The 286,885-nt window shown below is 38.8% G+C and overlaps 1 protein-coding gene across 1 annotated transcript; it reads left to right on the top strand.

Moving 5' to 3' along the window:
* The first annotated feature begins 9,993 nt into the window (after positions 1-9,993).
* On the top strand, positions 9,994-243,508 carry KCTD16 (potassium channel tetramerization domain containing 16). Its single transcript, XM_069484157.1, has 2 exons — positions 9,994-10,825; positions 243,054-243,508. Exons 1-2 carry the CDS (start codon positions 9,994-9,996, stop codon positions 243,506-243,508), a joined length of 1,287 nt encoding a protein of 428 aa, XP_069340258.1.
* The last annotated feature ends 43,377 nt before the right edge of the window (positions 243,509-286,885 follow it).

Here is a 286,885-nt window from a genome sequence, read left to right on the forward strand (position 1 = left end):
TTCCTTGTGCAAACAGATATGTGAATATTTGAGTCAATGAATGATAATAGGACACATGGAGGAGAAGAGGGATTTTAAAGGAACTCAATGCTTATTTTACTGGACCCCGACAACCCTAGTTGTCATTATGATGTGGGCCTCTGGGGAAGAACTCTATATTGACTCTGATTAGCCAGTGGGTTTTTATTATTGTGACTCATTAATGTCCTCAACGTGGAGTCTATCTGTCACTTCATTGGTCAGTTACTATCTTTTTCTTTCTTTACACTTATAGGTATAAATGTCCTTGGACAAAATGGCAATACAAGGGATGCACTTGCTTACTCTCTTTGGTGTAAATAAGACATTCATGACATCTCCATCTCTAGCCTATTTATTAATTTTTCATCTTAATTTATGATTTTATTAAATGTCCTATCTAGGAGGCAATTGTAGCTTCTGTGTCCAGCATGATGGCACTCCAACAATGTAGATGTGTGTAACTACTCTCAAGACCTTATTTAAATATATGAAAAATTCAAGAGGTTGGTCAGGAGACAGCAGGTTGAATCCAGTTTCTATCAGATACATAAATCTTTTCTTGTGTCATTCCAGTTGTTCATAGGCATTCTTTTTCCTGATGAATGGCAACCAGATTTATCAGGAAGATATACAACACTGGCTCCATTTCAAACAATTGTCTGATGTCCACTGGCAGCCACTGGAACTACACATTGCGTTGGTATCAGCCTGTCATTTTGAGAGACCCTCGGGTAATTGTGAGATGTGCTTGAGGTTCAGATCGTTGTCTGTAAAGGTAACGTGAAATTTCCTTGGGAGAAACTGTGCAAATCTCCATTATACAGTAAAAAGGCGATGTTTCCCATTTCATATTTGAATTGTGTGTTTTGGCCTCTTAAATCTTGTGCCCAGTATTTGTGTCCATGTAGATCAACCCTTATCAGGCTTTCCTACCCCACACCCCACCCCACACACATTTTTGGAAAGGATGCAGAGTGACTGATGCATAAAATAGTGGGATTAGAATTGTCTAGTACCTTGCCAAAATATTTTTAGAATAAATCATATATTTTCCAGCATCTAAGCACTTTTAGAAAGACAAAAAACTAGGATTTTATTGTTCTGAGGGAGATTCTCATCCTGGAAACAATTTCTTATTTCTACAAGCTTCTAAATTCTGGAACATAAGTATATACTCATCCTTTTGGATTCATGAAGGGTCAGTTCTGTGATGCTATGATCACAAACTTTTTTCCCCCGCCATATTTGGAACCCTTGAATCATTTTCCCATTTGGAATCAACATTTCGAGAATAAAGAAAATGCCACACTCTTAGATCACACTCTTGCTCTATCCAGCTGAAATTTCTGGATACTGTTTTCCTAATTGATAGTTTGTTTATTCATTCACTCATTCATCCACTTGTTCATGATAACAATTCTTTGACAAATACTTGTGGGTGCTTTCTCTGTGCCTGGCACTGCACTAGGATTAGAGATACAGTGGTGATCTAGGATTGCAATGTACTGTTGGTCTGTGTGAGGACAAACCCAAATATTGGGTACACAGGAGCATATTTAATAAAATGAACTATATCCCCAAATAAATTTTGTGTAGTTAAAAGTGGCTTTGGAATTAGACAGATTTGTTGTGATCTGCCGCTGGTTACTTAACCTCTTGGAGGCTCTTTTATTCTTTCCACAATGAATAGTTCAGGGTCACTGCAGTAATTAAAATAGAGAACTTTATGTGGAATTGTCTGGCAGTTAGAGTCAGTTTTATTTGTTAATTTCATTAATTTGGCCACAGGCACAGATATGAATCTTTTAAGAAACTGATGTCAGTGAAAGTTTGAAAACGGAAACTCTGTGATCTCTTACTCTTTCAGGAGAGTTCCTTTTAATGGTTTCTCTTTTTTCCATTTCAGTTTGACCCCGCATCGAGTACTTGGATGACCTCTTTGCAGTGGTGGGTTAAAAGAAGCTGGTTGTTGCAGTCAGGTTATTTCTCTGGGACCTGATCAGATGGAAAGGTCCCTGCTAGCATGTAGAACTCAATGTTTTGAGAAATAAACTGGTGCCAATTACCTTGTATTCCCAACTAACAGCTTGATCTGATGTGACCCTGTCAGCCTTTTAACAACCTCTTCCTGAGCCATTCTGAGGATATCGCTTTTGTTTCTGCAATTTAATTCAGCAAACATTAATTGATCATCTTTCTAGATAGCAGACCTTGTACCACCTGCTGGGGGTTACTAAGATGAATGAAAAATGACCCCTGTCCCATGGATTTCTTGCAAATAACTCAAAAGGCAAGAAAAAACGTAGTATTCAGAGCATACCTGCAATTCCCAGCTTCAACTTCTCAAGTCCTCTAATAAAATAACTCAATTTTGCTCCTTGAGCTAAGTCTTTCCATTTGTTATTTGGTCTTTGCCCTTCTTTCTTCTTGCTGTTTCTCATCTGGAGATGCCGCTGGTAAGATTCATTTCAACCTATGAGTATGACATGTTTGGATTTAGTTGTGAAAAATGTCTTCGACAAACAATCCCTACACCAAAGTGACTGTGCTGAATCACTGTAACACGATGTGAGATATTTTGAATGAAGCAGCCTGTTCATTCACTTTCCCCCATTCATCATTCTTTGAAAGGTGTAGCTACTTTCTAAAGCAGGAGGGTGGGTTTTTAAAGGAACTAATTATCAATCTCCAAGGACAAATGTGCTCGGAGTTCCTGGTATCCCTTCACCTTCTCCTAGTCTCCTCCCACTAGCAGGGAGAAGCAAGCTTTCACGAAGGGATCAGTGACATCGCCAGCATGAATGAGTCCGGTGTTTGCTCGTGATCTTACAGCTGGTAGTAGGTACCTCTTCTAAACCCTGTTCTGCCTGCTTCTAAAAAGCCACTCCTTTTCATCACAACCAGGATATTTAAACTCTTATTTCCTGGAAGTTGATTCAAGGGGTTCAACAAATTCCATTTATACATATATAAAACTATTCAGAAAAAAATAAAATTCATTCTAAAGACATTATATTATTGCAAGATCTGAGTGATTTTTTAAAATAAATGTTTTTGAACTTAATACCTAAGCTTATTATGATGTCATACCGCTTGTATCTGTGGCATATTCTAGAATGAAAACAAAGATGTCATTTGAAAAATGGTAGGAGATAAAAGGTTGATAATTACTGTCCTACAAATTATACTACTCCTTTCCTAAGAGATATATTACACGCTGCATATAGCACACATAATGAGGACTATGGCAACATGTATAATAATACATCATATAGTGAATAATACTATACCACCTGGTTAAACAGGCTGCAGGGGAAGGACTAAAGGAGGAGGGGAGGGGAGGCCTCTTGTTTTTTATAGCTAGTCCTGAAATAGTGCATGTGCATTTACTGGAGCCAGTTATTTGATAGTTGGGCAGCTGTATTCTATGTTTTTCCTTATTTGGCAATCCATTTTAAGAAACAGAGTCTATATTTCTGTGGGTTAGGCTTCATACTGATGAGATTACAGTTTTCGACACATAGATGGGAACTGGCTTTTCTTGACTTCATAGCCAAATTGTACACCAACTTTGACTTTTTGTTCCAGAAAACCTTCCTCATTTTGAACAGAAATTTAAAAGGTGACTTCACATCCATATCTACTACAGAAATGTGTACTTTCCTAAAACACACAGACACACGCACACACAGTCACACACCCTACAAGCTCTAGAACCTACTAATACAGTCAATAATGTTGCCTTTATACCTGAAGAGCAGTACTTTTTTTTTGTTTTTAGAGCAGTGTAATTGTTTTTTAAAAGACCAGATCTCAAAATGCTAGTTGACGTAGAAGAACTTTTTCCTATAGACTTCTGTTCAGAGGCACCATGTTGATACAAATAGCTCTTGCTTTCGTTTGTGTTTTATGAGAGTAGAGTTCAAGAATATTGTCAGGGAGACTGTGAGAGAAATGAGTTGACTGAATGTTTGGTATTATCTCAAACTTTTAGCTGAATCTGGGGCTGGAGTGGATGACCTTGAAGAATCTTCCCTTTCAACTTTAAGATGATGCAAGTCTAACCCAAATTCTTTCTTGTTAGGCGTTACATTAACAAGAAAGATTGCTATTTGCTGCCTTCTTCCTCTGTTTCTTACACAGCAAATTACTCCCTAGCATGTCTGAAGATTTGACAGCTGTATTTGATCTTTATACTGTCATTGGTCACGGGTATCTCTTTAAGGGGAAACAGCTTTGTTTTATAGATATAGAAGCAGAGGCCACCTAAGGTTAAGTGGTTTGTCTAAATCATATGTGAACTCTGTGGGACCAAAGGCTAACTATAGCATCAGGCACATTTCTGCAAATAAAAGGCAGTGCCCAAAATTCTATAACTTTGAAATCTTTTTTTTTCCATTGGTATGATTTTGAGTTTGAGTGTGTTTGCATGTGAGTGTTTGAATTCAGAGGTTGTATCAGATTTGGCTTTGCATCTCAACTACCTAGCACTGCGCTGGATGCAACATAAGGCACTTAATAAACTCATGTGGTGTGAATGAATGGGTACCAGGAAAATAACCTTGCCTGGCAAAAGATAGTGGTATTTTCATTTTTAACCATTCGGATACTGATTATTTTCAGTCTCCCATTCTGCCACCCCATCTCCCCCACCAAAGCCCCCAATTCCCCTATGAATAGTAAATACATTTATAACAGGCAATAGTCTTAACTTGAAAATTTCATATTAAGAAGAATAAAGATTTTGGAAGTAGAACCGAATTCCGGTGTTTGGGCATCCTTTATAATTCTTTTACGCCTTACTCAGAGTCCAAAAACAATAAATACAACTGCTCTTACCACTATCATGGATAATAATGGCATTTATTAAGGACTTACTAAGAGCCAGGGAAGGTACCAGAGCTATTATACGCATCAGATGCAATCTGTACAACACTCTTGGGAGGGAGGTCTTCTTCTTATCACCATTTTATCCTGGCTCAGAGACATGGAGTCATCTGTCCAAAGTCACACAGACGCTCAGGCAGAGTGGGAAGCAGGGTAATGACTGTGGTGAGGACGTGACGGTTGGGTTCCATAAACACGGGCTATGATGATGATGGTGGCAATGCAGGAGTCCTTGGGGCCGTAACACAATGAATACACAGCCTCTTAGTTTGAGCAAGTCTATGAGATCAATTCCCTCCCCGATAGAGAAGACAGTCAGCATAAAAGCAATCTCTGCTTGAGGGGAGAGGAAACTTAAGGGTGAGGATGTAGGGAGTGATCCCATTATGTCAAAATTAAAATCATGTTTTTGAGAATATACCCTTCGGCATTCAGCCATGGGGGTGTGTTAAAGTAGGGAACAGGAAACAGAGGCTAAAACACATTTTTTCAGTTTCACAATTTGCCTAATGTATGTGTTAATGTGTTATAATGCTTAAAGATTACAAAGAACAGAATGGAACATTCTTTGCTCTTCCCCCAAGAGAAATCTGTTGCTGTGCGTTGTTCAGCCTTCGGGCCGAGAGTGCCATCTCACAGTGTTTCAGCAGATAGCTGCCAGCAGAGAATAATAACACTAGCAGTGTTATCTGCTGACACGAAGGATAGGAATACACTTAAAGCCTAGAATTGGCTTCTTGCCTCTTGTTAAGGCACCAAAAGCCAGGCTTACTGACAACTTCCCTGAGACACACTCGCTTACTCTAGCACTATTCCAATTTCTCTATATGGTGGTATTGCTATATTTCCTTCAAGCCTTTTGTCTTTTTATAATAATATCACCACTCATTTTTTTTTTTTGCATCGTTGAGACTAAAGGAACAAGAAGAAGTACAGATCAGGGGATGTTGACCTGAGATCTGTGGACCCCAACATAAATGGGCTTCAGGCCAGTCTTGAACCAGACCCCTGCCCTCTCAGAATGAGGGAGAGGCCTTGATTTCTTTAGGCTCCGTGTAGATTAAAAAGTAGAAATGCCTAAAGAGAGCTAGCAAAGCAGTTTATTTTTAACTATTAACTATAACAAGTGAGCACTTTTAATACAAATCAATATAATGTAACATGACTGTGCAAAATATAGGATATTTATGGTGTTTACTAAAAATACTAATTCAGAGTGTGTTTCAGGTAGTTTGTCCAATCATGGGTCACAAGATTCAGGTTGTCTGGTGAATGCTTTACGTTCTTCAATCCTCAGAGTGTGCTTTCGTGAGTGTATGTGTAACCTCATTTGAAAAAGAAGTTTCATAGTCAAAAGGTGAGGATTTCTGGGAATGCCAATCCCTGGCCACATACCACCCCCTCTGCCCTCGTTCTTCTCTTCACTCAGGCCTTTCTGGGAGACTCTGCCCTGCCATCGACTGCAAACTTTTATTCTTGTTGGTTCATTTCCCAGGTTTTATTATTAGATTCTCCAAGCAGTCCATTTTCAAAAAAAGGTTAAGAACCTACTCGTCTCAAAAATCACCTGATAAAACCCAGACCAATGAACAGAACTTTTCATTTTTGCAATTCAGAATGCTCTTTCTTAAACTATAAAATATTTTAGCCTTGCAATTTAACTTAATATTAAAACTCTTTAAGATGACTTGCTGTTTTCTTTTTTTAAAAAAAAAATTGTAGTAATCTTGAGATTCTTCTTGGATTTTTCTTTTTTATTTGTCTCTTTCCTATCCCTGCTCTCAAGAATACCTGAGGTTAAAAACAGTACATTGATCACCCTAAACTGGCAGTGGTCTAAAGCTCACCTTGCAATTCTGCAACTGTGTGACCCAAGAAAGCACTATCCCTCTGTGGCCCTCAGTCCTGCATCCCTAAGGGATGGTTTATTTCCCTTTCTCAAGTCCCTTTTAGCTTTAAAAGACCATGATTTTTTTTTTTAATCTCCCTCTCTGCCTTTGGCGAAGTGCCTCCAGAATATTTTAATACCTAAGCTCCAAAGCTATGGTCCTGGTATATTGGTCTAGTCCCTTAGAAATAAAAGAAAACAAAACACTTGCTTACCTTACAACCAAAAGCAACACTTAATAGACATAGGATCAGATTTATTTTTTTCATTGACCTGGTGGCAATGAAGTGTTTACTTTGCTGTCATGGTGAACAGTGAGTGCCAAGTAAACTCAAATTAGTACAGCAGTTTAAAAATAAAGGAAAATCTAATTTTTTTTTTTTTTTTTTTTTTTTTTTGCTCCGTTGCTGGATACAGAGCTGCACAGCTAAGTTAGGACACTAGATGGCGACATAAGCGCATCACATAACACATTTCCTTGATTGGGCCCACATTAGAATCCTAATGATTGAGGCCAGAACAGGTTAATGCCATAGTTAAAGAAACAAAGTCAAACACAATCAGGTGTTGGAGCGTTAGCTAATACTCTGAATGTGTTCAGCAGCCCAACTGGAAGAAAAGATTGTTAAACCTGAAATTAATTTATCCTACTGTTGAGAGTATCTTCAAGCTAATTCTTGGGGCGAGAGTGGGCAATAAACACGTGTCTCTCATAAAATGTATCTAATTCCTACATTCCCCTCCATTTTTGGTTTTCATTTTTTTAAAAATAGCAATTGTTTGGGATGGAGTGTGCCTCACATATATTATTCATTAACCCAGTACTATATTCTTCTCAGGAATGTGAGCCCTAAGAAGACACTGACATTTTAAAGGGGAAATGGCCGACTTACTGTAAGCTGTTGGCTGGGCCATTATTGACTGGCGGGCTCAACTGGAAGCACTTTGGTGGTGGATTAGGTTGCCCTGGAAATGCCTTCTTGAAACTCTAATGATGCACTTAAGGGAGCCCTCTGGAACAGGAGTAAGATGTCTTTTAGCAGGCGTGTCTTCCACCAGAGTTCTCTTGGGATGAGTTGGGAGGGGGTGGGGACCCGTCCAAAGAGATGCTCAGTAAGGAAACAGCCCCAGAAAAAGGTTGCAGGTAGCGATTTCTTGCAGGTAAGCTAAGATAATGACTTACTGAAGTCAACTGTGGGCTTTCTGTGGGTGCCAGTGCTTCCTATCTTTATTCTGAAAGAGCTTCATGAATTCCAGAGGGAAAGAGATTTGTTTAGGTATTTATTTATTTGCTGGGGGTGGTGGTGGCAGAGAGAGGAAGGAGGAGAGAAAAGGGAGGGCGTTTGAGTGATACGGTTTTAATCAAAGGATTAAAAAAAAAAAACTCTTAATAGTTTGAACATTGGGGTCATTCAATGTAATTTTTTTGTACCATGAGCTTTAGAGGGGAAATTTGCCCTTCAGTAGAAATTCAGTATATGTGGAAAGGGCTTGTGCGTAGATTTTTCAAAGGAAGACTCACTTGTGTTTGTCTCACCCCTGGGGTGGGGGCTATTGCTGGGGGGTGGGGGGGCGGTGCTGCCGGAGGTAAAAGCAGGGAAGGGCGGGCAAAGAAAGGCCCTTGCGAACTCCAGGCTCGCGGACAGGACGGGGAGGGACGTGGCTGCAGCGCTGCGTCCCCGCCCCAGCCCGGGCGCCCGGCAGCCGCATGCCCACCGCCAGAGCGCGGCGTCCCCGTGCAGTCCTGGCAACCTGTCACCGAGGAGGACGTGACTCGGAGCTGCCTCCGCTTTCTCCAAGCCATATTCCTTTAAGATGATGTAATAGTCATTTCCCTGGATGGTGTCTTGCCTGCACTGCTGAAACAACAGCAACCGAACTGCGCTGGGAACTGTAGAGCCACCCAGCTCCGCCGCCAGAGAAGCCGGAGCCGCGAGCCCCCCGCCGGCATCTCCGCGCTGCGGCGGCCTCCGGCGTCCACCGGCTCCCGCCTGCCCGGGAACATGGGAGTCCGTTTGCCCTTGCCGGCAGGTGGGGTGGCTACCTGGGACCCCAGCAGGGCACGTCTCTTTGTCGTTCTGCTTCTGGGCTTTCTAAAAAGCTTCTAAGTCCCGGTACCTCTTGCAACTCTCTTTTCTTTTAAGGATCCTTTCTCAAGGTTTGCGTTTTTTTTGTTTGTTTTTTGTTTTTCCTGGAGAAGCTTTGCTTGAATATTTTTCTCTGCTTTACTTCTTCAACCCAATCTCCTCTCATCACGGTTTAACTTTTTGGTGACTTGTTTTAACTTGAGATTGGGAGTGAATACATACATACATATAAATATACATTTATATAAATACACACACACATATATATATATAAATTATTTTCAAAGAGCACATATTTCTGGCACTTTTCATTGATACCTCTGTCCTTTACCTGTTTGGGATTTGACAAGATCCAGACTCAGTGTGGCTGTGGATTCTGATTGCTTTACAAATGGTTATTTCTTCACGAGAACTGGGTCTCCAGCACTCACTAAGGTAAGCTGTAAGACTAATTGCTTTTCCTGTCCAGCTGGGAAAAAAAAAAAGATTCCCTTTTAGAAGTTGAAAATTGCATATTCCTTTTTATTGCAGAATTGCAAATAGACCTGTTTTCAATACTAATTACTGGAGACAGAGGCTTATGGATAAACGTGTAGACACAAAATAGCATGAGAGAAGCTATGATTTAGTTGGAGAATGGCTGAAATCAGTAGTTCTAGGACTGCTTATGTAAAAAAAAAACTCTCCCCCCCTCTCCTTTCTTCTTCCCTCCCTCCCTCTCTCTCTTCTCTCCAGAGGACTCTCTCTTTCTGACTCATTCTGGGTTTGAGGAAATAATTTTTTCTCTTTTCCTTCAGATGGACATCTGAATAGCTGGGGACTTGGCCTGCCTTGCCTACTGAGCTTGCTGGAAGATTGGATGCAGATGAGTTGATTGTATGCCATGAATTAATAGCTCACCACCAGCCAGGGTTTAAACTACTTTTTCAGCATCACTTCACCTGTGGACTCTTATAAATTTTGCTTTCCTGGGGAAAAACTGGGGTAAGAGGAGGTCATTTTTAACAAGTTAGCATTCTTTTCCCTTCCTGACAAGTTGATGCAAAGCATAAGGCTGTGACTCCATTGGATTTCACCTTTAAATCAAAATAGGAGAAGAAGAAAGAGACAATGGCTCTCAGTGGAAACTGTAGTCGTTATTATCCTCGAGAACAAGGGGCCACAGTTCCCAACTCCTTCCCTGAGGTTGTAGAGCTGAATGTCGGGGGTCAAGTTTATTTCACTCGCCATTCCACATTAGTAAGCATCCCTCATTCCCTCCTGTGGAAAATGTTTTCCCCAAAGAGAGACATGGCTAATGATCTAGCCAAGGACTCCAAGGGAAGGTTTTTCATTGACAGGGATGGATTCTTGTTCCGTTACATTCTGGACTATCTCAGGGACAGGCAGGTGGTTCTGCCTGATCACTTTCCAGAAAAAGGAAGACTGAAAAGGGAAGCTGAGTACTTCCAGCTCCCAGACTTGGTCAAACTCCTGACCCCCGATGAAATCAAGCAAAGCCCGGAAGAATTCTGCCACAGTGACTTTGAGGATGCCTCCCAGGGGAGTGATACGAGAATCTGCCCCCCTTCCTCACTGCTCCCTGCCGACCGCAAGTGGGGTTTCATTACTGTGGGTTACAGGGGATCCTGCACCTTGGGCAGAGAGGGACAGGCAGATGCCAAGTTTCGGAGAGTTCCCAGGATTCTGGTTTGTGGAAGGATTTCCTTGGCAAAGGAAGTCTTTGGAGAAACTTTGAATGAAAGCAGAGACCCTGATAGAGCCCCAGAAAGATACACCTCCAGATTTTATCTCAAATTCAAGCATCTGGAAAGGGCTTTTGATATGTTGTCAGAGTGTGGATTCCACATGGTGGCCTGTAACTCATCAGTGACAGCATCTTTCATCAACCAATATACAGACGACAAGATCTGGTCAAGCTACACTGAATATGTCTTCTACCGTAAGTACAAAGGGTTCTTTTAATTTTTCATGTGTGTCAATTCTCTTTCCCAGGTGTATATGGTCCATGTGTTCTGTCAATATCTAAGGAATATGATTTGGGGTTGTTTTTACTCTCGAATTATAGCTAGAGTATTTGAGGTTATAATTCAGCTCTTGTGTCTTACCTAAAGCAACTTTTACCCATTTTTCCAATGAAGTCACAGAATATTCAAAGGCCTCAAAAATCACAAGATGCAAATGATACTCGTATAGGCAATATGTAAAATGAAAACAAGTATGTATGTCTTTTTTTGCCAGATATTAAATTGGGAAGATAAGGTTTATGGTTACAACCTGGCTGTTGGTCCATGGGAGCTTGGTAGACTCAGCGTGGATGAAGTACTGCTGTTTATTCATTTAGCTGAACTTTAGGGTCTATTCTGCTGGTTGCTAAAGACTTGCTTTTATCAGGGGCTTTGAAAACACAAATGGACGTTGCACTGAATGACGTGGTCTTGGCTAGATGGCAGTACAGACTGCTGAAAGGCCCCTTTTCTCCCCCACCAAGTCTGAAATTTGCTTTTATGGACTTTACAAATCTGCTATTTGATTCTTTAGCATTTTGTATTGACACTTGAGCTGCATTGCAGACTTAATTAAGCTGAACTTTTAACTCTTAAGAGCTATCTAAAAGTAATTAGATCCTTGAGAATTGTCAATCACATCAAACACCTTCAGACAGCTGAGGTGATAGAATTACTGACATAAAAGGAAACCAGACAGAATGGAAAGAAAACAATTATACTGAAGCCCTTTAAAATAAGGGATTCTTAGAGGTCAGCTCATTTGCTTAAATTGATGTATGGTACAGTTTGCCTCATTTTGTGAAATGGCATTATTCTAAGCTATAAACTGTGAGCCATTGGTCTCTGAAAGGAAACAGTTAATCAGCCTGTACTGTTCGGTGCTTGATTTAACTGCTGATTTTCAACAGGCCTGGGAGTTGGGCGAAGTGAATTCCACAAGAAATATGTTTCCAGTGTTAACATTCGATTTCCTCTATTCTTATTCTGAAGCAAATCCAGAATTCAAGATTAAAATGTCCAATTTTCTTTAAACATAAAAGTAGGACTAAATTTCTTGGACTAGTCTTTTTCCCTACAGTCGAGTTGATTCATTTGGTGATGGTGCTGGGAACCTTGGTGATGAGGTCAGTGGGCAGCTGAGTTGTGCTCTCCTGGGTTATCACACATTTGGTTTTTAGAAGTGAAGACACATGAATTGCATAGACAGAACAGCCTATGAAGAAAAATGAAATCAGCTGTCAGTTCAGCAGTGTATTGATGTGCAGTAACAAACATTTGGTCTAATAATCCCATCTATGGCTTTGATCTATAATCTGTATCTTCCTCTATGCTAGAGCTTAATCTCGAGATACTGCTTTCCTCCTTCTGGAGGATTTCCCACTAGTCTAGAGATAAGACTGGCTTTTTAGCTTTCCATAAAGGAATCTGACATTATCTGTGATTCTGAAGAACAAATATCGTCTCCAAACTTTTTGGGAAAATGCATCTCTTAGAGATAGTTCAGATGTCAGTTTGATGTTACCATGTTCTCCAGTTTCTAATATTTGAAAACATAGCATCTCAAGAAGCTATAGCCAAATAAATGAAAAACATGCCAGTTGTATACCCCCCAAAAAGACCACACTAGATTTCTAATCACTTGTTCACATAAATAAGACCCACAAACTGAAGTATATTTGCCTGCTAGCTCAGTGGCATTTCTGTGTTCATCAAAGGCTCATCTGTCTAACACCATGTCCTCTTTAGATTGCTTGGACAGGCTCTGTTCTCCTGATCATGCAATTGTTTCTTTCTTTGTTGGATTGCTGGGACGTTGCTGAGGAGCAGTTTGCTCTCCATCTCCCCATAGACAGGCTAGCACGAATGCACAGGAACTCCATACTAACAGCATGTATCTTGCAGATGGTACCCTTCCCTTTTGTACCCAACATCCAGAGCTCAGTGTTAACTCCTCCTCTGTCTTAGGACCAATAAAACTGACAGCTGGCTTTCTAGGGTACATAACAGCTTCCGTGCAGCTGCTTAGCCATAATTATTTAATTAGAAGCTGCCAACTGTGCCCATATAAGCATTAATTCATCAAGCTGTTGTGCTTGGGTTAATGGGCTGAAACCATGGGAGGTGCTCTAAAGCAGAGAGTTGACTGCATGCAAAGATACTTTTCACAGAGGAACTCAACTTCTTCCTGGGTTTAGGGAAGAAAAATTTAAAAGTATGTACGTATTGACAAACTGCTTAGATCTGAGGAATGAACTCCAAGCAATAAGACTCTTCTAATAATCCAGGGAAAATGCAGAGTCACTTTCCATGAATCAATATCACAGTAAAAAATAAACAGCAAGAAATTAGTGCATTGCATATGGTGGTTGACAGTTCTGGGGAGAGACTCCTCCTTTCTCTGTTTGCCTGTTTTTCTTCCAAGTTTTCCAACAGAAATTTGGGAGACCAAAATCTAACTCTCAATTATTAACAGGTTCAATTCTTACCTCATTTACATTTTCATGTGGACCTAGAATTGATGGTCAACATCAGGCAGTTTTGAGTGAGTGTTTTGTTAATGTAGAACTATGAACAATTAAAAAGTCAACAGGTGTTTGTATGTGTTTAAGAGGGAGGTGAGAAATGTGTTAGTCTACATCACTCACACACCAAAGTATGATATGTGAGAGATACTATGGATTATGATTCACTTATCTTCAACTAAAGAGTTAATGTGAGTTATATAGGAACATGGAAAAGAAACATCTATCCTAGGATTGTCTCACAAAGTATTTTAGATATGTCCTTTGTTTTAGTTTAAAACAACAAGAAGGTATATTTTCTCCTTTCCTACCCATCTGGCTAAATAATTACTTTTCTTTTCAAGCATTATATAGGAGTGATATCACAAATATTAGAAAATGCCTTTTTGATTCACCTCTAAAGTAAAATGAGAGCTAAGTAATTTGGAAAAGAGAAATCCTGATTTTGAACTAGATACTCAATAACCATTCACACCACTTAGGAACAAAATCATAGATTCATGGAAATAAATGAACCCCTTATTTCTAGAGCCATCTTCTAATGCCTGAGAGAGTGGGAAGATTGTTCTTGGTTGGAGAGAATTATGCACATTTCTTTAAGCCTACTCATGAGTGAGTTCAGATGAATGGCTGAAAGCCCTAAGATTTAAAGGCATTTGCCTCTAATAAAACTGTGATAACATGACCACAAGTGGGGAGTTTAATTTGCAGGACACTTACTCCAAAAATATTTACCCTGAATGTTGTGAATTATAGAAACAGGCACTGATTCATCACCTTTCCAACAAATTGCAGCTTATATGTGCATTTTAATCTTTTTCTCTTTGCCTCATTTCCTTAAATTTAAAGAGTTGCTTCCACAGAAGTCCCTAAATTACTTTTATACACAGTATATATCGTCGGGGTTGTTGATTAAGATAGGTTACTGAGAAAAAGTAACCAAGTAATCAAGAAATTACTTCCCACTTAGGATTCCGCTGCATGACCTTGTATTGGGAAGAAACATATGGTCTGGCCACTGTGAATGATTTAACCAAGGTTTACCTTAAGTGCTTCAATAAGAGGATGTGCTTTCCTAGGAAAACAGGTGGAAATGCATCTATCCTGAAATGATTCTAGCTCTTTTATCATGGTTACTCAAAAGATACCAATACAGGTTGAGCATCCCTAATACAAAAATCTGAAATTTGAAATTTTCCAAAATCCAACATGTTTCGAGGGCCAACATGATACCACAAGTGGAAAATTCCACGTATAAGTGCACAAAATTATTAAAAATATTGAATACGATTACTTTCAGGCCATATTTATAAGGTGTATAAATCTTATTAAAAAAACCTTATTAAAAAATCCCAAATGTGACACACTTCTGGCCCTGACCATTTTGCATGAGGGATATTTAAACTGTAATAAGTTCAATTTTTATTACCTGTGGAGATATCGCATTGGCTCACTCAAAATGAAACATTGGATAGTGTAGCCCAAACTGTGAGGTATGTCCAGTTTGGTCTCTCCCACCACCTGCATCTCTTTCTGTGACTTTTTTCTGTCCTCTCATCTCAGATGCTCCCCCATCCTCCTGTTTGAGTCACTCTTGCTCTCAAGATCTTTCCCCTGTGCCACAATGAAAACTTGCTGTCAGGAAAAATTCTGCTCTGTCATTATACTTAAAATGCTTTCAAAATATGGTGTTACTCTTCCTGGGGGTATTTGTACATAAGAGCACTCTTAATAGTTGAGGATCAGGCAACCTTTTACCCTGAAGGAAATGTTCTTATGACTGAAAGCTTCTTAATTTATAATTTAAAAGAAGTACAATCTAAGTATAAGGCTTCTTCATGAAGTCAAACCCACACTCAGAAAGATACTGGTTGGTAACAGCAATGATCAAGCATAGGAATAGCAGATATAATTTTTTCTTATGTCTTGAAGATGCTGTGCGCTGAGAATTGGGCTGGATATAACAGTGATACAAGCACATTGGTAAAATATTTTATTACACTGTTTTCACTTCCATGCCAAACAAGATCTGTTACCTGAGCCCAATCCCTCGTGGGAGGCGATTAAAATAATTTCTTCCTGGGTCTGTGGCATCACTGAATGAATTTGGCAGCAAAAGAAGCCTCAGTGTGTGGGCTGAAAGGGAAGGCATCTTAGGTTGCCTCCAAGGGTCTTAGATAAGTTAAAAAAGTAAGTATGATTGGAAAGAGAAGACCAAATGTTCTTGACAGCCTAATGAGGTTTGGAGCTTATCAAAAAAATTAGAAATGTAAGTAGCTGAGAATGTGCCACAAAGCTCCATTTGGAACACCTCCAAACACAAAATGCAGAAAGGAGTGACTATGCATAAAAGGATTGCCAGTCCGATGCACAGAAAAAAAGTTCTCCAGAAATTGATAGATGAATGCTCAGTTTCTGCATCATAATTCACTGTTGCTCTTTTTCTTTGGTCTTTGTGATGGCTTTCAATACTCAAATACTGTATTTCTTGGCAAGTCAGTTAATTTTTTTTTACTACAGAAATTTTCAAATGCATTCAGAGGTAGAGACAATAGTTTACTGAACTTTTATGTAGCCAATATCCAGCTCTAATAATTAATTACAATTACCATTACAAGACCAATCTTGTTTCAGCTGTAGCCCTACTTACTTCCCCTCCTGTCCTCACTGGATTATTTTGAAGCAAATCTCAGACATCAATCATTTCATTCGTTCACAAATCCCATGGTATATGTTTCTAAAATATAATGAATTTTTCAAATAATCTACTACCATCATCACATATAATGTTGATAATTCTTTAACATCATTAAATATCTAGCCAGTGTTCAAACTTCCCTGATTTTCTTACAATGTTTTCTTAAAGTTGGTTTACTTGAGTCAAGATCCAAATGAAGTCCATCATTATATTTCGTTACTGTTTCTTTTTTCTCTCTTTCATAATGTAAAAAATATTGATGTAACTTATAAGCAAGAAAGTGGTGAAATATATATCTTAAGTCTCTTTTAATACCTTGCTCCTTCCTTCCCCTCTTCCTCTCACCTTCCCTCCCACCCGCCCTCTCTCTCCCCCCAACCCTTTCCATCTCTATTTTTCATTCTTTCTTCTTCTTTTTTTTAAACAATTTATTTTTCTCATGAAACCCAGTTGCTTATAATGTTGGTTATCCTGCATTCTGGGTTTTGCTGATCCGTCTCTATGATCTCTGTGATGTTATGAACACTTTTTTCTCTCCCATCCCTATGATTTTCGTAAGCTTGTTAGATGTAGACTGTAGATTCTAGAGGCTTAATCAGATCCAGTTTCAGTATTTCTGACAAGAAATCTTCACAAGTGATCCAAGTTCATTTTCAATTTGTATTGGTGGATTCAACTGCCGTATGTTATAGAGACAAGGTAAGGACTTTTTTTTATTGTTAGCTTTTTCATATTCATCATATGAATAAATAGCAATTGAAGCCTATCTTTCCAGTGTCCAAGTTAATTCCGATGCCAAAGCAGGAAATAAAAGAGGCCCCTAATTTTCTTTTCAGTCATTTAAGACCTGGTATCCCGCTGCATTAAACTGGCCGACCGTTAGGGGTCTTGTTGACAGTGAGAGGGCATCATTTGGGTGGGAAAGTTTGCCTTCTGGCTATTCTAATTGTACATTTGAGAATCCTTGGATTCTTTCAACTGTGCTGAAGCTCCACTGAACTCCCCATCTGTGATTCCCAAACCTCTGTTCTCCCCGTGTTTCTTATCTTGGTAAATGGCATGATTCCTCACCCAGTTCCCAAGGAGGGAAAAACAAACAAACAAACAAAAAAACCTAGGTGGCATTCCTGACTCTTCCTTCTCCACAGCCACTTTCTCCAATCTGTACAAGTCCTTTTGGTTCTTCTCCTTCAACTCTCGCAAGTCCATCCTCTTCTTCCCTTCTCCACCGATGCTAGCTTTGTCCAGGCCACCAGTATTACTTTCTGATGCTACTGCAAAGAAATCGAAATTGTCCTCCCCACCCCATATCCAGTATTTTCCTCTTTGGGTCTGTTCTCCCTGCTGCACACATGATGAGATTTCCAAAATGTGAGTCTGACCGTGTCACTCCTCTTCTTACATTTCTTCATTGCATTACAACTGCTCTTATAAACACGACTCCTTAACACTGAATCACAGCCCTTTATGAAGTGACCTCTGCTTCTCTCCTGCTTTGATGAACTAAATACTTCAGTTCCCGATCTGGAGGTGGCTTTTTCTGGGAAGCCTTTCCTAGTCCACCATACCTGGACTAGGTACCCCTTATCTTTGCCTCTTAGGACCCTCTTTTCCTCCATCCTAGCACAAATAAAATGCATTATACTTGTTTATTTAACTGCCTCTCCAACTGTAAGCTTTGTGAAGATGGGAACTATGTCTATCAAATTCATCATAATACCTGTTACAGTACCTGGCACAAATATAGGTTCAGTATTCTATAAATATCTCCATATATATATACACACAAAGAAGTGCCTACTGCAATATTCTGTTATGGTCATAGATGCCACGGTCTTGAATATACCTACCATTGTATTATCTCTTAAGAGAAGAACTAGAGAGCAGTGATGGTGTGTGTGAGTGCTGCTTTAAATAATAATGATGGTATTTCTTAACTTTCAATGAATGCTAAGAAGCATTTTATATACAAGTTGGAGTTCTCATTGAAAGGTGCTCAACTCTTAGCACCTGCACAAAGATTCTGGCTCTAGGGAACCGAGAAAACACTTACTAGCAGCAAACTCTCCTGTGGTCTCCTTTTAGTTGATTCATCCAAGAAGGAGCAAATTGAGGCAAGGTGGGGCCAGGGTTTAAGGAACAACGCAGGAGGGACTCAGGCTTCAGAAAAGTGCTGCAAAATTGATAAAAGACTCCCAATAGGAAAAGAAGTCTACCGGAAGGTAAAGTGTACTGTGAGACTGACCAGGTTGCCTTCTTAATTTTCTTACTGCTAAAGTGTTCCATTTCCTCCTTTGTTCTCTTCTCATAAATGTTAATGATCATTCCTTACTGCCAGAGGCAGCATGATATAGTGGTTAAGAGCCTGGATTTTGGTGCCCAGAGTTCTTGAGTTTGAATCCCAGCTTTGCTACCTACTAGCTATACGATCATTAGCAAATTACTTCACTTTCATGACTCAGTTTCCTCATCCATAAAATGAAGATGATGACAATAGTGCTTGTTCTATGGATGACCACAATAGAACCTCATAAAGTTGTTATGAGGGTTAAATGGGTTGATATATAGAAAGTGCTTAGAACAGTACGTAGCACCCAGTCAGTGCTCTAGAAGGGTTAATAAATATGAGGATTTTTGGGAATTCAGGCATGAGAGGCACAAGTGCTTTCTTTAAATAGCCGATTCTTTCTAATAGTCCTCTTGGATACTTTGTTTAGTCTATTAATCTAGGCATGTTAAAAGAAACAAACAAAAAAACGTCTAGAGGTGGCTTTATAAAAGAAAATTTTAGCTATTTAATTGAATCTGAATAATCATAAAAGCAAACCTCATAAAAGCCTTCAAATTCTACTAACTCTTTGCTTCACCCTGGCTATTCCATAATGGAAGTCATTACGAGTGGCTTCCTCCCTCCATCCTTCACCTTGATTTCAACCTATGGCTTTTCAGAACCTAAGTGGAACGTGTGGTGAAATTGAAAATTAAGAGTACAATTTAAATTATATATTCAGTCACTGCAGAATTAGAATAACCTTTTATGAATCTCCGCCTAGACAGAGTATTCTCCTTTATGGTAACAGAAAACGGTTGAGTATGCCATTGACAATAGGATCATTTAAATTGCTCCAGAAATGAAAACAAGACATTTTGCCTCACGCTGTGAGTTGCTGTGCTGTTTGGCATTAAAAGGAAATAAGATTGCTAATGGGGGGTTGTCACCATGTGACCCATTCAAAACCTGCCCAATGGGAGGAAATTCATACTTTTCTGTTTGTATTCATCAGTTCCATTTCGAAGCAGAAAGTTATAATCATTTCCCTAGCCCAATTTATAGCGCCTTTTTATTCTGAGTAAATCTGATATAATGTGATTATGAGTTAGTTACATTGATGAAAATAGAAGGCAACTCATTGTATGTGATTGGGCGGCAAACTTAAGACACTTTCCAGCTGTTGTATATTGTATTTTAGACAACGCCGTGGACTGTCCAGATCAACACTGCTAGGCAATGAAATAGAAAAAATGAGAGCTAAGTTCCAGGAATAGTTACTTTTGAAAAAAGGAGACCCTGGAGCAGCAGAGAAATTCTAGTGATTGGGATAAAGGACATGGGGCATACAGATGTCCGAGTATGGCAGAGGCATGGAATTAAAACCAAAGGAATTCTCTAGACTTGGAGAAGTGTTGCAGAGTTCTGAAAATACCCCACACAGAAAAAGAGCTGGCCTACAATGCAAAACACATCAAGTAGTAGTTAGGCATCATTACTAATATTCTTGCAGCTTGAGTATTCAGTTATCTCAGTTGACATTCTCCTATGAGAATGTGCCTGCAAATTTACACTGTAATGCAAACAGAATATGAGATTCAGTTTTTATTATTAATAATTTACTTTCTAGTCAACTAGGTGAGATATCTCTTTTTTTTCCTTAAACAGAGTGATTCCTGTGTGGAGTTGTTCAATTTTGTTGAGCTGCAACAAAATAGAAGGTATTAATTCCTATTTATCAAATAAAAGTATAGTTTAGAAAATGAGCAGTTTTGCTTGTCTTTTCTGGGTACTTACTCCTGTGGCATGGAGAGGTAATGACTGAAAATATAATGTGTGATACTTTCAACCTTTTTAGGCCTGCTTTAGATATGCTCAAAAACATAAAATATTTATTTAAAAAGATCGTATTGATTCATACTTAGGACATATCTTCTAAAAAAGTACCTTTTTGTAGGACTGTCCAGTTGAGATGGGTAGAAAATGTCATATCTGTATCCAAAGAATCATGATTCTGATCCACAAACTCTTCATGCTAATTATTTTCCAGTATTTCCCCACCATGTGCCAGGGAGGTGATTAACAATCTGCAAAGACTTCCTTGATTGGAAACTGCAGGCACTTCAAACCTTCCTTCATCTGCACCTTTCCACAGAGACCAAATTAAATTAAAAAATGTAATGAAGTATAATCTTGTTTTCTAACACACTGACACATCTTGACATCCTTTCATCAGAAAGACCTTCTTTAATAGGCAGATTTAGGTCTAGCGTCAGTTTATTTGTTGAGAGTTCTTATCACTGCCTTTTGGTCACATGAGCAAATGCCAGGTACCATGACCTAGCTCTGCCCTTTGCATTTGTGTGTGTTACGTTCCTAGACATCTTTGCAGTGGTTGGCTCATCTACTTCTTCTAGAAATATTTACTGAACACCTACAATGTACACAAGATTGCATGAAGTTCCAGGAATGCACCTGTGAACAGAAGCATATGGTCAGTGTGCTCATGGAATGTATGGTTTAGGGAGAAATTTGACTAGTAAATGGGAAATTTCAGTCTAGTGTGATGGGGAAGTGTACACTGATAGCAGGATAGCGAGCTAATCTGGCCTGTGGGTGTCAGGAAATTAAACCTGATTTAATATTAATTCTTAGAGAGGAGAAAATGCTTAAATCTTTAATGCATTTGTTGACTTTAAAATGCTGGCTGGTAGATGGAGTCAGAAAGGTTATATCCTAGGATGGCTTAGGAGGACTTTAAGATTATTAACAATCATTTCATTTCTCATTTCATTAGATTTTTTTCCTAATGATAGCTGTTTGATGCCAGGAACCAATATCATTCTTTTCTAACTTTGCAATTCTCTCTTTCATTCAAACCTTTCACCTCTTCTTCCTTCCACCTCTCGTCTTTCTGAGTCCTACTCATCTTTCCGGGTCAGGCTTTAACGGATTTTCCTCGAAAAGGCCTCTGTTACCATCTCAACTGAAGTAGCTCATGTCTTCCTAGTTCCCCGCTATTCAGCAGTTTATTTATTTCCAGCCCATTGCTATTCACAGGTGTAATTATTTGTTTGATTTACCTGTTTATTCACACACACACTCTCTCCCTCTCTGTAAGTTTTTAAGCTTCATGGGGGCAGGAGCTATATTTGTCCTGCTCTCTTATATCCTCAGCACCTAGTACAGTGTCTGGTGCATAGTAGGCACTCAATACATTATTTTTTCTCTATCTTCCCCACCTCACCATATAAAAGTATAATAAAATTCTCTCCCATGGTGAAGGTTATGATGATACACACACACACACACACACACACACACAACACATGCATGTAAGTATATCTTTCTGTGTATAAATATAAAATATAATATGACATAATGTAATATAATATAACATAATATCTGGCTATTTGTAGAAATAAATGAGAGAAAAAAAGAAAAGGGCAACTTAAACCCTGAGAGAGGAAACAAGAAGTGGGCAAGAGTGGGGAAAGTTACTTTGCTAAGTCAGGAACCTCAGGTACCTCAGTCCTATGACAGGAACAGTGGACCGATTTAATTACCTCCTAGGACACTGAGTAGCAAATAATGATGTATGCAAAGTGACTGTTGCTTGATTATATGTCTGCTATTGAGGCAGATTTTATCTTAGCTTGAGTGAACAACTGGAGAATGTCTTAAGGACAGGTAGCTACAATGAGGAGGAAGAGAGAGGTTTTAACCGTCCTCTTTTAGAAAGTTGCTAAAGCAATTAGATACCAATGGTCAAAGCAGATTTTGCTAGGTCTGCAGCACCAGCGCTATATGTTTGTAAGATTGAGTAGCACTCAATCAAAGATATGTTGGGTATATTTTGATCTCCTCCATTTGTGTAATGATTGTAGACTTAACTGTGTGCAGGTACTGGCCAAATGGATAAAAACAAATTTCTTATCCAAGCCCTGTAAACTGTAATTCTGGATGGGAGCTTGAAGTGTATCTTTTATACTAAGCAAAATACCAACTTGATTTGTAAAATCAGAGCATCCTGGGGTGGGGGGAGGGGAGGAATCCCAAGATTTTGTGATTCACTTTCCTCTCTTTGAGTTGCCAGGCTTTAAATGAAGTCCAAGGTAGAAACCAACATAGAGAATCTTTGAAAGGGGCCCTGTTTTGATTGAAGTGGGAATTGTGTGTGGTTAAGGTGTTCCTTCGTATTCCCCATTTCTTCCTTTTTTCCTGGTGGTCTTTGGGGCAATTCCAGGAAATGTAGGGCTCAGTGTAGGTGTTTGCAAAAACCTGACCCAGATATTCTAAACAAATGGTGAATTTCTCTTTTGAAAAAAATTGGCTTTTCCCATTTTTGTTCAGGTTTAATGATGTGTTCATTTTTATTTGTTTTGTTTTCATTTGACTTATATTTAGTTTTCAGAACAAGTCTATATGAAGGCAATTATTGGAAAAATTAAAGAGCAAAAATAAATCTTGCTTCTTTCTTTTGGATCTGTCAGAGAATGTTACCTTAATTATGCACTTTATATTTTTTGTAACAACGCAAGCAATTGGAGTTATTTCTAATGAAAATGGGGTGGAAAATGGCTTCTACAATTGACTTTATATGCTTTCTACCTAGTAGTTTGGAATTGTTTTATATATTGTGAATAAAATCTAAGGTTGCCTTATTATTTTATTAGATCAATATAATGTATCTTCCCTCCAAAGAGCTTAAGAAACTGTGGTAAAATCTCTGGTTAAAATGGTGCTTTCTGTTCTGACATGAAGAATTAATTGTAAACAAAAAACCTATTTCGGGGGGTGTTTGCAAATAATTCCTCATAGCAGCCGTATTCTGCTGTATAAAAACAGCAGGAACACTTTCTTTTTATCATAGCTGTATTTTCATATTTTTTATGATCTGTAATTTGCCTTGGTAATTTGCTTCCTTTTATGGGAAAACAAGTTTTCTTCAAAACAACCAGATGCAATGTAATCAAATAATTGCTGTCTTGCCACTGAAGTCCTTCTGACTTCAGATAGAAATAAAATAGAGGTAGGCAGTGGTATATATTAAAATTTAGAGAGCATAACAGTAATCCTTATTGTATTCTGTATCATGTGTCATGTAAGGTGTTTCTCATTTAACACTCACAAAACCTCCACAATGATCAACTGAGGCTCAGAGAGGTTTAACGTGTTCAAGGTCACTCCGTTGGGGGCTGCTTCAGGATTTCTGTATAGAAGGAACCCAGGAGCACCCATCCGGCTTGGAGTTTAAGAAAAGGTCATTGGTTCATGTTAAGAATGGGGGTGAGGGTGGACTGAGAGAGAGCAAGCGTGGGCGATGGGGCTGAACTTTAAAATAAGCCTCCCTCCCCCACAGACTCACGTCATCACCATGCTAACTATTAATCGGCACAAGCATAATTCAAACCCTAATTGCCCTGATCCTAATACTGACACTCTTAACTGTCATGCCATCCCATAGAAAGACCAGATGGTAGTGCTGCCTTTTTCGAACTGCCAAAGCCACTATTCAAGGAAACCACCTCCCAAGACTCAATGAGAAGCCCACGTAAACCCCCCAGTAGGGTGTGTGGATGGTAGAAGGTGTTCAATCTGACTGATTTTCCTTTACATTTCAAGTCTTAGGAACACGATTTCCCAATGATACAACTTTAAAAAAAAAAAAAATTAAACCAGATTGGGCTGAAATCTGCAAATCTGTCCTCAGTTACCCACACAAAACTTCTGGGATACAATCTCTTCTCCCAGAGACTCCTACACAGCATTATTTTTAAGAATTTGATTTCCAAGGTACCACAGATATGAAAAGGCGCATGATTTCATAGTACAAAAAAGATGTCAAAAACGTTTTGACATGGAATACAGAGAATTTATCCTTGTTTTCCACTCCACCAAATACCTAAGCAAAAATAAATATATACGTTTAAAAATAAAAAAATAAAAAGGCATATGAGGAGTTTCTGGTTCTAGAATCAGTAGTAAAACTGAGATGAGTGAAGTAGTCTTTTTTTTTAATTTGTATAAATTTAAGGGGTTACAAAGTGCAGTTTTGTTATATGCATATATCACATAGTAGTCAAGTCTGGGCTTTTAATGTAACCATCACCCAAATAATGTACATTTTACCCATTGAATAATTTCTCATCCCTCACCCACCTCTCCCTTCCACCCTTCCAAGTCTCCAATGTCTATTAAGTGGAGTATTCTTAAGCAAGATTAATCCAGGTGCCCTGACAGGCATTGTTGGTCCCCACAGAAAGGGTACATTTAAGCATGAACCTATGACTAACCTGAAACTCTGTTTAAATCATAAAATATTCTGAAAGTGAGCTTCTGTTTTAGTAGCTTGCCCAGTTTTGCATTGGGGGAACATTATTTGGGAGAATAAGTTTGGTATGAGTATTTTATGTTAATAACAGCTTTCCATTATTTTAGAAGCCTAGGCATCCCAACAGCAATGTTGCAACCAAAAAACTAAAAAGAAAAATTGGTTCTTTGTTTTAAAACCAATTGACTCTCGCAACCTTTTTCCCTTTTGAATCTTGATGAAAATTCTAGAACCCTAGAGACAAGGAAGTATAAATTCTTTTTTTCTCCTTGTTTCTTATGGTTTCTATTTTTTCCCATTTAGCTATTTACTTTTTTCTAAACTGAATTATATATATGCTACTAATTGGGTATAAGTCACCCAGCAGATACTGTAATAAGTGCTTTGTACATATTATAATTATAATGTTCTCTATGTAGAACTCTAGGATTTCTCATTAGAACAATTAGGAGGTAGGAATTACTTTTCCCATTTTATAAATGTGAAAACTGAGACCTAGGAAGATCCTTACCCAAGATCACAACTAGTTTTACTAATAACATCAAGTTCAGACTCCAGTCAAGTCCAGCTGACTTCAAGGCTGCAAATGCTTTTTAATTGCTAAGTTACATTGGATTATCTGTAGAGTACAGGTCTTTCCTATCCACGAGCTAATATTTTTAAAGCATTTAGAACAATCCATGAAACATAGGAAGTATAATGTAAGAGTTCATTAAATGAGGCTTACTCTTTCTTCAATTATCCACTGTGAGATTGAGCCTAGACTGATTCTGAGTTTGAGTCTGAGGGGAAAAAATAATCTTGGTCTATATGAATACATAATAGTTGACTTTTATGGGGATGGTTTATCTCTGCCAGACTTTGTGCTAAGGGTTTTATGCTTTATTCATTTATTCAACAATTTTTATTTAACAGCTAATATGTGCACTGAGGATTCAGCACTGAATAAAACAAATTATTTTCTGTCTTCAAGGAGCTTATATTCTAGGATGTGTATATGTGTTCCTGGGGAGATGGATAATAAGCAACAGAAATAAGTAAAATGTAAATTATGTCACATGGATAGGGAGGTAAACACTATGGAGAATGAGGCAGGATGGATTTAGTGATGTGTGTTGGAATTTTAGGCAGGGAAATCTTCACCGAGTTAGTGATATTTAAATAAAGGCTTGTAGAAGATGAGGTTTCAAACTAAAGGCTTGTAGAAGATGAGGTTTCAAACTACGAGGCATCTAACAGGGAGAGGGAAAAACAAGGCCCTGATTGGGGAGTGCTGGGTCTATTGGAGAAGCTGCTTAGAGGGAGGCAGCGTAGCTGGAGCTGGTGAGGAAGGAAGAGACTAGAAGAGAATGAGATCAGAGAGGGAACAGGAGGCCAGATTGTTTCAGGAATTACAGGTCTTTGTACAGAATTTGGCTTTGACTCTGGGTAAGGTGGGGCTGCCATCGTTGGGTTTTCAGCAAGCAGGTAAGCAACAGGATTTGGCCTATTTTAAAAAGCTGCTTGCTATGTAGTATTGGAAATTTGACTTACATTTTAATAAACTAGCTGTTATATTCAACTTTGGCTGCTGTTTTTAGAACAGACTAACAGGACTAAGAGAAGAAGCAGGGTTATCAACTAGACAACTGTTGGAATAATTCAGTTGTGAGAAGGAGATGGCTCAGATAAGGTCAGCAGGGGTGTAAATGGTGATAATGATCAGACTCTGGATATATATTGAAGGTAGAGGCATCAGGATATGCTAATGGCATGGAGTGTTGTAGGAGAGAAAGAATAATGTCAGGAATGACCCGAAGATTTTTAGCTTAAGCTACTTGGAAGAATGTAGTTACTACTAACCAAGATAGAGAAGACTGAGGAAAGATCAGGCTTTTGGAGGTAATATTAGGAACTCAAATTCTGGACATGATAAGTTGGAGATGCTTGTTAGATGTTCATATAGATAGTAGGAAGTTGGGAGAGGTTCAGGCTTAAGATATAAATTTGAGAGTCCTCAGCATACACAAAGTATTTAAATCCAACAGACTGAATGACAACACCAAGGGAACAATGCAGTAACAAAAGAGAGTAGGTTCAAGAACTGAGGCCTGAACACTTGAGTGTTAATATTTCAGAGTTGAGGAGGAACCTGCAAAGGGACCTTAGAAGGAGTGGCCAGTGAGGCAGGAGGAGAACCAGAAGAGTGTGGTGTCCTGGAAGGAAAGTGAAAACAAAATGCTTCAGGGAGGAGGGAATGATTAACTGAGTCACGTGCTGCTGAAAGAATAAATTCTTTGAGGGCTGAGAGTAATGCCCATTGGATATACCAATATGGAGGTCATTGCTGACTTTGACAGAAGGAGTTCTGATAAACTGGTGAGGGCCAAAGCCTCATCAGAATGCGTTTAAAAGAGAATGGGAGTAAAGGAATTGGGAAAAGTGACTGTAGACTTTCAAGAAGTTTTGCTATAAAAAATATAGAAATGAGATAGTAGAATAGAAAGTGGGAGGACTTTATTTAAGATGGAAGAAAACAGCATGTTTGTATGCCTATAGGAAGGAGCCAGTGGTTAGGGGAAAATCAACAATGCAGGAGAGAGGGGAGAGGCACCTGGGGAGATATACTTGGACAAGTAAGAAGGAATGGAATTGAGTGCATAAAGAGTTTATTCTTTGTTATGAGCCTTGTCCGTTCATCCACAGTAATAGGGCATATGAATATAGAATAGATATGTAGTAGATATAGTGCATATGGTAATAGTATACATATACATGCATACATATATACATTTATGCAGAAGGAAGTATTTGAGATTTGAAGAGAAAAAAACAATATAAAATAGTAATCCAGGACTATGGGAGAATAAATGAACTAGGAAAATATATTATTGAGCAGTGGCATTGAGGACCCGCTTGAATCAAGTGGCCATGAATTTCAAGTGATATCATTCAGCATGGCTGTCTCTTTTTCCCCAGCCATGTCCAGCTGCATAGGTACAGGTGGGGAGTAGTCCAGGATTTGATCCTAACCTGCAGGCATGGGTTTCCCAAAGCTCAGGCAGAAGAGTTGAAGACGTATGCAAGAGAGCTAACACAACTTGTTTCGATGATTAACCATTGAATTTAAGTGGGTAAGAAATTCAGTGAGGACATCAAGGAGATGAGGGATGATGAAAAGGTATAAGATCAGTGAATTAAAGATCCCTATGGGGTTGAAGGTTTTTGGAATCTAGTACTGTAACAAATGAGCTAGAAACCTAGGAGGACATGGTGGTCATTTGAAGTTGAGCTTGTGAAGTGTCAAGTAATTAAACTGACATGGTTCAAGGTATGGCCATTTAGGTGGACAACTAAAAGAAGGATGATTTTTGGAGGAGTTGGAAGTTCTCGAAGATCATGTAGGTGGGTATTGGAAACCCAAAACCCATATTATTTTATCTGCCTAATGACTCTGTTATTTTCATTTTAGAGAGAAAAATTGAGGCTAAGAGTTAGTAAATAAGTCCAAGTTCCCCAAACTAGGAGATAGTAGACTGGGATTTGAATCCGGTTTGTGAGACTCATCTCTCTTCCCCACTGTGCATAATGGCTGATGTGTGGTATGTTTTGCTGCCTCTATGCCATGGTCACTTAAAAGGGGTTAGAGGATTTTCAAATGTCATTTGGCTACTAAATCTGTCATTCACCAATATGGATTTATTAAGCACCTACTAAACAGCAGTGCACTGTACCGTTCCATGTTCCAGGGCTACAAAGATGAAAGGCATTGCACAGAACTGCAGTTGAGAATTCAGTTTCAGCTACATTATTATCTTTGCCAATATGAAAATGTTTGAATAATTATTTGAATACTTTATTGTATCTTGCCTTTATTACCTTATAAAAATGAGTAGAGAATTGAAAATGAAACTGCGGAATTGGTGATGAGAACCATATATCTCATAAACTTAGTATAATTGAGACAAAGATGGAAATTCTGCTGAAAGAGGCACATCCCTAGCTTTAAGTGGATATCATTGGACTTAGGCCAACTGAGTGAGTTTTCAATTAGGAAAGAAAAAAAATCATAGTTAAAAATGTATAAAATATGGAAACTATATCTCAAAGATGCTGTCTAAAAAGACAGGTGTAATTGGGCATACTATTTTTTTCCTTTGGGAATGCCAATTATATAACGTATAAATCTATGATTTGATTTATGCAGCTAGACCTTATACGTGACTTCAAGAATGTATTAAGTATGAATATATGGAACAGTTTTATAATATAAAAATGATGCAGGTATTGGGAAAAAATAGAAGAGAAAGTACTTAATTCTCTGTGGAATGATTAGGGATGTCCTCCTTGAGGTGACAACTCTTAAGTAGAGCTGTCTAGAATGAGAAGAAGTTTGTCAGGCAGACAATACAAGGAACAGCATTATAGGCAGAAGGAAAAGCAGGTGCGCAGGGCTGGGAATCAGGCTGAGCATGGCCTGTTCTCTCAGCCTCACGGTTGGAATGTAAGTGCGTGGAGCCTCCAAAGGCTCTGCCTGGACAGCCACACAGAGGGCAGGTGGTGGACATGCTGAGTAAAAAGAAGCTATAAAATTAATTTGAATAAAACATTTTAACCCAATATATCAAAAATATTACACTAACCTATTTCTAAATACTTTATTGCTTCAATTTTTAAACTAAAGTCTTTAAAATAGAATTGAGCTCTTTGAGTCACTCCTGCTGTATTTCAAGTGCTCAATAGTTACCTGGGGCTAATGGCTACTGTCTTGGCAAGTGCAGCTTTGGAGGGTCTTATTTTAAGGAGCCTAATCGTATATATAGATTCATCAGTGGACACTGAGATTTTGGGGTTATTTGTTAATGCAAGATTGGAAAACGACATGATATTTTTGTTCCACGGCAGAGCAATTGTCTCTCAATCATTGTAGAACTGTCTTTTAGGTTTTGATAATTGCTTTACAGATACCTGCCATATTTTCAGCTTGAATGGTCCTCCAGGCTCATAAACAAAGCCGCATCAGCCCCGTCAGCTGTTAAATAGAGTCATGTCAATTGTGAGTTAACATTTTTGGTATTCTAGTAGGCACAGGCTGAGACGGAATCTGTGATCCTTGTCATTTTCCTTTAATCCCAGAGAAATTCTGATTTTAATCATTTTTAATTCATTGCCTTATGTTGAAATCTATATTGTGAGGGCTCTCGACCATCAAGGTCGACTCTGTTTCCATTTGAGTTTTACAACCAGCAAGGAGTCTTACCCCTCAGAGTTTTCTTCCTAAGTCTGGGAAAAAGAAAAAGAAGAAGAAGAAAGAAAAGCGATGTCTGAGGTTTGCATGTCAGCCCTCCTCACAGTTCTTCTTTTCTTTTCCCCATCCCAGCCCCTTTTTGTTGTACTTCATTGTAAAGGACAAGGAGTGTAGTGATAATGGCTTTAGGTTCTGTCCATCACAGTCCTATCCCCAAAGGACTGTGCTGTTACATTACTAGTTCTTTAAATGGAGCTCATTGTTACAGTCAGGTTTTTCTTGTTTTACATCTTTTAGATCTTCCATAAACAAGACCCATAATGAATATAAAAGAACCCAACTTACCTCGGAAGATAAGGCAAAATTGCCCAAGTGTTTGAATTGTGCTGACTGGTTTTATCTGATGGTGATAAATCCATTCCTGCCCTAGCAGTCAGTCCCAGGGAATGGGAGGGGAAAAAAGGGAGGAATCAAAAAACACTAATTAGTACTGGCTATTTAATTTCTGCCGTATCTGCTTTGCACCTAGGAAACCATACTATTTATTAGACAAAAGTCTCCCAGGATTAAAACATAATTGTAATATTTTCTGCTTAGGAAAAAAAAAATTAACAGCAGGAGGAGATGATCCATTGTAAAGAATATAATCTTCAATTATTGTATTTTGCTTTTGAACAGAAGCGTTTGCATTCCCAGTCATCCGATGCCAAACAGGTGCTGTAATATTAGCAGCCAAGTCTCAGTAATGGGAAGGAAATGAGATATTTTTGCTTTTGATGTTGCCTTTGAATGTTCCAAATTTCAAAAGTCAAGACGAATTGTTCAAACCTCCCTATTTGGAAGAGATACGGGCCATCTATCTCAAAAGCTGCTGCTCCCAGCCTCACTCCACAAGAGAAAGCTCAGATTTTAACTCTCATGTGAGAAGTGTAATATATAAAAGCTTCACGCATTTTTAAAAAATTCAGTTTGGCTTGGTCAAACATCACATCATGTTTACCACCTATACTTTGCCTATCTCAGGGATCATAAATTATTTAGGTGCTGTCAGAGGCATCGAGCCAACGAGGTAATTTGTAAGCAAGTTCACTCAAACCCTGAAGATAGGTGAACACAGTGGCTGTTTGGAAAGTCATGGACTTGGAATCAGAAAACTAGAGTTTTATACCCCAGTTGTGCTACTTAATAGCTTTGTGAGCCACTGGACAAATTGAGTCTCGGGTTTTCTTGCAAAAAATGGAAACAAATCCATCCACTTTATCAGATTATTGTGTGCCTTAACTAAGATGATGTGCATAGGAAAATGCTTGGTAAACTCTAAAACACTGTACAAAGAAGTCGTGTGTAATATGGTATATACATATTACATATATGTGTATATATTGTACACATTATATATGTATATCTATATCACACACATCACAATTCCTCCTTTTTCTTTGGACAAAAGTTACTATGATCAAAAATAAGTTGCTGAGATGGGCCAGAAACCAATCTCTCTTTAAAGGGACTCCAGCCTTTCCTCTCTTTCCTGATGAAAACACAAATACATCACTAACTCTGTCTCTTCTAGATGAAAGCTAAAAGCTTCCCAATAAGCAATAAATCAATAATTTCCAGGAAATATACACACTAGCCTCACTAAAAGTGAGCTCAATTTTTACCCCATGAAATACACAAGCACACCCCATTGATGGAATAAAATGTTCTCGGCTTATGCTTTTAGGGAAAGTCATTTTGCATGGGTGATAATCTTGTTTTTATGCACAGAACATGGTCTACTGATTCAGTGATTTCAACCTTTTAACAATCCGTTCCTCTTGACTGATAAGCATTAAAGTCTCATGCTTTTTCTTTCTTTGGAGGTTCTATGTGCCTCTCTCAAGGGTGTGGCATCCCTGTCCATAGCTAAGAGAGGCTAAAGCACTCTATCTCCTCCTTCACTTAGGGGAGTGAGTTTGCTGAGCTCTTTATTTCATTTCTGTGGTTTGTGTTTAACTAGAGCAGGGGCTGGAATCAGTTTGGCTGGGTTCAAATCCTCACTCTACCACATATTCCTTGTTTGACCTTGTGCACACAAGTTACTTAAAATCTTGATGCCTCAGTTTCCTCATCTGTAAAATGAGGATAAGGACAGCAAGTGCCTTATGGAGTCGCTGAGAAGGTAAAATGAGATGATGAATGTAAAGTGCTCAGTAAAGTGCCTGGCTGACAGTAAGTCCTCGATAAATGTTAGCGTTTATTATTATTACTATTATAGAAATGAGGGATGTTTTGCTTCTTAGATAGAAAATTATAATGTTCTCTATTCCTCATCAAACTTCAGATACATCTTTTGAGATTCGCTACTGAAAATTCGAGCCTATGGGAATAAAGCTCATGCCCTTTGAAAGCATTTTAATATCTGATTCTTATTTTAAAGGGCGCAAAACCCACCAAAAGAGTTTAAATAACTTGCGAATGTGAGTGTTCTCATTTCTTCTCTGTTCTCCCAAGTCTCATCACGATGCGTGCTTTAAGGGTATTGATCCAATACTTGCTGACTATGATAATTTTTATATCAAAGGACCTTTGGCAGTGTATGGAAAATTAGAAAACTGGCATAGGTGTTGGGAGGGATTCTGTTACAGCATTGACATCATTAGACAACAAAGTATTACCAAGGTCTTCCTATGTGTCAGCTACTGTTAGATGCTGAAGGTATGTAAAACCCAGTCTCTCCATTTGATGCTGATAGTCTCGTGGAGACACAAACACATACACAAGTAATTATCAGATAGTTAATAAGTGCTATATCTGGGAGCAAAATTAAAATGCAGAGGGAAAAATCAATTCTGCCTATTGGGTGAAGTGAGGAAAAACTCTGGAGAAGAGATATTTGAGTTAGACCTTCAAAGATGAGCAGGAGTTGGCCTGGTGAACTGGGATCTGGAACAATGGGAGTGTTGTCCAGGCAGGAGGAACAGCTTGTGCAGAGGCATGGAACCTTCAAGGGATGGTTCCATAAGCTTTTATGGAATTAATGGATAATCTGATACATCTGGAACAGCAGATAGATGAGATCATATCATTAATTACACTTACCTAAAAACCATGATCATAGCTCCCCCATGGTAAAACACAGGTAATATAAAATACGCACAACTCCTATTTTGTGACATAAACTGAAGACTACGAAAGGTACCATCTTAGAGAAATTTGCTTTTAAGATAGCAAGCTAGGCAGAGTCATTTAGAAACGACAGAGTGAGTGGCTTGAAAATCATGTGACCCTATTTGGCAAGGACAAGAAAAATCTGTGCAAATGCGTTTAGCACTGGGACTCTGGGGAAGCATCTTGGGGGAAGGATTAGTCTGGGAGAAAGGAGATTCTTTCCGGTACTAACTGGATGGGGACCTGGGAAACTTGCTTAACCTTGTGGGCCTTAGTTTATTTATTTGTAAAGTAAGGACTTTGGACAACGGATCTTGAAAGTCTCAGAATTTAAGGATATTGGCAGTGAGTATCTCAGCACTATGTTTTAACGGCTTGCCTACAACCCAACTGAAAAATGCCCCATGACTAATACATGCTGGTAGGTCAATTGGTTGGTCAGATACTAGTGATGAGCCCTAGATGGATGAAACTATTATAAAAATCTCTGCTCTGATTCTTACCTTCATTGGTCTTGTGACAAGTCCTGGGTTCTTGGGCATTCTGGGTCCCTAACCAGAATGTTTCTCCTACCCTGAGAGTCTGGTTGCTTATGGCTTTGCCAGTTACATGCCTCTATTTGGTTTTAATCAGGGTGAGCATCAAGCACTGAAATAATTTCCAACCAAAGTTGACTTGGCTCTGGTTTCTCATCCCATTAAAGAATGGTTGCTGTTGAGATCATAAGCCACGAGACGGCTGTCCTTGCTATCATAATTGTGATTTGGCATATTGATACAGTATCAAATTCCAGTTGAGCAGATGGTGCCAGGATTTAAACTTATGCTTATCAGATGCAGATGGTCTAAACAGTGAACTTATCTGTTGGTTATTTTTATTTAGAGCAGGTTAAACATAAATGAGTTTACATCATTTTTTGGTGACTTTTGTTTTCCTAGTGATTACAAATTCGGTCTCTCTTATTCCTCATCCTTTTGTGGACAAAGACTTTGATTTTAATTGATACATAGTTTCTCTCTGTGTTGACCCAGATTGTCTCCACTAAACCTGTTACATTTATTTTCCAGTGTTTCTGGAACAAGAAAAAAAAAAAAAAAGAAAAAGAACCAAAAAGCAGGCCACACTGTTCACAATGTTGGTTAGTCTGAAAGAAAAAGTTTGATGGTTGTCCAAAGTGTCTGATCATGCCCTCTCCCGGCCCCCCGCCCCCGCCTCAGTGTAAGTTGTCAGTCACACAGAACGTAGCACCCAGGATCTGGAAGGCACATGCTCACTTTGGAGATGAGAAAACAAAATAGACCACCAGAGAAGCTCAGTGATTAATCCGAGGTCACACTGAAGGGTGTGGCAGAGTCAAGGCCAGAACTGCATCATCAAATTGCTCTGCAATGCTCTTCTCAGACACCTCCTGGAACCACTCTGGTTGCTTAGCATCAGATACTGTTACTAGTCACTGGCATTTTTCCCACCTGGGGAAATTGATGCTATCACTGTGGAGAACAAACTCTCTGCCAAGTTTCCAAAAAGCCTCAAGTTCTGCGAACATTTCAGAGTTCTGATTCTGAAGGTGGGGCTTGTGCAACCAGATGGCCGTAGATGGAAGGCAGATATTGTTGCAATGATGAAGGTGGGAACAAACAGTGAAATGTTGATTTTGGTTGCACAATATAAGGTCATAGAATCCTATAGATGAAAAAGATTCAGGAAGGAAGGTATTTCACATAGGTTTCCATGGTCTTCGTGAAGATTTCCAGGGACTAACTTCTATGTCTCTTGGGATTCTATTCCAGTACTTCATCACCCCGACAGTCAATGGGTTCCTCTTACTTTCATTTAGGAGCGTTAGTTCCTTTCGTTAGTTAGCTATTAATATTAAAAATTTTCATTTATCCAAAACAATTCATTTGAGCCCTTTTGACACATCCTTCGGCATCCTTTTTTTTTTAGCTACCCCCATTCATCTATCTCACAAATCCTTACTGAGCGTGTACCTGGTGCTAAGCACCAGGGACAAAACTAGGGCAAGACAGAGAGGCTTGCCTGCAAGGAGCTCACAGTCCAGGGGAGAAGAGAAACAAATAGGTTGGTGATTTCAATCCTTCATGATAAGCATAGTGCTATGATAGGTACAAACATGTGGGCACATAGGAGAAGCCCACTCCATGAAAGAGATACTCAATAAATGCTTGTTGAACAAGAGGAGTCCTAAACTGCGGCTTGCTAGTTGTGTGATTTTTGGCAAGTCTGGACCTCAGTTGTCTTATCTGCAAACTGGGGATGATAATACTTTTCAGACAGCATCTCAGAGTGTTTATGAGAATCAATTGAAACCGTATGCACTTAAAATCACTTAGGAAACCATAATGCTATTTTATATATAAGGGAATTGTTAAAAGAAGTGATGTGCTCTTCCTGGTGGTGTGTGTAGCCATGGTATCTTTGTTAGAATTTCAAAGTTATTAGGAATTTGGGTAAGTTTCCTGAAAGAATATATTTCATCCAAAGAAATGTATCTATGGAAGTCCCTGAAAGGCTTTATTTTAAATCATCTTCTTTAACAGACAAAAGCACATGACATAGACCCCAGAGACAGTAGCAAAGAATCTAATTTAGTTTGCATTTGGAGTGAAGAGGATTCTAAAAGACTTTTATTTTTTCTTCAAAGGGCTTTTAATTATATGTTTAAGTCCTGTTATGATAGGCCTCTAAATTCTTAATGACCAAATCCATGGTGTCACCGGATTCCCCTAGAAACACTTAAAATATCATAATCATAAACCATCATGACTTTTTGAATGCCTACTACGTTCTTAGCATTAGGGGAAATATAAGAAGAAATGAGGTTGTCCTTACAGTGAAGGATCTTGTAGTATGATGAAAAAATGACTACCGAACATAAAATAATAGCGAATGATAACTATATATGTAATACATAAACCATATGCAAAATTGAAGGTTAGAGATCAGATCATAGGTTTACGGAGGCAGTGAGATTCCATTGGCATTTGAAGGATGGACACAATTAGGATAAGGCTGAGTGCAATGGAAAATTGTTATTCTCTACAAGTGAGAGGAAAGACATGAATTTTGGAAATGTGGAACCAGCTTCTGAGATAGTATTAAATGCTTCTATTTATTAAGTGCTTTCTGTATGCCAGACAGGTGCTAAATCGTTACCTAGATTACTTCATTTAGTCTTCATAACAACCCTATGAAGTTGGTACTATTAACATTCCTATTTTATGTATGAGAACATTGAAGTTCAGAGAGATTAAATAATGCAACATTGGACACATAGCTAATAAGTGGTAAAATCAGGTTTCAAACTCAAATATGTCTAGGTCTAAAGCCAATGTCATTAGCCACTGTATTATGCCACTTTCTGACTCTGTATCACTTTATGACTCTATTTGTATCAGCTTACAAATGAGTATGTTGGGTCTACTGAGGAATTGATCAGCATTTTTTAAATCTCTTAAGTATTTCCTTAAATTAGAGTCTTCTTTCTTTCCTTCTTCTTTCCCTCTTTCCTTCATTCCTTCATCACAATATGTGGTGTAGGTTTTTTTTTCTTTGTATTTTTAACAGTAAATTTTTAATATTTCAAGGTCATGTAAATCTAATAGAAGAGTTGAAAAAACAGTACAGAGTCCCTGTATAGCCTTCATCCCGCTACTTCTTATGTTAACATTTTATATAACCATAGAACATTTATTCAAACTAAGAAGTTAACCTATAATAGTGTTAGCTAAAGTACAGAACTTGGATTTCACCATTTTTCACACTAATGTCCTTTCTCTGTTAAAGGATCCTGTCAATTTTCACATATTTCATTTAGTTGTCCTGTCTCCTTAGTCTTCTCCAATCTGTGACAGTCCCTCAGTCTTTCCATGTCTTTCGAGACCTTGACACTTTTGAAGAGTATGGATAAATTATTTTTTCTAATTTCTTTCCATTTAGGTTTGTCTGATGTTTCCTTATGATTAGACTGAGGTTATGCATTATTGGGAAGGATACCAGGGAGGTGATGGACCTTCTCAGTTCTTCCTATCAGGGGGTACTTGATGACAATATATGGTTTAAAAATGTCCCTTAATGCTCCTAGATTGTTTAGGCTAATGGAGAGATAAAAAGAGGAAATGTGCCTCTGAAGAGAACGGGAGTTGGGTTGGGGAGCCGGGATGGAGTGGGAGGTGGTGAGCTCTCCTCCCTGTGTCTTATCCTCCATGCTTTGAAGCTACTACAAAGTAGAACAGGCAGAACTCCTTTCTCCAGTCATGCATGGTACCTGAGGTCCTCTTCCTAGCTCTGATATTCACTCTGAAGGGCCTTGAGCTTTTGTCTGAATCAGATTTTCTGCTTCCATAGCCTGGGGATAGTGATACCGGAAAGAAGGGCACAAAGTGAGTAAAAAGCATTCCAAATAATGCAGTTCCTTTCTGACCTCACTCATTGCTCACAAAACGTTTTTCAGGAGCATTAAAAGACAAGGTTGAAAACATACAGCTTTCGTTACGGGTGAGGTGGAAAGTTTATATTGAAGGAACTCATCATGTTGGGAATAATGGGAAATTACGGTAGAATCACTCTTCTCACAAGAGCCTTTGAATTTTACATATGATGTGTAGTGAAAATTGCAATCAGATCAATTAAAGCCACATTATTTTTACACTGATCCCTTAGACACTGACTTTGTTGGATATTTTAATTTTATTCAAAGAGGCAAATAAGTCTTGTGTGTGAATAAATATGAAAGGATTGTAAGTATAAAGACTTTATTGCTATCACTTCCCCGTTGAATACAGTGATTTTCTGGTTACCTGATCTGAAATGAACCATAAGTCAGTGGCAAACGAGAGCATGATACAAAATTCAGGGCCCCATGTTTTGCCTATGAAGCATACATATTTGAACATTTGCATTATGATTTCTGAATCAGTGGATAAGTAGCTATGAAATATTAACTCATGTTCTTTCGGGTATGATTGAAATATTACATTCAATCTTTACACCCCAGGAAAAAAAAAGTCCCTGTGTTCTGTGAAACATGAAAAGAAATCTCATTTCAATGTCTTGCTTCATTTAACTGGGGCTACGTCTATGATACAATATCACAATCATGTTGTAGTTGAGAATCGAAGACTCTCATTCTGTTTTGAAAGGAACAGGGCACAAGTGTACCCTACTTTACCCACTTTCTCTAAAAGCTGTTTGTAAATTGAAATGTATTGAAATTTATTGAAATGTATTGAAATTCAGAAGTAGAGCTGATAGTGTAAAGAAGTTTGTTTGTTTTTTTAAAGAAGGCTTTCTTTTTGGAATGTGTTTTACAAACTTGTTATTGTAAGTATTAGGGGATATTAAAGCAAGACACATTGTTTGGGCTTCTAAGACAAGGAATTCCTTAATGATCAAGGAACCATGTACCAACATTCTAGTTTACAGACAGAAGTCATGTTAGTTTTATACATAAAAAGATGTAATTTTTAGCAGATGGCTTTTTATAGAAAATGATAAGTATCTCACCATACAGTAATAAAGTATTATTATTATTACTATTGGACAAATAATACAAACCATAAAGAATTATATACTCTTTTTCCCCTGGATAACGCATTTACCAGTTTCCCAACTAATATGCTATTATTGTCACATATTTTAACTCTACATGCATTTTAAATTTCACCAGATATTATAATTATTTTATACAGTCAATTTTTATTAATGAGCCAATATTGGTACATTATTGTCTTAGTCCATTTTCTGTTATCACAAAGGAACACCTGAGGCTAGGTAATTTATAAAGGAAAAAAGGCTTATTTGGCTCATGATTCTGCTTGTTGGAAAATTCATGAGTGGGTGTCTGTATCTGCTGAAGGCTTCAGGCTGTTTCTATTCATGGTGGAAGGTGAACGGGAACCAGTGTGTGCAGAGATCACATGGTGAGAGGGGAAGCAAGGGGTGGGGAAATACCAGACTCTTTTTACAACTGGCTCTAGCTGGAACTACTAGAGTGAGAACTCGCTCAACCCTGAGGGAGGGCATTGATCTATTCATGAGCCATCTGCCCCCATGACCCAACATCTGGGGATTTTGGTATCAACAGGAGTCTTGGAACCAATCCCCCATGGATAACAAGTGACACCTGTATACATATTTATAAATATCATATAGTATAAGCATAAATATTATACAGATAGTGTAACCATTTTTATCTATTTTAAGCTAAACATGAGTTGAGACTCATGTCTCTAAATCCAGGCCATTGCCAAGTGGGTTGTTCTAGCTTCCTCCTCTTGCTTATCTGTAAACTCCCTCTTCAGCAGTAAGAAATCTGCTTTCACTATTTGTCATCCATTTTCTTGGTTTTTCAGTTCCTGTATGTGTGTATGACAAATTCAGAATTGTTAACATGTATCCAGTGGGACACAACTTTACCAACTGGAGTGCAGTTCTTATGTACAGTTTCTTTTGCTTTTAATTTTAAAGACCCCATTAATTTCTAATATTACTTAAGTCAGCATCTTCTCTCTTTATCCTCTTCAGGGAGATTGTTTTATACATTTGCAATACAATTAGAATGTTCTGTTCTGTTCTACATAAGTTTAATGCAATTAGATTATTTTGTTCTCTATTTTTTTTTAATCCTTTTGTTTCTCCATGTCTTATTCTGGATATTCTTTTCTGATTTCTCTTCCAGTTCACTAACTCTCTTTTCAACTGGGTTTACTATACTGTCAAAATCATCCTCTGAATTCTTAATTTTGATCGATATATTTTTCAGTTCTATATTTTTTACTTGGGTTTTTTTTCCAATAGTTTTCAGTTCTCTGTCAAGATTCTTCATCATATGTATTATCTCTTTGAACATGTTAAAAACAGTCTATGTCTGACTTTATTATTTGGATCCTATGTGGGTTTGTTTATATTATCTATTATCTCTTAGTTATTCTTTTGTTTTATCTTTTCTTATGCCTGGTTGATTTTTATTAAAGCCAAGACATTTATCTGAAAAAAATGTCAGAATAAAGTGAGGTCTAAGATGATCTCCCTTCGGAGAGGATTTATTTTTGCTTCTGGCAGGAGGCTAGGGTTACCTTAACCCAAACTCAAGGGTTGAGATGACTTGAAGATGACTTCTGTCCTTATGAATACTGATCTATGTATGGGATGTAGCACTTTCATGGTACCCAAACAAAAACATGGGGAGTTTCTAAGTCTCTCTTCCTTGGAGTACTCAGGACTCCAATTTCTGTCTTTGTGGCACAAGACTCTCAAAATCTCTGCTCAGCATCTCAGTAATGTAATCTCTTTCAACATTGTGAGGTGTCCAGTAGCTTCTGTAAAAAGAGAGATTGGGTGAATTGTTATATAAGACACTTGAGTATGGCATATTGAGTTGTGCTAAGACTTATTTCCTGTCTGCTTATATTTTAGTTGTGAGACTAAAGGTATACACAGGAAACATTGAGAGTAAATTGGATAATAAAGTGCTAAATTGCATTGTATAGATAGAAAATAGGAGAGTCCATGTTAATTTGGTGCTTGTACAACATAAAGAATAAGCACAAGGCAGGTACATGAAGGAAAAAATGGTGAGGGTTGCTAAATAAATTTGATAGAATTGGACTAATTGGCTTTCTTTCCATTTTTATACTTCCATATTAGGTATACTTTACGGTCAGGTTGATATGTGATCCAATATATCTCAATTTTAACAAAATAACTCCTTTAATAAATTAAATCTGTGCTTTTGCTTAGAGTTGGAGAGGTACCTCTATTTTTAGATAGTGAACCTAATTCCCAGTTTCTCACCTTTCCAAGATAGATCTGCCAGGAGCCTTTTCGTGGTCAGAATTCTAGCCTTAACTTTATGTCATTTTGAGCTTCAGATGCCTTATCAGTAAGAAACTAAGCCAGTAAAAATCTCTTCCTAGGGTGGTTCTGAGGATCCAATGAAATGTAGTTGGGTATATGAAAGCTCCTGGAAACTGGCAATCATGAGTGAATTGTTATTAGCAGTATGCTGGCTTGTCATCAGATTGTAAACCTTGGAGGTAATGATACGATTAGAAAGCTCTGGATATAGGGCAGACAATAATGAGTGTTCTATTATAAGCCGATTGTGACCCTCACATACCTGAATTGTGTTTGTTGTTGTTGTTTATTTAACAGTTATTCAAACATTCATTTGTTTATTTAACAAATTACTACTGGATATCTTCCAAGAGCCTGTCGCTATGCTGGGTGCTGAGGATTGGAGAGAAAATAAGCAAACGGTCTTTGTCCTCAAGGAGCTCACAGTCTAGCAGGGAGGTAAAAATTAATCAAGGAATCAGACTGATCAATGTAAATGATAGATACTTTGAAGCAGAGGATTGTGTTACTACAGGAGTATATCATAAGGGTATGGAGGATTTGACCTTATCAGAGAGGTCAAGGAAAACATCCCCAAGGAAGTTATGATTGCTGTGGGACTTAAAGTATAGCAGTTAACAAGACATGTGGAGGAATTAAGAGTATTCCAGGCAAAAGGACTAACATCTGCAAAAGTCCTGAGGTGGGAGGAAACAGTGACATGTGCAAAGACCTTAAAAGAGTCCAGAATGGCTGGAAATCAGGGAGCAAAGAGGAAGTGGGACACAAGATGGCATTGAGAAACATGTGGGGTTCAGGCCTCCCAGAGCTCTGGGAGCCATGGTAGGGATTCTGATCTTCATCCCAAGGACAATGGGGAACCCTTGAAGTGTACTGGGCAATGACATCGTGAGGAAGGATGTTATATCACAGAGATCAGGTGATGTTTGGCAGAGAGTTGGCCTGCAAACTTTATATCAGCTAGAGTCCTCCATTTTCTATCATTATGTACACAGAGAAGAGTAATTTAATGTGAATTCAATACAGTGTGGGTTTGTAAGTTTTTCTGTAGGAGTGCATTATCAAAAAGGCAATGAATATAATTCCAGGTAGCATTAAAAAATCATCAGACTATGTCCATTTGCTCAATGAATAAATGGAGGCTATTTTGCCGAAGCCATTAGGATAAAAACAAGGCAAATTTGGCTTTGAGTTACCTCCACTACACATTCATTTAAGAACAAAATATTTGGACTATCTAAACAATCACACTTCTTCTTTCAAAATATTTAAAATTCAATGGAATAAAACAGGTAATACAGAACTTTGTTGGCATGTAATTTTTAATTAAAATTTTAAATATTTGTTTTGTGTTAACTCAGGAGAAATTGGATGAAGAATATTGTCTATGCTATCTCCATACCCCCTCAAATAAAAGAAATCAAATCTCTGTATGGTAATTGAATGCTGACCAGGTACCATCATAATGCTCTGGCCTTTAGTAATTTCCTTGTTCTTTTTCTTTTCCTACTCATCTCCTCTTCTCAGGCTCTCTGATCTCTGCGTCATTCCCCCAACTTCCACACCGTGTTGTTTATTGAGCCTGCCTAGTATTTCCTCCTCTGGCCCTGGGGGAGATTTATTAGGAAGAGCATGAACTTTGGAGTCAGTCCATTGACTTGGCTCTGCACAACACCAAGTGTGAACAGTGTAATCTTGAGCAAATCATTTAGCCTTTCTGCATTTCATTCTCCTTTTGCTCTACATTCCAGACAATGCTATCTTACAGCGTATTGTGAGAACTAAAAGTATTTATCCTAGTTTCTGGGAGATTGTGGTTTTCAAAGGCGGCTGCAACAATATCTCCCATCCTCTACGTCTGCGGTCCCCAACCTCGGGCCATGGACCAGGCGGCACGACAGCGGTGGCACATGCGAAGCCCGACCTGTACCCATGACCACTCCCCATTGCTCCGCGCAAGCCCCGCCCCCTTTCAGATCCGGTGGTGGCGTCAGACCCGCATAGAGGCGTGACCCCCATTGCAAACTGCACATGCGGGGATCCAGGTTGCGCTTCTCAAGAGGATCCAATGCCTGATCCTGACGATCTGAAGTGGAGCAAAGGCAGCGACACCCCTGTCCCCTCACCAAAAAAAATGGTTGGGGACCACTGCTTCTGTGTTCTTTCATAATGTGTCCAGATATGCTGGTATCAAAAGGTAGGGCTTATTTCTCCTATTACTTGTAACTATTTGACTATAAAGTATGACAGAAATGATAGTATGTGACTTCCAAGACTGGGTCTGAAAAGACACTGAAACTTCTGCTTTGTTTGCTGGGACACTTCAGCTTGGAGTCCTGAGCTGCCCTGTAGGAAATCTGATTACCCTGAAGAAACCCAGACACACGGAGAGGCCACCTGGAGGTTTGGTCAGCCGCTCCAGTCGAGGTCCCGGCTAACAGCCTGCACTGATTGCCGGATGTGTGAATGGAGAGACCTATAAGTGATTTTAGTCTCTAGCAATCAAGTCTTCCCAGCTGAGACTCCAGACGTCACGGAGCACAGACACACTATTCCCACCATGCCTTTGAATTCCTGACCCTTGGAGTCTGTTTTAAGCTGGTTGTGGCATAGTTAAGGATCAGCAGTAACTGGAGCAATTTTCAATAAATTCTAGCCATTATGATCATGATTATTAATATTACCTACCTTACGGGGTAATTTTTATATAGTGCATTACCAGAAAAGCAAGCAAACCAGTACTACTGGTTATGAACACACATAAAGCCTGGAAGATATTGTAGACTATCACTTCATTTTCCTACCAAGTCAGTGTTGCCATCAGTGGGCATCCAAGCGTGTCTTCTCTGTCAGGACTTCCTCCCATTTCACTCTTAATCTTCCCACCATCTTTTCTGTTCACTGCTTCTCCCCGCCAGCCACACTTGGTGAACGCTTGGGGCTGTCTCTGTGCTCAGGGACCCTGATGTTAGGAGGATGCCTGTGAATTTCAGATTCTTCATATGTGTCATAAATATTTATTGATCTTCTATTATGTGGCACTAGAAATATAGTAATAAATAGAACAGATAAACTTGCCCTTATGGAGCTTATATCTAGTTTGGGGAATTAAACATTGGGCCAGATGAATATTATAACATATGGTTTGGAAGATGGGGGTAAGTGCCTTGGAGAATTATAAAGCAGAGACTTGAGAAAGGGAGTGTCGGGGCAGTGGTGCCATTTGAGAGAAGGTTACCGAGGATGACCTCATTGAGCAGATGGAATTTCAGTAAAATCTTAGAACAGGCAAGAGAGACATCCTTATGGATATCTATAGAATGTATTTTGTGCAGAAGAATGGGGAAGAGCAAAGGTCTGAGGCGGGAATGGGCATGAGTGTCCGAGGAACAGCAAGGACGCCAGTGTGGGCAGAGCAAGGTGAGGGGAAAACTGGCAGGACACGTGGGCAGAGAGGCAAGTGGGCTGGATAGAGTCCAGCCTCGTGGGATCTTGGGAGGAATTTGACTTTGACTCGAGCTCCGATGGGAGAACAATTAGAAGGTTTTGGGCAGAGCCGTAACATCATCTGACTTTCATTTTAACCAGCTGCTTCTGGCAGCTGTGTTGAAAATAGACTAAAGAGAGACAAGGTTGAAAGCAGGGAGACCAGTTAGGAAGCAATTCCAGTCATTCAGGCAGAGGATGAGTAGGACTCTGGCCCTGGTAATAGTAACAAAGAAGGTGGGAAGTGGCCTCCGGCTTTGCTGATGAATTGGATGAGTCAAGGATGCCTCCACCGATTCTGCTCTGAAAACTGAAGCATATCATGACCATTTCTGAAATAGGGCTGTGGAGGAGTAGGGTTGGAGAGAAATCTGTTCTGGACATGTTGAGTTTGATATGCCTATTAGTCTACCCCATGGAAGAACTTTTTCTAAAGTTCTAAGTATTTCCTGCTTCTCTTAACAAAAAGTTGGTGTGATAATATTAGCAAAGACTGCCTCTTTACTTGATTTTAGCAAAGATTCTGATCATGCAAATTATATTAAGTCACTCTCTCCTTAGAACTATCAATGGCTTCCCACTCCAGTTGAAATAAAATCCAAATTCTTTACCACAGCCTCCGAGACCCTTCCTATGTGTGTTACCTACCTGTCCAACGTACCTTGAAACACTCTCCTCTTTATTTCTTATGCTACTTTTATAAAGACTTTATTTCTATTTCTTAAATGTGCCAGGATCATTTTGGTCTCAGGGACTTGGACTTGTCACTCTCTCTTTCTGTAATACTCTTCCCAATTTTTTTTTTTCTGAACTAGAGGCTCCTTGTGATTATTCAGATTGCAACCCATGTGTTAACATCTCAGAAAGCTCTCTTGTAATCATTATAATTATCTTCATAGCACTCCTTATCCTCTGAAATTATTCATTTATTTGCACATTTATCAATTGTCTCCTCTCCCTCCGCCTCCCACCCCTCCTACGAGGTTCCTTATCTGACTTTGCCACTGTATTTCCAGCCCCTAATACAGTGTCTGGCACAGATTAGGCACTCAGTAAATATTTGTGAAATCAGTGAATGGGGGTAGGAAGGAAAGGAGTCAGTGGAGAGAGACAACCTTATTTTCCTTTATAATAAAATTTTAAAAAATCAAATATTGTCTTTCTGTTGGCTACAATTTTCCCTCTATTGATTAATTCATGTATTTCATGCTGTAGACCTTACAGATTGCAAATTACTTCATATGGTTTTTGTATCAACAATACAAAATTAATAGGTCAGGCTATCCCATTGTATGTATGAAAGAGAAGTTCACAGGGACCACAAAACTTCTTCAAGGTTACTCTGCTTTTAAGTGGCAGAGTCTGACCTTGAACCCATGTGTCTTGACTTTGAGTCTGGTGTTCTTGCCAAATACCATGCCAGGTCTCTCTGGTACCGTAAGCACTGATACTGTCAGAGGAGCAGCATGGAACCAAATGGGTCAGATAAAATTAGAAGTGGTCTCAAATTCTGCTGACTCGAATCTTTGCCCATTTTTAGAACCAAAACCAGATTTATTAATATCTTCTGGCTCTATTTAAATAACTTTCTTTAATTTACATACATATTTTTCAGAGTCTGGCCATTGGCAATATAACTGGGAATACAAGAAATCTTCCAGGGAATATGCTTCTTTTCAAATTTTTACCAAATTTTACAGTCTCTAAGGGCATTATAACCTCTGGAAAGCCTGAATTAATAGTTGGTTCTAATATGTTCCACAAACCACAGCACTTTCCACAACACTCATTGCAGCGTAAGGAATTGTGAGCCATTTCTACCTTAGGTTATTTTTGGCAGAGCTGTACAGAAGAGGCCCCACTATGTTCTAGCTCTTTCTGCAATCATCTGTTTCTGTGTTAGCCTAACTAGGATTAGAAATAATGCGCACTTTAGCAGAGGTAGTGCTTGAAGAGGGGTGTGGGGAGGGTGGTGGGATCCTCCCAGGGTATCTATAGCCCAGAAGCTACAAAACTTTGCCTTTACTTATTTCACTTCTACAAACATTGTGCTCAGAACTGTGGGGGCTACAGAGATGCAAAATCTAGCCTTTGTTCCAAGAAGTATACAGTTCAATAGGGAAATTTAAACTTGCTCTCAAATAACTATAATGCAAATCAGAATTTAGAATAGATGCTGCCTAGATTGTCCAATTAAAAAGCTTCCTGGAGTCAGACAGACTTGGGCTCAGGTTGTGACTCTACCTGTCATTAGCTGGGTTGTTTTGAACAACATACGTAACCTTGCTAAGACTTTTTTTCCTCTTGTAACATCAAGGTAGCAATACCTGTGTAAATTATTGTGCATAATTGCAGTCAGGATATGTTTATGTAAGCAGATTAACACAATTCTTGGTATCTAGTAATTAATCAATAAATGTTAGTCTTTATAATTATTATATGTCTGTATATATGTTTTAAAATGGTATTGTTATCTATTCCCCTTCTGCTCTCAACAAATGACTGCATTTTTACATTGAGGAAATAATATTGGTAAAGAGAAAATTCAGGATATGTGGAGAAGTGACCAGTTACAATTTGGCCAGCGTCTGGGATCTGTGTGGAGAAGTCTTGAAATGTGAGAGAGAAATCTGGAAGCATCACTTAAGGTAAAGCTTGAAGAGTTTTGAGGAATAAGTTAAAGAGTTTGTATTTAATTCAACAAGTGTGGGCAGGTAGTGAGGAGGGTGTGCTGTTTAAAAGGGAGCTCTGGGCCGGGCGCGGTGGCTCACACCTGTAATCCCAGCACTCTGGGAGGCCGAGGCGGGAGGATCGCTCGAGGTCAGGAGTTCGAGACCAGCCTGAGCGAGAGTGAGACCTCGTCTCTACTAAAAATAGAAAGAAATGATCCGGACAGCTAAAATTATATATATAGAAAAAAATTAGCCGGGCGTGGTGGCGCATGCCTGTAGTCCCAGCTACTCGGGAGGCTGAGGCAGGAGGATTGCTTGAGCCCAGGAGTTTGAGGTTGCTGTGAGGTTGATGCCACGGCACTCTAGCCTGGGCAACAGAGCGAGACTCTGTCTCAAAAAACATAAATAAATAAAATAAATAAAAAATAAAATAAAAAAATAAAAGGGAGCTCTGGAGGCAAACTACCTGGGTTCATAGCCCAGCTCCACTGTTTACCGCTTCATGACCTTGGGCAAATTATGGAACCCCTGCCTCAGTTTCCTCATTTGTCATAATATTACCAACATCAGAGGCTTATTGTGAGCATTATGAGATATTACATGTTCATTATGCCAGAAAGCCTGGCAAAGCACTAAATCAGTTGTAGCTATTATTACTTAAACAGAACTGAGTAGTTGATTTACAACTAGCAGAAACAACTGACAGCCCTTTCAGTGCTATTTTATAACTCAACTGGAGGGACATGCTGATGAATTTTGAGTAAGGCAGCCATAAAAAGTGACATTTTATACCTCTTCTCCAATCCGCAAAGCTTTGGGTTTTCTCCAAGAGTTTCCTGACTACTTATGCAGTCAACTACTAACTGGAGGTGACTTAAAGAATTTCAACACAAAGTGGCATGTGCAGATGTAATTTATATATATGGCCATGCCAATGGCAGCTTAGAGTTTGTGATACATCAATATAGTATACGTAGTAAATCCATTCTTGATAAGTTAAGTGTACATTAGTTTTTGTAAATTGAATATTTTAAGCATACAGAGAAGTCTTCCTTCAGAAAAATACTGTCACTAATTTTTATAATATAAAAGAGACAAGCACCCCATTTATCATCTTTTCCCCATCTTTACTGAAACATAATTGACAAATAAATTGCATATATTTAAGATATACAATGTGATGTTTTGATATATGTTTACATTGTGAAATGATTACCACAATCAAGCTAATTAACATATCCATCACTTTACATAGTTATTTTGTATATTTGTGTGCAGTGAGAACATTTAAGATCCACCCTTAGCAAATTTCAAGTATACAGTTTGGTATTATTAACTGTAGTCAGCACACTGTATATTAGTTCTCTAGAACTTATCCATCCTGTGTAACTGAAACTTTTTATTCTTTGACCAATAATGAAATCCAAACGTTCATTTATTTGGATGGGCATAAAGCTTCATAAATAGTACTTACTAAATAGCACCATGGACAGGGCTATCTAAAGTCAAATCGGAGCTAATGTTGATTTTTTCCTTTTCAGAAAATCTACAAGTATTTCAATCTGATATCAATAATTTTCAGTGTGTCCATTTCCTTTAGGTGCAGATGTTTCACAGGTAGCCTTAGCACTTTTCATGAGAACTCAAAGTAGATAAATAATAAATAGAAATAGTTAAGTAGCCAAAAGTGTTCACCTTTGAATAGTACAAGTTAGGGTGACAATTGGCATCTGCTGTCTTACTTGTGAATTCGTCTTCAGTGGGGTTCAACCAGATCACAGCAAATCGTTCCATGGAGTGCTTTGGATTTCAGGAAGATAATGAGGCTCATGTCAGAAAAGCTTAATGGAACATTTTGCTGGAAATGACATGCAACTAGATCATGTACATCAGGCAGGTCTTGGGCTGAGACTGGCATTGAGAAGTTTCACCCTTCTCTAATTATTTCTAACTCCATTATCAGAGCATGGCTCTACCACATCACAGCCTAGGGCAGGGTCTTCTTTCTCATCTTGTCTTATTTTTCTCCTCTCCCTCTCCCCTTTTCTCTTTTGCTTCTTCACTGTGAATTGATGTCTTTACAATCAGGATAATTCATTTGAACTTCTGTGACCTATCATTTGAAATCAGACATGGTTGGAGCCATTTCTAATTTTCTTAATAAAGTGAGTAGAGTTAGGAGTATTGTAATTTAGCTATATCCATTTGGGAAGGGGTCACCAGCTTCATCTAGCATATTTTATGTGTGGCCCAAATTAAAACCCCTCTTCATTGTCACCTTTATCCTGAAGCCACCACCTTCTCTTTTCCTACCCCATCACTCATAGGTAGATACGTATCTAGCTGTTTTACATATTTATGTAGTACATAATTATATGGTACAGATAGATATCCCACGTACCACTTTTCTTCTAGTCACGTCATATCAGAATCTGGGTATTATTAAAAAATTTTCTATTACAAAAATTCTTAACCATATATAGAAATAGAGGGAGTTAACATAAACAACTCCATATACTTATTAGGGACTATGATGTTTCATGTGTTCTTGTATTTTCATGAGCCCCAGAATGTAACTAGCACTGGTACTTGATAGAAGTTTACTCATCAAGCTGATTGTCTGTTTATCAAATTTACTCCTTTCTCAAAAAATAGGGACCAACTTTGTATAATTTCACTACTTGGATCCCTCTCTTTTTTGGGGGATTCATAAACAAACTTATTTCAGACCTGTGCTTATAAAAAATAAGAGAATCATTTAAAAAAAAAAAAAAAGAGGACCATTTGAACATCTTTCTGTAATTTTCCAAAGATGTTATGCCTGTTTAGTGGAGAGGGACTTAACAGGCATTTTTCCTCTACTTAGATGTGTCTTTTATTACAAGTGCAGATTGTAGCTGCTTGAAGGTACTTAACCCTGAGCGATTAAATGCCTCGAAGAGAGGGGAAAAAATGCGTACACCCAGACTGAATTACATGCTAATAAAATCTGGAAGCATGTTTTATAATTAGAAATTTGAAAAATAGGTTTTTCGTATAGAAGTTTTGGTTTTCTTCCAAGGGGTTAAAAAATAAAGATTTTAGTCTGCTATGGTTTTACTAAATCATTATCAAATTATTCCTATGGAGGACTTGGGAGAGAGGTAGGCAGCTGACTATGGTGTCTCTAGGGTAACAACTTGTTGTCTACAAAGCTGTGTATCTAAGGCCTGGCTAGGTCTTTGGAGAAAATCAACCTGGTTGGCAAATGCATATCGTAACACTCACTACATTATCTGAGAAACAGTTTGTTTGCATTTGAGAATAAGCTGACAACCCAATCCAAGGACCTTCTTTTTCCTCTTTTGAAATGTGTTATATTGCATTGACTTTCTCCCTCTCTCATTTTTAAATTGTGGTAAGAACACTTAACATGAGATCTATTCTTTTAACAAATTTTTAAGTTCACATTATTGTTGACTATAGGTACAATCTTGTACATATGATCTCTAGGGCTTATTTGTCTGACTTGAGTCAAACTTTATGCCCATTGGTTACTAACTTCTCATTTTCCTGTCCCCCCTGAGCCCCTGGCAACCCCCATTCCACTCTTTGATTCTATGAACTTTGTTTATTTTAGATACTTCATATAAGTGGAAGTATGCAGTATTTGTCTTTCTGTGACTGGCTTATTTCACTTAGCATAATGTCCTCAAGGTTCATCCATGTTGTTGCATATCATAGAATTTGCCCCACCTACTTTCTGATATTGAACGTAGAGGTCAAAGTGCCTTTGACTTTGAAAAATGTTAGTTTCTGGGAGCTCAAAGTGAGTTTAATTCTAAAGTCCCTTCATTTTGCTTCAGACAATTCAGGAGCATGTAAGACTATCAACATTTAACAAAGAGGAAACCCTAAAACAATCATAAGATTTTAGAGAAAATAAAAATCTTAGAGAGCATCTCTTTCACAAGTGATAAAATGGAAATTTGGAGAAAGAAAGTGACTAGTTGAGGTTACTGAACTATTTACTTGAAACTACTTAGAAGCAGGTTCCTGGCACGTACTCAATCACTCAGGGAGATAGTATTAATACTGTAAATATCAGGAAAGTGTTGTGTATCTATTTTTGCTCCCACAAATTATATTGGGATGTTTTCAAGCCTCCATTGGATAAAATGAGATTACAGCTGTTAGGTTGCTGTTATCTGGGTTTGAATACAGGTGCTTTAGATCTAGATGCTTCCTTTCTTAAACTCAACTCTATTCCTCACTAACTGGGCATTGCCTGTGGGAATAGGTGCAGCAGCATTTGGACAAAACAAAGCAAAAGGTGCACTGACGATTCCTTGTAGGAAGACAAATGTCACATTCTACACTTTGTTATTTTTTGGAGTCCAAAACCAAAGAAATTTTTCAGCTATTGTAAACACCGCGACTTTAGCCAAAATAGCTGACTTCTGTGTGCCTCTTTTTTCTCCAATAAAAAAATTTTTTGGAAAGTCTGGTGCTAAGAGAAAGATTGTCAAAATACCTGTTTGGGATGAAACTGGGGTTTGGCAAACAGAATTACTCACAGGTTATCTTTTATAGAACAAACATACACCCACAAGGTTCATTATTCCCTGTGCTGCATTAGGAAGGACAATTTCAGGAAAGACTAGCAGCTGAGACCTCCAAAAAGTCCCCAAGGGGTCTTTTAATAGTGACAGTCTGCCTGACTTCCCCTGTGGCTAGCCCAAGAGGAGTGGCTTCTTGACAACACTACAAAAGCAACAAAAAGTCATGGAAGTTCTGGTAACCAAAATGGGAAGCATCGGGGCCATCCATCATGTCACTAAAGGAAAATCATTGTATACTAGAAACTTTAGGACTTTAATTCTATTGTATGTGACAAATATGAGCTACTAGTGGAATTATATATTAGGTAAAATCAACACCTTCTATACAGAACTTGAAAAGATTTTTAGTGATAGCGTAAAATCTCTAAGCCATTAATAGTCTTTGAGTGAGAAGTAGCGAGATATCAGAGGTGAGCGATGTGGCAATAAATTTTGGCTTTTGCAAAGTTATATGTAGATCATAATCACCAACTTTTTTTTTGTATTTCACTTTCTGTTCTACTTTTTATTTGAGTTACTTATGTATGTGTCTTTATCCCTACTAGATTGCGAGTTCCTAAAGGGCAGGGATGTGTGCATTATCTTCCCTGATATCCTCCAAAACACAACACCTTGCACACATTGAACAATGGAATTCAAGGAATTGCTTTGATTCTAGAATACTCCTGCCACCACCACAATAAAGGAGTCTCAATTTCAAAGAACTGTAAGAAGAAGCTTTTTGTAAGTGCTAATCTATGGCGAGATTAACCACTTTTTATCGACGAGGCAGGACCAATCCAACTAAGAAATCCTATATTTAGTGAGCCATTAAGAAAGGCAGATTTGTTTCAGGTTTACAAATCCTGAAATAATTCCAAACAATGATGTCTCTTATTCTCATCCCATGGAGTAATCAGAGGTTTAGGCAGAGTTTCTGGTTAGATTCTTGGGGTTTGGCTTATCATGATGAGGGTGTATTGTTAAGGACCGACTTCTGAGAAAACACAGCATCATCTACTAGTCTTACCAAGCTTGAAGAGCTCAATAAGACCTGGATTGTTTGAAGCTGCTTAGATAAGCTATAACCATATTTCCCCCTTGATAATATGTTACATCCATCTTAATTTATAGACCTATTCTTCAGTATTTCAATTTCACCAACATTTATACTATTTAAGACTTTTTTTTTTTTTTTTGAGGTAGGGGTCTCACTATGTTGCCCAGGCTGGTTGTGAATTCCTGAGCCCAAGCAATCCTCCTGCTTTAGCCTCCTGAGTAGCTGGGACTACAGGCATGTGTTGCCATGCCCAGCTAGAAAACTATTTATTCTCTTATGCATCAAACATTTATTGATCATTTCCTGTGTGCAAAAAGACACCATGCTAGGTTCTAGGAATGCTGAAATGAGTAATATCAAGACTACAGTAACAAATTAGGTGAGGTAAACTTATGCATGTAGACAGTGGGCCTTAAGTATCAATATACTATAGTTCCTGCTCTCAAAAAATAAATAAGTAGATAAGTGTCATCATTGAATGGCATGAATATTCATATTATTCAGGCTAGTCATTAGAAAACTGTAAATTGAACACTTTAAATGTACCTTAAAAAGTGAATGTGTAAAATATGCTAATAAGCCTTGTGCTCAAGGACCTTTTGTTCAGCTGGAGAGACAATGGTTACTGTAGTTAAACGTACAACCAATGTGTAGTGTGACTAAAACTTTAAATAACACAAGAGATGAAAGATGATGTCATACAGTTGCCATCAAATTACAATAGACCGTAAGCACAATATGCACAAGTTCATAGGGGAGAGTGATCACAATTGCTTGGGTCCTTCATTCACAGACACATGAACTTTAATTTGAATGAAGAGAAATAAGAAAATTGCTCATTTTTCTTGACTACTTACTATGTTTCAACCTATTACTGTATGTTTTTTAAATTGATCTAATTTCGTTTTCACAGCTACATGAATTCAGTTCTATTATACCATTATAGAAATGGAAGCAAGCTGCAGTCATTTACCTACAGAGAGGTGACTCTAAATAAATAGTAGAGGTAGACTGAAATGCGAGTCTGTCTTGAAGTCCTGCTCCTTTGCCACACCACACTGCTCCCTGAGAACTTTTGATGAGCTATAAAAGAAGAAATTAAGCATATCCTTTTGAGAACAGTCAGTGGGTTAGCAGGTCAGACATGAGCACAGATACTACCTGATCAGTGTCGACTTGAGATGTCCTTCCAAACAAATGGTATATCCTATTTCCCTTTCTATAGACTCTGCAGAATTTTGATGCCATTTCTAAATGTAGGGAATTCCAAAATGATGACAGAACCAATAGCTGGATTCAAAGATGTGCCCATTTGCAGACCTTGCAGCTGGCCCCCTTTATAGAGCCCAAACCTGTCTATCTGTATTGTACTCAGAAAAGTGGCTAAAAAAATGGGTGTTTCCATTTGTTTAGCTTCATGCTTTAAAGAGTGCCTTCCTTTACAGAGAAAGATGTGTTTTCTTGGGGTATATTGTAACATGTTCAGTAAATATTTGATGTTGCCTGGTAAGTGATGGTGATGATTCCCTATGTTTCTTTCGTTCAAGTCAAGACCATCAGGCTCTTTGAAAATCAAACAGACACAAATAGATGACCTATCCAAAGCTAGAGAACACCCTGCAGTCATTAAGAAGCCACTTATTTTGAAATACCAAACATTTTCTTTATCGCATTAATACCTTAGTCTCTGTTTAGGATGCCTTGCCCACAGAAATCTAATGGTTCAACTCTTTTCCATCATGTCATAATGTTTAAAACTCTATTGTCAAGGTGAAGGATCAGAGAGTGGGACAAGAGTTTACAAATCAGCCCCTAGGGACTTTGCATTCCCTCTTTCCAGCCTGCACGAAGTGATCTGCGTCTCTTAGGATAATTAGTTCAAAAGCTGAGCAAACTTTGGCACAAAAAGGGGAAATATGAGCTAGGGCTCCCAGTGGCCTATGAGTAGATTCATGTATGAGGAGACAAGAAGGACTCCCAAGTGCTACTGCAGTTAGTGGCAACCTGCCCTGTGGCTCCACGTGCAGTATTTGCGTAACCGGAAGCATGGAAGTGGTCTAGGATGCACCCAATAATCCTATGTGTGCTCATTGGCAGCAGACAGGACTTGACCTGGAAGAACTCAACTATGCATGGCCTCCGAGCAGCTAGAAGGGGCTCAGCTGTCTCCTGAGGATGAAGAGATTTCATGCATAAAGCAGTTAAAGAAAATCCTGAAAGATATTATGAACAGAGAAAGAACACCAAAGATCTGCAGCCTTCTGAAGGCGCAGTTCCCTAGGGCAAGTTTCTTGCCCAGATCTATTGAAAGGGACAAGGAGCTCAGTCCTCTTGAAGGAAAAGCAAGGTGCAGTGAGGCAAATAAATCCTTCCCGTTCTTTCTGAGGGCAAGTAATAAAATTGTTTATTGCTCTCTTCCCAAATAAATCCAAATTATAAGGTCAATAAAAACATAAAGGAAACTATAGTATGAGGAGATGTGGTCATTTGGGCACAATCACAAGTGTATAATTGGTGTGGCATGTTGAGAAACGTGGTTGCCTATTGCTGTTTTTTGTTTTTTTTTTTAACCTTGACTTTTGCATTGAAAGTTTTAACAATTAATGTCATATCTCTGAGTCTGTATTTATCTTGCTGAAAGATATCATTATCCTAAGAAAATTTTCTATTCTATTAGTATTATCTCTTAAGTAGCTATTAATATCCTTTTTATAAATGGATATAATTAACTCATAGACTGGTGGTTTTCCTTGAAAATTTCTCATTCCTTCTTCCTGAGCTTACTCTAATTTCTGGCTGTAACTTATAAATAACTGTCTGGAATTGATGAAATGACCCGATTTGGGTCCCAATTAGCTCAGCAACAGCGGCTGTTATGCTTAGGAACTGAGTATTACTGATGTAGGGTGAAAATTCACAAACTAAAGAAAGAGTTGTAGAGGGAAAACCTCACAGGCAAATCCCCTAAAGAATCCCTTCGCACTAAGCTGGGACATTCCGAGAGAAATGTTAAATGAAAATAATTACTAGATTAATAACTTATACATGTGATTAAAACACTTGATGTACCGAAAGGAGGGGGTTTTCTTAGAAGATTAATTTGAAAAATAATGTGCCAGAGGCACCCCTTAAATCTCCTCGTCTGCCCCCTCCCTCTCTGCGTCTATAAAAAGGTAGAATTTGACCCCAAATATTACCTCACCCTTTGTACCTCTCCGCAGCAATGCTTTCAGCCAGAGGTTTCAAAGTGTTTTTGCAAATGTAAATTAACAAGCCTCCTCACTTCTCTCCGCAGAGATAGTTGATTTAAGTAAGGCAGAAACTTACCTAGATGGTTTATCCAAGGTCACCTGAGAAGTCCTCTGTGAAATCTGGAAATGGATATGCAAAGTGCAAAAAGACTTTGCAGTCTCACTACAGACTCGGCTCACTCATCACAGCCCTTGGCAGGTAGCACTGGAGGGACAAGTAGTTTTCTCCTTTAATCTTTGCAGCGAGGCTCCCATCAGTCGGCACTTCCCAGCCTCAGCAGGCACCCACGGGCCTGGCAACCCAGCCTGCGGTCCTCCCTTCCCCTCTCTTGGCCACCCCAAAAGCTGAGTGAGGACAGAACATGGCTTTTTTTTTTTTTTTAAGAGATTTTTATAAATCGCTTCATTTTCAGTAAGTACTTTAGTTATTTTCTTTTTCCCCAAACTCTTCTATTAATCGGTTCAACAAATATTTATTGAATGCATATTTTGTTGCCACTGATAGTGCTAGACCCAGGGAAAGCGATAACTGTGTCCCTGCCTTTCAAAAGAATCAGATACCTTGTGATCAGTGCGGTGACCATGGCCAACGTGGTGACGTGAGTAGGCATGAATGGATCAGGGAAGGCGTCTCTGAGCAGGTGGCATTTGAACTGAGATCTGGAATAGTTGTTTAAATTACCAAGGGAAAAGTGTTCCAGGCAGAGGGAACAGCAAATGTGAAGACAAGAGCGCACGTGGGAAAGAACTTGGCCGACGCGTGGTGCGCCATGGCAGGAGTCGCGGGAGCTGAGGCTGCGGAAGGAGGACAGAGAGTGTGGGCCGTAGGATGAGGAGTGGATTCCACTGTGAAAACAGTGATCCACCTGTGAAAAGTTTGCAGAAAGGAAGTAGCATGATCTCATTTGTGTTTTGAAACTAATGAATCGTGGAGAAGATCCTTGCTAGGCAAAACATTTTTATCTACCTCTAATATTAAATGATTCATCAGGCAGGGCAGGTTTCCCACTGAAGAAAGAGGAGTAGGAAACTACATGTGTTGTCTTCATTTTCATCCTTCCCACACCAGTTCCCCGAACACTCATGAACACAAAGCAAAAGATTGTTTTAAAAGGGAAAGACCGTGTACCCCTGTGGAGCTGATTCACGGATCCTTGTATCACTGATTAGCTGGTCGTCTTGCTCTTCTCCCTCAGGAACCTACAATGTTTCTTTGATTCATTTGTCCTTCCTGTCTGTGACCCCAATGTACATTGCAAAGACCTCATGTGACCTTTATCGCTTTGTTTTGTCATTATGTGGTTCCCCTGGCCCTGATCATCTGTTCATGAGCTCTTTGAAGGCTAGGAACTGCTTTACCTCTGCATTTCCACTCGTTATCTGGAGCCAGGTCCATGGTGGGTGCCCCAAAAATGTTGAACAGATGAATGATCAACCTGGTTATTATATAATGGGTTTTCCCGAACCAGGACACATTTGACTATGAAAAGGGGTGCTATTAATTATGCTAGGACAATAGGTATAAAGTTGAGCTGGCCCCCGTGAAATGGGACATGTGGTCACTTTAGTAATCATTGTAATGAATTTTCAGCAGAATTATAAACTCTCCAATTCTGGAGATTTTCCAGAAGACAATAGTACTCCATTTGCCCAAGCTGGTTTACAGCAATAGTTCCCAAAGCCTGGAAGACATAATCATACAGGAGATGTTTGTAGGTGGCAAAGGCCACCATGATTAAATAATATGGATTTATACTTATAGTTTATTTTTTGATTCTTCTTTAGTCTTTCTAATTATTGCAAAGAAAAATTCTCAGTTTGATGCTAGATTAACTTTAACTCCTCAGACCCTTGCTAATCTTCTATTTTTTATGAACACATTTTAGAACCAGAGCCTTTGAACAGAAAATGGTATCTGGTTAGAATTTAATATGATTATAGTAATTATATTTATTTTTATTCTTTTCTTCTCTTCATGGCTAATTATAGTCATTTTCTGGGTAGAATCAGGATATAAACTTTAATTTTTTTTTAAGAGACAGTGTCTCACTTTGTCTCCCAAACTGGGGTATACTGGTGTCATTATAGCTCATTGCAGTCTCCAACTGCTGGCCTCAAGTGATCCTCCTATCTCAGCCTCCTGAATAGCTGGGGTTACAGGCATGAGTCATTACACTTGGCTCATAAAGTTTAATTTTTTAATGAATCTTTTAAAATAAAAATTATAAAATTAAAAAATATATTATAAAGGTGGTATAAAGATTTTAGCAAAAACCAGGAAATTCATGTACAAATGACTATACAGTAAGTAGTATAGAAAGTAGTTCAGACCAATGATTTCCATCTGTCTTAGTTGGTGTTGCCATCACAAAATACCATAGACAGGGTGACTTAACCAACAGGCACTTATTTCTCACAGTTCTGGGGGTTGGGAAATCCAAGATCAGGGTGCCACCATGGTTAGGGTTCTTGATGAGGGCTCTCTTCCTTGCTTGCACACAGCTATCTTCTCGCTGTATCCTCAAATGACAAAGAGAGAAAGCACTAAAGTCTCTTCCTGTTCTTATAAGGGCACTAATCCCTTCATGGGGCCCCACCCTCATAACCTCATCTAAACCTAGTAACCTCTTCCCAAAGGCCCCCCACTCCTAATACCGTCACATTGAGGATTAAGGCTTCAACATATGAATTTTGAGGGGACACAAACATCTAGTCTATTAACACAGGCTTTATTTCTGAGCCTAACTTTAGGATCCCCATTTATTTGAAAATATCCATATGAAATTCATTTAAAGTAATTTAGGAAAACATGTATGATATTACAATTATTTACTTTCACAGTCTTTTCCTCATTATAAAGATTACATATTCTCATTGTTGGAACATGGTCCTGGAAAATACATAGTAGCATAAAGATGACAATTAAAATCACATGGAATACTACAATCAGGGGACAAATATTTAATATATGAGTTGTTCCTTTTTTTTCCTTTTAGAAATGTGAAGATTTTAAATCTCAAAATGTTAATATATATGTAGGTCTGGATTTACATAAATATAAAGATTATGGTTTTGATTATTAGAAACAATTAACAATAGAATGGCTTTAAGTAGCAAACCTTCCCTTGTGTACTTACAAGTTTAACTTACTCAAAATTTATATACATGTAATATTTAGCGCTATACTTACCAAATAATTTAAGGTGTATCTTTACTAAGTAAAACTCCATACAATTTCAATCGGTTATAATGAAATGAGTGCAGAAATGAGTAAAGCTACCTCTGGAAATTGTGTATTTAAACCCCTGCTTTTCTACCTTGCAAGAAACATACACTTTCTAGCTGTTAGCAATCTTACCTCCCTACTATAAAAGAATAAAGCCCTAGCAGATTGAGTTGTGTTCTAATTTTCAAGAAAAGGAAATGGTTCTATTACCATATCAAGCCAACAGGTGTAAGGAGAAAATTATCTACTTACAAGTATGGTACAAGTCTCACAAATATATATTTACATTTTTTTCCAAAGCAGAAGGATACTCATATGATGTAACATTATTACCTTAATCACAATCAGGTAAGACAGTTAAAAACAACAAGAAACAGCAACAGTAACCACCATTGCACACCAAGATAATAACCTGCTCTTGCACTGACAGTTTCAGTTTTGTCTTCTTCCTGAGGATTTCTCTATTCTGAAGGAGAATGATGATACCATCCCTTGATTTTGGTATTATAAGTTCAGAGTGGTTCAGATAATAAGATCTCCTTATAGCACTTTGTCGGGAAACACACTGAAGCTAAGGGGATAACCCATGATCTTGAACCCACCAGCTCCACTCAACTTAAATATTAATAATTTTAAAGACTGTAGTCTCCAAGGAGACTAGAGGTCAAGTTGCCTGAAACAATACTTGGTTCTTAGAAGACTTAAATATTGTTGCATTTAATGAACCATCATCATAAAAGCTACTATTTAGGAAAATAAATATATGTCATGTATGATAATCAAGATGTATTTGGCACTGTGACTTAATACACCAATTCTAGTTCTCCCAGCAACCCTAATATACAGTTATTATTAGGGTCTCATTGAGACCCTAATTACTGTCTCATTGAGAAATCAGGCTCAGCAATGTTAAGTCACGTGCCAAGTTCATGCAGGGATAGGATGAGGATTCAAAGCTAGATATGTCTAATACCGGTGCTTCAGTTTTCTCTTCTACAGAACAGAAGAGAGTTGTATGGCCTGAAAAGGGGCTTTATATCTGAAGTTCAGAATCAGATTCTTTTGTGTGGTCAGAGGATAGTAATGTTACTTTAAAGAAAATGGAATCCAGGCCTGCTCCTGGGATTGTGAAATAGATTTTCCCAGTGGGTTGCCTCTAAGAGGTTAGGGAGAGCCTTTGATGAATGTCAGATATTGTGAATACATTTAGGCTGTGTTTAAAAAACAGCAACTATACATGTGTATAGTATAGTATATATATATATATATATATATACTATATATGTGTGTATGTACATTGATCCATTGTCTTCAATTTTCTTTCGTCATGGCCTAACTTCTCTTCACTCTTCTGTACCTGGGGGCACTGAAGGACTCAGAGGGACACCTTGACTGGATATTTCCTTCCCATCCTCTGCCTCTCTTCAGAAGCTGAGCTGCCTTTTTAGATGAGTGGGCAACTCTAGCCAACGAGAGCCCAGAATATCTGCAGAAGGCAGCAGAGGGTGGACCCAAAACAGCCCTCCAGGAGGTGAGGGCATCAAAAAGATTTGTTCACCAGCATTTACAGTGTCCTGCAGCTTTATAAATTATTCACTTGGGTAACGTTTCATCAAGAAATATGCAATGGCCTTGAAAACCTGAGAATCTAATGAACTTTAAAAAAAAATTTCTAAATAGAAGCACATCAAGGCTTTGACCAAACACCGTTCCCCAACCTTGGTGTTTTTTCCTTCTTGAAGAAAAATCTGTAAAACACAAATGAGTTTGTTGTAATTGCCCACCTAGTGTGTAAAATTTCAGCTTCAATGTCGTGCTTAACAGGCAATGTGCACAAAATGAGTGAACCCAGCTAAGCACACAAGATTTCTATTTATTGTTTTTTCTGTGATAGCTGGGAGTTGGACACTGCTTGTCTCTGGGAAAAATTCATTGAATCAGATCTTTCTTTTACCTCTTTGCTGACTTATATTCTCTTTCCTATGACAAAGGTAGTTTAGTTCATCTGGTCCTTAAGCATGAATTCCACCCAAACCATTTTAATTCACTGGTTTATGTTTCTTCTCATATATACATTGCATGTGCTAATCTTAAAATCAATTTCTCTGGTCACAAGGTGAAATGGGCAGGAAAAGGTGGGTGATTTATGAAACACCCATCATCACTCCCAAGGAGGGATTCTAAGTATTTGGCAAAGTTTGTGGATCCTCACAGAACATGGTTAAAATTGGCTAAGTGGTAAAAGACAGGTAGGGTGTGGGACAGATGGCCTATGTTTTGTATTCCCTTAAATGAAATTTTCATTTCTGTAAGTTCTGTTTGACTTTTTTTTAATAATTTGATTTTCTTAGTGAATTTTTTAATTCATTTCCTGCATTGTTTTTGTGGTTTCTTTGTGTTGGGTTTCTATTTTGTCTTATATTTCATTGAGTTTCTTTACAAGCCATATTCAGAATTCTTCATCTGTCATTTGAATCTTTTCATTTTGGTTGGTATCCATTGGTGAGGAGTTATTGTTTTCTGTCAGTGGTGTGCTTTCACTCTGCTTTTTCATGTTTCTGGAGTTCTTTTGCTGATTCTTTCTCATCTGGCCTCTTGGTCCAGATCTGGGGGTGCTAGGCCTGGCTTGCGGGCCTGTCTCTGAGTCCCCGAAGTTGGATCCCTGAACATGCCAGAGAGGGGAGTGCTGGTCCTGAGTTGCCTATCGGGTGTCCTAGCAGGTTTGGTGTACGTCTTGGGTTACCTCTGACCTGCTGTCTTCACCTCTTCCCAACAGTGTGTAGGGAGTTCTGTCCCCCAGCTTGCTCTTGGTGGTGGTGGGTGGTGCTTGTGAGTATGAATCAGCCACACCCTGTTTGCTTGAGTTGGAAGACGCTAGGATGAGCTTTACCATTGTTCTCCCTGTCATTGGTTGATGTTTGTGTGATAGAGCCAGCTGCTGAGATGTTCTTTTGTGTCCACGGTAGACTCTGGGCCCCCAGGTGGAGTACTTGAGTGCTCCAAGCTTTAGGAGAAACCCTATAGCTCCCAGGGGGTTCTTGATCTCCACCATCATTGAGGTGGGGGAGGAGCAAGGCAGTTTATAGCTACTTTGTGGGGGCCCAAAAGGCTTTGCAAAGCTTCAGCAGGGCTCAGAAGTGACTTTCCCAGCCACTAGGGGAGCCACTGGAGAGAAGGTCAGGACAAGCTCTCCAAACTGGGGAGGGTTGTTCCCAGGGGAGGGGGCTAAATGCTTGTATGCTAAGGCCTCAGTCTGGGCTCTTTCTGCCTCAGTCATCTAGTAGCACAGTTTTTCTGTGAGGAGGGGTAGGCATTCCCCCAAACGGCCACTCCTTGGTCTCCTACACACCCTGTAAAATTGAGTCAGTAAATGCTCTAAAGGGCGTGCAAATTGACCTGCTTGTCAGTAGGAGGTGCTTGCCAGAAGGAACAAGCTGCAAGGTTGTTTTTTGTGTCCCGTAAATGGCTCTAGTCCCTCAGGAGAAGCACTCAAATGTCCCAGGTGGTGGTGGAGGCCCTGGAACTTCCAGGTGAGTCCTTTCTCTCTGCCACAGCAGAGGTGCATGGGGGAGTGTGGCTGGGCAGGGCTCGGTAGGGTGAGCTTGCCCTCAGGCTCCACAAAAGCTGGTAAGGTCGCTGTTTTGACAGGGGCCAAAGGTCTGTTCCCAGCTTCTGAGCAGAGCCACCAGGCAGGGGCTGAAGTGGCCCCAGCCAATCAGAAAGTCTGTGGAGGCAGGTTCATCTGAGATGCACAAACTGGCAGTCTGCCATGGGCCTCACTCCTCTTCTCTCTCCTCTGCTCCACAGTCTTCCCCCAGCATCTGCCAGCAAGCAGGAGCCCAAGCCAGCCAAGCTCCCCCATGACTGGGCTGGGAAGTTCCCCACCCAGGATCCCAGCCTGAGCTGACAGTGAGGCCCTCCCATGGGGGAAGGAGTGCCCTGCAAGCACCCTGCAACTAGGACCCATCCTGCACTCTCCCCCAGATCTGCCCATGTGGGCTCCGTCGCCTCCTGAGACCAAGAAGATTGATCCCTGACCATGCCAGGGAGAAGTGCACTGGTCCTGAGTCATCCACAGGTGGCTGAGTAGGATCAATGTCCCTGTACCCCAGGACGTGCCCTGCTCTGATGGAGCTGCTGGGCAGGCAGCACAAGAGAGGGCCAGGGAACAGGGAGCTCACAGTCTGAGCACCCCTCAATCCACTGCAGGACCCCAAGAGGAAAGGCCTGAGCCCCACTCTCTGTGGAAGCCCCAGTGTGGTGGCTCAGTTGTTTCTCTAGGCAGCCGTGGGTGGAGGAGGGGAAGGGGAGGAACAGAGCCTGTATGGAGGATGCTAGAACCCTGGTTGTCTTTGACCCTCACTCTGGTAGGCAGTCTGCCCAGAATGTCCAGGCTCTGTAGTCACACAGATCACCCAGGTCCCACTGGACCCCTGTGGCTCCTGAAGTCTGGGCCAGAGTTGGGAAATGTCTGTGTGGGAATGAGTAAGATGAAACATGTGGAGCTGAAGCCCCCTGGGGAGAACAAAGGCGCATGGTGGGTGGAGAAGCAATATGGCACCTGCCATCCTGGCTGGGTCTGTGGGGGTGACACATGCCCTAGGCGGGCCGGGAGCCTGGTGCCCTGCCCACAAGAAGTTCCCAGCCTACATGTGGCAACAGCCCCTGGGTTCATGTGGGCAGAAACTCTCTCCCATGGCTTGGGAGCCCACGAACTGTCAGAGATGCGAGGGAGGGAGAAACAAACCACGCCACCCACCCTTCTCGCTGGACTCCAAGCCTCTCGGGGGTTGATCTTTGCTGATACTTTTGCTCCTTCTTGTTCTGTACCACAACTTCCCAAGGAGTCTCCCCAAGGCTCTGGCACCCTTCTTTCACACCCTCATCTGATGTCTGTCTGTCTGTCTGTTCATTTTTTCTTTCTTAAACTTCTTACTGAGATGCTCTGGCAGCAGACATCTTACCCTAAGATTAGCCCTTGTGAAAATATTAAATGAGAATGGTGGGCAGTAATATTCACTGTACATGTTTTAGGGACTACCCATCTCTAAAAGGCGAAAGATTTATATGATCTGAAGAGAAACCAGAGTATAGGGACTACCCATCTCTAAATTCAGCCTTTAAATTCTAGCAGATAAGAAAAGGTGGGGTGGGGTGCTGGCAAGGGACAACAAAGAAAATTCCACCTTCTCATTTCTTCCTGGAGATTGCGTTCCTTTCTTATAACTCACCTGCCCCAACCATTGTATTCACATGCTTTTCTGCTTGGATTTCTGTCCTGAAGGTATCAATTCTAACTGTAAGTCCACCCAAATCAGATTTCCTTTTTCTTTTGGACTTTGTTTTACAAGGAACTTTTAACAACTCCAACAAAGCCACAGTGCGTTTTAAAGGCAGCTCTGTTTAAATTGTATGCAGGTAATTATAATTTCTTTAAAGGTGGCCATTCCTCTAGTAATATGTATTCACACTAAAAAAAGATATTTTGAAATTCTTTAACAGCATATTAAAATGCAAATCGGTCTTCCTATTAAAGACTTCTGGAAGTTCTCTGACAACACATTTAAATGCAAATTGCTAAAGTGTAGATGCTAAAATTAAAATGGAGAAACATAATATACCTCCATGGAGGGGCTGATGCTCTTAAAAGCGGGTTGGAAAGCAGCACCCCAGGCCACATGCACTCATCACTCTCGGGGGGCAGTGCCCAGCTCTGAGCAACCACCGGAAAACAATCCCACCTCCCAGCTGCTGTTCCTCCTCTTGCACTTAATTCTGCAAAATGGATCTGAGCAGAATAGACTCATGGTACCTGGATCACCAGGGCAAATTCTCTGCCTTCTTGCATCTCATGTTGCCTGGACAGACAAGGGAAGGCAAAGCTCCAGACCCGCTGGTGCTACTTACTTTTGCAACCCTGCCTTGCCCTAGCCACAGCCCCTCGGAGATTCCTCCCCTTGCTCCTGCTCTCTCTGGAACTGTATTGTTATAAGCCGCAGATCCCCATGGCAACAACACAAGCCAACGCTTTCCCAAATCTGCTTTTGTGACACTGCAGGGTCCTTCTAATTATTCCAAAGAGTGTCACGGGATTCTCAAAACAAAATTAGTTTTAATTCACTCTAAACTTAAAAATAAATTTGTGTCATTCTGGTTTGAGAACACAGGGTGGTGAAGGATGCGGGCTGTAAGAGGGTGGTGGTAGGAGTGAGATTCAATAATGACATGAGGATCTGCTCAAATAGACTTGAAAATTCAATGTGAGAGATCATTTCAGGACGGTGTGGTTTCTTCAGAACCATGTAGGGTGAACTCCTCATCCTGAAAACGTGGCTCCCAGGTTAATGGTCAAAACCGACTGTACCATGAGGAAAGCCTTTATTCCATCCTTTCTCTGCTGTTTGTCCAGGTGATGTGCCTTTGGGGTCTTTCTAAGTGGCCCTGGGAAAATTTTCTGATGAAATAAATAGGTCTCTTTGATGTTCTTCATTGCAACCTTTGTTTAAAAAGTAATTTTTAATTATATGAATAATACAAGAATAAATTTTCCCTTAAAAATCTCTTTTGTCTTAAACCCAGTAACCTCCTCTTCTCCCCAGAGTAAACCCCTGCTATGAAATTTGGCATGTACCCTTGAAGAAAATTCTAAGATACATCTATAGATTATATATGTGACAATTGTGTGTGACATCATTCTACACTATGAATTTTGTCTTTCAATATTTCTTAGAGTGTTACCTATTTTGATACTTATAGCTTTAATTCATTTATTTGCCTTTAGTATTGTATCACATGATTATATCACAGTTTATTTAGCCAGTCCCTTAGTGGTGGACATTTAGATTACTTAAAATCCTTCACTATTACGAATAATATTGCAAGGACTGTTTCTGCATGTGCTTATATTAGAGTTAATACTTATAATAGAAATGGAATTATGATCTTAAATTATGATCCTAAATTTTCAAAAGATTTACCCCTTTCTTCCCGTTTTCTTGTTCTGGCAGAGACCTAGAGGCATTCTTTTTTGACCACTAGGTTCTGCTATCCTGGAAGGAAAGATCTTATTTCCTATTGAAACTTTATTCCATAATTTGCATGATGAAAAATAACAGTATTGAAAGAAATTGTATATCATAATGACAATCATATCCTGTGTTTTATCCACAAAGTAAATGGCTGTGTGTGACTGCATGTGATATAGAGCCTTGAGTGTAAAGTTAATATTATTTATTCACTGTGGCTGCATATCCATAGATTCTATATTCTTTCCTGGGGCTGAAAACTATCTATTTTTCCCCTAAGTGTTCTATCTCTCTTTGGAACATTTGCTGTAGGGCAAAAATAATAATTTGCAATTATATAGCTCTTGGTGTTCTTTGGTGGGTCTCAAAATCAGGAAGTGTTGAATTATCTGGTGAATTCAGGCAGTGTAGATAGTTCAGCATTGATGATGATGGAGATGATAATGCTCTGTTGGATTGATTACAATCCTTGCTGAAGGAAAAAAAAACATACACTGCTGAATTACTTCCTTTCGTAGAGTGCATGCTGAGCTTAAAGAATAGACTGGCATTTGCATGATAAATTTCAATCATTGATTGCTAAACTTGGAAAAGAACTTAGACCCTCTAAATTGAATATCAAAAAGATGATATAACCTGTCCAAGATCACTTAGCAAGATAGAGGCAAGGGCAGTATTATCAACCAGATTTTTAAAAATATTTACATACTGTAAAACTAACTTTTTTTCCTTTTTGGTATACAATTCTGTGAATTTTTACAAATTCACCAATATAATCAGGATACAGAACAGTTCTGTTACTCCAAAAAATTACCTGCTGCTTCTTTGTAGTCAAATGCTACCCCCTGTTCCTAATCCCTTGCAGCTACTGATTTCTGAGATAGTAGTACAGAACCCAGGATTTCATACAAATGGAAGCATACAGTATTTAACCTTTTAAGCCTGGCTACTTTCACTTAAAAAAATGCATTTAAGATTTATCTGTCATTGTTGGTTGTACTAGAAATTTGTTCCTTTTTATTTCTGAGGGGCTTTCCATTGTATGGATGCAACACAATCTGTCTTTTCACTTACAGAAGGACATCTGGATTATTTCTAACTTTTGGTGATTATGAATAATACTGCTGTAAATATTTGTGTACAAATTTTTGTGTGAACATAAGATTATATTTCTCTAAGGTAAATAATTAGAAGTGGAATTGCTAAGTCATACGGTAAATATATATTTAACATTATAAAAAATTCCTAAACTGTTTACCAGAGTGATTGTAGCACTTTGCAATCCCAGCAGATAAGAGATCCAGTTATCTACAACTTTGTCAGCACTTGCTGCTGTTAGTGTTTACATTATAACCATTTGAATAGATGTGTAGTGGTATCTCATTGTGGTTTTAGTTTGCATTTACCTGATAACTAATGATGGGAAGCATCTTTTCATGTGCTTCTCTGCCATCTGCATATCATCTTTGTGGAAGTATCTGTTAACATATTTTATCTAGTTTTTAATTGGGTTATCAGTTGCTTTTCTGTTGAGTTTTGAGATTTTATAAAATATATGGTCAGGATATAAGTACTTTTTTGGATATGTCATTTGTGGCTATTTTCTCCTAATATGTAGCTAGTCATTTAATTTGTGATAAATGTGGATATCCTTGCATTGGTCTCCATCTTAGGGAGATAACATTAATTCTTTGACTGTTAATTATGATGTTAGTTGCATGTTTTTGTGGAGATTCTTAATCAGGTTAAGGAAGATGTCTTAGTTCACTTTGTGCTGCTATAGCAGAATGCCACCAACTGGGTAATTCATAAAGAATAGAACATTATTTTATCACAATTCTGGGGTCTAGAAAGTCCAAAATCAAGGCACTGGAATCTGGTCAGTGTCTTCTTGTTGCATAATCTCGTGGAAGATGGTAGAAGGGCAAGGGAGTGCATGTGCTTGAGAGAGAGCAAGAAGGGGCTACACTCACTCTTGTAACAAACCCACTCTAGTGATGATGATGTTAATCCATTCATGAGCACAGAGCCCTTACACCTTAATCACATCCTAATTGTCTCACCTGTCAACACCATTGCATTGGGGATTAAGTTTCCAACATATGAACTATAGGAAACATAGTCAAACCATAACAAGATCCCTCTATATCTGGTTTGCTAGGAGTGTTTTAATCATAAATAGATGTCAATTTTTTTGCATTTTTTTCTGCATCTAGTGTTATAATTCATACAATTTTCTTCTTTGGTCTATTAATATGGTGGGTTACATTGATTTATTTTCCAATGATGAATCAGCCTTGCAATCCTGGAACAAACTTCACTTTGTCATGGTATATGCTTCTTTTTATATATTGCTTGATTTGACTTGCTAATATTTTATTGAGAAATTTTGTGCCTATGCTTATGAGGGCTATTGGTCTGCAATTTTCATTTCTTGTAATGCCCTTGTCTAGTTTTGATATATTAGAGTAATTCTGGCATTATAAAATAAGTTAAGTAGTATTCCTTTTCTATTTTCTGGATGAGATTATGAGAAATTGAAATTATTATTTTTTTCTTAACTAATTGGTAGAATTTACTAGTGAAACCATCTGGGCCTAGAGTTTTCTTTGTTGGAAGTTTGTAAATTATGAATTAAAGTTTTTAAATAGATATAGAACTATTTTAGTTATCTATCCTTTCTGGATTGAGTTTTGGTAATGTGTTTTTTTTTTTTTTTTTTTTTGAGACAGAGTCTCACTCTGTTGCCCAGGCTAGAGTGAGTGCCGTGGCGTCAGCCTAGCTCACAGCAACCTCAAACTCCTGAGCTCAAGCGATCCTCCTGTCTCAGCCTCCCGAGTAGCTGGGACTACAGGCATGTGCCACCATGCCCGGCTAATTTTTTCTATATATATATTTAGCTGTCCATATAATTTCTTTCTATTTTTAGTAGAGGTGGGGTCTCGCTCTTGCTCAGGCTGGTCTCGAACTCCTGAGCTCAAATGATCCGCCCACCTCGGCCTCCCAGAGTGCTAGGATTACAGGCGTGAGCCACCGCGCCCGGCCTATTTTTAAATGGGTACATTTCATCTAAGTTGTTGAGTTTATGTTATAAAGTTAGTTTTAGCTTTTTCCTATAATTCTTTTAATGTCTTTTAATGTGGAGTCTGTAGTAATATAATTCTGATATTGGTAATTTGGTCTTCTTTTTTCTTTATCAGTCTGGCTAGATGTTTACCAACTTTGTTGATCTTTTCAAGGAAATTGCTTTTAGTTTCATTGATTTTTAAAAAAAATGTTTTCTATTTTATTTTTATTATTTACTTCCTCCTATTTGCTTTAAGTTCCATATGGTCTTCTTTTTCTAGTTTCTTAGGGTAGAAACTTCAATTACAGATTTGAGAATCTTTTTTATTTCCAATACAAGCATTAAATGTTACATATTTTCTTTGAAGCACTGCTTTAGATGCATCTCATAAATTTTGATATGTTGTCTGTTCATTTTCATTGAATTCATATTTCCTACCTTCCTTTGAAATTTTTTTCCTTTGACTCATGGATTATTTGAAAGTATGTGGTTTAACTTTCAAATATTTGGGGATTTTCCAGATACCTCTCTGTTATATTCCTGATTCAATTTTGTTAGGACCATAGAAAATTACCTTGCATTATTTTAATTAAAATATTTTACAGTTTGTTTTTTTTAACCCAGCCTATGGTTTATCTCATTGAATGTTCTATGTGCACTTGAAAAGAACATACATTGTGCTGCTGTTAAGTGGAATGCTCAATGAATATAAATCAGGTCAAGTTGATTGACAGTATTATTCAGGACTTCTACATCCTTGTTGACTTTTTCCCAACTTGATCTTTTGATTACTGAGAGATGAATGTTGAGATCCCTAAGTACAATTGTATATTCATCTGTTTATCCTTTCTGTAACATCTGTTTTTGCTTCATATATTTTGTATTTCTCTTATTAGATGTAGATATACCTAGGATTGTTTTGTCTTCTTAATGATTTTTTTAAGTATTATTTTATAATGTCCTTTATTTCTGGTGTGATATTATGAAATATTTATTTGGTCTTCCAGTTTTCTGACATATACATCCTAAAACCCTTGGAATCTCTAGAATGATAAGGCTGTCTTTTGTGTGCTAATAAGATGACTGGTAGCTGGGGGCCCTAAATAGCTGGATGGGGGCCACCACCGCCTCTAATCTCCAGCAAGGGGAGAGGGGCTGAAGTTTGGGTGATCACCAATGGCAAATGATTTATTTAATCAGTCCTGCCTCTGTAATGAAGCCTCCATAGAAACCCAAAAGGATTGTGTTAGGAGAGCTTCAGTATGGCTAAATACATGGAGGTTCTTGGAGGATGGCTCTCCAGGCGGCATGGAAATTCCACATCCCTTCTCACATGCCTTGCCCTATCTATCTCTTCATCTGGCTATTTATTTGTATTCTTTATTATATCCTTTATGAATAAACCAGTAAATGTAAGTAAAGTGTTTCCCTGACTCTAGCAAATCAGTCAAATTCAAGGAGGGGGTTGTGCCAACCCTGATTTGTAGCCAGTTGGTCAGAAGTATAGGTGACAACTGATCACTTGGATTGGCATCTGAAGTTGAGGGCAGTCTTGTGGGACTGAGTGGAGGAAATAACCCCTACACATCTGGTGTCAGAAAGTGTTGTGTTGAGTGGCGAGTAGAGAATGAGAAAAACACTTTGGTTTTTCTTATCTCTTATCTGATAATTTTTCTTGTCCAGAAGTCTACTTTGTCTTGGCCAAAATAGATACCCCTTTATTAATAAGATGGGACCTAAGGTTAAGGGAACTGAAGTTACTTGTGGATTGAAGGTTCAGAGCCTGGCTGGCATGACACATTTCTAAATTCCTACAACTGTAAGAAAAACCACACCCTTTCTAAACTCCCTAACAATACGAGCTACAGGCTGATTTATATCCCAGGCCACTGCAACTCTGATTGGACAGAGAACCGGCCTTATAAATGTTCTTTTCTGATAAGCTATTGCAGACCTTAAGGCAGTTTCAGCCAGCTTATAGAGGCTGCTCACAAACTTTGTGTCCTACAGCTCACCTTTTGATGGAAAAGAGCTAAATCCCACCTCATTTTAATGCTGACACCCTGCTCCAAAGTGAACATGGGATGTATGTTAAATATATTATAACCCATTGTGCATATGCTCAACTCCCCTAATAAATATGTATAGCTTTCCCCCTATACCCTGTGAGGCATAATGTCCACCCTATCCTTCCCCTCTTAGAAGAGAGAGCACCTTCAATCCATGCTAGAGACTTTGTCTTCCCAGTTTGTAAAGTGATAATTGCCAATATGGCTCTTCTTTCTACTATTTAGCCATCCTGATGGCCTTTTGGATGACGGTCATATATTTATGTAGCTCAGTGCTATGACTGGGTCTGACTTAAAAGAAGCAAGAGAGAAGGAAGAAAGACTCTTTGAATCACAGAAGACCCTTTTTCCAGTTCCTCTGGTAACAGAGAACTATATCCTCTCAGATTATGTAAAAATCTGCACAGGAGTGCGGCCTCATGACTGAGGCTTGTCTGGGCCCAGTGAAGGAGAATTAAAAAAAAAAAAAAAGAAACTAAACCTGTATTCCCCCCACAGTATACATCCCACAAAGTCCCCTTCACTGGTTGCATGGCCACAAAAAGAGGGAAGAGGATTGCTCTTGTTTTCTAATCATACCTGCTACATGGTCTTGGGGTTCAGGCTTTTGTCGAGTTTAAGCTGGGAGATACGGGAGGAGAAAAGTAGGACTGTCTCTACCCTATTGGTCATGCTCCCAGTTCTATTATTTACTATTAGTGTGATCAGTTGCCTTATGTATACTATCTAGTAATTTTCACTTTAATCAGTGGTAGAGATGCTACGGAGTGAGCTTATTCCATCTTAGCTGGAATCATCACCTCATAAATGATGTTTTATGTTCATTTTATTCCACACTATGGACAACTCAGGAGACTTTCCCCCTACTGTCTGTCCCTTTGGTCAAAAATACCTTCTATTATTCTATTATTCTGCCTGAAGTCCCTGTATTACGTACTACTTTTAACAAATGTAACTGATATAAATCTAAGACCTACCTCTTTTCAGCCAATGATGCCTTAATTTTAATTAGCTTAATAGATAATAACTAGCCTAGATAATTACCTGGAGATAACCAGAACAAAAACAAGGAGCTGAAATTCTTTGATGGAAACAAGAAAGGAATCTTAGAAGAGACTGGTTTTCTGAAGACCGTATTTTGGTAGGGCATGAAATCTATGTTCCTGAGCAAGTGAAGGGTAAGTAAGAGCTTTGATTACCTGGGGGATAGAAATTGATAGGTATTAGATTGCATCAGTAGGTATCCTTTTGGTTGTGATCACAGAAATCTAACAATATTCGGCATAAGCTAAAAAGGAACCATATTTTAAAATTCAGAGACAATATGGCCTCAGAAATGGCTGGATTCAGTTACTCAAACTATGCAGCCATGAATCTGTCTTCCTCCATTTTGTGGCTGTTGTCTTCCTCCTTTTTTATAGCCATCTGTTGGTTTAATTCTTGGGCAGATTATTCTGCTGATATGGCAAGGTCACTAGTAACTCAAGATTTGTGATCTTTTCTCAGAGTAACTGTAACAAATAGAATACCTTTCTTAAAATTATAATTGAAGTTTGAAGGTTCACATTGATTGGCCTGGATTGGGCTGTACTCCCATTGGCCAGGCTTAGGTCTAGAGCTAGGGAGTGGGTTCTGCTCCTGCAAACATGGACTTCTAGTGAGCATAGAGCAAATGGTCCGGGAAATTTGAGGTCCTGTGAGCATCAGAAGAGGGCGTTGACTCGGAGAAGGGAAAACAAGAGCTATCCACTATGTAGGCAATGTTGGAAGAAGGATGGAAAGCTATGAAAAGAAACCTTGCCTACTTCACAGTGTGTCTTAGAAGCTTGTTTTATGTAAGGAAAAAAATTCAAAGGCTGGTTTTCTAAAAATCTAACAGTAACAATTCTTTTGAATCCAGGGGTGGAAGTGAATATGCTGAGTTTTTGTAGTCACTACTTTTAGCCCTGACGTGTATAGTAAATGCCGTATTATTCTCCATTGATATTGAATGGCACATACAAAAGACAAACCATGCCTTTTTTCTTTCTTTCTTTCTTCTTCGTCTTTTTTTTTTTAAACTAATTGCTACGTGCTATATTTTGTTACTTATAAAAACATGTAAGGAACAGATTTCAAGTTAAAAAAGATTTCTTTTCAAGGTAAAAATGTATATCAGATACACTTTTATGTCAAAATCTTTATAGCTAAGGAAGAAAATTGCTAGGAATTAAAAGCAGAACATTGGCTAAAGAAAAGTATTTGGAAGAAGAAGAAAGTGGGAGTTTATAAAGTTATGGATGGCTGGCTCTCTTTGTCCATAGCTCTAAGCATAAACTGGTTTCTTCAGAATTCAGAGTTGGGGGCCACGGCTAGAGTCCCTAAGTCATCGTATAAATGCACCATCATAGAAGCACCTCACGTAAATCACCACTATTCAGCTGCCAGTGGTGACGTGGAGGTAGGAATCTTGGAGACAAAATTGCTTCATGAAAGATTGGGTCTCTACCCATCAGTGGAGTTTGCTTGTAGGATGGTTTGAAGAGGTCTTGGCGAAGAGTCACTACGTCACAGAATAATTTCCTGGGAACCAAGACAGAGACCAGAGATGGAAGCAAGTTTCCTGCTGCAAATGCCGCGTTGACTGTTTAGCACTTGAGATAATCTGAGAACCTAAAATTAGCCCTCAACATCTTTGCCACAAGAAAAAACAAGAAAAATAACAATGGCACAAATGGTTTCACATTTTATTCAGTGTGCCACATAGAGTAGTTGGTGTAGTATCTTTAATTGCCTGAACACATCTCAGAATGAGACTTTTACTTACCACCCTCTTCATGTTCTCTTTCCACACCTTCTCCTACCTTTCCCATTTTCTCTTTGCCAATCTCTCCTCTCACAACCCTTCTTTCCCCATCCCTGTCTTAGGCATAGTCAAAGCACCTTAGTATGATCTGTGTGCTCCAGATATCAACTTTGGAACTTGGTGACTTTGAGTTTTTTTGTTTTTCTGAGCATAGCACAAACATAGTATGGTTCTTTCAGTGGAGTCTGTCCAAAACACTTTTATCATGCACATGTGCTGTTTCACCCCACAAATATAAAACTAATGAATCATGAAAGAAGCATTTTATTTAAATTAAAAAATTACATTCTACATTGCTGTCTATTCTGCAAATGTGGGGCTATGATGTCTAATGATGGTATTTGGTAGTTGGTATTCTGATAACCTGGCACGACATCACACCTGTAGGAAAGGACCTTAGTAAGTTTTTGCTTATTTCTTCAAAACTCAAAATACTAGATACAACAGTTTTTAGATGCAGTTTTTTTGTGTGTGTTTGTTTCAACCATGGGCCTGAATCTTTAGAGAATAGGTGATTATAATGGCTGTCATACTAATCTTTTTTTTTCTGATAAAGGATTTAAATCATTGATATCATCACAATGTTTTTGGCAGGAATGTTTTTGATTTGTTTTGAATCATAGCCAAATGCCCAGCAGGATTTATTTGATCTGAAATCTGGAGGTTTAGGAATTATTTTTTGTTTTGTTTTATTTTTAGATAGCTCTCTTTATTTCTTTATGTCTCTGGCTTTATTTGAGATTACAGTCAAACCTCATAGGCATCACAGGTGCGTGAGTGAAGCTATCTCTTTACCGTCTAAAAAATACCTTTATTTTATATTTTTTCCCCAACTTAATGAATTATACGTCTGGATAGGCCTGTAGATTCTCTCACAGAGGTGCCATGGTGATTTCCACTGTCATTTTTTATAACTGACCTGGTTGTACTTGACCTATAAAAGTATGTGTCTATTTTCAAAGGGCTCTAAGATTTGTGATGGACAATAAATCACTTAGCAAATAATATATACTTCTACATCTTACACTGAGAGCCTTAAATTGAGCTGCACAATTTAAAAATTCAATTCGGCAAATAGTTAAGAACATCCACTGTGAGCCATCTACTGTGAGAGATGCTGGTACTGTGAAGATGAATAAGACCTTGTCCTTAGGCCTGGGGAGCTGATGGCAGGAAAACAGACGTCATCACTTACTGCATTGAGCTTTAGAGTCTGTCATTTAATTTTACTCTAAAATAGTTTTGCCAGGAGGAATTATGCCTCTGTCTCTATTCTTAATTTTGAGGATATCTTCAAATTCTTTTTTTATATATTGAGTTACCTAGAATTGGATCAATGATATTATGGTAAGTTACTTAGCATGACTGATGAGGAAAAAATTTATCTTGTATGACAATTGTAGTAATGGCTGTAGTAATAGCAATAGTAAGAGCAATGATGATAATATGTCAAATACTTATTGAGCACTTCGTATGTACCAGGTATGATTCTGAATGCATTTTATAATTTACTTATTCCTTATATATTAATTTAGGTCATTTCAGAAAAAAATCCCAGGATAAGGTTAAACATGCAAGCAGTTAGATACGGGAAATGACTAATAGTGAAAATGGAGAGGAACTGGGAGAGATTGTTGGGGGAGGTCTGTCATGTCATGACGCAAGTTTCACCTGAAGTGAAAGAGAGAGGCGAGGAAGGTTAGGTGGAAGCATGCTAGGTTGCCATCAGTCTGAGGAAGGTTAGCAAAATGGTCAGGGGATCCTTGAGTGAAAATTGGCCATTAAGGAAGACTCAGGTCTTCCAGACACAGGCCTGCTTTAATACTCTTTCTGCTTTCTGTCACTGGAGGGGAAAAACCCATGTGGGGAAAGCACTGGTGCAAATGCTGCTATGGACTTCAGAGCACAGCAGCCAGGGCCCTTGGCCAATCGATCAGTTATGCTGCCTGTAGTTGGAAGTCTATAGATGCATTCTCACAGCCACCACTATTCCATTCTGCAGATGAGAAAACTAAGGCAACAGAGAGATGAAGTAATATGACCCAAGGTTAACAGCTCGCAAGTGACAGAGCCAGGATTCCAATCCATGAAGTCTGGATTCAGATTCTGTGCTTTTAATCACAAGATCTACCTTCAAGGTTATGCTGTAATACAAGGTTATAGTCTTTGATACTACTGAAACAAAAATCTTTATAATAATTTACAAACTATAAAGCACCAAATGAATATCTAGAACATGAATTCTTAAACTTTCGTGTGCATAAAATACCCCAAGGACTTACGCAGATAAATAGTCCCTCACCCTACAGATTCTGGCTCCCTAGGTTTGGGGTGGCCCTTCAGGATTTACATTTTTAGGAGCCATCTCTAGTGCTCCTTTGCAAATGCTCCTGGAATCAGACCTTTACAAAAGCTGCTCTGGATGAAGAATCTAAACCTGGAGATGGAAAAGAGTATTTTAAATTCTGATTGTGCCAAGTTCTAGTTGTAAGACCTTGGACAAGTTGCTTAAATTCGTGAAACCCAGTTTACAAATTTGCAAGTAGGGAGGATAATAACAGCAATAATTACCTCTCCAGGTTGTCATTGAATTCCTGTTGGACTAGATGTAGGAAAATTGCTTGACAGCCTGCAGAGCACTGGGCAAGTGCAGGTTATGACAGCCCCAGCTTGCAGCAGTGCCCTCTCCAATGGCATCCTTCTCTGATGGGTCACCACATGGTTGGTAGACCCTGGTTATTTATGGGTATGTCATGTACTTCAGATATGGACATGTTTGGTACCTATCCTTGAATCCAGGTAAGGAAAAGAGGAATGTTTTTTAGGCAGTCAATAATTCAGAGAATTGGTTTCTGTTCTGTTAGCTCCATTTATAAGTAAGGCACATTAGGTCTTTAAGACAGCATTCTGGTTATGCGGGAGGCTCAGCAGTGGAATCCTTAAAAAGACATTTTATTGATGTACTTTTTTCTTTCTGCATGGCATTACTCTGGTGCCTTTAAAAAATTAACACTGATAGTAAATCAGGGTGCTGTGGAAGAAAATTATCATTTATTGCTCATTCCTTCCTCCAGCTTCCTCTGGGAGCTTGAATGTGCCCGGAACCTGCAGCCTACTGCATTCCACCCTGGGATAGTTAATGTTCCAACATCCCGTGAGAGTTAATTGCAGGGATCAGCTCAAATGCCTGTCTTCTAAGGAATTAAGAGGACTGAGATTTAAAACAGTGATGCACCTGTCATTAATATGTTTTTTTGTGTCTGTAGAGATAGCTTGTCACTTGTCTTAGATTGCCCTTCCTTTGTCTGCCTAAGAAACACCATCTGGTAGCAGAGAGTTACCTGTGGAGAGGTCACTGCCACACACAGTCTCTCTCCTGATTTCCTGTCTGTACTTTCTTTCTCTCCTTTATGTTCTTGAGCCAAGGATCTTAGCAAAGGAAAAAGCCGCTTAGCCTCCCTGGGCTTCGGTTTCTTTATCTCTAACTTGAAGGTAGTAATACAAGATCTGTCTATTTACTTCTTTATTTTTTTTAAAAACAAGTAAAGGAGAGCTATTTCAATGAGAATCAGATAAGATAGAGGCAACCCCTTTAATAGACCTAATTGGCTACTAGATTATGGTTACACATTAATGTGTCTTTAATGCTGATTCCAACTTCCAGTAACTAAAATATTGTAAATTAAACTTTTATTTTTGGAAATGTATTTAATCTCGTAAAATTAAGAGCACTATCAAAAGTAAATAAAATGAAAAGAAAATACAAGTGGAAACTTTAAAAAAAATTAAATTTATTTTTTATTGAGGTAAAATATGCATATATAACTTACTATCTTTACTATTTTTAAGTGTACAGATCAGTGGTAATAAACATATTTATACCCTTTTTCTCCCCTTTATTCCTGCCTTCACCTTCCATTCCTGGTCTCTGGTACCACACACGAATCTACTCAGCCTCCCAAACGACTGGGACTACAGGTGTGTATCACACAGTTGGCTTATTTTTAGTTACTGAGGAACTTCCATACTGGTCTCTATAGTGACTGTACTCATTTACATTTTTATCAACAGTGTACAAGGGTTCCCCTTTCTCCACGTTCTTGCCAGCAGCTGTTATTGCTGTCTTTTTGATATAATCCATTTTAACTGGGGTGAGATGATATTGCATTGTGGTTTTGATTTGCATTTCTCTACTGATTAGTGATATTGAGCTTTTTTCATATACTTGTTGGCAATTTGTATGTCTTCTTTTGGGAAATGTCTGTTCAGATGTTTTGCTCATTTTAAAATCAGATTATTTACTCTTTTTGCTATTAATCTATTTGAGTTCCTTATATATTCTGGTTACTAATCCCTTGTCAGATGGGTAGTTTGAAAATAGTATCTGTTATTCTGTGCATTGTCTTTTCACGTTGTTGATTGTTTCCTTTGCTGTGCAGAAGCTTTTTAGCTTGATATAATCCCATTTGTCTATTTTCTCTTTGGTTACCTGTGCTTTTGAGGTCTTATACAAAAAATCTTTACCCAGATCAACGTCCTGGAGTGTTTCCCCAATGTCTCATAGTTTCAGGTCTTAGGTTTAAGTCTTTAATCCACTTTTATTTGATTTCTGTATCTGGTAAGAGTTAAGGGTCTTGTTTTGCTCTTCTGCATTTAGTTATCCAGTTTCCCCAGGACTATTTATTAAAAAGACCATTTCCCCACTGTATCTTCTTGGCACCTTTGTTGAAAATGAGTTGGCTGTAAATATGTGGATTTATATCTGGGTTCTCTATTGGTCTGTGTGTCTGTTTTTATGCCAATACCATGCTGTTTTACTTATTGTATCTTGGTAGTAAATTTTGAAGTTTGGTAGTGTGTTGTCTCTAGCTTTATTCTTTTTGCTCAGGGTTGCTTTGACTATTTGGGGTCTTTTGTGGTTCTATATAAATTTTAATATTTGTTTTCTATTTCTGTGAGGAATGGCATTGGTATTTTGATCGCATTGAGTCTGTAAGCTGTTTTGTATAGTATTGTCTTTTTAACAATATAAGTTCTTCTAATCCATGAGCATGGAATATCTTTCAATTTTTTATGTTCTCTTCTATTTCTTTTGTCAGAGTTTTATAGTTTTCCTTGTATAGATTTTTTTACTTCTTTGATTAGATTGATTCTTAGGTATTTTATATATTTTGTAGCTATTGTAAATGGGTTTGCTTTCTTGATTTCTTTTTCAGATTATTCACTATTGGTGTATGTAAACGCTACTAATTTTTGTATGTTGATTTTGTATCTTACAACTTTACTGAATTCATATATCATCAGTTCTAACTATTTTTTATTGGAGTTTTCAGGTTTTTCTAGGTATAAGCACATGCCTGCAAACAAGGCTATTTTCACTTCCTCCTTTCCAATTTTGGATGTCTTTTATTTCTTTCTCTTGCCTAATTGCTCTGGCCAAGACTTCCAGTATTATGTTAATCAATAGCATTGAAATTGGCGTCCTTGACTTGTTCTAGTCTTTGGAGCAAAGGCCTTCAATTTTTCCCAGTTCAATATAATATTAGTTGTGGGTTTGTCATAAATGGCCTTACTTCTTTTGAGGTATGTTCCTTTTGTACCCATTTTGGTGAGGGTTTTTTATCATAAAGGGATGTTGTCTTTTGTCAAATGCTTTTTCAACATCTATTGAAATAATCACATGGGTTTTGTTCTTGATTCTGTTAATGTGATGTATCACATTTATCTGTTGCATATGTTGAAGCATCCTTGCATTCTTGGGATGAATCCCACTTGATCATGGTGAATGATCTTTTTAATGTGTTACTGAATTTTGTTTGCTAGAATTTTGTTGAGGATTTTTGCATCTATGGTCATCAGTGATATTAGCCTGTAGTTTTCTTTTTTTGTTGTGTCTTTTTCTGGTTTTGGTATCAGGGTAATGCTAACCTTGTAGAATGAGTTTGTAAGTAGTCCCTCGTCTTAGAATTTTTTAAAAGAAGGTGAGTAGGATTGGTATTAGTTCTTCTTTAAATGTTTTATAGCTGCAGTCCCCAACCCTGGGCAGCGGACCGGTACCTATTAGAGATGGGGCTGCAGTGCTCTGCCACCCCTATCCCCCATCCATGGAAAAAATGTCTTCCATGAAACTTAGGAACTGGTCAGCCACACAGCAGGAGGTGAGCAGCGGGTGAGCAAGTGAAGCTTCATCTCTATTTACAGCTGCTCTCCATTACTCGCATCACCACCTAAGCTCCCTCTCTCCCCACCCCCCATCCGTGGAAAAATTGTCTTCAATGAAAATGTTCCCTGGTGTCAAAAAGGTTGGGGAACTGCTGTTTTATAGAATCAAGCAGTGAATCCATCAGGTCCTGGGCTTTTCTTTGGTGGGAGATTTTTTTTTTTATTACAGCTTCAATCTCATTACTCTTTATTGGTTTGTTGAGGTTTTCTATTTCTTCATGGTTCAATTTTGGTAGATCGTATGTGTCCAGAAATTTATCCATTTCTTCAAAGTTTTCCAATTTTTTGGTGTATAATTATTCATAATAGTCTCTAGTGATGCTTTGTAGTTCTGAGGTCTCAGGTTTTTTGTCTCTTTTTTCATTTCTGATTTTATTCATTCGAGTCTTCTCTGTTTTTTCTTTTATTAATTTTTTTATTTCAAAATATTGAGGGAATACAAATGTTTTTGTTACATGGATAGCTTTTATAATGCTGTAGTCAGGGCTACAAGTGCTCCCATCAGCTAAATAGTGTTCATTGTGCCTGTTAGATAGGTTTTGTACTTAATCTGACTAAAAAGTTTGTTGATTTTGTCTTTTCAAAAAATCAACTTTTTGTTTCATTGGTCTTCTGTGTATTTTTTAGTCTCAATTTCATTTATTTTTGCTTTGATCTTTATTATGTCTTTTCTTCTACTAATTTTGGGTTTGGTTTGTGCTTGCTTTTCTGGTTCTTTGAGATACATAAGTAAGCTGCTTATTTGAAATCTTTCTACTTTTTTGATATAGGCATTAATTGCTATAAATTTCCCTCTTAGCTTTTACTATAGCCCATAGATTTTGGTATGTTATATTTCCATCTTCATTTGTTTCAAGAAATTTTTTAATTTCCTTCTTAGTTTCTTCATTGACCCATTGGTCATTCAGGAGCATGTTGCTCAATTTCCATGTGTTTGTGTATTTTTTGTAGTTCCTCTTTTTGTTAATTTCTAGTTTTATTCCATTGTGGTCAGAAGAGATACTTGATATGATTTCTGTATTTTTAAAATTTGTACAGACTGGTTTTATGTCCTAAGATTTGGTCTATTCTAGAAAATGTTCCATATGGTGATGAAAAGAATGTGTATTCTGTAGCAGTCGAGTGAAATATTCTGTATATGTCTGTTAGGCCTATTTGATTTAGTATGTGGTTTAACTCTACTGTTTCTGTGTGGATGATCTGTCTATAAATGAGCGTGGGGCATTAAAGTCTCCTATTAGTGTATTGTAGTCTATCTCTCCCTTTAGGTCTATTATATACTTGCTTTATATATTTGGGAGCTCTGGTGTTGGGTTCATAGATATTCATAATTGTTATAGCCTTTTGCTGAATTCACCCCTTTATTATTATATAGTGACCCTCTTTGTCTTTTTTACAATCTTTAATTTGTAGTCTATTTTATCAGATATAAGTATAGCTTTTCCTGCTCATTTTTTATTTCCAGCTGCATGGAATATTTTTTTCCACCTCTTCACTTTCCATCTAAGTGTCTTTATAAGTGAAGTAAGTTTTATGAAGGCAGCATATAAATGCTTCTTGTTTCTTTATCCATTCAGCCACTCTATTCTTTTTAATTGGAGAATTGAGACCATTTACATTCAATGTTATTGATAAGTATGGATGTACTATTGCCATTTTGTTGGCTTTTTTTTTCTGGTGTTCTTTAGACTTCTCTCTTCCTTTCTTACTTTGTGGTTAAGAGATAATCTCTGGTAGTATGTTTTAATTCATTGCTTTTTATTTTTAGTGAATCTATTATAGATTTTTGTACTGTGGTTACCATGAGGCTTACAGAAAACATCTTATAGCTATAACAAGTTATTTGAAAGAAAGGACAACTTATCTTAGATCACAAATAAAATAACAGAAACAAAGGCAAAAACACACAAAAAATTCTAACTTTAACTCCATCCTCCCCACATTTTGATTTTGTTGTCTCATTTTACATATTTATATATTACCTATCTCTTAACAGGTTGCTGCAGCTATTTTTTTTTTAATTTCGTTTTAGTTGTGTATATTCATGAGGTACAAGTGCAATTTTGCTACATTGATATATTGAATTGTGGTGAAGTTAGAACCTTCAATGCATCCATCACTGGAGCAATGCACATAGTACCCACCAAGTGACCACCCATTATTCCTCCCACTCCTCATACTTCTGAGTCTCCATTTTCTATCATTCCACACTCTGCTTCCATGTGTACACATTATTTAGCTCCACTTACTTATACATGAGAATATGAGGTATTTGCCTTTTGTGTCTGAGTTGTTTCGCTTAAGCTAATGACCTCCAGTTCCATCCATATTGCTGCCAAAGATACGATTTCTTTCTTTTTATGGTTGAATAGTATTCCATGTGTATATATACCACATTTTCTTTATCAGGTCCTCTGTTGCTGGGCACAGGTGATTCCATATCTTTGCTGTTGTGAATAATGCTGTGATAAATCATGAGTGCAGGTATCAATTTTATATATTGATTTCTTTTCCTTTGGGTAGATACTCAGTAATGGGATTGCTGAGTTATCACTTTTGATAAATTTATCTTTTGGGCTTCAGACTAGACTTATGAGTGAATTGCACAACACAAGTACAGTATTAGATTATTCTATGTTTGTCCATGTACTTAATTTTACCAGTGGGTTTTATACCTTTGGAAGTTTTCTTTTGCATGTTAGTGTTTTTTTTCTTTCAGATTGGAGAACTCCCTATAACATTTCTATAAACAGGTCTAGTAATGGTGAATTCTCTCAGCTTTAGTTTGACTGGGAAAGTCTTTCTCTCTCCATCATATATGAATAATAATTTTGCTGGATACCATATTCTTGGATCAAAGACAGTGGCCATTAAGATTTACAGTGAAAGATATGATCTGGGTGCATGGGTGAAGTGGAAGAAGTAGTTAGAGATGAGCCCCAGAAGTACTGTTTTCGGTGGAAAAAAGAAAGTTTGATTTTTTGATTGTACTGTGTTTGAGCTAAGATCCCTCCTGTAAGTTTAGATATAGGTTTGGAGATTCAGTGTGAAGCTGAGAATTTGAAAGCTATCAGTACAGAGAAAAGAGGCAAAATCAAAAGAACAAAGTGGTTTATTAATGGAAAGAGCCGAGTCAAAGAAGAGGTTGAGAGTTAGAGAAAAAGAACCAGAATCAATAGAGAATTTTCAGTTTCCCACCTCTCAGGAGCAACCGTGATCTTTGCCCAGCATTTACACTCTGTGGACTCAGGATCTGCAGAGAGTGGTGAGCTCTTGGGTTGCACGTATTTTAGGAGAGGCCTGGGCTGCCCAGGAAAGGCCATTGTTCAGCCATGGCCAAGGACCCAGGTTGCCCTCACACTGAGAAGCTCAAGGCATAAAATTCCTTTGCCTTTTGGTACAGAGGCTTGGTGACATTGAAGGCCAAGTCCTGTGCACACTGTTAGTTAACTCATTAGAAACTTTGTTACTTCCTCCTGCTTTCATAGCGTCCAAATCCTACTTTCTTTCTCCTACTGCCACTGTCTGACTGATCACTCATGTTCCTTTTTCACTTCTATTGCACTCTCTTCTCTCTGAGGTTTTTCTCTCTTTGATGGTTTTTGGCTCTTTTCGGCTTGTCTAGTTTTACAGTCTTATCCTAACTCTTTTAAGCTTTTAATACTTTTACTATAATATGGAAATCCTCAAACTTCTGCAGTTAGCTGCTCCCCTAATTTGTTCTTGTTGTGAATGTTTAAGGAACCATACAGGGAACTGCTATGTGCCATTTCCCTAATCAATTAATAGTCCATGTTCATTGTTTCTATGTTTTCTATATTATGACTTTTCTAGAAATTTAAGTCCTTATTTATCAAGGTTTGCTTTTATAAAGATGCACTGGAGCTTTATTCTTATGTCATTATTGTCTCTGACCCCATCCACTGCTGAAGTTTTATTTTGAAATATCTTATAATTTTTATGGAAACTTGATCCATCTATAGAGACTTTCAAAACATTCATATTAAACAAGATAGATGGTAACCTACTTAGTAGACTGCATCTGGATCCAATTCCCCTAGGCCCATGCCAATTTCAATGATGAACTAACAACAAAAGCATAGTTTAATAAAACAAAATATCCATTTCATTAGTCAGTTTTTAATGTAATTAAACAAGAAGCCAATTATATTTTGCATATAATATTGAATGCTTTCTAGAAAATTACCTAGTAATTTAACTAGAATATAAACCGTGCATCTTAGGTTAAAACTGCTGTGTTTTTTGAATGAGTGCCAATAAGTCATTTCTTATTTTGCTTTTGCTGACACTGAAGTGAAAATAATGATAGAATAACACAAAATAGATTTTAATGAATTTTTAAACAGCTATTGACTTACTTTCAATTGATAGTCACCAAAGATATGCTGATAACTCTGCAATTCAGTGCAGCTTGCTTTTTAACTAGACGTTTACGGTAGATCTTTTCTGAGATACATAGAGATGTTTAATGGTGCTCACATTCCCAGATACCTAATTCTCTGGATGTATGTGAGCATTATGCACGTGAACTTAATTTTTTCTTATGGGAGAGATTTTTCTCCACTTATTATATTATCATGTTATCTAACTCATATCTTGCATATCCATTAACAATTCCTAGAATTTCACAATAAATATGCTTGTTCCTGATCAAAATCTTAAGAGCTGTTAGTTGTGGAGGAATTCTTTTCTAAATACTTTCAATTCAGGATAGGGATTTGGGGAGAGGAAATGAAACCTTTCTTCATTCTTTCCATGTAGAATCATTTCAATGTCGTTTTGGATTGAACAAGTGCATTTAGGTGGCAAAATAGTTCAGTGAGAGCCTGGGCTTTGGAGTTGGCAAAACTGAGTTCTAATCACTGCTTCAGGTTTTACAATGTGCATAGGCTAACGTAGCCTCTCCAGACCTCAGCAGCTTTATCTATAATGTTCATTCCCTTATTGAATTACCATTTGTTGAACATTTACTATATAGAAGGCACTAAGTAAACTGCTGGCGTAGTCATGGTCTTTGACTTGGTGGAGCTTATATGTAAATGGAGGATAATAACAGTATCTGTCATATAAATTCATGCAAATTAACTGATGTTAGTCAAGTAAAGTGCTAATCAAAGTGGCAGATGGATAGAAAAGGCTCAATAGGTGGTAAACATTTTATTAGTATTAGTAGTAGTAGTGATAGTAGCAGTACATAAGTCTCCTAACCAGCCGCCATTGGTTTACAGGTACTGCCTGGTACACGTAAGGCTCTTGTCTTAGTAGAGTTCTCTAGAAGCAAACTCCAAGATAAGAATTTGTGTGCAAATAATCAATTAATGAAGTTTCTCCCAGGAGAAACTGGTAAAGAATTGAGGACAGCAAGACAAGAAAGCAGAAGAAGTCAAGCAAGGGTGAGATTCAAGCTAAGCCCAGTGGAGGCAACTTGATCCTTCAGGAGAATGTGGGGAGTAAATTATTCTTCAGAGCAGTCCCTACCCGAGGCAGGAGGGGTAGGTTCGCACACTTCTGTAACTGTCAGTCATTGACTAAGGGCCACCTTGGGGGACTGTGTTGGGCAAGAGAGTGGCCTGAGCCCTGCAACTTGTGAATATATTACTTTACATGGCAAAGGAGACTTTGTAAATGTCATTAGGGGTATGGACTTTTAGATAGGGAGATTATCCTGGGTTATCCAAAGGGGCCCAGTGTAGTCACAGGTTCTTAAAAGTGGGGAGTCTTTCCTAGCTGGGGTCAGAGAGATACATGATGACAGATAAAGGGTCAGAAAGAAGTGTCACTGCTAACTGTGAAAATGGAGCCAGTGAGCCATGAGCCAAGGAACATCGGAGGCCTTTAGAAACTGAAAATGGATTGTCTCCTATAATTCCAGAAAGGACTATTATCTGGCAACACCCAGTGAGAAACACGTCTGACTTCTGACCTATAGCACTGTAAGGTAATACATCCGCATTGATTTAAGCCACTAAGTTTGTGCTACTTTGTTATGCAGCAGTAGAAAACTTTTATGGGGACATAAACTCCTAGGTACTTCAGGGTCTCTGCTATTGTGTGCAAAACAACTTTCGTAGCCCCTGGAAACTTCTCTAATGAACAGTTGCAGGTACAGGAATTGGAGGCAGAAGTACAACAAAGTAGAAAGAACCCAGAAACGGTGAAAGGGATCCCAGGAGATCTGGGGAGGCAGCAATGGTACCTGCTATAGTGCTCAGTACAAATTTGCTCACTGAATGAATGAATGAATGAACACATTTACGTAAACCACTGGAGCAGAGAGATGGTGTAAGAAATGGCTTCTCATCAGAGGTAGGCACGTTACTCACGTTCAATTGCCTCCTCCTTATTTTCAGGTTCTCCAGGGCCAGTGGATTAGAAAAGTAAGAGTGTTTTATAGATATAATAAAAATATGCAAACTTTAAAGCTATGTGTATGCTGTAGAAATCCTCCAGAAAATGCAACAATTCTTTGGAGAATTTCATTGCATTCTAAGTACCTGACTTGTAAACTGCTGTAACAAACCAGCTAGAGAATTCATCATCCTCTGGAGCATTTGTCTTGCTTGGCAGAAAAACAAAACAAAACTACGCAGAAATGGGAAATGAACAGCCTTTAGAAGCAAATGTTTTGAGAACTCAAGGTCAAGAGAAATAGGTGAAAGAAATATTTCCCCATTTTGCAATGGTTATTCTTCCTCCTCACTTTCTCTTTTCTTTCCCACCTTTTGCACCTAGCCAAGAATTCTAAATGAATTGCCTTTTTTACGGTTAACCTAGAATGAGATCTACATTTGTGGATGATCGATTCCACATCCATGTATTCAAGATTCAGAGAAAGGCAGCTGATTGGAATATCAAAATGATTAAAATGAGTTTGCTCATGTCCTGAACTTCAGAACATGATTTCTGTAACTTACATGGTTTCAGATCTCCAAAACACAAGAGGTGCTTTAAATTTAATAAGAATGGAAATGAGATTATAAAAGCCAGCCTGGACAATGCAGTTAGAAATTTCAGATCAATATTTCCTTTGAATCTACCTCTGCCTTTTTACTACCTTTGAGTGATTTCTTCTTTTTCCTTCATAACAAAATTGAATAATACTTTTCTTGCTGCATGAAGAGCAGAACTATACCACCATGGGTATTCCCCTCTTAGATTTAAGTGCTACATCCGTAAGAATGTTTTTGGCTGCAACTAAGAAAAAAAATCCAATGGAAATAGGCTTAAGCAATAGGAGATTTATTAGCTCTAGGAAGTCTGGAGTCAAGGACAGTCCAGGGTTGGTTTAATGATGCAATCAAGGACCCAAGTGCTTTCTCTATTTCTACTGACTACCGTACCAGGCCAGACATCTCTCTCTTCATGGTCTCAAGTTGGCTGCCGAGGTTCAGATGTTACATCTGGATATGTACCATACATGAAGAATTTTAGTTTGGTGAGTTTCCTTTTAATATACAGTAAATCCTTTTCAAGATGCCTTTACTCTACCCCAGCTTACTTTTCTTTGGATTGCATTGGCCAGGATTATGTTACATACCATATCCAAGAAGCAAGGAAAGCTTAGGAATTGAGTTTCTGTAGCAGCAATTTTCAGCCTTTATAGTGAGAGGCTGTCTCTGCCAGGCAGGAGGAAGTTTAGGGGGCGATGATGGCTATTGGACACACAGCCTTAGGTACAAGTAAGTACACAATTGTTGTGATAGTGAAATGAGATAATGTTGGTAGGTGCTTAGTACAGTACCTACAAATGCAACCTCAAGATACCTTTTGGGACTTTGGGAGGTGGTTTTCTACTGTGTTAGTATGTTTAAGGTCCCCAGCAATGCCAGTTCAACATCCAAATATGGAAACATTTAATAAGTCTCTCAAAGAAGACACAGGATAATTGTTTAGTATGCCACTGAGAAATAATCTTAAACTACTTCTTCACTCATTCACCTCTCCAAAGGGCTCTCATCCTCACAACTGTTCCCATTGTACTTGGGTGTCTCTCCAACTCCAGTCTGCTCTAAGTCTTTTGTCTTGTCCTCCTCCTTTCAGATACAAATCTTTATTATGCAGATAAATTTAGCCTCTCTAGGTTTCTTTCGGTTTTCTTTTTCACCCAATATCCTGATCAACACAACAAAGTCTCAGAAATAGGGCAGGCTAACACAGAATTCTCTTAAGGGGCCAGAAATAAAATAGAATACTATCAATAAGTAAAATAGAGCAATATATTTTTCTTTTTACCTGTCAATGAGTTGTATGATGGTGGCCTGGAGTTCCCAGACAATGGACTGCTGACACACAGCCCTTGGTACTGGTACACAATCTTCAACCTCTTTCAGTCCCTTCCCCAAAAGGGACCAAGACGGGAAGCAAGGCCACTTTGGTGTTCATAATAAGGATCCACCTCTGCTTTGCTGACAATGCTGCTCAATTAGAATAACACTTTATAAACCTACATAAAAATAGTCTGACAAAATTTCAGAGAAGGAAGAGGTCCCACTGATCTTAAACATACTATTTTCTATCTTCCTCACAGGAGTTTTAATTTCCTCCTGCCCATGGGTGATGGTGACCACGCAGACCTGAATTCCTCTTTGTTTTCAAATGGTTTTGGTCTGTTTCAATGTGGTGAATATAAATGGGCATTGCATTTGGATTCCAGTTTTCTTTTGCCACCTGCCTAACCGTCCCAGCTGCCCTCTAGGTTTGAAAGGAGACTTAGTTACATCCACCATTAGTTTTATCACTTTTGTGTGTGTGTGTTGTCTGAAAGAAAGTGCTCAGACAGACATTTAAATGCAGAAATAAGTCAGCTAGCGCCCTGTACTTTGAGGGTAATATTGTTGATTATGCCTTTGAGGGCTGTGCCAACCAAAAGAACTAGAGACTAGGTAAGAAATCCAGGTGCCTTTATGGCAGGTACATTATTTTTTAAATGCAAAGATTTCTTTACCCAGATCTTTCACTGCTTTAGGACAATGAGATCTATTTATTATTTTTTAAAAATTGCTATATATAGTTGTACGTATTTTTAGGGTGCATGTAATATGACATCTGTAAACAATGTGCAATGATAAAATCAGGGTGATAGAGATACCCATCACCCCAAATGTTTATCTTTTCTTTGTGTTGGGAACATTGCAATTCTTCTCTTCTAGCTATTTTAAACTATACAATAAATTATTGTTAACCATAATTTCTCTACTGCACTATCAAATATTAGAACTTACTCCTTCTAACTGTATTTTTGTACCCATTAACCAAATTCTTTTCAGCCCTTACCCCATTCCTTTTCCAGCCTCTGGTAACCACCAATCTACTCTGTATCATCATGATATCCACTTTATTAGCTCCCACATGTAAGTGAGAACATGTTGTGTTTTTGTTTTTTTTTTCTGTGCCTGACTTATTTCACTTAGCCTAATGGCCTCCAGTTCCATCTGTGTTGCTGCAAATGATGGGATTTCATTCTTTTTTATGGCTGAATAACATTCCATGTGTATAAATGCCACATTTATCCATTCCTCTGTTGATAGACACTTAGGTTGATTCCATATTCTGGCTATTGTGCATAGTGCTGCAATAAACCTGGGAGTGCAGCTATCTTTTCGATATAATGATTTCCTTTCTTTTGGATATATACCCAGCAGTGGAATTGCTGGATCATATGGTAGTTCTAGTTTTTGTTTTTTGAGAAGCCTCTCCACTGTTTCCATAATGGCTATACTACTTTACATTCCTACCAAAAATGTACAAGCACTCCCCATTCTCCACATCATTGCCATCATTTGTTATTTTTTGTCTTTTGGATAATAGCCATTTAATCTGGGGTGAGGTGATACCTCATTGTGGTTTTGATTTGCATTTCCCTGATGATTAGTGATGTTGAGCATTTTTTTTCATATACCTGTTGGCCATTTGTATCTCTTCAGTTGAGAAATAAATGTCTATTCAGATCTTTTACCCATTTTTAAATTGGATTATTGGTTTTTTTTTTTATTATTATGTTGTTTGAGTTCCTTATATATTCTGGTTATTAATCCCTTGTCAAATGGGTAGTTTGAAAATATTGTCTCTTATTCTGTGGGTTGTCTCTTTACTTTGCTGATTGTTCCCTTTGCTGTGCGGAAGATTTTTAGCTTGATGTGATTCCATTTGTCTATTTTTGCTTTTGTTGCCTGTGCTTTTGAGGTTTTACCCCCCCAAAATTTTTACACAGACCAATGTTATGTAATGTTTCTTCAAAGTTTTCTTTTAGTAGTTTCATAGTTTCAGGTTTTACATTTAAGTCTTTAATCCATTTTGAGTTGATACTTGTATATGGTAAAAGATGAGACTCTAATTTCATTCTTCTGTATATGGATATTCAGTTTTCCTAGCACCATTTATTAAAAAGACTGTCCTCTCCTTGATGTATGTTCTTGGTGCCTTTGTCAAAAATGAGTTGGCTGTGTGTGGATTTATTTCTGGGTGCTCTATTTTGTTCCTTTGGACTATTTGTTTGTTTTTACGCCATTACCATACTGTTTTGATTACTATAGCTTTGTAGTATAATTTGAAATCAGGTAGTGTGAGGCCTCCAGCTTTGTTCTTTTTTTTTTTTTCTTTTTTTTTTTTTTTTTTTGAGACAGAGTCTCGCTCTGTTGCCCGGGCTAGAGTGAGTGCCGTGGCGTCAGCCTAGCTCACAGCAACCTCAAACTCCTGGGCTTAAGCAATCCTGCTGCCTCAGCCTCCCGAGTAGCTGGGACTACAGGCATGCGCCACCATGCCCGGCTAATTTTTTTTTTCTATATATATTTTTAGTTGGCCAGATAATTTCTTTCTATTTTTTAGTAGAGATGGGGTCTCGCTCTTGCTCAGGCTGGTCTCGAACTCCTGAGCTCCAGTGATCCGCCCGCCTCGGCCTCCCAGAGTGCTAGGATTACAGGCGTGAGCCACCGCGCCCGGCCTCCAGCTTTGTTCTTTTTGCTCAGGATTGATTTTGCTACTTAGGGTTTTTTATGTTCTGTATGAATTTTAGGATTGTTTTTCTATTTCTGTGAAGAATGTCATTGGTATTTTGTTAGAGATTGAATTTATTTTATAGATTACTTTGGATAGTGTAGACACTTTATTTTCACAATATTAAATCTTCTAATCCAGGAACATGGGATTTATTTATTATTTTTTTTATTTTTTATTTATTTATTTATTTATTTTGGTGTAGGACACTTAGATCTTAAACAGAGAGATGTGTATCTGAGTGAGTCCACTCTGGGACCTCCACTGGCTTCCTTTGAGGCCAAGGCTCTGTCCTTTAGAGTCAGGTATTGGTTCATTGGAAGGCGGTAGGCATGTGAGGGGGAAGCAAATGACTTTTATTTGCTTCCCTAAAGGCGAACAAAGGAGGAGGAGAATCCCATTTCTGGCTATGGTTTAGCAAGAAGGCTGCCTGGAGAAGAGGTCTGGGCTCATGTCTCTTGACATCAGTCAGAAGACCAGGGGCACTAGAGTACCAGAGACAAGAGGGCAGCAGGAGGTCTGGGGATGAGTGAGGACAAAGCAAACAGAGGAGAGTTTTTGGATTTTTATCCATCCAAGATTGTGCCTGTTTGAAAGTACTTAATTGTGGGAGGAATTGGGAAGTTCTCTTTAATATTGGAATGAATAAAGTTGGTTTTGTTTTATGAGTATAGGCAAAGGTGGTAAAAATAATAGCGAAAATTTGGTATGCTAAACTTTTCACATAAATTAGATCATGTAATCCTCATACAAGCCTCTGATATCGGTATTACTATTATTGTCATTTTATTGTTTAGGTAAGAGGTTTAGAGGGTGATGTAATTTGATGATAGTCACACTCTTGGTACTAAGCACTACATAATTTGGTCTCCACAATATGCTGTTAGGATTTACCAGCATCTTTATGGTGAGTGACAATGAAAAACATGTAATCAAATATGAATGTCCTCATTTTAACAAATTGATTGTCTAGGACCAGAACACTCACATGTCATTGGATTATCTGATTCACTAGAATCCGCTACTGAAAAAAAAGGTTCCCATTTTGTTTTCAGTGTCACAAATATTGAAACGTGTTAAGCTTTGCTTTTGTTTTTTACAGCCAGGTCCCTCGGGCTACCATTTTGGAAAACATACATATGATAAAGATTAGAATGGTAGAAAGAGCAGAGGGTTTGAGGAGAGGAAATTAAATGGGAGGGAGGATATTTACAACTAAGGATAATACAAAATTAGAATTTCATTTTTTTAAAAAAATAACATACATTTTTTTTCTCACAGTTCCAGAGGTTGGATGTCCAAGATCAAATGCCACCAGGATTAGTTTCTCTTGGCCTCTCTCCTTGGCTTGTAGATGGCTACCTTCTTACTGTGTCCTCACATGGCCTTTGCTCTGTGTGTCCTTGGAGATAGGGAGAATTTCATTTCTAACCAAAATAATACAATGTCATGTATTCATGTGTCTCACACACACAAAAAAGAAGAAACCTATAGTGCTGGTATTGACAGCACAAAATTAAGTTTTATCATACATGGAGAAATGAAGGGATTACATCCCAGAAAAACTTGTCAGTAATCATTCGTGGCTGGCTATCTGAGAAATCATTACAGATTGTTTCATGATCAACATAACTGCTTTGCTTCTAAACTAGCCGAGCCTGGTGGTGTGGATGACTCTAATGGAATCATTTTGCCCTACTCAGATATGACCTGAGCACATGCTTGTATTATTACCAGAACAGTTTTCCACTTTTCAAATGGAAAAGCACTGAATCAAAGAAAATACAAACACATTTGAGACAGTGTGGCGAAGTAAATCTCTTGGGCTCCTTGTATAGCCAGTTGCTCGTTTGCAAAAATAGATCTGGATATTTTGTATCTAGCAGCAAAACATGTCTGCTTCACTGTCACCCTTCAAGTTCTCACTCTGTATCTCCTCTCCCAAATTCTTACAAACTACCCTGAATGCTGCTGCTAATTTTGAACATCTATTTTTAAGAGCTTACCAGTTGTACTGTTTAATAGGGCACAAATTGCTTTGTACTGTTTCACTGAGATAATGTAGCAAAAGCATCTTGTAAACCACAGGGCATTTTGCAACACAATTTATTATATATATGTAATATGCAAGTTATAATTGACTTTATACATTCAATGTGCAATGAATACTTACCATCCATCCCATCATAGAAATCATGGTAATAGGGGATATGCAATGAAGGAGATATGTCCCGCTAGTAAAGACCTGACACTCTAGCGAAGGGTATAGCCATATAAGCTCATAATTAATATTCAGTGTGGCTGGGTCAGACAGGATAATTCACCCAAAGGATTTCACACTAATCAATACCCTATCTTTAACACTAAGCAGAAGTTTACTAGGATAAGGAGAGAAAGACACACCCACGTGGAGTACCTTGCAGGTACAGAGTAAGGACAAACCATGCGCAGGAAATAGTGAGGTGTTTGACTGGAGTACAGGTTGAGGAGGGTGGGAGCAGATGAGCAAGGAAGATAGAGTCAGAAAGATTGCGGAGGACCTTGAATGCAATGCTATAGAAAGTGGAATTTCTTCGGAAGGCAATGGGAAGGATTTTTTTTTTTTTTTTTTGGAGACAAAGTCTCGCTCTTTTTGCCCTGGTTAGAGTACTGTGGCATCAGCCTAGCTCACAGCAACCTCAAACTCCTAGGCTTAAGCAATCCTTCTGCCTCAGCCTCCCGAGTAGCTGGGATTACAGGCATGTGCCACCATGCCTGGCTAATTTTTTTCTATATATTTTTAGTTGTCCAGATAATTTCTTTCTATTTTTTAGTAGAGATGGGGGTCTTGCTCTTGCTCAGGCTGGTCTCGAACTCCTGACCTCGAGAGATTCTCCCGCCTCAGCCTCCCAGAGTGCTAGGATTACAGGCGTGAGCCACCGTGCCCGGCCGAAGGGAAGGATTTTAAAGCAAAGAAATGATTACATCAGTAGCCGCGTAGAGATTGAACTGAAAGGGCATAGGACCAGAGGTAAGAAGAATTGTAGGCTATGTAAGTAGGTAGGAAGAGAGATGGTGAATTCTTAGAAAAGACAAGTGTGTATGTCCTGACTCGTCAGGAAAACTCTAAGCTCCTTATGTCTTTTTTGTTTCTAGCAAAATTCTATATACACAGTAGGTGCCTGGAAAATTCTTGCCTTAAGAATGGATTAGGAAGCCATCTCTGCTTAAAAAATTCACTTGCACAATGTGGTCTTGACACAGTGAACAGGATATCTTTGGTAAAGCTCTGCCATTTTTAACAACATGGAAATTATCACTTTGTGAATCACCCTGTGAACAAAAAAGTGTCTTGATGTTTCTCTTAGCAACCGAGTGCTCAGCAGTTTGCCCATCAAAAACCCTATCTCTTCGGATCTTCAACATAATAGCTTTTGAAGTTTTAGATACTGCTAGGATTCATGAAGATGGAAACAAGAAAGTTCAAAAGCGTTATTTTATTTCATTTTCAATTTTAATTTAATTTAATTATTGTTTCTGATAATCATGATAAGTTTCATTTATTGAACACTTTGTGGCAGTCACTCTTCTAAATACTCTGGGGACATTTCCTATTTAATTTTTACACAAACACTAGGAAGTAGGTTTTATTATTATCCCATTTTAAAAATGAGAAGATCAAGGACAGAGAGTTTATGTTACTTGTCCCAGAGCTGATAGCTAGAGGCAATAGAGTTTCAAACCCAGGTTTTCTGACCCCAAAGCACGTTCATACGCAGTCATTATAAAAAGTGAAGAGATAGGCAAGTTAGCACAGCACAATGGTCAAGGAAGGGTCTTGGGCCCTAATAGCATTACTGTGATAACTTTATGGATATTTTTTTTTTTTTTTTTTTTTTTTTTTTTTTTTGTTGAGACAGAGTCTCACTTTGTTGCCCAGGCTAGAGTGAGTGCCGTGGCGTCAGCTTAGCTCACAGCAACCTCAAACTCCTGGGCTCAAGCGATCCTACTGCCTCAGCCTCCCGAGTAGCTGGGACTACAGGCATGCGCCACCATGCCCGGCTAATTTTTTCTGTATAGATTTTTAGTTGTCCATATAATGTCTTTCTATTTTTAGTAGAGACGGGGTCTCGCTCTTGCTCAGGCTGGTCTCGAACTCCTGACCTCGAGCTATCCACCCGCCTCGGCCTCCCAGAGTGCTAGGATTACAGGCGTGAGCCACCGCGCCCGGCCTGACTTTATGGATTTTGAAGTACTCTGGGTAGGCTTCAGAGGGAAGAAAAAAATGAAAAGGAAGAAAAAGAGTAAAAGAAAGATAGAGAAGTGAGTTTAAAGTAAGAGTATATACTGTCACAGTAAGTGTGGAAGAAATATTTTTGGATAAAATGAAATAGGAAAGACAAAAACAAAGGAGGGTTTTATGGCAGGGAGTGAAAAAGGGTCCTCACCCATGGCTTTGGGTTCTATTCTTGGTGTAGAAGAACTATTGAACTTTGAGAGTGATTGTTTTTGTGGATTGCAGCTTCACTTACCCCCCAGGCTATTTCTGGACCTGTTAACAAATTCATAAATCTTCACCCACTGGTTTTTCTTTCTGGTTAGAATTAGCCCAAATGACTTTTAGCTTCCTGCATACTTATTATTGGACTTCAAATACAGTATCAAAGAAAGAATAACTTAACTGTAAAACAGCCTGTTTTTCTAATTCTAAGTCTGAGATTCACGTATTCAGTAAAAGCAATTGCTCTGGTGGATAACATATTTTCAAATAACATGAGAGATTATGCCACACATGTATGTGAAGAATATAATTTTTTTATAATGTGATACAGGATGATTAAAAAGCTTACTCGGCCTCTTCTTTCTTCATTGTTCTGTCTCTTTTAATTTGGACCCCTTTGGGTTGGTTATAACCAGTGGGAAAGAAATGCAGCCCATAGAATGAGCAGCAGGATATTGTGGAATATGGAAATCATTTCTATATTGTGGAGGGGAAATCTAATTACCTCTATCGATCATTCATCCAGTCTTTCCTCTCCCCTGTTTTGTTTAGTATTCGGTTATGTAATTGGCATCATTAGAGCATTAGTGCCTCCTATCAGAGGTCTTGTGGCTTGCAGGTCATTAGCAATCTTGATAGACACGTCAAGGAGAGCAGACCTCAGAAGGCAAGCAAACTTTCTCTGCACAGCAGGGTGGCTGGGGCTGGCTCTCTCTAGTTAACCCATTTTTTCTTTTTCCTGCAAATGCAATTGAAATTATAATACTTCAGATGCAAGCTCTCTAAGCTTCAACTGACTGTTAGTTACCTAAGCCCTGGAAGTGATTCTTTCTCTAGAGAGTGTTAGAAAAGATGAATAATTTTACAGGCTCATGAGATCTCTGCTATATCCTTTAAGATTTGCTTAAAAATCAGATATAGCACTTTTAAGATTCTCTAGGACCTCCAGGTGGGGAGGGGTTGTTCGGAGATGGAAATAGAACTCTTGGTCTCTGTGTGGCAAGAGCAATGAGGCTAAAGGTTCAGCCTCTTGTCAGAATTTCAAACGTCGTGGAGCTTTTCATGCTCATGATCTCAGAGTGATCTGTACTTGTTTGGTCATCCTCAGAAATATCATCTGAAATATCTAAAACTATTATTATTTAATAACTTCCCCCCCCATTATAATGAGCTAGTACACATGGTAATGGAAGGACTGGGCTGGGTGGGAAGTGAGAAGTTTCCAGGCTCTCCGGTAAGTGGCTCTGGGGGCCTGGGGAAGTCACTTCTCCCTTCTCACTTCCACCTTCTGTCTCCTGGTTGGTTGGATTTGGGAGTTTAAACTTAAATGCCATGAGCGGCCTGGACAAAGAGTTTAAGACAAAAGGTAGGGATTGGTTCTGTGGCATCTGGAGAATGCATGTCAACTGGCCCAAATGCATTATGGCCTTAAACACACTTCAAAATATCCTGTCCCAGAAAATAACATCTGCAGCACTATTTGGCCCGTACCTGCCAGTTTACCACTCTACGCTATATCATCCAAAGCCCCTCCCTTTTTTGGGAATAAATTTTCTGGCTCTACAGAACTATTTCAATAATGAAAGGAAATAAAAGACCTAAATGAAATGCCTTTATAGTAAAGAAAAAAGGAACAAGCCAATCGTGTGAGGATAAAAATTCACTTAGTTTCGATAGAACAAAAAAAAGAGCAGGGGGTCACAGTTAAATGTAGGTTGAGTGTGACTAGCTAGCGTGGGTTCTGTCGTGGGGAGAGGAAAGGGCAGCGTGATCCCAAAATGCAACATGAAGGGCATGTGACACAGCAGCGGCTCTAGGTCGTCTTTGCCCTGCACTCAGCTTTGGTCTCGCCCTCATTATAGGGGTGTCCAGGTGCAGTCAGTGGCCCTTAAAAGGGACATGAAAAATCTGGGAAGCACCTAGAGCTTAACAGAATGTAAAATTGCTTCTTTTGAGGAAAGACTAAAGGAGTTTGAATTGATCGGTTTGGAGAGGAAAAGGGAAAAGTTTGGCTTACTCTTCAAGGATGATGTATTTATTTTCATGTTGAAATTATAAAGCAGTTTTCTCTCTCTGAGTGAAGACATTCTCTGGAGCTTAAATGAAAGCAGTGGAGCCACGATTGGGTATGAGGAAGAGTAATGTCTTGCCCAATAGGGTGGTAGAATGCTAGGAGGATCTGCTGAGAGATGTTGAGATGTTTTTGTCCCAGGGCATCATCATCAAGTAGAGGGAAGGTAAGTGATTGCTCTGTTTGTCCTGAAGGGAAGGAGGGACCATTGCATAGTCCATGTCTGTGCCTTTTTTTTTTTTTTTTTTTTTTTGAGACAGGGTCTCACTCTGTCAGCTCACGCTCAAGTGTAGTGGTATCATCGTAGCTTGCTGCAACCTCAAACTCCTGGGCTCAAGTGATCCTCCTGCCTCAGCCTCCTGGGTAGCTGGGACTATAGGTGTGCACCACCACACCTGGCTGATTTTTCTAATTTTTGTAGAGAAGGGATCTCACTCTTGCTCAGGCTGGTCTTGAACTCCTGTCCTCAAGCGATCCTCCTGACTTGGCCCCCTAGAGTCTGTGCCTGTCTTGACTGACATCATTATCATCATCCTCCACATCACCACTACTTTTTGCTTGCCTCCCTTAACCATGACAGGTGGATCTCACAGAACACTAGGGCCGCTCCTGGCTGCCTGCTCTTGTCTGAGTCACCTGTCATATGAGAAACTCTACATTTAGAGCTCCTTAAAGCAAGAAATCAGACTGATAGACCATCTCTTAACCCCAATCACAAATTCTCAGGAGAGAGAGATTCTGTTATTTCTTCCTTGGGGAAAGTGTTCACTTCAATCTGATAATCTCTACCTTGGAGTAAAGGTAGGAGTTACTTGGCTCAATATTGGTAGGAGGATCTACTGGAAAAGGTGGTGTTACAGGCTGGATGATAACCCTCCAAAATTCATATGCTGGAGCCCTACCACTCAATGATTCAGAATGTGACCGTATTTGGAGATATGGCAATTAAAGAAGTGATTAAGTTAAAATGAAGCCATTAGGGTGGGTCCTAATCTTATTTCACTGGTGTCCTTAAAGGAAGAGGAAATTTGGGCACACAGAGAGAAACCAGGGATGCATATGCACCGTGGAAAGACCACATGAGGACAGAACAAGAACTCCATCTGTCAGCCAAGGGGAGAAACTTCAGAAGAAACCGGCCCTGCCGACATACTGATCTTAGATTTCTAGCCTCCAGACTGTGAAAAAATAAATTCTGTTGTTTAAGCCATCCAGTCTGTGGCTTTTTTTTTTTTTTTATGGCAGCCCTATAAAGCTAATACAGATGGTCAGTGTAGCGGTGTAGCTCTTGGCACAATGGGGTTTATTGTGAGCTGAGCAGATACCCCCAGAAATCTGCTATTATCATTATAGACATTATCATTACCTATATCAATAGCAGGTAATGATTACACCGAGACTTACTTATGTAGCTATAGTCCCCCTTGCTAGGAATTTATAAGTGGATCCAAGTATTGTGCCTTTTTAGGGCTGAAACAGCTTCATTCCTATGTCATTCTGAATATTCTCTAGTGTGTACTTGGTTGGGGAAGAAACTTCAGGGAAGGGGGAAGTCATAGCAGTTTGTGCTTTTGCAACCCTGGCTGCTGTGCTAGGAGAACTTACCAGAACCACCTCCACACCCCCAATGCCCCAGCAGCCCACCACTGCCAGTCCTGTCCTCCTCTCTCTGCTTCCCCAGCCTTGACTCCCACTGGGGGAGCTGTGCTCAGGGTGGAGTAAGTTCACTTTATGCCAGTGGTTGCTCCTGGGACTGGCTTTACCATGCAGTAGGCTTTACAAACTCCTTGGTAGATATAAATCTATAAGCACCAAGTGACTCCACTCCCACCCGCCCCCCCCCCCCCCCCCCCGGCCTGATTGGCTCACATTACTTCAATTCTCGGCTTGACTTGGGCTGTGAGGACCTACCTTGGGATTTTCTGGTGGTTAAGGAATGACTGTCAGCATTAATGAATCTCACCTGCTAACTCCACTGCCCCTCTGGATCTCGTTCATTGCTAACCTTTCTAAAGCAATTACCCAATGCTAATCCTTTCCAACAGGATTGGACCCTCCAGTTGTTATTTATGGAGGTCACAGTTTCTCCCTCCTGGGAACTTCCTTGCTGTGTCGTGGGCAAACCCATTCAATTCCATAGTTATTCTTAATACATATCAGACCAAAGAAAAAAATTATCCCCTCTGATCTCATCTGGATAAGTAATTCCTTTTTCCTGAAATGATTGGCTTTCTACTATTAACAGAATAAAGCCCTAGTTCCTTAGTTGGATACCCAAGGTTTCTACTACGACAGCAGCCCACCTTTCTGGCCATAACGACACGCCAGCCTCACAGGCCTGCCTGCTGCTGCTCAATCATTGCTCCCCACACCTTTGCTCCTCCATGGTGTCCTTTCTTCTCATCCTCATCTCTTTACATGCTACCCATCTTTGAGATCCTAGGTTAAGTGTGATCTCCTCCATAGAAACCTGCTTGGTCTCCCACACTGGAATAATCCCCTCTCCTTGAGGTACCATTGTGCAGTCTTTATAACACTAGCAGAGCACTGGCCTTGCTCACAGCTGCGTTACTATTGTCAAAGGTCTTTACTTCAGCATCCTCCGCTAAACTCCTTGAAGACCGAGACAGCAGCTTGTGTTTCTTTATATTCCCCCAGCATCCATCCAGAGCTTTTAGAATAATATCATTTATTAAGTACTTACTATGTGCCAATCTGTGTGCTACGTGCTCAGCATATATTATTTCATTTAATGGTCAATAGGTATCAAATGAAGCAGCTAAGACCTAGAGGTTGAATAATTTCCCAAAGATTAATTATATAGTTTGTAAATGATGGAGGCAGAATTTGAACCCATTTCTCTGACTTCAAAGTCCATGCTTCTCACCAGTAGTTGAGCATTCTGCCTCTAGGAACTCAATATGTGGATGCTCAATTGATTTGGATTAAAGAGCCTTTTCATTTTAGGAACTTATTTCTGTTAAGGTGAGTTCATGGAATGGCCCTTGTCACGACTGCTGTTGCCGCCACTGCCACTGCTGCTGCTAACTTCTTGCTGTAATTCCTAGCCAAGAAGGTTGCCTGAAAGAGGTGCAGGGAGATTAAGAGCCCTAGAGCGCCATTAAGGATCGAGGTGCATTGCTGATCTTGGCCCAGCCGTGCAGTGCTGAGCAAAGGTGATGTGTTGGGTGCATTTGCCATGCTAAGGAAAGAACAGCTGAATGTTAACCAGCACATTAATCATGCTGACAGATGGTCTGCCTGGCTCGGGCTCTTAGACAGGCTCTTTGTATCTCACAAGCTTGCTGTTGTGTACCTATTAGTTTGAAGGAAATAATGTAAGACACAGGCTTGGATGGGGAACCAGGGTAGCCTTAGTAATAGCTAGAAGAGAAGGTTAGGCTCTCTGAGATTTTAATTGCCCTTATTCTGCTTTCCCAGGACACTGACCCTTTTCTTTCTGTCATAGCAGCCCACCCCCGTCAATGCATTTAAAATATACCACATTCTGGTTCCACACCCAGGATGGTTACAGCTTCACACATAGGACTGAAAATGGCTACCGCCAACCAGTCAGGTAAACGCTCATTCTGAGGTAATTTGCTGTCCCTTGGCTTTATTTTTGTTGGCTCAGTGGGCTGATTCTAATTTCAACCGGGCAAAATTTAGTCCGCCTGAAGCTGGTGGGCAGGTGTTAATTTTTGTGACTGGGCTGCTTAAATTGCTAGGACGTCCAGATATTCCAGGCTGACATTACCTCAGTAGGAAACTCGAGTTCCAGTTGGTGGGGATGTGGAGCCTTGGTGAATCCCATCCTGTGCTGGTCTGACTGTCTGTCCTACCCTGACCTACCGTCTGCGGAGATATGTATCTGTATTTTGGTGTTGATATCATCTATCTATCACACTGAGGCCCACTAAATGCACAGACCTAGTCAGATTCAAAGATAGATAAACCTGCTTCCGTCCTCAAATTTTGACGTAGGGTAGGGTGGGAGAAAGAAACTTTTGATAAAGAAAAAACAGTGAAAGCAAAAGAGGACAAAGTCTGACAGCTTATCCCTCTTCTCTTTTGTTTTTTACAACAGAAAAGAGAATTGTATTGAGCGCCCACTCAGCATTGATCAGTTTTTACATGGGGTCTCCCTGAATCTTCACATGAGGCCTTTGGGATAGGATTCATAGTCTCTGCTCAGAGAAGAGAAGACTGAGAGCCGGAGGCAGTAACGTAGCCAAAGCCACCCAGATCGTAAATGGCGGGGTTGGGATCTAGCACAAGCTAACCTGATCCTAATGCTCATGTCTCTCTGCTCCAATGAACTGTCACAATTCTCAAGACGTTTCAGACAGCTTTTTCTCTGAAGCAAACCAATTAGTAGTGAGAGGAGGTGAAATGTTAGAAGGAATCAATACTTTCTCCTTTGTTGCTGTGTTTAATGGGCAGTTCTTTGCCAAACTGCCCAAAGCCCTTTATGCACTCCTATAATACTCAAATTTGAAACTTTTGATCAATATATCCTACAACTCCAGGAGGGAAGACATCTACTCAAGGTAACATCCTCTTGACTAGAGACTCAGGACATTCATATTTCTTCCACGCTTCTTTTCAGGCAGAAAAGATAATAGTGGCTCAAGGTCAAGCCAATTGCTGGTAAAACCCAGGAGATGCAATGGAAGTCGACACATTCTTGGCATATTTTGAATGAAGTCTTCATTGGTTGGTAATATTTGAGTCGTCCAAGCCTTGCAAGATTGGGAAATGAGCCAGAGCAATTTGTAATCCTAATGACAGAGTCCTGAGACCAGACAAACTTCTGTTGCTGTTTTGGGCCAAAATATTAGTGCTCAATCCCCTGGTGGTTTGGATACAGATGGCAGAATAGACCTCCAAGGCATAACCTGGAGGCTATGCATCTGCTTAGCCAATCCACAAAGCAGGAACTTCTTAAATAACTCCAGTGCTGGCCCTAAGTTCAAGAGACAATCCTATGAGAGGTGGACCATTTTGGGATGTGATTAGTGGGAGATGTAGAGACACAGTCATCTGAAGGAATTTATTTCCTTGGGACTTACCAGGGAGCATGGACACAAAAGATGGGTGGGAGCAGAGAGGAGAGCAGGAAAATTTGTGTACAGTGCAGTTTGTTTTTAGTTCTGTATAGTGTCATTGTGTATATGTAAAACATAATTTGTGAAATCTTTTTTGGTCTTTTATGAATTTTTTTTCTTCCTTTCTAAGTATGTTTTGTTTTAAGCCAGAAGAAATACAAGTTTTGTTTTTTTAAAACATACTTATTGTCTAAATGATTAAAACTAGATACTATTCTACTCTGTATCTCCATGAGATCAACTTTTTTACCTCCCACATATGAGTGAGAACATGAGAAATTTGACTTTCTATGTCTGGTTTGTTTCACTTAACAAAATGATCTGCAAGTCCATCCATGTTGCTGCAAATGACATGATTTCATTCTTTTTTATGGCCAAATAGTATCCCATTGTGTATATATGCCATATTTTCTTTGTCTATTACTCTGTTGATGGACATTCAGGTTGATGCCGTAGCTTTGTTATTGTGAATAGCACTACAATAAAAATAGGGGTGAAGGTATCACTTTGACAAACTGATTTCTTTTTCTTTGGATAAATATCCAGTAGTGGCATTGTTGGATCATATGGTAGTTTTATTTTTAGTTTTTTGAGAAATCTCCGTACTGTTTTCCGCAGTAGCTGTACTAATTTACATTCCCACCAACAGTGTATAAGAGTACATTACACATTCTATGCATGCAGCAAAATATCAGGTGTACTCATGAATATGTAAAATAGCATGCATCAATAAAAAAACAAAAAACCTAGATGTTATGATAAAATAGTCTGATTTATGATGGACTCCTCCAATATACAAAGCAGTTCCAAAACTTAGAGCTCATTGAGTTGGCTCTATTTTTTCTACTTCCTATTTTATGTGACTGTGGCTGTGGGGGGTTAATGCTTAATTGGTTGGTGAGAATTGAAAATTACCCAAACTGAAATGCACCGAGGGTTCCCTTCTTCGCATCTTTGTTCCTGTTTCCACCCTATGCTCATCCCCACTAGGCAGCTCTGAGAAGTGGGAAAGTACATTGTCCATGGTGCCCAGGATCACTCTTCCTTACAAGACTGAAGTAGTCTTGGTTTTTTCAAAGAGTACTGTAGAGTGCATTGTCATTGATTTCCCAACATCCATTGAAGGTTGACATTTACCGCTCCAGCCAATCATGGTAATTCTTTCTTCTTTGCCATCCATTGGTTTAGGTGTGGACAGGCTAGACCAATTTTTGCTTCTGAGATTTGCCTGAAGCTCTTGAGATACCACTCTCTTCGAGACTCAGTTTCCCCACTTATAAAATGGAGATAAAGTAGCATCTAACTCATTGGATGTTGAGAAGATTATGTGAGTTATTACTTAGTAAACACTTGGCACATAGTAAGCAATCAGGGAAAGGATTATTATTGTCCTTTAAAATTTGCCCAGCTTTTGACACAGATGCTCTACTTCTAGGAAGTATGCTGAAAACATAGAGATGCATGCAAAGATCTATAGATATAAATACAGGTAGATGTTCATTATGCTATTACTACACTTGGAACCCTAATTATCCAAGAATATGGGAATGGTTAACAATGAAATCTCTACTCTAAGAAGTACTCTGAAGTCATTGAAAATTATGTAGTAGAATTTTTTTTAGTGACACGGAAAGAAAGCAGTTTATGATCTATTACATCATAAAGAATAGGTGGTTCTCCAAAGACAGAGATAGATAAAACTATTAATACAAATATAAATATAAGTATAGGTATATGGAGTCAGTGAGAAAGATGTTTTATGAAATTATAAACTTTTAAAAACTATATGAGTAATACACAGTTAATTGCATTTTTATCTAGAAAATTACAGATATTAGAGAAGAAAAAAGATCTAGAAGAAATAACTTTCAAATCTTAATTTGTGATTTTTTGCTCTCCCTTTTTCTATTTGTAAGCATTTAAAAATCTTTTCTCTATGAACATCATCAAAGTCACATGCTGTAGATTTCCTCTGAGACTCTCATTCAGCAAATATTTATAAAGGGCCCCCTAAGTACCAGGCACTTTTCTAGATGGCTCACAAAAACACACGTAGTCTGCTCTCTAAGAGTTTAGACTATATCAAATCATCTCAAATCAAGGAAAAAGGAACTATATTTGACCTGGTATCTCCCCTGACAGGGATGGGAACTGGAGATTCTGTCTCCACGTGCCACTCTTTTGTGTAGACAGTGGCTGGACCAAAGGCTGCACGACAAGTACTTAGCCCCATCAATAATGCCCATCAGCATAGTCCCCTCCCTCCCTTCTAATCAGATTGCTGTCCCTAAAATCCCTTCCCATATAGAAGTTCTAGAGTTGCATGTAGAAGGAAAGTCAAGTCTATATTAAATTAAATTAAGAATTTAACTTACATAGTTAAGTATTTAAGTTCAGTATGTTCACTGCATTGATGTGGTCTCAAAATTGAATACCACTTACAGTCTAATTTTTTAGAGTTAGCATATAGAAAAAGAGAAGAAGAAGAAGAGAAGAAAATTCTCTTTCTTGATTTTTTTCTCGTTTCCAAATGAAAAGATGTCTACCACAAAGTATAATGTAAGACAATCTATTGTTGGCAAAGTGCTAGAGGAACTTGCACCGGAAAAGGGTGTGAAAAGTTCCTCCTCATGCCATTCCTTAGCACTTCTCATGGTATTTGGGATGGTGCTGAAATTCACTGTAAAAACACAATGGTAACACTCTGCAAGGAGAAGTGACAAGGCAAAAGAAACTTGTTTTGATTCTTAAGAAAAGCTGTCACATATGTGTTCTCTAAGAAGTCTGTAGGAAGTTTTTAGTAACTAAACTTCCATTGATCGCCTTAAGTGGAAAAGTAGAAGTACGGAAGGAAGAGTGGCAGTGATAGTAGAAGGCTGGATAAATGAAAGGAGTGAAGAGAAAAGTTATAGAAGGCATGGCAGGATAGTTATAGCCTCTATTTAGGGCATTTTTAAGATGTGGAGAAGAGTTGACAAAATAGGATTTTGAATTGGTGATGAAAGTGAGTGGGCCTATTTTGGGATTTTGTTTGTGGCTGTGATAGGAGATGGGAGATCAGTATACAACAAAAAAACATAAATGTCAAATATGCTAAAAAAAAAAAAGCACACTAGCATTAATGGGTCAGATTCATATAGCATCCATCTGCTGCTAGACATAACCAACCAGTCATAAAATCTCAAATTTTGCCAACAGAAATCTGCCAAACACAGCCTGTTTGGAGCATCTTAAGCCATAGATGAACAGTTTTACTTTGATGGTCTTGGAGCCCTGTTTTATGAGTGAGCCTTAGACTGTCACCTAGACCAGGACATGAAAATGCTAAAATGCCATATTATCATTGAGTATATCAGAATTTAGAAAGTGCAGCTACGTTTTTTTTTTTTTTTGAAACTATGATAACAAGGACAACTGATTCAGATTTATGGATGCTTTTACTTTAATTTAATGGCATCCAAGATGTAGTTAGATTTTATAAACAGTACTGCTCTCCTCTGTTTGGAAACCAGGGGGTGATGGATGTCTGTCTTCTTTATGGTTATGACATCCTCACAGTGATGAGCTAAAAATTTACGGGATAAAATTGATCTATGTAAGTAGTCAATCTGGAATATTCAGAGCCTCCCAAAATATTTTTGCTCTCAGTGGCCATAGTAGTACTATCAGTATCAATAATGATAGTACTAGTAGTAATAATATATATTAAGCTCACAGTATGCCAAACACTGTCAACTATTTTCACATTGAAATGGCTCTGAATTTAGCATTTGGTGTGTATTATCTTCTTCTATCATTAGAGTAACCCATTGAGGTAAATGCCGTTATTATTTCTGCATTTTACAGACCTGAAACAGGCTTGAAAAGGTTATTTAATTTAAAAACCATACAGTGGTAACTAGTGGATTTGCCTTAGAAAGTCTAGTATCAGGCACTATGTAGCTAAACCCCCATTTATAAGAATCACATGAAAGAATGAAATTATGTTAATAATCCCTCTGCCTGAGCTTCATTTCACTTGAAACCAAAGAGATTTGACAATTAGCAGGTTTATTAACCAATGCAGGAGATTAATATATAGTCAGAGCCCAAAGTATTTGAGTGGTAATAGAAGTACATTGTGTGCTCTGTGTGTGTGTGTGTGTGTGTGTGTATGTGTATATGTGTGTGTGTAACTGGGAGATACAAATTCTTTGGAACATGGAGGAATGTGAGCCACAGCAAATGGAGATAAAGCATAACTGTCTTGGGAATAATGAAAACTTAGGCAAAGGAAATTTCTTGCACAATGGGATTTTAGGCTGTATCATTTGCTGTTCTTGGAGTCTACATGCTCGATAAAGAGCTGCACAAGTGTGCATTCTGCTGTAGCTTAGGAGAGGTTGGTCAGGCAGCCCAGTAACAAGACTGTTGCTAAAGCCTGGACCACAGACTCTGAGTACCCCGTGCCCAGATCTCTGTTTGTCACCCAGCACTCATCACGTTAGGCACATAAGGATTTCAGGGATGAGGTAGGAATGACTGACTACAGGATGGAAAGATATCAGGATTACATAGAAAAGGAATCTGGCTATGTTCTTCCTTAGTTACACTTCTTTTAAAAATAAGGACTTTATCCTTTTATTTGAACACACAAAGCTTTTTTTTGTTCTACTTATCCACTGAACTGTTCTTAATGCACATGCACAAGTACTCACACAATGAGAAATAGACAGCACGTTTAAACCTTGGAAACTTCATGCTGAGGAAAATTGGTGTGCTGATGATGAAAGGGGCCAAGCCGCCCTTTTTGCCTGTATTCCATCCTCATCCTCACCTTCCTGCCCAGACTTCTGTCCTACTGAAGCTTCAGTGGAGATCTGTGAGAACCTGCACAGGTGTTCCACGATAGATGTGTTATAAAGACCATGGTGGTCTTTGTGACTAATCAAAAGAGCCAACTATTATCATTTATTAGATGAGTGGTTCTGCATTTTGGGTTGTTTTTCTGGGTTTCTGATATTCAAAGGTATTTTGAAGACATCGGCATCTCCACACTATGAAATGGCGTGATGGAAAGACTTCGGCACCTCTGCCCTTCAGGACCTAGAAGGCCACAAAAATCCTGATTGACTGTGGAGCTTTAGACTCACCTAAACACCCTCTCCTGAACCTTTCTTTCAATAAATCCCACTGTGGACAATCATCCCTGAGCAAATCCACCTGTGTATAAATAGAAACTTGGTTACATTTTCTTACTGTTTTTCCTTTTGAAACAATTTCCTAATGTACTCAGAACACTTTTATTTATCTGTGCTAAAGAGACCTTTCTTTTCCCCCACTTATTTCCAAAATATAAATAGCTTTATTTTTGCCAAGTGCAAAGGACATACTGTTGTAAAAATTTAAACAATGGAGAAGTATACAAAGTAGAAAATAAAAGTTCTCTGCAGTGTCATTTCAAATATAATGATATGATACTAAAAACCAAAATAACATATTAAGTTCCATGTGTCACGCTAAGCTTTTTATACACATTAGCATCTATATTTATTTTTCACAATAGTTCTATGAGATAGGCACTATTTTTCAAAATTTAGCACATGAGAGAACTTAGGGATAGAAGGTTAAATTGTCTGTATAATGCCATACAGGTTGCACATAGAGAAGCTGGGTCCTAATTACTATATTAAAATAGCAAAATCTATGCCTTAATTACTGTATTTAACTAGGTCAGGGCTGATTACTGGAACCACTATTCAAAAAGTTAAAGAAATCACGAAAGACAAACTATACCCTAAGATTCTATTTTTAATTTAAAATGTACATTCATATATTAATTCCTTAACCACTGATATAACATCAAGGTGCATGTGTAAGATCATTCTAAATTATTGTAACTTTATAGGGGGGTAAGTAAATTCTTCAGAGGCTTTTTTTTTAAAAACTCCTTTATGGAGTCTTCCCAAAGCAATTAATTGAGTTTTCGTAGAAATAACTTTTTTTTTCTTATGTTTTACTAGTTTGTGTAATTTTAAAGGAAACTAGGCCATTACAACAACAGGTACAAAATTGGCTTTAATCAGTTTGGGGACAAAAGCCACTGATTCTTAGTAAACAAGCAATATACTAGGTGAGGCCAGAAATGCCTAAATTCTAAGCACTAACAGCCCTGAGCATCAGCCTGGACTTTTTATAGAGGGACACAGAGCTTATAGGTCAACTGATAAAGTCAAATTCGGTGAAGACAGCCTCTGCGTCCCAGGTGCTGTGGAGTTATCAAGCATGCTAAGACGCACCCTTGCAGAAGTTACCCACCAAAGTGAATCTGTTGCTTTCTTTCCATGCCTCATATATGTCTAAGGGTGTGTACTTATGAAAGCACGTCCACCCGCTTTTTTTCTTTTTCTTTTTTTTTCATTTTTTGCATCTTTTGTATATAAGAGCATATACCTTTCTGGTTTCACTTAGTTTTGGCAACCAAGTCTTTAAAACAGGAACATTAAGGAGTGCAGTGAATTCCCCGGGAAGGAAAAATTCTAAGGTCACCCCCTTGGCATTGAGCTGACGCTAGAAAACGGAAACAACTGAATATGAACTGCTTTTTGAGGGATAGTGCTGTTATTTTCACTGGTTTTACCACCTGCTATCAGAAATCACCCTGGCTTTTTGCTAAAATGCAGATTTCTGTGCTTCGGTATCTCTGGGAATGGGTCCTGAGAACCAGCATGCTAGTGTAGGCGCAGTAAAATTTGAGAACCACTGATCAGTTTGAGAAAGCCCAGGCTTTTTAGGGTGGCCATGTAACCTGGCTCTGCTACACCTCTTAGCTAAACAAACAAGAAATCATGGGTTGAACGTGCCAGGTTATTTCTAGTGTCGGTTTAACTGCCCCGCCCCTGTTTCTTCTTCTTGGAATGTATACGCTCACTTTTTCCTTTCTTATTCTACTAAGAAAATCCCTTCTAATCCCTGCTTGTGCCCTCTTCTCTCTGATTCCTTCCTAGACTGGCTACTTATCTCCCAAAGCAGAGTCGAGGAGTCCCTGCCTTGCCCCTGCCCTCATGCGCGTTGTATTTCTATCACAGCACGCACCACCCGGATCTGCAATTACATTTTTGCCTACGTGTTGCTCCTACTACACTGTGAAATCCAGGAGGGCAGAGATGGAGTTTTATTCATCTGTATTTCCCCAGAGTTTATTCCCATGCTTGGCAAATAATCATGCTCAACAAATATTCGCTAAGTGAGTGAAGAAATAATCTAGGGGAAGTGTGCTCTCCACTCAGCCTCCCACCACACTGAGGCTGGAAGCATGAATGTTCTCTAGCTGTGATGCATTCTCCTGGTTGTGCAATGCTTCCTTTCCATCCTAGTTGGAGGAGATTGAAGGAGAAGGAGGCTTCTTGCAGTGGCCATTCTTGCAAATCTCTTTCTATTTTTGAAAGGGGAATGAATCAAAGGCATAGACCTGAGTTGCCTGCTTAAGCCTTTGTTATTATTACCTTCCCTTTGCAGCTAGAGACTAAGAGGAGAATTTTACATGTATATTTCCACAGACTTTGTTGATGTGGCTGGTACCTTTTTCACAGTATGTTGCCAGTGAGACTATCCTACAATGCAATGAGGGAACGTCTGTGTGACAGCTAGGTGATGCCGAAGAAATGCATGGGTTTATTTCATTAGGAGTAACAGATTCTCAGCAGATACTGGTCTGCATGCATAATGCGATCTTGGGGTGTCACAGCAGATACTCTCTGCTAGAGTAAGGTAATTGCATTACTTTGCCACTTTCAGACTCATTAAAAAAAAAGCCTGAGCTCTCGCATCACTTTTGTGAGTCCTGCTCACATTCAGAACTGTTTCCCTGAGGTCACCTTTCCATCAGGCCATGCAGCTCATTGGCTCTGCCTGACAGCTGGACCCTAAGTGCTTCTTAGCAAGTGCCAAAGCCTGCCCTGTGTGAGTGCAGGATTGCTTGGCAAAGAAAGAAACGCTCTTTGAAGACAGATAGTCTGTCTTTATAGTCATTATTGGAATGTTCCCCAAAATGCCTACCACTGATGGTTTTGCATGACTCACAAATAAGCATTTACAAATTTTGCATTGTTCAGTATTTATTTTATTAGAAAAAAATTAAACTAGCATATAAAATGTGATTTCACAGATTTGGTTTTTAGAGGGAAGTTATACTAAGGATTCAAGCTTAAAAGTGAGATAATTTAAAGGAAAATTTAAGAAATTAGTATTTAAAGTTACACGAGAAAATGGCTAAAATAATTAAAGTGCTATTCAGAGAACTAAAGTGTGGGAAGTACTATGATACAGTATAGTTCCTGGTACATAAATGCTGAATAGATATTTTTTGACTGAATAAATGAATAATAAAATAGTAATAGTAACTGAAATTTCTTACTTGCTTTTTTTGTGTGTCCAGTTACTGTTCCAGAAGTTTTACATAAAATATTCTATTTGATTCTGACTTGTACAATTTTATTTTCATTTTATAGCTTAAAACAAAACCTGAGGCATTGAAAATAACTTGCACAGACTCACACAGCTAGTGGTGTTAGATCTACTCTCTGCTACCAAACCCATGCACCCATGCGTGCTCCTATACATCCCTAGATATTACAAGTTAAAATGGTGTTTTTATTTCCAGTTCCACCTGGGTTCCCTAAGGTGTTAAAAATATTCCAACACGTTAAAGGTTAGCTCAATTAGCTCCGCTGTGATGAGTATGCTGTTTATGTTGTGCATTTGATAAATTATGTTGGAGCTTGCCTGGGTAAACAACATGCATTTTGTGAAGTCTTATAAGTCCTTGCACAAGCCTGGTTTCGGGTTCCTTCTTTTATCTTCTTATTGGGAACTCTTCAGCTTTACTGTCAATGCGGCGAGAATATGATGTCATGGCTTGAGATAAGATTTCTGGGGACCTCATCGTATACTGACCCAAACACACACATATGTCAAACAAGGCTAATGGCAGGGACTATACTGCGCTTTGGACAACTGTGTTGCTTGACTTAAAAGTGGCTCTGAAAATCATCAAGACGTGAGTGCCAAAGGTGCATGTAATAACTGTGAATTTTTCAAAATTACTACATTATTTTATGTTGGTGATTTTATATATGAATGTATAAATATACTAATAAGTATTATAAGTTGACGTTTGTTAATTTCTCTGATATTAGCAAGGAGTTGACCCAAAGCTCCCCTCTTCAGCATTTGCTTTATATTGATAGTTTGTTTGGTGCCAGGCACAATGACCTATTAGCCAGGACAGTAAGAATGGACTAAATATTGATTTAGTCTCACAATCTGATAAATAAAACCTGGTAACAGTCTCAAAAGCTTTTCTCAGATCTTTGGGGAATCTCAGGATACCAGTAGCTTCTTTAAGTTCCTGCAATTGCAATCTCTTAATATTTAACACTGTGTGCATTCTCTATGAGTAATCCCCTCTGTGAAATCTGAGGGCAAAAAGGGAAAAGGCATTTGGAAGAAGAATACATTATAGAGTTTTCTTAGTTTCATTAAAATTATAAATTGTTCCTCACATTTGTGATTTCTTCAGTACTACTTGTTTGCTACCTGTGATGGGACATCAGCATTATGGTTTAGAATAATTTCAGAGCTGAGTGACATTTCTTAAAAGCTGAAAATGGTTATTTTTTTCTCTTTATTTGCTTTTTACTTTTTCTGCACTAGCTTCAGGGAAGAGACGGGTCAGACCATAAGTAGATAATGGGGATCATGAGCATTTCATACATAGTGCAAATGCCAATTCTTGACAAGAACTTCACTACCATATCGAGAAAAGCCAATGATCTCATCATTAATTATTATGTCTGGAAGGGACTTTTGAAAACCTGTCCTTCAGAATTTCTCAAAATGTGGGTCATGAATCACCTGCTCAATTTCACCTAGTGCATTAAAAATACAGATTCCTGGTCTCCACTCTAGGCTATAGCATCTCCATGGGAGAACGAGGAATATAGATGTTTTCAGAGGCTTCCCAGGTAATTTTTATGAACACTAGAATTTGGTAATTACTTTAATCTCCTCAGAGTACTTAGAAATTGAGGCATGGTACAGTGAAGTGACTTATCAATAGCAAACTAGGAAGTAAATAACAAACCATTCTTCTTGGCTATTTAAAACCATCTAGGTGAGCTGCAATTTTTTAATTCACTTGACATGCATCTTTCTGCCTCAGCTGTGTAGTTATGTAACTTAATTATTTCTTAGTTTGATTTGACGGGCTTATTCTATTAGATAAGATGTGTTAATTACTGTGATGGCAATATGTGGTAATAATGGCTCAGTGTTACATTAATAATTTCAAGATCATGCATAATATGCAACACCTCTGTGTCTGAGCCATTATTAATTTGTTTCACCAGTGCTGAAGTATTTCAAATTAAGTTTCAAGCATGTCTTCTCAGAGGCAAAAAGAATAATACATGTATTGAAAAACCTGCTCTTTATTTTGTTCCTAACTCTGTTCTTGCTGTCACAATTAACTATATATTATACCTAATTAGTGAGGTGAAAATCTAATTTCATTTTATTTTTTAAAAATACAGGTACATTGAGGGTGAAAGAGGCAGTGAAGGAAAAAAAAAAAAACTACAGGTAAATCAAAACAAGGTCTTTGCTAATAAAGAAGGAGAAAGAGTAGAAGCAATATAAATTTTGTGCAATTGCATCTCTTATAATGAAGCTCAAGAAATAAGAATAATTCTAGAAGCAAATTTTTTTTATTGGCTGAGTCTTTGAGTTTTAAAGTCACGTTGCTTCACCCAAAAATGTATGTCCTACTCCTCATTTACATGATGATTAAGAAGTTGATACCTAGGCAGAAGAGACAGGTAGCAGACACCTGTTCTATCTACCTGCCCAGCATCTATTAGTCTATGTGGGAACCATCTTCCATATACACAGTGGCACAGCCAGCTCAGGATTGACCAATCAGCATATTCCATCCTCTTGGGAATTGTGACTGGCTTGCAGATGTCATGTGATATAAATTGGTCCAATCAGGTCTAATCCTAAGACTTTTTAGAGCAACTGGGAAAGATATGTACTAAAAATGAGAGGCATAAACTTGGAGTGACATCAATCTTGCCAGCATAAAAGGAAAGTCTACCATCATAGAAAAAAAGCAGGGCTGAGAGAGGAGGCTGTGAGACCAATTCCTGATGACAAAACTTAATTCTCTGAATCCAGCCATGCCTAAAGTCACCTACTATTGTTTTTTGTTTTTTTTTACCATTATGCAATCAAAATATTCTATTTTTTGCACAAGCCCTTGTGAGTGGGGCTTCCATCGCTTGCAACAAAAACAAAAAATTTACAAAATTAAAAAAAAAAAAAACCTTCTGAACTCATGAGTATCCAAGAATGGGAGTGGGTTTGCAGCAAGTTTTGTATCCTTCTCCCCAGTCTCCATTGTGATCAGTGAAATAGATGAGTAGCTGGTCTGGGTTAGGGGTAGGGTGGTTGTATAATGTGTCATCCAAATCAGAAAACTTTTCCTCCATATTCTTTTATTATACAGTATTTAAAACCTACACATAGGAAATGGAATAGCATAATAAACTCCTTTGAACCCATTGATCCATTGGTCAATCCTGCCTCATTTATATCCCATCAACTCCTCCCATATTCCTAGTATTATTTTGAAGTGAATCCCAGACACACTTTCATTGGATAAAACTTGAGAGGGAAAAGGGAGGGCTATTAGGACAGAACAGCAGGGACAAACTAAGACTGTCCCAGAGAGACTGAGATTGCTAGTATGGAATATATTGAAAATCAATGGATCAGAATCCATAACCTCAGTGCTATACTTTAACCTGTTGAGACAGTGGACCAACTGGGGTGATAAAAGGCCCTGAGACCTTTTCCTTTTCTATCAACCATTTTTGGTTTTATATATATATATGTGTATATATATATATGTTTATGGAATACTGTGTAAGTCTGGGTTCCTCAAGAAACAGATGCCAAAACAGGATAAAATGTCCAAGTTTCATTAGAGAAACCATGATGCAAGTCCAACACTAAGGGAAAGAATGGATAGAAGTGTCCTAGGTTTTGCAAGGCTACAAAGAAGTCCTCAACCCAAAGTCAGGTGTAAGAGGGGCCCCATGTCTCTTAGGAATCAGCCTTCTCTAGTATCCCGGTGGCCCTCAGGCATGGGCTGGGAGCAGTTAGTGGAAGGGGTGACCTCACTGCACAAACACAGTGATGGATTTCAGAGAGCAGTGACTGAGGCCCTTGGTCACTTCTGCTCCCTGTAGTTGAAGGTGTGTAAGGCATATTTTCACAGCCACCACATAGACCAAGATTTTCTTCTAAATGCTACCAATGTAGTGTAGCATAATGATCAAAAGCATGGGCTTGGAACTTAAAGCAGCCCTATTAAAATCTTAGTTCTACTGCTGAGCTGTATGACTGTAAACAAATAACTTAACTTCAATGTGCCCTGTACATGAAATAGGGATAACAATATCCCTGACCTCATGGATTTTGTGAAGGTTAAATGCACTAAACTGTACACGGCGCTTATCAGGGTACCTGGCAGATGCTTAATGATTGTTGGTGATGATGGTGATAATGGTGGCAACAAACATGAAGACTTGTGAAAAGGATCATTTAGAAACCTTTAGCCATAGGTCTGTATTTTTAGAGACTATATCTGAACAATAGATATGAAGTAGCTAATTTTATATCATTAAGGAGTTCTGGCCCAGTCTTATAGATCTGTCTCATTTTCTTTCAGTCCCCTAGAGGCCCCCTTCTCTGCTTTATTCCTGACATTTGTTCTGGGCACTCCCTCTGCCTGGCTCACTCTCCCCTGCTCCTCTCCTTTATCTAGTTGCTTCCTACTCACTCCTCTGGTTTCAGCTTAAGAAAACTTAGTTAGGTAAGACTTCTCTGACCCCACAGTCCAATTAAATTCTTTTTTAATACAGCCCCTAAGAATTGTGCTCCTAAACTGCATTCTTTTTATGGCTAGGACATCTATTAGTGTGTATTTATACATTTATTCCTATGAATATTTGATCAACGGTTGTCTTTCTCACTTGAGAGCAAGGATCATGTCTTATTTTGCTTACAATTTAAATCCAGTGCCTAGCAAGCACTAACTTAGAGGACACTCAATAATATTTGCTGACTAAATAAAGTGTGTCTATTTCTCAGATGTAATCAAGCCTTCGTCAGTTAATTCTTTGCAGCCCATTTATAGGAGGCTGACCATAAAACTAGCTTGTCAATACATTACTGTAAAAGGGAGGTATGGCACTAGTTCTCTGGGACAAGCACTCCCTGTCCTATTTTAGCATAACCAGAGGACTAAGTTTCATGTTATAGCATAAAGGTCATCATCTATGAGGGAAGATGACAGGCTGGAGAGGAAAACAGTATTATCAGAGGCCATTAGGGATTAACATGACTCATCTATTTTCTCCATCCGTGGTGAACTTTTCTTTTGGTGGTTCTCAAAATTTAATGTTTGAGAAATACCTGGGTAGCTTGCTAAATAAAAATATTTCCAGGTTCCTCTGTCAAGCAATTCAGATTTGGTAGGTTATGGTAAGGTGCCTGAATGTGGATATTTCAAAAGAGGCCCCGGGGATTATGATATTCATATATTTAAGAGTCACTGTCCTCCATCTTACTGATGATTCAGGACGACCAAGCATGACACATTCATGATCAGAACCTGATCATTTTTTTTTCTTGTCCACAGTAGTGACTCTCAAATATTTGGAGTCACATTGAGCAGTAAAGTCATGTATGGCTCTCTCCTTCACCCATTGCCCACTTTCTAGTGGTAAAAGTACTTAGTGAAAATAACATATTTTACTTTATCAAGCACATTACATGTGGAATGTGATGGGGATGGATGGGTTTATGTGCATAATATATGTTTTAAAATTAGGAGTATGAATGATTTATGTATATTTGATCATGAATCAAAGTCTACTATTTAAAAATCACAAGCCCAATCTCTGTTTGTTAAAATTTGCATCACTATGCAACATCAGTATACAATGACATAAGTTGACAATAAAGAAGATTAAGAGGTACTTATAATTAAAACTATGAATAACATCAGTTAAAATCATGACCAACTTAGACAACACTGATGTACTCTCAGTAGATAGTAAACTGCACGAAGGAGAGATCACTCTTGCTTGTCCGTGTATCACCAGCACTTAGCACTATGGCTGACACATGGTAAGCACTCGGTAAATATTTTGGCACATTGAAAGCACAGTGTTTCACTTTAAAATTGTGGCAATTCTAGCTCCCTGTAGGTACCTGTATATAACAGGTGTTTGAATTTGTGATGTAATTTGTAGCCCCCAGCCACTAAATAGTACTAGTGGCTTAACTGTTGTTTATGAATATCACATTTTATTAACTGCTAATTATGTTGCATAGTAGATTATTTGTAAGCAATCCTTAGTCATATGTAAAAATAAAAGTATTTAGAAGAGTGTGCCATTTGCTCATGAACTGAAGAAAGGATTTGCATTTTTGGAGCACTTTGAGAACTTTTCTGGGACCCTACTTTGAAAACCACTGATCTAGGCTATGCATCAGTTAGGTAAACCAACTGGCACCTGTAACATTGATTAACTTCCCCTTAATCACTACTGAGACCAAGAACTTTTCTGTCACTTGTTTTCCAGGCTCTGTTCCAGGCGAAGTAGTCATGTTTGCTGGTTTCTCATATCATGATTACTTCTTTGGTTTCTGAGTCTATGTCCAATAAGTTTCTTCTTCGGGCTTTGCATGACAGCCATTGTGCCTAATTCTTTTTTTTTTTTTTGTAACTAAAAACCTCTTTATTTGATTTGCCATGTCTTCCAGATGATTGCTGTTGACAGAGCCTCAGCATGTCTGCATTTTGCCTAATTCTTTATTCTCTGTTACTAATTGACTTTATTTTCTACTGAATACACCATGAATAGAATTTAGAAAAATGAGACTTGTCATATATTTTGTCCTTAAACTCCATGCAAAGCCTTAACTGACATTTATTATTTTACATGCACTGGAGTGCTTCAGTCCCTCCTTTGCATGATCAGTAGATCTTGTGGTAGTTGTACCTACAACTTCAAGTTGTAGAAGCTGCTTTGCTAATGTTTTACAGTTGCATCTTCAAGCAGTATAATATGTAAGGACTCACTACTGTTGAAAGCAGCTACATTTGGAGATCTAAGATACATGGTTAATGCTCTAATTTGCTTCTCAGCATCAGTGACAAGCACATTTTATGACTTTTGTTTCTCATCTGCTTGTAAAGTCAGTCTCTTCCCATTGGTTGAAATCTTGGGAATAGCTTATGGAAAAATGGTCACAGGAAACACATTATGTCAACTGCTCCCTTCCATCTCCTGTTTATCATAGTATAACTAAGTAGCACCCCAAACTCCAGCCAGTATTTTCTGAGAAGCCTCAGAGTCAATGTGCATGTTTAATATCCACTTTTGAAGCAATCTAATGATTCCATTTACCAGCAGTAATCAGTCAAATGGACTTTTAAAGAACTCACCAAAAAGGCTTTTGTTTGTAAGAAACTGCCTTTGTGTGGTATCCATGGTTGCAATGACAGAGTTTTATAGACCAGATCTTCCCTCTGATGATTTGGACAAAAAATGATGGCCATTATATTAGACACACACACCCCCAACACACATGCATGGTTCTTTCCACCCCCTGACATTGCAACAGTCCAAACCACTATTTTTCTGGTCAAGATTTCTGTGGTGGACTCCTTTCTAGCCTCCTTGCCTCTAGGAGAACTTCTGTCTCTGTCAAATAGGAGATCTGATCATGTCACAAGGCTGCCTAGAGTCCAGCAGTGACTGCTCATTGCCCTCAGAATATGGTCTAAGCTCTAAGCCCTTCAACAGGATCCAAAAGTCTTTCATGCTCTCTGTTTCCATCTCCTGACCCACCCTTCCTTCCCTCCTCACCTGTCTCTCCCCTCCCCTTCTTGGATTCTAAGCTCAGCCTACACTGAATTACGTGCCATGTGCTCTTCCAGGTCTGGGCCTTGAATACACTCTTTTCTTTGACTGGAACTCTCTTCCCTCTTTTCTCATTCTTCCTTCTGCCTTCATCCTAGCTGTTTATTACTTCTCCTTCAAGTTTCAGCAGGGACATGCCACCCTTCAGGAAGCACTAACTGGCAGTATGCCCTGAGGGGACAGCCTGTCCACGAGCTTCCAGAGCACAAGTGTCTTCCCCATCAAAGCCCTCATCACACTGTCATAATGGCCTCTTCGCTGTCTCGTTTCCTCTCCCCTGGACTATGAGGACTATGAATTCAGGAACTGTGCGGGCTCATTGCCAAATCTCCAGTGCCTAGAACACTGCTCAGTGCATAGCAAGCATTCAATAAACATTTGTTTAATTAATAAAAGATTTCATGTAGAGGCTCTGTAATATCTAATGTAAATACTTTCATGTGTATTCCATTTCATTTTCATAAAGAATCTTATCAGGAAGGGATTAATCATTAATGATAACAATAACTCAATAAAAGTGATTTTTGATATGGTTAGTTGAATGGTATGGTAAAATGTCTTGTTCTTTCAGAGAGCTGAGGTCATCCATGAAGGCAATTATATTTTATAAGATGTTTGGCAGTTGTTAAAAGGAAGACATCATAATGGTACAAATCTGTGACTGCTTTTTTCCATCAGTTACCATGAGATACGTCCCTTCAAAAACACCCACTTTAAGATGGATGCCTAAGTCTATGACAATAAGTCCATGAAGTCAATTGACTGAAAGCGTAACAGTAAATATAGAATATCAACGGATGCCAGAGACTAGCAGGAGAAAAACAGAACATAATTATCTGATAAAGGAACAAACACATTTATCTGTAGTGTAAGTTTATAAAAATGTTTATAGCATTTTCCATCAAGGATACTAGTTTGTGATGAGTTGAAATATTTTGCTAACCACTTTATCAAACCCCATTCATTCTGTACAACTCAAAGTATTAAAATTGAAATGGAAATACTGTATCACAGAAAAAATTGTACCTTAGAACTAATTGTGCCTCCTAATTTTAATACCTCCCACTATTCTCTTCTTGACTGAATAGAACTGCAAAGAAGTTTTTATGGAAGCCTCTGAACCAGATTTTCACCTGGTTGGAAAATTAGTTTGGATTCCATCAGAAAAGAAAAGAAAAAAAAAAAAAAATCCAGTTCTCTGTATTTGCCTCTAGGACCAAATTTTTTTGTCTTTTGGGAAATAAATCATCTCAAGAAAGAATGTCAGAAAACAGGCCTTAACAAAATGCTTTTTAAAATCCTTAACGAGTAATGAAAGATTCTGAAAAGCAGATATGCTCTTTTTATGTTATAATTAAAAGCTTTTCTATCCCCGTAGTATAATGTGATGGGCAGCCTTTGACACATTTGAAGCACTTGGGTATGGTTAAATTCAACATTAAGTGTTCTGAGAAAATTTCTAGGAAGTTGTGGAGTTTTGAGGAAAATTGAGCATTCAATAGAATGAGGGAATTAAATCATCCATTTGGAACCTATTTGTGGAAGCGAAAGTACTTAAAGTGGGAAGCTATGGTGGCAGTTTTAGCAACTATGGAGATTTTGCCTCTAGATCCATGCATGACAGCATTTCCTTAGACAGAGATACATAGTATTTTTTAAAGCTGCATAACATCGGTGACCTGTGGCTGAAAGCATATATTTTCATGATTTATGGGATTTAGAAATTGTTTTGAATTAAGCCCTTCTCCTTGCTATGAGTGACATATACCTACTTGATCTGAAGGTTCACAAGCTCCCTAAAGATGCAACTTCTAGAATAGCTTTGCGCCTTCCTGCCTGCTCCTCTAAGTCTAATGTTGGCTCTCTCTTCAACTATTACCTTTTTTGGATAGCTTTCCTGATTTTGTCTCTTTCTTTTTCATTAGAATTCAGGACCCTTTCCTTGTGTTTCCATGGTATCCAATATAGAGCTGTGGATGCTTGCCACACAGTATTTTTAAATAATTAAGTTTATTTGGAGTTTTTATATACACATCTCCATCTCTCTTCAGATCATCACTGTTAACAGTTTCTGGTGTTTCATTCCATAAAACAGAAATTTTGCATTTTCTGATGCCCATGTAGCTAAATATATACATGGGTTAAAAAATCACACAAAAAGATCATGTTTTTGGCAAGCTCTTTTATCTCGCTTTTTATTTACTGTATGTTGGATATACTTCTATTAACACATACAGGCCTGCCTCATTTTTTTAAACAGCTCTCTAATAATTCCATGTTGTGGATATTTTATAATTTATATCATTGATAATTACCCAGGCTCCTAATGATGAACACTTCACTTGTTTGCAGCTTTTTGGTTTTACAACATTGCAATGAAGAAACCTTGGTGAATATCTGCAAGTATGTACGTCTTCAGGCTACATCCCAAACAGTGAGATTTCAGGGTCCAAAGACATGCACTTATTAATTATTGGTAGATTAGTTCTGCAAAGTGTTTCATTGATTTGTATCCCACCAATAACATCACACTACGTATAATACTTGTTTTACTTTTCTCTTTCCCCACTGAGAAGGTGAGAAAATTGAGTGCAGAGCAGTGCTTTTTATCTTATGATCTTGGCTGCACCTAGCACAGTGCTCAATAAATATTTGCAGAAAGAAGACATAAAGAATGAAAAGTTCTGCTCTTATTTTAGCCTGTGTTAACACTGTCAGAGTTATGCCAGAGACAATATTAAAGTCACACAGTAATGTGATACTCAGACAAGTTTGACAACTCATGGAAAGGTGCGTATGTGATTGTGAATTCGTCAGGCAATTACATAAATCTCCTTATTACTCTTATTTAGAGGCTCAGGAAGAGGAAGAAGGGATATTTTCAGAATGATTCTGTATCCCGTCTCTTTCAGAGTGGGACTTCTTCCTCTGAGACCCACAGATGTTCTGCCTGGTGATTTGAGTGTGTGGGATGGGACCAAAAAGGAGGGGTGAATATCCTCTTCTTTGTCCCAAGCAGGGAGAGTGTCCCCCTGCCAGATTGAGTGCTGACACATTAATTTTATCTGGTTGTTTCTGTGTGCATTGCATCACCCATGTGAAAGCTCATTGTGGCTCATAAGGACCTAATGGGTAGCCTCTAAACTCTCTAGCCTGAACATCAAGGCCCTCTGTAACGGGCCTCAAGTGTGTGTCCTCTGCTCCCAGCTACACTGTGCTACTCCCACCAGCCAGAGACCTATGGAGGACTTCGCCTACCTGCTTTTTGGAATCATTCTGTCTTGTTCCATTGTGAAAAGTGTTCTCATCGTCCTGAATCTTATGGCTGGGAGAGCCTGAGCTTTTGCTGTAGCTTATTTTTTTTTTTGAAACCAGCATCTGATTTCTTGTTGTCTGATTCATTGATGCCAATTATTCTTAGTTCAGATTGGCTGCCATAGTGATTTTTAATCTGCACCTAATATTTTATTGAATGATCTATAAATATGCCACCAATCTGTATGTTAGCCTGGAGACTTAGAGCAGTTTTTTAAAGACCTGTAGTGCTTTCCAAGGCACTTTTGTTTGAAATACCGTTTGCATCCTGCAATGCTGACACCCTGGGGGGAGACAAGGTGAATCTTAGAGGTATTTACTTTCGCCTGCAAGCTTACCATCCTGATGCCTATTTGGCTGATTGGGCCTGACTGGCTCAGCACAGGTGTAAGAAATGTCTTAGATTACCCAGCGACTTTGAACTTTAATTTTTATTAGGTCGGTTCACTCAAAGAGCACCTTTGTGCCACTGTAATCTTTAGGAGGCTTCCTCTCTGCAGGCTGATAGAATTTATGGCCCCAGTGCTGGAAAAGAGTAAAGATGAGAATGGTCCTCCTGAGAGGTTTGTCTCTTCAGGTTAGTGTTAATGCAGAAGCCTTATTTACCCACTGGATCTCAGGACCATAAAAAGTAAATCCACAGCACTGTGTTAAAAGATGGCTCTTGTTCAGAGCCCTTGCAGCATCTAAAACTGACACTGCAATCAATGAAAGCATTTTATTTGCCCTCTCAGATTTTACTACAGGAAATCACAAAGCTCTATTATGCACCAAACAGCAACAGATTTTGTTGGTGGCCTTGAATCAATCTGTTAAATATATTTGAAGGAATGTGGATATTAGTGAAGTTGGATAGGAATTTTCAGGTGGTGCCAAGAAATAAGCTTCTACAAATAAATAATCAAACCAACACACAGACGTGAGTATTTGCATATTTCTTACAAGTTTGCAAAATACTTTCGCGTATATCATATGTTCAATCCACTGACCTTAGGAAGAGCATGAGACATGTGTGATTTCTAGTCATTCCATTTTAGACACAAAGGTATATTTGAAGTTCAGAGACACTGAGTGACGTGAGGTTGAGATTCTTATAAGTGGTTTGTTTTTTCTGTGTGTTATACTCTATGGCTTCAAAAATTACCAGGAAAACTATACTTGCTTCAACTCTAAATCTACCAAGTCCACAGAAGTAGGCTGAGCATCTAGAGTGCAAAATAAAGTCATTTGTAAAATATTCAGCTTATTGGAATAACATGGACAATCCACATAGTTCAATGGCTTAAAAAAGGCATCTAGGGATTTATTTATTGGGATTATAAAAACAATCTGACTCTTACAATATGACCCACTCACCCCTTCATTTATTAATTTAAAATTTACTGAGTGCTTTCTATGTACCAGGCATTGTATTATAGTAGATATATGAATGAATAACATATAATCCCTGATTTTTAAGAATAATAACAATATTAGATGATATTTACTGACGGTAGCTTATGATATATCAAGCAATGTGCTAATCACTTAAGACATTGTAACAGTTATTCCCAACATCCCCTTATGATATAGCTTCTCTTATTATCCCAATTTTCCAGATAAGGTAATTGAGGCTTACATCCAAGGTAAGCAAGTAAATGGCAGATCTGAACTTCATTCAAGGTCTAGTGTGATCCTGAAGCCCACACGTTTTGATCTCTCTGTAACTCTTCCTTTTCATGCTCTGCTGCCTGGCTCATGCTTTAGAGTAGACAGACAAAATACCAGATTACTTAGCAATAAACTGGAGGAACTTTAATAACAAATGAATGAATGAAGCGTTGTAGGAATGCAATGTGAGGAAAATTAGAGTGGACTTGACTTAGTAGATGGAACTGAACTTGGGTCTTAAATAGCTATGGAATTTTTCTAGGAAAATAAGGAGAAAATGCATGCTGGGAAGAAAGGAAAACATGGGCAAAAGCACAGAGTTGCATTTAAGGGTTTCTGCTTTAGGCTGCATGGAAAATATTCCTTGGTTACCAAAAATTTATTGAGTCCTCATAGAGTTCGTGGTACTGTGCGAGTTGCTTGAGGCACTGACTGTGGAGTGGGCATGGTCTTTTGCTTTGAGTTAGAAAGAGCTCCTCAAACTTATACAGTAACCAGACCTCAGAGCATAGCATTATCACTGGTCTGCTTGTTTTAGCAACACGTGAGAGTATCTTGAGCTCATGAATTTCAATGCATTGGTCTTAGGTTTTATTAAGACCTAAATCTCTACAACGTGAAGATTGCTGCTTAAATATGCAAAGAGACTTGAAGTCATTATCTAATTCACACAGGAAACAGTAGCACAGGTTTAAAAGCAGGCAGTATATAATTACCCAGGAGCAGAATGAATGAGAGTTGGCAGCTGTCAAACAATGTGTTACCGTAAAATCTGAAGCACAACCACAGTTATGGGGAGGTGGGGGGAGGCTGTCCATTTCTCTACAGACTTGAAGACTTTGAGGTCTCTTAATTGAAGGTACAATGTTACTGTCACTCACCAATATTAGTATCATATCATTAAGAGTCTGAGAAAATCCTAATGGCATCCTAGGAATACTCTCTATCCTTGAGAAGCAGTAGAAAAGTCCCAGAGCTTACTAGGAAAAGAAAAGGAATGCATTGAATGTGATTATCTGTAAAAAATACTTTGGTGTAGTTGAATTCCACTCTTATTTCCAAACTGGAGTTTTCCTGACCCTTAAGTCCTAGCCAGGAAGTAAGTAAGAGAGCTTTCCTCTGCCATTTAGGTTTCAGGAATAATTCCTATGCTCAGAGCATTCACAACTGTGACCTTCTGACCATTAAGATTATAGAAAGATGCTAGGAATTCTTAAAGGAAGTCCATGTATACTAAAAAAGATAAATAAATTAGCCTTTTGGTAAAAGCAGATTGAATGCACAGGTCTTCTTTTTTATTCTCCCCCTCTAATCCCTATTAAACACTCCTAAAATGACAAAAGAGGAACAAAATGTCATGAAACTACAAGAACAAAGAGAATGGTTGGGAAGATGACACCAGCTGAGAAATGTCAACAACATTTTGGAAATTAGAAAGTAGATGCACAAGTGATAACTGACTTAGCAGAGAAGAGAAAGCTGAACCTAAATGGAGGGGAAAGACAATAAGCTGAAGCTGAGTCTGTGACTCTTGGCAAGGCCCAGGGGAGCTGGAAATTCCAGATTTCTGGTACATCAGAAGGGAGAAGGGCTGCAAGTAGGCATGCTCTGAACGCCTACATGGGCAGCAATTAGGCTACATGATAAATCACCTGCTTTGTGCAGCCAAGCAACCCACCCTTTCTACCTGGCAGGAGCAGGGAGAATTGTCTTCAGATAACTGAACCAGGGATGCTTTGGATTCAGGGACAAGCCTAGTGAAGTTGAGATACTATACTGAAAATAAGAGGCTTAAGTTAGAGTTTACACATTGACTCACACGACCCTTAACTTGTGTCCCCTGAATATCTCTCAGAACTGCAAATAACTCAGCGAGAAATTGGAAGAGTCCTCTCTAGAGAAACTAATCTGCCCAATAAGGAGCCAGCAGTGGGGGAGGGATAGGATGGGGATTAAAAATACAGACACTTGGCATTTGGCATTTGACACTTGGCAAGAAACAGCGAACTCTCCATTTGATCATGCTACTGTAAAACCCATGAGTAAATATGTTATAATGTACTTTCCCTTTATCCCCAAGGAGCAAAATTTTTAACAGTAATTGTATTATGTTCTTTAGAACTTCCAGGATGAGATTCTAAATAAAAGAGCATTTCAGTAAAGTATTCTATAGCACTGGAATGACTGGGCAATTGTACAGAAGGAGCTTCCACTTAGAGTTCTCCAGTCAAAAGTTCTTGAAAAATAATATTAACATATTTTTCTACCTTAATGTGGCTCTTCTGTTATACTGACTTGGCGCCTGTTGTATCAGTTAGGTATTGCCACAATAATGCTGCATAAGAAATCACCCCCAGTCTCAATGGCTTAAAACAATAATCCTGCATTTAGCTTAAGAGTTCATAGGTTGGCGAGATGGTTATTCTGGTGTTGGCTGGGCTCAGCTCGTTTGTTTGTGGTCAGCTGCACATGGGCCTGGCAGCTGTCTGTGTGAGTCCTTCTGTGTGTCTGGGGGGTCAGCCAGATGTTGGCTGGTCTAAGATTGTTCAGGTTGGGATAATTGGAGCAACTTGTTCTGCTTCATATGTCTCATTCTCCAGCATTCTAGTCTGGGTGTGTTCGTGGCAAGGGCGGAGGAGCAAGAGTGGAAGCAAGCCTCAGTGAGGAAGTGATTTTCATGCCTCTGCTTACATGGTGTTTGCTGATGTCCCAACAGCTAAAGCACATCACATGGCTGAGTCCAGAATCAAGGGTAGATAAAGAATTGGGGTCATCAATGCCATCAATCTATCAGACCTGGGTACACCTTATTCTTCCATCTCTCCTTTTTGTCTGAACCCTACTCTGCAATTTAGGGAATGTAGATTTTTTGGTTTACCCTCACTCAACAATTTAGTCTTGGCTCAAAGGACCCCAAATGGTGTATTTTTTATCAGTTTACCTAAACATACACCACAGCTTGAAACCAGAATATATTAATATTTGCCTTAGAAAGCCACTTGCATAAAAAGAAATCCCTTAGAGGTTGAAGGGAACCAGTTTATATAACAGACTGCCTGTTCTTTAAACTGTGGTTATGAAGGATTTCATCAACAGGGGACTAAATTTACAAATCCCCATTCAGAGGTGGAGTGATAGAATCACTTTGGACCATCCTCTGATGCATCTTCAAAGTCCAAACTCTTAGAAGACATATAGTGTGGTGTCCTGGTGAAACAGATATCTCAGTACTTGGTCTCAGGGCTCAAGGTAGAAAACCTTGACAAATCACTTGATTTCTGCTTCTTTTTCTGAGAAATTGTGGCAATCATTCATTTTTTTCTTTTTTTTAAAAAAACTATCTCATGGACTTAAGAATTAAGTGATACAAATGGGGGTGATTACACTGATCATTTAGGTCAGTGTAAAATTCTAGACTAGTGAAACATTTTTATAGTATTATGGCAAAGTTGTCCTTGTGACAGCATTAACAATAGTGATAATAGCTTTCATTTTCTGAACGTGTTCTACATGCCATACACAATGTAAAGCATTTTACCTCCATAATTTTATTTAATCTTCATGGAAATGCTATGAAAGTTAATAATATCCCTATTTTACAGAAAACTGAGTTTTGGAAAGGTCAGCTAACTTTACTCAATTTCACATGGTAATGAAAGGAATTCGAGGAAAGGAATCTGGCCACTGGATTCCAGAGCCTGTCTTCTTAATTACCCTTCTCAGGCTGCACATTGCGGCAATATTTGGCGATTGTGAGCTTTTTGCACTCTCCCAGAGAGTATTCACCCAGAACTGATTCCCATGATGTGGCATGCTGCATTAAACAGAAGGCATGCTACTACTACTATCTTTATGAAGCACCTACTGTGTGCAGCATGCTGCTAAAATTGAGGAGATATAAATAAGAAAGGGAAGGAAGACTTTAAAAAAACATGGCCCACAACCAAAGAAAATAAATAGTTTGTAGCTGGGATGGGTGGAGGGGACAGGTGGGATTGAGGGCAGACTGGAGAGATATATATGTGAAAATCACTTTTATTTGTTTGTTCAACAATTATACATTGGAAGTCTACTGTGAGAAAAAGTGAGTAAGGCAGTCATTGCCCAGAGGAGCTCAGGTTCTAGTGAAAGACGCACGCACACATGCACACACATGCACACAGTGACACAGCATGGCAAAGGTCTCTAACAGAACCGACTTGGGTTTGGATACAGGGGTAGGAGACAGGGGCTGAGCCCAGGAAAGGTTCTACAAAAGAGGTGACAGCTGAGCTGAGTCATGAAGAATGAAGAGGAACTCCTCAGAAAGAAAAACCAATACGGCAACAGAAAAATCGGAGTGGCTATTCAGCGTGAGCAAAGTGCTGAGAGATGAGTAGCCTCTGGCAGGTACGAGGTAGAGTCGGAGGGTGAAGGCAGGTAGGGAAAGAGCATGGAGGCAAGCAGAGCAGAGGCCAGACTGTGAAGGGTGATGCTGAGCAAATGGAGCTGTAGCTTGGAGAACGGGAGCTGACAATCCGTGGTTAAGGCAAAGTTAAAATGGTTTTTAAAGTTTTGGTGCCCCTGTTGGGCAGGGTTTGCTCCTGTTTTTCAGTAGGACTAGCAGAGGCACAGAATGGTGACACCACATATCCAATGCCATCCATCTAGCTGAAAGATCCTTCCTATGAGACCACCTGGTGTCCCCGCACTGACAGATTTCAGGCAGACAGGCTGTCTCGTGCACTGGCCCTTGGAAAAGCAGAGCTGCTACAAAGCCTGTTTCTGTGATCTAATTCTTTTTCCCCTTTGTGAAAGCTGAAGGAGCTGGATACCAACAGAGCAAGCTCCTGGCACAGCCGCTGACCTTACTCCATGGTGCCCATAACGGCAGTGAGGCAATGAGCAAAGCATGATGCGGGTGTGTGCGAGCCTGAACTCCAGTCCACGACTGTGCACAGAGTCTGCTACTCCAAGACTGGAACGAGCCGTGCATGAGGCAGCTCGGCAGCCAGAGAGCATCTGCATTTGCATGCTGTGAATCAGTAAGCAAGCTGCCGCTGTGGACTCCCTCTCATGTCATCTTTGGCTTCTGTCAGGCTGAAAATACTTCAGAAACCTCTTTGCCCCTGGTTTCAAGCCTGTCGGGTGGCCTGAGGTCATCACTGCTATGCTCTGGGTTAGATCCAGGGTATTATTTTAAAACCCTGGGTGTTTCCCACCTTTTTAAATTAAAGAACTTGCCAGGTTTCAACAGTAGGCGCTTGGTGAGCCTGTTTCTATGATTTCTTCTAGATAAAAAAAGACAAACTGTTCTACTAGAGTTCCAAGAAATAAGTGCTTGTTCACATGCTATGAATCCACTTCCACCCACATGCTCTCTCCTTCCCTTTGCAACTTGCCCGGCTTACTCTGATACACACATCAGACCCACACGCAAACCCACGCACGCTCATACATGCCTCTCATATTCACACAACTACATGGGAGGTTACTGAGATCTGGGGAATTCAAAATTATATAAAGTCCAAGAGAGAAGGAGAGAAATCTGTGTGGGTGGGTGCCAGTATTTATATTAATACATAATGGTAGTCATTATTGTATATATTATTTTGTATTTTGCTTTGTTCATATAATGTTCATAAATATTTTCCCAAGTTTTTTCCTTGTCTTTTTAATTACTGTCTTAGTGACTGCTACAAAATGTTGCATTGAGTGGTGTATCATATTCACTTAACTTACAGTCTAATTTTGGACATTTCAGTTTCAAATATTTGTCGTTATAACCAAAGCTATAGTGGACATCTCTGCATTGCTTGCTGCAGGATGATTTCTTCAGGATAAATATCCTGGAGTAGAATTATTGAGGAAAAGGATATGAAAAACCTCATAGCTCCTAATAATTATTTTCATGCGCCTTTCCAAAATAGGTAGTGCAAACTTCCTATGTCACTAGAAGTGTGAACGTGCCAGTTTCACCAGAATTTTCCCAATAGTATGCTATGATGTTAATGTACTTTGTTTGTTCAACTAATCTGTCAGGTATAAAATGGTATAACAACATTTCCTTAATTTGAAATTGCATAATTGATAGGAAGCAAGAACATTTTCCCAAGCCCGCACTTAATATTTACATTTTCTCTTATGTACATGGTTTATATTTTTTATATATTTGGTGTCTGTAGGTTTTTCTCATGAAGTTTAATGAATCTTCAAATGGTGTAGATATTATCCACTTATAAGCAATATGAGATGTTTGTAGACAGTAATAATTTGCTTTTGAAATGTTTTCCCCCAACTCTTAGCTAGACTTACTCCTCATCATCCCAGCTTCTGAGAGAGAGCATTCCTGACCTGACTATATAAAGTCAGAGCAGAGAGTGGGTGAGAACAAGAGCTCCAGAGACAGACTGTCTGGGTCCAGACCTTGGATCTGCCACTCATTGTGTATCTTTGGATGAAATGTGGAAAATAATAATATCTATTCTATAGGATTGTTGTAAATATTAAAAGGATTGATATAAGTGAAGTACTTAGAACCATCCCTGGCCAACAGCAAGAACTATATAAATATAGCTATTATTATTATTTCAGAGGTTTGAGAATTGGGGGGAAATAAGACCTGAGTGTTTAATGGGTAGAGAAGGGATGAGGAAGTAAGCTTAGACCTTCTTCCCACTTTTCCCAGTCCTAGCCCTGCTGGTATGGTCCTTCTGGATGCTCCAATGAGTGTTGATCAAGAATCTTCTACATCAAGTCACTAGGACAAATTATTGTGTTCAGGGAAAAAAGTTATTAAAAAATCAGCCCTTCAGGGTCTTTAAGTTGGTAGAGAAAAGATAAACATGCATATTATATAATAGCATGGCATAGTGGATACAGCGTGGATTTTGGAACTGGTTGGCCTGGGTTTAAATCCGGTCTCCATCATGGACTAGCTGTGAAGCTTTGAGTAAGTTGCTTGATGTTTCTGAGCTTCACCTAGGCCTTTAGGGTTGCTAGGAGAATTAAATAAATTGAAATATATGTGTAGTACACATGGAACATAGTAGACATTCAATATGTTATAATTAGTATTGAAAAGAAGACACGAGTGAGTCTTTTTTGGGAAGTGAGATTTTTTTGTTACTGCTTGAGGGAAGAAAAAAATCATTTGGGTTCAGACAACAGATGAGTTTGAACTGATCCTTAAGTGATGGATTTAAGGGTTAGAAAGACAACTTCAGTTGGGGTAGTGTGACATGAACCAAGGCTTCTTCATGGGACTATACAGGCCTATGGGGAAGGTGAGATGAAGACCACCTACGTCAGGTGAAATGGATGGCTGTGGTATAGGGTGATGGGAAATGAGTTGAAAAGCAGGGTCGGGCTCTGATGGTGGAAGGCCAAAGCGTGGTGCTATGAGATGCATTCAGAAGATTCTGATTCCTTTCACTTTTATTAGGGCTTTTGAAACCAGAGCAGTGGGGCACTTAGAAAGCACAGGACAATTTGCTGGTGGTTAACAAGAAAGATGCTAGCAGTGTGCTCTGTGGTGCATTGAAGGGAGATCATTTCCATTTATCCATCCCCTGGAACTTGAGGCAAGAATTATTCCAGAGAAATGTTTTGACATATCCACAGAACAACTGCTTGAACCACCCAGATGAGCATCACATTTGATCAGCATCACCATCTACCATTTATCAAGCACTTACTCTGTACCACGTCCTCTGCCTTGTGCATTACGTGCATTACCTCATTTAATCCTCTCAATAGCCCTCAAAGCAAGTGCCAGTTTTGTTCTCATTTTACAAATGAGGAAACTGAGGCTTGGAGAGTTTACACAGAAAGTGCAGAGGCTAGATTTGAACCCAGGACTGCCTATCTCCAAAACCACTACTCTTAGTTTTACACTGTCTCTTTGCACAATCTTTATTCAATCCGCTGTCTTCTCTCCTTATCTCCCCGCATCCCAAGTGCATTGCTTTTCCTTCCTCTCTCCCTCTCCTTTCCTGCTCTTGCCCCTGCCCAAGCCCTCACTTGTGTACTCATTGTCTCAACATTTTTGAACATACACAGTGTGCCAGGCACTTTGCTGAATGATTCTACTTCCCTGTGTTATTATGTATCTGTAATGCCTGACACAGTGCTAGAAAAGTACCGAATAAATACATGATCTTGCTAGGTGTGGTCCGGTGCCCTCATGGTATATTTTAGCTAAAATTCCCAGAGGTGGGAAGCACTCTTGACTGCTTTCCCTTCTCTCCTTCTCTCCATCCCTCCATCCCTTCCTTTTTTCTACAAATATTTGTCATATGGATGTGCTATGTCAAATATTGTGCTGAGTGCTAAGGGTACAATGAAGGGTACAGAAAGGCATAAATGTAATGAAACGTGTCTGATCCACTGTCAGGCTGCAATGCCATCTCCTGGTGGCCGCTGCTCAACACTTCCCCTCCCTCAACAGGTAGCAATATGGTGCTCGCCACTGCTACCCTTTATAAAAACCCCAAACAGAGCCAAACTATGGATGAGAAGGGCAACGCCAAAGATTAAATGAAGGGGTAAGGGAGTCTTTGGGGAACTCTCATCCGTTCCATTTCATCCAGTGACCAGACACTTTGGAGCAGGGAGTGGGTAGGATCTTATGGTCATGTTTGCAATCAGGATCTGAGGGGCAGAGTTAGAGAGGGTGAACCTGTCAGGAATCGTGGGAGCTGGGTAAGGCAGCTCCTGTCATAAAGCACAGTGTCTGAGTGTGTCCAAGTTATGAAATGTATGTTTTGTGTTCCTCCAAAATTCATATGTTGAAGTCTTAATCTCCATTGTGATGGTATTAGAAGGTGGGGCTTTTAAGGGGATAATTAGGTTTAGATGGAGTCACGAGGGTGGAGGCCCTAGGGTGGGATTAGTGCCCTTATAGGAAGAGGTAAAGACACAGGGACTTCTCTCTCCACTGTGTGAGGACACGTGAGAAGGTGGCTGTCTGCAGGCCAGGAAGAGAGCCCTCACTAAGAGCTAAATCTGACAGCACTTGTTCTTGGACTTTCCAGCCTCTAGAACTGCGAAAAATACATTTTTGTTGTTTAAACTGCCCATTCTACAGTATTGTGTTATAGCAGCCCGAGCTTCCTAGCCACCAAGTTTCTCTAGCACCATGACTAAAAGGTTTCTGTGAACGATTGATAGGAACAGGCAGCATAATTTTTCTCTTCTGGATGGAGTGGGAGAGGGAGAAGAGGATCCCATCCACCTTGCTCACTTGGGGAGAAACAATATTTTCTAAATCAGACATACATCAGGGGAATCCTGGCAGAGATGAGACAATGGACTGTAAAAAGGTGCCCCTCACAGGGGATGGCCTGACCCCGGTCCATCCCCTGGCCCCTTCTCTATTGTGAATCTGAGGGTTTTGCAAAAGACCTTCTGTTTCTTCAACAGAGATCTGCACATCTGCTGCAAACAGGTTTCTGTGCTAGACGGAGTGGACTAATTTCATTACAAACAAAAGCTAGCTACCGCACATGGTTGATCTTTGATTTCAAAAAGCAGAACAAGTGGCATAAGTTCACCAGCTACTAACTGGTCGGTTCAATGCACTGCAAGAGGACACCTCAGCAACTGTGAGCTCCAATTTCTCAGCCACAGCTGTACTTAAGTTTGGATTTCAGGGATCACGGTTCTCCCAGTGTCCTGTAGCAGGTGCTCATGTATTTATTAAGTGAACAAGCTGCGCATACCTAGCCCCATAAGAAATACAAATGTTACTTTCTCATTCTCTATTGCCTGTGAATAGTGCACATTTGTGTAACAATAGGATAGGCGAGTTGGTTTCATGCAGTCTCTTATGTAAGTCATTTCATGGAAATTTTCCAGCAGGATATTATTGCCTTCGCCTTCTTTTCAGAGCTCTCCTGGGAATATCTAAAATATGAGACTGGCCACAAAGTTATATTATGTTAAGAAGTTAATTAGCAGAAAATGCAATATAACACACGTGTCACACATTAATTTTATAGGCTGCATGCAGATTAGATACTGAGAATCCCTGGGTGATTTTAGTCTGTGAGTCCATTTTCCTCAACCACATGGCTTATATTTTATTCTTACCCAAGGTGGACATAAGACTTTGGGGTTAGCCTTCTTCTCATTCATTCATTCAGAAGATATCTACTGAGTACCTATCAATGCCAGGCACTGTCTTGGACAATGGGAATACAGCAGTGAACAACATAAATCCTGCTCTTATGGAACTTAAATTCTAGATTAGCGCCATCCGGCAGACGTTTCTGTGATGATGGAAGTGTTCTACCGTGATGAGATCACATTAGGGAATGATTGGCTGCCCACCGCCGCAGCCACTGGCCCCTTGTGGCTACTGAGCACTTCAGATGTGGATAGTGCAACTGAGGAACTGAACTTTTAGAATTGTTTGATTTTAATACATTTCAATTTAAATAGCCGCATGAAGCTAGTGACTACCATATTGGGCAGTATAGGTTTGGTGGGAGAAGGTGACTTTCAACAAATAAATGCAAAACCAAGACACATTCAGAGGAAGGTGGGTTCTGAGGAGGAAATGAACAGGTGATGTGACGTGAGTAGAGAGAGGCTGGCTTCAGTGGTGGGGATTAGGGTGGCTTCTGGGTAAGAAGGAGCCAGACGTGTGAGGAGCTAAAGGGAGAGGATTGGAGGCAGCAGGAAGGACGAGTGTCAAGGCTGAGCCTGATCTTTCTCAGGAGGGCGCTGATGTACTGACACCTGTCCCTTCCCAGGCACACACTGGGGCTGCCTGGAGGCTTCTACTTTGGGATGACAAACTGTCTCCTCTGGGAGGACCTGTTCAGCCTGGGAGCATGCACCAGTTTCAGGAGAGACCAGAGGGGCCCTGCTCAGATCTGCCCCAGTTGAACTGTCCTCTCTTCTCTGCACCGCAGCTGGTGCGCAGAGCTGACCCCGTATCCTGGTGGCTCCACCATGTTCTTTTAGTTTCTCACACGCCAGGTATCCACAGGCAGCACAGGAGCTATTTGCTGCCTAACCTACTTTCTGCATCTAAACCTTTTCTGATTCCTCTGAGGAGAGAGGAACTTAATTCCATTTTCTGACTCATTTCTTTCTCCACATTCCAGTGCCTGTAACTTTTCTTTCTACCTCCCCCACCCAACTGTGTCCTCTCCTTTGCCCCACTCACCAGCTCACCGAGCAGGGCAAAGATGCTCTTCTCCCTAGAGCATTTCGCACAATGCATGTCTGTGTTATTGTTTTGGTTTTGTTTTTTTTTCCCTAGTGCTGTCTTTCTATAGCACTGCAAAGCACTTGCACATACAGGAAAGCATTTTATATTTGAGGTGTGGTTGGTCTCATTATTATTATAACTATCATGATTATTGTCATCACCATCATCATATGCATTTTTACAGATAAGAAAAAAAAATGAGGGCCAGGGAGATGCAATGTGCCTTGGTTCAAGTCATCCAGGTGATAAATAGCCCCGCCACGATGTCTGACTTCGAATTCAGTCCTTTTCCCAAATGCTTTATCCGTCTTCCTCATCTTGTTTCTTCAGCCTATTGAACTTGAAGTTTGAAAGCTTGAGGAACCCAAATAAATTGTCTCTTCTCCCAGTTTGAGAGGCTCTGTAGCCTCTCGTTTTTCCATGTCCATTCACAAGGCCAGTCAGTTTCAAAGGTGGTATTCTGAATAATTTAAAACATGATTCATTATTTTCAAAAATTTTAACTGAAATTAAACAATACATTTTAAAAAATATCCTAGAAGATTCTGGGATCTTAAAATGCATTTTTGGTAGATTCCTTGAGCTTAAGAAATATTGACTTGTGTTTGTTTATTCTAGTCCACAACTCTTTTCTAAGAAGGCATCTGCTTCCTCCATCAATTCTAAGACCTACCAGCCTCTATCTCCTCTTGTGAGCGCAGGGTGCAGAGGCTGGAAGGGAGAGTAGGTTCAGGGGCCAACAGAGATCCCATGGCAGAGGCCAAAACAGCAGTCTATGGAGGTAAGGGCTTCTTGGGTTTCACTTTCAAAGCTGAGCTGTGATCGCTCTTTTTTCTATCCATCAGGAGCCTCTAGCTCACGGGAAGAGGGTTTATGGAATGATCATGTCAGTCTGGGAGAGAGGAACTGCCATGTAACTCAAGAGATGTTGCAGTGTATTGTTTACATGTGCAGCCTCTGTAATTCTGACTGTCGGGATTTGAAATCTGACTCTACCTCTAGACCAGCTGGGCAAACTTACCTCTCTATGCCTCAGTTTCCTCATTTGTAAAGTAGGGATGATAATAGTATTTGCCAGGATGGATTTTTCAATATTAAATGAAGGGATATACATGAAATACATAAGGAATTGACAAATAGTAGCTATTATTATCATAATTCCAAAAAAACCCTATGGATTGCTATAAAGTGTAAGAATATCACAATTGTGTCTTTTTTTAATTGAATTAAATCCAACTTATGCCCTCATTCACTAAGGTTAGCAAGGATGTTCAACATTTGACAATTTTATGGGTCTCCTCCTTACCTCTTTTTATCTTATAACTACCCCTGGACTTAGTCCAGAGGATGGAGAGGGGCCTGGTCTTCAGTCTGTACTTGTCCCCTTAAGTCCCACTGTTATACGACTGCCATGTCAAGAGCTGGTCCTGTACCGTCCATCAGCCACCGCCCTGCACTGGGGTCTTATCCCCTGACCCAGGGTTTCTGTGTTGCCACCCCCACCGGAGCAATCACCTCTTTTCCATCACACTGTACTACATTCGACTGAGGGCCTGCTCTCTGTGACCACGGAATCCTTAAACCCTGATCCTGGACCCCCGAACTCTCTCCCGCATGATTAATACCTTGCCCTGCAACCTCAAAGTCACACAGCTTCCAACCCCTCCCTCTTGGGCAGGCCAGCTTTATGCACTTGCTGGGACTCAACACATACTCCAAACAGGCAGCAGAATGCCAAATTTGGCACATTTTATTAGGAAGGTTATTGTAGAAAATTTGAACTTAAATGCCTTAAGACAGAACTTGCAATCTCCAATGTGGGCCACAGGTCCTTTGCAGATGTTTTGTTTTATACTTGAAATAATTCACACATTTATGTTATGCTGTGGCTCCTTTAGGTATTTTAGTTTTTAAACTCTGGCCTCAACAAGCCCTGGATGGAGGTTTTCTTTAGGGTGCAACACTCAACTCTCCTTCCTCTCCCATGGCAAGGCCTATTTTTAGCTTTCAAAGCACAAAAATTTGAATTATTTCCCAGGGCAAGAAGTCTAGAACTCCAAACACAAGGACTGGTTATTTTTTCTTAGAAGAGGAAAAATAAATATCTTGTTCTTGCGAAGTGTGCTCTGGGGTGGTGAAGACATAGGACAGAGGCGTATATCATAAAGTAATTTTAATATTAAATTATAAAACAGCTTGACATATTAATTTTTTACAGAGAAGTGTGAGTTATACAAATTTAGTGCCTTTCCCCAAGTTCCTTGGTCAGTAGCAGAGTTTTTAATCCCATGCTACTCTTCTTTGCTGCAGTAAATCTCTAGGAAATGAGGATTTACTTTATTAATTACAGACACGTCATCTTAAGCTGTTGAACTCTTGGCACTCAGACTTCTGGGTATATATATCAAGAAAAGAAAACATTACTTGCAGCATTAGGCAAATAATATTTTAATGAAATTATAGTATTTTTTAAAGGTAAATCTGCATAGATCGTTTCGTTTCTTTTCTTTTTTTTTTTCCTCTCCTGATATTTCCACAGACAGTGATTATTATTGATACTCTATCACATTTGGTTACTTTGTGCTGAGACTCTCAGATATTTTGTGTTTTCTTTTTTTATAATTAGAGAATTTTGGGGGTCATGCAGCTTGAATACATTTTCCATGCTGAATTCTACTGCCCCCAAATCCAAGTATGTAAGAAAAATTAATTTGTAAGAAGCAAGACAAATGTGTTTCAATTTAAAATTCAGGTCTGGACACCATGGACGTAAAATATACTTTAAAAACGAGTTGAAAGTTGAATACAATGTGTGTATGTGGTAGTTAATAGATGAAAATGCTTATAATCAAGAACATGTGTTACTTTCATTCAAAATGTTTCATGGACCTTTGATCCTTGTCCTTTGTTGTCTGTCTCTGTCCTCATCTCTCTTTTTTTCATTCATTCTATAAGCGTCTCCTACCCTGTGAGGTGCAATACTGTACAGGAAGGATAGGTCAGACATGGGTCCCTGCCTTCAGCCGTTCACTCTGGTGAACAAAAGCACCATGCAGATAGGCTGAAAGTAGTATAATACGATGTAACAGGCACAATAGTTATGATATGATTAATGTGCTGTTTGGACAAAGAAAGGGACCGTTTAATTCTTCCCCAGAAAGCTTTTCCAAAAAGTCGACACTGGACTTGGGCCTTGAACAATGAGCTTTCGCCAGACACAGAAGAAGAGGTTGGGAAAAGAGCATTCCAGGCAGAGAGAATAAAATGAACAACGATCTGAAGATGAGAAAGTACACATTATGTCTGGAGAATAGGGAGCTGCTTGTTGTGGCTAGAGAGGAGGGAGTATCTTGATACAGGGCAGTGGGTAATGACTCTGGAAAGGGAGGATAAGACCAAATGGGAAGGCTTGTTTATGTCACGCTAATGGATTTGAACTTGATTCTTTAGGTAATACGGAGTCAGCAAATGCTTGAAAGTAAGAGCATACAACATCACTAATCATCAGGGAAATGCAAATCAAAACCACACTGAGATATCACATCACCCCTGTTAGAATGGCTATTATCAAAAAGATGAAAGATAAGTGTTGTCAGGGATGTGGAGAAAAGGAAACCCTTGCACGCTGTCGGTGGGAATGTAAATTAGTACAGCCATTATAGAGAACGGTGTGGAGGTTCCATACAGTATTAGAAGTAGAACTACTGTATGGTCCAGCAATCCAACTTCTGGGTATATGAGGTCTGGAAAGTATCCAGCCATTGTTAATATAATGAGAATGGTTTGCACGGTATCTGTGTAACCTGGCAGCCAAGGAGAGTGGACTAGAATGCACATGCGTGAACAATGACTACGCCCTCGTGGTACCAGTCAGTGGGACGCCAGACGCTGTTGAGTGAGCACGTGTACTTTGTGGCTGTCACATTCAAAATGATTGCGTAGAGCAGTGAATATGCATCAGATTTTGCGTTAAGCTTGAACATTCCTCTGCAGAAACTATTCAGATGATTCAGAAGGCTTTCCGGGATGATGCAATGAGGGCAGTGCAAATAAAAGCGTGGCACACATGCCTCAAAGATGGTTGAGAATTTGTTGAAAGTGATCCACATTCTGGAAGGCCTGCAACAAGCAGAACACATGAGAATGTTGAACGTGTGTGGATTAGTTTAAGAGATGCTGGGAGAACTGTGTGAGGTGCCAAGATGCCTACTTTGAAGGGGACTGAGGTGTCATTGTCCTATGTACAGTGTTTCTTGGATCTTGTGTCTTTTTCAATAAATGTCTCTATTTTTCATATTACATGGCTGGATATTTTCTGGACAGACCTTGTATATCCAAAGGGCATGAAATCAGTAAGTTGAAGTGATGTCTGTACTCCCATGTTTATTGCAGCACTATTCACAATAGCCAAGATATGGAATCAACCTAGGTGTCCATCAGTGGATGAATAGATGAAGAAAATGTGTTATACTGCATATACACAATAGAATACTATTTAGCCTAAAGAAAGAAATTTTGTCATTTGTAACAACATGTATGAACCTGGAGGACATTATGTTAAGTGAAATAAGCCACACACAGAAAGAAAAATACTGCACTATCTCACTTACATGTGGAGTATAAAAAAGTCAAACTCATAGAAACAGAGAGTAAAATGGTGTTTACCAGAGGCTGGGGTGTGGGGGGATTGGGGAGATGTTGGTCAAAACTTCACATAGGTAGTAGGAGTAAGTTTAAGAGATCTATTGTACATTATGAACTACAGTACACTACAGTATATTGTATATATGGAAATTGCTAAGAGAGTAGATTTTAAGCATTCTTATCACAAAAAATAAATATGTACAGTAAAGTATATCTTAACTAGCTTGATTTAGCCATCCCACAATGAATATGTGTATCAAAATATGTTATATACCATAAATAAATACAATTTTTACTTGTCAATAAAAAAAATAAAGAAAAGAGAGCAGGGCATAATAAAATCATGTCCACTTCTTAGAAATCCAATAATGTCAATGACAGATAAACTAGGGCTGTTGATTCCATCTAGGGTTGGGACTGGTACCAAGGATGGGGGAAGGGAATCAGGGTGAACGTGTGAAGGGACAACAGGTGACAGGGACCTGTGACGTTCCGTGCTGAATACCAAGTGGATGGTGGCTGAGCAAGTACAGGGACTCAGCGGTGTCGGCTGATACCTCTCCCACCCCAAACACCCGTGACACACATCCTTTCTCTTTTTCTCTCTCCTGAAATTGGGGCTACTTGGAAAATTCTTCTTTATGTCCTTTCTGTCCCCAAGGCTTTCATTCCAGATTTTCTGCCCTGGAACTAATCGTTCTTCTGTTTCTGTGATAGCAAAACCTAGACAATTGAACACAGGTCCTACAGAGCACTGATTTGTGGATGTCAAAATTTACGATAGAGCAACGTGGTTGTGCCCTGTTTCCAAAGAAATGGAGACACTTAATTTTTCATGTGCTTCGATGGCAGCCACTTGCTATGATTTCAGATCAAACGGCAGTGCAGAATTATTTTTGACTTATTTTAACATGTGAAATCTGAACATTGGAATGATTTATGGAAATAAATCATCTGACTTGGCACTAACGGATTTTTAAGACTCATCTTTCAGCCATTTATTTTTAACCTCTCTGAATATCCTCTGTTCTGCTGATACCAGCACTCACTTCTGAAGCCAGCGAGCTGTCTGCTTATAAATACTGAATCTACTGGTAAATCACATTTAATTAGACTTTGTTCATTCCACTCAGCTTCTAAGAAGGTAACATGCCTTTTAAGCTGCAGAAACCTTGGTAATCTAAATAGGAACAGACCTGGCAAATCTTAATTAGATGTAGACCAGGGCTAATGTTCGCCACCTGCTTCTGCCAAACCTGTGGGAACCCTTGGAAATAGTGTGGTCCCCAAAGGGCCCTACTCAGATGCTGGTGCACTCTGGGGGAAGTAGGAAGATGCATTTGGTTTTGAAGGACCTTAGAATAAACTCCTTGCACTGGTGGGCCCTGTGTTACTGCTCACTCTTTTCCTGTTTGGGGAACACTCAGGCTTAGTCACAGGTGAACACAAACAATAATTTCCATGTACATTTGTACACTGTTTCTTTGGTCAAGGGGGTAGAGCTAGAAGAGGAGGAAAGGGAGCAGTGCAGTGGTTGAGGATGAAGCTCCAGAGGTGCTTGGATTCCCGCCACTGCTTCACACCTGCTCTGGGACTCAGCATAATTTTCAGTTTCTTAACCTCAGCTTCTTTACTCATAAATTAGGCTTAATACATTGGATTTATTTTATGTCATTATTGTAAAAATTAAGATAATATACATAAAGTGTTTAGACCAGCACTTCACGTATTTTAAGAACTCTTCAATGCATGTATTATCATGTCTTTGTGTCCACATGAAGTTATTTGAGAGGTAATAGAAAGTTGTCCAGCACCGAGATTTTTTGGTAGTGCTATTTTACCAATGGTAACCGTTCCTAGATTTAAGGAACTAGCACTGAATGACACTGAGTGATATGTAAATAATGAATTTCTGTAGATAGATACACATTCCTGTAGGGGCTTAAAACTTGTTAATTCTGGTGATTGTTTTAGAAAAAAGTCATAAAGTAGGTATTTGCTTCTTGAAAAGAATTTAAGGAACTCAGAGATATATACATATCATAATTTTTTGACTTGAACTCACCCTTAGTTACAAGACTTTTCATATATTAATGAGGCTTATGGGGGGAGAACAAAGAAACATTTCACTAAAGGCATATTTTGATTGTAAGGTGAATTCTGATTTTATAAATATTAAAATGGGGGAAAAAGCAACTTATGATTGAGAAAATACGATAGCGGAAAATGAACTCCTCATACATTGGCTTTACTACCTAAAAAGAACCACTATTAACCACTGGAATATATTTTCTAGGCTCTTTAAAATATGTATATAGTAAATACACACATGCACACATATGTGTATATAAAATTTTATTTTATAAAAAATATTACATATGCTATATATGATGTCTGCTTAGAAATACTCAGGTATTTAGTGTATTTAAAAATATCGACAATAAATACCATTCTGCAACTTTAAAAGATAATTCTGTGACTTGCTTTTATCACTTCATATATCATAGACTTTTATTCAATTCGTTATGTATAGATCTACCCAATCATAAGAACTGCTACTAAGTCTATTATATTTGTGTACCATGTTGTTTGAGTCATTCTCTTATCAATTTTATTCAATAGATATCTTAAGCTTTTATTGTCATGGCCCTTTTGAAAATCTGGTTATAGCTATGCACCCTTTCCCAGAAACATTTTCAAGCATCCAAGATTTGCATACCTTTTTCAAGGACTTCATAGTACCCCCTGGAGTTTACCTCCAGACCCTTCCACCCCACCTATGGCCAGCCTAAGATCCTTAGAGCCCCTCAACTCTGCAATGATTACCTGCCATATATAATCAGACATAAAAACAATAATAAACTGTAAAAACTAGAATTTTAATGAAGGCTGAAATTAAAATTTATCTTGGTTCTGTACATTCTGATTCAAAAATTCTGAATATACTCATTGAATAGAATGATCTGTCCTTTATGGAGATCCCTCCTTTGCTGAACCTGAAGAATGTGTTCATTCTACCTGTAGGTTAATATAAAAATAAACTTCATGTGTTAACCAGAAAGCAAAGTAAGTTGTTAAGTGAATTTCTTATAAAATGCGTAAATCAGTACAGATTCTGCTATTCTAGGGTATAGGTTCCAAACTGTCTTTTTAGAGCACCATGTATTTGAAGATATTATACTTAATAATAGCTAACATTTATTTGAAGGTATTATAGCTAATAACAGTTAATGTTTATTGAGGAGGTGATATTTTCTAGGCTCTTTATTAGGTATTTTACATGCCTTGTCTTATTTGGTCCCCACAACATCCCCAAGAGGCAGGTGATTTTATCAACCTAATTGGACAGATAGAAAAACCGAATTTTATAGAGATTAAGTGAGTTGCCCAAAGTCCACCATGTAGAAATCACTGGAGTCAGGAAACAGACCACTACCACCATGTTTATGACCTGCCCTCTAGCCATTCTATAGACAGGTGCTTTCAGATGACGACATTGAACACCTTTTTGGAGATCTAGTTCTCTGGCTAGCTGGTCTCTGTATGGTCTTAACATTCTAGATTAAAACAAAAGTATAAACAATATCAAAAAAGAAAAATCCTCAAATTTATGTTCTCACTTTTCAGTTCAGAGGCTTGTAGAAGGAAATATTCAGAATATGACCATTTGCATTTGAGGGTTATCAAATCTCCAAACTCAAACTAGAGTTTGATGATAGGAAATGTGAGGCTCCTGGAGCAGTGTCACCCACTGGGGAGAGAAGGGCAGTGGAAACGTGGGGGACTGGCCTGGAGACCTGCCTAGTGTAGGGTGTCTCTCACCCCTGTGGGCTTTGGTTTCCTTCTGTAACATAGCAGGCAGGGAAACAATCCAATATCCACCCACAGTTCTCAAATTAATATATCCTCCTACCTATTATTTCTTTTTCCTTTCCTTTTTTTTTTTTGAGACAGAGTCTCACTCTGTCCTGGGTAGAGTGTAGCGGCATCATCACAGCTCACTGCAACCTCAAACTCCTGGGCTCAGGGGATCCTCCTACCTCAACCTCCCGAGTAGCTGGGACTACAGGCGCACACCACCACGCCCGGCTAAGTTTTTCTATTTTTGGTAGAGACTATTTCTATTTTTGGTCTCGCTCTTGCTCTGGCTGGTCTCGAACTCTTGACCTCAAGTGATTCTCCTGCCTCAGCCTCCCAGAGTGCTAGGATTACAGGCGTGAGTCACCACGCCTGGCCTTTCCTTTGTTTTTTAATCTATCATTTTATTATGTAGTTTCTGACAATTGCTCCTTCACCACTATTCTCCACTCTGCTTCTCCTCCTCTTTTCCTCCACGTTTACTCAGGCCAGGCTCAGGCATGTGTTAGGAATACACCAGGCTGACTTCTGGCTCCTTTTTCATTTGTTCTAACTATTCTCTTTGACCAGCCTGCCCTTCCTGCTCTGTTCCCCCTATAAAAATCCTTTCTATTCTTGTAAATCAGTGTAAGTCTAGTAAAGTCAACCTATTTGGGAGAAATATCTGCGTAGCTTCCAAGACATTGAAAGGAGAAATTTTAACTGCTGTTGACCTCTCTCAGGAGTTTGTAGAACACAATTAAGTTCTGAATTCTATTGAGTCTATTGCAGTCTTGTTTCTCCTTTCTCTAAGGATATTACAAAAAATGTTAAGGCAAGGATCATGTTTTATACTTATAACCCTCACATAACACGTTGAGAACCTACTACAGTCTTACACAATGAAATATACATGCCTGGCTATATTTATTTTATGTGGTCCATATTTTAGCTCTTATACCTTTATGTCTCATAGAAGAAGTTTGAAAAAAATCTCCCTGCATATGTAACTAAGGTTTTAAGAAATATACTCCCTCTCTGTTCATGTGTATGTATATGTATATATAGAGATATATAAACATAGATATACAGGTAGAACAAACACCCGTGCAAACAAGCCTTTAATCTCCTTTGCATATTTGAACCATAACAAATGTTTTCCATTTCTTCCATAAGTCTCCTCTAAATTTCACTGTATAAAGGAAGAAAGCAGGAGTGGAAGACAGTATTCAAAGACTCTTATCTATAAGATACTTTAAGCCTTTTTCCCCAAAAGAAAATCACATATGTACCCTAAACAGATTTAGTCTTTCTTGAAGTAGCAAAAACAAAACAGAAAACCTTCAAGAATAACATATCTTGTTAACCTCTTTGCAAAATCAGCAAATTCATTCACTGCTGCAATCAGTTATTCAAACGTTCATTTAGCAGTATTTGTTAAACTTCTGCTATTTGAGAGGCATCCTACCAGGAACTTACAATTTTGAGCTAAAGCAGGTGGAGAAATTTATCTGTTCTCTTGCAGAGTGCTGAATGACATTGTCCTATGTGCCCTCTAGCAGCATAGAGGGGGTGGTGACTGACAAGGGCTGATCATGAGCTGAGACTTGAATTCAGAGAAGTTGGGGATGAGGTGATGTCAGAAAGGTTCTATGAGGAGCAAAGCCAATGGACCCTTTGTGGTGCTGGAGAACATCCCTGCCATCCACTTGGGAAGATTAAGCAGCCACATTGGGTAGTTTAAGAGCTGGGTGTAGTCAAGTCTCATGTAATTGGGTAATTGGAAGACTCTTAGTCCTGGAGAAGAATCTTTACAGTCAACTCTATGGCAGGTGAGTGCTCAGCTGCATCTATTTGCTTGACAACAGTTCAAAAGACAGCCATTCTGAAAGATTTTAAAGAATGTCAATGCTTAGTTTATTTCTCATTGGAAGAAGGGCCCTAGTTCCTGAAGTGTATTTGCCTGCATCCCTGAAGTTTTTATTTACTTAGGCTTATTTATTTACTAATGCTTTCTTTGCAAGTGGTGATTAATTTAGCCTAATCCTTATCAAATCACTAGAGATAGAATTGAGATGTAAATTTACTTCCTTTATTCCTCTTTCTACCTGTAGTGAGAAAGCCTGGGAAAAGTAGTGCATACTTTCTCCCCAGCACTTAGTACTGAAAGCAAACAAGAAAACAATAAGCTTCCCTCTCCCCTTCTTTCCCTTCCTTCCCTACCTTTTCTTACCTCTCTCTCCATTCTCTTCCTCCTTTTCCCTTTTCTTCTTTTGTCTTCCTTTTCCTTTTCTTTCCTTTTTTCTTTTATTAATTTAGCATACAATCATACTCCTTGCATTTTAACGACCCAGATCAAAGAGATTAGGTGGTAGCAGTTGGCATTTGATGGAAGCTTTCAGTGGCTTTTCCATTTCCTGGAAGTGGTAACACCTAGAAGTTAACTGCACTTTGAATAACCCTTGGCTCCTTGAACCGAAGGAAAAGGACCCTTGGATTAGGAGGTGGGTTGCTCTTGGGGGTGGGGGGCAGTGCAACTTCCCAGCTTGCTCTTCTAGTAAAATTGGGATCTTTGTCTGGTGAGGTTAGACTCACAACCTCACAAAGGTTGTGAACAAAGATCTGTTCGATCAGAGCGCAGAGGGAGTAGAGAAAGTGAAATTGCATTCTTATGACTTTGGTATAAATTATTACATGCTTCCTGTGGGTTTCTACTATGCGGATGAAATGATCAAACTCTGACTATAATTAGGAGCTTCAGATTCAAGGTTCTCTTTGCTAACTGGATATCCTCACGAATCTTAGAAACTTACACTAGCTCAAAATATCTGAGTGCTTTGAATTGGAGATGAAGAATGACAGCTCCATATGGAATAGTAATTAGAACTCTAGATCAAATGGGCCTGTGTTCAATTTCTGGCTCTTCCATTTATGACTTTGGGCAAGTTAGTTAAACATTTAGCCTTGATTTTCTCACCTGTAAAATAAATAAAAAGTACAGAGATTCTTAGAATCACATTAACTCACAGAGTTACTGAGAGGGTTAAACGAGATACATATGGCATACAAATTGCTAAGTATAATCCCTGGCACATACTAAGCACTCAGTAAATTACAGCTGTTATTATTAGAAGTAATGGTAGAATTGGCATGATAAATACCCTATTTAGATCAACCCAATCAATACCAGTAAAACTATGATATAGCTGATTTTGTGAAATGAAATTATGGGGTTTTTTTTTTCCTCTATAGGAATTGTAAGATAACTAGATTTGCACCTTTGCATTAATTTAAGTTGGAAATGCCAACTTCAGTCATGTTCATGCAAGGAAAAAAAGGAATATCATAAGACTACCAGCCACTTACGGTTTTGCAGGGTGTTCCCTGCTTAATGGCATTTGGTTAAACGGTTAAAAAAGGAAGGAAATCCAGCACAGTGTTTTATCTGCAGTCCCTGCTTCCTGGTGTGGGGAGATGGAGACATAGTCAGCAAAGGCAGGAAGGGGGTGAGGGCTCTACCCTCCCCGAGCTCCAGAGCAATTCCCTCTCATCTCAGGAGTTGCTCCCCCATGATATCTTAGGAGATGTAGGATCAGAATCTATGGCCCTTTCTTGAAATTTGGAATCTTCTGGGACACACTGTAACAGGGAAGAAAAGTATAAAACAAAACACTCTAGCCATCAAAGTTATTGAATATATATATCTGGTGCCAGGCACTATATTAGAGTCTTGGCAGACAGAGAGAAGTTAGATATAACCAAGGTATGTTCTGTCTCTCCAAATGCTCACAGCTCAATGGATGTTGCAATAACTTATGGAACAGGGGACTATCTAAAGGGCTTCGCGGAGGATATAATATTTGAGCTGGACCTTGAAGAATAAGCAAAAGTTTTCTAGGTGGAAAAGGAAGCGAAAGAAAATGTTTCAGCTTTAACTTTTCAAATCATCCACAATTCTCTGAATTCCTCTTTATATAACGTTGTAGGAAAAATACCTTTTTCTTTTTCCTCTCTTTAGCTAAAGCCCTCCTTGTTAAACTGTGCTCCCAGGATGCCTGCTCAGAGCCACCAGAATTCTTGTTAAAATGCTGAGGCTTAGGCCCTAGCCTAGACCTACTGAAATAGAATTCGTAGGGTTTGGGCACAGGCATTTATTTTTGTAGTTAAACAGAAACTCAGAGTTGGTGAGAAGTTTAAGCTATTTCCATGTTTTGAAGCTCCTGGCACATTGAAATTGAAAAAGTGCCACCAATGGGGTAACCAAAACTGTGACTTTTAATACGCTTACTTTTATCGAATTCATCATTTTAATACATATTTAAAATACAGGGTGCCCCAAAAGTCGCCATACATAGAGAAAATGGGAAATTGTAGCTAAATGTACCTGTATTTATAAAATTTTATAAATTTTTTCTTTGTAGTCTCACAAACTGAAGCTCAGAAGGTTTAGAAAGTGACCATTCCCTCATTTGCCAAATGAGAATAGGCTGAGGATGTGGTTATGTCCAATAAATACTTATTGAATTAGAAACTGTGTTTCTCCAGGTGCCTAATATGCCCTGTCTCTGTAGGGCTGATTATAAATGGAACATCCTCCCAGAATGTTTCTGACAGTTTAGGTTACAAGTTCTCTTCATTACAAACACTTCAGAATGTTTTCTGCAGAATCATTTCCGCTCAACACCTGTCAGATGGTGGAATGAAGTGGTAGGAACTCTTCAACAGAGCCAGATTCTCGTAAATAGGTCATCATTAACTCTCTTTTGTGAAGAGAATGGTCATATCTGTCATGAATTAAGAGCATAAACAAATTGAAAGGGGAGCTTTGGAATTTTACACTTGCACTGTCTTTGCTTCTTACTAAACTCCAGTTTGCGATGAATTGTATCCTAGCGAGTTACATCTGCTTTTTATCATGTATGTGAGATCTTCACATTCTTGCTTCCAGAGCAGTGATCTCAATGAGGGGCCCCTCAAGGGACATTTGACAGTGTCTGGAGACATTTTGGGTTGTCATAACAGGGGATGGGGTGCTACTAGCATCTAGTGGGTAGAGACCAGGGATACTGCTAAACACTTTACACGAGGCAGTCTCCAATGACAAATCTTTTTTTGGCCCAAAATGTCTGTAGTGCCAAAGTTGAGAAACCTGCTCTAGAACCAGGATTCTTTATCTGGAGGTCTTATTCTAGACTCCAGAGCCTATAGATGAACTCTCCCCTGAAAATGTGTGCAAAATCTTGTTTGAATGTAAATAGTGTGGTGGAGAAGATTTATGATTTCCATCAGATTCTTGAATCCCTTAAAGGTAACAAATCACAAAATTTCTGTTCTTGTCATGGCCCATAGCAAGGATCACTTCCCCATTGCTTTTGGAACCATGCCCTTACCTTTATTGAAAACTTATTTAGCATTCCTCTGTGAATGCATCCAGATGAATAGGGTAAGTATCTGTCCTAGGATGCTTGGGACATGCTAGACCTAAGTACTAATAACATCCCCTTTCACTTTCAAATGTGTCCCAGTCCTGGTTTGAATGATAAGTACCAGGTCACTATACAGATGTATTATGTCCATTTCAAGTCTCTCTGTGATTTCAGGAATTCCTCACTGCTGAGGCATAAATTGTATGTTTCAAAGAAAAAAAAATCCATGCATGAAAATACACAAATATACAGAAACCCTTCATTGCTGACTATCACCCCAGGCTATGCAATCCTTTTGGGGTATAAAAAGAGGAAAGACTATATGACAAGTGCCACAATTATGTTAAATATTTTACTCAAGATATCTTTATGTACTAAAAACAGATAACATTTAGAAATCTCATTATGGATACAAAACACTTGCCAAATTAGGGTGTGTTCTCATCACAATCTGTGGCCTATATAGCTAAAAAATTCAAAATCTGCATAAATCCTGGTATCAAGAGAGGCATATTTTATATATTTTACTCTGTTGTTATGAGGCTGGGATTATGAGTGCATGCATGCATGTGTATGTGTGTGTGTATGTTTATGTTTATGTATTTATTTTTCAGTTGCTTTTGGGCAAGTCACTTAACATTTTTCTGAATCTAAGAAAATAATTCTGCAAAATCGGATAGTTGGAATCAATTTTCTCCAATGTCCCTTCCAGTCTAGAATTCCATGTTCATTCATTTACTAATTCATTCATTGATCTTCAAACCAACTGAGCACCTGTTTGACTGAGGTATTATATATGGCCCTGTAGGTACAAAAATGATAATTACTCTTTCAGACCCCAGTGATCTCAGGGCCCAACTGGGAAAGTCAAGCATGCTATGTGTGGGTGGTACCTCTTAATAGTAAGTACTTATTAAAAGTTAGTTCAGGTGTTGTTGGATATTGGCATCTTAGTTGAAAGAGCATAGGTGTTACAGTTTGACAGACTTGGGCTCAAACCCAAACCTTGCCACTTACCAAGGGTATGATATTGAGCAAGCTCCAGCCTCAGCTTCCTTATCAGTTAAATGCGCACAGTAGTACACACCACACAGAGTTCTTGTGATGGTTAAAGAAGATGGTATATGTCAAGTGATTGGCATATAGTAATAGCTACTTTTGAAGTCATTTCTCTTTAAGTCTTTTCCATTTGTTTGATTGACATTGCTCCTAGACTGAAAACTTCTATAAGGCCTCTCATTCACTCACATATTTATGTATTTAAAAATGTTTTTTTTTTTGGTGTGTGATAAACTGAATCCAGACCTCAAGGCCAGTCCTCAAGGCAGATATGACCCATATTTTATCTGATTTATTACATCACCGTAATGTCTGCTGTGGTGGCCCCGGTGGCAGTGGCTTCAGCTCTCTATCTGGGCACATGTGTTCTCTGCGCTTGCCTCTCCTTGCTCCTTTTTGAAGGCTCTCCCCTAGGATATGGACACTTGATAAGTCAGAATGATCTCTGCTCCAGGATCAGAGGCAAACTGGAAAGGGGAGAGTTTTCAGGGAGAATGATCAGCTCTGGAGAGGATGTGTGCTGGAGGGTAGGCGGTTGTTGCTAAATCATCTACTCTCATTTCCTTCTCACCTCACCTGTGCATGTCAGCATCTGTGTCCCCAGTGTGACACCTCCCAGCGATCATTAGTACCTGCTGGGAGAGCCTCTGTCTTGTCCTTTGTCTTCTGCCTCACTGAAGCTCTTTCTTGCCATACATTCTGTGCCAATATTTGTAGCGGAAAGGTGGCACTATCTATTGCTCTCAAAGTTTGTGTAGTAGCCCAGGTGTGACGCAGATTGATGGACTTTATTTAGGTTGGTAGTGACATACTTATTTCATGCAGTTCAGATTTCTGTGAAATTTAGTCCTATAATTAAAGAGAATTTAAGAAAATTTGCTAGAGGATGGCATTACTATACCCTTTGTTCTCCGATACTTGATTTCCTGTGCTCACTTTTGGAACCAAAATAATATCCTAAAAACACAAACAACCAAATCGTGGCCTGCAGCCAAGTTCAAGCCCCTCCCTGCTTCTGGATCCAGGCATTTTGCATGCAGTGATTAGGTGAAGGTGAGGCTGCAGTGGCTGTCAAGCTTCTGCACCTGCAGTTCTTGAATCTGAGCCACAGCTGCTGGTTTTCCAGCACAAAGGAAATGCACTAGAAAGGAGGGTTAGAAAAAAACATTTTACTTTTCATTTTTGATTTTTCTCTCTGCCCTAGTGATTGCACTTGGATGAAATTGATAACTGGTGGGCAATGCTGAACACACATTGTGGTCCATTGGCTTCTAGAAAGCCGAGCAGAACAACAAGCATGACTCCACAGGTTACCACATGGATGTAGATCCAATGGCATTTTATTGTACTAGGCTCTCAAACATAAAGAGGGGCTTATTAATATGTAACTACACAGTCATTACATATTTATGCTCTACAGAATACATAATTAGAGCTACACTGACTGTCTAATTTATTGTTGGTAGGTGCAGTTAAGACTGTTCAGATAACTATGTACTGTAATTATGTAGTAATTGCCATTCTTTGAGTAAAAGTAGTAACCAATAAAGTGAAAACTGGCAAGTAATTGCTTTATAATTACTTTGGGAAAGGAATTGTTCCAAGTAAAACAACTGAAGATAAACAGATGAATCTTTCATTGGATAGGTGATGCTTGCGAGCTTTCAGAAGCCCTGCAGTCATGCCTAGACAGATTCCCTGCTATTTTTTTTTTTCTTTCTGTACTTTAAGCAATCTGGGCAGTAGATTGATTTCATGGAATGAATGCTACTTGTGGCTCTTTTAGTAGTTATCATTAGAGAATTAGAGATTTCTTTCAAAGTAGGTTGCAAGTTAATTCAGAACAGAGCAAATCCTCATTTTTTTTTTTTGGTTTTTGTATCTCCCTTAATTGTTTCCTTAGTGACAAGTTGTCATTACCATAAACACAGTGGTGAACTTATCAATCCTGGAAGCCTTTCCATTTGCTATTTTTAATAATTGCCAGGACGAATGTTTTTATACTAAAACTTTTTTGTGAGATGTTCTTTCTAGAAAAGGGCTTAAAAGATTTCCCTTGGAGATAGTCTGATTTGCCATAGCTACTAGTTTATTTGGTCCTGGAGGGGATTTGGTAGAGAAAGATAAGTCATTTACACAAGCAGCTCCTCTAAACCTGTGGTCCTCAACCCCCTGGGCCGTGGATTGAGTGAAGCTTCTTCTGTATTTATAGTCACTCCCCATTGCTGGCCATCCTCCCACCCCCGGGTCTGTGGGAAAATTGTCTTCCATGGAACTGGTCCCTGGTGCCAAAAAGGTTGGGGACCACCACTCTAAACATCTTATGTCCTACAAATGTGATATTTATGTATTTAATATTTATTTAATCACTACTTCTAATTAGATCAAGAGGGAACTTTTTTGTTCTCATTAGTGAAAAAACAAAAAACCCAAATAGACAGTTGTAAGCTAATTAAGCCCATGTCAGCTGAACATTTTTCCCTCCCCCTTGTTTCCTATTCCCATTTGAAATTCAGGTAACATAATCGCATGCATCTTCAGAAACAAAACCAATAGGGATCAATACTCTTTACTACTTGCTTGAGGTTATGTTAGCCTGTTATTTTCTTGAAAAATCCTCATGTTGCCGGTAATATAAAAGGCAGTGGGATGTGAATAGCAATTAGACAGAATGTTAGAGTTTCTCATGGTACAAATGAGCGTGTACATCTGCACCAAGTTGCAATCGATGGACAACTCAGTGAAGAATTAGAGTTTGTGGAGCAAGTGAAAGCATATTCGACAACTTATTTATTTATTTATTTGCTATAAAGACCTACGCATGTCTACATACTAATTTGAAACAAGTTTCAGATTTACTGTTAAGTAAAAAAAAAAGGCTGATTTATTAATAGAAATGGGTGATTACTTTTCTGCCTTTGGTGTAAAAATAATGGGCTACTAAGCTATGGTTGTTTATACAAGCATTAGTGATGGAAAGATACCCAAGAAATTGGTAGCAAAGTTTGTCTTTGGGAAGGAATCATGGGATTGGGATAGGAGATATACATTTTCTGATTTATTTATTTATTATTTATTTTTCACAGATGCATGTTTTCCCCATTTGAAATATACACGTATGCACATGTATCTGTGTAGATTAGCAGAGTCCTTGGTACCAGTAAGTGCTCAGGGAGTATTCATTAGCTATGATTATTTTTGTTATTATTGGTCTGAAAGCTGACCTATGATAGAAACTATAGTAACACTTACAATCCCAAGTACCATGTCAAACATTTGCCTGCTAGAAATTACTGATGCTCAGAAAACTCACATTCAGAGTCTTGTTGAGCTGCAGATTCCGAGGAGGGGCGTAAGGATAGTAAATGGCCAGACCAGTGATTTTTGTGCCTGACGTTACTTAAGCAAGTCTTTTCTCCCCTGACATCCTGTGCTATCAGCTTTTGTTGCAAACAAAGCATGTGGTTGTGATCAGTTCCCATAAATTCCAGTAACTTTGCTAGGATAGTGCATTGGAAGAGTAAGGAAGTTGGAGTTCCAACACCTGGAATAAAGACCCAGTGTAGCCATTTGCTAGCTCTGTATTTGTAATCTATGAAGCTTCATGATGTTGCTGTGCCTGTGATCCTCTTCTAAGGAGCCCTGAGAAGGTCTTTTTAGTATAATTCCTAAGGTCCACACTGTGTGTCCAGAAGGAAACCAATCCTGCTGCCCTGGTCACTAGTGACTGAGCAGAGGTGCAGACCAAGAGTGTCAATATCTGGGATGGCTATGAAGGAAACCCATCACCTTGAAGGCTACTCAAGGCAAGTCTCTGGCCTAACAGAGTCACTAAGATGGATTCTGCGAATTAAATCCAATCAGATCCCCACTTGTAGGAAGTGGAATTACTCACAAAATAAACAGAGAGAATAGATCTGGCCATATTGGGAAGCATGCTCAGAAAATCCCCTGGGCAATGTGTAGCCAGCTTTTGTTCTCTGCCTCCCTAAGAGTTGTCCCTCACCCCACATGTTCACACACACTCTTGGGCCTGGCAGTCCTGTCCACCCTGCATGGCCTTGCCTCACTGGTCATAGCTGATTAGGCCAGAGATGGACAGCAGACTTAAATCCTCTCCCTTGAATTTAGAATTGGGACCTAGAACCCTGGTCAAGCTGGTCACTGAAACTTCAAACAGGTAAACTCTGGATTTGGGAGAAGCGGGGGTGTGGGGCTGTGTGAACACACAGGTCTGCCAAGGGCAAGAATGAAGCAAGTATGCAGAGACGAGAGGCCACATGGGAGCGGCCGTGTAAATTTCTGAGGCTTTCTCATTCCTGGTTCCAGTTCCTGGATATGGGTTAGGTGAGAGTCCTTTGCACCATTAACATTAAATCTCAAAACCCTTTTTCCTTTTTTGTTTTTATTTTATCAAGGGGATTTCTATTACTTAGAATCAAGAGAGCCATGAGTAAGAGATCTGGCCTCCTACGGTGGCCACCGCCGGGCACGTCAATCTCAGAAGTGCTGAGACCCAGAGTGAACTTGTGTGACCCCAAAGAGGTCACAGATTTTAGCCCCACTGTTCCTTGTCAAAAGTCCCATCGAGCAAAGTAATGTATATTTTTTCTACCATACCCTGGAATCTTTCTAAATCCTGAAAGGTTAAATTCTTCCAATATGTTCTGACATCTACAGAATAGGAGTAATAATGCTACCTCCCCCCCGCAGCAGCTCTTATAAAGATCAAAGAAAGGACTATTATTCTGTTTTTGAATCTCTGTGTTCTAGGCAGTCATAGTAAATAAGTTGCGTTCCTTTGTAGAAGTGGCCTATGAACAACAATTAACAGAGCGATTACTGCATCGGATAGAATTTTGGTTCCTGTGACCTTTATCCCTGGTGTTACACTCATAAATACCCATTGCATGGCAAAAGGGGATTTGCAGGGGGAAATTAAAGTTGCTAATCAGCTGACCTTAAAATAGGGAGATAATTCAGGATTATCCAGATGGTCCCAATGTAATTACGTGAGCCTGTAAAAGCAAAAGAGAAAGGCAGAGCGGCAGAGTCAGAAAGATTGAAAAGGTAGGAAGGACTCAGTGTGGCATTGCTGGTTTGAGCATGGAGAGGGACATGGGAGAAAGAAAGTTCTTGGCCATTAGGGGCAGAGAGTGGCCACTGGCTGAAAGCCAGCCAGGAATCAGGGACCTCAGGCCTACAGCCCCAGGGAACAGAATTCTGCTAACTACATGAATGAGGTTGGAAGTAGGTTCTCTCCAGAGCCTTCAGAATACACCTTCATTCTGGCCTCGTGGGACCCAGAGTAGAGAACCCAGCTAAGCCACACTATGCCTGGACTTCTGACCCAGGCAAACTGTGAGATGATAAATAGGTGTTAAGTCCCTAAGTTTATGGTAATTAGTTACTGCAGGGATAGGAAAGTAATACCTTGTCCTAGGCATAGTGCCAAGTCCTTTACAGCCATTCCAGCATAATCAAAAGGCCTTGGGAAGTAGGCGTGACTGCATCTGTTGGAAAGGAGGAAATGAAGACTCAGAGAGGTTAAGTAATTGGTTCAAAATAATGGAGTTCAGTGACTGGCAGAGCTAGAACTTGACCCCAGGTTTATCTGAAAGAGGCCCAAACCAACATTGTTTTCCAAATAAGATGTCAAATTTTGGCCAACTGGAAATGAGGGCTGCCTCATCATCGTGGTGGATACAGCGAGTCCCACGGACCGTTGTGCCAGGTGTATAACTCGTCTTATCCTCTCTGCTTGCTTTGGGAGAGAAATGGAGCCAGACAGCAGCTCTGCACCTGCAGAGAGTGGCTGTGCTGCCCCACAGGGCCGGTGTAGCCTCAGCCAGCCCATGGCGGGAGCTCATCCGGGGCCTGGCTCCTGCCCTGCGTGACAGCCGGAGCCTGTGTCATAGTCAAGGCTCTGAAGCATGAAATGGGCTTTTGCGTTGAAGCCTGAGAGACACGGTGCATGGAGTTTGCTTTGGCTATTTCCCCCCCTACTGTTTGTTTTTAGAGATGAAATAAAGGCAGGCATGAAAAAGGTCTCCCACGTCCTCTGTACCAGCCGGCAGCCAGCGGTATAGACAGGAATACAAATAAGGGGAGACAGGGCAGCTCCCTGAACCCCACTGTACAGTCAACACTTAATATGCGGCAGTCATTCCTGTTACTATTACCATGCCTATTATTATATGATTATTTAAGGAGCATGGAGAAAGCTCCCTGCTCCAAAATGACTTCAGTCACAATTAAGGGATCTTTCCATTCGTTTGCTTTAAGATTAATGGCCTGTAAAATGAATTTTTACCTTTATCATCATTCTCTCAACACCTCTGAAATACACATTGTTATAAGAAAATAGCAAGTAGCTTCCGAGATGTTAGAGATTTTCATTCAATCTAAATCTAATCTCCCTGGTAAGAAGAATTTGTCATTCATACTTGAATACAGAATTTCCCAGGTGTAAAATGAGTATCATTGAGGAAAGGGTAGAGGAGATGATTTTAAGTGATTCACAGGTGAACATATAATTTTAATAGTTATGCATTTTTAATGTGAATTATAAGAAAACATATGTAGTGCATTAAGTGCATGATTTCTAACAAAGGTAAAGTTGGTAGGAAGTAAAAAATAATGCATCAGTGGAAAAGAAAATAGTGAAGTAGATAATAATCTATGGGAGGGACAAAGGTGAGGAGAGAGTATGGAGGCAGTTTGTGGGTGTTGGAAACCTGAGACTCTCTGCTTTTGTGTGACTATTCCTCAGTTCATCACATTAGTTCCAAAGACGACATGAGTAGAAAAATAGAGAGAAAAAGATCCTGGTTCCCTGAGGAATAAAATGAGGGCCGGTTGAATTCAGTGTCAAGGCAGCTAAGGACCAAGGGGAGAGGGTATAAAAAACACCTGGCAGGGAAGTTTGAGATCATTCATGTCAAATGTCTTCAACTTTTTTCATAGTTCTACCCAGACTGAAGGATAAATGAACATGATTCCCGTTGGCCTACGAGACTGACTATGGCTCCCAAAATTGCTTTACTTGCAAGCAGGCTGTGCACTGAGAAGCTCCTTTATTTATTTTTTGACGGTAAAATTTACTTTGGCATCACTTGAAAGAACAATAGTCTTCCTAGAACGTGGGTGCTGGAAGGGCCCTGACCAACCTCATCATTTTACAGTCAAGAAACTTGGAACATGGAAAAGTGAAATGATTTTTCTAATGTCTTGCAGATAACTAATGTCAAGGCACATAACGATTGTTTATAAAGGAAAGAATCTGCTATTCATCTTTAGGCATCTATTTAGAGAATAGGTATTACACAGATTCTTATTTATGGGAATATAAATTGTATTTATATGGCAATAAAGATCGAAGGTGAGCTGGCTAATGACCTGTTACCGCTCCCTTGCTTACTGGCTTCATCTCCATTGTACTTCAGAAACAAATGTCTTTCAAGAAAATACAAATGTTGCTTTAAAGCTATAGGGGATTCCATTGTTCCACCAACCGTCTATCACAGTCCTAACAATAAAAATGAGACCGTTGCCTTTCCTCATGGATGCCATCATTTCAGAGACTAAGATGGAGATAATTCTGCTGCAGTTAAGTCTCTGGTTCTGGCCACTCCTGCCCTTCTCTTTCTTCTGTTCAGCAGTATGAACTTCTAAGTTCTCCCTTTGGGATTGAAGGTCCAAGTTTGGGTGTTTTTTTTTTTTTGCCACCTGCAACCCAGAATTCCTGTCTCACTCTACTCTGACAAAGATGAGCACGCTAACCTCATATCTACTCTTCCCTTTACTCTAATTCTCTTTAAATTGTTCAGTGCTTTTAGGTTTTTGAGACCTTTCTGGAAAAGCACTTTGTTCGAACATCATTCTGAAATAATGATTTCAGTGGTTTGGCATAATGGAAATTATCCGTGTTTGAGTAATTTCTCCTGTGACTGAGAGGCATGTAGTTTAAGACTGTTTGGGGATTTGAGAGTCAAACACTAAATTATCATGAAGCTTTGCCCAGTTGATGACTTCTCAGGCCTTCTGTGTCTCTCTCGTAAGATGAGGATCTATCATCTGCTGCTCCTGCAAAGCCACCAGGGAAGGCCTCTGAATGCTCCATGTTCCTAGACACCAGCACAGCAACTAGGAGCTGCTGATGCTGTGTCACCAAGCAGAAATGGTCAGCGAATGCCGCTGGAATTAAAAATATTCTTTTAGCTTAGGTTCCGTGGCATTGATGTTCATGGAAAAACTCCAAGGAAGTTAACAATGTAGTGTGGAATTGAAATTCACCTTGGAGCCTGTCTTTTTAATTTAGATCTAAGAAATACTTGATCAAAAACATTTCTTTTCTCCTGTTGTGCCGTTTATGAGATAGCTGCTGGGCAAGACGCATAACTTACTATTTATGAATAATTAACACTCTAGTTAATAACCCACAGCCCCCCTCCTCTTCTCCCACTAGCTGTCAGTGGGTTCTCACCTTATGCTCTGTTTAATAACGCCCCTTCTCACTTTCTCACTCCATTATCAAAGCAGGAAGGAATAAAGGACAGTGCATTGGACATGTCTGTCTCCTTGACAGGTTATGGGTTAGGCCAGAGTCTTACCTGTTGGACGTTATCAGGAAGGGTCAGGAGGTTGCTCATTCATTCAGTCCTTGCAGTGCTGAGGTTAAAATCCTAGACTGTCTCAGTGTATATGCAATTTCTAAATGCATGAATTTGGGAAACGTATTTAACCCCTTGTGCGTTAATTTTCTTATCTATAAAATAACCTATGCTTCCTACAGAGTAAGCCTCCAATAAAAGTTAGCTATTCATTCATTTACTCATTAGTTTATTTAGCAGCAATTTATTAATTATATGTTTATGCCAGTTATTGTGCAGGGAGATACAGAAATAAATGGAACACAATGTTTTCTTTAGGGGTTCACCATTTGGATAGGGGAGAAGCTGCAGATCCCATAAGGGGTTAATTATAGTATCATGGTAAATGCTGTAGGTGACAGCTACACTCATATGTTACGAGGTACTATGAGAGTTTAGAGAAGGAGAAGCCTAATTCAGCCAAGTCTTTACGGAGCAGGCAACAGCTATGCCAAATCTTGAAGGGTGAAGAGGTCCTGGCTGGACTGGAGCATGTGCCAGGCAGAGAAACTGCACGTTCACAGGCTTGGTGATGGGAGGAGACGTCCTTTGTTATTACATCGATTGAACCAGGAGGTCTGGCCGGGGAGTAGTAAGAAAAGGAAGACAGAAAGATTGGATGTGCCTGATTATAAAATACTGTTCCAGGCCCTTTGGAGGGCTCTAGACCCAGAATCAGGAGTCCATGAAGTGTGATAAGAAGAAGGGTGACAGCTCTGTTTTATTTTTGCCTCTGAGGAGGGGAATTGGGCAAAATACAGCATAGAGCTGCTGTGCCCAGTTAGAAGACATTACAACGGTCTGGGGAAAGAACAATCAGGCAACTTGATCTAAACTTACTAATAATGGGAATTGAGAACAAGGAATGGACTTAAGAGAAACTGAGAATGAGGGAATTTGGTGACTGATGGAATGTGGGGTGTAAAGAAGAGTTCAGAACAACCCTGAAATTCTGGCTTAGGCAGCTGGGAAGTGGTGTTGTCATTAAGCGAAATAGGAGAGGCAGGAGGCAGGGCTGGGTGGAGGAGAAAGTGGAGGCTCCTACATTAAATTCCACAGTGCTCCTGACTCCTGAGTTTGCCCTCCTTTCTCCTGTGACATAGATGGGTGATGCTTTTCAGTGGTGACATGATACAAACAGAAGGACCCTGGTTTGAAGAGAGGGAAGACCAAGACACAGGTGGCAAGTACAGCAATCCTGGGAAGTCATGGGCTAAGTTAACTCTTCGTGGGCAAATCAAACCTTTATTTTGTCCAAGATAAACAAAATCTCCATTGACATTCAGACTGTTAAAATAAATGTTCATTATAAAACGAGAAAAAGACCAGTATGGAATTGAAACCAGTGAAGGCCATCCTGTGACCCACCATCTAGAGATGACCACACTTGTCATTTTAGTCTATATCCTTCCAAGCTGCTTGAGATACATACTCAGTCCCACGTGTCTGCTGCTGCTTATTACTTTTTATGTGATATGTTATCTACATCTCAGCATGTAGGTCAATGTTTCTAGATCTTTGTCATTCTTTTTAATGGACGAGTGAAATCCTATTGTGCAAATATCCTTAGGAAAGAATTCTGGATGTGGAGCTGTTGGCTCAGTCATTTACAAATGGCAAATCAAATCTGTCTCTGGCTCCTGGCTGCATCATTTCAGTCTCTACTGCGGTCACCAGATCACATTCTCCCTTGTGACCTTCTTGCTTCTAAATACAGACTTTTATACTTACATTGAGGGACCATACGGATAATGCAGGAGAAGTGCTCGTGTCAAGATCCTTCCTTCGTGACATCTACAAAGTCCCTTTTGCAATATAAGGCAATATATTCATAGGTTTTGGGTATCAGAATGTGGACATCTTTTGGGGGTGGCATTATTCAGCTTACCATGTGACAAATATTTCAGAAATGAAATGCTAAATTTCTAGTAAGAAATTACTGAGATTGGAAGCGCCATCTAAATTAAGATCTGTATCATCCTGTTGCTTTGAAAGACATGGCAATGAATGATGTCTGGTGCATTCTTCTAGGCATTCTGGGACATAGTAGAGATTACGAGATAACCCTGGTCTCTGAAGACATTAAAATGTAGCATTGTTAGGGGGAAGGTGCGAGTGAGGTTGGATAGCAAGGTTAATATTTAAAGTGGTACATGGGCAACATATGTAACCTGCAATTCTGTATCCCCCATAACAATAAGATGAAATAAAAAATATATATATTTAAAGTGGTAGAAAGCGTCACAAGAGGATACAGCACCATCTGCTAAAGATTGTGATGCAGACTAAATGAGAGGGCGAAGGTAAAAGAATTCAGGTTTCTTTAGAAACCTAACCTCTTTTGCTAGGATGAGACCTCACACTAGAACTTTTAGGTTTTCAATCTTTCAAATAGAGGTAGTGTTTGCCTATCTGTGGTAGAAAGGAAAGCAGAGTAGCACTGAATGATAACCTATCTGACTTTGAATTCTTTCAATGGCCTGTGGCCAATCTTGTGGCTTTTTGTATACTCCCGAGAAACAAAATGGTAATTTTTTTCTGATAAAGTCCTACTCAGCTAATGGGAATGATATGACTGTAGTCCTGATGACCACGATGTGTTTTTATGTGCTGTGCTTTCCATTTAGGTTTAGGGAGACAGGTTTGTTTGGATTCTACTTTCTTAGCTTCTACTCAACAAAAAACGTGAATTTTCCTTCTCATGGATTTTCACTTTGGGACTGCTGCTGTCTCCTAGTCCACGCTGCCTTCCACACTGCTCCCCATAAGTAATGCATTTGTTATAACACCTCTTAGGTCAGTTGTGTGGCAAATATTAATTAATGCTGGTTTGTTCCTGGCAAGAGGATTGAGCACATCCAGGTGGGTTAGCCATGGTGTGCATAGGGAAGACCTTCATCCAGAATCTCTTGGTCCAATTCCTGAAGTCTCATTTTTTTGTAGTTCATGTTCTTCTCTGCTCAGTTCTTTGAGAAGAGAGAGATTGTAGGGAAGCATTGCCATGACCTTTGGCTGCCACAATGGTTGGAGAAGCACGTGATCTCTGGCAAGTCTCTTGCCTTCTTGATACCTACACAGATATGCTAGCAGTCCTTCCCAAGTTCACTTCCTTTTTTCCATTATACTAGAGTTTCAGCTAAACAATGGGAGCCTACAATCATCTCTCTCTGCAGATAAGTGTAAAAATGTGACCTAGTTCTCACCATGGAATATAAACACATGCTTAAAAGGAAAATGCTTGACCAGGAATTCCTGTCTTTCTTCCTCCCATGATCTATGATATGGGTGTGTGAATGTCATATTGACCCTTCTGAAAGGACGATATTTTAGATGATGGTGGAAACACAGATGAGTGGAACCTGAGTATCTGAAAGACTCATGAAGTAGAACTGCCCTTGCTGTTGTGTGAAAGAATTTTTTTTTCTTATTGCAGCCTTATATTTGTGTCCTTTTGTTCCAGAGACCTTGCCTTGGTATTCCCATTTGAAAATACAGAGGTAAAAATCCAAGAGGCACTTCCTAAGGCCAATATTCTAGGACTGCCACATCAGATTTTTTTTTTCTTACCTAAACTTTCCTCACTTTGACTCATTTTTATTTTTTCTGTTTTTATCCACCATTTTTCCTTCTCTTGGGACATCTGGGTCCTACTACTCTTCTTTTATGATTTAGCTTCCTGCTGGTTGACAGCTAACTCATTATAGATACATGTTTCCAAGGGCATCCATTTTATACCATATTTATAGAAAATGCAGTCTTTATCAAAAAAGACATATACTGAATACACGTGTAATGCTATGGACAAAATGTTATAATCTTGGTAGTTGGCCTGGTAATTCTTTTATAGTGAAAGATAGGCTTTGCTGATGAAATGATTTGACAAGACCTCCACAGGGAAGAAGTTCCCCAGGTGCGAGCCTGGCACCCAGGTTTCATGCAGAAGATGGAGGCTGCTCTGTGTCATATAAGAGTTCAAGGAAGGAGAGAAGAGTTCTTGTTTATACAGGGAAAGGGACAGGGTGAGAAAAGTTAAAGACCCTGATTAACAGAACAGCCAGAAATTCTTGACAGAAGAGTCACGTATCACAGATATTTTTCCACGTGAAATGCAGTATATACAGTAGGACGTGAATCCTTCCTGTGGGTCCTGCATTTTCAGTTAGAAAGGATCCTATAACATTCTTGGTCTGGCTTTCTAGTAGAAGCTGATTAATGGACTCAGTTGTACTTTAAGGAGGGCGAGATATTGAAAGTTTTTAAACTGGGAACCATCACCGCATTGGCTGTTGTCACTAACGAAGTGAAGATGAGAACAGACAATTTCTCTGCTGTGACCACAGTGCTATGCTTTTTGTGCCATCTGTAACTGAGCAGTCTTTCTGTTGGCCATTCAAGCTTATAAAATAAACATAGCAGAATATCCCTTATTGCTGGCTTGGATATAATATATATGTTCAGATTTTGGATAACACTGGATGAGGTGGCGGTGTTTTGTGGGTTTGTTTCTCTGCTTTATCAAACTCATTTCCTACCCCATTTCCTCCAACAGAACTGCAATTGTAGCTCTCCAACGTTGGCCAATCTTCAAGGAGCCCTTCTCTGTGCAAGGAGAAACATACCCTGGTGAACTTTCTTTTTACTTTCCGCTAGGGTGTCTTGATCATATTAACTATAATATCCCTGAATTGAGTGTTTATAGAGGCCCTGGATACAGCACACATGAGTGAACTGGCTGGATGTCAAGCTATAAGGAATGGTGTGGACTGTGACAAACTGGTGGATTTATATCCTGGTGAAAGGGGACAGCTGATACTCAGCTCTAGCCGATTGCTACCAGGAATGAAAGTTGACTAGGGTACCCAGATATTCTGATTTTCAACAGAACATAGAAATTAGGAAGTGTATGTGATATTTAATTTTGTTACATTTTGATACTGATTTTATTACATTGTACAAGGGGCCAGAGGCAGTCCACAGGTCAGCAGTTCATAACTTGGTTTAATCCTTTCTTCTCTAACCTTGCCCAACTTGCTACATACATTTACCATTCTGAGGGTTGCAGAGGGGAGAGAAGCCCTCCCTAAATTTAGATCTCCAGCAAGATTATCTAAAAATCAATCAGCCTTTTCACAGTGCCAAGAAAGACATCCTGCTGACAAGTCTTCTCCAGACTGTTGTGCTAAAAGTGTCATCTCAGGTTCACTACATTCCCAGGCCCAGGAATGAGTAGGGACATGGGAAAGAGAACAGTGATAACAAAACTGTCCATCCCCCACACCTGGGAAAGCTCTCTCTCCACAATGCCAGGATTCTGTGCAGTTAACTGGGTAATTGTCTTTTCCATCTCTTTTTTTCATCTTACACAGATGTTTAAGATCTGTTAACAGATCTTTGTTTTTCTGTTTCTTCCTTCCACTCCAACGAGGGGAAAGCATGCAAGCGTGTGCGCATATATGTGTCCCCTCTCATAGATATAACATGTCATAACTTGGAATCTGTTGGAAGGGACCACTCATTTTGAAAAAGAAAGAAAGAAAAAGAGCTTGAACACTGGGCACTTCTCCAGGTTTCCTTGCGTGATCTGGGGCTTTAAGGAGGTTTTCATGAATTTCAAAGGCCTTTTCTCTCCCTCTTTTTCCCTAGGGGAAGGAACACTACTAGCCTGGAGGCTGGGATGGGAAGGTATGTTCAGAATTGCAGGAAAAATCTGCACTGAAAAGTAATTGAAGAACTTGCAGCTATGAAATTTCCAGACACAGGGGTCAAATAAAACTGATGTGTATATGAATAAAGCAGTATCTGTTGTCAAGTAAAGAATGTATCAAATCTAGTTCCTTGCTTTGTCAGATCATTGATAAATAGTTTATAGGATTTGAATCAATACTGTTTTTTATCTCTTCTAATGATACTAGATATGAGCCATTATATGCCCTTACTCTACTGAAATCTTTAGTCATAGAGTGGTTTCCATTTCTCTAATAAAATCGGTCATATAGTGACTTAGTTTCAGATGTGCGCAGATATGCTAAAGCCAATATGCAGAGTGTTTTAAACAAGCTTTGGAATTCAGCTTTATTGAGTGTGTCATTTCTATGTCTTTGTTAGATTTTTATGTAATTTATATGAGCTGTTTTAAGTGCATTAAAATCATTTCACATGTGTCATTGATAGCAGATTAACTTCAGTAGGTATAGCTTTGGTCAAGGCAGCCAAATAGACTTGTATTTTTTTAAATTATTCAAGTAAACAGCTAATGTACCAGGCATGGTTTGAGCTGGACCAACATATTACTTGTTCTAGTCTCTCTGCTTCACTGACTATAGAAGATGATTGCTTTGTCTTAAGTGATTTTTTTATAGTGTATTGATCTTACACTAACACTCATCATAGGAGAAAATGCAAATGTCCATGAAACAGGATTTGGCTATATTAATTGTGGGCTTTCTCGTAGATGCCTTGGCTTTAGAGTAAATATTCATTTTCCACCCATGGAGAGAGGGATGCATATTAGACTACTGACCTTTGGGTATTGCTAGGTGAACTTTCTGCCTTTAGTATACTTTGTGCTCAAAAATAGATTCTGTTTGTCACGAAATGTTGAGGCAGGTACATGCCTTTCACCACTGTTCACCTCTAGCTTTTCTCCTGCTCATTGGGTTCTCCCATTTTGAGGCTGCTCTGTGGCCTAACTCCTCAGGTGTTCTCACTGATGAAAAGATGTTTGAGGAAGGCTCTTTATTATTTAGGTTGTGTTTACATAACGAGTTAGATTGGAAGATTAACAAAGAGATATTTCATATCCTCAAGAAAGAGGGACTTACTGGGAATGGGTTTAGAATTGCAATAAGGTGAATTTAGGTGTTCTGTAAATAAACTTTGTGGTGTGAAGGGCTTTGAGAGAAGAGAGTGCATTACTGAGGAAGGCTTTGCAAGATACTTTTGGAGAATATCTTTAAGGACATCATCATGATAGAATAGAGACAAGCAATTCATTAAGGGGGTTTGGGGGCATGCTGTAGTCGTAAATATAGTTATTATTTTATTTTCAAAGTTAATACTGTCAACAGTTTTTCAGAAAGAATTATTTGTACAATTATGGCAAAAAAAAAAAAAAATCAATGTAGTACTATTCACTCTTTCTTTTAAAGTAAAGTTCCATGAAGATAGCCCCTACAAATACACCAAATAAGATTACCCATGCCTTTTCCTCTTTGGTTATGATCCTATATTGAGTCATTGGTTATGATTTCAAATACTTATTACTGCTTTGAGAAACATGCTAAGGAAGTGGTATTCATATCAAGCAACATGTAAATAAAAGAATAAACCAACCATTCAAATATTTCTGATACCTATACTATATTATAAACACAGTCTATTATATTTAATTTTTCTCATTTTCCTCACATATAAATGCTATAATCCAGCAATACACAGGTTTCATGCATATATGCAATTGCAAGTGTGGTTTCCTCTGTTAGGTTGCCATTTACCATGGTATATAATTCACCTTTGGAAGCCAGGTCAGACATCAGCACCTTCAGGAAGACCCCCTAGATCCTATGCCACCTCCTCTGACATCATACTTAGGTTGCTCTTACTGAGCTTGCTAATTTTAATTGCTCAATAGACATGTGCTGAATGAATGAATATAGAATAGATACACAGCTGTTCTCCCATATTAAACCATCAGCTCCAAGAAAACTGGAAATTTATTTTATTCATATGCACATATTCAGCAACTAGCACCATGCCCAACATACAGTAGATGCTCAGTAGCCAAGAGGCGAATGAATGGATGTTTGTTCTGGAGGAGGTGGAATCTATATTCAAAGCATCTCTGGATCTGCTGCAAGACCCTTGATGTTCATCTCTTTTACTTCAGGACTTGCTAACGCTCTTTTTTGGAGGTGCATTGAGTTATTCAAGGTGCATTCTGGACACGCTTGAAGCTCTGACTTGGGGAATTGGGGGGACATAGGCAATATATATAACCTGAACTTTTGTACCCCCATAATAAGCTGAAATAAATAATATAAAAAAAACCAAGGTGCATTCTATTTGGATCAAGAAAATAAGACTGTGACAATAAAGTCACACTAAATTCTCACATTACTTTGCCCTGCATATCTCGAATTCTATTTCATACATTATTTCCTTTCTGTTCAAACCACCCCAAATCCTCTGGTAGGAACCTTCAGGCTGTCTTTCTTACTGTGCTCTGATAAAAGAGTTTTGGCACTTTGCTTCTACTCATACCCTTCCTTGCTGTTACATCTGCAGAGAACCAGAAACCTTTAAATTTACTTTCTACAGATAAATGGGGCCATTTCACCTTCCCCAGCGTCTCACAGGGAAGTTTGAAAAAAGCCAGAAGAAACCGTAGTTGAAGAGAACCTGGGGACTCTCTTAAATGATAAACGAGGATTAAGAAAATTGCCCACCTTAGCTGTAAACCGTACTTGCTGGGCAAGGTGAGGAATTAAACTGTCATCTTTCATCCTGTGGAACTGAGATTTCTCTGCAGTCAGAGCTGCCATTTTGACCTTTCTTCTCTGATTTTGTTGAGTTATTCACTTCCCAGCTCAGCTTCTCTGATTTGAAATATTCAGATCTACCCTTTGTCATAGGATGGATCCCTTGTTTTCTCCCCAGTATTCATGCCACTGAACTGCATCATATGTTAATAAGCTTTTTACTGCGGTAAATTGCTTTGTTTCTGTAGCTGATTTGAAGGCAAAAAGGCCCTAGAGGGTGCAGGAAGGGGGAAAAAAAAAGAAACATTCTAAAGTAATTAGAATGATTACAGCAGCTGAAAACATTGCTTTCCCCAAACTGCGTTATTTTCTCTGGAGATTTTTTTTTTTTCTTTACAATAGCCCATGAGGCACTAGGATCAGTGTTTGCAAAGCAAATGGTGGCTGGTAGTTTTTCATTATAGAGCTGAATGAGAGTCAGACACTGGAAATTTTAAAATGCATTATCGTGACCATCCATAGGCTCATCTCGTGCATCCTTTATTTGGTTTCAGTTATGTCATCTGCCTTCGTGACCAGCTGAGCCTGAGGCTTAGCTGCACTTCTGATGGGTTTGAAACACTTGGTTAAAAATCAGCATTATGATAAATATGTAAAAATCTATTCATTAAAAATGGTGAGTTGATCAGAAAAATCAAAACAATAAATGTGGCAGCTATGAATTGACAGTTACAAAAAGATAATTTTCCCCCAGTGAAATATTAGTCTTTGTGCAGTGGAATAAATAGCACCTTTTTTTTTTTTTTTTCCAGGGAAAGGCTGAGTTTAATTTTCAAGATGAGTAGGAGTCATTGAAAGGGGAGAGAGTTTCAGATGGAGAGTTTATATGTTTTATGCCCTTCCCTCACGCTCTCTCAGGCAGGTCAGGTAGCACGTGACGGGTCATTTCTGCATGTATTCAAATGTTTGCAAAATGGGTTGCCCATCATTTGCTGGTAATGGGTAGACAAATTCCAGGCACCCATATAGGTCTGAAAAGCTGGTGAGAAGGCAGAAATGGAGGCTAAAAGAGAATGGAAATGGAGATTGATCAGCCCATGCTTGAAATCCTTCCTCTATTGTCTCCATCCAACATGTTGGAAATTGCAGCACTAACAGCATTACTGCTGAAATATACTCATAACCCATAATGATGTTTTCGAAATAAAAACATTTTTAAAGTAACTTTGAAATAAAATCCCATTTGGAATATAAATCTTCCAAAGTAGATGTATGGTACCTACTTTGCTACCTACCATTTTAAGACAAAATATATTAAAGATAATTTAAACCTTTTTCTGGTGACTGAGTTTTACAAGCATCCAATAATTCTGTAAGCATTATTAATGTTTGCAGTGTTATTTATTTAACGTAGAGACTAAATGATACTAAACTAATGGAATTTTGTGGTAATTGCAACCAATTTTTAGGGTCTTATTTCTGCCTTCTAGCTTTTGTTTTTTAATGATGGTTACTTGGCTCTTCTTTAAAGTTTTAGGATGGATAAATAGATAACCAAGAATATAAAATAAGACCACATGTATAGTAAGAGTTAATATAATTGCAGGACGCCCCCTTTCATGGAATGAAGTGCATGCATATTTTGTGATATCTATTTTGGTTGTTTAGAAGCTCATTCCCTTTTGGACACAGTGTTGGAAGACTGACATTCAGATAAGTGGGGCATTATGGTTTGTGTTTTGGCTAAAGGGGATGATGTCGGCAGCTGTGAATAAATAATCGTCAAACTCATGAATCATGATTCCCTTCACAGTTCATTGTGTGATAATAATATATGAGCTCAAAACTATTTGCCTTGATTATAACTGTCACTAAAAGGACATGTTGATTGAGGCTATAACCTTTCAATAAAATATAAGGTGCACAAATTCATAAAAATATTTTCATTTTCTCATTGGTGCTGATGCCTTCAGTGAAGATAGAATTATTGCATAATATCCACAAATCATTGATAACAGAAATATAATCAGGAACATGACATATATATTTATTACTTTTTTATATTTTGTTTTAGTCTTTAGTCATATGCTTAGGGTTAAGCCATGGGGATTAGTTTTTTGTTTCCTTCACATTTGCTTTCACTTCTTCTATTTGGAATGTTACTCTTTTTCATCAACAATGGCTAGAATGGACCAAATACCATCTTTTTAAAATATTAAATCTCTATTTTTCCCCAGACATCTGGTTCATGACACTCCCTTACTATAGAATAATTTTCTCTACTTCTCTTCTTACAATAGAAAATATGGCCACCATAAACTCCCAAGTTCATGGATTACTTGTCCAGCCAGCCAGAGAAACTGAAGGATCTCAATCCTAAATTTGCAAGAATATATATGTCCACCTCTCAACTAATCAAGTATTCTGTGAATAGTGCTCATGTAACACAGAAATGTTGCTCCCACTCAAATCATGTAAGAGTATGTGTGTGTTTCAGGGGACATGGGGAAGTCCCTTAAAAAAAGAAGTAGTTTCCCAAAAGTTGGTATCTACCACTTCCTATGTGGGCTTAATACGGCCTAATCTTAACATTATTTTTTTTTTTTTTTTTTTTTTTTTGAGACAGAGTCTCACTCTGTTGCCCAGGCTAGAGTGAGTGCCATGGCGTTAGCCTAGCTCACAGCAACCTCAAACTCCTGAGCTCAAGCGATCCTCCTGTCTCAGCCTCCCGAGTAGCTGGGACTACAGGCATGTGCCACCATGCCCGGCTAATTTTTTTTCTATATATATTTTTAGCTGTCCGTATAATTTCTTTCTATTTTTAGTAGAGATGGGGTCTCGCTCTTGCTCAGGCTGGTCTCGAACTCCTGAGCTCAAACGATCCGCCCACCTCGGCCTCCCAGAGTGCTAGGATTACAGGCGTGAGCCACCGCGCCCGGCCTTAACATTATTTTTAAAAAGCATTAAGGTTGCCTTTAAAAAGTTTTATATGCCAACTAGTCTTCATTAACAATATTGGTGGTAGGGAGTGAGGCTGAGCTATCATTGTTTGGGATTGTAAATATTGTTCTTATAAGTTTTTCATGTCATCTTGTTGTCACTCAGAGATACTATCATCTCTAGAAATGTGTATAGACAAAATGTGATGAAATGGATGCGTCTACTGGATTGGTAGGAAAACTCAGTTAAGAGCAAGGCAAATAATCTTTAATCTCTTTTCTTCTACAGAGCTGAATAACTGTTGACTTTCTCTGTAAGTTGATTAGAAAAGGCCCTTTTTGGTGAATTGAATGTGTGTCTGGGGTGGGTGCCTCACACTTTCTGAAGGGCAGCTCCATCCCTAAAGCATCCCAGCTGCACAGTAACCAATTTTAGGAAACCCCAAATACCTTCATAAAATTAGTGGCAAGAGGGATTTCTTGAGATTTCTAGGCATAAGATTGGTATATTTCTTATTATTCTTAGGTAGTTATTGACCACTGTGTGGGTAGTACTATGTATAGTGCTATGGTACTATGGTTATATTTGTTCTGTCTCTGTTTCTCCCATTTGTACAACTTCCTAATTTAGACTCTGTATTTGCTTATGACTGTGTAGAGTTCTTTGGAAATTCTCAATATATATTTACTAATAAATATATGCCTGCAATGACAGGGAACATATCTTCATCTTTTTATATTCCTTAGGTTTCTTAGCTTAATGCAGTGCTTATAAGAGATGCTCAGTTAATACATGTGGAATTGACACATTCCAGAATGCTTCTGAAGCTTTTTTTTGGTGGGGGAAGGAAACACCTCAGCCATTCCTTAAAGAATTAGAACTAATCATGGAAACTCAGACTACATCAGCTTGAATGAGTTAATGCACAGGAGAGTACTTGGTAAGTTGTAAAGGGGCATTATTGTTATCACAGAAGATAACTCCAGGGTCACCCAACTAAAATAGCTTACGTGTGTAGAGCCCTTTACCAATGACAAAGCACGTTCATGTATCGTATCCTTATCATTTTCTCAACAGTCTCATGAGGGTGGTATTTTTGTTATCTCCATTTTGCAGATGAAGGAACAGGTTCATGGAGAGAAGACATTTCATTCCAGGGTCACATATTTAATAGTGAAGTCAAAGTTCAAGCTCTGATTTTCTAAATCAAAGTCTGAACTCCTTCTTCCATGCCAGAACAAATATCCCAGGGTAATACTTTTCTGTTTTAAGGAGTTATGCTCCTTCTTACTTATTCAAAGTATAAAGAAAGAATCAAGCACTCCTGCACCTTCTTGGAAAGGAAATCAACAAACCTACAGGCATCAGAGTTGTGTATAAGCATCAGGCTAGGTGTGGCGGTCTCTAGGGGGAGCCCAGAGATTAAAGAGCTCAGGAGTGTGAGAGTTTCTGTCACTTACATGAATGATTTCATAGGTGTGGTTTTCAAAATGGATTTCTTCACCCCTTGGAACATGACCCAGCAAGAGCTTTGCCATGAGGTGAACACAACTTTACGGCCTATAGGGGGACAGTAGCGTGTGGTGTCTAGGCACCCTGATTAAACTTCTCTGGATTGTACTTTAGCAACAACCCGACAGAGCAGGAGTTTAATAAACCCCTCCCCCCTGTTTAACTGATTAGAAGTTCTGGTGTCAGAGATGTTTAGTAATTTGCCTAAATACACAACACTAGTAAGGAGCTAGCATTTCTACTCCACTCATTTCACTTTTTTAAGGTCAAATATTATATAGAGCACATTATTTATTATTAATCAGGAAAAATAAAGCAAATGTGCATTTTAGAGCAAGCTTTTAAAATAAATGAACTTGTCATTGCTTTCCTTTCATTACCAATTTTTACCTTTTCCTTTATTAGTTCCCTCTGAACATTTTCGTGGATGTAACACTGTCCATGTGCTTCTCATCTTCCAGTTAGGCTTATTTGAGAATTAAATGCTATGGGATATCCACCGATCATTGCAGAAACAAACCTCCATTTTAACCCTAGAGATGTAATTTATGTAGTCTTGGCTGTCTATGTGAATCATAGAGATTTCTCAGTTTGCATTTTCAGCTTTCATGATTTGGGGTAGAATGGAGTTGTTTTTAGGCACTGTTATTTAGCTGTGTTACTCTTTGTCTCTTTGTCTCAGCAACATGGAGAAAAATATGTATCCATTCAATGAGTAATTACTGGACACTTACATTGTTGGAGCATATTGTTCAAGACACAGAAAATAAACACAACAAAGACTTTGTTCTCATGAAACTTTCATTCTGGTAGATAAAATAGATAAAAATATATGTGCATGTATGTGTGGGAATATGTGTGTGTGTGTATGAGTATATGAGGGTAGTAAATGCCAGAGAAAAATAAAAGCAAGTGTGCATGCTGGAGAGTAATGGGTTATGTGGGTATTCTATAAAGAGTAGTCCTTGAGGACCTTGCTGAGAGCCATGGGCCTCTGAGGGTAGCATCCTCCCCTCCCTCCCATCAGGCAAGTTCCCTTTGGACTTGCCTATTTGAGAGGATGAGGTGGGTCTCAGGGTAGACGGACCTCTCTGCTCTACGAGCAAGTCATTAGAAATAAATGGTTGCCAAAGGTAGAAATCATGATGTAAAGACCAGCAAGAAGAATCGTAAGAACTATGGATACGGTGTGATGGACAGGCACGCTGATAACAATTCTCTTGATTATATCAAGCTGCCCTTTCTGTTGGTCATAAAAATTTTAGGTTCAGAAGTGATTTGACCCTTTTACTATTTGGGAAAAAGAAAAGTTGGTTTCTCTTTCTCTTAAAGGTCTTTGTTATTGCTGGAGCAATGACCCAATTAAAATTGGATTCCAGCATGTAGACTATCTCTGAATGTTCCCTATCTCTATGGCACCTCTTGAGGATATTAATTACTCAACCTCATATTTAAAAAAAAAAATTCTTTTATCAAGACTAATGAGTCTTATCATTTATCTCTGAAGCAAGTGGCTACACACACTTAATATTTTATGCAGCTCTTTTACGTGGATGTGAACAGAATTAGAGCCAATACAACGATTTAGTGCCCCTTTCTCTGTGTGATAAGTTACCATGGCTATCTGCCCAGCCAGGTGGATTTCCTTGTTTCTAGCTCAGTCTTACCTAAAGCTGATTTTAAATCTCCTTTTTGAGAGCAAGGAGAAGTGTGCATGGGGGGCACCTTGTGGCAGGAACTGGGAATAGTGACGTGTTCAAAGGAAAGAGGGGAAGATTAGAATTGGACCCCAGGAGAGGGGAAAAGATGAGTGTCTGGCTCCAACAGCTGTTGGCAGGGTGTGTGTGTAGGAGGCGTGGGGGTGGAACTCATTTCTACAGGCTGAAATTCAGTCATTAAGCTGGACTGTTCAGGAGAAGAACTCAGCCTATAAGAAGCATTTTTTTCCCCAAACCCAGATTGAGTTGATTAGTCACATCTAGGGCACGATTGTGATATTTAACTTCTGTGTTCTTACCTTCTTGTGTATCTCTTCCTTTTGTTCCAAGGTGGTTGGTGCCTTTATGAGAAGCCCCTACCTCCCCAGTAGCTGCTCATTTCCTCCCTGCCTCTCCCCCATGGGATTCCACCCAGACCCACCCTGCACCCCCACTGCAGTCAGAAGCCTCCTGACTCCGTTCCCAGCTAACGTGGTATATTGCATCATGCACAGAGTTTCATTTAATGTAGGTGCTCAAAATATATTTCTTCAATAAAGGTGGTAGTTTACTATGTAACCCCTACCAAGCATGCAGGTATTGCAAAAAGGCTTCTTAGAAACATGCTTTGGCATGAACTCATGGTGGAGATTTCAGGGTCCTTAGAGATAGTGGGAAGAGATATATTTATAAAGCTGAACCCTTGATGAAGTTCTTCTTTTGCCTGATCTATTCCTTTGGGCAGAGGTTCTGAAATGAATAGTGAGCCTGAAGGTCATTCTCTGCATATCTATTCAGAATCTGGCCCAGGTGTTGTGTTAATAATTTTCCTTTCATTAACACCATCCCCACGTGAATACTTCCAAGGCTGACCTTCTCGAATAGACAGACAGGATGGCGTGGGAACGAGAAGTAGGTGTACAGCCGGTCTCTAATTTGCCTTCTGGCTTTGCCCCTTACCAACAGTGCAATATTGGGCGAGTCTCTTCATTTCTCTCTGAAAAATGGTAACGCTATAACCTGACCTACCTGCTGCGAATTGGAAGCATCATTTGCCAGAACGGATGTGAATATTCTTTATAAACTGTGAAGTGTAGACAAAGACATAAAGCCATGTTGAATTCTAACATTGGCATTTGCATTTTAAATTTCAGATTGGTAGCTTTCTGCTACACAAATTTCAACTTATTTGTTGATCTTTATCTGACGTGAATAGTCAAACCGTGTTAAACTTACTTGTTCCCGTGGTAGTTGAGTGCCTACTCTATGACAGGTTGTGTGCTAAGTACTAAGTATCGATGGTGGGGAAAGAACACATTATTCCTTCTTTGAATTTACAGAGAGATAAAGATATTAAATAAACACATACATAATTACATAATTATAAATTTATAGTTAAAATTGTATTAGTTACTATTGAAGGAAAATTTTTAAAAAAAGGTCTGTAAGAGAGATGCAGAAGAGTGCAAGCCTGATGTTGAAGAGGTGAGCAGTGGTAAGTAGGTCAGGGATGGGGGAGGGAAGCAGAGGGAACTGCAGGTGGAAAAAGCTTCACAAGTTGAAGACCAACGTGGCTGTGAGTGAGGGGAATGGTGAAAGTGATTTCAGGGGTCCAAATCGTGGGCGCAAGGATGAGGTCCCAGTGGTAGGCAGGGATTAGATTGTGTGAGGCCTTGTAAACCATGGTTGAGACGTCCAATCTGATTATAAGTTCAATGCAAAGTCACTGAAGGATTATGGAAAGATGAGAGTGATATGACCAGTGGATTTATGTTAAAAAGGAAAAAATCTCTGGATGCTCTGTGGCTAGAGGAGAGGCAGACTGATGTGGAAACAGGTAGGCCAGCGAAGAGTTGATTGCAGTTGTCCAGACAAGAAATATAGGTGACTGTGGTTGTCATTGTTACTGTTTACCACATATTTCTAGCTGTCCTTTTTCTGGAGCATAATAAAATTTCGTTTTTCAACTCCTTTGAATGATAGGCATGGTCAAAATGAAACTGAGAGAATTAACTTTTATCACTTCTGGACAGAAAATTTAAGAGCAAACATTTGATTTGCTGTGTTCCCTATCTTCTGCCTTAATGTGCATGCCAACACATGTCCATGTGCAGCCTCCATCAGTGTGAATCCCTGAGTGACTATGATCAATAGAGTTCCCTGCTGATCAAAATTGGACATAGTATAAGCAAAGAGTACACCTTTGTTGTACACTAAACCACTGAGATTTGGGGATTGTTTGTTACTGCAGCAGAAATTGCCTTGACTGATATGCTGTGCTCACACATAAGCATGCTAATTAATTTAAAAATAAACTTTCCATTTTTACAAATATGTTGATATTATAATGATATTCTAATGAATGATACTATAATTTTTCACCATCTATAGCCCCTTTTTTATAGCACTTAGCATTTTTGAATTCTATTGGTAGAATTGTTGCAACTGTATCCTAATTCAAAGCAGTATTCTCGTGATATTAATTAGTGAAATATGTCAGTATCCTGGTCTTTTAAGGAGACCTTTTCAGGACTTTTATAATTGTGTTAGTTACTTTGTTTACTCATTATTATTTATATATCATTCAAAGCAGAGATAGAGTTGAAAAGTTAAACATATGAGAAGTTTGAATTGTTATGTTCTCTAATTTGTTTTTTAAAGTGGTGGTGAGTTTGTATATTTCTCTCTATAAATATTAAGATTCTTGTGAGATGCTTTTTTATTCTGTGCCATTCCTACTGAATCTAGGAAACAGGTATAATTTGGGGGACTCATATTTCTTCTTAGTTTTATGTGCCAACACTGTGTGTGTGTGTGTGTTTATGTACCTATATACGTGCACACAGCTATAGAAGACAAGTTGACTCTTCCCTGCCACCTGCGTGCCTGTTTCTTACCTACTTACCCATGCTATAGGAGAGACTAGACTGTGTATTTAAAGCATTGGCCTATTCCCTGGCAACCTGCGTTCTGGGGTTTAAATGGCTTGCAGGCTGCAGAAAGAATGGAAAGAGTTAACTGCTGACTTTATTTTGTTGGGAGAGGCAGCTTTCATTTCACGTTGATTTTCTACATTCTCGGTGCCAATTTGTGACAGCTTGTTTCGCAGCTCCACATTTGTTTAAAGCTCTCTAACAGACTGATTCTATTTTTTTTATGCTGTTTTTTTTTTCCTTTTTTTTAAACTTAGGAGAACATGGCTTTGCACGTGGTTGGGAACCCAGATAAGCCTCTCTCTCTCTGGAGATGGTGATTGGCAGCTCCCCCTGCCGTGCAGATGTGAGACGAGGAAAGCTAATTTTCCCATCCACTTTCTAGTTTCTATTACTATCTGTCATTTCACGTTGGTGCCCATTACAGCCAGCTTCTTGCCAGGTAAAACTCTGCCTACTCACTGGGTGTCTATTTTCTGCCACTCATGGATCATGACAATGTCAGGCAATATGTCAGTAAACTCTCTTCAATATCCTTTTTTTTTTTTTTTTTTTTTGCACTAGATAGATTGGTGACTTTATGTAAAATGCTTGACATTGGTGGAAAACTACTTTCATCCCATACATGGGCAAAGGAAAGGAAAATCCAGAAAGTTTACGTTTCTTGAGAAAAGTTGCCTCATGACCCGAGAAGAAATGAATGATGTTGGCAACACAAAGGAATCGTTTTATAGCCATAGTTGTCCTCTGAAAACTGAACTGGATGTGACTGATGACTCCTATGAACAACTCAAGTATTGATATGTGTCCAACTAACACTAGAAAGTTCTATTCTTGATGAGATGACAAATCACAGCTGGAAACTGGGTTTGGCTTAAACTAGTGGTTCTCGAAGTGGGGTCTTGGATCAGAAGCATCAATATCTCCTGGGAACCTGTTAGAAATGCAGATTCTCTGGCCCCACCTCGGTCTTACTGAATCAAAAACTCTGGGAAAGGGGCTCAGTGATCTGCATTTTTGAAGAAGCCCTCCAGGTAGTTCCGATGCTTGCTAAAGTTCGAGAACCGCTGATGGACTAAAACAGAAATTGAGGAAATGGTGCCATCATGGGAATGTTTTACTTGGGTTGGTAACCCAGATAGTTGTTTCAGTTGTCTATTTATTTTTTCCCGTGTAAGCATGGGGAGGCTATGTTTCTGTGTCCGAGATATTGAACAAACAACTTATGTAATGTGATCAAAATGCAAGTTTATTTTTGTAGTCCAAGCTTCCTTTAAAATTTATACATTGAAAAAGAGTCTTCTCTGCCTTTTGAGGAGAGCTCCTGGAGGGCCTCTCTGGGCATTCTCTGATGCAGTAATTCTTACGGACGCTTTGAGGGCAAATAAGTTTCAGCACAGCTGTTAGACCTTCTCTCCCACTCCAGCAGGGCTGGCTGCTTGCGGGAACCTGTGGTAGCTTCTCTGTTCTTTTTCACTCATGCTCTCCCTATTCAGCCTAGCATTTCCTGCTTGTATCCTTACATTCTGGCAATTCCCTCCACAATAATCTCCCCGTTAGAGCTCTACTGTCCTCGAAGGTAGGCCTTTTTGGTAGAATTCAGGCAGTTCCAAGATGGCTGTTTCTTCCCAACATTGTCTCAACTGGGACCATAGGAAGCCCTCAAACGTCTTTGCTTAACAGTCGTGGCACAGTAGACTGACAGCAACGCAGCAGCCACTTTCTGGGTCTTGCTGCTCAAGACGTCTGTCAGGCTCTTGCTCGGCTTCTATGTCAGACATCAGGCACTGGCCAACTCTGGCCCAGGGACCAGCTATGGCCTGATGCCTGTTTTTGTAAGTGACGTTTCATTGGAACACAGTCACATTCATTAGATTAACGTATAGTGCATGGTTGCTTTTGCTTTATGCAGGATACTATATGTATTGCAAAGCCTAAAATATTTACTGTCTTGTTCTTTGCAGAAAAAGTTTGCTGAACCTGATTTAGATTTCTGGAGGGACAAAAAAGAGAAAATGGGAAGTCAGACCCCAGTCCACTTTGCCTCTAAAACTCCTGGGATTTATCAAGCTCTCCAGGTGGTCTCCTTTGAAGCACTCCTGTTCCTCCCTTACCTTTAAGGAAAGGAGGTGGCCACATGGCAGCAGCTCTGTCCAAGAAATTCCTGTACAAATTCTTTCATTACTTTCCAGTCGTTGACACCTTTATCCTTTTCATGTAAGTGAGATGTCCCAAAGTCATAGCCAGTCTTGGGCACTGATTTTGAAAACACACAATTTTGGGCCAGTTCTTCATTTTGGTGTCTGATATCTATTGCCTTAGGTCATTGGCCAAAATTCATAAGTTACATCCAATGACAGTTGTGTTAGGTAGTTAAATAAAACTCAGATGATATACCTGGCTCTTGGTTTGGGGGCGTTATGAGCAAACTATTGGTGGGCTAAATTAAAATTTAGCTGGTATTTTCTTGCTTAGATGATAATGAGGGTCAGAGGCTTAAAGAGATAAACACAGATGCCTTCTAAGATTGTTTATAGGTGACTTACTCAAATACATTTTAGTTACTTCTAAAGTTAACAGGTCTCTGATCAAACCCAAAATACAACATTGCAAATCAAAATATCCAGGCATTGCTCTGCCTTCTTCAAACAGGCTCAAGGTAGGTCTCATATCAATCAATGCTTCAATGTATCAGAGAAAAATCAGGTCAGCCTGTTTCTATTTTCTGAGATAGAAACTGACTTGTGACATCTTGTAGCTGATTACTTTGTTTATCATTTATGTATTACATTCGCATTATTGAGTTCACTTTGGAGAAATACTTGTAGTATTTTGAAAATGATGGAAACATAGGCTACTGGTTCATGAAAAAGAATTTATCTCCCATGGTACTAGGAAAAACATGTCTCAGATTCTTTTTGAGGTGATCCGAAAAAAAAAAAAAAGTGTTAGATAGAACATGTCACATGAAATCTTAAATCCCAGCCCTCGCTCTAGCAACTGGCTGCATCACCATCTAGGTGAGCTGTTTTGATGAAAAAGTGGTTAAAATAGTTGAACAATGACATTATGGATTTAAGTATTTTGCATTTTTAATACCCAAACTGGATAAACTATATGTTAAATTTACTGCCTTGCCAGAAATGGAAATCCCACAGTAAAACCTATCAACGTTATGTTGCTCAGCTTTTGATTTTCCAGCAATGACCTGGTATTTTGCTAATTTATAGTTTTAAAAAATATTCAGTAATGTGTTCACTACTATTTTTCATAGTTATGTGGAACAGTGATAACATGTCAGGTCGTAAAGAGAAGAGCTGCCTGTATTTGTTATTATTACATATACTTTAACATTTTTATTAAACCCTGCTTTTTCTCAATCTTCATATGTTTATGTCCAGTTTAATTTATTTTAGGCCAACATGATTATGAGCTCATGCTAATTTACATAGTTAGAGTACAAGGCAAATTGTTAAGAGAAAGTGACAATTTTCTTTACTTCATTGCTAATTCCCCATTAAGTCCCTCCAGCATGAGCTCTAGAAATATTAGTTATCTTAGATCCCAAATTTGTTTTTAAAATTTATTCACAAATTTTGAAGCTTGACTAGATATAAAAATGCTTCCTTCTATAAAAACGTTTAGAATAGTCATACAAATAAGTTCTTGGTATGAACACTTTTGAATATATTACACACACACACACACACACACACACACGCACACTGTTATATAAATTTACCCCAGAGAAAGACTCTGGTATGTATCCTTCTGTTTTAGCTATGTGTTTGTAATATGTTTTCTAAATATTTTTATGTCTTCAAGATTTAGGAAAGTTCTACAATATAAACAACCATGATTTCATTGTTATATTTCAGTAATTCCTTGCACTTACATCCTATATATCATAACTTTTTAGCACTTTTGCTGCAAGGGTGAATATGGGATTTGCATTTGGTTCCTGTGATTTAAAATCTCCAAGGTGAATCTCTAAGTAGCAGAGCAAGACGGCAGCGCATTTGCTAATACATGAAGCAAAGTGCTAATTTATATTCTCTTGCAGCAAATGTTGACCGAACTCCTACTATGTGTGAAGCATGATTCTTAGTGCTAGGGAGAATCTGAAGGAAGATTCAAGCGATACCATAGAATTTCGTAGTAAGCCTTAGGAACACACATAACCTAGATGTAATGTTTTATCCAGGTTATCTAACACGCAAGATAATTCACATAATATTATGTTTTGCTGCCAAGTTATCTAGGTCATTGCCATCTCCTCCATTCCCTGAATTATAAGCAGTCCACCATCAACTGGGATTTTTTTTCTCCTGGAATTTTGTTTTTGTGTGGAATCTATTCTAGCATTAGTGCAAACCCAGAACATTACTTAAAAAAAAAAAAAAAATAGACAGTGATTAGGCTTCTCTGACTTTTGTAATTTGTTCTTTCTGTTCATCTCTAAATAGAATCAGTTTTCCATTAGCAAAGTGGTTGTGTTTTGCTTTTTTTCAGCTGCCATACCAATTACGAGTACATTCTTTGAAGTGTAACCATTTGAATAGATAATGAAAATATACAAACATTTCCCTCATTCTAAAAATCTGATTAAAACATTAAAGTATATTTCACTGATAGCTAGTCTAGTTCATGAAATACATTCACTGTATTCTTCACTAGTCTGATTGACAAATCAGATGAACAAAGAGAACTTCATACATAGAAATAAGTTTCTCAGGAATACAGCAAAAATTATTATGATATTCTTACACTTGTCTCATTTTCTCATCCTCTGTCCTTCTTCTGGAACCAGAGCAGTTCTGGAGCTCTGTATTTTTTAGAGTGCAACCTGAGGAAAAACTCTAGAGATCAGAGATTCTACCCCTGACAGCAGAGAAGGGCAACTAAGGAATTCGGGACTGCTAGAACTTCTCCTTTTGAGAACATGTAAATTCACATTTAAATCTTCAGTCATTTTAGAATTTCTTTTAATGTATGCTCCCATCTTCCTCATTCCTAAGGCCACAGCCAAAATGCAGATGCAGCTATGATCTTGGTGTCTCCTTACTTTTAATATTTTTACTTTCTAAATATACTGATTGTTTTTCGTGCATGATACAAAGTAATCCTTGGTTTGTAACAAGATTTTATCTCAGTTCTGTTTCAAGCAGGGAAAGGTAGTTTGGCTCAACCAAGACAGAGTTTCTGTGAGTGTAGGTGCCCCCTGGACGTGGAAAATGCCCTGCAGGGAGGAAGGGAGGGCGACAAGGGGGCTTCCCTAAGAGATGCTCACAGGCACTTGGCTTGCATAGGTGTGATGTCCCTACTGGTTTGCAACACGGGAGGGATCCAGAGCCTGAGCGGGAGGAAGGGAGTGGCCAGCTGGAACTCTCTGGCAGCCAACCAGGCAGGGTTCCAAAGCACAGAATTGGGTTAGAATGTCAGACACAGCTGTAGGAACCCTCACACCACATGGACCCTCGTGCAGCACATCAGCATTTGTCTAGGTTTAGTACTGGTCACAGTGTTTTGGGGAGTTGGAGGTGTGGAATATGAGTAGGCACAGATTATAACATGACATAGAACCTTTCACATAGAAGGAACCCTAATCATTCCTCAAACACCATCTATACATCTTGTTTTTGGTGCTGGAGATTGAGTGATGGATAAGGCAGATAAGGTCCCTACCTGCATGGATCTTATAGCCTAAGGAAAGGAGGCAAATAATAAATAAATATTAAGAAAACATGAGACATTTATAGATGCTATGAAGAAAACAAAACAAGATCGTATGATGGTAACTGGGCGGCAGCTTTAGATTGGGCAGTGAGAAAAGACCTGTCTAAGGAGGAGGCATCTGAGCTGAGACGTGGTGGCGACAGAGGAGCTGGTGTTGTGAAAGGTGAGGGAAGATCATTTCCAGGCAGAGGGAACAAGTGCAAGGGCCACGAGCTGTGTAAAAGCTGTGTGTATTTGGGAACAGGGACAAGGCCAGCACAATCAGGGCAGTGTGGGTGAAGGAGAAAGTGACTGGCCAAAGTTTGGAAAGGTAGGCAAGGGCCATACCAGGACACCTTGGAGGCCAAGGTAAAGATCGAGTGTGAATCCCTTCTTTTAAAGATATTAATGAAAAGCTGAAGCTCAAACAAGCAAAATGCCTTGAACGGAGCGGTTGGTGACAGCTCTGATTGCTGTGCTGACCTCTCCGTCACATTTGCATTCCTGCCGAGGATGGGGATTGCTTAAACTTTTACACTGGATGCCGATTCTAATATCCTAATAGGAGGTTATGAAGTTCTTAACAGAAACGTTGCTAAGAATTGATAGCTATTGATTAGTAAAAGGAGCGAGAGCACTCCCAGGGGTAGGAGTCATACTAGATAGCTGCATCATCACCTTAATTCCAAGTGGTGTAGGAGTACACGTCCTCATATGGTAGATGGAAACACAGACAGGACACAGGTACACAGACACAGATGCACTAACCAATGTTAGTGAAAAGGAGTTAGAATCATCTCAATTGTACTTTTAATTTGTTTCTATGTAACTCTGGCCTAGGTCGTAGCCCCTGGGGAATCTCTGGCCTCCTGAGTCCCATGGCACTGAGAAGTGGGAGTGGGCAGGCTTTCTGTAGATGGATGGAGGTTTGCAATACTAGCATTGCTTGGGGGCAGTGACAATGTGTCCCACTTGTCTTTACCATTTATCCATCCATTCATCCATTTACTGACTCACGGATATTTATTAAGAAGTAACTTCTCTGTAGAGCATCGTGCTAAGCATTGTAAGTCTCCAGTGCTTCAAAAGGCAAAGTCATCGCTGCCCAGCTTTTAAATCTACATTTCATAGATGTGGAAACAAGCTCAGTGAGTTGATGTGAATTACTCAAGGTAATATCACTGATATGTGATAGAAGCGGGATATATGGATCTAAGCATGTCGGACCCCGGCTGATTTTTCAGATATTTGTGGAGTGCTTGCATCTCAGGTCCTGTGTTAGGCTCTGAGAGCAGAAGTGAGACGACAGACATGGTGCTATCATGAAGCTCGTCATCTCCGCTGGACGTCTTCCAGCAGCTCAGAAATAACCCAAAGAAAGGGGGAAGAGGGACTGATTTTCTCATATTCAGTTTTGAGAAGAACAGATTAACTTAGTGCACAGCCATAATCCCCTGTCATATGGGGTGCCCAAGGCTATTACTCTTCTTCTTCCAACTGGATACTGGCACCATTAACATTTCATTGGCTTTGCAAGAGGCTTTTCTGGGCTAATTGATTATCTCACAGTAGCATCTGTGGCTGGAGGATGCTTATTTGGCCTCTCTTTCATCACCTCCCCTTAGGTGGCCAGGCAAACAATGGCTGTTTCTTTTATATGAAGACAAATTGCAAGTGTGGCACTTTTGCATCATTTGCAGACCAGGCTTTCTGCCCCGTGTCCAGTGAGGGCATTTACCTAACTACAGGTGGGCGAGAGGAGAGTATGGCTTAGTGAAAAGGTTGGCCATAACTCTTGGAGTCAGACTGATCTGGGTTTCAGTTCTGACTCCAACACTTACTAGCTACAAGTTACTTAATGTTCCTCAGCCTCAATTTTCTTAGGTTTTTCTGATGAATAATAAGAGTAGCTACTTCATAGGGTTGCTTGAAGAGTTCATGAGCTAATGCCTCAAGGGGCCTTAGCTCAGTAGGGTAACCCAGTTATTACAGATTTGTGGCATGATTTTGGTGTTGGCATTCTACCCATCACCCATTTTTCCCTTTGTTAAGGGAGCTGTGTCCCCTAGCATCAATGGAAAACAAAACATAAAATTCTGATTTTTAAATTATCTAGTGTATTCATTTTCTGTTACTACTGTAACAAATTACCACAAATTTAGTGGCTTACAGCAATACACATTCATTCTCTTACAATCCTGGAGATCAGAGTTTGAGATGAGTCTTAAGGGGTAAAACTAAGGTGTCAGCAGGGCTGACTCTTTCTGGAGGCTCCAGGGAAGAATATGTTTCTTACCTCTTTCAGCTTTTAGAGCTGCTGGCATTCGTTGACTTGTGCCTGCATCACTCCAATCTCTGCCTTTGGAGTCAAACAGCCTCTTCTCTGACTTCTGGTCCTCTTGCCTCCTTAGAAGGGCCGTGTGGTTACACACCTGGTAAGTCCAGGGTAATCTCTCCATCTCAAGATCCTTAATTTAATCACACCCTCAAAGTCCTTTTTACCATGTGCTGTTCCTTGAAATTATGTCTGCCAAGAAGATATGTTGAAATTCTAATGCCCATGAATGTGACCTTATTTGGAAATAGGGTCTTTGCAAATGTGATCAAGTTAAAATGGGATCCTACTGAATGTGCCTAATCCAATGAATGGGGTCCTAATAAGACAAGGGAAATTGGGACACAGACACACAGAGAGGAGAATGCCATGTGAAGATCCATAGAGAGAAGTGACACACAGGGAGAAAATGCCATGTGACAACAGAGGAAGACTGAAGTGATGTGTCCACAAGGGAAGGAGGGCCAGACATTGCCAGCAACTACAGAAGCCAAGAAAGAGGCATGGGAGAAATTCTCCCTCTGAGGCCCCCAAGAAGGAACCACCCTGACAACACATCGGTCTTGGATTTCTGGCCTCCAGAAGTGTGAAAGAATAAATTTCCGTTGTCTTAAGCCTCCGGTTTGTGGTGATTTGTTATGGAGCTGTAGGTAACTCATATGCCATGTAAGATAACATAGGCATAAATTCTGGGAATTAGGACATAGATATCTTTGGGGGGATTGTTTACTCTATCACACATAGGCAGTGCTCTGTCCTCCCTCACCCACTCTTCCTTAAGGCAGGACTTTCTGGAAAGTGGTACCAAGGCATACGCTGTAGTTCTAGAATTGGAAGTAAGTGCGGTTTCCTCAAAATCCACCCCCATTATAAGTTGGTAGAACCAACCTGGGGCTTACTTACTCCACCATGGCCATGTAGAAGGAGCCAGAAATAGCACGAGCAGGCCTGAGAGGCAGGCCTTGGCATCCTCCCTGCACCGGGACATTACTGCATGGCATATGCCTCTGGAAGAGCAGAGAGTAGAACTCCATCTTTAGCACATAGTACTCTCATATACACCTTCAAAACATGGCCTGGGAATATCTCAGGCTCTGCTCTGTCTCAGGCTCAATCCAGTTAATGAAAATCCCTCCTTCTGGGAAAACAATGTAAGAAGATGGAACAAGAAAGTTTAGAAACTTTCTATGTAGTAACTCCCTCACACATTGGGATAAGCAAAAAATATGCTATTCCATATAGACTGATACGGAATCATATAGCAAAGAGGGGAGAACTCACCCACCCTCGTTTAGTATTAAGCATTCAATAAATACCAATTAATACCAATATTATTATCATCATATTGACAGCTATATTCTACCTTTCCCCATCCTGTGGATGCTTGAATATCCAGCTATCTTTCATAGTCAAGGAGTATTTTCCCCCTATTAATGTGGGAAAGATGTATATGACCTGGTAGGTAAATATTCTAAGGATGGGGACTATTCTCCAACTATAATTTGTGCAAATATCTCTTTTCTCCTCTGTGTCACAGGGATACTAAGATTGCGGTACATCTGAGTTGGCAGATGTTGAAATGCTTTGGGAAGTGAAAATCAAAAATGTGTAATTATAAAGGAAAATTGAGTAGACAAAACCAGTAGGCATTATTCTTTGGTGAGAAGCCAGAACAGGGAATTTGGCATCGTGACATGTTGGGATCATTCTATTATAAATCTCACTGTGGCAGAGAGGTGGCAGGTTTGCTTGGTGGGGAAATTTATGCTAGAGACAAAAGTAGGGGGTGCCTTTCTTGTCCCTGGATTTCATCTACACAGGTGGACACAGATTATTTCGCATCTGAGCTACTCTCTATTTCGGCAGATGCAGAGCCAGCCAGAATACAGAGTAGTGCCAGGGAAATCAGGCTTTGGCTTCCTTTCTATGTCAGGAAGGAATGAAGACAAATATTTCCTGTGTTATATGTAGGATTCAGAAACGAATAGTAGTAATACTAATAATTAGTTAATATTTATTGAGTGATTTAGAAAAACAGGTACTCTCTTAAGTGCTTTGCACATTATTATTTTCCTCACAGGGGGACTAAGCATAAGACATTTACCCAAGATCACAGGTTGTAAATAACCAAAGCCAGAATTTGAAACTAAAATGCTCTAATTCTAAACGCTAAGCTTTAAATCATCTTTCTATAGTTGCCTTGTTCAATTAACAGTCCATGTCAAATAAAACCCATTTGGTTTTGGTACTTCCTTGGTAAAATGTAGCATGAAAATTATGGTAAAAATCAAGAGAACATTTAGGCATGGTTTCTTATAGACCACATTTTGCTGGCGATTGGAATGAATTCAGACCAATAAGAATGTTGGTGAGCTAAAACAAAACAAAACAAAACAAAACAAACAACAACAACAACAAAAAAAACCAACACTTTTCTAGGCCCCTGTGATGTTTGGCAAATTACTTTTCTGATGCCTTGATTCCTGCTGTCACAGCATGGATCTCATTCCTCTTGTTCTGTCCTCAATAGAGATGGGACCTGCCAGTGACTATTTCCGTAAAATAAGTCATCATTGTACTTGAAGACTCTCTTCTTTAGACCCCTGTCTGAGTTTTGTTTCTCTGTAACACATGAGAAGCCTCATCCTGCTAAGGTGGAGACCGAGAGTCTCTACTGTTTCACATCTTATCAGGAAGCTCGGAGCCTGTAGCCCCAGGGCCAAGTATCACATCTGCAGGAAGCTGCTTCCCTGACGATGCTGGGTTTGGTTGAGCTTTTGTTGGCAAACAGCTATGTTTTTCACGAAATTGATTGGAATGGCAGAAAGGACCAGTGGGGATCTCCAGCAGAATGCCTGGAAAGATCCAAGACAATAGGGCTCTCTGGTCAGGCTGTGAGTCTTATCTCTCCCAAGTAGCTATTTGGAAACCCTTGGTGGTACTAAGCCCCATTGGAACTCCTAGATAATTTTGAGTTTCCAATGGAGCGGATGAAAACCAAAGCCACGCTTGACTATTTATAGCGCAGATTTGCTGAAAAGTAGGAAAATTATTGATACACTATTTAATTCGGGTGAAATACTGAGGCTTGTCTTTCATGATGATATTGTAAGTACCCTGTAAAGAAGGCGACCTATTTGTATTAGCAAATGATTGACTGTCGCAGTCCTTGTGCCTGGCTACAATGGGACTTACTAAGATGACTAGGAAGCACCCCGAGAATTCCCAAAGCTGTTTCAGCCTAATAAAAGGCAGCCCACACCAAGCACACAGTGTTTTAGTTTGGACAAAGGCTGTTCTAGCCCCAAGCAGTGGCTGAGAGGCAGTGATTTATGTTTTCCCATCATGGGGCACAGTTAGTTAGTTCCTTACTTTGTCTCAAATTTATTGTCACTGAAAGATGTTGGTTTGTTACAATATACCAAGAAGGGAATAAAAAGAATCATTAAAGGTCAGAGAGTTATTAATAATTTGAACTGAGGATAGAATTTTAAAAATGAACTCTGGGGTAGGGTACTTTTTGAATGCTTTACCAATGATGTGTCCTAGAAATGTCCATTTATAAGTGACAAGTTTTCTTCCCTACTTGTCAAAAGACAAGATTTCCTCCCTCTTTATTATCCTGTGGTCCAGATGCACTGGTTATGGTTCATCTCATTTCATAATAACACATACATCACCTTGGTGCAAATAATCCAGTGGGTGCCTGTCTCACAAAGCCTGGCCAACGGCACTCATTCAGTAGCACCCAGTAGAGAAGCAAGTGTGGTTTGGTGGAAGATGGAGAGGTAAAGCTTTTGGAAACAGAAAAAGGCAGAGGATTCAGACAGTGGAGGTTGCAACCAAGTCAGTGACATGCCAACTGATATAAGCTTCTCCTGGGATATTTCCCTTACCTGCCACCAGCCTCTCTATGAAACAGGCAGGGAAACTCATCGGTCATTCTCAAACTTGATATTTCCCAGGATTTGGAGGCTGAAATTATCTTATTCCTGATCCACTTCCAATACAGGGCACAAGGACAGGATTTTTAGCTGATCTTTAAATGTAGAGCTTGGTTCCCTTGACCTTGGGCATTAGATGAATAAGCAGGAAGGAGGCTTTTGGCAAAGCTGGTGAAGGGCCCTTGAATGGGACTTGCATGGTAAAATCCAAGCCTTTGAGAGGAAGGGTTTGGGGGAGGGCAGTAGTTGGAAAAATCACACGTGTAAGGTTATCAGAATCTCAAAACGTTTCATCTTATTTCTTCTAATGGTCTTTCTTTTTTCGTTCTTTTACTATTTCAGCAACCAAATTTTAGGTTGAAAATATTTAGAATATATAAGGCAGAAAATAGTTTCATTTAGGGTTTCTTTAGACATTTATCACTTAAGCTCATTAAATATATCACTTAATCTCATGTTTAATATAAAGTGAAAGTTTAGGGGTTTAAGTGACTTGGTATTTTTAAGGGAAGGTATTAATGATCTCAGCGACATTTTCTCACCGTTGCTCTTCTGCGCAAGTGTCTAGCTGGGATAAAGCAAAAAGCCAGGAACAGAAGGTCTGGTATGTGAATCAGCTTTGTTAATAATCACTGGCTCTGCATACCCCTGGCAGAGGGAATCCTCTGTAGAACACCACTTTGGATAGTGTAACTCGGTAGAAGTTGCAAGGCCTTGCTCCACAGTTACAATGTAAGCACTTACACTGCAGTCAGATTGCTCTCAGGATGAATGTTCATACAAGTATATTTATGTATAACTATAAAACCTTATTCTTGTATCCAGAAAATACATTGGAAATGAAACTTTGGCTCATTTGCTACATTAACTCCTAAATTTTTCACCCTGTTTCATATATGAGTTCAACCGTGATGACTGGGTAAAACAGAGACATTGCTCTTTGGTGAAGAATGCCTTGGAGGTGGAGCTGTATCAATTTCATCGCTCCCTCCCAGAGCTTCCAAGGCACGTGGAATAAAGCCACCTGCCCTACCATGGCCTACTAGGCCCTGTGAGCTGTGCCCCCTCCCTGTAGCTACAAGTTCATCTTACATGATTATCCTGTTTGCTCCCCACATTCCCACCATTCTTGCCTCCCTTCTTTTATTCCAGCTCTCCACCTTCTTCCCATTTCATGGTCTTTATCATTCCTCCAGATCCTCCAATGGTTTATCCTTTGTTCAACTGTAGGTCAAATGCCATCTCTTCAGAGAGGCTTTCCCTGACCGCTTTACATAGCATCAAGCTCTCATTTTTTATGTTATATTTTGAGACTCATTTATTACCTGTCTGTTGTCTGTCTTCCCTCAGGAGAATACGTGGTTCATGAGGACTGAGTTCTTACTTCTTTCATACACCCTGATATCCCCAGTGCCTGGCATATATAAGGGCTTAATCAATACTAACAAATGGTTGAGGGAACTGAGAGTCAAAAGATTTCTATTCTGTTCCATCTCTCCCATTATTAAATGGTGTTAATTCTTAGAACTCTCTACTCCTTAGCTTTGCTTTTTGTAAAGTGAAAAATAACTTGAACCAGATTTCTAAGGTCAGTTTCATGTCTGTCTTCAAGTTTTTACATTGGCCGCGCTCCATTAAATCCTATTTTATGGTAGAGTCATAGAAGACTTGCCATAGAAATATTTGATCGGTTAGGAACTCTTGATGTGATACTCACATGTATACAAGTAGCTTCCATTGACTGAGCCTTTGACATAGTTCTTGGGACAACTGCGTTATCCATCACTTATTCAACAAACATTCTATGAGAATCAGGCACAGTGTTAAACTTTGGGAATACAGCAATGATCAAAACCATCTCTGCCCTTGAGGTTCTTACATTCTCAAGGAGAAAACAACAATTAAAATAGGCATTTTTGTCTTTATTTTTTCCCATTTTTTTTAAATTTTAGAATATTATGGGGGTAAAAAGGCTTTGGTTACAGAAATCGCCTTTGCACCACTCGAGTCAGAGCTACAAGCATGCCCATCCCCCAAGATGGCGCACACTGCATCCGTTAGGTGTGAATCTAAGCATCCCCTTCTCCCCGCTCATAGCTACCCTGACACCCTATGCATGTTACTTCCCATTTGTGCACATAAGTGTTGATGGATTGGTACCAACTTAATGGTGAGTACATGTGGTGTTTGTTTTTCCATTCTTGTGATACTTCACTTAGAAGAATGGGCTCCAGCTCCATCCAGGATAATGCAATAGGTAGTTCAACATTTTTCGCATTCACAATTGCAAAGATGTGGAAACAACCCAAGGGCCCATCAATACACGAGTGGATTAATAAAACATGGTATATGTATATCATGGAGTACTACTCAGCCATAAAAATAGGCAATTTTAATGTGGTAAGGATAATAATGGGGAAGTGTTGTATGACTGCCACAGGCAGGTCATGTAATGCAAATATGAGACATCAGGGAGATTTCCATGGTACAGTGACAGTTCAGAAAAGACCAGAAGGACATTGTTACTCAGCTGAGGGTGAGGAGAGAAATGGTGTTCCAGGAAGAGGCACTAACGTGTGCTGAAGCCTCTGTGTGAAAGAATGCATGACGTATTTCAGTAAGTTTTACAGTTAGCATGGCTAAATCAGAAGCTGCCAGCAGGAGATGGCTGAGAAATGTGGCTGAGCTTGCTGTGCATAGGCGCTGGCAAAGCAAAGGGAGGCTGTCTTTGGTTGTTTCTATCTCTGGTTCCCGAAGAAGGAGGCCTTGATTAGTGTCTTCTTGGACATACAGTCCAGAATGGGATAAATTGTTTGGTTTATGCAACTGTTAAATTACTTATTGTCTATGACATTAATACATTAAATCTATTTCTATAGAAGCCATAGACAAGATTAGTACTGCCTTGCTATTTCATTTGACTTTCATGATAATGTCCCATACACAATCTCATATTTGACTGGGATAATTCCAGAGGACTGTTTGCTTAGAAGTTCTGTTATTTTTCGTATGGAATATAGAAAATAACACTAAGTAATACCGTGGGTTTTCAAACTTTGCCAATTCCTGATAACAACCTTATGTGTGTTCCAAAGCCGAAATTATTTTGCTGTTCATTCTGGGCTTGTTCATTACTTCTGTGACATTTGGTCTTTATCCAGCTTGATCTGATGTGTCAAGTCCCCCAGGTTCTCAGCCTATGTTGTCATGGCACTAGGGCTTGGATACTAGGCAGTATACTGTTGGAAAAATGGCATTTGAGATAGTTCCCCACCCCCCCACCCCGCCACCCAAAGCCTTGCTCATATCTGTGAACACAAAAAGAGAAGTTATCCTGTGTTAATTTGTAATGTTCTGATAACTTGAAACTTTGTTCTTAAGACATCTAACTACATCTCTGTTATGGGCTGAGTATATGGGGTCTGTGTCCTCCCAAAATGATGTGTTGAAGTCCTAACCCCGAGTACCTCAGAATCTGACTGTGTTTAGAGACAGTGCCTTCAAAAAGGTAATTAAATTAAAACCTATACAAGAAAAAACTATAATATACTGATGAAAGAAATCAAAGAGGACACAAAGATGGAAAGATAGTCCATGTCTATGGATTGTAAAAATTAATATTGTTAAAATGACACTACAACTCAAAGCGATTTACAGATTCAATGTAATCCTTGTCAAAAGACCAACGAAATTTTTCACAGAATTAGAAAAAACAATCCTAAAATTTATGTAGAACCACAGAAGACCCCCCCCAAAGCTGAAGCAATCCTTACTAAAAAGAACAAAGCTGAAAGCATTACACTACCTTACTTCAAAATATACTACAAAGCTATATTAACCAAATAAGCATGGCATAAAAATAGACACATTGAACAATGGAATAGAATAGAGAACCCAGGTACAAATCCATGCATTTAAAGCCAACTCATCTTTGAAAATGTGCCGAGAACATACAATGGCAAAAGGACAGTCTCTTCAGTAAGTGGTGTTGAGAAAACTGGATAACCATATGCAGAAGAATGCTAGACTTCTATCTCTCAGCATATACAAAAATCAACTCAAAATTGTTTAAAGGCTTAAATGTAAGACCTGAAACTATGAAAATACCAGATGAAAACATAGGAGAAATATGTCATGACATTGGTCTGGGAAAGGATTTTTTTAATAAAACCTTAAAAGCACAGGGAACAAAAGCAAAAATAAACAAATGTGATTGCATCGAGCTAAAAAGCTTCTGCACAGCAAAGGAAACATCAATAAAGTGAAGAGAAAACCTACAGAATGGGAGAAAATATTTGCAAACTATCCATCTGACAAGGCATTAATAACCAGAATATATAAGGAGCTCAAACAACTCAATAGCAAAAAAAAAAATCTAATTTTAAAATGGGCAAAAGATCCGAATAGACATTTCTCAAAAAAAGACATACATATGGCTAACAAGTATGTGAAAAATGCTCAACATCACTAATCATCTGAGAAATGCAAATCAAAAGCACGATGAGATATATCCCCTCACCACAGTTAAAATGGCATTTATCAAAAAGGGAATAATGGGTGCTGGCAAGGATATGGAGAAAGAGAACTCTCCTACACTGTTGGAGGGTATGTAAATTAGTACAGCCACTATGGAAGACTAAAAATAGAAATACCATATGATGCAGCAATTCCACTACTGGGTGTATATCCAAAAGAAAAAAAATCAATATATTGAAGAGATATCTGCAGTCCCATGTTTATTGCAGCACTACTCACAATAGCCAAAATATGGAAGCAACCTAAGTGTCCATCAATGGATGAATGGATAAAAATGTGGTATATATACACAATGGAATGTTATTCAACCATAAATAAGAATGAATTTTTGTTGTTTGCAGCAACATGGATAAAACTGGAGGTCATTATGTTAAGTGAAACACACCAAACAGAGAAAGACAAATATTGTATAGTCTCTCTCATATGTGGGACCTAAAAAGTGTATTTCATGAGGATGGAAAGTAGATTGGTAGTTACTAGAGGCCAGGAAGAAGAGGGTGGATAGGAGCATAAGGAGAGATTTACTAAAGGGTAGAAATATACAGTTTGATAGAAGAAATAAGACCTAGTGTTTAATAGATCAGTAGGGTGACTATAGTTTACAATAATCTATTATATATTTCAAAAGAGTTAGAAGAGAATTATTAGAATGTTTCTAATATAAAGAAAAGACAAATATTTAAGGTGATGGGTATCCCAATACACTGATTTGATCTTTACAAATTACATGAATGTATTACATTTTCACATGTACCCTGAAAACATGTACCCTGAAAACATGTACATTTGCTCTGTGTCAATAAAAATAGTATTAAATTTTTTTAAAAAGGTACTTAAGTTTAAAATGAGGTCATTAGGGTGGGCCTTAATTCAATATGACTGGTGTCCTTAATAAGAGGAGATTAGGACACAAGCATGCACAGAGGAAACACCATGGGAAGGCAGATAGAGAAGATAGCCACCTATAAGCCAAAGAGAGAGAGAGACTCTCAGAAGAAACAACCTTGTTGACATCCTGTTCTTGGACTTTAGCCTGTAGAATGTGAGGAAAAAAAAAATTCTGTTGATTAAGCCACTCACACTGTGTTACTTTGTTGTGACAACCCTACGAAATTGATACAGAATAATACAAGTTTTTCAGAGGCATAAATTGAAGATTACATGTAATTCATTAATTTATGAACTAGCCTAGTATATGTTTTGTTGATTTAGGGGAAAATGTTTATATATATTTTTCAGGAATACGATATCAGAGTTTTCTATAAAGAATGTTTTCAGCCTCCCCTGAGAAGTCTTCAAGACTCCCCTGAAGGGGCAGGGAATCAGGGAACATAAAAAGGATTAAAACAAAAAGTATCAGTTAGTTACCTAGAATTGTGGAATTTATTATGATAACACTAGTCAGACATCATTTCTTCAGGGCATGGTCAAGATGGGGATCTCTTGTGAGCTTAATTTATGCCATGTACTTTAGAATGAATATAAAGTTTATAATTTACACAATGTGTAAGTGCTCTTTGCTGAATGGAAAGGTCATCAGTGGTTTAACTGGTTGGTAATATAGAATGAGCATTATCTCCGTTCATTTTTTGCTGCTATAAAGAAATACCTAAGGCTGGATAATTTATATGGAAAAAAAGGTTTATTTGGCTCACAGTTCTCCAGAATATACAGAAGCATCTGCTTCTGGTGAGGACTTCAGGGAGCTTCCAATCAAGGTGAAAGGCGAAGGGGGCACAGGCGTGTCACATGGTGAGAGAAGGAGCAAAGAGAGGGAGAAGGTGGTTCCAGGCTCTTTTAAACAACCATCTCTGGAATGAACTAATAAAGTGAGAACTCACTCATTATCTTGGGAGGTCACCAAGCCATTTATGAGGGATCTGCCCTCATGACCCAAATACCTCCCACCAGGCCCCATATTCAACACTGGGGATCAAATTTCAACATGAGATTTGGAGGGGCCAAACATCCAAACCATATCAAGCATGGATCTAGGACTCTGGAGATCCTTGTTCTGGTTTGATGTCTTTGGAACCTTGGGCACTCTGCTTTTCCTCTGTAGATCTCGGAGTCTTCATCTGGGAGCTGAAGGGATTAGATTGGCCTAGATGACCTTGAAGGTCCGTGGTAGCCTTAAAATTCAGTGTCCTCAGCAGCTAAATATGCTTGAGAAACATTTTGCATCTCTAAGATTTTTAGTAGGTTTTAAAGCAATTTATCTAGTCACAAGTTACAGAAATCAATATTTAGAAAAACTTAACTCTGCTTCTAAACTTTCAAGGTTTCAGTGGAGGCATTATAAACTGTCATTTCTTCAATGCCCCCTAGTTATTTCATTTATATTTTCCTCTCCATGGGGTTGACACTGTATAGTATTGTAAAATAAATCTAGATTCTGATTGATAGTATAAAAAATGCTACATACCCTCAGAACCCAAACAGGTTGTCATGGCAACTGATGACATTCTTATCCTGCAGAGTGTACTAGGAGTACATGGCTTGTGTGTCCCTACAAAGTGTTTCTTGTTATTTTTGCAGTGGGGAAGCAGGAACCAGTAATGATATGAAAATGGGAAGTCAACCAACTCAAATCCTCACTTTATAGACTTACCATGGGCAGGGACAATGTCTTCTTGAATCCCTAGGGCTTGCATTAAAGTAGGCATTTCATATATGACTTTTGAATAAATGAATAAATAAATATCAGACTATCTTTCTGGTACATGACCTCCAGAGTAGAGGCATAGCCAATTTAACTTTAGCAAAGTTTTATTTATCAGAGTGCAGTAGGTATTTGTCATTTTTGTTGACCAGCGTCTATTTACACCTCAGTTTTCTTCTGAGATATCATTCTCCTCTATAACTCTTTGTCAATGGGTTTTGAAGTCATTCTTGACCCCCCATTGCAAAAATGAACACGTGACTTGGGCCTGGCCAATGGGAGCCTTGTATTCCTGTGGCCACAGTAATTAGTTCAGGGATAAACATGTGAACCAGGTGCAGTGAGACACACAGCTGATAGAGGCACATATTCCTTTTTAGGTGATATTAAATATGAATATTGATTGGTCTGAAGCTGCTGGCAACTGTCACAGTACATTTTGTGCTGCTATAACAGAATACTTGATACTGAATAATTCATAAAGAACAGAAATCTATTTCCTCACAGTTCTGGAGCCTAAGAAGTTCAAGATGTAGGTGCTGGTATCTTGTAAGGGCCTTCTTGCTGTGTCATCCCACGGCAGCAGGTGGGAGGGTGAGCAACAGAGCAAGAGGGGGCTGAACTCATCCTCTTATAAGGAACCCACTCCTGTGATAAAGGCATTAATCCATTAATAAGGGCAATGCCCCCGTAAACCAAGCACCTCCCATTAGGCCCCACCTTCTAATACTGCCACTTTAGGGATCAAGTTTTCAACACTTATTTCTTAGGGGACACATTCAAACCACAGCAGCAACCATATTACCATCAATGGAACCTGAGGATGAGGTCATTGTGGAGCAGAGCAGAGCCAAGGGATGGGGAGGGACTAGCACCTGGTGGCATTGTTTGAGTCACTGTTGAGGCCAAACCTTCTTTCAGACTTACCAATTTTATAAGCAAAGAAATTTTCTTATTGTTTAAGATAGTTGAAGTTGCATTTCTGTCACTCGCAACATAGATCCGATCCATGGAAATTAGACTTCCAACAAGCTTTGAGGAATTGTGGAAAGAACCTGGTTCATGGATAAATTCTTGAATATTTGATTTTGAGCAAGCCCCTGTCTGAAAAATGGAGCCACTTATCTTAGACCTTCCTGTTTTCTGTGGTTATTAAGAGGATCAAACTTGAAAATATATGTTTTAAGCATTTTATAAAATATAAAACTCTTCTACTGCTGCTAGTTATTACAATTTTGACAGCAGGTAACTGCAAATGAAGCTGAAGAAGAGTGTTTCAACTGGAAGCTGCTAATTCCATGATATCTGAATAAACATCTTAGTTATTTCATGCCTGATACCTAAAGGAAACCATATGATGCACATTGTGGGTGGAGAGAAAAGAAATTGAATCTGCTTTTAGAAAGTTTCTGACTACATAGATGTTCTTATAATATGCAATAAGCGGAAGGATTTTATTAATATCATGCATCATTTATTGACCATATTCTCTATGTTACCCTTTTAATCCTCACAACAACTCTATGAGGGCGATGCTATTATTTCGCCTGTTATACAGAAGAAACTTAGACTTAAGGACAGTGAATAACATCCTCAATGTTGTACATACAGTAGACAGCAGTAGCAGAACAAACTCAGTCCAACCATCTCCAAAATACTTAGTTTTTTTCTTAACTCAAATGTTTCAAAGAAAAATAAGGTAGAGGTGTGCCTTCTTCATTATTGAGTTGAATTGTTATGCTAAAATGAGTAGTTATGGTTGAGTTAGAAGATAGAGGCTGGACTCTTCCCAACCTTGGACAACTTGTATCATTATCCTGAGACTCAGTTTTCCAAGGGGAATGTTATGAAAATTAAATGGCTTAGTTCTTTGAAGAACTGAGCAGAGATGTTTTCCTTAAAGGTGTTACTGGTTCAAGTCATTTTTTCTCTACTGAGGCATTGAATTGGCTTTGAATTTTACAGATGACAAGGTACTTTTACTGTTCAAAAAATTGAGGTGAAATTTGCACAAGATAAAATCAACCATTTTAAAACAAACAATTTAGTACAGTCATAATTTTGTAGATCCACTACCTCTATTGAGTTCCAGAACATTTCTGTCACTTCAAAGTAAAAATCCTTACCCATTAAGCAGCTTCTCCCCATTTCCTCCTCCCACCACCCTCCGGAAACCACTAATGTGCATTTTGTCTTTATGGATTTATGTATTTTGGATATTTCATATAAATGGGGTCATATTATATGTGACCTTTTGTGTGCAGCTTTTTCACTTAACATAATGTTTTGGAGGTTCATCTACCAGGTAACATGTATCAGTAATTCCTTCCTTTTTAATGGCTGAATAATACTCCATTGTGCGTGTATATTAATACCGCCATTTGTTTATCCATTCATCCTTTGATGGGCCTTTGGGCTATTTCCACTTTTTGGCTATTATGTACAGTGCTGCTGTGAATATGCACGTACATGTACTTATTTGAGTATCTGTTTTCAATTCTTTGGATGTATACCTACAGATGAAATTATTGAGTCATATGGTAATGTTATATTTAACTTTCTGAGGAACCACCAAACTATTTTTCAGAGTGACTGAACCATTTTGAATTCCTACCACCAATTTAGGAGAGTTCCAATTTTTCCACATCCTTGTCAACACTTGTTATTTTTCTTTTGAAAATATATTCTTATAGCCATACCAGTAGATGTGAAGTGGTGCTTCATTACGATTTTGATTTGCATTTCCCTAATGATGGAGTTAGTCCTCTTTTCATGTGTTTGTTACCCATTCGTATGTTTTCTTTGGAGAAATGTTTATTCAAGTTCTTTGCTCATTTTTAAACTGGGTTTGTCTTTTTTTTTAGTTGTAAGAATATTTTATATATTCTATATCCTAGGCCCTTATCAGATAGTTTACAATATTTTTTCCCATTCTGTAGATTATCTTTTCATTTTTTGATAATGTCCTTTGCACAAAATTTTTAAAATTTTGATGAGGTACAATTTATTTTTATTTTTTTTTATTTTTGTTGCTTGTGCTTTTGTTATCATATCCATTGCCAAATCCAAGGACATGAAGATTTACCCCTATGTTTTCTTCTAAGAATTTTATGGTTTTACCTCTTATATATTAGGTCATTTATCTCCTTGAGTTAATGTCTGGGTATCATTTAAAGTAGGGGTCCAACTTAATTCTTTTGGATGTGGATATCCAGTTTTCCTATTATCATTTGTTGAAGAGACTCTTGTTTCCTCATTTAGTGGTCTTGGTGCTCTTGTCAAACTTCAGTTAGCCTTAGGTATATAGGTTAAAGTACTTTTATTTTTGCTATTCCCTGCTTTTTTACAATCCTGGAAGAAACACAGGGAACCGATTCTTTTCTCCATTTAACAAGCAGTGGAATGGAGGGTAAGATATTAAATGTTTTAATAATAAAAACATCTTCCATTTACTAACAAACCTTCTATGAGCCAGATCATGCTGAAGAAAAGGTTTATGTATTATTTCTAAATTGTACAACAATCCCACAGAATCATTACTCCAATGTGCCAGCAGAAGTGCCAGGAAGTTAAGTCCCATACCTTAGCTTTTACAACCCATGAACGTCACGGTCATGTTTGGAACACAGGTCCTTGGACTCCAAAACCCATGTTCATTCCATTGCACCGCACTGTCTTTAGCTGTACAGTTAACCATCCCTCTGTATCTTGTCTTATTTCCACTGCTATTTTCCTCATTGTAGGTGGAAGAATCTTCTTAGTACATTGTCAGATCAAGATACTTGGCTGCTTAAAGTACTGCACTTGTCATCATGCTAAGAAGTTTTTTTCCATTGTGCTTGTTTGACATGTGTTTCTTGCTCAGTTTCTAACATATCTTGGAGGAAATGTCCCTGCACTGTTGGCAATTTGCTTCCCTCATATGCCTACATCTCAGACTGTCTTTTCAACTAGCCCCTGAAAGGTTAGCAGGGTACTTTGTTACATGCAGCTTTTTCTGAATTCTGTTGCTGGGTTTTAAAATCACCTTTGAGCTTACTTTACTAGCTATTTCTCTTATGGCCAAAACAGCAAAAACACGTAAGAAATTGTGCCATGAAATGATTTGTTAGCTTCCCCTCCTAAAGCAGTAGAGTATTCCTTTGGCGAAAAAGGAATACTCTATCCTATACCCTATACTATACTATATACTATATATACTCTATACTATATACTCAGACAAGGTATACTCTTGTCAATCATATTTCTCTTTGTGTATGTCTAATTTGAATAGGAAATTCCCTATATAGTTACAAACATGTGTGTTCCTTCCTCTTCTGCTGGAGTCAGGGCAATATGCTGAAGGCAGGAGTAAGGGTGCCTTTTATTCCTAGTTGTTTTTCATGGATATGAACCAGAAATAACCCACATGATCCCTATAGACTAGCATTGTCCAGTAGAATTTTTTGCAGAAATGGAAATATACCTATTCCGTCTAATATAGTAGCCATTGATTACATATGGCTATTGAGCATTTGAAATGCTCGTGTGACAGAGGAGCTGACTGAGTTTTGATTTTATTAAATTTTAAGTAATTTAAATTTAAATTAGGTGGCTACACGTGGCCAGGGACTACCATATCAAACAGGGCAGCTATGGTCTTTTTTTATATATAACCCCTGGACTAGATAAAAACTAGAAATGTAGTTATAAAACAAATGTAGGTCAAAGTAACCAGGATTACTGATGAGCCAGAATCATTAGGTAAGAAATAACCCAGAAAGAATTCCTGAGGCAGAAGGCAAATGATATTTTGTACAATTCTTCTGTTTGCTTTTATTCATTCATTTATATACCTCATAATATTTTGAGCACCTATTATATAGCAAGCACTATTCTGTATGCTGGTGATACAGTTGAGAGCAAGATAAATTTCCTGCCTTATGGTGCTTATATTCTAATGCAGACTTTTCAACCTCAGCACTATTTTTGGCCAGATAATTTTTTATTGTGAGAGGCTGCACTGTGCCTTATTTATAGGATGATTAGCAGCATCTTCGGCCTCCACTCACTAGATGCCAGTAAACTACGCCCTCCTCCCCTCCATCCAGCTGGTGAACAGGCTGCTGAAGTAATTCAGGGAGATATAATGTAATTTGAACTAAGGCAATAGTAACGGAGATGAAGAGGAAAGAGGCAATTTATGGTAATATTTCTGGAATGGTGTTGATAAGATTTTATGACTAATTGGATCTGGGAGGTAAGGGAGAAGAAGGAATCAAAGATGACTCCCAAGTAACTTCTTAAAATATGTGTGAGCCCATGTGCCTGTATTTTATTCTTTCAGAGGCCATGGTTAAAATAGTGCAACTGTAGTTTTCTTGTAGGAGTTGAGAACTGAATCCATATTTGGGTGTTCTTGAGAAGGGGAACTATTAATACTTTTAATTTTCACTTTGGGAAGGGAATTCTCTTGAAGAGCCTGTTGCATCATATATAGGTGCAGGTGTGTGACCCAAGCCTTTGCTTGAAGGCTGATAAAACCAAAGAGAAAATGCCCTGCTTATAGCAGCCTTAATATATCCTAGAGAGTGATGTTCTCGGGGAACTTATCAAAGGAGACAGACGGGGGCAAAAATGGCTGTCTTGTGCTCACAGATAACCTTCAAAATAACTTCACTCCTGGCATCAGTTTGGATGGCCCTCTGAATGTGAATTTCACACTTGATGTAAGTCATCTCAAAACCAGTGGAAGGAATTTGAGCAGAGGAAATCAGATTTATGTCATCTGCTTAAGCCCCTTTTCTATTTTAGCATCTCAAGCATCTCTCTGCTCCTGCTCCATCTCAATGGTTTTAAGCTTCACTTTGTAATTCTGGTTTCTCGGACCTTTACCCAGCTTGGCATGACAGGCCACAGGGCAAGTCTAGGCATGTGTTGGTCACTTATTTTTAATTGGAAAATCCTGTTCAGAATATACATGAAGAATTTTTTTTTGTCCTTAAATTTTAATGGTTTAATGTGGATAATTCCTGACTTAGGTTCTCAAAATCATACCCCCCAAAAAATCTCAAAGTGAAATTGTGAGTCTCTCAAGCCCTACTTCTCCCTGCAAAGAAGTGATGTATGACTTGCATTAAGAGGGTGTTCTCCTAAGGCCCAAACTTGTATTTACAGTTGGGCTATGTAAGAATATGTTGGCTTGGGGAGCCAGTCAGCTATCTATTTGCCTGGATTGACTTACAAGGGGTCTGCTGTTTGGTGGGTAAAGAAGTAGGAAGAATATTTTTGTATGTGCCTTGGGCTTGAAACAAGACAGAATGCCATGCCGTCAGTATTCCCCCTGCCTCCTTAGACCCCATTTGAATGCCAGTAGGGTAGGAGGGTGACCCAGAGCTGAAGGAATTTGTTTCTCAAAAGCTTAGGAGGGAGAGTGTGGCAGAGAGACAGGGAGAGGGCCACTGTCTCTGCTGTTGCACAGACACTACATTTACTCTGACAACTCTAGGACTGTCAGCTTTGGGCACCTCCAGAGCAAGCATACTTCCCATGGGTATTGGTTGTGGGAACAATGGTAAAGATGACAAATGAGAGTAGACTTGTTCTTGAGCATACCAGAGTCAGCCATGAGGATCCCAGGAAGTAAGTGGGAGATACTCTAATGAGAAGGGCTTGACACTATCCAAAATAAGCGGACAGAACAAATAGGATTTGAGTCATCTTACCTTATTTGTACTGAAAGGCATTTGGAGCCTGGAATCACAAGTCAGCCATAAAGGCCTGAGATGAGCAAATAGTTGTCTACATGTGTGGTGGAACTTGATCAAAATCCTGGCATGGATCCCGGGTAGAATTTCAATCAATGTCCCTTATCTACTTATTACATTCTCTGACTCTTAAATGTCGTCTAAAATCTCTGCTTTCTGGGTGACAAAGCAGAGAATGTAAAAGTAGAAATGAAATCATCTGGCTAAACTCTGGGCTGCTTAGTATGTAGAACCAGAGAGTGCCATTAACTTTGCTGAGCTGATAATCATCAAGACTGTGGTCTAGTGTTTGTGAAAGAAAATCCAAGACCAGTCTTTCTGAGCTGTTGATTTCCATCTAAATGTTTCTGTTTGATTGTGTGTTGATTTGGGAATTGGAGTGGTATGCCATGTACTCATCTTCCCACTTCCTTAAGCAGCTTGAAAGTTAGAACATTCACATTTTTAAAATTTCAAACAGATCCACAAGTGGAAGTATTTATGCTACCCTATTTCTGTGAAAAATACAACAGGCTGTACTGACAAATTTCAGCAAGTGCTATTTATTCTTATTGCTTGGCACGGATCCATCTCAAATCTGTCTCCAAGTAGTACAGCCCTATGTGTTTGGTTGTGATGTCTGGTTGGGAAAATGTGTGATAGTATTGGACAATGTCAAAAGTCAAATTCTCTCATTATCTCTGTCTACTTAATTAACCATAAATGAGTTTATATAGGGGAGGAATAAAGAAATGACCTAACACTCAATAATAGGGGACTTATTAAGTGGACTATGGTATTCTATAGATGAATATGTTGCCACCTAAGATGAAACATGTTTAACAACAATATCTAAAGATACGGGTATATACTCTAATGCTAAGTGAAAACTGTAGATCACAAAAATAAATACACACCCCTATATGGAAGTTAGGAGGTGAAAGTAAGCTTATCTTGGTGCTAATTAAAGAACTTTATAGTTCATTCAGGTGTTTAGTGAGTACCTACCACATGAAGACCAAGAAGAACACTTTTATGACTGTACATTTTAGTGGCAAAGACAGATAATAAACATACAAATAATCAATAATTCACTTAAGATTGTGACACTTGAGTCACCTGAATGACAAGTTGGAGCCAACTATGAAAAAGGAAAGAGAATAGAAAGAGAATAGAATTTTCAGCAGAGAGAACAGTAAGTTCAAATTCCTTGAAGCAGGAATGAGTGTGGTGTGTTTGAGGACCAGAAAGAAGGCTAGCATTGCTACAGTATGGTGACTGAGGAGAAGAGTGGTAGATGATAAAGTCGGAAAGGAGCATAGGCACCTGGTCATCTGAGATTCTGTGGGCTGCAGTAGAATTAGGATTCTGCTAAGGGAACATGGCTAGCTGGGCAGGTTGATTCACATTCTTCTGTTTCATACTAAATTGGTAAGTATAAAACCCTTCAGTGGTTTCGCAGCTTAATTAGAACAAAATCTAAAGACCTTGGTCCTCAAGCAATTTGTACTGGCCGCTGCTCACCTCTATAATCTCAGCTACAACCACTCTTTTCTTAGTCTGGTTTCTGTTGCTATAACAGACTACCACAGATGGGGTAATTTAAAAAGAATAGAAGTTTATTTGGTTCATGGTTCTGGAGACTGCTAAGTCCAAGCGCATGGCTTTGGCATCTGGTGAAGGTCATCCCATGGCAGAAAGGCATCATATGGTGAGTGGGCCCACCAGACAGGGTGGGGGCTGAACTTATCCTTTTATCAAGAACCTACTTCTGCAATAACTAATCTACTCCCATTCTAACAGCATTTATTCATTCATGGCCTAATCACCTCTTAAAAGTCCTACCTCTTATACCATCACAATGGCAATTAAATTTCAATATGAATTTTGGAGGGGACATTCAAACCATAGCATTCATTCTCCCTTGAGGAGCAGTCTCTAAAAACATTGACCATTTTACTCTCTCCTATATATCTAAGCTTGTCCCCACTTTATGTCTTCTGTATTCTCTGTTCCCTCTTACTGGAACACTTTGTCCTAATTTATAATAAGATTAGTGGCTATGCAATGGGAGTGTTTAGCTGAGTATGCTTGGTAGCAATAGAGCTCTAGGTTCCAGGAAATGGGATCCCAGAAATATTACCCAGCCACTTTAGGAGAAGAAGTTTCAGAAAAAAGAAGTTGGAAATGAACCCCCATCTTAGAAGAGGTTGCTTGTTTGAAGGAAGGGGGCTGACTGTCTTGATCTCCTACTTAGGATTCAGTTGTTACTATCAAGGGCTAGCCTAAGTATCATGCATTAGACATCCCTACCTTATTTTCTGGGCTTTATTACCTTCCAGTGCTCCTGCTTCTTGGAGACCCAGGGTCTCCATTGCTGCTCCATTGCTCTTCAGAACTCCTAGCATTCTATATTTTCAGAAGAGGGACCAAAACCCCCAAATGATTCCTCCCCATATATTCTGACTCATCTGAAATTTTGTGCCCCCTTGAATCTAATATTAACCAATTACTAGAAAAACTTGAAGAAGAGAAGATATTTCTTAGAACACAGGTTCACAAATTTGTCTGCATATTTGTCTCCTATGAAGTTTTAAGAAATACTGAGTCCTGGTATCATCCCCAGAGATAATGATTTCATTGATATGGGGTGTAGCTGGGATACTACTCAGGTGATCCTAAGACACAGCCAAGTTTAAGAACCACTGTCTTAGAGTATATTCCTGCAACTAAAACATAGCTCAAGTGGAAATGACATAGACTTTGGAATTAGATAAATCTGGCTTCAAACTTGAAATATTACAAAAATGGAAATGTTTCTTCATTTCCTAATTTGTGAATTTGACTAAGTTACCCATCCTTGACCTCATGTAACTCATTTATTAATAAAATTAAGGTAACAATAACTATCCCAGCTATGGGTTGTGATGATTGAAATAACCTAGCATAGTACCTGGCACAGAGTAAGAACTCAAGGAATTTGAGTTCTTTCTTTTTATAGCCCCAACCTGTGGCCACATAAAGGCTGTGCATACTACATTTACAGGTATAGTGGGTCCTTCTCCCTTCCATATACCCTAAAGAAGAATGATGGCAGTATCCCCCCAAACTCTGCACTCCAGGTAAAACTTCCTCAGTTAGAGTCTGCATTGCTACATATCTGACTCAAGACCATTTGAAACAGAAAAAATGGTGGTAAAACCTTTCTTTGCTTTTGCTTGTCTGTTACTCAGCATCTTGAAAACAATTCTAGACACCAACATCCTGTTTGTCTTCCTGATGCCAGCACTTGTATAACAGCCAATTACAAGGCATTTGTCATTGTTTTTATGCCATAACTTGGTAATTTGTTTTAGACAGGGGCATTTTCTGTTGATAAATCTAGGTAGATTACCAAGTCAGAATACATTTATTAAAACACCAATTAGATCTTGCTCCCTCATCCATCACAAGACCTTTAATTCTTATGTGGTTTTGTCAGGGTGTTCCAGGAACCAGGTTCGCCTGAGTGAATGACTTAAATCAAATTGTCATTTTACAAGGATTACCTTATCTCTAAACTTCAAGGCAAGCCATTCTTTATGTACTCTATGAATAATAAGCAATACCATTTTCAAGCCCTACTACTCTATTGTCGGGATACAGCATGGGAAATAATAAGTCTAGGAGGCTAACCCCAAAAGATGGTGTTTTCCAAAGGAAGGCGAGCTCCCAGGGTGTTTGTGGAGTTGAAGAAATGCACCAGTGATACGAAAGCAGTGGAATGTTGAATTACCAGTCAAGGTCAGGAAGAAAAGATGTGACCAGTGAGAAGAGCAGATGCTGTTACTAAATGATTGTTTAGGGTGTTCTTAAGCTGAATACAATGGATTTCTCTCCCCTTCCCCAACTTTTGTTTTTTAACATTAGTTGACAAGAATAATATTTCTTTTTTTTCCTGAAATGTCTTGCCAGGATTGCATGTTTTGCTGCTTACTACCCACCACTGATACCTTGCGTGAAACATCTGTAGCAGGTGGCAGTAAAAGAGCTGCTCCTGAAGGATAAGACAAAAAAGAAGATGGGTTGGGCAGGAAAGAAGGCGAAATCTAAGGAAGCAGAGATGAGAAAAGTGGAATAGATTGATTTGGAAGAAAGCCCCTTTAGCAAATCTTTATTGAGCACTGATTTGGGGCAAGGCATTATGCGTGTATCTGTCAGTATTTTTTTGGTTGAAAGTGTCAAAAATCTATCTTGAGTTAGCTTAAGGAAAAAGTGGAAAGGATACTGGTGTGGCTTACAGAACAGAGAAGAGAAGACAGCTGGGCTCCCTATGGCTGCTTTGTCCTTCTGCAAGTTGCATTCATTCTCTCTAGCTACAGAAGACTCTTCCCTGAGCAACAGGGAACATGGCCTCAGGTAGTAAACTAGCATCATTTTATTTCAGTTACCCAAGAGTTAGAATTGTCTCTGATAGTTCAAGCCATCTTGGGAAGAAATCTGGCCCAGCCTGGGTCACATACTTACTTCCATTTAACCAGTCATATGGAACAGGGGAATGGTAGTCTATGACTGGCAAGATCTGAGTCATACACCCACCTCTGGTTGATGACAGAGTACCACGATTGACCGTTGCCATGAGAACTACATGCTTTGATTCAGAAAGAAGCTATTCCCCAAGGAGAGAAACTATGACCAGAAAAGTTGAAACTGTGGGTGAGAAATGATAGGGAGCAGACAAAGTTTTCTTGAGCAGCGACTGAACTAAAATAAGGAATACAAAAACGAGCACGGAAGACAGGGATATATACTGCCCTCAAAGAACTTACATCTTATCAAGAAACTAAGGCATATTCACAAATACCTTTAACATCCAAAGATTACAGAAAAAAGTTTAAAAAAATGGCGACAGTGGGCAGGGGGAGAAAAAGGAAAAATGGAAAAGGGAAAAGAATAAAATGGGCTGAGAGGAGAGCAGATAAGCCTAGCGTTTATCGGATAATAAAAGCATAAGGTTATACTAAAATTATAGCCATGGGAAAAAAGAACAGGAGGTACATTATAAAATGTGCAATCTAGCTGGTCTATCTATAATTTATCTCTGGGACATGGTCCCTGTGCAGTCACCTTGTGTGGTCATTTTTTTTTTTTTTTTTTTGAGACAGAGTTGCTCTGTTGCCCAGGCTAGAGTGTAATGGTGTCATTATAGCTCACTGCAACCTCACAATCCTGGGCTCTAGCGATCCTCCTGCTTCAGCCTCCTGAGCAGCTGGAACTACAGGTGCATGCCACCATGCCTGGCTAATTTTTCTATTTGTTGTAGAGACAGGGTCTCGCTCTTGCTCAGGCTGGTCTCAAACTCCTGGCCTCAAGTGATCCTCCTGCCTCACCCTTCCAAAGTGCTAGGATTATAGACTTGAGCCACTGTGCCCAGTCCATTTTTTTCCTAACAAAACAAACCAGCAATACCAGAGACCTCATTTTCGCTTTCCCTTTGTAAACATACTTATCTTCCAGCTATTACTTAGTTTTTTAAAAAAAATATTCCATAGACATAATCCACTGTTTCTTGGAAATAAAAATATAAGAAATTTGGAATTGGAATTACTGTCAAACCAAGATGGCAGAGAACAGGAGGACAGCATGATAAGGGGAGGAGGGGGGCAAGGTTCAGGCCCTGTAGGGGAGGATGAGGCCTCTGGGTTTGTTTGTCTGTGGTAGATGCAATTTACTAGGAGCCAAAAGGGTTGGCTTCCAGGCCAGACTCTGACACAAACTTGCTTTGTGGCCTCCAGCAAATCATTTCACCTCTCTGGGCCTCAAATTTCTCATCTCTGAAATGAGAGAGATTGAATTAAATTAGGGATGGCAAATTGTTTCGCCACATGTGCCAATTCTGATCAATTAGCAGTGAGAAGAGTTATGCCTGGATTCAGTGGGAAAGACTTCAAGCAATGAGATAGGTACCATGTTAAGCCATCGTCTGTCATTAGTGCTTTAGTGGGAATTGGTTTGCCAGCATTTTTCCATGTGACAAATGAGACATTTTTTTCCCCTGGGGAAGAGTGTGAGGGAACTGGTCCAGCCTCCCCTCTCCAGTCAAACAGAAGGTCTCTCAGTCTTCACTGGCAACATCCCTGGAATGAATTTTTGGCATATTTCTTTCCTAGTCTTCCATTTTATAGCGATATGCAGCTGTTTTTGATGCATATACCTCCTTGAGAATCTAATAATAGCCATAGACTCCCATCCCAAAGAACATATATATCCCATATTTTGCATAGTTTCAGAAGTTTTATGGTCTTCCTGAAGATCAAACATGTAGTCCCAAGGAAGCTCTCCAGGATCATGGATTCCAAATAAAGGAACCTCAATATTAAATGAAATGTTACTTTATCAGTATGTTAAGACACTTCTAATTATAAATTAAGATATTAGAAAAAATATTATTATATATTTAAAAGAAGTTGCCTCTGTCAAAACTAAGTAGCAGGTAAGAGCCCACCTGTGTAAACCTAGAACATGTTTAGTCCATTAAATAGAAAGAAAATCAGGGAATTTTCTTCTTTTGTAATGACTGGTTGCTTTACTTAAGTATGATAGTAATTGTGTTAAATAGAGATGAAGAGACTTGCTTTAGTTTCTTCACAAATATGATGAGGTGGTTGGATGAATGACTTCTTAAGGTCTGTGTCAGCTGTAATGCTTTTAATATTCTAGTATGGAGTTAAAGATTTCTCCTGTGCACAACTTCCTAATGGAATTACGTTTAGCCCTTTAACTCAGTTGATTTTAGCAGATGAGGGTCTCTTAAATCTTAGGGTGCATAAAAATTGTCTGGGATGTGTTTAAATGGAGATTGTCAGGTATAGATCTCAAAATTTTGAGTCCCTGAGTCTGTAACAAGAGCCAAAACCCCTGCATTTTAAAAGCCTTCTCCTGATGATTCTGATGTAGGTGATCCCAGGATCACACTTTGAGAAACATTGCACTAGAGGGGTTGGTAGTGAGGCAAAGATCATATTTTACTTGTTTTTATTCTGACACAATACCCTTTATAAAATAGATGCGTGATACAGGTGCTCAATAACTTGAATTATTCCTGCTTGAGTGAATCATAAGAAAATTGCCTAGGCTTAGAAATGTCTTAAAGAGTATGGCACATATAATAGAAGAAGTTATGGAAAATGTTAACACCAAACCATATGTCTTAGGTAGAACAACTAAATTTCCTATATGATGTTTTTTCAATATGTTGATCATTTTAAGCTGCTCATTTTCTAATATGATGAAAGGAGCTATGTATAGTCTATAATTCAATAAAAATGAAATAGATAATGTGCTTTGTGCTTTTCTGCTTTCCTAATGCACCTTACAAACAGATGCTGTTTGATTATATGTACATTTAAATCATCTTCATGCCATTTCACTGGTGTTTGAAATTACTCTGGTTTTCATTTAAAAATAAAATCACAGCTACTTGGGAGACTGAGGAGGGAGGATCACTTGAGGAGTTCTGAAGGAATTCGAGACTAGCTTGGGCAACATGGAGTGGGACTCTGTCTCAAAAAATAATATAAAAAATAGTATTGACAGATGATAGTTTGTATTTCTGTGGTATCAGTTGTAATATCTCCTTTTTCACTTCTGATTGAGCTTATTTGGGTCCTTTGTCTTCTATTCCTGGTTAATCTAGCAAGAAGTCTATCAGTTTTGTTTATCTTTTCAAAGAACCAACTTTTTGTTTCATTGATCATTTATATATTTTTGTTTTATTTTCCATTTCATTTAGTTCTGCTTTGACCTTAGTTATTTCTTTTCTTCTGCTGGCTTTGGGTTTGGTTTGCTCTTCCTTTTCTAGTTCCTTGAGATATGTCATTATATTGTTAATTTGTGATCTTTCTGTCTTTCTGATATAGGCATTTAAAGCTATGAATTTTCCCTTTAGGATTGCCTTTGTTGAATCCCATAGATTTTGATAGCTTATGTCCCCTTTGCCATTCGGTTTCAGGAATCTTTTGATTTCCATCTTAATTTCATTATTGATCCAAAAATTACTCAGCAGCAGATTGTTTAATTTCTATGACTTTGTGTAGAATTGATTATTTCTCTTCATTTTTAGTTTTGATCCACTGTGGTCTGAGAGGATATATGGTATGATTTCTACTTTTTTGAATTTGTTGAGACATGTTTTATGCCCTAAGATATAATCAATCTTGGATAATGTTCCATGTGCTGATGAGAAGAATGTATATTCTATAGTTTTGGGGCAATAAAACCAGCATCATTTTTTTCTTTCTTTTTAACATATTGACTGCCATGTGAGTTGTATTTAACTCAGGCTAGTTTTGAGCCTGGGGCCTCATGAAGCAAAACCCTGTAGCTGGTTTATGAAAATCTTACTGGGTGTTGTTCTTATTGTTACAATTAATATTGGCAATTGAATTCTAAAAATGTGGATTACATTGCATATAATTTATGCACAGGAAACAATAAAAAATGACAAATTAGAAAGGATTGTTTTGTTTTAATAAAACACTGTGGCCTCAGGGAAAATTTTTTTTTTTCCATTGTGGCAGTCAATGTGTTAATCTGAGTAGGAGTCTTTTCAAATTAACACTGCTTAATGAAATTGCTAAGTGTTCAGCTCCAATTTGTGTGCTAAGAACATTAACAAGTGCTTACAGACATTGTGCTAAGTAAGCCTCACCACAATCCTTTATAAAGAAATCATTATACCCATTTTATAGATGAAGAAACAGATTCAGAGAAGTAAATTTCTCAAAGTCACCTAGCCAGTAGCCAGGAGAACTAGAAATTGTATTATGTAACATTTTTAATAACTCTCTTCTAGCATATACACATTGTTAGAACTTATTGAAATGATACTTTTGAAAAACCTTCAGATGTTAAGGACTATATAATATGTCAGTGGTATACCTGGGCAAGAGAGAATGACTTATATTGGATCAGATTCATACCCCAATGGCAAAGACTAAAACAAACCCTTAATTATATAAATATGTATATTAATATAAAGCTCCTGGTAATTAGAGAGGGAAAAAAACCCAAAGTACTGGCAAAACTATTCAGTTTACTCAAACAAATTGTCTTCCTTCGCTAATCTAATTTTATTTTTTCTTCTAAGTTAAGGACAGATTTTCTTGAATTACTTCAGCCTCTCTTTTCTTACTCCTTTTCATGATGTGTTAGCTCTCAATATATGTATGTGTATGTGTGCACATATATATATGTACACACATGCACATATATTTAGATCTTCACAGTTGACATTGAAGATAGACATTATTATCATAATTATTCCCATTTTACTCATGAAAAAAACAGAGTTGCAAGGAGATTGAAAGATTTATTCAAGGCCAAACAATATTAAGTGTCAGACCTGGGAGTTGTACTTAAGTCTGTCTGACTTTGAAAGCCTGTTCTCATAGCTTCTGACCTATAAGAGTAGGCATCACAAACTCAAAGAACTGCAGAAGTCAGACTAGTCATGAAAATGAGTGTAGTAGGTCAGGAGTAAAAACAAAAAAATCAGTAGGCTTTGTCAGTCACTCTTCTATTCTCCCACTTTGGATAGGGACCTGGGTACAGAGAGCTAGTTCTCTGCTATTAGGAAACTACAGGTGAAATGCAGTGTCAAATTGCAATTGGTGCTCATCCCTAGTGTCAAAAAGCAATAGGGAGTGGAGCAAGCTGTAGTGAACTGGGACTTTTCAGAGGCACAGCCATTACTCCACTTAAGACAACTGTGCAAATTAGTACAGCCATGGTGAAGAGCAGTATGGAGGTTTCTGAAAAAATTAAAAGTAGAACTAACATATGACCCAACAATCCTGCTGCTGGGTATACATCCAAAAGAAGGGACATCCACATATCAAGGAGACATCTGCACTCCCATGTTTCTTGCAGCGCTAGTCACAATGGCCAAGATACGGAATCAATCTAAGTGTCTGTCATCAATGGATAAATGGATAAAGAAAACATGGTACATATACACAATCTTCCTGCTTGTAAGACTGAAATCCTTTTATTTACACCAACATGGATGGAACTGGAGGATATTATGGTAAGTGAAATAAGCCGCACACAGAAAAACAAATTTGCATGTTCTCACTCATATGTGAGAGCTAAAAAAAATTTAATCTCGTGAAGATATAGTAGACTGGGAAGGGTATTGGGGTGAAGGAAGATGGTCACATGCAGAAGAAGCAGCCCATATTTCTCACCATATACAAAAATTAACTCAAGATGGATTAAAGACTTAAATGTAAGGTCTGAAAATATAAAAATCCTATTAACCTAGGAAAAACTCTTCTAGACATTGGCCTAGGCAAAGAACTTACACCTAAGTCCTCAAAAGAAAATGCATCAAAACCAAAAATAGACAAATGGGATTTAATTAAACTAAAAAGCTTCTGCACAGCAAAAGAAATAATCAATAAAGTAGACAACCTACAGAATGGGAACAAATATTTACAAACTGTGCATCCAACAAAGGGCAATATCCAGAATCCACAAGGCATGCAAACAACTCAACAAGAAAAAAACAAATAACCCCATTAAAAAATGGGCAAAGGACATGAACAGATATTTTTCAAAAGAAGATATACAAGTAGCCAATGAACATATGAAAAAATGATCAACATCACTAATCATCAGAGAAATGCAAATTAAAACCACAACGAGTTACCATCTTATACCAGTCAAAATGGCTATTACTAAAAAGTCAAAAAGTAACTGATGTTGGCAAAAATGTAGAAAAAGGGAAAACTTTATAGTGTTGGTGGAAATGTAAATTTGTACAACCTCTATGAAAAACACTATGGAGATTTCTCAAAGAACTAAAAATAGAACTACCATTCAATCTAGAAATCCCACTACTCAGTATCTACCCAAAGGAAAATAAATCACCATATAAATGAAACATCTGCACTCATATGTTTATAGTAGCACTATTTACAATAGCTAAGTTATGGAATCAACCTAAGTATTCGTTGATGCATGCTTAGATAATGTGTGTATGTGAATACACACACACACACTCACACACAATGGAATATTATTCAGCCATATAAAAGAATGAAATGATGTCTTTTGCAACAACATGGATGGAATTGGAGGCCATTATCCTAAGCAAAATAACTCAGAAATAGAAAGTCAAATACCTTACCTTCTCACTTATAAGTGGGAACTAAACAATGGGTATGCATGGACTTATAGAGTGGAATAACAGACATTAGAGATTCCAAAAGGTGGGAGAAGAATGAGGGATAAAAAATTACCTATTGTGTACAATGTACACTATTTGAGTAATGGGTTAAAGCCCATACTTCACCACTATGTAATATATCCATGTAACAAAACTACACTTGTATCCCCTAAATCTATAAAAATTAAAAAAAAATTAAAAATAGGGCAATGGGTTAAAATAAAATGCACAGTTTTTCATATGGTCCCTACAAATTAAATCCTAAGGAGAGAATGTTTAACACTCTGACAGAGCCATGTAAGAGGTATTTAGGGCGCCAGATAATCAAAATAGATAGTTAGACCTCAACTCCATCTGCCACCACACCAGTCTGCCTACCCCAAAGTGTAAACATTGATTAAGTCCCACAGGACTTTAGCTTTAGCCCAACAGAGAGGAAGAAAAGAATTGAGACTTGGACAACTTCCACCTTGTAGTCACAGCTGCACAACAGTTCACCTAGTTAAAACTAAAGTGGTTTCCATGGGGAACTAGATAGAGCAGCTCTATAAATACGTTTCTACAAGCACAGTCACAATTTGCCCCTTAGATGTGTGGATGGCTAAAAGCAAAGTACCAGAGAATGCTGGAGAGATGGACTCCAGACCAGTAAAAGGGCAGCACAATGGTAAAGCACTGGGTGTGGGACAAAGGAGAAAACAGAACAGTTATAGAATTATTAAAGAATAGAGTTAGAAAAAAACTATACACACACACACACACACACACACACACACACAGAGTGTAAAGTACTCAGGAACACACTATACGCAAAAACAACCACCACCACAAAACAAAATCGCCTCCATCAATGTTGGCAAAAGTATCTGAGGAGGAAATTCTCAGATAATGTTGGGAAAAGTATAAATAAATTTGACTTCTTTAAAAGGCAATTGGTAACATTTATCAAAATTTTAAATACATGGATCCTTTGTCCTAGCAATCCCACATCTGATAATATTGAAGAGTATATGTGTAATAATATTTATTGTAGAATTTTGTTTGCAGTATCTAATAATGGTCATAAAGTAGATGTCCATTAGAAGGAGGATGATAATTACAGTATATTCAAATTTTGGAATATAAAGCAGACTTTGAAAGAATGCAATAGTCCTATATGCAAGGACATGAAGTTGATATTTATGACAAACTAATGTGGGGAAAAGCAAGTGGAAGAATAATATAATAGATAGTTTAAACCAATAGATGCACACATTGATCTGGAATGATATTGCTATAAGTTCTTCCCGTATATTAACTTATTTAAATGTCACAACGAATCTATGAGTGATACTATTATCTTCGATGTATAGATCAAGTAATGATATATACAAAGAGGTATAATAACCAAGATCACATCTATTCAATAAAATGGAGAATGTAAGAGGCCAACTATCAGTTTTTGTTCAATGAACTATAATTTTTTATGAAGTTAAGAAAAGTCATGAAAACATTTTTTTAAGACACCAAAAAATAAATAAATAAATAACCAAAAAACTATAGACCCAGAGATTCTTTACATTTACCTAATTCCCTTCCCCATATGCTTCCCTTTTTCACTACAAAATGACAGAAAATGACAGAAAGAACTTTGCTCCTCTCATTTCCCCAGAGAGAGAGTTCTACCATCTAATAGCCTTCATCATTAGGAAATACATGCTAATATTAAGATTAATGTCTTCTTTGCTCAATTATATCTCACAATGTCACAATCATATTTTTGCTACATTAAAAATACAGAAAGAAGTGTTTTATGTGACCTATTGAATGATAACCACTGCTATGATCCAGCTGTATTATGACACATATTTTAGATACTGATTAGGCCAATATTCTAACCACTTCAGCTAGAATGAAGGAATAGGCTTGGGATGATTGTTTCAAAACATTATTAGGTCTGTCCATTTGCAATCAATTCCTTGTGCTATATCCAAAAGAGTATAATGTATAACATTACATTAAAACTGATTGAAAATTACAGTTATAAGTAAACGAGTTGAAGCACAGGGCCAATGGAGCTTAATCTTTCCTCCCTCTGGCCTTTTAAGAGGATTGCCATAATCCGCATCAGCAGGGGTGTTCCATGAGCTACACAACCCTCCCTCATTTAAGACCTACATACTGAATGTTATGATGTCTATGAATATTAATGTGTCCCTCTATGAAATACAATTAATTTAGCTATTCATTCCTGCATCAACTATAAGCACATGACTACTATCAAGTAAAGGAAAATTGCTTCTTAGCTGGGGAGTAGACTTCAGATTTTAAAATAAAAGACAAAAATCACCCAGAAAGCTCGAGTCCCACATGGTCAGGCTCACTCTTCAAGGTTAATTATGTCCAAACAGTAAATATTTAGCAACCCCAGAGATCAACTGACTGTTACAGGTGAGTAATCTCCCAGCTCAACACGCTGGCTCAGTGGACAGTTTTGTTTCATTGCAGAAAGCAATTAGCTTTCAGTGTGCTGGAAAGTGGGAAACAATTTCACAGATTAGTAGAGCTGAGGGCTCTGTCTGCTGGTGAAGTTGGTGTGTGGTAAGAACCACTTCTTGAATTCTTCCTGGGCCAGTATAATCAGCAGATGATAACATGATACCCAGGGGCAGCTGCTTCCACCGGCAGGCTCTTACCCAGCAGAATACATTATCTGAAAAACCTGATGGCAGTGACTATATAATAACAAAATGATGTATACCACCCCGTGGTTTTTCATAAGCAAAAGAGTGAGACGCAGTATGTAGGGCAGAAAAGACAAAGCTTTAAGGACTTCAGACATCATTATCACAGATGTAAGGAGGAAAAAAAGGGATATAATGAAGCAGAAGTAGGAGGGAACTTGTCACAGTCCACTTGGGAAGTCAGAAAAGGTGGATGCTACTTCACATGCTGGTTTTCTATTTATTTTTAAATATCAAATAAATGAAAATGACAGAGGCAGAAAATGAGTGGTCTAGAAACTTCATTTTGGCCTGCATGCATATTTTATTTGGCTGACATTTTGCTTAAAATAGAAATTACAAAAATTATAAGCCAATTATTGGAGATGTTACATAAAAATCCAGAGTTGCAGCTTTTCTTATAAAAAAGAAATCAGAAAACCTCGTTCCTCTGGACCACCATGGATTTATACAGCAGTTGTCTTTTTTATGTTTTTTTATTTTTAAATTTTATGGATACATAATTGTATATATTTATGGAATACATGTGATATTTTGATAAAGGCATACAATGTGTAATGATCAAATTAGGATAACTGGAATATCAATCACCTTAAAGATTTATCATTTCTTTGTATTAGGAACATTCTAATTCCACATTTCTAGTTATTTTTTTGAAATACATAATAAATTATTGCTAATTATGGTCACCCTATTGTACTACCAAACACTAGATCTTATTCCTTCTAACTGTATTTTTGTACCCATTAGCCAAACGGTCTTAATCCTCTTTCACCCCAATATGCTTCCCAGTCTCTGGTAACCACCAGTCTACTATATCTTCATGAGATTAAATTTTTTTAGCTCTCACATATGAGTGAGAATGTGCAATATTTGTTTTTCTGTGCCTGGCTTATTTCACTTACCATAATATCCTCCAGTTCCATCCATGTTGATGTAAATAAAAGGATTTCAGTCTTACAAGCAGGAAGATTGTGTATATGTACCATGTTTTCTTTATCCATTTATCCATTGATGACAGACACTTAGATTGATTCCATATCTTGGCCATTGTGACTAGCGCTGCAATAAACATGGGAGTGCAGATGTCTTCTTGATATGTAGATGTCCCTTCTTTTGGATGTATACCCAGCAGCAGGATTGTTGGGTCAGATGCCACCCATCACTGTGGCATGGCATAGGATGTCCTGATTAGCCAGCCCTTAGTCACTGGTCCTTCCGTAGAGCACAGGTGGAGACAGTCATGTTAAGCCTATGGGACTGAGAATGTGGGTTAACCAGGAAAATATGTTTTCTGTTACCAGACCAAGGCAGAATGGCTGTTGGATGGGAAAAATCAAAAGTCAAACCCTGTTAGGGGTGAGAGAAAGAATGTTCTAGAATGTTCTTTTTCCTGTGTTCCTTAGCTCATATGGAATCACAGCCAAATTCTACCAGATTTACAAAGGAGAACTGTCATGCATTCTACTGAAACTGTTCCATAACATCAAGAAGGAGGGAATCCTCCTTAATTCATTCAATGAAGCCAGTATTACCTTAATATCAAAGCCAGAGAAGGACACAATAGAAAAGGAAAACTACAGACCAATATCCCTTATGAACATAGATGCAAAAATCCTCAAGAAAAGACTAGCAAGCCAAATTCAACAGCACATCAAAAAGATAATCCACCATGATCAAGTGAGTTTCATCCCAGGGATACAAGGATTGTTCAATATATGCAAATCAATAAATGTAATTCACCACATAAACAGAAGTGAAAACAAAGACCATATGATCATCTCAATAGATACAGAAAAAGCATTTGATAAAATCCAGCATCGCTTCATGATAAAAACCCTCAACAAACTAGGCATAGAAGAAACATGCCTCACAATAATAAAAGCCATACATGACAAACTCTCAGCCAATTCATTATCCTCATACTGAATGGGAAAAAGGTGAAAGCATTCCCCCTGAGAACTGGAATGAGACCGGGTGCCCACTGTCACCACTTCTATTCAGAGCAGTACTGGAAGTCTTAGTCATAGAAATCAGACAAGAGCAAGAAATAAAGGGCATCCAAATCAGGAAAGAGGAGGTAGTATCACTTTTTGATAATGACAAGCTCTTATATCTAGAAAACCCCAAAGACTCCACTAAATGACTCCTAGAATTGATAAATTCAGCACAGTCTCAGGTTACAGAATCAATGTACACAAATCAGTAGCATTTCTATATACTAATAACACTTAAGCTGAGGTTCTTGTATGTGTAGATAAATTTTTTAATTCAAGTTTGGAAAGTATTCAGCCATTATTTCTTTGAGTATTTTTTCTGCATTTTTCTCTTTTCCTTTCTTCTTGTATTCCCATTACGCATATTTTGATGTATTTAATGATATCTCACATTTCTCTGAGGCTTCATTTGTCCCCTTCTATGTTCTTTATATTTCATATTCTCGATTGATTTATGTTCAAGTTCACTGGTTCTTTCTTCTGCCAGCTCAAATTCACTGTTGAGCTTTTACAGTGAACTTTCAACTTTGATTATTGTACTTTTCAACTTCAGAATTTCCATTTGTTTTTTAATAATTTCTAATTTTTCATTAATATTTTCTATTAATTGTCATACCTTTCTTTACTTCTTTTAATGTTTTTCTTTGGGTCTTTGAACATGTTTAAAATAGCAGCTTTGAAGTCTTTGTCTGCTAAGTCCACTGCTTGGGCCCCTTCAAAGGCATTTCCTATTGCTTACTTTTTTTCTTATGCATAGATCACACTTCCCTATTTCTTTGAAAACCTCATAATATTTTGTTGAGGCCTGGATATTTTAGATAATATATTGTTGCAAGTGTGGATACTGGTCCACTCTCTCCCTAAAGATTGTTGTTTCTCTTTGCTTTGTCGTTTGTTTATTTGTTTAGTGACCAGACAGCTAATTCTATAAAGTTTATTTCTTAAACTGTGTGCAGCTTCTGATGTCTCCTACTTATACCCAATCCACCTACCTTGTTTTTATCTTTTAGCCTGGCAAGCTAAGGGTAACCCTTGGGTTGGCTTAAGCCATTTGCTGGTTAAATGTTGTGCTTAAGCCACATTATACAGTTAGATTTTAACCATTTACAATTTCATTTGTGAGTGATTCGAAGGCTGTTGTCCCAGTTTATGGAATTTATAGTTTTGTTTTGCTTTGTTTTATCCCATATTGATCCAGGGATTAGTAACTTGGAGGTTCCTTGTCTGATTGCTACTGAAAGGGCACAGCCGTGAGTAGGCACACAGCCTTCCAAACTTCCAGTAATGACTGTAACATTTTTAAGTCTGGCTTCCTAGGAGTTTTTGCGGGATCAAAGTAACATATAGTTCTTTCAGTGTTGTGTCAGAAAGTTGTGTTTAAGCCATTTGTGCCAGTGAGGCTTCAGCCTTTGTTAATGTGTCTGAGTGAAGCTTTGGAAACGCTTTAAATTCTGTCCCAGGTTTTTCTCTGATTGCTCCTGAATGGGTGCTTCTTGGCACAGGCCACAGCATTGTGACCACCAGAGTTGACTGTGATCTCAGGAGGGCTCTTCTTGACTGTCTCTTTTCTTGGTTCTCTGTGTTAAGCTCCTGGCTGCTCTGCAATTTTGCTTGCATGCCCACTTCCAGCCTCTTCTTAGTCGCTCTCCACGAAGATCTCCATTGTTTTTGACAACAGTCTCAGGCATGGAGTTCTCCACTCTCTGTTCCACATAAATTCAGTTCCCTCAGGTAGATCTGTGGGGCTCTTTCCAGAGCGACACTCCCATTTTAGGAATGGATACTTGGGGTAGGAGTGGTAGCCCCTGTTCTTTTTGGCTTGCCCTTCCTGGCAAGTTTTTCAAATGAAAAACTACAAAGTCTTTACTTAAACTCTTCTGTGTTACCTTTGACTTCCTTTCTTCCACATCAAAAATTATGGTTCTCAGTGCTCAATCACCATTTCAGATAAATATGTAGTTAATGCTCATCACAAACCCTTATCCCAATAGCTCTCTAGTCACTTGGGTTAGCTAAATCTTGTTCCAGCATAGATTTCCCACAAAGCTTTTCAGCTAAATTCATCAAGTAGTGTCCATTAAATATGCACAGCTTTTTGGATGTCAATCATACCTCAGGAAAGTAGTTAAAAATAAAAGAAGAAGCCCTTACTTCTTACAGTTTGTCCCATTTATACATGTGAGTTTTGCTAGATATAAAGTCCTTGGCTTAAACTTTCTTTCTTTGACTATTTTTAAATATGATACTGCCTTTTCTTCTGGCATAAACTCTTGTTATCAAAAAGTCTCATGATAATTTAATATTCTTTCCCTAATAAGCCTTATTCTCTCTTCCCCCTTAATGTCTAGTAATTTTACTGGCAATATATTGGTGCTGCCCATTCTGGATCGATGTTCTGATCTCCATGGTGTGCTCTTTCAATATGTAATTTCATATATGTGTGTGCCTATATATAAACATAGTCCTGAAAATATATAATACACTATATATAATAAACTATACTGATACATGTAATATCATACTATACATCATAAACAATACTGATATATGTAATATAATACTATACATTATAGTATATAATACATAATACTACACATTATTGAATAGTATTCTATTACATATATTGTGTGTTATATTAGATACATACATACACTTATATATGATACAATTAAATTTTTCTTGTTTTTAGCATTTGCTCTATTCCTTTGCCTCAGTTTTCTTCTTCAAGGACTCCTATTCTCTGTATGTTGAATTTTTTTTTTTTTGGTCTACTTTCCATATTTGGCTGTCACTTTCTTCAGAAAGCTTTTGATCTCTTAGCTTATTTATTTTCAAAATTATCCCTTTTTACCTTTTATTTCTGTTAAGACATCTCTTTTATGTTTGCGTACTCTTGTGTTTCTTCTCGTTTAGTCTTCATATCTTAAATTATTTATCCTTTTATTTATAATTCTTCCATAAACACTGTCATCTAAATTCTGAGTCTTTTCTAATTCCAATTTATGTTATTCTTCAGTGTTTTGTATCAATTCTTAATGTATTTGAATTCATTTTGAAACAGTGGACTGCAGTTTTAATCTCTTTTATGTGCCTGTCATTCTGGCATGAATTCATTGTCTGTAAGTGCCGTTATTCTGCTCCTTTTTCTCTTTTCCTTATTATGTCTTTGTATGGAAATTGTTACTCTGTCACTTAGTCTCTCTTTTCTTATTATAGCTTTGTATAGAATTTGAACTTAACAGTTTTATGTTGCTTATTTATATGTGATTATCTTTCCAGAACTTTTAGAATGAGGTGGGGTTCAGGAATTTTTTTTTTTTTAATTTCACAGAATTTCCCCTTCTGCTGTTTTGGTATAATGTTCAAAAACATAGTTGCTTGTTTGCTTAGATTTCCTGGCTGTGTTCCCCTTCCTCATTTTGGCCTGGTCCTTCTTTTTCTCTCATTATGTTCTTCCTGTCTTGTTCGATTTTTATTTTACTCCCAGCAGTTTTTCTTGACATGCGGCCCCATCTTAGACAAGAGTCCCAGTAGGGCAATATTAAAGGTTTATGGGGCTAGACTACTCCAATCCATTCAGCTTAGAATGGTGGGGGGGATGGTGATTCTCCCAGATTGTGCCTCGGGTCCTAAATTGGCTTCCTATGCTTCCCAGTACACACCTGTTGGCTGTTGGGGCTGTCCTGTTCTCAAGTGTATTAGCTTCCACTTTGCTACTTTTTTCTTTCCATACAGATGCCATTGTAATATAGATCTTATACTATAAGTGATTTGTTTTATGCTTGTATTTAGTATTTGTGTGGATACCTTGTCCACTAATTTTATCATAAATGTTGACTGTGGGTTTTGCTTTTGCTAGTTGGTTGATTTTTTTATGTGGGTATTTGAAGTGATTGAAAACAATGCTGACACATCTGTCATTTCCTCCAAATCCTGTAGAGGGGTCTTTTAAAAACACAAATCTAAATGTGACACATCCAAGCTTTAAAAATAATGATCTTGTACTTTTTTTATTATCCTTAGATGAAGTCCATGCTTCTTATAATGGCTCAGAAGAGTGATTCCTAAACTTTGCTCTGCATTGGAATTATCTAGTGTGCTTTTAACAGTTCTGAAGCTCAAATTATACACTAGAGCAATTAAATTAGAAGCTCTAAAGGTAGGACGAGGCATCAGTATTTTTAAAACTCCACAGGTAATTTCAGTGTTTGAGAACCAATGATTAGAAGACCCTTTACGATCTAATCTGGTTCCTGTCTACTTCTCCATCTCTGTATTTTGATGTCCTCTAACAAGCACATGAATCATCCATGCTTCAGCCATACCAAACTACTTGTAGTTACTAAAATTCACTACCCTTGTGACGCTGTGGTCTCTTTGCAAATACTGTTCTCTTTGCCTAGAATTACCCCTTCCCCCCAAAATGAGTATTCACCTGATAATCACTGTATAACTTGTAGATAGCAGATCTAAAGATTCTTACAAGGGTCTGGTTTTAACATAAGGCAAGGAGAATGGCCAATTTGTTATAAATTTATATTTTCTTTCTTTGTACTGGGCCCAGTGTTGAACTCTACCTGTGTGAATCGTTTTCTCCTCGGAGGTGAGTCTTCACCTCCCCCTCGTTATTTCAGTGAATTTCTGGAGACTAAGTTTTTGTCTTTGGAAAGTTTATTGAGAAGAATGAGTTACTGACCAGGACCTGTACAGGGTGTTTACTTCTCTGGGTGATGATTTATATTCATAACACTGAGGCTGAAGTTGGAAATTAGACCTGCCACTTTAAAATATGCTTGGCCTGGCTCTGGTATTGTGAGGAGTGGATTCTTATCAGCAGTTGCATTAAAACAGCATCAGAGACAAGAGCAAGCATATTTTTCAAATGACAGCTCTTCCTGTTTTAGATTAAATCATGATTCCAAAGGCTGAGCCCTGGATTAAAGATTTTGATTTGTCTCCATATTCTCTTAATCAAATCTCCTGTTCTTAATGCTCCACCCTTAGGAAAAAATGAGAAATCACTTCTTCCTAATGGCTTTTATTGTATCACATTAGATCCCAATAGATGCCAAGCAACTCATCTTGGTTTGAAATAAGATAAACTTTCGGTACAACCAGTAAACCACCATGACGCTGCTCAAAATAATGTCATAGATTCATCTTTATGGTTGTAGAAAGATTATGATAAAAAGTCTGGAAGAATTCACACAAAAATAATAAAAATAGTTATCACTTTGTGATAGAATTAAAGGTGGTTTTAAGTTTTTTCATTGCTCTTATCTGACTTTTCTGATTTTCTTACAATGAATATCTATATATACATATACATTTAAAGAAGTTAAGTTTAGTTAGAAGCTATTTCTCTAAGACAGCAGAGGTTTGCTTTTTCAAGACTAAATTTAACCAAAGTAATAAATTTAACCAAAGAAGTGAAATATTTGTACACTGGATACAATAAAACATTGATGAAAGAAATAAAGAAGACACAAACAAAAAGATAGTTAGCGTTCATGGATTGGAAGACTTAATATTGTTACAATGTCCATACTACCCAAAGCTTTCTACAGTTTCAATCTGTCCCCATCAAAATCCCAATGACATTTTTAATAAGAATGTTCATAGGAACTTTATATACAATTGCCAAATCTGGAAACAATCCAAACAGAAAAAGAAAATCCTAAAATTCACATGAACCCACAAAAGACCCAAAGTAGCCAAAGTGATCTTGTAAAAGAACAAAGTTTGGGGCATCACATTTTCTGATTTCAAAATTTATTATAGAACTATCGTAATTAAAATAGTATGATACTGGCATAAGGATGCATCTACAGACCAATGGAAAAGAATAGAAAGCCCAGAAATAAACCCATGCATATATGGTCAACTGACCTGGGACAGGTTACCAAGAATATACAATGAGGAAAAAGATAGTCTCTTCAAGAAATGGTACTGGGAAAATTGTATATCTACCTGCAAAAGAATGAAATTAGACCCATATTTTACACCATAGACAAAAATCAACTCAAAGTAGATTAAAGACTTAAACGTAAGACCTGAAATTGTAAACCTTCTAAGAAGATGTAAGGAAAAGCTTCTTGATGTTGGTCTTGGTGATGCTTTCTTGGGTATGACACTGAAAACACAGGAAACAAAAGCAAAAATAGATGATTGGGATGGCATCAAACTAAGAAGCTTCTGCACAGCAAAGGAAACAATCAACAGAGTGAAAAGGCAATGTACAGAATGGGAGATAATATTTGTAAACCATTTATCTGATAAGGGGTTAGTATCCAAATTATATAAGAAACTCCTATAACAAAGCAGCAAGAGAATTAATAACTAGATTTAAGAATGGGCAAAAGAACTGAATAGATATTTCTCTAGAGAAGACATACAAATAGCCAACAGTTATATGAAAAGGTGTTCAAGATCGCTAACCATCAGGGAAATGCAAAACAAAACCTCAATGAGATATCACCTCACATCTGTTAGGATGACCATTATCAAAAGAACAAAAGATGATAAATGGTGAGATAACTCAAATAGTCAAATTCATAGAAGCAGAGAATAGAATGGTGGTTTCCAGGTATTGGAGGGAGGTGGAAGTGGGGAATTGTTTCTCAATGGGTACAAAGTTTCAGTTGTGTAAGGTGAATAACTTCTAGAAGAAATCTGCTGAACCAACATAGTGCCTATAGTTAACAATATGTTATTGTGCACTTAAAATTTTATTAAGAGGGTAGATCTCATATTAAGTGTTCTTAATACAAAAAATGAACAAACAACAGCAAAACAGCAAAGAAACCTTTGGGGGTGGTGAACATGTTTCTTACCTTGATTATGGTAATGGGACCATAGGTGTACGCTACATGTTCCCACTCATCAAATTGTATACATTAAATGTGCAGCTCTTCTTGTATATAAATTATAATTTAATGAAGTTGTTAAAAATATTCTATTTAGGAATTTTTAGAATCTATTACACTTTATGTATTTTTTCATCTCAACTGCAGTAGCTTTAAAGTCTCTCAGAACAACTTAACCTACTTCCTCTCACTCCTCAATTCTGCAGAAATCTCAAGCAGGATTCCCAATTAAAGGAGAGAGCAGATTATTTTTGAAGCAAGGTAGTCAATTTCTTTAAATTATTTTTATTCTCAAACTTATCCCTGGGATAGATGGCACAGAAGGACAGAGGAGAGGCCAAACGGTGATATGTGTGTGTGTGTGTGAGTGTGTGTGTGTGTGTGTGTGTGTGTGTTGTATGGACCCAGTCACCCCCTAGGGCTCAGTTTTCACTGTGCTGATTATTCTGCCCCACCAAGAGATAGTGGCTAAGAGAGGGACATTAATTACATGTTATAAAGGACAAACCAGTGCTCTAACAAGGGACTGAAACACAAGTCTCACTTTTTTTTTGGAGGGGGTTGGGGGGGAAGCTCTATTAAAATCAAACTTTAATCATGAATTGTGAAATAGAACATAGGCAGTTAGGAACTGCTAAAATATTAACACTTCTATTGAAACAGAAACCCAGGCATTTTATTATCCTCATGACCAGCTCTGAGATTTCATAATTAAGTCTTTCAATTTGATTTATTTAAACAAACTTTCAAAGTGAGTTTGAGGGACTTTGTACTTGGAACATGAATGCATTGCATTTCCCTAGGCAATTTGGAACTGGGGTTTCATCAGTTGAGCACTCTGGCTCAGAAGCAGGTATTCTGAGAAACTTCTCTTGAGCATCCTTACTCATTAACTGCAAGAAAGACCTCAGACATCTCCCTTAGCAGGCTGAATATTCAGGAGGGAGGGAGCGAGGGAAAGATGTTATACTTAGGAGCGAAACTGTGCTAGTAACAGCATCTTAATATCTCCTGATCTGTTTTCCTTGGCACTACTCTCTTCTCTCCTATGTAAGCCTTTAGCTGGTCTTAAATATTTTCTCATTGGTCAAAATGAGCACAAATATACCCCACTACACACATTTTTTTTAAAAAAAAATATATTCTTTTCACCCTCTAAGAGGTACTTTGGTATTAAGGAGCATTGGATCTAGGATAATTCTGAGTTGAATATGTGGCATATTTTCAGGATAATCTGTGTTTGAATATACTGTGTGAAATTTCATCCATTTTAAGGAATGGGATTGGTGAATTAAGGACCAGAATGAAACTTAAATGGAACACAGACTCAAAGGTGGCAGTTTGTCTATTGATACAATAATCTTTGTTCCTGGCAGAGGAAGGGAGAAAGGGAATGTGAATCACACAGAATATATGGCTAATTAGTGTTAATACAGAGAGAGAGAGAGAGAGAGATGAAGGGGGAGAGTGAGAGAAGTGGGAGGGGAGAGAAAGGGAAAGAGGACAGAAAAAGCACTGCTAGAGAAAAGCAGAGTATCCAGGTTTAAAGATATAAGGATTATTTTGGGATATCCACTTTGAGCTTTTGAAAATGACCGGTTGACCTTGGTTGTTTGCCAAATCACCCACCAAATCTGTACCAAAATAGAATCATCTTTCATCACTGTGAAGATTGAGCATAAAGGCTGAGAGAAAGAAAAGACAGAGACAGCACACCAAGAGTACAGGGAAGAACTCCCTCGGCCCTCTTCGTGTGTGTGCGGACATCAGTAGAGAATCACACTTCTTTTCTCTGAAGCTCCAGGTGGTTTACAGCCTGTTATTTGAGAAACAGTACAGGCTACCCTCAGCATCTCTCACTACTCACACGTGACATAGAGGAGTTGGCTGGTAAAAATCATTCAGTCTGTTGCTGCCACAAATTGGCGACACTAGAAAGATACCTGGTACAAAGTGAAGAATGTATCTGAAATGTACAGAGCAGCAGCTTGGTCCTGATAAGCCCTTTGTTCCCTGCAGAGAGAGCTATCTGCAACATCTTTGTCCATTGTTGGGACAAGGGTCTGTAATGAGAATTGATCCTTGGCAGATTGTAAAGGGCAATCATTTGTCTCTGCCTCCTCCCCTCACCATCAGGCGCCCATCTCCCTCCTCTCTGAGGTGGTGCCCAGGTTCCCTGTGCCCCTGGTTGCCTTGGACACCTCAGAGTCCCCTGCTGAAGTCACCCAACCAGCCTGCATAGCCTTCCTAGTCTGACTACCTCTCCGCCTGTCAAAAGGGATCTGAAATACGAGTATATCCCATGCCTGTAGTCTTCCTTTCATCTTGATGCTGGAAAGCAGCTGTTTCATGGTAAGTTTTCAGTGTCTTCTTACCATTGAAGAAGTCTTTATGCTCTATAAGGATTTTTATAGCAGAGCCTCGAAGACAAAAATGCCTTAACGGAAATGGTAAGGGGATTTAGTATCAGAAGCCCCTAGTTTGAGTCCACATTAACTGTGAGACCTCAGAAAAGCTCCTTAATTCTGATAACATGAATCTCAACTTATTAATTTGGCAAATGGAAGAAGAAACCATTCATCGGATAAAACATAAAACGTCATTATGGCTAATAAAATCCACTAATAAACTATTAAGCATTAAATTCATTGTTGTTAGTTGTGTTATTTTCATCACGGTAGAATTCTTGACTTGCTAGCAAAAGAAGCATTTTTTTTTTTTTTGGTGGGGAAGGGGGCTGTCTCCATAAAATTCCAGCATCATGTCCTATGGAAGCTGCCTAATCTACTGGTTTTAGGCCGGTCTTAATCTGAGACTGAGATTGAAATGATGGACTAACCCTTTGTAAGATTTAATTTCTCTAAAGTCTCAGAGGTGGTCCCCTTGGACTCTAAGTGACCTCATGGCCAGGGTATCAGTGTACCACTGAGCCAGTCAGAGTCTGTAAATACAGCAGATGGGGATGAAACAAGGGAGGGAATGAAGGAGGATTGACCTCTCCAATTTCTTTTGATGAGAAAGTTGACACAGCATTGTTCTAACTATTGTTCTGGCCCTGCTGGAGAAATCAACAGTTAATCAAGTAGACTCTAAGCACACAGATGGGTACATTAATGCTGAGGTTATCTCAAATCCTTATGCTGTGTGTTATTTTGCTGCATAACTCTGAATTCAGGAAGCTACCCATCCTGTCAATCGTTAGCCCTTTTATTTCAGTAACTAGTTTATGCAAGATCTTCCATATCTTTCGTAAAATCAAAGCATGCGTAGAACCAGAAATAAACACCCATGTAAACTTCATATTTGTTTGTTTTTGTCACATGGACATGGTATAAATCAAGTCTGTGTTTTCTAGGAGACTATCTGCTTGTTATTACTAACACTACTCTATTTTCTGCCCCTGACAATATGCACAGAATGTTGATTCTTCTTACAGCCAACTTTTTAAGCAGGTGCTCAAATTATGAATGGGCTAAATTTCTGCAATTATATAAACATCAAATTTGGAAGATATTTTCTCATAGAAACAATGCTAAAGTTTGAGGTTAGGTTCCTAATTGGAATCAGCACCTTTTTTTATGTCATTACGGTTTCTATGGTTAAGACCTGGGATCCATATATAAAGCTCTTTCATGGATAGCTGAACTTTGAGAAGGAAACTCCTTCTATTGGTCTCTCTTCTTTACTCTAGGGCAAGGAGTTTTTTGCTAAAATCAGAAATAAATATGCAAGAATATTGTCACAATTAGGGATGAGAACATTATGTGGATTTTAGGAATTCGGCCAAGGTTGTACAACTTGGTACCAGATCTGGCCTGGGATGCTGGTCTGGCATCAAGACTGGTGTAGCTGAGCTGCCCACTCGTGTAACAGGGGTGCATTTGCTCAAGGCCTTCACTGCACCCAGAAATCCAGGCCAGCCAGCTCCTCACACACGGGGTGGTCAGAACTTCCATTTGGAAGAGGGGGTACCATAAGAGAAAGCCGAGCCCATCGATGGGGGGAAAAAAGTTCATGTTGTACATATGAATTCAATTCTCTTTATATGAGCGAACCAGGATAAGAAAAAATCCATAAGAAACTATCAGCTTAGTAACAGTCATAAGAAGAACTGGTAAGAACAATGACAAATATGTTTATTTGAGTGGTTCTCGGAGACCAGTCCCCAAGCAGAGAGAGCACTTTGTATTTGCTTCTCAGCCTCAAGGGGCAGGTGCTAATCCCCCCGTGTGACAGGGGAGGAAACTGAGGTTCTGTAACTCGCTCAAGTGACCCACGTGCAAAGTAGCAGGGAGCGATTCATACTGAGATTTTTTCTGACATGGCAGCCTGTGCTCTTCCCCACCACGAGAAACCACCTTTCTCCTGTACTGCTGCTTGGTTTACATAGCACCTGTGCTGTACCATATGTGAATTGTTGGGATTTAATAAGCCATATGGAGGCTTTCTCTGCTCTAAGATTTCTGTTGCAGAGGCTGCTATTCTGTAGATAAAGGAACCTCATCCTAGAATGTTTACTAACTACTCTTTGGTCCTGCTGTTTAAAAAAAAAAAAAAAAAAGTGGAAAAAAAAAAAAAGAAAAGCTCAATGTCTTAGACTCTAATGGAACTTTGTTCATTGTTTGCTTACTAATTCAGCTTCTGGGGCTGGGCTGTAATAGAAATCTTTTAGAAATTCTGTCCCTTGAATAAAAAACTAATGTACAAAGCAAAGGAATGATACCAAGCTGAACACACGGAAAACCGGTTAGTTTTTAACAGTGTGTGAACTTCAGGTTTGCCTCCCGTTCCCAAGAACCCGTCAGGGTACAGGGCTGTCTTCTTGCATTTCAATGTGTTTGCAGCTATTTTTTCTCTCCCTGTTGCAGAGAACGCACAATCAGGTATTAGGCTGTGACAGGATGATGGAAATGAGAAAGTGAAGACGGCACATGGAAAGGCAGTAATTAACCAGAATGCATATTTATCATAGTCTGTCATTGTTTACAAACAATGTAATGATTCCTGATTGTAGAATTAAACTCCAGGCTCTAGTTTGTGGAGTCAATCAAACAACCCCAGCAGGTGCAGATCAGCAGAAGGACTAACCAAGTAAGTGTTCTGTATACAGGATATACAGGAGCTGGAGGCAGTGGGAGCATCTTCTGACAAACTGATCTTTGTTGAAGATTGGAACAATCGATTTATTGGGATGGCTACTCCATGAGCCTACTTTCCTCATCTATAAAACAGGAATAAGGAAATCTATGTCAGAAAGTCCGCCTTCTCCATCTTCACTCCTAGAACTCACCATTATCTCTTGCCTTGACATCTGTAAGGGGCCCCTAATGGGTCCCCCTGCCTCCATTCTTGTTCACCTATAATCTATTCTCTAGACAGCAGCTGGAGTAAGCTTGTACTTGACATAAGTTAAATCATGTAATTCCCCTGATCAAACCATTCTTCTTATTGCCCTGGTTTAAAAGTCTAACTTCCAACTGTAGTCTTTGAGGACCTGTGTGAATTAGCTCCTGTCTCCCTCTGCAATTTCATCTTTTACCCTTCCTCCTTTCTGACCACACTCAGAATCCATGCAGACTGCGATCCATGCAGGTCTTCTTTCCGTTCCTTACATATGTCATCTTATTCCTACCACAGGACCTTTGCATCTGCCGTTCCTTTTACCTGCAATGACTTCTATATGATCTTCATAGGTTGGCTTCTTTTGGATATTAGTCCCAGCTAAAACATCACCTGGAGGTGTCATCTGAATGCCCTAACCATTGCCTGTAACCCTCTCACTTCAACTCACTCCACAGTATTATCTTGTTTTATTTTCTTTGCAGCCCTCACTACCTGAAATTTTATTATCTTTTACTTGCATATTGTTTATGTTTCTTATTAGAATATAATCTCCCTGTGTACCCATTGCCTAGAGAGTGTCAGTCAGAGAAACCAAATATTAGTTGAGTGCTGAGTGAATGAATGTGAGGATTAAATGAGGTGCAGTGAATGGAAATGGTTTTTTAATATGTTAAGTGTTTTATGAATTCCAGTTGCCATAATTTCTCATCATCTGTCAAGTCATGGCTCTTTTCAAATCTTTGTCAAAGTGAAAGGGACATAATTTTCAGCCAGGGACTCTCTTTTAAATGGGAACTTACTTTCCAGGAACTTATAACTTACAGTCTAATGAAAATCAAAATTAGCACAAGAGTAGAAGTAAGTTTCTTGCAAGAATGTAAGGTATCCTGCATTTATTTTGCTGAGGTCAATTTTCTGTTTTGCACCATGCTGCTCTGCATAATTGTGTGAACGTGTGCACGTCACTCAGAATTATTGAAACAAAGGGATCTTTGTGGAATTACAAGAGAAGCGTGGAGAAAGGGAATTTCAGATACTGTTTATAAGAAGAGAGACCAGAATTAACCAGCTTGAGTATTCTACAGGCCCTCCATAATTTCCAAATGGAACTCATTACCTTCATCCTCACCCCCACACAGCCTCTTCTTCTTCCTAGGTTGCCTACTTCAGAGATTGGGCAAATCATATCATTCAATTCTCATTCTTCTACCAGAGAAGTATTATTTCCAATGTTTTCCAACAAAGAAACTACAAATGGCCACCAGAGCTGTGGTCCATCTCTGTGTCTTTGGTTCAAAGCCCAAGCTCTGAACCATTGGGCTTTACTGTCTGCTTCCCAAAGGGAATTCTGCATTCAGACAGCAGTCTGCATCATGGCTCTGTCTCTTAAAGACTGTGGGTTAGTTGCTTAACCTCTCTATGCCTTAGTTTGCATTTCTGAAAAATGTGAGGGACAGTGGAGCCTAATTCATATGGATGTTGTAAATCTCAAATGAGCTTCTGCAAGGAAAGTGCTTAGGACAACACCTGACATGTAATAAACACTCAATGTTGCCTATTATTATTACTACATAATATTAATTTAGCCTGTGACTATATGGGTAAAACCTTTGGTTAGCTTCACCTTCGTCCCATTTTGAAATCCTAATTAAAAGAATAGTAATTAATTAGTGGCTAATGGGCAGAGATACATGTTTTGGCAGAGCTGCTAAATTCTGTAAGTCTTTCTATTCCATTATCATCTGATGATAGCCTGGCGAAAATGAAAATGATAAGTTCTTTCCATTTCATGAAAAGTGAAAGGACAACTCAATTTCCTTCATCTCCTTTCACTGGGCTTATTTTGGAACTTATAAATGGAATGGTTGGGTGTTTGCCTGATAAGCTCTTGTCAAGAAGGCAGCACTTCACTGGCGGATCATAGCATAGTGACAGAAGGCATTAATCTTGAAGTCAGATCTACCAAAAGTCAAAGCCTGTTTTGTCCTTCTACTAGCTTTGTGACCTAGGGCAAATTAATAACATTTTTGAAATTCGGTTTCTTCACCAATAAAACAGGAATATTTATCTCAAATCAATGGTTCTCAACTGGAGGTGATTTTACCCCTCAGTGTACATTTGGCAGTATCTGTAGACATTCGTATTTGCCTTCACTGAGGGAGGTTCTGCTGGCCATGAGTGGATGGAGGCCAGGGATGCTGCTAGGTATCCTACAATGCATGGGACAGCCCCACAAGAAATTATTCAGCCTAAATGTCAGTAGTGCCAAGGTTGAGACACCCTGACTTAGTGTTATTAGAAGAAAATTAAATTGTTATAAAGCATTTAGTAGCACACATGACACATGGTAGCTGCTCATTGTTCATCAGTTTGTTCTTGTTTTTGTTATGTTTTTTTTTTTTTTTTTTTAATGCTGCCATTTGCCAGGCATCGCTCACTAAGGCGAGTTTGCAACCTTCCTCTTCTGTCTGGCCCAAGCATTGTGATAAACTAATTCATACTGACATGTCTGAGATTTATTCTTCTGCCAGGGATATATGCTGTTAAAAATAAGGCCTTTTAGATGTTGATTACGAGTAAATCTCTATGATGGAATGTCAGCCTCTCTGGCACCTAGAAGGTAAGAATTAGGCATTGTAATTCCTATTTCTACCTCCCTTCACTGGTTGTGAGGATTCAATGAGATGATATAAGTAACATGTCTGGCATAGGATAGGTGCTCAATAAACACAGATCACTGTTATTACATAACCCCCAACCCCTGGACATTAGACATGTAGTCATATTCCAGTAATCTTCTTTCTCCAAACTCTGTCCTGTGCTCATATTCATTGTACTCAACAATGGAATCTTCTGAGAGATTTTCCTTTGTTTTCCCTATGATAGACTGTTATGAAATCCTCTGCAGCTGGCTTTGATGTATCTACCTTTTGCCCATGTGGCTCCACACCTTCCCAGTCGTGTCCCTGGTGTGGTCCCAAACAGTGGTCCAACCAGTAAGGCTCTGCTACTTACTGGTATGCCCATTTCCCTCTCCAGGCTGTGGTTGCTCACTGTGAGGAAAATGGGGTCTCTTCTCGGTCTCACACTCTGCAATTCTGTTTGCAAACCACTGCTGTGGTCGTCTGGGCCTGCCAACAGAGAGCCTCTGCATCAGTGTCCTGGTTGGCCACCTCATGGCCACACTTCTCATGCATTTACGGTTTTCTGGTCAACCCTGACTCCCTCAGAGGAAGTTATGACTTATAAATGTTTTAAGACAGTTCTATTTCGTCCATGTTTTTCATAAAATTCACAGGGTTCCCTAGCTCTGGAACAATTGCTATGGGTTCGTTTGACTTTTTTAACCAGGAGGATCAATAGAAGTATAATTTTGTATTTGCCAATAAACTATAGATCATTGTGGTTTCCCCCTTCCCGCCCCCCGCCCCCCCCCCTTCTGAGGAGGTATCACATACTGGTTTGTTGTTGAATATTCATTAAGCAGTATTAGCAAATATTATATCTTGATTAATGAGCAAAAAGCTTCTTTCATGAGCTAATTAAGTGCACACTTGAAACACTGCCGACTGCTATCAAGGCAGCCCTGGTAGGACTGAACAATGGGGGAGGGAAGTGGAATATTCGACACACCAGGGAGAGTACCAGTGATACTTTACCCTTCGAGTCATTTTCAGTTATTTCCAACGGGCAAGGGGAAAGGAACTTAAATTTCATGTATAAATATAAGGACAAGAGATCTAAAAAAGCTTGGATTTTTAAGTTATTCAATTAGTCGGTTGCTTTTAGAAGTTACGGAAAGGCTGGAATCCTTGAGACAGTCATGTCTTAAAGTCAATACTTAACGCTTTCACCCTGTTACGACTTTTAAACCTCTCCTGCAGACCATTTTCATGATATTGGATACCATGTCCACAAAGAAAAGCAGAGCTTTGTATTAAAAAGGATCTGGGTTTGAATTCTTGCCACTCGTCGATCTTACGACTTTGGATCAGGTCGTTAACCAATCTCAGGTACAGTTTCCTCTTCCATGAAAAGAAAAGAGTAGCATCCACCTGATAGGATTATTGTGAAGATTAGATTATGTAAAGTGCTGGGCACAATGGCAGGTACTTAGGGCATTCTCAATCGATGATACCTGTTATTATTATTATGCTAAGTGTCTGGTTTTAGAGGGATAGCAGTTACCTTATTCACCATTGGAATCATTATGCACAACAGGTAGCAAAAGAGACTTAGTATGTCTCTTCAGAGTATTAGTCAAATGTTTTGGGACTAATGTAGCAAAAGGGTTAACATTCCAGAGAAGAAACAAATCATCTATAAAGTAACTTAGCAATAGTAATAGTGCCTGCTGCCTAAAGCACTGACCAACATTAGTGCTAGAATTGCATAGGTGCTTCCAGGATGAAAAGATCAAATTAAACAGATATTAAGTGCACTTATATGAATTTGATGTGGTGTTCAAGATTCTGGTTATAACACAAAATTAATTCACACTAGATTAAGCAAAAAGAAAATTTCTAGGCTTATAAAATTATAAACCGAGGGATGGGGCCCACTTAAGATACTGCTAGATGTAGGTCTCCGTCTCTTCACTATTTCTCAGCCTTGGCTGTTTCACTGGGCTTCTCTCTGAATCAATGTCCTCTCCAAGTGGTTTGGAAGATCTACCGTGGACTCACGTACACCTAGCACGGCAGCCGCCCATGTCACAGAGCACATGTGACCCGTATATCCCAGCAGAACAGTCCCAGTGAGGACTGGGATTCACCCAGCCCGGGTCACGTGCCCAAGCCTGCATCACCCACTATGGTTAGGAGGTGGGAGGAGTCTGTTCAAATGCAAGCTATGTGTGCCCCCTGCAGCCAGGCCGAACTGTGGTTGACAGTCCCTTCAGGTCAGCGTGGAATACGGAAGGAGCAGTTCCCTGAAGAAAAAGAAAGTTTGTTTGTTCCCTTCGTCCAGTAAGGGAAGGTATTATATATACATTCCAGGGTAAGGGACAGAAGATGCTTAGATATTAATGGAGAGTAATTGCAGGCTTTGGAAGAAACTTTGTAGTTTATGAAAAGCTGGTGAAGAAAAATGAAAAGAGGAGTCACTAGGATGACGAGGACAAAGTAGAAAAGGGAGTCAAGAGGCCCGCAGAACTTGAAGTAGGCACGTGAGCACTTTTGGGGTAGCAGTAATCATGTGTGATCTTAGCTAAAAAACGCTGAGGCTAAGATGAGGAAATAAAATGAAGAAGAAAGCAAGATAAAAGAAAAAAAGGACTTGGGAAATGGAATAAATGTGTCATCAAGGAACACTTGAAAGAGCAAGGCAGTAACCCAGGGAGTCAAAATTCTGGTTTTCTTGCTTTACAGCAACACTGCATTGCTCTAAAACCTAACAGGTAAGAAGCCTGAGCTGGGGGAGTACGTCTGAGCAATAGCAAATAGAAAAATTATGCAAATAGAGACTGTGGGTTGAATGGTTAAGAAAGTTAATTTTTACTTAAGTTGTATAATGCTTTTAAGGATTTTTGTATTGACAAATCACTATGAATGATGATCAATTTATATATTATATATACACACACATATATATATATTTATATTTATATACACACACTTTAAAAATCCTGAATAGCCCTGTGGATTTTGCCATTATCTCTGTCAGTCAGCATGTTTTTGTCACATTTGTATTAAGTATCTAGTGATATGCCTAATATTTTCCATTCTAATGACTTCTACAGATCAGAATTTTCAATCTTTTTTTTTTTGGGCGGGGGGAGGGTGGAACGTTTACTCTCTTACTCGGACATACACACACTCTAAACTAAACTTTACTTTCTATATATATCATCATGTCCTCTCCCATTCATTGAGCATGCAGATAGTCACAGAGCACCTACTGCTATGCACCGTGACTCCCTGACCTGTGTGTGCCCTGGAGTGTGCACTAGAATTCAAAAGGAAACAAACGCATCCCTCGCATTCTACTGTGGAAAACAGACATTAAACAAATGACCCAGAAAACACACCCAGAATTATGGTGTCATGAAAGCGATGGGCAGGAGGTTAGGACTAGCTTAAATTGAGGTGGGGGGTAAGACAGGTAAGGCTACTTCGAGAAAGTAAAATTTCAGCGAAGTCCTTGAGGGTGAGAAAGAGCTAAGCAGGTGGGAAGTGGCAGGATAAGTGTTGCCTGCAGAGGGAAGACAAATACAAAACCCTGAGGCATAATAAAGGACAGTGACTCAGGAACCAAAAGGAGGCGATGGTTTTCTTTTCTTTTTCCAGTTCCTAATTCCTCCAGAGGAGCTCGTGTTCCAGCAGGTCAAGAATGTCTTTGATTTCTTTTGCATCCCTGGCAGGGTCAGTGTGCTGGTTAATTAAGGTGTCCTCTTCAGCTCCAAACCCACCCCTCTGTGCTCCGTGCCCCTGGGGCTGCAAGCGCACCTCTCTTTTGCTCTGTTGGCTTCCTGTTGCGTTCTATCAGAAGGGGTGCTAGAGGAAGGCTGTAAGACTTGATGAGGGGGACTCCTTGCTTCCCTGCTGCTCCTATTAGCATCAACCCAGCTTTTATTTACCCCCAAAGCAAGTGGTTCCAGTTTTCTTTTCCTTTTTTTTTTTTTGAATCCTCAGAGCCAGGCTCCTTCAGAGATACCAGCACCAGCAGGGCAGCATGCCTTCCTCAGATGTCTGGGTCGCACCTTCCCGGCATGCCACTTCGAAGCTTTTAACTTCTACTAACTGCATCCTCTTTTACTTGTTTCCCCAGACTTACGGGTGGTAGCTGCCTCCTGCAGTCATCTTTGTCTCTTCAGTGTCACTTCTTTTGCATTTTCACTCCTCCATTATCTGTCTGAACAATTACTTCTGTGAAATTCTCCCTGTTCTCCTGACTGGCTCTGAGAGAAGCATGGATGGTTTAACCGTCTGCTCTTGCCCACACTCACCACCTGTTAACAAGGAGCTGCAGCTGGCCCTGGGCAAGGCCAAATGTCCACGAGTGAAAAAGGTCAACCTCAAGCAAGAACTGATGGTTGTCAAGCTGGATGATGCATTTTTCTCAGAAGCTCGCACAGCCTGCCTATTCCCAGTCTCCACTGTGCAATATCTTTTCCAGGGTTAGCAGAATTATAAAAACATCAATTTGGCCATTACTGGCTTTTCAACTGGGAGACCAAGAAAGTCTTTCAGCAGCCTCCATAAATTAAATCTGGCCACCCAGCTCCCAGACTGGCAGGCTCCTACATCATTGACAGAAAAGACAGCGGAAAGCAGTTTTCCCAGCTGTTGCTGTAAATGATGTGCATTGTGCTCACAGCCATTAGCAGGTGGAGAATTTGAAGTGTGGGTAGATTGCAGAGCTGCCTCTTTTAAAAATGCATAAGCACTTTGGGAGTTTGCTAAGTCATGTTTCACTCAGCTCTGCTTGAATTTTTCATAGGGGAGAAATATTCTGTAATCTTTCCTGTTTTACTTCTTCTTTATCAGTAAGAACTACCACAGTTAGGAAGGTACTGGAAGGGGGCCAGGTGCAATCATACAATTTGCTTGATTGGTCCTCAGTTTTTCCAAGTTGTGAAATGCTTGAAGATTTGATGCTTTGAGAACTTGGGACAACTGAGTTTCCTGCCCCTCCCCATTTAATCCAAAATACAAATTCTTCCCTTTTCTGGATTTCTGGATTTAAGTTTACTTGATGTGTTTTAAAGCAAATATTCATCCCGAAGGACTCATCCATTTGTGAAATTTTAAGCACTACCCTCTAAAGACTCCTTCCTTCCAAAAACATCCTGTGCTCACACACAATGAGCCAGACACAGTATGTATTTTTCACTTGCCATTCCCATGCCAGGTAAGACATTACTAAGTACTTGGTAAACATTTTCCTAATGCATCCAGCTGTAGCATCAATGTCTTTCCTATTATGCTACTTCAGCCTGACTTAAGAGTTAGTTACGTAGTATATTGGTGGAAACGTAACAGAGTATATAGCATGCTTCTGATTTGGTTTGTTTATGCAGAATAGTGTCTGGCTTACAGTAGAACAAATATGTGTGAATGGAAGGAAAGCTTATTGTGTGCCACAAACCATGAAATTTACATTAATTAGCTCATTAATTATCATATTTAATTTTCTTACAAGCCTTGTGAAGAAAATACTATTAAGTAGCTTTAGTTTTCAGATGAGGAGACCAAAGCTCAGAGAGATGAAATTATTTATCCAAGGTCCCACAGCTGACAAATTGTGGGCCCCGACTCTAGAGCCTGAGATCTGCTCTGCCATGTTATCAACCTAATACAATTCAACATATGTGTTTGGCTCATTCATTTATTCATCAAACATTTTTCAAACCTCTATTAAGTGCCAGGCACCAAAAACAATGTAATATTCCATAAATTGAGCAATGGTTTATTGAAAAATAAGGTAGAACTATTAGGCTCTTGGACTAGCTACTAGTTAATAACTTCCCCACCCCCAAAGGCAATAGATTTTCTGTTTTTTTAATATCAATAAATCTGACTTTTTTTGGAATGAAATGGTTTGCTTCCCACATCTGACTAATCAATTGTAACTTATTTTCTCCCCAAATGGAGAGAATTATTCCATCCAGTATTGAAACCTCAGCAAATTGGAAGCAAAAGTATGTTGCAGTTTGAAGTATCAAGGTATTTATGGGATCGTTATTTGCTATAACTGGGGGGATTCTAGAGTACTTTGAGTTATAGAACTGACCTTTGGTAGGTATTTCCACACCTTCCAGAACTTACGAGTACATCGCAGTGGGAATGCGCGGGCAAGGGGGTCTGGAGCTCACACGTGTCACTTCCGTGTTCTGATTTAAAATCTCGTTGCTTGTGGTTAAGTTGTTGGGAAGAGGTGGTCAGGCAGAAAATGCTTCCAAAAAAGAAACAGGGTGGTTATCTTGTCACGTTTGATTATTTTTCAGATTTCACAATGACTCTTCATACAGTACCCCAGCTGGACTGTATTAGTCCAATCTTTTTCCTTGATTTGAATATCATATGTAAATTCCAGAAGCCATCTTTAGGAATTACCTTGCCAAAATACTAAAACATTCAAATAGTCTCATAAAATCTTAACGCATGTGGTAGCATGACAGGCTACACTAAAAGCAAGTTGTTCAATTTCCTTTCGTAGTGATAGTGCCTAGAATAAGTAGAAAGTAATACTTCCATTCGTCTGGAAGCTGGAGGATCCCAGCTGACATTTAAATACATGACCATCCCAGCAGTTCAGGGAGGACATAGCTGCATGAGCGCCTGGTTCCTGGTTTGGCATGCGGGGAGGGCTTTGTGCAGTTCTCTGCAGGAATAAATGGAGATCCCTCACGTGATAGCATGGTGGCTTTTAGAGAAGGATAAGGTTTCCTTCTGAAGTCCATTGAATGAAATTACTTTGCTATGAGGAAGGCAACTCTTGGGCAGAAAGACACAGGGCTTGCTTTTCTTCTAGTTCAGCGGGGTTTATGGCCAAAATATTTTGTCATCTTGCTTTAAGGTAACAGGTAGGTATATCCCAGCATGTATTTCTTTTCCTTCTCCTTTCTGTCTTCCCCTTTTCCTCTTTCTTTTTATATAAGCTAAATTCAATTTATTATTAAATTAAATTAAAATTTTTAATTGACAAATAATAATTGTACATATTCATGGGTTACACAGTGATGTTTTGATACCTATAATGTACAGCGACCAGATCAGGGTAATTATTAATGGCATATCCATTGTCTCAAATATTTATCATTTCCATGGGTTGGAAACATTCAATTTCTGAAGTTACTAAAAAAGATCAAACTAGATCAGCTCTGGTTTGATGTGATTACTTTTCTTTAGCCCAATTCATTGGAACCACTTCTCAGTTGAGTCATATTAGCGCAGGGTTTGCCAAGTTTTGGGAGGCAGAAGCAGATCCTGCCTACTGAAGGTGAAAAACAATCCTCTCCAAATCCGTGCTGGCAGACAGAAGCCATTTTCTATTGCTGATAGATTCAGTCACCAGCTGGTACATACTGAACAGCTTCTCTGTCGCATGGAAGATATTTATTTGTAATAGCCTGAGATAACTAGAACATTACTGCTATTGTGACTCCTTTTGGCTAATTGGATTGTTGCATTTCATTTAATGGCTATATAAATACAATGATTACTCAGTCACATTTTAGGAGGTGGCATAAGTTAGAGATGCTTCTGGAGTTGTGATTTGTAGGAATTTTATTTTTAATCCCTCTGGAAAAAATTATATTGTTGCTATAAATGTTAAATCATTTAATATGCAAAGCAGCGGTTCGCAACCTTTTTGCCACCAGGGAGTGGTTTCATGGAAGACAATATTTCCACAGATGGGGGAGGGGGATGGTTTGGGGATGATTCAAATGCGTTGGCATTTACTGTGCACCTTATTTCTAGTATTACTACACTGTTAACCTCTCTGCTAATGATAACCTGTATGTGCAGCTGCTCCCCAGCGCTACCATCACTTCAGCTCCACCTCAGATCATCAGGCATTAGATTCTCATAAGGGGCTGCAACCTAGATCCCTCGCATGCGCAGTTTACAGGAGGGTTTGCATTCCTGTGAGAATCTAATGCCGCAGCTGATCTGACAGGAGGCAAAGCTCAGGCGGTGATGTGAGTGATGGGGAGCGGCTGTAGATACAGACGAAGCTCAGCTTAATTGCCCGTCACTCAGCTCCTGCTGTATGGCCTGGTTCCTAACGGGCCACAGACTGGTACCAGTCTGAGGCCCGGGGGCTGGGGACTGCAGATGTAAAGGACAGGCATTATACAAGAAGCCAGGACATAATTTTCCTAATACTTTCCATTCTAAGTTTCCTTTATTTTGACCATATTAGAAATGGCAATAGAGTAGGATCCTGTTATAATGTGCCCTATTATTTTTGAGAATAAGATACTGCATAAATTAAAACTGAATCTCCTTCAAAACATATAAAGATACTACATTATCCTTGATATCAGTATCATAAAAGGAATTTGTTTACCTTTATCTTTTATGGCTTAAGTGCAAAGAACTATATGAAGTGCCCAGCACATTATATATAATCAATAAATAGTATTAAATTTATGACTCCAGGAAGACTGTGGCTGTTCACAGGGTGGGAGATTGGGTACAGTGACTTAGGTTTAGGAAGTTGCTTTGTGCCATGATGGTGGATTTTTCTAGTGCATGGATCCACTAACCGTGTACCTGAAAAACTTCTATGCCTCTGAATTGCTGAATGTAGTATTATGAGACAAGACTCAGGGGAATGCGGGGAGAGGGACTCACACTGGTTTAAAAATAAAAGGGAACTTAATGTATCACATAACTGAAAAGCCCACTGACAATACTACCTTCAGGCATGGCTGGATCTAGGTACATAAAAGTTATTATCAGGATACAGTCCTTGGTTGAATTTCTACATTGTTCCCTGGGCCATTTGGTAGGATTACAACAATGGATACTTCACTATGTGCTCACTAAGGAGCTCATGGTCTAGTAGATGAGATGCATAAAGTAAAAAAGACTTATATTATGATGTGATACGTGCATAGTAGATGTACTTACAAAATATAACCATAACTCAGAGTGGGGGAGAGATAAACAGGAACTTCAAAGGAAAGTTAAAGTTTGAACATTATTTTGAAGTAGAAGCAGGGATTTTACTGACAAGGAAATTGTATAAAATAGTTAATGGCCATGGTTATGGCATTTGGGAGATCTATATTGAAATCCCTTCTCTGCCACCTCCCAGTTGTGCAAATGGTGGCATGTTTTCTAAACCCTGGAAGAGTCTCAGTTTCCTTGTATGATAAGCTGAAAGTGGAACAAATGAGTTTGTAGAATTATCATGAGGACCATCAGGATGAGAGGCGCATAGAGGTCAGATGGGAGCGTGCACAGAGTCAGCCCTCCTTTACTGTCACTGTCATTCCACTCTGGTGGCCTCCTCCTATACTGTCTGACTCCTGTCACATGGAGCTTTGGATTCAGGTTCAACATCAGCCATGGGAAATTGGTGAGCATATACTGAGTGCTTCCTGTGTGTCTCATACGGCATTAAGAATTTCACTTGACGTATCTAAATCCTCCCTATAACTCTAGGTTGTGGGAAATTATCCTCATCCCACAGGTGAGGAAACTGAAGCTTTGAAAATTTAAGGGACCTGCCAAGGTAACAAGTTTTATCAATGGTGTAGCTGGGTATTCCTGACTCCAGTGCCTATGGGCTGAAGCATTATACTATCTTTATTCTTACACAGTGTACCATTATTTGTTTCCTCCCTTTGGTGGACTTGGCTTTGGGGTGCTCATTTTGCAGCCCAAGCTGTGTGCCACCCCAGTTCATCTAAAAGCATTGTTCTGTGGTGCTTGTGTGCGTGTGTTCAAGTGCTGTGTTGCTGCTGCACGCTGAGCTGGCCGGCATTAATCCCTGGGACCCTGTGCTTCCCTTGCAGGTGAGCCTTCCAGGTGGTCATCCTCGCACTGCGATTGCTGCTGCAAGAACGGCAAGGGTGACAAAGAAGGGGAGAGCGGCACATCCTGCAACGACCTCTCCACCTCCAGCTGCGACAGCCAGTCGGAGGCCAGCTCTCCCCAGGAGACAGTCATCTGTGGGCCTGTGACACGTCAGACCAACATCCAGACTCTGGACCGTCCCATCAAGAAGGGCCCGGTCCAGCTGATCCAGCAGTCAGAGATGCGGCGGAAAAGCGATCTGCTCCGGACTCTGACTTCCGGCTCCAGGGAGTCAAACATGAGCAGCAAAAAGAAAGCCGTTAAAGAAAAGCTCTCCATTGAGGAGGAGCTGGAGAAATGCATCCAGGATTTTCTAAAGATCAAAATTCCAGACCGGTTCCCCGAGAGAAAACATCCTTGGCAATCTGAACTCTTACGGAAGTATCATCTATAGGGGAGGGCTGGGGGGTGGGAAAAGAAAAAAAAAAAAATGAGTCCCCATTTTGAAATAAACCTCCTAAAAGAAATTCGTATTTTAAAGGAAAAAAATCACAACTAACGATAACATATTTGTTAGAACACAATAGTCCATCGATACACTACTGCCTACTTTACCTAGTTCACCTTAACATGTAAATCCACAGGGTAGATTTCTTTCTGGATGTGGAAATACAAGAAAATCTTTTTTTGTTGTATGTTTGTTTGTTAACTTGGTCCCATGTGCTAAATATCTTCTATATAATGAAGCCAGCTACATAGGAGTAGCTGAGAGGCCTTGGGTGTCATTTATCCCAAAGTGGGTTTTTTTTTTCTCTCCTCTTCTACCTCCCTCCTTTGAAAAGAGGATATGGTAGAAAGAATTTGGCCCAATGGCAATATGTTTGGGATTTTTTTAATTTTGCTTTTTCTTTGTGTTTATTGGGTAAGTGGGGGGAATGGCAGATTTATATGACTTTTCATTCAACTCTATATGTGCCAGTTTATATCGACTCTGTTTGCATGAGTATTTGTGCAACACAAGCACAACTGAGTATGTACATACACACAGTGCACATGACGCCAGGGCCTGGACATCCCAAGGACTGTGCGCCTGCTCCCGGCAGCACCCTCGTAGAGCACTTCCGACAGACCAGCCTCTGCCTCTTTCTTAAAACTCCCCTGGGAAGCCTTCCCAGGCTCTCAGTAACATCCTTCTAACATTGAATAACCCTCATCATCCACAAATTGTCTTCCTGATTTCAAAATTAACATCCTCAGGCTCCATTTTACTGCTTTGCTCTTTCTCTGCATTAGGAGAGGGTGCGTATGTAGAACTAGTCGAATGTTCTTTGTCTTAAAAAAAGTTCATATCCACAAAAATGACCCTACACTCAGCCTTTTCTACCCCGAACTTAATTTTTGCCCTTCTCTCAATGTTTGCAGAGTTCTTACTGCCCACGTTTTAGCGATGTGGCCTTTCCACACAATCCACATCAAGTTCCCCGTATTCCTGTGTAGTTGGGGAACTAAGAGCAACACACAGTACTTGAATGAGGGTCCAGCATTTTTTTTTGTTTTAAAGGAAATTGTATTCCACACACCTCCTAATAATTTCTCATAGAAATTTTAAATCACAATGCTATACTGTTACTTGCTTCTAGCCAGTTTTGTTTGCTTTTGGGATTCTGGGGTTTGGCTGTGTCCATACTAGGATTTATAGCTCTGTCATTTTTATGATGTCTGTAACAACTCAACCAGGTAACTGGTGCTCCAAAGTTAAGGTTTTGGCTTTCTAATGTAACTCTTTTGATGACATATGTGACCTGTATAGACACAGCCAAAAAAAAAAAAAAAAATACCAAACCTGTTAATAGCCATCCATCCATCCATCCATGTGACTCTGAATTCTATATCAATAGCTCTTTCATAGATTTGTGCGAAATGAAGGTTAAAAGACCAGTTTTTATTTTCAGCATTCCTCATGGATTTCAGTGGTAACCGAAAAAATAATTTGTCAATTATTAATTGTTTGCCAAGCACTTCTAATTTTTTTATTGTGTGTGTGTGTGTGTGTGTGCGCGCACGTGTGTGTACATGTATCACAGGTAATAAAGGCAACGGGATGACGTCTGTAGGAAGAAAAGATAATGATTAATTTCTTCCTTTTGAAATCTTTTATTGATGCACATTTATCATGTAAGAGGTTCTATCTTGATTTCTGTTATTATTGCCCATTAGTAAATGAATATCTTTCTGAATTTTTATAATTCCTGCCTTCACATGCAGATGACAGACTCAGCCTATGTTTTCTTGTTGTGAAGGTTTGAATGAAGTTTAAAGTTTTACATAAGTGAAAAAGAAAATTTCTTTGGGGAGTTGAGTTGTCAAGAGAATTATAATTTACGAATTTAAGTGGTGTTCTTTTCTGTATTAATATATTAGTGGATATACAATCTTAACTACAACATAGCTTTGTTTATAAAGCCTATCAATATGTTTTCATTCTTTTCAATGTTTCTTGATAGTACATCAAAATACCATCATCCTAATGACAGAAGATCCTGCAAAGAATCACAGAGCTTAATGGGTCAAGGAGAAGTTGAATTTGGGGAAAATGTCTTCAAACTCACTTTGGTCAAATGACTATTGTGGTCCCACTGAAAGTGCTGTGAAAGAGTTTGGGGTCTAACTAAAATGGCCAAAGTGCCAAGTTCCTTAAATTTCAGACCTGACTGTAATGGCGTCAAAATAGAGAGACATCCTAGTAAGAACTGGAGAATTGAGTTGGCAGTCAACTCAATACTGCTACTACATACTTTAAACAGGAAATTAAACACTGCAAAAAAAGTGTTCATGACACTGTTCCTTCAGCACCTGAACTGTCATGAAATTTTTCTGCTCAGGTATTCTTTATGCCCCTAGTGAATAAAACTAGGAGTAGGAAATCTGTTTAAAACAAAAACAACAACAGCTTTTTTATTTTGGGCCAGCTCTGGCTGGCACCCACCCCATGGTAAAAAGTCCAAATAGCTAAGACAACAACATGCTGTTCACTTGTGTGGGTGTTGATATAGAGGTGGATATAGACCCGGCCAGTAAAAGACTCTATGGAGGCATCAGGCACACGGAAATCTTCAGTCCTAGTCTGAGTGGAGTTATCAGGTGAGGTCCAGGTGGCCTGCAACGTTGGAAATGAGGTCTGGGTGAGTTACAGGATTAGATGCGCTAGTAGCCCTGGCAGTCACTGTGAATCTGGCCTCTTTCCCTGAAGTTAACATAGTTTTTAGAATTTTTAGTTCAATTCTGAACAGAACAATATATGTGGTTTGCTTCTTGAGCATTGGTTATGACAAGGGCCATAAATTGCTGTTATAAAGAAACTAATAGCATCAAATGGGTCAAATGAATGGGGAATCACGTATAGATTCCCAACTTAGATTGCCTCCTGGGAAATCGTGCGATGTTAAAATCCAGTGAGCTTGGGGAGATCATTCCCTAAGGATATGTGGGTCTCTTGAAGTCAGAAACATAAAGACCTACTATGAGAAAGGGGGAGTGATCCATGTCCAGCAGGAAAAGAGGAAGACAGGAACATAAAACTTCTAGATCATATGGTAGTGTGCTCTTCCTCCTCCTGCTAAGAAAAATTGCACTGAGATGTGGTCACAAAAGCAACAAAGTGAAGTGGCTTCCAAAATATGCAGTGATGTTGTCCTTTGTAATTATGGCACAGTTATCTTACTGGAAATGCATGCATAGTGAATTAAAATAAAAGGGGGAAAATGCACAAATCATAAGCATTTCCTTTGCTCTTTATTCCTGCACAGTTATGTCTATTTCAACCAATTCTCTTTGGGGTGACACATTTATTAAAGGGAGCTGACATGGACTTTTTCATGTTTTAATTAGCCTTGTGTGATTCAGAGGAAGCTTTATCCATAGGCACAGGTGTGTTGCTCATTCTGGGCCCTCTTCATTACCACTGCTTGTGTTTCTGGATTACTTTGCATTCCTGGGCTTTAGATTCTTCTTAGAGTATCTCTGTCTGTGCCAACCAGAACATGCTCCAGTGAGAAAAAGAAAAGGCATACATTGTGTTTTGCAAAATTACTTGTCACTAGCTCTCAGAGTGGAAGCCAAACTTTGATTCTCATACATTTTCCTTTGCTACAATTTCAACCTTCCAGCTTTCTGTCTACTATAGTGTAGATTTGAGTATTTGAATGGTGGTATTTTCTTCCAATAGATACCATGCTGTGGAATTTGACTAACCTTGGTCTTCCAGATGATCTTTACTAGAATTAATAAGATTGTTCTGTGAACTTTTAGGAGGAATTCTTTGTCATCTCCACTTGACATAGCAATTTTCAAAGGAAAAATGAAGAAAGTTTATTTTTTCTCCCTGGTGACTCTGTGGCAGATAAATGTTTTTGCCAATTTGCATGCTGGGTTATAGGTTTAGCATGGGCCATTTCTCTCTTTAATGTTTTGGTATTGTTGTTGTCTTGCAATCTTGATGGCCCACTGTTCCAATTTATTTATTTTCTTTTATATTGTCAAAATAACACACTCGAGAAAGAATCAGAGTGAGCCTTCAGCATTCTGAGTTACAATGGAGTTAGATGTCATTTGTACAAGACTATAGAATGATTAATATCTGCAGAGAAATTAGACCAAATGAAACCTGCTGGAATAGGTTTGATTTATATTGCTTTCATCATTCTGATTTTAGATGAAATGGTTATTGCTCTCCACCCCTGCTGAAAGAATAGTCCTTAAACTTTAATAATCACAGACTTGTGATGCAAACACAGAGCTTATTTGTTTGAAATGTCTGTTTTCCTCATCTTGTTGGATACATCGAAATGGAGACTCTTTTCCCAGTGATCTCCATTGCAAACTTTTTAGCGGCATTTCTTAATACTCATTAGGCACACAAATCATTTGCAGCACTGGTGTTTGTAAAAATGCAGATTTCTTCACCCAAACTTCAAAGAGTCTGATTCAGAAACATGAAGCAGGGCCAAGAAATCTGCATTTTGAGCTAGGATCTTTAATGATTTTGATGAGGATTGTCTATAGATCTTACTTTGAGAAGCTCTGCTGTTTTGGGAGTATGAGTCAACATTTCCTTTGCTTCCTAAAAGCTCTTCCTCATTTCCTCTCACTTTCTTCCCACTACAAATAAGTAAAAGCATGCATTATTCATTATCTTAAGAGAAAAGGCCCAAAGAAGAACATCCTAGGACTAGGGTATGGTAGATTTTCTGGATCCCTTTGCCATTTCATCTGTCTGTCAACCATAACCCCTTCCCCATCCCATATTGTGTGTGTGTGTGTGTGTGTGTGTGTGTGTGTGTTGCCAAACTGAAAGCCTGCATCATGACAGTTTTATCTCTGGGTAGATGGGAACACATCTCACAATGAGATGTATCCTAATGATACTCAACAAGGAATAAAAATAATGACCTTTCCCAAGGAGAGCTGTTCATTTCTTGGCTTTTACTTGGTTTGCGTCCAAGTAACTTGAGAGTAATCCATAATTTAATGATATATATGGCCCTCAAAGTGGTTCCATTTAAAGCAATACTATGTTACCAAAATGAATATGAGATGATTGCTGAATTCCACTATATTTCTTCCATAAAATCTTAAGCCATTGAGCTGCTAAGTTTGCCCAATTTGACTCAAGCAGGACTATGAAGGTCTTAGATAATTGAAGATACTGAACCCTAATATTAACTGAAAGCTTGGAGCAAAATCCATATGTTAGAATAAGTGCAAAAGGAAGAAATAAGGATTAATTAAAAATGGTCATATTCAATATGTAATGACACAAAAGAACTAAGTTCTCTAATTTTCCAGTTGCTTCTAACCAGGAGGGAGATAGACATCCTATAATTATTCAAATAGAAGAAAAAAATTAGAGGGTTTCAATGATCTAGTCGATCCTATCCATATAACAGAATAAATGCCAAATCTCCACGTTACAAGAAATAGAGAAGGAATGGCTAGTCATGAATGCTAGTCATGATCATCAGTGAATATTTAAGTAAAGGTTACTGTCAAAGAGAAGCGAAGAATAGTTAATGAAACTGGTTAATTTGAGCAGCTAATTAAGATTATTTGGCCAAGCTTTAAAAAAAAAAGTTAAATTTGATTCAGTTTATTGCCCTCCTTTGTTTAGTTCCCAAGTGGGATCTATTTTCTGCCCCAACTTCCTGACCTTTAAAAACGATTCCTCTTGTTTATGAACAAATTTTGTTCTTAATTGGGCAAAGACTTTTAAGTTCCCCTAGGCTGTTATCTTTGTTTTATTTAGGGAATTTACCTTTATAAAGATTTTTTAAAAAGTGTCCTGGGCCAGCAGCTATCAAGGCCTTGTCCTGGAGAAGGGTGGGGTAATCTTCCTGTTAAGAGGCCCTGTGAAAGCACTTGCAGGCCACTTAAAGGATTCATTGTCCCCTTTCTCCAGGGACCTCCTCCATCTTATCAGTTTATTCTTAGAACTGACCTTTAGCTGAGTTACCTTCATTTGCACAATAAAAATCAACACAACTTCAGATTCTCTCTCTGCTGACTTTGGCTCCATCCATCCCAAATGGAAGCAGAACTGATGTTCAACAAAGCAGTGGAGGAAAGTTGCTTTTGAGTTGCATCACAGTGTGTGTGTGTGTGTGTGTGTGTGTGTGTATGTGTTTGAGTGTCCACAGGGCCATGAGCAATTTTTAGGTTAATGTTGGGTCTGTGGCTAATGTCCATGGAAGTGCTATCTGAGTGCATGGGAAAAGTCTTTGGTCACAAAGTTTAACAATTTTTCAGTTCAACCCCATAGTTCATCTTTCCTGTGGGTGTCAGTCTTTGAGATTAATAAGGAAAGCCAGTCTCCTGATGTGAAATTCAAACTATACAGATTTCTGGGGGAAAAAAAGGCATTTTCATTCATATAGTGAAGAATGGCATCTTACTGGAAAGAAAAACAGGAAAGAAAAGCAATTTATTTTTGAAAGCTAAGATAGATGTAGAATTCATATTACTTATCAGCAGTCTTTCTCAGTTGCAGCCGGTGGTCAGTAGTTTATCTGTTTATGTAAGAGATAGAAACAATTTCAAGAGACTCTCTTGTCTGATTTGTGTTGAGTTATGTGCATTTAAGACAGTAGTTCTCAACCGGGGTTGATTTTGCACTCAAAGAGTCTTTTGGCAAAGTCTGGAGATAACTTTTGATTGTCAGGACTTAAGGTGTGCTACTGACACTTCATGGGTAGAGGCCAGAGATGCTGCTACAGATCCTACACTCCCCCTCAACAAAAAAGTATCCATCCGAAGATGTCAACTGTGCTTAAGTTGAGAAACTCTGAATTAACGGTTAGTTTAAGTTTCCATAATTTCTGTACCATGTACAGAAAGACTTCCGGGTCAAGAGATAGGATATAATAGAACAATAAAAATTAGCACCAGTTTAAATGTGTATAGGGTTTATTTGAAGCTAGATACAATTGTCTCTTTTATATAGATGTGAAAGCTTAGATTTATAGAGAGATATGGAACCTTTTCCAGGGTTCTGGTAGTGATGAGGCAGGCCTGTGGTTTAGGTGTCTGTCTTCTACTTTAATCTTTCTGTCTCAGAAAAATTATACTTCAGTGAAGTTGTCAACCTTATAACAGCTAAATGTGTTTGCTGTGAAGCACTTTGGGGGCCTTTTCAGTTTGCATGACCCTGTTAAAGATGTTTTCCAAGCTGTTCAACAGTAGACATCACGGTGCTCTCAAAAGAGCAAGGAGAAAGTGTTTAGAGCAGGCCAGCGACTTCATGGTCTTTAACTGCTCATCATGTACTTTGTTTCTCTGGGTTGAATAACCCCTCACTAAAGATAAGCACTTAGATCTTAGAAAATATGTTTCCCAGATTCCCACTCCCTTGTTTTCATAGACATGACAAGTCTAAGCACAAGCTCCGTCTACAGAGCCTTATTATTTAGTTTATACGTCCTGACTTTGTTAGGACATAAAGCACATATGTGTCTCAAATAATTTGACATTTTATGCTAACTTATCATACAAATACCCCAGTGATGGAATAAAGACTAGATTATTCTAACCCCATTTTATACAAGGGAAACTAAGGACCCAGAAAGTTTAAATCAGTCATTCATTTGTTTATTCACGCATGCATTTAGCAAGTATTGATTGAGTGCATACCATGTATAGGTCACTGTATTGAGCATTATAACCTCTAGGGAGTCTAATTTGGGATAAAGAACTTGAAGTAGGATCACCCAGATCCTAAACTAACATTATTTCTGTATGTAGTTCTGATCAATACACTGGAATTATGGTTTAAATATTAAGTTATTGAAAATGTATACTAAAGATTTATTATGTGCCAGAGACTCTAAGTACTTTACATGCCTTATCTCATTTAATCCTATAATAACCCCGTGAAGTAGGCCCTGTCACTATCATCTTTTTTGCAGATAAGGTCAATGAGGCTCAGAAAGATAAAATAGTTCAACAGTGGCAGAGCCATATTTTCATCTGTTATTGGACTCCAAAGGCTGATGGCTTAATCATCGCATTATATAGTCTCTTCTCTCTGTTCTCTGGACTTTGCCTATTTCTCATCTCTTCTACTCTAAACACAGGGTAGCCAGGATGATTCCAGCCTGACATTATTCCTAAAAGTCATTAGTTATTCTAAATTGCAAACACCATTGGACATCCATCTCCCTTGGAGATAAAGGAAAGGCTTTGGAGGGCTGGTTTTACCTGCCACAGTTTGTACTTTATGCCACAGGCATCTTCAAGGAACAGTAATGTTGTAGTTCTGATACCCTCTGAAACTCAAGGTGATAAGCTAGCTTCCAAGTCAGGAGGATGATAACTGCAGTTGTTCGCTGTGCTGTGTACAGGTCCCAGGACAAGTTTTAGGAGAAGTAAAATAGGTGTATGAGCGTGTGTATGTGTGTTTGTACATGCTTGTTTCTATGTGTCTGCTATTTTCACCTTTTGGCTTTTTAAATAGTTTCAGTTTTTCATTCAAGGCAGATCAGAAATCCAAAGGTGATTGGCTGCCCTCAGTATCTCATCATTATTGTTCTAAGTTGGAAACAAAGAGAGGCAGCTACAGAAAAGAAACTGCATGAAATATGAGCATGTGTGTGTAAGCAGTGTGTGTATATGTGTGTTGAGTGTGTGTGTATAAAATTATGTGTATATATGTATATATGTGTGTATATCTATCTTAATGTGTATATATATCTATATCTATACATATGTATACATACATAAACAAAGCTTATAGTTTAAAACTCTTTGGAATTTTGTGTTTGGGGAACTTTTATTATTACAATTTATATTTGGTTTCCTAGATAGTCTAATACAGTTTTGATTTCCAAAATTCTTTTCCACTATGAGTGTATATATTTATTTATGGTACAGAGAATATGAACAAATACCTAGATTTAGCACCTATGGATACAAAACCAAACAAAAGTGCATTTAAATAAATGACAAACTTGTAAAAATTGGCTTTCTTATCCAAACCATTTCTTAGAATTTCAAACTATGTGCTTTTAAACAAGTTCCTTCCAAAAAAAAAGACCCACAAAATAACACCACCAAATGAATAGTGATAATGTTTAGGAAGAAAAGAAGAAGAAAATGTAGGTGTACGACAATACAAATCCAATGGCTATTGCCCTAATGGTACTTCACTTACCTATTGGTTAATTTACTATCTCCTTATTGATTTCACTGTATCATTCATGGAGTGCTCTGTGTGCCTACATGATTTATAGGTGGAGCTAATTATCTGTTTAATTATTTAAAGCTATAGCAAATAATTTATAATGTGTATTGTAAATAGATACTAAAGGTGAAGGGCACATTTTAATAATTACCACTTTCTAGTCTCCTGCAAATAATCCTTTAAGCCTGTTTATACAAAACCAAAATAGTTGCTCAAAGAAGGAAACATATAGTCAAAGAAAAGAGAATGTTACTTATCTATTTTGGCATAACAACCAAATGCATAACAACCAAATAACTGAATTTTGGGCACTCTTAAAGATACCGTAAGTGATGTTCTCACTCATAGTTATGGGCTTTGCATATTATTGAATAATGTGAAAAGTGTTTAAAGTCAACCTATGCAAATAGAGATTCCCTGGTGCTCCTTGGGGTCAGTCTGTATGCACACAAGCCCATACCTTCGGAAACTTAGTCTGGCTCCCAGCCCAGGGCTCAACTGATAGTCCAAGCACAGACTTCTCCTCCCAGGGATCCGTTAGGGGTGCCCACACACCAGAAGCACTTGTAAGCTAATCAAGTACGCTTGTTGCACTTTTCCATAAGCCCCCTGCAGATGTGGTCCTAAAAGCATAAGAAAGAAAATCATTTTTTTTAAGCAATTAAATGTTATAATGAGGTTTAAGAACACCTGAAGGAGTAATTATTCTTCCCCCAAATTTTGGAGCAGAGATGAGGTTTTACATCATACTGACTTCAAGTTTCCCTGTCATTTGCTTTCATTTATTTATTTTTAATTCCAAAGGAGAATATTAAATCAGGAGACTTTGTCTTAAAACATTCTGCTTAGTCTAGAGAAGGAAAGACTAATGTATTTTTGTAAATTGTGGGGGATGGGGAAGTGGGGGTGCCAAAAGCCCTCATTAATTACTCTGATTTTTCTGTAAGAAAATGGATTCATGAATTACTGGAAAGGTATCATACTTCAGACACACAGAAACACAAACTTAGGAGAGCTGCATTTCAGTGAGTCTCAGTAAAACTGTTAATGGGATCGGCTATAAATGGGTCACCCCTTACATTGGTGATGGTGTCCAGCTTAGTCTGTAAAATCAAGAATCTTTGTGTTAGCTGAAGGAAGTTAAATAATGATCCTAATTGAATTCCTGTTCCTGGTATCTTTCAGAACCGGCAGAGCACTGGGTCAAACCTAACAAAAAAAAAAATAATTTATCCAAATTAAATCTACATGTTTAAGTAATATCAGAATCATCCTTAACATTTTTAAAGTTAAAGACCCTGTTGATCAGGTTACCTGAGATCTCCAAATACATTTTACCAGGGATTATCAAGCTCCTCTTAACATCTGTCTCTGACGCTTTGAATGTGATGTCACTGCAGATTGGAGGAGTCTGAATTTTGCTGGTACTAAGACTGGGGCCTTGCTCATGTTACTTTTTCCTGACCTCATTCAAGCACTTGATGACTTGGGTCAGTCTGTTGCACATTGATGTATAACAAGTGACACCCACTGAAATTACCTCTTTTCCTTTCCAATGCAGTTTGCTTGTACATAAGTGTAACGTCAAATTGTTTACAGGTTCTTTTGTGTGTAATTGTGATAGCAGATTTAGCTCAATCTTTAAAGGAATTTGTTTACTGAATGGTGTTAAAATGAATGTGCTTATTACAGTATAAACATCATTAATTATGGACTCACATGAATGCATGTCTCCATGTCGTCAATTTCCAGCAGCTTGGTTACTCAGCAGCAAGTCTGCAGTCTGTGAATAGCAAATATACATAAACTAAACTACTGTGACTCTAATAACGCAGTAACTGTTTTTACCTTGGTATGTAACACTGTAGATCTTAGCCTGCTGTATTTCTTTCTTACCTATTTGTTTTTGCGAGAAACGTGATAAAAGATAGTTCTACGAATTGTCCCGGTAGAATTGCACAGCATTTTGGCAATCTTTGGTCCACTCACAAGGCAACTGCCTATGGATGGAACAACAGCCCTGAGCAACATATAAATGTATACATACATATCTGTGTATGAAATGTCTACAGTGCTAATTATACTACTACCATCTATTCTCACTGCCAATGGAAACAAACTACTATTTTCTTTGGAATTACTGATGGATATAAAAGATTAATTTGCTATATTAACTGCTTTCCTATTCTGTTTAGTTCTTATAGTATGGTAAATGATACAGGTGCAGTATCAGTATTGTAAAATTGTATGGTGGAAACTACAAAAGTCATTCTGTGGATATATTTTAAAAGGCAGAACAGAAACTATATTTCAGATTCTTGTGTGAATATAATTACAAAAATAGGTAACTATTTTTATGTGTTTCCATAAACTACTCCATTTCATATACATTGTAATTTAGCACCAATCATAATAAATCATTTGGTAAGAGTTGTTATATATATATATCTATTTTCAGCATACATAAGAGAATGATGATTCAATATTATTCCGTGCTAACTCAAGAATTTTAGATGAAAGATAATTACCATTGCCATTAGTTTATTTCTGGTTTGTTGTGGTAGCTTGCTGAACTGGGGTACAAAAAACGAGGATACTTAATGAGTTGGTTATTTAATATACTTAGAATGAAACTGCAGTGGGCAGAAGCCCCGCCTCTGCCTCCTGTTAATTGGGTGACTTTGTGCTATTTATTAAACCTCTTTCAATCCCAGTTTCCTCATCTGCAAATAGGAAATAAAAAATAATAGATATTTCATTTGGTTCCTATGAGGATTAAATTATATAATCCAAGTCAAGCACTTCTCACAGTATCTAGCACATTAAAGAGATGCTTAATAACCCCCATCCATTCTTATTACTATTATCTAAAAATGCAAATTTTGCATAGGAATTTGCTTTCCACATTCCAAATATCTGAACATATTTCTTTTCTTCCTATTTAGTCTTTCATGACATTGCCTATAGTGCTAAGCACTCAGTATGTTTTTTAATCAAAAGCAAAAATTATACAGAGAAAAAAAAAACTTTACAGCCTGAAGGAGCTTTAGAAATGATTTAGCCTTTTGCTGCTGTGAAACGTGTTTGGAAGAATACTTGTTCCATGATATGTGCTGAAAAAATGGAGGGAATTGGACAATGTACAGTTTGAGAAATATAACCTCTTTTACACATCCCACTTTGTACTTTGAAAATGTCCTTTGTCATATTTAAAGCTCTGTGAGTTTTGCAGCAAAGAAACTTTCAAACTGTATTTAACCCTCAATCTCCCAGACGTCTCACAAAGGATGCTTCCAGCGTTGAGGAACACACTTTGGGAAATGCTGATGTAGTGCAAGCCCTTCCCTGCACAGGACAGGCAAGCTGAGACCCAGGGAGGGGAAGGGGTGTGCTGAAGCTGTGGGGGGCCTGGGCCTGGGACCCTAGCTCTGGATTCAGGCTAGGACACTTTCTCCTAACCACGCTCATGTGAGTGACTGGCAACAGTAACAACCTTGCTTTGAAGAACTCTTCAAAAATCATAACATCCAGCCCACATAGACCCAAAGCAAAAAGTCAAATGAGGCACTGAAATCCAAGCAGGGACAAGGTAAGGATCTCTGGTCTGTAGGAATCCTTGCTTAGACTTAGTTATCCCAGAGATCGCTTGGGAACCGAGTGTAGGGTCTGCTTTGCCTCCCTAAGTTGTTCAGTAGAGATTGTCACTTCTGTGACACAGACGCTGGACCGTGCTGACCCTCAGCCCACCAGAGAAACAAGCTCAGATAAACCAAAGTTGTGGAGGGCTTAAAGAGGAATTTTTCTATGAATTCTTATGTGGGAGGCTGTGAACTTGCCTCTAAAAAGCTTTAACAAGAAAAACCCTGGGTTGAGAAATTGTAAAGTTATAACCTCCAAAGCCCCAGAAATTGCTTAAATAGAGCCCAAATTTCATTAGGTTCAGGTCATGGGAAAGGCTTTGCCTCCACTGTTCCAGAATGGCATAGACAAGTGGAGCATGAACATCAAGCAGAAAAGCTGGCTGCAGGCTTACAGGGGACAGCCTTCCAGGATAAGCAGTGACAAGGAATTTATTTGTCACCTTTGTTCTGCCTAGGATAGCAGCTAGTTTCTCCACAAAGCGAGGGTGCTGAGATCATTCCCTGGAACCTCTTTGATGTGGGTGGCGAGGACACAGGCTGCTTTCTCTCCTCACCTGGGAGCCTGGGTGGAAAAGAGGGTGTGTGGGGGGCCCAGGGTGTGTGATCCTGATGGTGGAGCAGGAGAAAGACGTTCCTTGAGCTCTTTGAAGATACTTGGGTAGAACATTTTCTCTTCTGTCTCAGCACAGTAGTGACTAGGAGCCAGCGACTGCACACAAACACTGTCCAAAAACTCATCCTTCTGACACATTGAGTTGAACAGGACTTGATCAGAAGGAAATGAGGGTAGTGAAATAGGGAAAAAACAACTTCTCAGATAATACTTCTTCCCTCCACTTTCAACCCGAAGGCAGCATTCCTTCCCACACCTACAAAACATTCGGAGCCCCCATCAATCTCTGCCCCAATGGCAGCTGCCACTGAAACAGGTCACCATAGGTCTTCATCCCAACAGGGGCTAATATAATAAAAACATAGCTAGGCAGAACAGGTTCAGCTTTACGTAATCCAGCCTCACTTTGGAAAGCTTAAAAATAACAAAGGCCCAGGAGGGCAGGTTTTTCAAATGCTCAGAACATCAGGGCGCTCAAGTTGCACCCTAGGGACCCCTTTCTTATTCTTAGCTACCATGTCATAAAAGCACCAAAAAGAAAGTCCAGAACCTAAACTCAGTCTTCGACTTGTTCTCTTACTTCTGACTCACCCTGTGTGCTATCTTTGGGGTAACGAGAAACAAAACACCCTATGTAACTTGAAGATAACTGGTATTTTAAAATGGTGCTGCTGTTCTGAGTGACTGGGTCTGAACTCAAACGTACTGTCCAAGCTGGATACGAAGCAATTCAGTCTGACATCTCCAAGACATAAATTCACAAAACCGTGTGTACCCCCTGACACAAATAAAGCTTTTCTTCTCTCCATCCTCCCGACTCTCCACTTCTGTGTATGCATTTCTGTTTCTCTCTTTTTACTCTGTTTGCTCTTCCTGTGTCTGGAGTACAGAGTGGGTATATCCAACAAACCGCAGCACCCCTACCAGACAGCACCACCCCTGCGGCCACACACGCTGCTCTTTACGCCTCAGTTTCTCCATCAGATCTGTAAATAAGAACTTGGAAGGAGATGGTTCTTTGACCATTTTGCCAACCCCCTTCTCTGCTAGTTTTACCTAGGTCCTAGCTGGTCTTCTAAATGGAGGAAGGAATGGAGCAGGGGGAGGCTTTGGTGGTTCCCACACGTTGACCATTCTAGATGGTCTCTGTCTGAGAGCAAATAGCAGGTCTATCTAAAAGAAAATGAAGGCGAAGGAGGAGGTGAGTTGGGTGCTGCGGCAGCCTTTAAATTGTGTTGTTCCAAAGTTATTGTGAACGGATGAGCTGTCTTCACTCTTCCACCCGGGGGTGAAGTGGACGCCCAAGCCCTTTCCCTGCTAATTTCTACACGTGACCAGGTTTAATGACTCATGTCCTGCATTACTCACTCAGAGCTGCCTCTTTTGTTTCAGCAAGTCCAGCATGAATTTCCATTGTATCTTCAACATGGATAGGTGGAAAGGGATTGGAAAGGTGGGAAAGAAATAAACTTCCTGGAGTTGCAGATGAGAAGCGACACAGTTGGCAGCCAACTGTTCCTTCTCCCCTTGCCCCTGGGGGAAAAAAGTGGCTCTTAATACCTAGAAATAATAAACTGTCAGATTTTTTTTTAATAAGGAATGGATGTCCTACTCTCTCAGCCACCTGATATTAACAAATGTGAAAGAGTATGAGGAGGGAGACACGTTGATAACAATCAAGTCTGTGCACCTGAGGCATAAGAGAGTGTTTTCCTGCTAGAGCAAATGAATAGCATGGTAATTGCTTTTAGGGACTCTTTAGGGAGCTGCTCCCTGCAGGCCCCTCTGCAAAGCCCAGGCTTTATGCTCACAATGGAATGAAGTCCACAATGTTCTCTGGTACCTTAAGGTTGGCAGTGGGTATGCTTGTTCATCTGAAAGCTGAAGCAACGTTTGGAGATTTGTAAAGGATTCCTTCATTTTCCTCTTCAAGTACCTTGCATTGATATTTATGATGCTTTGAGGAAGTGCTGGAAATATAGCAGGTTAAAAGTTAACAATATAGAAACATGCCCAGTGCAGTTGTTTCCAGTATTTTTACTACTCTTTTATTAATAAATAAATGACAACCAAAGACAAAAACATACAAGGATGTCTTCTTGTTTGAATGGGGAAAACTATTGATGTTCTGGTTTATGAAATGCAGGCAATGTAGATCCCATCCCATTAGTCCTAAGACGACGAAAGCTCCCAAACAGAAAAAGGCCTCTAAGTACATGGGTCCCACTCAGATCCAGGGAATCCTATAGGTATCCCAACAACCTTAAAGGCAGAGCTGGCAGAAGTCTCAGCATAAGTGCAGAACTCTGAGAATGTATCTTTTTAAAATGTGGGAAAAAGAGCAAAACGACAAGAGGTCAAACAACTATATTTCCCATAGGTACAAAGCCTTAGGATGTTTCTGATAGACCCAACTTCATTGATCTGACCTCATAAGTTTTCTCTTCCTCCAGATATTTCCCTCCCTCTGACACTATTGCTGTTTCTGCTCTGATTATCTTATTGGGATTTCTCAGAGTAACTTATAAAAGAGGCAGAAAATAGGCAGCAAGGAGACAGAGTGAAATAAGTTCAGGGAAGGGAAGGAAAAAGGAGGTTGAGAGCCTGGCTTTTCCATCCAAGTCCATCCTATGGATAAGCAACATAGAATTGTAGAATTTCAGGACCACCCTTTCCCTCCAGTCTCGCTGAGTCAGAATCTGAATTTTATCAAAACCCAAGGGTGTCACATGCACATTAAAGTCTGAGAAACATTGGCCTATAAGGTACAGCAGAACGAGTGGGGAAAGCCTCAGTGGCAAGAAGGAGAGGTTGAGGATGAGGAGTGTATGGGAATTGGATTGTTCCAAGTGGAGCCATGGCATTGGGTAATATGGAGGCTGCCACGTGAGCCATAAAAACACCACTGATGGGTGGAGTTACATTCCCTGTTTCAATGGAAAAGTTGGCCTGCTAAATATAAACAAATACAAGACAATAAAAGTTAACCATAATTGCAATACTCGGATATTACTATTACTACTATAGTTAACATTTTACCCTATGTTTCCTACTTTCTCTGTATGTATTTTATTCATATAGGTAAAATATTTATTTTTAAGCATATAAATTAGCTACAAAATATATGAATTAATACAAAACATCATATAATATATTAAAACATACATATATAATCATCTAAGTATGATTCATTAATTTTAGAAGGATAGGAATGTAAATGCTATGTTGTAACTTTCATTTATTGATTATAACATATTTTGATCTTTTTTTTGTTATTTCAAAATATTATGGGGGTATAAATGTTTTTGGTTACATGTATTAATTTTATTATGTTTGAGGCAGGGTTGTTAAGTGTGCCCATCACACAAATAATGTTCATTATACCTGTTATTTAGGTTTTCACCATCTTCTGCTCTCCTACCACTGCTTGATTTCCACTGAGTTTTACTTCTTTTTGCGCACATGTGTGCTCCTCAGTTACTTCTGATTTAATAGCGTGTATACATGGTGTTTATGTTTCCATTCTTTAGATACTTCACTTAGGATAATGGTCCCTAGTTCCATTCAAATTGTTGTGAAAGGTCTTAATTCACCCTTCTTCGTGGCTAAGTTGTATTCCATAGTATACATATACTACATTTTGTTAATCTACTCATGAATTCATGGCTACTTGGGTTGATTCCACATCTTTGCGATTGTGAATTGTGTTGCAATAAATATTCGAATGTAGGTGTCTTTTTGATAAAATGACTTCTTTTCCTTTGGGTAAATACCAAGTGGTGGGATGGCAGGTCTACTTTTAGTTCTTTGAGGAATCTTCATACAGTTTTCCATGAAGGTTGCACTAATTTGCAGTCCCACCCACAGTGTGTAAGCATTCCTTTCCCTCTGCATCCATATCAGCATCTGTTATTATTGGACTTTTTAGTAAAAGCCATTCTGAAAGGGGTCAGGTAATAGCTCATTGTGGTTTTAATTTGCATTTCCCTGATATTAATAATTAGTGATGTTGATCATTTTTTCATGTTTTTTGGCCATTTGTCTTTCTTGTTTTGATATTCTGGTTTCTCCTCAGGTTGTATCTTCTTTTGAAAAGCTTCTGTTCATGTCTTTTGTCCACTTTTCAATGGGGTTGTTTTTTTTCTTGCTGATTTGCTTGAGTTCTTTGTACATACTGGTTATTAACCCTTTTTTGGATGTATAGCTTGTGAATATCTCTTTCTGTAGCTTGTCTACAGAAACGCTGTTGATTATTTCCTTAGCAGTGTAGAAGCTTTTTAATTTGATCAAGTCCCATCTATTTATTTTTTTGATGGTGTGATTGCCATTGGAGTCTTCTTCATAAATTCTTTCCTAGGCCGATATTTAGAAGAGCTTTTTCCAACATTTTCTTCTAGAATTCTTATGGTTTCATGCCTTGCATTTAAGTCTTTTATCCACCTTGAATTAATTTTTGTGGGTGGTGAGAGATATGGATCCTGTTTCATTCTTCTACATGTCTCTATCCAGTTTTCCCAGAACCACTTACTGAATAGGGATTCTTTTCCCCAGTGTATGTTGTTGTCTGCTTTCTCAAAGATCAGTTGGCTATATGTGGATGGTTTTATATCTGGGTTCTCTGTTCTGTTTCATTGGTCTATGCTTCTATTTTTTGTGCCAGTACCACACCCTTTTGGTTACTAAAGCCTTGAGATATAGTTGGAAGTCTGGTAATGTGATGCCTTCAGATTTGTTCCTTTTGCTTAAGATTGCTTTGGCTATTCAGGCTCTTTTCTGGTTCCAAAGAAAGCATAGAATTATTTTTTCTAGATCTGTGCAATATGATGTTAGTATTTTGATGGGGATTGCATTGGATCTGTAAATCACTTTGAGTAGCATGGACATTTCAACAATGTTAATTCTACTGATCCATGAGCATGATATATTTTTCCATTTGTTTGTGTCATTCATGGTCTATGATTTCTTTCCTCAGTGTTTCATAGCTCTCTTTGTAGAGATCTATCGTTCAGGGAAGTTTCCTGGATGGAGGGCAGATAATGGTTTGGTTCATTCCACCATGATTTATGGTACAAAACTTCACATTTTCCAAATAGAGTGGTAGTACTGTGTTGCAGACTCGGAGCGTACACATACATTGTAGGGTATGTCAAAATTAGTAAAAAAGAAAAGAAAAAATCAACCGAAGCAGTCTTGTGGGAAAACGAAAAGTTAAAGTTAATTATCCCAAAGATGTGATTTGCCAGACACTACCCAGGCTCCTTGTGTGGTCAGTTGGAAGCACCTGGGAGAAAGAGCCAATCAGTTGAATTGATGCTGAGCAGAGCAGACAGTGGGAAGAGGTGGAAAGAGGACGGTGCTAAGGGTCAGGGAATCTGGATTTTTGTGCTGGGACACAGGACTCCCTGGGGGACCCTGAGCCAGTCATTTAAAAGCTCTAGAACTTTCCCTCCTTATTCGTGAAACATGAGAGGGAAAGAAAATTAACATTTACTGTGAATCTACTATTTGTTACTTTCGTAACTTTCTTCATTTGGTCCTTATCATAGCCCAGTGAAATAGATATTAATATCTCCATATTACATATGAGGCTCAGAGAGGTTAAGTCACTTGCCCAATGTCATATAGCAAGAAAGCAGTAGCACCAGGATTTCAATGTAAGTGTCCTGATATCTTTCATTTTTTACCTTTCCCTAGGTCCTGTTTTGTCAACCTGTAACATAGAGATGATTTGTAGCTTTTCTTTGAAGATTTATTTATTTAATACACCCAGTCTAAGAAGAGCAGTAGATATTTAATAAATGCTGAATATTATATTTATCATTATATTATTTTGACATTCGTGTTAAAAACAAATACCCTTTTATTTGCAAGAAACGGCTTCTTAGAAATAAAATTCAGTTATTATTAGACATCAATTATGAGGCAAATGTACAAAGTTTATGTGGAAAAAAACCTCCCCTGAATCTTCCCTTCTTGTTGCATCAAGAGAGGCTAGAGACCTGCAATTCTGACCCAGAGACAGAAATCAGGCCTGCTCAGTCCGAGTGCTGCATTTACTAAGCCAGGGTCTTGCCTGAGGTCTGCCAGGCAGGTGGGGGAGGGGCAGGGTAAATGAAACTGCCAATAATGCCAGTGAGCTGAGCACCTCCAGCAAGAGCTCAGGAGTTGCCATTTCTTTTGGTTATCAGCCTCTCAAAATACTCTCCTGGGATTCTCAAGTATTAGAGTAAATGATCCCAGTCTGGGAGGATGAATAATTCAGTGTTAGCTGTAAATTTTTGGGAAACAGAATTGCGGGAGACACCCAGGGAGGCTAGTTATGCTAGTTATGCTCAGCTCCTTGCAACATGCGGTTTTAGACTACAACCATCCCATTAGCACCTCCTCCCACGAATACCTCCCTCCACCGCACATCAGCACCTAACCCTCCTCCCTAAAGCCCAATCTTTAGAATCCTTGCAAGGCATAGGAAAAACAAATGCATGAATAAATTAGCACATATTAGCACTCTGTTTGTTTGTCAAATCAGCCATCCCAGTGGAGAGCTGATCCCTGGGGGAATGGCAGCTGCTTTGCATTTGTATTGAGGGTCAGGAAGGGCCATACAATGGGTTCAGTATCCATTTAGATTGATAGACTTCAGGAGTTTTCAAAGTACTCTTATCTTCTCAAGCTTTCAAGTCCTTTGATATTTACATACTCATTCCAGGCTCCGGGAGAAGCCAGGCCAAGAGAGGTCAGAAACTGGCCTGAGATCACACAATAAGGATGGGACAGGGACTTGACTGAAGCCTAAGAGTTCCCTATGTCAAGACCATGCCAGCAGGTAGGCACCGTGTTAGCAATAAGGCCGGTAACCCAATAGAAAAGTTGCAGAAAAGGGTTTAACAGGACAAGTTACTTTTGCCCGGGTTAAAGGAAGAAAGAGATAAGGTGTGAATGTATAGTTCAGAGGGTGAGATGTGTAAGTGCAGGCGTGTGTGTGTGTGTGTGTGTGTGTGTGTGTGTGTTCGGGGAAGGGTGTAATCCTTTTGCCAGAACCTGCTGCGACTTCATTTACTGCCACTGGAACTGAAGCAGTATGCGTTGGCGGTTGCTCTGGGTCCTTTGATCCCTTCCTTTGTCTCACAGGCAGGGAAGTAGTGGGACTAGACTAGGGGGACATTTGCCACCCCTAGGGTCCCTGCCTGATCCCTACATGCCTTTCGTATGCATTGTGATCTAAAAAGCACCTCGCACAGAGAGGCCTGGGACTCGGAAGGGGCCTATTGTCAGTGCTGAAAACCAGAAAGACATCTTGGGCTCGAATTCAGAGAGGAGGGGTTTGAGACCTCAGCCAGGCGGTTACCAAGTGGGCATTGGGGCCCGGCCCTAACGTTTGTAAGGCTCAGGACGAGCATGTACACGGAATTCAGCATGTCATATGCCTAAATGTTTAAAGATTATAAATCAAGCTTAAAAGCTGCTAAACCAAATATTTTCTACCATCCTAACTTCACCTTCATCATGACAAAATCAAAAAGCATAAAGTTCTGGTTTTTATATGACTGAAATTCCATGGAATACCAAAGACAGCTGAATTTAGTTACTATTGCATACTTCTGGGTGTTTCGTTAACAGACTAGCAAAGTTTAAATGAGTAATAAAATAAAGCCATGCATAACTAATAAATTATTTATACACTCACTCCTCCAATGTTTTTCTTGACTTATTTCAGCCAAAATGCTAACAATGCTATTATAATCAAGATTTTCCAAACAATGTTATTAACAGTAACTATTAATATCTAAAGGTTAAAATATTAATATAATTGTATCTAAAATATCTGCATTTTGGCTATATTTTCTCAAAAAATATAAATTACAATAAATGTAGTAAGTCAAAAAGTATTTTTCATGTGTTTCCAAAAAGTCGTTTTTCTAAATTATTCAAAAAAATTGTGAGGATTAAAAGGGAAAAGTCAAATTGATAATGAATATCAACATCTAAAGTTATTTAAATAAACACATTTTTGATTTGAATTACATTTTGAAAGTTTAATTATCTTTTATAAAATAGTTTTATATTAAGAAAACTTTGCGATTCTAGCATTTAACCATCTGATTGACATGGGGGGAATTGGCAGGTAGCGCGTGCTGGGGATTTGAGAGTAATGTCAGTTATTTAATATTGCAGGGTGCTCCTCAGCTATTGTGTTGTGAACACTGCAGTAATTCATAAATACCTCTGAAACTATGAGTTGAAAAACAAATATAAACAAACAAAAAAAAGGAAAAGAAAAGAAAAAAAAGGGACACCTTCTGGGGAAAGAATACTTTGTTATGCTGTGTGGGGAGGGAAAAGAAAGTTGTGATATCCTTCCTCACGCATCATAGGGGTTACACCAACACTCCTATAACAAAAGGCAGATTATAGAGAAGAAAAACATAGATTTATTTAATCAAAGTTTTATGGGACATGGGAGCCCTCAGAAATGAAGACCCAAAAACTCAGAGAAAATTATTTTTACGCTTAGGTTCAATGAAGAATGAAGAGCGGTGTGGAAATGTGGTTGGACGGAATGGGCATGTGCTAAGTTGGGGAAAACTCAGCAAGATCTGTTTGTTCAGATTCTGCTTGGCCTCTCTGTGTGGCATTCCTTCCTCCTGGGTACAGGGCAGGACGTCTTCTGGAATGAAGGTCTTATGACCTCCGATCAGACAAAGTAGGTCAGAAAATTTCTCTATGGCCAGCTCCTACGCAGAAAGGTGGGGGAAGGTTGGAGTAACATTTCTAGATTCTATGTCCCACCTTGGGGAAGAAGAATCCTAGTGTCTATGAACTGCCTCCGGGGAGGAAAGGGAGGAGGGGATAGGAGGGCAGGAGAAGGTCAGAGAGAGACTTTTCTTCTGAGGCCCCGCCAGCGCCCCTCTGTTCAACGTATTTGGCATGCCAGAGCACCACACTTTGGGGTGTCGTTTTCTGAGACTGAACAGCTGGAATCACTGCTTTCATACTACCTGACAGCAAGGATTTCACAAATCAATTAATTTGTCCTTTCTTTCACCTAAGCACTTCTGCTGCTCACGTCTCACCCTTTCTCTAACACCAGCCACAGACAATTACAAACGTTATCGTTATTGGCTTTTGGACATAATTGCCCTTTTAGAGAGTACAGGCAACAAAGGTGGAGAAATGCGTCTTTGGCCTGAGTAGTATTAAGCAGAACGGATATTTAGGGTGCGAAGTCACACTGTGCCAGATATGAGTGCTAGAGTCTGGGTGGCAAGGTACCTGTGCATTTCCAAACTTATTTTTTGTATGTCTGTGATATGCAAGGCCCTACAAGGCACGGAACCAGGAGCAGGGCCCCTTGTTGTCTGGGAGTAAGAGCAGTATTATGTAGTGATTTTGGGCAAGTCATTTTTCTGACTTGAGGAGTTGGAGTATTACTTCCTAATCTACTTATCCTGTAATGTTCTTAAGAGAAGTCAGACACTGTGTTTGCATACCCTTTTTAGAATATATTTATAATTTTGGTAAAAGTTTGATATTGAAGAAGCAGAAACCTTTGCAAAAATAGAGTTTATTGTTTGTCTGATTTTCTTTTGTGCGTGTAGGTATTAACGAAAGAATTAAAGAGTGCATTAAGTGGATATATTGTTCTTACCACATATCAAGTGTCAATCAGCTAGGAATTTCTATTAACATAGGCCTTCACGCATGAGATTCTGAGAAGATTTCCTTCTTTACCTTCCTGATATCCGCTTTAGGACATTAAACGTTCTATGTATGCAAAGTGAAATGCAGATGGCATTTATCTAATAAAGTCAGCTCATATAGATGGTTGGCTGTTCATTTGCACATGAGGGCGACATCATCAGTTCCATTTTTTTTATGGGACAGACCATTCACTGAAATCTTGCCTTCTCATCTCTTTATCTTGCTCATTTTTCTAATAATACTTTCCAGGTTTTAAGAACATATTTAGTGCCAGGTCCTGGGCTAAATTTTTGCATGTAGTATCTCATTTATTCCTCCTTGATAACCAGGTCTGTTCTTATGATCCCCATTGTAAAATAAGAAAACAGAGACTAAACAATTTGCTCAGGATCATATAGGTAGTGAGTGAAGGACTGCAAACAAGATTAGCCTAATTTCAGAGCCCAGGTTCTAAGTAATTACTCTATAGTGTCTGCTATAGTGATTGTTGAGATGCCAATCAGCTTCGGGAATGGACTCACCTGCCATTGCCTTCTCTGTTCGGATTAGCGATGCTGGTAGCTGCGGGCTCAGGAGCCCTTCCCTTGGCTTGGCTGTAGAGAAAATCTGTCTGACCCCGAATTCTGAGTTGGGAGCACCCTGGCCTGATTCGCACGACCCCAGTTGGGTTGGGACATACAGAGTGTTGATACTGAGGGCTCTGGTTCAGGATACTGTATAACTTTGATGTGAACAAAAAGATCAGCATGTTGTTTTAGGCACAGCTGTGTAATCAAAGCCTTACAGCCTAGATGGATTTCAACTAATTGGTTCAACGGAAACTTGCAGCTGGAACGGGACGGAATGGAGCCGTCTGCAATCGTGCGGGCAGACCAGCCTCAGTCACATTCCCGGGCCACCCCTGAAACAAATGCCCTACTTTGTAAGGAGGCAGCGAGTGGCGGCACACAAATAGCTAAGCTGTTTAACGTTTGCAGACATTCGCAGTAATGTATCAGCTGTCGATACGCCGCACGCACGTCAGGGGGCATTGTGACAGCATTGCTGACACGCTATTGATTCATGGCACAGGCTGTTTATCTGTGACAAGAAAACATCAGACGATATTGACAAATCATCCGAAAATACTCACCTACTTGCACTCTATCAAGTTGAGTGAAATACACAGTAAACTGACTTCTGGAAGTCGAGTTGGATCCACAGGAAGAGGGTGTCCATAAGACATGAGATACTCTCCGTAACTGCACAGCCCTGGTGGATTGGTGATGAAGGAGGAGTTTTCTCCCTGAAAGGACAAAGACTGAAACCCAGCTATGTTACTAATAGGAAAGAACAATGAATGAATTTGAAGCGGGGCTTGTTTACATAATTCTGTCTTGCTCATTGACCTTAAAAAAATGAGTGTGAGAAACTCCCTGGTGTGCAGTGCTAGACAGGCACAAGATTCTAACATCCTGGGGAGATGAAAGTGTGCCCTGAGCCTGAAAGGCCCACGATCAAGGTCGAGGGTTTTTACTTAAACCTGTATTTTTACAAACACATTACAGGGCTTTCCTCACTATTTCTTGCTGGGGAGATTATTGAAGTGCTACGACATAGCACTAACTATAATGAATAAAGATTTAGTTGGTTAGATGAGGATTCAATGCCCCTTTCATTCAACCTTTTAAAAGCGCTAAGCATTTTAAGTTTCCTAGCCTTTGATCAACAGGGATTTTTAACTTGTATGGCATACTCTGTTAAATATTGCATTTAGGTTACCTGTAAAAAAAAAGATTGACAGTGGTCTAAAAATGCTGTTTCGAGAAATCTATCCACTCATTCAATCAAGATTCATGAGCACCTACTGTGTGCCATGCACCATGCGAGGTGGTATGGATATAGATGAAGACAAGAGACAAGTTCCTGACCTTGTAGAGCTTATTTTTAGTTTGGGAGGGAGATTATATAATCAAACATAAGAACAACTTCAAGTTGCAGTAAGTGACAAGTAGGTAGTTTTAAATGGCTCTGCCACATGCAGCAAGAAAACCCTGACTGGTAACAGCACTGGCCATATCTGAATGTTCCCTAAGTCTTCCATAGGTTTATCTACCCATATTAATATAGGTTAGGGAAGAGAACTTGTACCTACTATGTGCCAAGCATTGTGCGAGGGCTCTTATGTAAATTAAGGATTGTAAGTAGCAGCTTGGTGGGAAGAATTTAGGATTTGAAGTCAGACTACCTTTTTGAGTTTAAAACCTGCCTCTACTATATCCTACTACTGCGACTCTGCAAAAGTCACTTAAACTCAGTGAGCCTCAGTTTCCTCATTCATAAAGTAGAGATAATACCTTGCTGGGTTGTAGTGAGGATTAAATGAGATAATATGTTTAAAATATGTGGCATATATAAGTAATCAATAAATTCATTAAATCTTTATAACCTTCTGACTTGGGTACTAAGTACAACTATGAGTATATTTGAGGATCTCAAACACTATGAAACATTTAATATGCTGGTGCTTTTAAAAGGTTTAATGAATGAGGCATTGGGTCCTCATGTAAAAAGCATCCGACGGTTGTTGAGTCCTTGCAATGTTCCAGACACTATGCTAAACTGCGAAATATATTATCTAATCTAATTCCCATCACCCTCCATGTGATAATGTTATAACTCTTCATTTTATAGATGGGAAAATGGAAACACTCTTTAAGTGAAGAAGTTAATTCAAGTTCATTTACCTAGTAAGGGGTAGAATTGGGATTCAAACCCAGCAAGCCTAGCTCCACATATTTCTCCCATCAGCTATGTATACAATACAAAGCCAAAATGAACTTTTCTAAGGCATTCCACGGTTCTGACTGAGTTATTAAGGCAGCTACAGGAACCCCAGGCAATCTGGTTACTGAGATCATCACTACGCTGGAATCAGCTGTGTCATGTGACTGCCTGCTTGGCAGCTTCCCAGGTCCCCCTCCCTCCCAATTTTTCCTTCAGGGAGTAGCTGAAACCCAGGGAGAATCTAGTTCAACAAGTGCTAATTGATAGTGTTACCATAAGGAAAAAGCAGAAGGAAGCTCTGTCGGTAAGGCAAAGACTTGAAAGTGATATGTTCTATTAAAAAGCTTTCTCATGAGTTACTAATGAATGTCAAGAAACTGGTATTTCCTTATTTGATCCGGTCCCCTGCTAAGGATTGATGGCATTCACACATTTGCCAATTTACTGAAAATAACTCGAAGTGTCATTAAATGAATTTCCACAGAGTCCAATTTCAATCTGTCCTATTTCTTTGTTTATAGCCATTATTTTCTGGGATACTGCAGGGAATGCTCTTTCTCTCCAATAGATCTAATAGAAGCAGGAGGAGATTTTGCTGAATTTATAGGAAACCGTTTCCCGAGCTTGTCTAAATGTCTTTAGCTAAGTTGCCTGTTGTTTTGGGGGTTACTTTGTATATGGTGTTTGTGGTTTGGCTGTATGTCTTGGAAATCAATTCTTTTTTTAGTGATACACCTGTAAGATCTTTGGGTGCTGTCTCTGCAGTAGGACCATTTTTTAGGTGAAAAAAGTCATCTTATAATAAGGTCTTTCTGGAATTTTAACAATAAAATTGCATTGGATAGGTCCAAGATCTAGATTACGCCAAATTATAGGTAAAAGTGGATCTGCTTTAATGAGACATTGTTGTATTGGAGAGGGGTGTACAGGCAAATAAATCAATTGAAGTCACCTATAAGCTATTATATTAATCAATGCAATTAGAAAAAAAAAATTGTTTCCAGTGGTATCATTTATACCTTCAACTGGCTTCTGCTTGGTTTTTGGCATGAGAGTCACAAAGTGATATGATACGCTTTGGATACTTTTAATCAAATCTTGATCTCCAGGAACAATAAAACTGTCCTGTGTAGTTCTTTTCCAAACTGGGATTAAGTCAATTAGTTTCTCAGGGTGACCCAGTCCACACAATTCTTAGATATGGGGGGGCAGTGCTTGGTGGTCCTGTGAGTGTGACTATTATTTAGCAAAGCAAAGAGCTCTTGATACAGATGTGTTGTTGGATGGACAGATAGAAGAACTACTAAAGATGTTAATGTGTCTTTCAAAGAGAGGTACTATGTAAGTAATAGTATGGAGAATAACATATAAAAATAATTCTGGATATATATAGAAAAAAATCTAGTTTCTTTCCATTTTCCTGAGAGTCAACAGAGCAACCACACCAGTAGCCAAGAAAATGCAAATTGCATCAATTGTTAGTGTCTTAGTCTGCTAGAGTGGCTATAGCCAAATATATATTGGGTGGCTCAAACAATAGAAATTTATTTTCTTATAGTTCCGGAGGCTAGAAATCTAAGATAAAGGTGCCAGCAGAGTGGATGTCTCTTGGGGACCTCTCCTTGGTTTGTAGTAGCTGCCTTCTTGCTGTGTCCTTACATGGCCCTTTCTCTATGCATGCATATCCCTGATGTCTCTTCCTCTTTTTATAAGGGCCCGGTCATATTGGCTTATGGTGCTACCCTAATGATCTCATTGAAACCTAATTACCTTTTAAAAGATCCTATGTCCAAATACAGTCACATTCTGAGGTTAGTATTCAACATACGAATTTGGAAGAGGCGTAAACAACTCATTCCATTATAATGAGATACCTTTTTATATTAATCATAATGGGTCAAAAAAGGGTATATCGCATGCTAACAAGGTTGGAGAAATGGGCTTTCCCATTAACCCCTGATCAAACTGTGAATTGCTGTAATTGTTTTTGGCAGGGAGAGGAGCAATCTGACAGTTATCTATTAAAGTAAAAATATATATTATTTTGACACAGCTACTATACTTGAGGAAATTTATTTTATAAGAATAAAGGTGCTAATTGACAATATACCCATATCTATGTTTTAATATTAGAGGAAAATAACAGGAAACAACCCAACCTGAATTTCAGTAAACTAGGGGAAATGGAATAAATTACAATACATTCATTGTATGGAATAGTATATACAGCTTTAAAAAGAATGACTCAGAGCTATATCAAATGAGCTGGATAGACATCTTTTATGTATTAGAGCATGAGAAAGAAACTTGCACAGTAGGTATATGGTATGCACCCTCTTTAAAATGAATAAATGACATTAAGCAAGATCTTCCCATATATATGTATATATTTTAATGGGCAATGCGTAGCAACATTCCTTACCCCAAGGTGGTAATATGGGTAAAAGGATTTATTTTTTTCTTTTATGTGCATCCTTCAGTTAAAATTTTTAAAAATATAAACACTTAAGCAGCTATATTTTAGAAAAAAATAATCTTTCACTTTGTGTATAATATGCTGCATCTTGGATCACTTACAATTTTTTAACACTATGTCTCAGTGTTACATACTTCTCCTCTACATTATGAATATTTTTGTCCATGTCTGCTCTCTGTGTTTGACTTTGATCTTCATAGGGGAGAGGGCTGGACTGATTCATTGTTTATCCTCATTACCCTGACTCTACAGAAGTTATAGCACCTAGTAAGCACTTATCAACTATTGACATGGCTGAGTAAAAGTTAAAATTCCTTGGGAGTAATTATCAACTACCTTCCTCTAGAAAATGAGATTTTTTTTTTTTTTGTAGAAGATTAAGCCTCGAAATAAATATGGAGAGTATCGTCTTCAGAATATCCGCAAACTGTGTGCCACAAAATGCTAGTTTCACTTGTTGTTGATCAGCATTGCTTGATTAAAAAGACTTCTCTTGTCAAATATTTTTGGGAATGACTAGGGTAAATAAAGTTAATAAGTATTTCTACTGTTTATTACTTGACTATAAGTATGATTTTTGAATAATCACATTGAGCACATAGAATAAAATGTTTGGTACTCATTTTTTATCACAGCACTTTTCTCTTCTCAGCCTCTTGCAGGACTGTGGAATGCTCTTTGGAAATGCTACTCCAGTTTCCAGTGTTCTAGTTTTACAGAGGAGGACACCGAGGTCTGTTGGAGACTCATTGAATGCATACTACAGTTTTGGCTAGAGTGCTGACAGTGAGAAAGGTTATAAAAAGAGAACTTCTAATGACAACTTTGCCCACTTAATAATTTTGCCGTGGCTGAACATACAAATGATAATTTAGAGAAGCTGTGCCCCAAGCTCAGGAAATGAAACAAAATTAGTTGTGTGGCCAAATGCCACTCTTTACATCTTCCATGAATTATTTTCCTCTTTTGAGCCAGTTGACATTATCCCTCTCAGTTATTCATGGACATAAAACAACCAATAACCAAAGCTGTCTTGACCAAAGAAGGTATCTATCATTATGCATTTTCTAAAGGTTATGGTGTATACATTCCATCTTTTAACTTTGCTCATTATCTTAGTTTTAAAATTGATGATACTATCGAACAAACTCATTCTAGGCCTATTTTTATTCTTAGTCATTATCCATGCCAAATCAAATTAAGACTTGTTTACATATTTTCGGTTAAGGATGATCATAATGATAATTCCATTTCCTGAGTGCCAGGAACTTTACATATGTAAATCTCATTTATTCTTGACAATGACCCTAGGAAGCATTGGGGTAACTGGTTTCTTAAATGGCTTTCCTCACCTCCTGGCATTCACCCCCTGTGTAATCCCATCACACATAGAATCAGCGCTGATCTGACGAATGTGGAGAAAGTGGTGGCAGTTGACTTCTGAGGCTGGGTGAGAAAAGTCATTCTACCTTCCGCTTTGGTATTTTGGACCAGTCACTCTGGAGGAGCCACCAACTATGTCATGAGGACAAATAAGCAGCCTTAAGAGAGGTCATGTGCGTAGGAACTTCCAGCCAACATCCAGCACCAACTTCTTGGGTACGTGAGTGGAGCATCTTGGAGGCAGGTTCCGAACCCCAATCAAGCTTCAAACACCGGTAGCCTCAGCCGGAGTCTCACTGCAACCATGTGAGAACACTCAAGACTGAACCACACAGCCCAGTTTCTCCCTTGACCCTCAGACACTGTTAGAAATAATAAATTATTGCTATTATTTTAAGCCACTAAGTTTTGCAATAATCTGTTATGCAGCAGTGGATAACCAATATAAGAACTGTTTTCTCATTTTACACGTGATGAAGTAAAGACACATTAACTTATCTGAAATCTCACACATAGTAAGTTGTGGTGCTAGGATTTGAATTCAAGCCTTTTAAAATCCAAAGTTTAAATCTTTATTATTATTATTGTTTTTTACCTGTAATGTTATTCTGACTTCCTTATGACCCAAATCAGAGGCTCGGATATGCCTAAGGCTCTTCTTAATTTAAATAGTAAAGTGCAGTTTTGCACCTTAATTGTCTCCCAGATGTTACAAAGTCTTTATTTAAAACTCCATTCATTTATTTATTAAACATTTATAAAATATTTACCGTATTTCTGGAGATACACAAATAAGGGTACTTGGACTCAAGAATCTCATAGTTTAGTGATCTATTGTCCTATAGCAAGATTCCTATGTCAAAGCCTTCCATCATTATATATATATATATATATATACACACACACATATATATTTTACAGATTGCTACCATGTTTATTCTGTGCTTTTTATTTCATTATTGATATATGACTAATAGCCTCTTCTATGTTATACCTTAAAAAATCCCAGATCAGATATTTAAATGATAGAAAATATTGCTATTCTACCTTGAAGTTAAATGATCTTCATTTTCTTCACATTTTATTTTATCATAGTTCTATCCTAAATCTTTATGAGGATTTTATTATTTGGCTGAGGGAATATTTGCATAGTTATTAGCATATAATCTAGTGTAATAGTTTTCATGATTTTCACTGGCGCAGTTAATCTAAACGGAATGGTTAACCAAAGTGGACTGCATCAGATAATTAAGGTAGAGAGTTTGGAAAAGCAGAGACAACATGATATTGTTTGCACAGATAGTCTCTCAATATGTTTATTATTGTAGAGCTCATGTACTCAACCTTGTGTATGAATATCCTCTTTTAGGAATTTCTCAAGCCAAAGAACATCTACCTTTTTCTCTATAGCTTTGAATGTTAGAATTATCAACACGGCACAGGATATTAATTGAAGCTTACAACAGTTTACAAATTTTGGTTTTCAAATAATGTATCTTATCTGATGCTTGAGTCTTTGAAGACCCAAACTAATAAGAACCTTTTTAGATATATAGGGTCGCATAATGGAAACAGTGTAGAATTCGTAGACAAAGAAGGTGGATCTGAGTCAAGTCTGTCACTGAGCTTTGGTTCCCTGAAGCTAAAAAATAAACTCTGAGCTCCAGTTTCAGTTTCCTTACCTGTAAAGTGGAGAAAACAACAATGGCAATGCCTGTTTTCTGGGTGGTTACATCTTTATTAGGAGGGTGCTATAGAAAATATTTTTGTTTTATTAAGTTACACCTGTCTCTGTTTTTAAAAATTTTTAACTACTCAAGCTGTGTACAATGCTAATTTCCAGTACCTAGCTTAGTACCTACCAAATGACCAGGACCTACATAACTGAAAGCTGTTATTGTTACAAACATAAAATTTCCAATGATAGACCTTAAAGGTCTCTCTTAAAGCCTAAAACACTAAGCTTCGTGGTAATGGCTCTTGTCCAGGTTTCCCAGATTGGCTTTATGCTATGGATTCAGGATTTTTATCTCCATCAGTTGTCCATTTGGATTGTCCTTGCTATATATACCTGGCCAGACATACTCAACAAAAGAAGTCAGTCCCTAGGAAGATAAGTGAGGGTCCAATAACTTCTAAAATAAAAATATTTCCAAATATAAGTGAGTAGTTTACTGAAATCTGTCTTGTATTTTTATCTCCAATGCTTTCTCTTATTTTTTTTTTTGTATTTTCCCTATGCTTGCCTGAAGAGGTAATACAATTTGATATTTCTGTCGTTTTTCAAAGTAATGTTTATGGGTTTTATTTTTTATTAGAGATAAAGACAATTACCCCAAAATTGTGCTTAAGAATGCAATTTCGTGGCAAGGTGTGTTCCTAAAACAGAGGAAGGATCTCTTTGTGATTCAAACCCAGACAAGAGGAGAGGGTGATGGATATAAGAAATGCACAGTTATCTGAAAATGCAGCTTAGGCAATCAGGGGAATGGCTGTGAGTGGGAGAGAATGTAAGACTTTTGCAAATGATAAGTAAATCTTGCCTTGCCTACCGGCACCCATCAAACAACGGTAGTCTCAGGGACTTCTGAAATACACAGTAGAATGGATTGTAATGCACTAGGCAATATAATTGCCTGCATGAGACCTTTACATATGCTGTAGGGTAAATGAAGCTTGATTTATAGGAATAGAACTATATATGGTAGCTCTTCTATGAGCACAACATTTCCATTTATATCACTTCAGGAAGGTTAAATAGTAAGATGCAGTTCGCCCATGTTTTCTGTCCTTATTTACCAATATATTGACATATTTGTAGCTGCTCCTAGTTTTGTTGGTGTGCATTAATCTATGTTTATCTTTGCCCTTTAGATTCTTTTTTGAGGTTTTGTCCACCTTAATTAAACAAAGATTTAGGGATAGGATATTCTGCTTTCTAAGGCTGCTCTATAGAGGGTTGACCCACAAGTTTAGAAGTGGATTATTCACATTGACAGGATAATTCTGTATTTTCCAGTATAGTGGTTCCTAGAGGATAAGACATGTTCACTAACCTGCAGCTGTAGACACTGGTCTACTCTCTGAAGTCTATATGTGCCTTGCACAAAAGAATGAATGTTTGGATGATATGATCTGCTCAATGCATTACATTGTCATAGTCACACCACACAAAATGACTACTCTCTACTCTCCTGGGGGTGTATTCATGCCGCTAATGATCTGTCTTCTCTCCTGTGCCCAGTATGAGGAGGCTATTGACTCACTGCTCTTTGTAGCTGCTCCCAATTTTGTCAGTGTGATTAGACCAGGAGGCCCAGCTAGCTCTTCAGGGATGGATTAAACTTAAATTTATTTCAGATATCCTGTTTTTAGAGGTGGACGCTACTGCCATTGCAGGTAATGTCCCCAGGAAGTCAAAGGTAATGCTAACACTAGCCCTCCCATGGGTCAGAACACTGGGGTGGGGGGTGACCCTGTGTTGCTTGGACCTGCTAATGCAATGGTTCATGTGGTTGTCCTACCCAGTCTGAACTGTCACAGACAGTTATAACAGCAGACATTTGAAGGGACAGCAAAGTTATATTGATGAAAATTAGTCTCAAACTGTAGAAACTGAGAAATTGAAGACTAGGGACCCCCAAACAGCAGTGGAGTAAAAGAATGTAGGGACGGAGGCTACCGTGTGTGCTCTGTGTCCTTTAATTTGTCAGGAAAGGTGCAGTGTGTATGTCGGTGAGCCAAGAGCCAGGGCATCCTGGAATTGGTCGTTTTGTACAGTAATTCCATGCCTTATTTTCCAGTGATATACCACAGCCACAAGAGAGAGGTGAAAACCTCCCTTGAGGCTTAAGTTGTGGTTCATCTTCTGCTAAAAGCTTTTTTGATTATCATACCTTGTCACTCTTCCAATCTCCATCCTTACCGCCACCTTTCCAATGAGTTGATAGAATTCTAACTTAACTTATATTTGTGCAGTTCTTATATATGGATCACACTGTGTTTTTTCAGGCCTGCTTATATAATCTCATAACATGTCCAATTCTTTCACCTTTATTGTAATCTACTACAGTGCAAAGCTCAATATGTCACCTGAATTGTAATCTACTCTCATGCAAGGGTGACAGCTCTATATGTCAACAGTATTCTAATCTACTTCATTGTAAGGTCTCTAGTTCCATAGGTCAAGCATATTATAATTGGTTTCAGTGTAGGGACCACAGCTCCATATGTCAGCTGTATTGTAATCCACAGCAGTGAAAGGACTAGAGCCTCACAGCCTAAGTAGCAGTTATGCCTGTGCACCATCTATAGCTCCACACCTCTGTACATTACAGTAATAGCTGTGTACAAACTATATGCTTAATTAATTAATTGATGGACTGATAATCCCTGAACATCAATCTTTTTCAATAAATCAGCTTGTCTATGCAAAGTCTCCAGCAGTACTAGATTATCCGTGAAGCTCTGCTATTCGGTGAACAAATTCTGGCTGCAGAAACTGTTAATATCACTTGGCATATCAAGACACAACTTCACAAATAAGAGATTCAAAATCTAAATGTGGACTCACAGAAGGTAAAACTATAATGACAGGAATACAAAAAACCCAACACGGTTGATAATTAGAATCCTTTTTTTCTCTACCTGGAAGAATCTATTTGTTCACTAGATCTGATTTTAGTTAACAGTCTTATGGTAGCATCTGTGATTGCTCACAATCAGCTGTGCATTGTTTAATCTGAAAATTTAGTCCTCATTGAACTTGAGATGCATTTAACTTAAGATGTTAAAGTGAAGGTAGATCTATTTACCTGATCTTCAACATGTGGATGTAAAATAAAAAAAAACTCTATCAATCAATTAGATATTTCTCAAACCAGCTGTACGCACAATGCCAAGTAAGTGAACATTTGGAAACATCTGGCTAATTGGCAGAATCTTCTTTTAAGCATATAGCTGTTTGATATCACACTGACTTGATGAACATCGAAACCACTCTCAAGATTTGGGGCTTGAAAACTCATCTTCAGTTAATAGATCCAAGGATATGAATCAAGATTATCTACATGACAACTTAAAAGCTTTAAAATTAAAAAAGAAAATAATTTGTCCTTAGTCAAAATCAGACTTTAAGTTCTTTAAAATATTTACAGGAAAACAAAAGATTCATATTACAAAAGACGAATCTTAGAAGGTTTTCTCTCCGAGACTCCAGGTTTCTCATCAGTTAAAGAGTTAAAAATGTATTTGGAGAATTTCATTCATTTAGAGGGAATAAAAAGTCTATGTAATCATTACATTACTGTTGATTAATAAAGTACAAAACTGATGTTGCTTTGCTTCCAAACTCTTCCTCCTCCCTGGTTATTAGGAGGGTGAGTTTTTCTTTTAGTCATCCAGACTCTAAGTATCCATGTCAACTTTAATTTCTTCCTTTTCTTTGCCATTAGTTTCCAAGCAGTGGGCCAGTGTTTTCTCTTGACTCAACCTTAGAAACATTTATTTTAGGCTGGGCGCGGTGGCTCACGCCTGTAATCCTAGCACTCTGGGAGGCCGAGGTGGGCGGATCGTTTGAGCTCAGGAGTTCGAGACCAGCCTGAGCAAGAGCGAGACCCCATCTCTACTAAAAATAGAAAGAAATTATATGGACAGCTAAAAATATATATAGAAAAAAATTAGCCGGGCATGGTGGCGCATGCCTGTAGTCCCAGCTACTCGGGAGGCTGAGACAGGAGGATCGCTTGAATTCAGGAGTTTGAAGTTGCTGTGAGCTAGGCTGATGCCACAGCACTCACTCTAGCCTGGGCAACAGAGTGAGACTCTGTCTCAAAAACAAACAAACAAACAAACAAACAAACAAACAAAAAAAAACATTTATTTTATCCATCATTTCTCTCTCCCGCTGAAGTTCAGGTTCAGATCATATAGCCTCTTTTCTTCAAAGAATGTATTAACTCCTTTTTAATTATAAAATTAAATAATCTGCATGCTTTTTTGGAACTACATTAAAATCAAACAAAAGTGCAAAAAGTAAAAATTGAACATTTCTTTTCCATTAATCTCATGGCGCAACTATTGTAATTCTTAGCAATGGTTAGTTTCTGACTTAACTATGCCCATATAATTATATATACCCTTATCAATGAATATTATATATCCATATCAATTAATATCTGTATCATCATCAAAATATCAGCTAATATTTATATAGCAATCTGTGTGAGCTAGCAGTATGTTAAACACTTTACATCGGTTTTCTTATGCAATCCTTGTAAAGGGTGTACAGTACTCTTATCATCCTTGTTATACAATCTAGGTGGTTGAATCAAAATTCTGACCTTGACTGTATAACTCCATAGCTTCAAACTCTATCTTTACACAAAAGTATTTTCTGTTGTTTTTTAATAAAACTATGATGACGCTATATACATTTTTTTAATGACCTTCTTTTTACTTAAGAAGATATTAGAGATACTTGTTCTTATATCAAAATATCTCATTCTTTTAAATAACCATATGGTACTCCATTGCACAGATGAATAATTATTTAGTTAAAATTCCCCTGTTAATAGACTTTTTAATTATTTTCTCATTGGTAATGAATATTTTTGTATAGTGGCATTTGTGTTTCAGCTGGATAAATTTCTTAGAAGTAAAATTGCAGTAGGCTCTTAACTTGCTTGTCCACCTCTGGTTCCTGCCCTTTCAAGCCTGTCTTTTTCATTCCTTCCAGATTTACCACCATGGATCACAGTCAGATTCCACCAGTTTTCTTCTCTGTACTCCCCTTGGCTTGTTGAGTAAAGCACAAATACCTTGCCTTTTCTGGGTTTCCAAATTTCCCATCCTTTCAACTCTTACTCATTTCACTCAGTTCTTACTGTTACAATATTAACTGTTCCCAGTACTTCCTTGGCCTGGAATCTCCTTCTCTTTCACTTTTTTTTAGTATGGTTCCTACTTATTCTCAAAATCTAGCTCAATTACTATTTCCCGTGTAAATTGTTCTCAGCTAGAAGTCGTATCTCCATAGCCCCAGTTTCCCAAAGTATCTGATCCATTTCTCTGTCTGTACAGCTAATAGGACCTACTTTGTGTTAGAGGTGATCTCTAATACATGTTTGATCATTTTCTGAAAATTCTAGAAAAAGAAAAAGATAACCCTGTGGGCATGTTCCATATTTAATACATCATACATCCCCTGTGACGTCTTACTAATGTTGCCTTACTCATTAAGTAGTTATTTCATAAATAAATTTGCACTTAAATATGAGGACCACCTTATTGGTTTCCTGAGTTTCTTTTTCTATACAGAAGCCAATAATGTGGAATTATTGAACATGATGATTTGAGCTGCTTACCTTTCTATGAAATACATACTTATCTACCTTTAAAGGTGGTCTTATTGCCACTTTATTAGTGGTATATTAAAAACTTGTAAAAACTGGAACATTTTGGCTGATGTCACATGTGCCTTTTACACAAGTTTTTATTTAAAAAAAAAAAAATTCTGTCTACAAAATTCCTGTCTACAATTCTTGATCTTAAGTGGTCATATCTACCCACGCCTCTCTCCTACACCCCCAGGAAATTGAAATGGGAATAAATGCTTGATCAATGGATAAGCAATCTAGATGCTGGTCAGTTAACTATTATCTGTTTTCTGGAATAAAGAATGAGATAAGCCTATCAGATTCTCCTCCAGAATTTAGACTTGAGAAATAATGAGTCTGAGATGTGATAACGGAAGGTGAAAAGATGCTACGAGAGTGCCAGGGCGCAGAGTTTGAGAAATGCATAGAAGATGTAGGGTGGAGCTGTGTTTGGATGCTGGTCCCCAAAGGCAGTGGGCATTACAGGCAGTCAAACTTACCATTACAAATCCCTTACAGAGGTGCCACTTTGGAGACCAGTATACTATGTCCTGATAAACCCGACATAGTGGGATTTTTCAATAGCTTTCTATTGAAATCAGATAAATGGTTAATTTGGTTTGCATTTAGGGGCCATGTTTTATTGAAAATACATATCTTTAGGGCTGGGCACGGTGGCTCACGCCTGTAATCCTAGCACTCTGGGAGGCTGAGGCAGGTGGATCATTTGAGCTCAGGAGTTCAAGACCAGCCTGAGCAAGAAGGAGACCCCCGTCTCTACTAAAAATAGAAAGAAATTATCTGGCCAACTAAAAATATATATAGAAAAAAATTAGCCGGGCATGGTGGTGCATGCCTGTAGTCCCAGCTACTCGGGAGGCTGAGGCAGGAGGATCGCTTAAGCCCAGGAGTTTGAGGTTGCTGTGCGCTAGGCTGACGCCACGGCACTCACTCTAGCCTGGGCAACAAAGCGAGACTCTGTCTCAAACAAACAAACAAAAGACAAGAAAATAAAATATGTATCTTTAAAAAATAGTAGAATTATACTCAGTGCAGTGAGATAATCACAGTATGGAAGGCACCTGAAAACTGAAACTGACTGAGAGATTAGCAGTTTCAAGACACCCATATTATGCTCATTTCTCTATGTGTGTGAGAAGCATTTAGAAATGAATATGCATAAGATAAATGCACATATAATTTGGCTCCCGGGTAGAAAAGGGAGGAGTCATGCAGGGAGAAGCAGAGCCCCTCAAGCTGGCTCAGACCTGCACCCCTACACTTTCTTATTCCCATCCATGTCTGTCCTTACAGTAAGCCCTCCTTCTTGAGATAACCCACCTTGGTCTCTCATTCATTGCAACTGAAATTATCCGGGCTTAGCCAGTGAAATGGTAAAGAATTGTTTCTTCATTTTTCCCAAAGATTGTCTAGTATGCATGAAAGTGCTTACGGATGGTAAGCAGAACACCTGTAGAAAATGTTCTCCATCTTATGCTCTCCATAGAAATTATATGTTAGCATTTCTAGACCTGTTATTTTAGCAAAGAAAGCAGAAGGCAATACAAAAAGAGAACAGAGAATTAGTGTTTGGCAAAGTAGTGTCATCTCCCATATGTTTTTTGTACATAGTATATCCAGTGTGTTTTGTAGGCTCCCAAAGTTACCTTTAAAAGTAGTTCAGACCAATTTTAGTATTTCAGCCATAGAAAAATCATATTTTGTGTCCCCTTTTTGCATACCATGGCAGACCAGTTTTGGCTGTGAAATAAAATGTTTTAACTGTAATTTTTTTCGTGGAAAGCAAATGCATAATTTCCAATTCTCAGATGATATAGTCAGTTTTGAATAAGCCTTGCTCTCTTCCTCTTTGTGCAAAGCCTGTAGAGTGAACATTCTGGGATTTAATCAGCAAACAGTAGAAGAGAATTAGCTTAGAAAAATAGCCCTGTCTAACACATCTGCTCTTCAGACCGACACTGTGTACTGCAAGGAAACATTAGACCTCAAAAGAGGAAACAGGAAAGCTGCCAAGAAAAGGACAGCAAATCTGGACTGCCTTTTGCAACATCTGTTGGGAGTAGACAAACTGCCTGGTGATGGGCAGCCTGGATTACATTGATCAACTACAGTGCCAGCCGCCTGACAAAGGGGAAATTGGTTTCCAGGTCTGCTGGGCTGGTGCCGAGAAGAACACTGAAAATTCATGAAGCAGGAGGCAAATAGTTTTGGATGCTCTTGGCAATAAAAAAAAAAAGATCTTTGGGCAAACCTCAGCTTTCTTTCCCCTCCTCTGAGGATACTGGTCTTGTGATCTGTGCTGAAAATGTTTTTTTTTTTTTTTCATGTTTCAAAAGCTTGGATTGGAATACATACACATACACCCGCTCACACTTCTACTGAGCACCCCAACTGGCACACGCTGCTTCATTGTCAAAGAATTAGAAAAGGAGCTACTCTCTGAGGTGCTGTACTGTAGATACATGTTGTCAACCATAATAGCCTCTTTTGTTGCAATATCTCTTTTCTCCAATCCAGTAACTTCTGTTTCTCATGAATGCACTTGTCCCCTCTTGCCTAAAATGAAAGCCTACCCATCTCTTCTCTTCACTGATCAGAGCTTATCATCTGCATTCAGACAGATTCCGCTGATGATCCTGGCGAGGGTATTTTTGTTTGTGAAACTAGAATCCAAAAGTGTCTCTAAAATATTCACAGATGGGCTTTGACCAATGAATGAAGAAGCAAGGCTTGATCGAAGAAGCGAGGCTTGATCAAGGGGCAAATTCAAACGTACGTACATGATTTCTAATAAGAAACCTAGTCAGAAGGCAGAGAAACAGGTAATGCAAGGAAACTTCTGTTGATACGCGCAATCGTTAAGAACTCACAATGTGCCAGCTCTGTGGTGATTTGCTTAGGTTGTCTCACCAGTTTTCAAGAGTTGCCTATGAAGAAGGAATTACTATGCTCTTTTTCCTGTCAGGGATGTTATGTAATCTGCCTAAAAGTAAGTCACACCTTAACTGTAAAATTTGCATGGCTCCAAGCTTAAGGATTTTCCAATATATTCTACTGCTTACACAGACGGTTATCAATTGTTCATTCAATGAAGAGTTATCGCTTGCTTATTCTATGCCAGGCATTTGTCCAGCAGTGTGGACACAACAGTGAAAAAGAAATACATAAAATAAGGATGAAACTCTGCTCTCGTGGACCTTGTATTTTGTTGTCAAAGTTAGAAAGGCCCTGAGAGGTGGCTCATGCCTGTAATCCCAGCACTTGGGGAGGCCAAGGTGGGAGGATTGCTTGAGGCCAGGAGTTTGAGACCAGCCTGGGCAACATAATGAGACCCTGTCTCTACAAAAGATGAAACTATTAACTGGGCATTGTAGCATGCACCTCTGGTCCCAGCTACTCAGGAGACTGAAGCAGGAGGATCAGATCGCTTGAGCCCAGGAGTTCCAGGATGCAGTGAGCTATGTTCTTACCACTGCCCTCCAGCCTGGGTGATGGAGCAAGACCCAGTCTCAAAAAAAAAAAACCAGACCAAAAAAAAACCAAACCAAACAAACAAACAAAACAAACTGAATTTACAAAAGAAAAAGACCTGAGGCAAAACAGACAAGTCTTAATTTCAGAACCCAGGGCTCTTTCATACGGGAAGTGTACCCGGTCTCAGAAGAGTTTTGTTTTGGCTTTTAAACATGTTAAACTTGACGGCCAGTTAACCTGAAGAATGTTCAAGGCTGGTGACCACAATTGCCTCATGTCTGCAAGTCCTCAGCCAGGCATATGCCTTTTGGAGATGCACAGGGGTGGTGTGGAGATAGGGCCTGGTCCGTGCCCCAGCAGGGCTGGAGAACTGGCATTCACCATCGCAGGGGCTTTCTTCCACCCACTCACTGCCCCGTGTTCTCGGGAAGAAGGAGACTCATACCTGTGAGAGAGCAAGGCAGACTGTCAGAGCGATGCTGCTAGATGGGAAGGAAGACAGTGTAACTAATGATTGAGTTTGAGCTGTGATCTAGAGAAGGTTTAGAATTTAGGCTTGAGAGTTAAGCATAAATCTAAGTATCCAGATTGACTTGTTGAGGAGTCATGTTTGTGAATTCCTGAACTTCAAAAGCCCGGATTTCTTTAACACTCTGCTGACTGTTTTATCTCATAGATCCTGCATATTGTCAATTAGATCCACACAATCTGGCGGCTTCTACACTTGCTAATTAATAAATCCTTAGGTGTTAGAGATGGGAGAACTTATGTCATTTATGTTCCGTAAGTGACATACGGGCCTAGGACAAGTTCACCTTCACTGTAGTTTGCTGAAATTCTTGTTCAAGGACACAGGAGACCTGAAGTGAAGTACTTGACCTTGCTGAGCCTGAGTCTCCTCAACTATGACATGGAAACACTCATATCTGTCCAGATTCTCTTGTGAGGCTGAATTAAAATAATGGATGTCAACCTGCAGTTTGAATGAATGTTTCTAAACTTTCACAGAGAGCTGATGTCACAACTCACTTCCCCTTCATATTGTAGTCTCTTTATCCCAGCATCTCATCTTCTCTGCGGGCCACAGGAAACATCAGTTTAAGGTTATGCGTCTATTCCATCTCTACACCTTCCTTCCGCAACCCTTAGTATGACCTTTAATTTTTTTTTCTTTAATAGAAATTTGAGTGACATCTATGTACCAGGCTCCGTCTAGCTGGAAAACTTGTTCCCTTTTTTGTTCCATTTTCTTCCACATTTATTGGCTGCTTCAGAGTCAAACTTTATGGGTTTGTGTATGTGAGTGTGTGTGGGGGGGGAGTTAATTAAGGGGAAGAGAGTGAAGTCTTCCATGGGTGGTATTTTTTTAACTAAAATTTTTATTTTAAAATAGTTTTAGACTTTCAGAAAAATTGCAAAGATAGTGCAGAGAGTTCTCACATGCCCTCACCCAGTTCTTTCTGATGTTGACATCTTATACTAACCATATAATACATCTTCCCAATTAAGAAATGAACATTGTAATCTTGCTATTAATGTAACTTCACATTTTATTCAGGTTTCCAAATTTTCCCACTAAAGATCTTTTTTTTATTTTTCTTTCAGTTCTAGGTTTGCATCCAAGATACCACATATGTGTAGTTGTCATGTCTCCTTAATCTTCTCTGGTCTGTGAAGGTTTCTCAGCCTTTCCATTGTTATTCATGACCTCAACAGTTTTAAGGAGTATGGGTCATATATTTTGTACAATCTCTCTCAACTTGGGTTTGTCTAGTACTTTTCTCATGATTAGACTGGTTTTTGTGAAGACCACGAAAGTTAAGTGTCCTTCTCATTGTATTAACTCAGAGTACCTGCTATGAACAGGTGAACATGACTTAATACCAGTGATGCTAAACTTGATCATCTGGCCAAGGTAATGTTCACCAGATTCTGCCTGTAAAGCTGCATTTTCCTCCCTTCCATACTCCATTCTTTGGAAGCAAGTCACTAGGTCCAATCTATATTCCAAGAGGTTAGTGGGGAACCCAACTTTACCTCCTGGTTTGTATACATAAATCATTTGGAATTCTTCTGTAAGGGAGATCTGTCTCTTCTCACCTCCATCTATCATCTATCTATTAACTTATTTATATCAGTATGGACTTATGCATATTTATTTTATACTTTTTGTTATAATCCAGTACTACATTTATTATTCATTTAGTTGCTCAGTTGTTCCACCTTTTGTCATTGAGAGATTTTCGGGTTGGCTCTTGTGTCCCTTTGACAACCCCCGCTATCCTTTTGATTTTTGAGTGTTTGCTCACTTTTAGACACTACCAGATTCTCCAGGCTCATCTTGAATTTTCCCTGCCTAGGCCTAATAATCAGCCATTTTTGCAAGGAATCCTGGTTTCTTTTATTGGAGAATGACATTAGAAGCCAGGATCTGGGCATCAGCATGCTTATTGCTCCTGGGGTGTCACCATTTCTAGGACTCTCGGTGACTGATGTAGTTTTAATCCAACATTGGGTCCTCTGTGTGTTGGAAGTCAACAGCCAACTCTCTCTTAGAACATGGTTTGGGGTTCCTCAGGGTTTCCTCCACTGGAGTCATCCAACAATGGTTATTACCTTATTGGCAATGGAGACTATTGATGATTTTAG

This window comes from Eulemur rufifrons, chromosome 10 (genome assembly GCF_041146395.1).
Source record: "Eulemur rufifrons isolate Redbay chromosome 10, OSU_ERuf_1, whole genome shotgun sequence".
Taxonomy (NCBI): Eukaryota; Metazoa; Chordata; class Mammalia; order Primates; family Lemuridae; genus Eulemur; species Eulemur rufifrons.

Bases quoted from the DNA above. Each gene is read 5' to 3' on its own strand.
- KCTD16 (XM_069484157.1), top strand. From the start codon at position 9,994: ATGGCTCTCAGTGGAAACTGTAGTCGTTATTATCCTCGAGAACAAGGG. The intron at 10,826-243,053 runs GTAAGTACAAAG...CTTCCCTTGCAG, and splicing joins CACTGAATATGTCTTCTACC to GTGAGCCTTCCAGGTGGTCA.